The following is a 259,055-nucleotide window of genomic DNA, read 5'->3' on the forward strand; positions in this document are numbered from 1 at the left end:
AATAATTGATCGACTTTGTGCCTCCATATGTGTGTGTGTATGAGGGTAGGGGTCAATATTATGCATAGTAAGTGTAACAATGCCAAACCTTTTATTCTAAGCCACGTTTACATTATAATTATGTTCTCAATCAATTTAAGAATATAGGCTTTTTAAAGTCGGATGTGACCTATTATTCTCAATTCTCAATAATTGGAAAGAAGGGGAAGCAGACATTTCCTACGTACCGAAACTACCCAGTGGCGAAAGGAGTTGTATATCATTGACGATTTACTTGGGTCCAGGGGAAAGCTCTTACATAAAATGCCATCTTGTTCATAGCATATGATGAAATGATGCCAAGAATCAAGATAGATCGGAAAAGTAAAGAGAAACATGTGTAGTTTCCACACGAGGAAGGAATTTTTACCCAAAATTGGTTCTAATAATAAGGTAATAGCGACTGCCGTGCACAAAGGCATTAATAATCACTTATGTCCACAGCAAACAACTTGCAATGGAAATACTCTCAACCCATATATTCACTTCCTTGCCGAGATGCATACGTACTACATTGTATCATCCTCCACAAGAGGAAGAAAAAAAAGGAGAGAGAGGCAACATCGCTATTAATACTACTAGGCAAATTTGATATCCAGGTGGTTAGCTCCTAGCTAATCCTGGAGAATCAAACTGCTGTAGTTACTGCAAATCAAACGTACAAAGTGAAAGGGCACAATTAAACAAACATGAGCAGTATCTTATGAAAAAGACCTACGTACAGAGAGTACAGATTATCCATCTCATTATGTTATCACATTCTGTATGCCATATACTTCTCATTTTGCCACATCATCAACTTGGCAAGGATCCTCTTTTGTGTGGAGCGGAGGAGGTTGCTCATCCTCGCTTTCATCCTTTTCTCACAGGTCACAATCTTGGGCACAAGAGAACCCAAATTCTCACCAAGATCCATAAGATTTTAAGTCATTTACTTCAGTTAAAGAGGTGGTGACAGCAGAAACAAATAGCCATATGAACCACAAAAGAATGGCATAGCTCAACCAACTAAAAGTAATTCTAGCTTCTGCTCATTTAAAGATTCTAAGTAAAGCATGAGAATTGTGTTTCAAGACTAACAAATTGCAATTAAACTAAGTGAACTAGGATCCTTCTATACGAACCTCTACCTGTTGTTGACTACCTATATCACAATCAAACAAACAGATCCAATCCCGTCTATACCATTTGCCTTTTGTAGCCCTTTTTAAATCGAAAAAAAAAACAACAAAAAGGCCACTATCTATCTTCACCTACTTTGACAAACACACCAAACAAAATAACCCGAACACCAAAAATCAATCAGATTGCCACATCCCATCACATAATACAAGTGGTTCTGAATCATAGCATAAAAATCTACCAACATTGTCCAAAAAAATAATGTCCTAGAAATCTTAAAAGAGGATTCTCATGCACTGGCACAAAGGAATAAAGGATAAACACTGATAATACTTCGAGTGATCTGACTGTCAGCTAAGTACTTTGGCTAACAGCTAATTGGCCAATGAGATTTATAAATCTGTCAAACAACGGGCCCTACGCTAGCAGGTTTCGACAGTATTTTACATTGCACTTTGCAAAAAACTAAAAAGATTTCAAGCCGAAGGACCCTACATTAATGAAACTGACCATAACCAACTAAAAACTGTAGTTCAAAGTCACTGAGATCCACTTCTGCACTTGAGCCTCCCAAAGCCCTAACCCTATCAGTATCAGCTAGACATGCACATAAGAGTTTTTTTTTTTTTTTTGAATGTCGGACAGATAACACATTGTAAAATACTAGAGGCAGGTTCATTTAATTGCCAATCATTTTGTCGACCTGATTAACCAAATGTAAAATTCTTTTTAGGGTACTCATGCAAACTCCCACTGGGGGATCTATTCCTATGGTAATTAACGTGGAGATCTCTGTTAAAATTACATATACATTTATTATCATTCCCTCCATATACAAATCTACATAGACTATTCTCCCGTGGGAGTTTGCATGAGTACCTTAAAGGGAATGGGCATACTTTGTCAATCTATCCACCACCACTAGTACTGTGTCCACTCCATGGGACTTAGGAAGTCCTTCCACAAAATCTAAAGAGATGTCCTCCCAAAATTGAGAGGATACTTGCAGTGGCTGTAGGAGCCCAGCTGGTTGGAGAGACGATGACTTTTATTGCTGACAAATGGGACATGCTAGCACATACTACCTCCGTTTCTTTGAGTTCTTTACACTTTACCTTTACACGTTTGCCAATGCAATACTTCAAATACAAAATATCTCTAACTTCATATTTGTAAAAGTTATAAAAATGTATGGGATGATATCTGGGCATAACCGATATCTTGTGAAAACACACGATCAGGTTTTAATAATTATAAAAAGGTGCTGATATGTTGCAAAAAGAAGACATGTCGGCCTGCCGAAATTTAACACGTGGCAACATAAGCTCAACACTTGGCACAAAAGGCTCTGCATGGATGAGAGCCACCTGTCAAGGTAAACTATTATAAATAGTAGGTAAGACCTCATTTATGGGGGTATTAATTACTCTCTTACTCTCTCTTTCTCTACTTTTCTCTGTCTTACTTATCTTCTTCTCTCAAACACTTTCTGACTTTATCATCGGAGTGGTTATCCCCGGATCACCCCGGGGTTAGCTAACTTCTTCTCATTGTGTAGGTTCTCAGCTTGCCGATAGGAGTATCAGAATCTCAAGTCCGAGCTCCTGGAGAAGTTAGGATCAGACAGAAACAACTTGGCGCTAGAAGGAGGGGTCCAGTTGATCACTTCTATCGCCTAAGAACCTCACACAAAATATATATACAACAACAATAATCATGGCCGGAAACAATGGAATACCAGTAGAACAACCCCAGGTGGAGATAGTAGATGAAACCCATACCCTAGAGGGTAATCAGTTCCATATGCCGATAACCCCCCCTGCAGGAGGAGGAGAGGCAGAGGATCCTATGGCGGCATTCACTCCAGACGAGTTGGAAACAGCCGCAAGAGTGATGAGTGCAATGAGTAGGAAGAGGAAGGAGGCCGAGGCAGCACGGGCTGAAAGAGAAGCTGCTCAGGCAGATAGAGGAACATTGCATCGTAACCAGGAAGAACAGTATAATCAGTTTGGGAACTCGTCGAGAAGACCCCCACCTGAGTCGTCAGTAAGGACGCATACAACATCACGGCAGGATGGACAATCCTCGAGTCATGTTGCGAGTACCAGAACTCAGCAGCAAAGAAGCTCGCAAGTAGAGGGTCAAGCAGTACGCACGGTAGTGCAGTTAAGGGCATCCCCATTTGCCCAGCACATCTTAGATCAGCCAATGGAGAAGGTGAAAATGCCGACTTGTAGGTATGATGGAAGGGGGGATCCGGCAAGATTCATAACGTCTTATGAGGGACACATGATGCTGTACACTAACTCGGACGCAATTTGGTGTAAAGTCTTTCCGACAACTCTGAATGGGGCTGCAGCCGATTGGTTTAACAACCTTGAAGTTGGATCAATAGATAACTTTGAAAGACTGACTGAGATGTTTGTAGGTCAGTATGTCAGTAACAGCGTAAGGCAGAGAACCTCTGGAGAATTGATGGCTGTGGAGCAGAAACCGGATGAATCATTGAGGGATTACGTCAGGAGAATTAACAATGAAGCAAACACCATTCCGAAATTGCAACAGGAAATAGCTGTGATGGCTTTGATGAATGGGTTGGTTGATTCGGACTTTAAAAGATATCTTACAAGGAAGAGCCTGCCGACATTGGCAGCGGCGTTCAGTAAAGCTCATGATTACATAAAGAGCGAAGAGCTGATGAAGACGAGTAGCAGGCATGCGGTTGCCGGAAAGGGGCAAAGTCAGTATGAAGGGACCTCATCTGGAGGAAGCAGGCCGAGAGCTCCTGCCCCAGGAAGGGGAGGAGGAAATCGGCAAGATACCAGACCGGCAAGGCTGCCGATGAGATACAGCACTTACACCCCCTTGAATACACCAAGGGCAGCAATCTACTCAGTAAACCAGAACAGAGAAGATTGGTCAAGACCGATTCCCATAAAGGCAAGGCCAAGGGATGTAAAGAAATATTGCATGTTCCATAGGGATGTGGGACATTATACGGAGGAGTGTACACAGTTGAAGGACAACATTGTAGAGTTGATCAGGAAAGGGCACCTAACACAATATCGGTTGAATGCTGGCAGAAACCAGCAACCGACACAAGCAGTTGAGAGGCTACAGATAGAAGCAAGGCCCGAAAGGACACAAGGAAGGATAGTCCGACAAGGGGATGCAGGAATACCGCCGTTATCTACAGGAAGGGTAGATGTGATAACGGGGGGACCGATTCATGGAGGAACGATTAGTGGGGCAAGGAAGCATTTGGCGGAGCACCGTCATTTGGTTTGTGCTTTGGATGTGGATAACCGTCCTCGGCCGGCATTAATACCCCAAGTTATGTTCACAGAAGAGGATGCACGAGGCGTGGTGTTCCCGCACGATGATCCATTAGTTCTGATAACCAAGATCAATGGGGCAGACATCAAAAGAGTGCTGGTGGATGGAGGCAGTTCAGCGAATGTGTTGTTTATGCAGGCATTTAATGAAATGAATATAGGAAGGCAATACCTGAAGCCGGTATCATACCCTATGATTGGGTTTAATGGGTCAACAGTGAGGCCAGAAGGGAGTATTGTGTTGCCATTAAGGATGGGTGATGGGTCACAGGCTAGAGATGTGATGGCAGAGTTCCTGGTGGTGGATGTCAAATCGGCCTACAACGCAATTATCGGCAGACCGATAATTCACGACATGCAAGCTGTTGTATCAACTTACCACTTGGCAATAGCCTATGTGTCAAACCTGGGTGCTGTGGAGAAGGTGTATGGAGGGCAAGTTATGTCAAAAGCTTGTTATGTGACAGCTCTGAAAAATCCGGTTAGTAATGCCACGGTGCCGAGCAACCCAAAAAGAGAAAGTGAGCCAACAGCTCAGGATTTAACCATGAAAAACTTTGATGCGAGACCTGAGGAAACACCAAGGCCTTTACCAGGGGGAGACACCGCCCAAGTTGAGCTGCAACCAGGTGACCCGAGTAGGACAGTGAAGGTTGGGGCTGATATGGATGTGGACACTAGGTGTAACCTGATAAGCTTGCTGCGTGAAAATGCTGACGTCTTTGCGTTCTCGGCCAGTGAAATGCCGGGAATACACCCAGAAGTAATGGAGCATAAGTTGAACGTTGATAGAAAGTTCAGGCCGATAAGGCAGAAAAAACGCAATTTCTCAACTGAGAAGATAGAAGCAATCCAGGCTGAGGTGAATAAGCTCTTAGCGGCAGGGTTCATTGAGCCATGTACATACCCAGAGTGGTTGGCAAATGTGGTAATGGTGAAAAGGCCGACAGGGAAGTGGCGAATGTGCGTGGACTTCACAGATCTGAATAAGGCTTGCCCTAAGGATTGCTATCCACTACCCCGGATAGACAGATTAGTAGACTCAACCTCTGGTCATGCCATGCTTAGTTTTCTGGATGCATTTTCAGGATATCATCAAGTCAACATGCATAAGGCGGACAGGAATAAAACGGCTTTTATAACAGATGGTGGTGTATATTGTTATAAGGCAATGCCGTTTGGGTTGAAAAATGCAGGGGCAACCTACCAGAAGTTGGTAGACAAGATTTTTGAGAAGCAGAAGGGACGGAATGTTGAGGTGTATGTGGATGATACAATAGTAAAGAGTAAGAACAAAGAAGACCATATAGCAGATCTGAGGGAAACATTCGAGACTTTGAGAAGATATCAAATGAAGTTGAATCCGGAAAAGTGCGTTTTTGGGGTGAGATCAGGGAAGTTTCTAGGCTTCATGGTCAGTGAACGGGGAATAGATGCGAATCCAGATAAGGTGAATGCGGTTCTTCAAATGAAACAACCAAAAACCATTCGTGATATACAGAGGTTAACAGGCAGGATGGCAGGGTTAACCAGATTTATCAGCAAATCGGCTGATAAGGCACTTCCGTTTTTTATGGTACTAAGAAAGAATAAGGCATTTGAGTGGGGAAAAGAGCAAAGTGATGCCTTAGAAGTAGTGAGGAATCATCTTACATCTCTTCCCACAATTGTCAGGCCTGAAAAGGGAGAAGTGTTGCAGTTATACATCTCGGCGTCGCCAAAAACAGTGGCAGCCGTTTTGTTAGTGGAAAGGAGGAAACAACAACAGCCGATTTACTTTGTCAGTCATGTTTTGAATGCGGCAGAGCGCAGATATCCAGTGATAGAAAAAATGGCGTTGGCAGTAATAGTAGCAGCCCGGAAGTTAAGGCCTTATTTTGATGCGCATTCGATAGAAGTTCTCACCAATCATCCCTTAGAGAAATCATTGCGCAAAATGGATACATCAGGTAGATTACTGGCATGGGCAGTTGAGTTGTCGGAGTATGAAATAAGTTACAAGCCTAGAACGTCAATTAAGGCTCAAGCATTATCAGATTTTATTGTTGAAACTACATACATAGATGAAGAAGAGGAGTTGGGAACATGGCAGGTATCAGTTGATGGATCAGCCACAGCAACAGGGGCAGGGGCTGGAATTGTGTTAACGGCTCCAGATAGAAAAACGTTTGAATACGCCATGAAATTTAAGTTCAAGGCAACAAATAATGAGGCCGAATATGAAGCTGCGATAGCCGGAATGCAGTTGTCAATAGCAGCAGAAGCAAAACGGCTAGTTTTGACAACTGATTCCCAATTGGTATCAAGTCAATTTAGTGGGGAGTATGAGACTCGGGAGCCGGCAATGGTGAAGTATTTAGAGAAGGTGAAGTAGTTAGCGGCTCAATTGCAGTACTTTGAGATCAAATTGGTTCCGAGATTAAAAAATGCTCAAGCAGATGCACTGGCAAGATTGGCAAGCTCAAGCTTCAATGACTTGGAAAGAACAGTTATGGTTGAGATTTTAAAGCAGAGAAGCATAAATGAGATGTCGGCGGATGTCTGTTGTGTTGAAGTGGGGGATCAATGGTATGATAAAATACTGGCATACATCGTTCATGGTACAGAGCCAACAGATAAAGGGGAGCTGAAAAGGTTGCGGAAGGATAGTGCGTGGTTCGTTATGTACCAGGGCCAATTATACAAAAGGGGGTTTTCACTGCCGTTGCAGAGGTGCATAACGGATTTTGAATCAGCAAGGTTGATAGAAGAATTACACGAGGGAAGCTGTGGTAACCACCTAGGAGCAAGAGCCTTGTCCAGGGAGGCAATGAGAAGGGGATACTACTGGCCGACAATGAATGCGGATGCAGTGGCTTATGTTAAAAAATGTGAGAAGTGTCAAAAGTTTGCCCCAGTTATCAACTTACCCCCAAATGATCTAACTCCGATATTGAACCCAATCCCTTTTGCCCAATGGGGGATGGATATAGTAGGCCTGTTCCCATCGGCCACAGGTGGAAGAAAATATCTGATAGTGGGAATTGATTACTTTACCAAGTGGATAGAGGCAGAACCAGTAACGAAGATAACGGCATCGGAGGTGAAAAAGTTTATATGGAAAAATATCTTCACCAGGTTTGGGTTGCCGATGGCAATGGTTTTTTATCATGGAACCCAATTTGACTGTAAGCCGGTCGAAGATCTCTTAATGATGTATAAGGTGAAGTTTGCTTATGCAGCAGTATGTCATCCACAGTCTAACGGCCAGGCAGAAGCAGCGAATAAACAAATCATAACAGCAATAAAGAAGAAGATCGAAGATGCAAAGGGTTTATGGGCAGATTTGATACCAGAGATATTGTGGGCAAACAGGACAACAATAAGGGAAACCACAGGTGAATCACCTTATAACTTGGTTTTTGGAACAGAAGCAGTCATACCAGCAGAAGTCGGATTGCCGACATTTAGGGTTCAGCATTACTGCGAAGACCAAAATGATCTACTCTTACGACAACAATTAGATTTCCTGCCAAAGCTAAGAGAGAAAGCAGCAGTTAAGTCGGCTGAGTTTAAAGAAAGAATGTCCAGAGCATACAACAGAAGGGTATCTCACCGGCCGCTAAAGGTGGGAGATCTGGTACTACGTAGAACAGCAGCAACTGGTAAGGGCAACGAAGATGGGAAGCTGACTGCAAGTTGGGAGGGTCCTTATCGAATAAGAGATATCGTCATCCAAGGGTCGTTTTACCTAGAAACTCTGGATGGGACACCTCTAAAAAATGTATGGAACTCAGCTGTATTGAAGAAATACTACGTGTAATAAGCAATTTTTATTTGAAGCTGATATCAAGAACGATATCGATGATGAATGAAGAAATATTCAGATAATGCACATTGAAATAGGCATCCTCCATTTAACAGAACATCGTTAAATGGGACGGACAGCTCAAAACCGTTTCCATGAAGTTAACGGCTACACAACCTGATCAGTTGTGTACATTAACTCATGAGGTTGCTGGTTCAAAGTATAATACCGGCCAAATTAATTCGGGTATACGCCGATATGAGGCGTAGCTCAGAATGTGATCGCCGAGAGGGTACCTAACTGGCTAAAACAACAAAGCAGTAGGTGACCGATGTTATAATCTGAACCACCAACAACCGGTTATGACTCAGTATACATAGATCTAGAACGAGCTATGTACACTGAGGGGAGCAGGGAGTGCTATGGTATTTATAGGTATCCATAGTACGTTGGTAATTTTTAATACGTAATGATATCTGTCATACTTTGGCAAATTTTAATGCAAGTTTGGTAAAGATCTTATGTCTTCCAAAGCCGAGGTCTTGGAATCAGATATCTTCAAAAGCTGATGTTTTTTAAGAAGTTTCTAATGGGAAGATGTCGGACTTCAGATAAACCATCAGGTAAACTTTTATCTCATATAGTTATCATAACGTTGTAAGTACGACCAGATTATAAAATGATAAGCAGAGAACAACACAGTTATGATAAAAAGTGTAGAAATTTGTAGATAATTGGCAGACAACGAAAACAAAAAAAAAAAAGAAGTTTACATAGCAGATAAAATTGACAATCGACAGGCATCACCACAAAAAAAGGGGATATGCCGATAAAACAGCATTGTCAAAAAACATGTTCATACATACAAAAGACAATAAAAGAGTTACAACTGGTAAGGCCCAATAATACAAGACCCACAAGAGGATGTCGGTGATGACTGCCCGCCCCTTCAGGATTGTGCATTCTCAGGCACTGGGGAATCCAAAATGCTGGGGTTACTGGGGCCGTCATCAGCAGTTGGCGCCAGGTTATACAAGTCCTCGTCAGAAAATTGCTGCGCCTCAAAGCCGGAAGGGATCTTGTAGGTTTCCTCGCCGAAAGCCTTTTCAACTTTTGCCCAATCGTCCTTTTTCCAACCGGCGGCGTTGGCAATACATCTCTGAGCAGCAGTCCAACCTCCGTCAAAACGATCTTGGAGTTTGGAGCAAAACTCGTCGGAGGCTAGATAACGGCTAACCGCTCTCCGGCGGATACCAGGTTTGTCGGCTTCCATTTTTTGAACCTTTTCTTCAAGGCTCTCAATTTTAACTCTGGCATCCTGAAGATCTTTTTCAATTGAGGGAAGCCGCTCAATGGCCTTATTTTTCTCAGTGATCTGAGTCTTTAAACTCTGCACCTCTAGCTCGAGATTGGCGACCCTCCCCGCCTTGATCTTCAGCTCCGACATCTCTTTGTCATCCTTCTCTTTTATTTTCTTCAAGTCATCCAAAGCTTTTTCAGCATTTTTGATGACTTCCTGCATGGCACTTTCGCTGGCGTAGGCTTGATGATGTTTCTCTTGTTAGTAACGATACATCTCAACCAGCTCTGTGCCAGACATGACGGCCTACAAAAACAGATATATCGTAAAAATAGGGAAACCAAGAACGCAACATAAAAATATAAAAAAAAAATAAAAAAAAAAATAAAAATATATATATATACCTTCATCATGTTATGCATATGAGCAGCAGCAAGGGGGCCGATTGGGCCAGCAGGTCTGTCCATCGGCAGCGTCAGATTGCTCAAGAGCCGATAACCGAGATTCCCACCTTGCATTGGGTCATCGGTTATCATAGATTCATTCCGGCCGACATCCAGAGAAGGTTGCCAACGGTCACCGGAATGGCCAGGAGGGACGGCGAACCCCTTCAAAACTTCATCTGGAAACCTTCTAGAGACACGTTCAATCCATTGATTGGACCGATAAGTCAGGGCTGGGATGCTGGAATCTGACCCAACCGTTGTAGGAGCAATTATGGTGGTTGCCAGAGGTGGACGAGGGGATTCAGCAGAAGTGAGATCTTCGATCTCAACATCCTGAATAATCTTCTTCACAACAGCCTCAAGGCTTTTAGCTTTATTGGCAGTCGGGGTCTTCTCGGACGCCGACTGATCTTTTTTCTTCTCGGGGCGCCCTTCAGGTTGCCTAGGGCTGGAGATCACAATCCCACCTCGCCGATTGGCTAGAGGTGTTAACTTTCTTTTCTTGGCGTTATCATCAGCCATGATCTCAGCTCTTCTTTTAGCACTGACAGCCGGAGCACGGCCGCAAATGGAAGCAAGGGTATCGTAGGGGCTAGAAGCTTTGGGGCAGCGCTTGATAACCCTTTTCCCGTCAGAAGATAGGCCGAGTTGTTTGTTGTCCAACTTGTCAATACCTGGGAACAAGGAATGTAAGTTCAACCAGTTAGCTGTAGATAATCTTAAAAAAAAAACACAAACACAACAAAAAGGAAAGAAAAATAAGGAAGAGAAATTCGATAAGCAGTACCATAATCGTCAGTCCAACACAGACCGACACGAGATAACGGCGCGTTGCCCAGAATGTAACTTACATTCGGCACCCACACCGCAGGAACAATACGGACCTTGCCGTCACCTTCATCAAACTCAGAGACGTCAAAATGATTAACGGCTCTCTCTTCATGTTTCCCAAGATCCCTCTCAGGGATTGAATCAAAACGGGGATGAGGTCGGAAAAAGGTTCTTCTTAGAGGATAATCCTCAGGAACTGACATAAAGAAGAACCTCACTTGCCATCCCTTGCAACTTGTCAGTTTTGGGTGGACGGTGTATTTGCGAGGTTGAGTATACAAAGACCACCACCCGTCCGACTGACCGTCTCTTTTCAAAGTAATCAGACGCCTGAAAGCGTTAAGGGTTAGGGGATAGTTTCGATATAACATGACCCAGATGGTAGCAATAACGGCCCGGATAGTAGGAGGAGTAACCTGAACTAAACAGACGTTCCAGGCTTTTAAGATTTTTGCCACAAAGGGGTGTAGAGGGAAACGGAGGCCGAAGTCTAAATGCTTCATGTAAACGGCCACAGAACCCGCTGGGCAATCTAACACCGAGGCTCCAGATGGGGGAACCGACAGCTCATACCCGTCAGGTAAGTTGAAGAATTTCTTAGCACGGTGGCAGTAATCTTTCTCAATTGCCGTTTTCCTAAAGTCATCGCTTATCTTTGCCTTGGCCACTTTTCCATCTTTGGCAAGGGTAATAGGTTGACGGAATTCAGCTCCGTCGGCCTCGGAATTATAGCCCTCATCCAGACTCTCTTCCTGAATAACTTCAGCCGTCAAGTCGATCTCATTGTTGACACTGTCATCTTGAGTCTCGTCATCTCCTAAAACCGAGTTGACGGCTGAATCGTGCACTGGAGATGACGGACCTTCCATAGGGTTTGCAGGGATATCGTCCGAAGGTTCTTCTTCGGAAGAACTTACAACCTGACCTTGCCCAGGTCTTTTGCTGGATTCATCTGCCTTAGCGGCCTCAGCTGCCTTAGCTGCTTTGGCGGCCTCAGCGGCTTCACGGGCAGCAGCTCGAGGCTGATAACTGGTACTCTTTACCCTTGGCATGGTGTTTATACCTATATTGCCAACGTTAGTGCCGTATTGATTAAAATAGCGTCTCCCAGTAAAGTTGCGTAAGTGATAACGGACATTAACAGGCTCAACGTCAAGAATTTCAGTATCGGCAGGGATATCAGGGTTGGTAGGGTAAAAGGCACTTTCACGATGAGCAATAGTCCTATGTACCATAAAGGCGCGTTTCTCTTCTTCAGAAGATAACGTCTCAAATGGATAATCAATGTTATCAGACAGGGAAGATGAATTACCCTGGTTACTACCGGTTTCTTTGCCTAAGGATTGCCTAATTAAACGACGCCTAGCAGTACTAAGGTTAGGAAAATTCTCTTCAACACTATCTTCCGACATTTAATTTAAAAATGAGAAAATAAAACAAAACATGCAAAATCAAGGGGTTAAGGAACGGCAATACCTTCGACAAAAGTCGCTGATACGGTGGACTTAAAGTGAGAAGTGACGAAGAAGGAAAGTGCGCTGAATACACTGAGAAGCGTACACCGAAATTAGGAAGAATCCGTTAAATGCACTTTTTGTTGGAGAGCAGTTGCGATTGAGAAAAATTTGGAAGAGAATGAAAGTGAGATAAAAAAAAACAATGGAATTTTTGATCTAAAAAGACAAACTGAAGAGTCAGTTGAAATGAAAGGCGGTTCAGAAATCCAACGGCCCTGAATCAACAATCAATTTCAAAAAGCAACGGCAGGATTTGTGACACGTGTGTTAATTTTCCCGCTTCAAAAAAAAAAAAAAAAAAAAAAAAAAAACGGTTACACTTCAATTTTATAACAAGTAGACCTTGTCTGCTATCGGCACACAAGGTCACTTGGGGAGGAAAACGGAGTTTTTCGCTCCCAAGTATTTAACAAGTAGACCTTGTCTGCTATCGGCACACAAGGTCACTTGGGGGGGAAAAACGGAGTTTTTCGCTCCCAAGTATTTAATAACAAGTAGACCTTGTCTGCTATCGGCACACAAGGTCACTTGGGGGGGAAAACGGAGTTTTTCGCTCCCAAGTATTTAACAACAAGTAGACCTTGTCTGCTACCGGCACACAAGGTCACTTGGGGAGGAAAACGGAGTTTTTCGCTCCCAATTATTTAACAACAAGTAGACCTTGTCTGCTATCGGCACACAAGGTCACTTGGGGAGGAAAACGGAGTTTTTCGCTCCCAAGTATTTAACAACAAGTAGACCTTGTCTGCTACCGGCACACAAGGTCACTTGGGGAGGAAAACGAAGTTTTTCGCTCCCAAGTATTTAATAACAAGTAGACCTTGTCTGCTATCGGCATATAAGGTCACTTGGGGGGGAAACCGGAGTTTTTCGATCCCAAGTATTTTATAGCAAGTAGACCTTGTCTGCTATCGGCACACAAGGTCACTTGGGGAGGAAGGCGGAGTTTATACAAATAATGCAATACACGGCGTTATGGCGCAAAAATTGTCCTCTTACATAGGTAATAATAAATAGTACTAAATATAGCAGGCAAATATAAAACTTCTCAGCAAAAGAATATAGGACTTAAATATATATATATATATATATATATATATATATATATATATATATATATATATATATATATATATATATATATATATATATATATATATATATATATATATATACACAAGCTAATTTGTCTGGATACAAGTCAAGCAAGTAAAATGAATTGTGACAGCGCCAAGACCGCAAGATCAGTAATGAAACTTTGATTAGTAAGCAGTACTTGACAGAGTACAAGAAACGTTGCTACAATAAAATTTACAACATAAGGAAAAGTTTGGAGAATGAGATGTGGAACCCAAAGTTTGTTTCGTTAGGATTAGCTTGTTACTCATATAAACTGAGCACGATGATGAATGATCATACGTCCTCACTTGGGAGGCTAATTGTATGGGATGATATCTGGGCATAACCGATATCTTGTGAAAACACACGATCAGGTTTTAATAATTATAAAAAGGTGCTGATATGTTGCAGAAAGAAGACATGTCGGCCTGCCGAAATTTAACACGTGGCAACAGAAGCTCAACACTTGGCACAAAAGGCTCTGCATGGATGAGAGCCACATGTCAAGGTAAACTATTATAAATAGTAGGTAAGACCTCATTTATGGGGGTATTAATTACTCTCTTACTCTCTCTTTCTCTACTTTTCTCTGTCTTACTTATCTTCTTCTCTCAAACACTTTCTGACTTTATCATCGGAGTGGTTATCCCCGGATCACCCCGGGGTTAGCTAACTTCTTCTCATTGTGTAGGTTCTCAGCTTGCCGATAGGAGTATCAGAATCTCAAGTCCGAGCTCCTGGAGAAGTTAGGATCAGACAGAAACAAAAAATTTGATATATCGGAAATACATATTGAGCCGAATCTAACAAGACCCAATATGACCATATTTTATCACACATATAAACTACAAACGATAGTCAAAGTGGAGTTTATGAATAGTGCCAAAAGTCAAAGCGTAAAGAACTTAAAGAAACGGAGGTAGTAGTTTGCAACCTGCCTCCTCATACCTTGCCAATACCACTCCAAAGCCAACCTCTGGTACGTCTTAAAATCACCCGAGTGTCCCCCAAGTGGAGAGTCATGGTACTCTCGTAGGAGGGTGGTTATGATGGGAGCTTTGCAAGGGAGTACTACCCTTCCCTTGTACTTCAGAACCCCCTGATCGACCTCATACCCCTTAGGAGCCAATTTTCCAGCCTCGATATCCTTCGTGAGCTGGTGTGATTGTGGGTCTTGTAGGATATTTTGATGTATCTGATTCCATGGCACCTCACATGCAGACACCAAGGCTCCCATCTCAATCTTCTCAGCAAACTCATGAGATAAAGCATCAGCCACACTATTAGCAGCTCCAGGTCTATAGACAATATCGAACAAAAACCCCATCAACTTACTCACCCACTTTTGGTACTCATTTCCCACTTCCCTCTATTCCATGAGGAAATTCAAGCTTTGTTGGTCGGTTTTAATGGTGAATATACTGCCAAGAAGATAATGACGCCACTTTTGCAATGCTAACACGATTTCCAATAATTCCTTCACATAAATCGATTTCAATGAAGCCCTTGGCCCAAGCACCACTGTAAACAGCCTATTTTCGACGGAAAAATTCCATCGGAAACACCTTGAATTCTGTCGGAAAACACGTTTTCGACGGAATTTCCGTCGGAACCGGTTGTCGAAAAAGGTTTTGTAGGAAAAATGACCTTTTCCGACGGAATTCTTTCGTCGGAAGAGGTTTTCCGGCACCGGAAAAGTCCGTCGGAAAATGCTTCAATGAAATTAAAAAAAAAATACGCCGCACCACCACCGACACGGCGTATCACCACCAACAATCCCTAACTAACCCTAACCCCAACATCAGACCACCACCGCCACTACCCCCCACATCAGACCACCACCACTCCACCAGCCCCTAAGTAACCCTAACCCTAAGCCCAGACCATCAGACCGCCACTCTCCCCACCCTAACCCTAAACCCACCTAAGCCCATAGCCACCACAAACCCAGCGCCACCCACCACCACCACCACCACCACCGAACCCTAAACCAGTCCCACCTAACCCAAACCCTGACCGAACCCTAACCAAAACCCCACCAAACCCATACCCAGATCCACCCACCTAAAACACCCAAACCCTAACCCAAACCCTGACCGAACCCTAACCAATCCCACCTCTCTCACCAAATTAACCCACCCCACCCTAACCCTTAGCCCTGGCGGCCTGACCTAAACCCACCTAAGACCACCGCCACCCACAAAAATAACCAAAAGACCACCGCCACCGACAAACCCTAAGCCTAGATCTACACCACAATTACCGGAACACAAACCACCCACCACCACCGCAGTTTCCTAACACAAACCACCCACCAGTCCATCGCCACCGCAATTCAACCACACATCACCATAAAAGTAAAAAAAAATAAAATCTCAAAAACCAAAAATAAGTAAGAAAAAAAGAACATACCTTGAATTTCACCATCAAAACCCCAAAATTGGCTTGAATTTGGGTTTTTCATGTCAAATTCGACCATGAAAACTCTAGATCTAGAGTTTTCATGGTCGAATTTGACATGAAAAACCTTACTTTGTTCAAAAAATTAAAAGCCCAGTCCAGTTTTCATGCGTGAGGTGTTGCGAACTTTTAATGGTGCGATTTTGTGAGAATGAAAGAAAGGAGAAAGGAGAAAAAACGGGTTGGGGTTGCGGGTTTAGATTTGGGATTACGGAGAAGAGGACGAGAGAACAGAGGAAGGAGAAGAGGAAAGAGAACAGGAGAAGGAGAAGAGGAGAGAGAAAAGAGAAAGAGAATCAGAGAGAGGGAAGGCGAGAAAAAGAGAAGAAGAAGAAAGAGGCGAGTAAAGGAGAGAGAAAGAGAAGAAGTAGAAGAAAGTGGCGGAAAGAGGGTTAAGTTAAAAGAGTTTAGGGTTTGCTTTTATAAAAAAAAAATATATATTCCGACGAAATTAAAATCCGTCGAAAATTTTAATTTCCGACGGAATAAGTACATATTTTCCGATGGATTTATATTCCGTCGGAAATTTCCAACGGATTATAATTCCGTCGGAAATTTCGGTTTTTCCGACGATAATACGTGTCCGTCGGAACGTTTTCGTCGAAAATCGACTGTTTTCTAGTAGTGCACCTTACTAAAGTAGGCTATAGGGTGCCTGTTTTGAAGCAGCACTACACCTTAACCAAACCCTGACGCATCCGTCTCAACTATGAAAGGTTGATGGAAGTTTGGCATTGCGAGAATGGGGCCTCCATCATGGCCTGTTTTAGAGACATAAAAGCCTGAGCAGCCTCCTGATTCCATCTGAAGTTATCTTTTCTCAGCTGTTCAGTTAAGGGGTGAGCGATTATTGCATAGCTCTGAATGAACTTCCTGTAATACCCTGTGAGACTCAAAATTCCCCTCATAATGGCCAACATGAGTTCTAAAAGCTGTTTTATGCACATCATTAGCTTTCATTCGTATTTGATGATAACCTGACTTTAGGTTGAACTTAGTAAACACCACTGACCCATGTAATTCGTCGAGCAGTTCATCTATCACCGGTATGGGGTAGTTGTCTGGAACAGTGGCCTTATTCAAGACTCGATAATCCACGCAGAATTTCCAAGAACCATCCTTCATTTTAACCAAGAGCACTGGGCTAGAGAACGGGTTGCTTGATACTTGTATGATTCTTGCTGCCAGTATATCACGAACCAAGCGTTCAATTTCACTTTTCCGGAGTTGTAGGTATCTATAAGGCCGCACATTCACTGGGTCAACCCCCTCCTTGAGTACAATGGCATGATCATGCCCTCGCGAGGGGGGCAGCCCCATTGGCATGTGAGAAACATGCTCAAATGTCTCCACAAGTTCCTGCAAAAATCCCGATACCTCAATTGTACTCTCTGTTTCTTCTGTCATTCCACCCTCTATTCGAATCAACTCCACCAACACACCCTTTTTCTCCTTCCATATACTTCTCAACATAGCCTTCAAGGAAATATGTGTCCTCCCCAAAGAAGGGTCCCTTTTAAGAGTCACTGATTTTCCTCCAACAATAAACTTCAACGTTTGCGTCTTCTGATTTGTTTTCATTGTCCCCAACTTCTCCAACCATTGAATGCCTAAAAGTATATCAGAGTTACCAAGGGGTAACGAAAGAAAATCCTCCAACACCTCAATCCCCTGCATCTTCAACATAACATCCTTACATTCCCCTTCGCCAAGGATTGATTCCCCCGTACACAAGGAAACCTCAAATGCCTTAGAGAGAGAAATTGGAAGGCACAACCTCTCTATTGCCTCAATTGATATGAAATTGTGTGTCGCGCCTGGATCCACCATCACTACAACCTCCTGACCACACAACTCCCCCAACAACTTCAGTGTTTTTGGACTCGTGATTCCCATCACCGAGTTCAAGGAGATTTCAGGCTGTAGTTGCTAAAAAAAAAAAACCTTCGGAATTCCCTCCAATGGTTGGCTGCTAGGGCTTAGTAAAGCCTCATTGTCATCCTCGCCTTGCGTCAATAAGACACTCAATTCACTGCATTCGCAACGGTGGTTCAACGTCCATTTGTTGTCACAATGAAAACATAAGCCCTTCTATCTCTTTTGTTGCAACTCCTTCATTCAAACGCTAGATCTCGCCGATAGGTTTGGCTACTGGCATTGCACTTTCGCCTTTTGTGATTAGTGAAGAAAATGTCGAACTAATGGTCAATGTGTTTGAAGGGGGGGTAAGAATAATAGGAGCCTGTGTGAGTCCGCTGAGTTTGGGCCACTGACCCCACACGACTCGGACCCTTTATAGAATTAGGCCCATATGCATACTGGTACGCAACCCTCCTATTAGATCCAAACCTCAACTTATCCTCCACCTTGACTGCTAGATCCATTGCAGCACCAATTGTTCTGGGCCCAAGCAAGCGAACCTCGGGTCGTATTTCATCCCTGAGCCCAGTAAGAAATTGCCCCTTTGCTACTTCGTATGGAATGTGTTCTAGAGGCGACAACAACGCGATAAACTTTCTCCGATAGTCGACTACGCTATCACCACCTTGCTCATGAGAAAGCCATTGTTCATGGACATCTCCGGCGGAAATGGGTCGAAACTGATGTAGCAGTATTGCCCTCAATCCCGACCATCGAGTTATCGGCCGCCGCTGATGTTCATATTGATACCACAACAGGGCATAACAGGGCATCTCCATCTAGAGCCACCACCGCTGCCTCCACTTTATTCTCCTCACTCAATCGATAAAAAATTGAAGTAGCGCTTATCTAGCCATCGCGGTTGTTTCCGTCGAAGGTGGGTAGATCAAGCTTCTTCATCCACCAAATGGACCCTCCACCATCAAACCCGCCAGACCCAAGAAAACCACCAAAACGGTTAAGACTAGGCGGCGCTCTCCACTGATCCTCATACCCATTTGGTTGATGGGTCAAAGAACTCGACGCCTTCTGCTCCTCCATGAACTTCAAGGTAAGGGTCGAAAACTCCTCCCTCATCCCGGACTTCAGTTGCTCCATGATCTCCCTTTGAAATGCCAACTTAAAATCCGTCAACTCTTGTTTAAGAGTTTGTTTCAGTTCGAGAATCTCCGTCTCCACCGCATCGACCGTCTATACCGGTGTTGAAGCCATTGTTCTTTTTTTTTTTTTTTTGAGATTCCGTCAACTAACAGGTCCGACTGCTCTGATACCAATTGCTAAGTATCCAACTGATTCTTAGCAAATTTCAATCACCTGTAAGACCTCAACACACACAAGGAAGATAATCACAGCAAATATCAGAATAAAAGAAGTTTCAGGAACCCAGATATGACTATATTGATGATTTTAGGGAAAAGATCAACAATACAGTCTAGCCAATCTTTGGAGAGGAATGGTTCTCTCCCAAGGTGTTTCTTACTCTACTTTTCTGAATGATCTTTACAGTCCTCCTCTCCCCCTTTTTATTCCCTGCAACCTCCTAACAGAATTATTTACTCTTTTCCTAAGATACCCTTCTAAAAAGTGTAACTAACTCAGACAAAATGCCCCTTTTAACCCCTCATTTTCATGCATACGTGTGGATCACTGGTGGCTTGGGCTGATTCTTAGCACTGCTGAATTTATGTTGTACGTAAGCTATTGTAAGAATTAATAAATTATGGGTTTTGTGGTATAAGCTTCTGATTATTTTGAAATCTATGCATATATAATAACCATTCGTGTTCCGATTAGAATTTTAAATGCTGCCATAGGTATCTAATTTCATCTTGATTATGTTCATATTGATCTTATCTTCTAAATGGAAGGAGTCTAAATTTGAGATGCGGGAAAACAAGCTTTTTTAACTCTAATTTATCACACTATCATGCCAGCAAAAGTTGGGGTTTTGACCTGCTTTTTTAACGCTAATTCATAACCATATCGCTCTATTTTTATTCATATAACACCGCCCATCTAAACTATAAGATATTATACCTCCACCACCCTCTCTTTAGAGCTAGTGCAATCTTGGCTAAACAGTGGGTCAACTTGTATCTAACAATCGTAAATTTGCTCTATTGGTTGGGGCTTCATGTCTTGCGGTACTCTGTAATCTATACTACTACCTTGTATTGCTTTTATTCTTTGGTATTATGGTGATAAAATTTACTCTAATTACCTAACACCATATAGGTTTCAAGAAGTGACCAATAATAATTAGCGACATAGTGTAACTTTTCTTGTTTTGATATTCTACTATAAGGTATTCCCCAACCTGCCTCTTACATTTTTCTTGAAACTGAACTTTCTTGGAGGTTTTAAAATGATGTAGCTCATATTTCTTTGTAAATACCTTCACAATAGAATAATACTTGACAATCTTATGTGAAAAATGCACTTGTGATAGCAATTTACTCTTTTGAGAGCAAAATAAGTATCCAATGAAGTTCCTTCAATTTTGAAAGCTTAGAAGTTGCCTCCCTATGCAGTATATAAAGTCTAGGCTTTATTTGCATATTGATGCATCTTTGATGAATTTTTTTGTGGCCTTTCAGTCAAATTAAATTGGGGTGATGCTTTATTGTTCGAGAGCATAAAGCTTGACGCCATTTTGGATCCCTAGCTTGAATTCGCATGGTTAGTAATTTCTTACTCTAACATACGTTAACATTGTGTATTGCTCTCATGGATATTCATTGTTGGGGCTTATATATGACCATTACACATTTTGTACCATCACACATTAACTCAACATTGAGTGTTTTCTAGGGTAAATCCAAGTTTCTCATATTGATTAACATAAATTGTTTCTCATGGGGATATTTCTGTAATTGTGGTCTGGCAGTTGTGTTTGTCTAGTATGACGTGTAAAGGACTTGACAGAGACGGAGTGAATCCATGTTACTTTACTTTTGAACAGTGCTCAAAAGTGATGGTGAAAAGAAAAGTGACATATTTCGATTCAACACAGTACATTATTTCCACCGTTGAAACAATTTTAAGGTAAGATTAAATTTTCCCTCAAAAAAAAAGGTAAGATTAAATTTTTTAATCGTCGAATTTAATGTCAAACGCCACTGCTAATAATCATCAAGTTTCAATTTCACGATCTAGTGTTAATCGCTAATCATCAAATTTCAATTTCACAATCTATTATGTAGTAGCTTCAATGGAGGAAGGAAAGCTCACAAGCGTCAAACACCTATCCATTAGGGGTTAACCATGCCCTTAATTTCAATATTTGCTTTAGGGTTTTTCGTTAAATTCCGACGGCGAAGCTGCCGGAAATGGTGGGGTTAGGTTTTTGTGTGGTGTTGGGGATGATGTTTATTGTGGTATGGACAGAATCGGCCATTGTTGATTGAGCCATTGTTGATGAGTAAGGAAGAACGAAGGAGGACGAGAGAACGGAATTCACTAACCTTCCCGTGCTTTAGATCTGGAAAACAAAACCCAGACCCGCCCCTTATACACAAAGAACGACGATAATGGAGGTCGCCGGCAAAGAGAACTCTAAGGGGGAGAATGAGACAGGGTAAACATTTCCAAATTAAGTTACTGACTTACAGTGAAGTTTTACATTTCACGACGTGACATATATTTACTTCACATAGGATGGAGAATTCACTAAATCACCTTAAGGATTTATTGAGATAGGAGTATATTGTGATATGATATTATGAGAATAATATCATATGAAATCTTATTGTGAAAAGATATATGTGATATATTGTGATAGATTTTAGGAAGTTAAGATATTTAGGAATCTTATTGTGACCCGCCCCTTTTTTTGCAATGCATGGTAGAGATCCAGCTAAAGCCGTTTAGTCTCTGCAGAAGGTAAACCAAATGCAGATCTCAAGCCTTGGGAGCAATGTGTTCTTCACATGGATCCTTGGATTTTAATCAGGTTATTTAAATCTTCTAGTTTATAGAATTGTAGATACTATTGAAGTATGTTACGTCATTTGGTAGCTTAAATGGTGTGATAAACCTGATCTTATACAGGTTGTAAGGCTATGTCGAGAAAATGGTATATATGGTGCTTTTATATACCTACTCAACAAAGGCTTAGATGATTTCAGGACTCAATTAAGTCTGAAGCTCGTCATTCTAAGTGGTCATTTTAGCTATAAATGGGTAATTTTTCTCTTTCTCTTTTGCATTATTCTAATTCAAATTATTTTACTCACCTTTTTTCTTGCAATTTTGTTTAAAGTGAATTATGATTTACTCATTAATTGTAAAGTTGAATATGCTAATCAGCAAGTTTGTGTAAGAACATAGAGAATCATTTCAGTCATCCTGATCCAACTACATGGACTTTCAGTTGTTAAATTTTAGTATTATTTTAGCTACTTGCAATTCTATGATTAAACACCCGATTTTTATCTATTAATTAATTAAATCTCACAATCTTTCTCAATCTTGTGTAATTTGGGCAACAAAATTCTATTATGATATAGTTGCTCTATCTTTTTAATTTTGTATAATTTGGGCAATAAAATTCATGGAAATTTATTTCGAATTTGTAATGTCTGTATTTCATGTGTTTAAATTTTATGAAAATGATTGCCAATTTCATTTCTCAGTTTGCGCCAATTTCATTGGATATTAGATGGAGTAGTTTGTTATGCATGCCTTGCTTTTTTCAATTATGCGTCATTCATATAAGATTTTTGGCGAAGGGCAATTCATTAGAGTTTGTGTGATGTTTAAATGTAGGAAAACTAGATAATGTTTCACTTCATTTTTATTACAATAGCATTACTCACCTACTCATCAAAATGTTATACTCATGAATAATCTTCAACTTCATCCCATTATTCATCCCATTATTTATGCATATAAATATTATTACAACCAACCATAACAATACTCCGTAGGTCCATAGAACAAAAAATTCTCAACACAAACAACTATTACTAATTATGGGCATGGTGATAATATTAATTTTTCGAGAAATTCTACATGGTGGCCTCCCGGATTTAGAAATTCTACGTGGAAGACAAACTTTTTTCCAATTCTATCAAGTGGTACCCTGGTTTTGCAAAATGAAGCATAGTGACCTTTTTTTGTTTTAAGGCTAACCTTTATGATAAAAATGGTTAACCTTTGATTTTTTTTATTAAAAAATTATTTAATAAACAATAAAAAAAACACCCCAACCAACCCGGCTAGCCACCACCAACTCGCCGGAACCCTAACCCCACAACCCAGCCGCCCCGCCCCAGACCTCTCCCTCCCCCTCGTGCCGGCCGGCCGGCCGATCAACCTAACCCCAACCACTCCTTTTCCCTTCCCCGATTCAACCAACCTCCCCTTCCCCTTAACCGGAACGAAACCCCTCCTCTTCCTCCACCGCAAGCCGGCGGCCCGAAACCTAAAACCCCTAACCCAAACGCGAAACCCCATAGCCCAAACCACTTCCAATTCTTTAGGATATGGGTTTCGGGTTTGGGTAGGGGGTTTTAGGAGTTTGTTCGCGGTTCCGGTGAGGGAGGTTGGTAGGAGTTTGTTCGCGGTTCTGGTGAGGGAGGTTGGTGGGAGTTCGTTCGCAATTCTGGTGAGGGAGGTTGGTGGGAGTTCGTTCGCGATTTCGGCGAGGGAGGTTGTGTGGTTGGTCGGGAAAGGGATTGGCTGGGCTGGCTGGTGTGGGCGGTCTGGGAGGCGGCTGTGAGAGATCTGGGCGGCGGCGGCTGGTTGGGGTTAGTGTTCCGGCGTGGTGGTGGTGGCAATGGGGTTTGGCAAGTGGTTTCTTTTTTTTTTTTAATTTACTTAATTTTTAAAATTAATTAGGGTTAACCAAAAACAAAAAAAGTTAGCCATAAACCTAAAAGAGGGTGCTATGGTTAATTTTTCAAAACTTGGGTGCCACTAGAGAGAGTTGGAAAAAAGTTTGTCTTCCATGTAGAAAAATTAAAACCTGGAGGCCACCATGTAGAATTTCCCTAATTTTTCTCAATCTGGATGGTGGTGATGGTGGTGATGGTGGTGACGGGGGTGGATGGTGGTGACGGGGGTGGTAGGTGGTGAAGGTGGGTCAATTGACCCCACTTAATCCGTAAAAAAAAAATCTTATTATTAATATTTGAAAGATGAAGAAATAATAAGTTATTAATTATATAGGTCAATAATGTTAGATATGCCTCTTATATAAATTATATAACTAGTTTCATGTAATTTGTTAATTTATTTAATTTTTATATAATTTGAACCCACTTATATAAATGCTATATTCGTCACTGGTTAAAGTTGTGTAATCTTATTTCTTGTTTATTAACTATCTATATTCATAATTTATAATTTATTATTAAAAGATGCTAACAAATATGAGAAATTAGAGTGAATGGTAACTTAAAAAAACAAATATAGTATTCGAAAACATTCAAAGTACTAGTTAATTGTAGAATTTGTTATATACATCCAGGTGTACCATACACCTGGGGTCATTTGCTCATTTTATCAACAAATAAACAAATAATATTCTTACTCATTTGTTGATTGAATGAGCAAATAACTCGGGTGTACGGTACACCCGATGTACATAATAGGCTCCCGTTAATTGTATTGTAATAATTCGTTGTTTTTTCTTTTTTTTTAGTATTCAATGTGGTGGAGAATCAGACTGTCGTTGAAGTACACGAGTCAGATTATGAGAACTGTGTAGCAAACAATCTAATTGACATCGAGGATTTTGAATACAATTCGGCTCAAGCAATGATAGAGATGACGGAAACGGGTTGACATTATTTTATATCCGACACACCTAATCTGTGTAGGTTGGGGTTAAAGGTAAAGGTTTTTGTAGTTGACAATCCCAACAATTCCACTAGTGAAACTATTACTTACTTAGGTGACATGGGATGTTTTTGGGTTTCACTCATTATTTGCGTTTGTGTAGTTGTGGGGTTTGGGTACTAATTTTATTATGAGTAAGTTTTAATTGTAATAGAGTATTTACTTTATTGTCCCTTGTTGCTTTGTGCATCTAGTTAGTCAACCTGTGTTAGTTTTGCTTAAGTGACGACATGAAATCCGCTCACTCTCATTAGTTGTTGTTCAGAATCTGTAATTAAATACTGATTTGTTCGGTTATTCCCTGGTTACAAATATAAACATATGAAACTTGCTTAATAATCCCTAAATTGCCTTTGTGGTTTGAATTGATTGACAAGATTTCTGATTAATAATGTTTACTATCTAATTAGCACGATTAATACCCTTTTATTGTGTATAGAACTTATATTAATCTTTGAATCCCTTTGTTGTTTCTATATTATTATTCTTGTTTTAGTAAAGCTAGGTTTCTAACTTTCTATGCTTTTGTTATATATTATAGAAATATGACTCTTGTTGCCTAAAATCTAAGCACATCAAAGAAAACAGATTTTCCTCAAACTTGGTTTCTTTGTTTAGTCTAAGATATCTGGTCAAAATTTATATATATTATATACATACATATATAATATATAATTTATATATATTATATATATACATATATAATATATATAATCTTGAAGGAACAATCTTGAAGTACCTAAGTTAACAACAAAAATTTATTGTGCAATCTTTGTTTCATGTTCATATGTTCATGAGAACCACCTTTATGTGTGCTTCTCATCTACCCAAATTTAATATATGCATTAAAGAAATACTTTTATAATAAAACAAATCTTTATGCTTGTTAATAAATGTTACTAAAACACACACTCATATCCTATATAAAGACCATGCAATCAATTGTTCTACTTACACTTCCTACCCTAATTTTCCTCAAACACATACCTTTTTCACTACAACACTCTTTTAAGTTTCTTAATTTCTCACAAAATGTCAAGCTTGAAACTTCTTTTTTACACTTTGTTTAGCTTCTTATGTTTCCATAAACAAAGGCCATGACTACTTAACTTATGTAGTATCATGGCCTACAACATTTTGCCTAGATTTATCTCAATCCATTCATAATCAACGTTGTCCTCAACCCGTGATAACAGATAATTTCACAATTCACAGCATTTGGGACGAATATTATGCGCCCAAATGGTGGACAGTCAAACCAACAACTCCTAGTGTTGTATTTGATATAAACTAGCGAATTTGGAAATACGGCTTAATAATAGTTGGATCAACAATAAAAATCCAAATGATAATCAAGGTTTCTGGAAACATGAATGGGATGATTTTGGTAGCCGTCTACAACCTCAAATAACCCAAAGTGAATATTTCAAGCTTGGTTTATTAGGGTGGAATAAGATCGATATGCTAAATATCCTTACCAGAAATGGTTTCATCCCAGGGAAGTTGTACGATATTAATCAAATGAATGCTACAGTTACTAAAGAGTTAGGTCGTGCTCCAATCATTTCATGTTCAATTCAAGGATGGAAAAAATATTAGGAAATGTTTTATGAATTATAGGAGAAATACTTGTCAATCTCATAATTCACAGATTTATATCCCTATATAAAAAAAATTAAAAATAAAAAAATATTGTTTATACAACATGGAGGGATATAAGCAATTAACATCATAAGTTTTTTTTGAAGAAATTTTTAATATACGAATTTTTTTTCTTTGTGCACCATGTACTTATGTAGAGCATAATGAGTTATATGCTCCCTTACATTAAAAAAGAAAAAAAAAAGTTATATGCACAATAGCTATTTTGGTCATTTGAAGTTCTCTTCAACTTTTATAGTTTCACATACCATATTTCCTTGCTACATGTCTACCTTTCATACAAAGCAACAAAATGACTTACGCCTTGTTCTTTTGGGCTGAATTAAACTGAACTGAACTGAACTAAATTTAATGGACCTAACCTGAATTGAATTGAATTAAATCAAATTGAGATTAATAATTATAATAATGATAACATAAATTATTATTTATTAATATTATAATAAATAAATAATATTTAATATTGATATAATAAATAATAATAATTAATAGTATAAGTATAATAATAAAAAATAATACAATAATATTTATTTAATAAATAATAATAATAAATATTAATAATATTAAAAAAAATAATAATATTATAATAAATAAATAAAAAATAACATACTAAATATATAATAATAATAAATAGTAATTAAAAAATAATTATTAATAATAATATAATAGATAATAATTAATAATTAATGATTAATAATTAAAAATAAATATCAAATAATAAAATTAATAACAAATAATAATATTATTTCTAATATTAATTAATATTAATATATAATAAATAATAATATTAATAAAGTATAATAATATAATAAATAATAATAATATACGGAGTAATAAATAATATTAATTATTAAATAATATTACTAAATAATAATGATTAATAATAAAAAATAATTAATAGACAATATTAATAATTAATACAATCACATACACACACAATTTCTACAATTATAACCCAGGATTTTTGCAATCATACTATATATAGCATTAGATTTCCTAAGGTTATTATTTTCTCCTCCCCTAGGATTTAAGGGAGTTGTTGGATGCAGTTTGCCTAAAGCTATATTGATCCACTTTTCTTCTCCTGCAGTGACAAACAATTTTTCGGTTTCTACTAATGGAGCTCCGCACTCACCGATATTCACCAAATACGGTGGATCAAACCTTTCTTTTCATCACAGCTAATCAGTAGGTCACATAGGAACAGTATCTCATTTTGAAGCTAAAACATCCCAACATCTTCAGCATAGGTCTTCAAGAAAACAAAATTAACTGTCTCCATTCCAGGGATAATTGGCTATGTTACAGTTATACTATGCCACTTTGGGGGTGTCCTCAAGACTTTTTTCTCTTTACTTTGTATCTAACATTGCTACTCATACCCACCCAACAAAATTATCCCCTCTTCTCTCTCCCCTAGCAATGAGATCATTTACCTGATTTACATCAGATTATCAGTCATGTGAATGATTCCTGTGAGTGATGACTCCTATCCCGCAGCGTATACACCGCAAAACAAAGAAATATCTAGTAAAAGCCAAGCATGAAAAAAACAGAGGACTATATTATTATGAACAAGTTGGTCTGATCCAGTGGCATCCAGATAAGAGCCCTTTGAAGTGGTTAAGAAAGATACTTGTATATCATCCCAAAAAGGCACCACAAACAGAAGCTCAGGATGGAACTGAGAATAAAAATCAAAGCGTATGGCCACAGGAAATTAATAGCAAGATCTAATATAGAGCAGAAAACATGTGTCAAAAAGAAACAGGACAGCGGCAGGGTCCTACAGTTTTCTAAAAAGATATGGATCTTCATGAGTTGAGTTGATTTTATAATGTGCCAACCAAAAAGGGTTCCAAGGTCAATATTGCATACAGTACACCCACTTGTAAGTGAGGAGACTATCAGCTTTGGATGAGCTGATCCATATCTTGTTATGTACCTGAAATGTAACAGCAACATCAGAATCAGAAATTTGTTTTAAGTTGATCATCATAAACCCCAGATAGGGTCCAGCTTCTACATAATTAATAGTTTAATACTATTAAAGTACAACTCAAATTCCATTTAGCATGAAATATGTTTAATCTAAAAACAAACCAAAGGGGTGCGTTAACAGGTGTGCTAGAGCCTAAAATACCATGCCCTCGAGTTATCTTAAAGTATATTTATTCTTGGACCCTTGGAAGTTGGAATGTAACACATGACTTCAGCTATACAATAGCCTCAAACCAAAAAACTCAAATCTGGACTTGAGCAAGTTCTACACTAAAAGACTCCCCCTTTTCACTTTATCTTTATCCTTTTACACACCACAAGAACAGCTTTAAACAAAAGAGGATGAACTCACCTCATCCTAAACAGAACTAAAGATAAGTGTCAAAAAAAAAATGAACTACTTTTCAGCAAGATTGGCCTCATTCTTAGGACAAAGAGAACGTCAATTTGCAAAATCAAAACTTTAAACAGCTTCTCATATCCCAGAGCACAGGGACTGGTACCATGTCACACTATAAGTTCTACCAACATTTCACAAGGCTCTCACCTATTCCGTAACAAAGGGTATCGTGAGGAGCCTGTTTAACTAGACCCTTGGCTGACATGCAAGGGGGAAGAAGCAGAGCAAAGATAATTTGTTTGATTTAGCCCTTGATGGTTTTATGTATTTATGTACAGAGAAACAGTCGCAAGCATCAATACAAGTCAAAGTGCCCCTCAATATCAAAGGCTTCACACTTTCACAGCAAAGAGTAAGAAAGGATGTAACATGAGTGCTCACATAGACAAAGATCACTGGACCTTAACCAGCCCATCCACAATAGTGCCGAGGATAACATTGTTAGGATGCCTGCATAAGGCTCTGCGTTTGACACTAGTGATTAGGCCCTATTACAGGTCCAAGAGTTGGAAAATGGCTAAATCTACTCCAACATATACCACTAGCATGGTTAGTGGATTGTAGCCAAGTGCCAGGGGGAAGGGGGGGTAGAGGAAAAATGGGGTGAGGTGGAACGAAAACAAAGTTCTCTTGATTTTAGAGTGGCTCTGTTGCATCCAGAATGTTTGATCTCTCATAATTGAAAATCTGATTCTGGTGACAGGATCCAGTCATCCACTCATCCAGATAGAACTTGCTAGACAAAAAAACAAAAACAAAAACAAACAAACTGACAACAGCTGTGTTCTCATTCCAGAGATGGAGCTTAGGACCATAGGCTGGTGCTCAAGGCAAATAGTTAGAAAGTGGGCGCCATCTATTGAAAATCAACAAGCACTACTTTTTGGCATGTAGCATGGGATAATTACTGTCATTTTTGGGATAAGTCAAAGCCCAAATATTACGGGCAGCAAGCTTACCTGAAAAGATATTCAAATCATAGTATAATCATAGTATAAGAATCAAATAGGATTTCTGATTATAGTAAGAAGAATACAAACACCCTTGAAGGCATTTTACACATCCCTTTATTTTCTGACACTCCTTTAAATCTATTCTGCAAAGGATAGAATGCCACAAGATACAAGACAAGTGCATGTAAATGGTCCCCTACCATTTCCAAATCATTGTTCAATTTGCCAAGAACCAAAGGAAAAAGTTTTTTTTTGAAAAATTAGAGTAATAAAAGTTAAAAACAATCAAGAAACTCCCAGTGGTACTTGTAAATTTACAATGTATGTCTTGAAAAATATGGGGAGGAGGAAGGACTCTTGTGATCCGGGAAAGACTCTAGGTGTTGGCAACAGAAGAAATAGAATTGGCTTGACCTAACCCGAACTAGAGTTACTGAGAGAAACCTGAACCACATTTAACCTTTTTTTTTAGGGACACAACCTGAAACTAAACTTGAGCCTGGTCCATTGACCTGAATTGCCACCCAAAACGGACAATGAATAAAATTACAAAACCAGAAGTCTAACAAAACCTATAAAGTTCTCAACCATCTCACAAGATTAAATACATGACAAGTCTCGACATGTACATGTGTGCTTTCGGGTACAAGAGTTGTTTTAATAGCTTATCAATGTTGTCCCCCCCCCCCCCCCCCCATCTTTTAATTTACCATGGCCCACTGAGGTAAAAACTTACCAAGGTTTATTTGGTAAAATCTTTCATTCTTAAAACAAACATAGGTTAGTGATTCATAAGCAACTGTGTGCTTTATCCTTTCCGATTGGCTAATTTGCACACCTTTAGATATCCTCATATTTAACTTTCCATCATTGTTACTCCATCTTTACACAAATCAAAGACAAGATGTTCCAACACTGAATTATTGTACCTTTCTCCTAATAACCCTTCACCCACAGAGGCCCCAACTACCACTGAATCTGTGGTGGAAAAGCTGTGGTGATGGTGGAAGATTATAGCCTCCAGAAAGTTGAAAATAAAGCTTTTTACCATAATGTTCTTCAAGTGTGGACTCACGTGTAGTAGGCTAAAATAAAGGAGCACACAGAGTCACAGGTATTAGGTGAGAAGTGAGATATACAACATGAAATTATTGTGGTGTTGAGATTGGTGACAAATGGGGGTAAAAAGGGAGGAAAAGATATTAAAGGGACAAGAATGAGTGGAACAGAGAAGGGAAAGACATGAGGAAAACATTGTGGAGAGCAGTGTATGATGCCAAAGGATGAGATGGGAAGGGGGCATTGGTTAAGGTGTGAGAAATAGGTTCTATGTGGAATTGTGGAAGAGGATGTAACTCTTTTACAAACTCCCTCTACTTTAAATGAGTATCTCAGTTAGATTGGGGACAAATATTAAATGCAGCTCTAGGAGAGAGAGGGGGAGAGAGAGAGAGAGAGAAGGCATCATTGGGGCTTGTGCCCATAAGGCATTTTGGGGAATGAAAGAGTGAAAAGAATTAAGTGATGAAGAACAGAAGAAGTATTCAAATATGCTAGGAAAAGGTATTGTTAGTTTTTAAGGGTATATCGTCCAACATGATTAAAAGATGATTGCCTCACTGCTATAACTCTCTCCAACCAACTATAATCATTACATTGAAACGTTTCCTTATTATTACTCGACATTTCGACATAAATAGTATATTTACATGGCAAGGCAACCCGGCTAACCTCCGAAAAAAAGATTACGTAATGGATCTAGTTAAGTAGGGTATGCCTGCTCAACCCCAAGCTTGAATTAGCTTAATCCTTCAAGACACCTATGAAAATTTCCATGATGATTGGAGGGAGAAATTTCTAGTAGTTTGAACTGATGCAAAAGATCTTCATCTTGTAGAAAGCAGGATATAGCTAAGTCACTATACTTTCTAGAAATATGCTTGTGGCTTTTCAATCAAACCCAAGTTCAAGACTCTAAAGTAACTAACTTGTAGCTAGGTTTGAGTAAACATGTCCTCTTCAGAAGATAGAAGTACCAATATTGCATGGCACACCAAATCCAAAAAAGCTAGTGTATTGACTTGCTATAACTCATACAATCCTCAACACACCTACTTTTCATACTCCAGTTGCCAAGTTGGTTATTCGTCCAACACAATACCAGACCACTAATTTGCAAAGAAGTAAGGCAATAAATATTGACATCACCAAGGGATCTGAACTGAACCGGTAAAAGAGAGAAGAATTACGGGCATTATAGGTTTCAACAAGAAACTCCAACAAAATATATATCATATAAATGTCCATATAATAGGGTTATAAATATAAGGATGAATCAAGAATCATATATAAAAATATTCCACATCCAAGGTGAAGTATACATTGAGAAGTAAAACACGATTAAGCATAAAACTGTGAAAATGGAAAAAACAGTATTAATCCGAGCAATGAGAAGTTCAAAGCATACAATAGGTAACTATTTACGGATTAAGGAAAAGTAATGTGTAGAAGTCTGCAGTCTTGCATTAAACTGTGAGACAGATAGCTAAGATATGCTTGAAGCAAACAAACATAAAACAAAGGCATAATGTCTTTAACAACAGTGAGAATGTCCATAAATATATAGCCTTCTTTCCTGTTTTCTGGCAGGAAGTCATCAATCTCAAGTAATCAGCTATAATTGTTTTTCCTTTAACAAATTCTGTTTTGTAATGATTTCAAATTTGATACAATTAATAGCCAAGAGTAATCCAGGAAAAAATAAATAGTAATTTAAACACGTTAAATGCTGGGGAGCAAAATCAAAAGAAGATAATAACCTAAAGACGCAGCACCTCTGTCCTTTCGATGATCGACGCTTCCAAGCAACATCACCCATCCTCTCCATTATTCCCTATAATTCCCAATCACAACAATTCTCAACAACCAAATCCAGCATAAAGACGAAAGTAAATAAGCAATGATAACTAAGTTATCTTATTCTCTGAATTCTTTACTGGTCTAAACAGCATAGTGTAATATTAATGTTGTTTCAATTAACACACAAAGTACATATAAATTGGATGTTAATTTGATAGCATGGCAATTATCACAAAAAAAAAAAAAATTGTCCTAGAAATGGACTCACAAATTAACTACTAGCGATCCTGACAAGAACGGCAAAAGGTACCATGGAAGAGTTCGGATACTCGCAATTCAGTAGATAGGCGTCCAGGCAAAGTTGCAGCACAGCTGAAAGGAAGCAATGACTGCGTGCATCCTAATTCTCCAAAGTTTCTACAAACAAATAAAGTTACAATTCAATTTAGAAACACAAAATTAAACAACATTGATCATTAGATATAATAATTCAACCAGCAAATCAAAGATGTTGCATTTAGCCTCTGAATATCAGATGCATTAATAAAACGACATCCTTATTCAAAGATCACATTTTTAGAAATCCAAATTAATTGCAACAAAGTTCCCAGGAATCATACACATTTACATATGAATCACACACTCAAAATTGAACCTACATTGATTCTAAGATACAATAAATAACAACCAAGACAATAATTTATGTTCACCCTTCAACTATCTGCTACATAGTCAACTAACTAACATTATATTAACCCAACTAATACAAAATCCTTATTCAAAGATCTACATTTCAGGGATTAAATCAAAATTCAATTTCAAAAAATACCCATAAGTCATTTCAGCAAATTAAATAAATTGAACCAAAATAGAGCAACATAATAATCATTAAGTAAAATGTGGATGAAAATAGTGGTGAAAAGGAAGAGAGAGAAAAGGGAATTGAGGGAGACCTGGAAGGAGCGAAGGAGGGGCGGCGAGGGCGGAGGCGAGGGGAGGAGATAGGAGGAGGACGGAGGAGAGATGGTGGTGAACGGAGAGTGGTAGTTCGAGCAGAAGACATGAAAGACCTTGACAATGAACCAAATCTTGCAGCCATTTTTGTTGGTGTGTATGTTGAGTATTGACAAGCAAAAGGGTTTTGCAAGGGTTTTGCAAGGGTTTTGGTGGAGAAAGATGTTTAATTGAGAGAGAACGGAGAATTGGGTATTACACGGAGCACGAAGTAGAGATGTGTTTAATCTCGCGGTTGTAGGATTGGTAGACGATATGGTAGATCCTATGTGGTTAATCCTCGAGGCTCGATCTACATTGGTCATTCTCATATGCGTAATAAGCTAATAAATAGAGGAAACAACACGTAATGATGACACTAACTTGCATCACAAACACATGTATCAATAAGGCACACAGACATAGGGAGGTTGCCCTACCAGTTGGTTGTTGGTGTAGTGGTGATTGGGACTACACTTGGTAGGGAGGACCCGTGTTCGATCCTCCGCAACAGCAATTGGGAGGGGACAGAAACCTAATCACCCAGAACTGATCCCCGAATCCGGATTAGCCCAAAGGGTGAACCGGGTGGAACACCAAAAAAAAAAAAAAACATAGGGAAGTTGCCTCATATGAGACTTATTGTGTCAGGGCATCAGGGAGACTGTAGCACATGACAACTTGCTCACTACTTTGGCTAAGATTGAAAGATTTTGTAATTTCTCTCTTGTCTTGCTCATCCATAACTCTACCACACGTTACATTACATAAGCAATTGCCAATTTGTTACCATTAAGGAGCATGAGTGCATGATGAAAATTTGTCACCATATCTAACAATGACTCGAGACTTGATTATAATCTAAAAAAAAAGGAAAATTTGTTGAAAACAACCTTATAAATTTGATTTTTGCGAGAAACTGCCTTAAAAAAAAGTTGTTAAAGCTTACCTATTAAGGCTTATTTTTGTGAGAAAGTACCACTCGCCGGATTTTAGTTGTTGACTCAATTTTTCCGGCATTAAACTCATGAGAGTAGCATATTTTTTCACATTTTACCTTTTATCGACAAAATAACCCATAAATATCTCCATTTGTGTGTAGGGAATTGCCTTAGTTTGCATACAAAGAATTGCTTCGATTTTCGAGATGCGATTATTGCTCAATTATAGTTCAAGAGATCATTTTTGGTAATTAAAAGCTTAAGTCGAGGTTGACATTGACATTTAACGATCATAAACGCCTCGACTTGCGTGCTACATTTTTCAAGTCACAAAAAAATGCGCAGAAAGTATTCAGATCATTTTGACGTCTCAAAAAAAAAAAAAAAATATCGTGGTAATCATATTTTTCTTCGCAACATTTGTCTCGAGGCCTCGGCGTCGCCGACTCACTACAGCTGAAAACACCTTCGTTTTCAATTTTTATATTTTCGTTCATCCATAATCTTCGAATTACTTACCCATCATCTAAAATCTTGAGATTCTTGATCATTTCTTCTTGTTTATCCATTTTCTGGGTTCAGGCAAGTCAATCCTACTCCTCTCTAATTCTTGTCATATCTTCTGCTATAAATTTTATTGGCATTAAACCCCAAATTTAACGAATTTATTGAAAAATTAACTGTATTATGCTCTTTTTCTTGTTCCGCAGTTGAAATTGCTTTTTCCCCACATTAATTCCAAGGTGGGATAATCTTAATCTCCAGGTAAGGTATTAATTTCAGTTAATTACTTAATTTTAAGGTTTTTCTAATAATTTTGAAGTGTTTTTGCAATATATGAGTGTGATTTTTGTGGGTTTTTTTAATAAGATGTACCCAATTGAGCAATTGTATTTTGAGGGTTTTGGAAGAGAATTCCTGCATTGAACTTTACATTGTATTATTTCTGTTTTGTGGCGAGCTGTGGTCCAAAATACGATTGAATTCTTGAAAACCTATCAAAAGTTCTTAAAACAAAGCTAAATTCCAGCCATGTAACTCGGGTTTGAATCGAACATGGAAATTGATCTGACAAGGCGATTTTTTTATGCTGTAAAATTGATGTGTTGGTATTTAAGCGTTGTAGTTTGGTCTTTTGAGTGACATTGGGGATAAATGGAGGTTTAACATTGCTTGACTTTGGAATTAGATGTTTTGCAAGGTTTAATTCAAGCTATGTAGTGACTAAGGTAACTGGAGCCTGGAGGGGAAGTACCGAAGTATAATACGAATTACATTTTAGTTTCATCACTTTATTGAAGTATAACACACTTAGGTATCTAACATGGTCTTACATTGCGTCCCATGTGATAAATGAGGTTGTACTTGTCTGTGGCAGTAGTGATACCAGAGTCTGGATGAATTAGAATCTGGCATTGCCTATTTGCTTCCATGTAATGAACAAGGATGGTAAACATGTCTTGTTGATTTTGTATGGCATGTCAATGAGATATGGAGAAGCATTTGCTGCTTCCTTTGAGGATAAAATCTTTTCCTGTGTTTAGCGGTTGGTTTTTGTAAAGTTTTTCTCCTTTCTGAAGGCTGAATATTGGTATATTGCTTATGTATATCGAAATATCTTTCATCAGCCACTTAAAATTGAATGTTTAGGTGTCTGAAAGATGGAAAATGAAGTTGAGTCTTGACTCTTAAGTCCTTCATTTTTCCCGCAGCCTTAATCTCTCTTTAAACCATAGTAATTTTGAGGCACTAATTACTGGCATCTAAAAAGATCGTTGTGTTGCTTACTCTTTTTGCAAGATGCTATATATCTTTGCCAATTCCTTTCACCCTTTCTTTTTTACTTGCTTGATAGCATTGACCTATTCTATAATTCTATATTATCCAGGGAATATGTCTGGTCGGCTATTAAGAAAAGTTTTGAAGGAACAAGAGCAAAGTCAGAAACAAGAGGGTGATGTTATTGCAGAAGAGCTGCAGGAGGAACTTGATGATGATGAATCTGACTCTGATGCTCAACCTAAAAATCCATTTGATCTCCTCAATGATGATGATGATGACCATGAGAATGACCAGGTTCTGTTTCTTTGCTGCACGTTGAATAAACGTTTAGATAACAAAGTTCTTTTCATGAGATGAAAGATCCATCTGTCTATCTCATGTAGAAGAATAAGATCACTACTGGAAAAAGGAGAATTACTTCCTTAGTCCCTGTGCTTGGACTTTTTACCAACTGCATATAAGAAGCACTTTTTGTCTCCTCAGCAGTTGGTAGCATGAATTTATGATTTACTGTTCTTCAATCATTTGACTTTTTTCTCTATTACCGCTGCAGGAAGATGAGTCCAGTGCCATAGATGATGCCTTGGATGATAAGATCAATGATTCGGGATCTGTTGTGAGAAGCTATGCCCCTACTGTTCCAGCATCTAATAAGAAATCTAAGAAAAAGAAAAAGAAGAAAAATAAAGAGGTTTCACTCTCAAATGCTGATCGATCTAAAAAGTCTGTGGAGGTTGATATAGAAGCTTTATCTCTTGATATTGATTCTGCTCCTGAAGCTAGTTCCAGTAAGAATGTCAGAGCTCGTGATACTGTTATTAAACAGTTCAAATCCTCCATTCTGAAGGTGGATCCTAAGTTCTTGAATGCTGAATATGAGCTACGAAGAATATTTGGTTCAAAGGTAGTGAGCTCGTTTGAGAACGCTAATCAAGGCAGCACTTCTAGGCAAGTGCGTGGTGGAAGACGTGGATTGTACAGCCACAAAAAGTGTATTCTTGTCTCCCCAAATGATCACTGGCCGCGATGGGATGGGTCTCTTTCAATGGAGCTTTTAGAGACTAAAGACGGGAACAATTACTTTAGGTAAATATCTTTTTTATTTGTCATATTCATAAAATGCTTTACTGCATTATGTTACAATTTAGTTGCTTGTTGAGTCTCCATAATCTCCGTTCCCTTCTTTTGTGCTGTTGCTATCTCCGTTCCCTTCTCCATAATTAATAGCTACACAATATCTTTAACCAAGTAATGTGAATTTAGTCAATTTGCCATTGTAGGATTTGAACATATTGTGTTGGTTTCTGTGCTGCAGCTTGCTGCCTTTGGGTGATAGATTGTTGATAAAGGTGGGCATGGGGAGGGTGTATCTTTTCTCTATAAAGGGAAGATGGATGCTTGATGCACTTAGGGTCTGTAAAACCTTTTGTATCAGAAATAAATTTGTAGATCAATTTTGGTGGCAAACTTGTTTCACCTATTATTAGTTGGAATTTAATACCTATGTCCTCTCATGAGGAGAGGAATACATCTCCTACTCTGAAAAACAACTCATTTTCGTATATTGCCTTGACAATATTAATACTAAACCCTTTTACCAGTGGTTCAGTTACAACTTCCAAGTTATACTGCGAAATATTATGATTTGGCGTTTTTATCGCAGATTCAGCTAAAACTTATGAGCCAGGTTCCAGGAATTTTTTTAAAATTTTGAACAATTAATGAGGTGTTCTGCTTTGACGTTTTAATGTTTATGGCTTTATGCTTCAGAATAAGTAGCAGAAAATTGTAATATGTTGCTATGATTTTGTAGTTCTTTACTCTTATTTCCTTGTATGATGTAGATATGTGCACTCAGCTTCGTACAGCCACATTCAAAGGGCTTTTGAAGCTGCCAAGGCAACCCATGATCTGAATGGTGTGGCAAGCATTTTGATGCACCATCCTTACCATGTGGAGTCACTTATGACATTGGCAGATTACTTTAGATTTACAGGTGAACATCAAATGGCAGCAGATGCTATTGCTAAATGTTTGTATGCTTTGGAGTGTGCATGGCATCCTATGTTCAGTCCCTTGCAGGGAGATTGCCGACTGGAATATACCCATGAAACAAACAAGCCGTTGTTTTCTACACTTTTTGGTCACATGAAGAACTTAGACAGGCGTGGTTGTCATCGATCTGCTTTAGAAGTCTGCAAATTACTACTTTCACTTGATCCTGCAGATCCCATGGGTGCGATGTTCTGTATTGATTACTTCTCCCTGAGGGCAGAAGAATATGCATGGTTAGAACAATTTTCTGATGAGTATCAAAGTGACAACTCTTTATGGAACTTTCCAAACTTTGCTTATTCTCTTGCCATTTGTCGGTTGTTTCTTGAGCATGACTCGACTGCCAAGGATGGTAAGAATTTGCAAGACATAGAGACTTCATCTGGTCTGATGAAGCAGGCTTTGATGCTTCACCCTCCAGTTCTTAGGAGGCTAGTGGATAAGGTTCCCTTAAAAGACCAGGCATGGACAACCATAACGAAAAATCCTTTCTTCAAATCTGAAGATACAGGAATTCCATCTTTGGATCACCTAATCAGGATATATATTGAGAGAAGTTACATCATTTGGAGGCTGCCTGACGTGCAGAAGTTGTTGAAGGATGCTGCTCTAGGTGTGATTGAATCTCTGAAGCATGATTCAAGTGAAGCCAATACATGGGCTTGTGTTAGAAAAGAAGCGTTTCCCTCAGACAAGAATGAGTAAGTCTTATAATAATGAAAGAAATTGGTTTGTGAGCCCGTGACTTAATGACCACCTGGTTCACCTCCCCCTCCCCCTAAATATAATAATCTCTCTTTCTCTCTCTCTCTCTCTCTCTCATGAGTTTTGTTTCTGGTTATTTTTAAAAGTGATTTTCAACATTTCAATGGTATTTATTTTGATCATGATATAAATTGTGCAAATGAGACTGTTGAGGTTTCTGGCCATATTTATCTGAATTTGGAGCATACAGTCCCATGCTGGTGGCATATATAGGGAGTTAGAAAATTAACAAAGAAATTACATCTTATGCTGAAATATTATGCGACATTTGATTTCCGAGTCATCTGTAATTGATTAATCATAGCACTACCATGTTTGAACCATCTTTGTGGTTTAGATACAAATTTTATGTTTTTTTCTTGCAATGATTTTCCCTTATATTCTCTCCTTACTTTTCAGGTATGGACATTTGATGGTTTCAGAATTCTCCGATACTGTAGCCACCATGCCACCTGAAAACCTGCAAAATTTCATGGTGCTTGACCCAAGGATGAGAGAGATGGTAGAAAATCAGGACCAGGGTGCCAATGTGCAGGTTCGTGCCCCACGCGAGTTGGCTGATCGCAGTCCGTTGGTTGTGTTATTTGAATCATTGCTTCCATGGGTAGATTATGGAGCTGATGAAGCTGATAATGACCAACCCCACCATCAAGATAACTAACATCTTTGATTTTCAGAGTTCTCTAGTTTTCAGGTGATTTTGAGACTGGAAAGTTTTCCATTATACTTGTATACATCAGAGAATTTACATGATTTATCTGCAATACTATGTTCTAGCTGGCTGTTTTGCAACCAGCCCCCCAAAAATCACAAGCTCTTGAGATTTTTTTTCCTGCTTTACTGTGAAATTATGTTAATTAACAGTGCTTCTGACAGGCTTGAGTGATTTATTTAGCTGATAGGCAAGTAATCTCTATGGACATTATCTGGACTCCTTTTAGTATATTTAGAGATTTTAACTCCAGTATAGGAGATAATAATCTCCTTTTTCCTGATAATTCATAGATATTCTTATCAATTGCTGTATCAATCTTCCTTTTCTGATGTTCCATAGTTTCATACTTCAATTTGGAGAGAATGAAAGAGGAAAATAATTTTGTGCTTATTGCTTTTAGTAATTCGGAATCAATAGTTCTTTGAGGATAGAGGTAAAAAAAATCATATATATTATATGTATATCTCATGAACATCAGAAATGAGAAGTGGCACTCTGAAGAATCAGCTTTCAGCAAGCAGTAGAAAAATGAAGACCCTGATCAGGGTTGATTCCTTTCTGTATGTATAAAAGAAAGAATTATAGGAGAGATTGTGTGTTCACACATCTCAATTTCCTATCAAATGTGTATACTGTACCAGGTAAGATGTTTGCCATGACTGTAGTACCTCTATAATTTAGTCTCTTCACAGAATTAGACCCATTTGACCAAAGACCAACTTCATGCAGATCTCCATCAGTCCAGCATATATTAACTGTCACGCCGCCCCGAGCCCGCAATCCTTTGACACAACCGTTAGTCCATTTGTCTCTTGGAAGTGTGGGCAACAAGTAAAGATCTTTTACAGTGCTCTGAACAAGCATTTCTGCTATAGCAGCAGAAAATCCGAAATTTGCATCAATTTGAAAAGGCGGGTGTGCCCCGAACAAATTACTATAAAGCCCTCCTTCGTAGCTGCCCTCACGGTCAGGATCCACCAAGTCAAACAAATGCTTGACCATCCGGTAAGCATGCTCACTGCTACGCAGATGTGCCCACAGTGCAGCTTTCCACACCGTAGACCACCCAGGACCCTCTTCTCCTCGTTTATAAAGACTGTAATTTGCAGCTTTGCAAAGATCAGGATTTTCCTCTGGAGTTATCGAATGCCCCGGAAATATACCAAACAAGTGTGATACATGTCTATGATGTGGATCAGGGTTCTCGAAATCTTGAGCCCATTCCATTAGAGAGCCATCCTTAGCGATTCTATAAGGTGGTAGTTTTGCCTGAGCCTGTAAAACATTTCTGACAAGACTATCTCCAGTTCTTCCCAATGCTTCAGCAGCAGAAACAATTATGGAAAAGACTTCTTTAGTTATAGCCACATCCATGGTTGACGAATAGCTCACACTTGCAGTCTTACCATCTGATGCTGTAAATGTATGTTCAGGGGAAGTTGAAGGATTAGTTTCTAAGTAGCCATCTTTTCCTTCTATCCACCAATCCAACAAAAATGAAGCTACACCTTCTAGTAATGGGTATGCCTTGTTTTCTAGAAAGTTCTTATCCATTGTATAGGTATAATGTTCCCATAAGTGGGTCGAAAGCCAAGCCCCACCCATCGGCCACAAGGCCCAGACTGCTTGCCCGCTATCAGGCGATGTTTTTGCCCATATATCAGACACTTGGTGTGCAACCCAACCACTAGCTTTGTAGTTTACACTTGCGGTTTTCTTCCCATTAATTGCAAGGGCAGACAAGTAATCAAACACTGGTTCTTGTAACTCATGAAGGTTGCAAGAAAGTGAAAGCCAGTAGTTCATCTGTAGATTGATATTCAGATGAGGAGCTCCGTTCCAAGGTGGATAGACATCCTTACTCCATATCCCTTGCAGATTTGCAGGCTGAGTTCCTGGTCTCGGACTAGAAATTAACAAATATCGACCATACTGAAATAACAGTTCCACCAAAGAAGGATCTTCATCAGTCTGAAATGATTGCACTCTCTCTGCTGTAGAAATTTTTTCGTCTGCCTTGCTGATTTTTGATAGCTGAAGTGAAACACGGTGAAATAGTTTCTGATAGTCATCCAGATGACGGGCATAAAGAGTGGAGTATGGGATGTTATATACCGAATTCATCCTACTGAGAGCTTCTGAAGTCGGGTTTTTCTTTGAATCTGAAGGTTTAGTGAATGGCCCATTAAATGAAGATGATGCCATTAAAAGTATGACTGCAGAATCTGCCTTTTCTACTCTTATTTTCTGTCCTTCTAGATGATGTATTATACCTCCTACACCACTTATTTGCAAATTAAGAACCAAAGAAAACTGAATTCCCTTTGGATAGCCGGAGCAACTCCCTTCCATAATGATCTGGTTTTTGTCATTAGTGTAAGAATGATGATCCAATTTGCTATCCAAAGAGGCTATGAAGGAGAGAGCACCTTGTTTACTCGACGAGATCTTGGTCACAATCACCTGATCAGGATTTGAAGCGAAGTGTTCCCTTGTGAACTCTACATCACCAACAGAGTATCTCACTGTAACAGTTGCAGTATCCAGGTCTAGCTCCCTATGGTACATGTGTTCAATGTGTGTAGAATTGTGGTCTTCAAAGTCCAGTATGAGATCGCCCAAAAGTTGGTAAGCCTTCACATGTAACAAACTTAACAATAAATTACAACCTCAGCATTATAAGTTATAAACTATGCTTAGTGGAAGATAATCCTTTTGTCTCAAAGCGAGTTAACACTTTTTTTTCTTTACATTTAACAGCAATAGCTCTGGAAGAGGAACTTACATCAGATGAATTTCCTGAGAGCTCCTTGTCTGCTAAAGCAGTAGCTTCCGAATATTTTCCTGCATCGACGAGCTTTCTCACATTTGCTAGCGCCTTTGGAGCATTTGGATCTGTGTAGTTTCCTGGGATGCCGGTCCAAAGTGTGTCATCTGTGCAATGCATCAAGGTTTGTTTAGTCATGTTTAAACTTCTATCACACTATGACAGACCAAATCTATGTTACAATACTTTGACTATCCATTTTAATTGAATATACTTTTTGTTGATGTATGCATGTTTTGAACATCTTACAAGGCCAACATTACTAATGATGACATAAAATATGTTCAAGTATATATGTAAATGTTAAATTTGTGAATATGCTGTTATTTTACCGCTAATTCTTAAAGAATGAAAATGCTATTAAGAGCAAATTATGACATACCATTTAAATTAATAATCTCAGATGAAACACCACCATGTACCATAGCACCAAAACGTCCATTACCAATAGGAAGAGCATCAGTCCAATTTCTAGCTGGCCTTTTGAAGATAATTTTAAGAGGCCTACTTTCTTCATCTCCCATTACCAAACTTGTTGAAGGTTTCCATAATTCTTTCTCCCATGGCTTCCTTGCCACTCCCCAATCACCGTGTTCCTCCATCGCCCCAAAATGACCCAATATCAAAAGAGAAAAAGATAGGAAAAGACATAGAGGAAGAAGAAGAGAGAGTTGGAGAGGATCCATGCTATGATAATCAATAATGCAAAATATTCTAAGGTGGGTCTAATATAATATATTGCCCCTTTGGCATAACATAATTGGGTTTTTTTTTGGTTTGTTTATATTTTGAATTATGGAGTTGATATTCTAGTGATGTGGTCCTTTGCTTCATGAATAATGTTTAGTTTTTGGAGCTTGTGAATGACATAATTTGTCCACCAAAATTTGAGAACTTTTTACTGGAAATTCTTAACTGTTTTTCGGTAATTTAATATTTATGAATTGTTAGGATAACTTTGATGTAAATCATGCTTATATTGGTCTCATGGTCTGTGTAGTAGTTTGCTGATGTTACAATAATGTAGTATGTAAACATGTATAATTATGTGAAACTATTTGCGGCTTTGCACAAACCCTATCTCTTCTTGTTCCCAAAATCTGAGTGTTAAATGACAAATTTTATTCCTTGAGCTAAGAAAAAGGCACAACTCATGTTGTTGGTTGCGTAGTTACATACCCTCTTGCAATGTAATAAAACCAATTTTTGGATGATTGGATGAGAATCATATTTATAAAATGTATACGTAAACTTAAATTTATTCGTATTCTGTTTACTTTTCTAGCCCCTATTTACTTTACACTTCGTATTAACTTTGCACTTCATATTAACTTTACACTTCGTATGTATAAGGATTACGTGTTTAATTTCACCTCACGTAAAGTTTTTGAAAATAAGCTATACATATATCAGCAATCTGCATGGGCCATATTAAGTGTGTGATATAGTAGCTAGTGATGATGCCTCAAGGAAGTGGTTAAGATAATATCTTTCGTGAAAGGGACGCATCTAGCTGCATTGATTTCCTTCCACGTTTTGGAAAATGAACTTGAGAGGATTTTTGGTTTAGTTTGATTGCAATGCAACTTGCATTCCCTTCTTTCTAATGGTCCCATTATCTCTTTGTTAGACATTATAACTATAAAAATGAATACATTCAAGCCATTTTTTTTTTTTAAATTTTGAAAAATATAATAAGCATAGATTATGCTTTGCTACTTATGTGTACGTATCAACAACAGTAACAATTGTTTGGATCACCTAGTAAGAAAGTTATTCTAATTTAACCAATTGTCTTAGATTTGAGTTTTGAGAATGCACCATACGGGTTGGTCATACTGGATAAGGTGAAATATACTAGTAGCCGTAGTAGGGATGCACCACTTGATCCATGTGATTATGTAACATGTAAAAGAAGAGCGAATTACATTAGAGTACCGATAAGATTGTTATTTTGGATGTCAAATTGTTCTGTATCGGAAATGTTACATTTGTTAAAAAAACTTTCATAGTTGTCTCATGTTAATAAACTAGATAGATTTTGGATAATATCTAACTTGCCTCACTTGTCATCCTCTTATAATTTTTGTGAGTTGTCCTCTTAAACGGTTATGTTGTCATACTAATTTGTTAATTTCTTTTGTGAGATTTCTGGTCTTTAAGACTTCTATTTATCCTTGCAGAATGTAAAATGATCATTGTCATTCATGTAATAATGTCAAAGGTGGTCATAATCAATGTATTTGCTTCATAAACTGAGAGTAATTATTTTTAGTTGTTCAACTAACATTATGGGTCTACAACAGTCCTTATAATTACATGTCATTTGGCTTGAATATTATTTAATGCATATCCATCATTTTTAGATTACCTTCAAAATTATATTTAGTTATGAAATTTGTTCAATGATTGATTGCTATATGTGATCAAAGGACCCATCCACTGTTAATTATACCACTAATTTTCTTCACTCACCTGTCACCTCTATTAGAAAAAACAACTCACCCTTGCTCCTTCAACTGCTTCAAGTATAATCTGACCTTAGTTACCACAATTTACGAATGATCTGCTCATCTATCTTAGGGGCAAAGAATGACAAGCTAAAGATATGGCCGAATTTGTAAACAGAGGACCTATAATTGTCTGAAAAACTGCTACTGTAAACGTACACGAATGACAACCATTACATTGGATGTGGAATTCTGCTTCATTCCACCCAAGTTAATATTGTTTGTAAACATGAATCACTTAATTTACGATTCATTGTTAATGCTCCTGATCAATAATTTATCATTGCTTTCAAGATAGAAGTTGATGATACAAAATTTCTACATCAACGTAAGCATCAGTAATGAGGAACTATGTTCCTTGAAAGAATTAACAAGAATAGTAGCAAAATGAATAATTCCCTTGGCCTTAATGCTAGAGCTTCTTCCCTGCATCTATATGTGTTGATTATGATGGAAGAAATCTACTTACTACTTACGAGAAAGTATGCTTAGGCACTTTAATCGCCTGTCAAAACTGTAGACTTTACCGGAAGAAATCTGTGTTGTAACAGTAGTACCTTTATAGTGCAATCTCTTGATAGAAGAGGTGTCATCTGACCAAAGCCCGACTTCATATAACTCTCCTTCGCTCCAACAAATATTGACTGTCAAACCACCTCGAGCCTTCAGTCCTTTGACACAACCAGTTGGCCATTTATCCCTTGGAAGCGCAGGCAACAAGTAGAGATCTTTTAGAGTGCTCTGAACTAGCATTTCTGATACAGCAGCAGAAAAACCAAAATTTGCATCTATCTGAAACGGAGGGTGTGCTGAAAATAAGTTGCTGTAAAGCCCTCCTTCAAAGTCTGCTTCTCGATCAGGGTCTACCAAGTTGAACAAATGCTTGACCATCCGATATGCATGCTCACTGTTACGCAGATTCGCCCACAGTGTAGCTTTCCACACAGTAGACCATCCAGGGCCATCTTCTGTTCGTTTGTAAAGACTATAATTTGCAGCTTTACAAAGATCTGGATTCTCCTCAGGTGTTATTGTATGACCTGGGTATATTCCAAATAAGTGTGATACATGTCTGTGATGCGGGTCAGGGTCCACAAAATCTTGTGCCCATTCCAGAAGTGTACCATCCCGAGCTATTCTGTAAGGTGGCAGTCTTGCCTGAGCCTTTAGAACTTTCTTGATAAGATCATCTCCAGATCTCCCCAGTTCCTCAGCAGCAGAAACAATTATAGCAAAAACTTCTTTAGTTATTGCAACATCCATGGTTGATGAATAGCTCACACTTGCTTGCTTACCATTCGGAGCAGTAAACATATGCTCGGGAGAAGTTGAAGGGTTACTTCGTAGATACCCATCTTTTCCTTCAATCCACCAGTCTAACAAAAAAGATGCTGCTCCTTCAAGTAAAGGGTAAGCTTTGGTTTTAAGGAAGTTTTTGTCCATGGTATAAGTATATTGTTCCCACAAGTGAGTAGAAAGCCAAGCCCCACCCATTGGCCACAATGCCCAAACTGCTTGCCCTCTATCAGGTGATGTCTTTGCCCAAATATCAGTCACTTGGTGCAAAACCCACCCACTAGCTTCGTAGTTTATGCTGGCGGTTTTTTTACCATTGGCTGCAAGGAAAGACATAAAATCAATCAATGGCTCCTGCAACTCATGAAGGTTGCAAGGAAGAGAAGGCCAGTAGTTCATCTGAAGATTAATATTCGTATGAGGAGCACCATCCCATGGTGGCTCAATATCCTTATTCCATATTCCTTGCAGATTTGCAGGCTGAGTTCCTGGCCGAGAGCTAGAAATCAACAAGTATCGACCATACTGAAACAATAGCTCCACCAAAGATGGATCTTCATCAGTCTTAAATGATCTTATCCTCTCTGCAGTAGGAACTGCTTCATTTTCTTTATTAGCAGTCTTGCTACTTTTCGACAGCTGAAGTGAGACACGGTGAAAGAGTTTCTGATAGTCATCTAAATGACGGGTATAGAGAGCAGAGTATGAAAGATTACTAATTGAGTTCATCCTTTTTAGAGCCTCTGAGGTTGGATTTTTCAAGGAATCTGAAGGTTTAGTGAATGGTCCATCAAATGAAGATGATGCCACCAGACGAACTATTGCAAAATCTGCATTTTCAACTCTGAATTTCTGATCCTCTATATTGTGTATAACCCCACTATCACCACCAATTTGTAGATTGAGAACCATACAGAACTGGATTCCCTTTGGAGAGTCGTCAACTTCATATATTTTTGGTGGTATCCTTTTACCACGGCAACTTCCCTCCATAATGATCTGGTTTTTGTCGTCAGTGTAGGAATGATGATGCATTTTGCTATCCAAAGACACTGTAAAGGAGAGGGAGCCCTTTTTACTGGATGAGATCTTGGTCACAATCACTTGATCGGGATTTGATGCAAAATGTTCCCTCGTGAACTTCACATCACCAAGTGAGTAATTCACAGTAACAGTTGCAGTATTCAGATCTAGCTCTCTTTGGTAATTATGAGTAGAATTATGTTCATGGAAGTCCAGTTTGAGATCACCCAAAAGTTGGTAAACCTACATATATAATAAGCATACTGTTTGATTAGAATCTTTGTATTACGATATTGCAACAATCATTTCATGTTAATAAGATGTATCTTAAGCAAACATGCATAAATTAAAGTTTGATAGTTCATGTTCAAATACTAGCCAAATCTAGGGGATGAAGGATGCTTAACATTATTAGTTTTAGAATTAATCCTGCGTAATCAGAGCTGTTTCTGGAGGCAAGCATAGAAAAAATAAGGCTGTCCAAGACTAACAGCGCTAAAGGAGGGTATTCCTTAGGGTAACTCACAATCATTCTTCTAAGATGAGCATTAGCCAAATATTGAACATACATAAGATGAGTATAGCCTTATTTTACACTAAATTGATGTTAACAAGCTTAAGTTCCATTATTCACAAGAAATAGCTAAAGAAAGGAATGGAGGAACATACATCAGATGGTTCTCCGGAAAGCTCCTTGTCTGCCACAGCAGTAGCTTCAGAATAGTTTCCTTTGTCGACGAGCTTTCTCACAGTTGCCAGTGCCTCTGGAGCACTTGAATTTGTATAGTCCCTGGGAATGCCGGTCCAAAGTGTGTCCTCTACAGATCATAAACAAGGTTCTTGTTTGAGCAATTGATTTGTTCAGTTTCAAATTTCAACATCAGAACCAAACTAACGTTGTTACTCAGACTCTTCATTCATACTCAAAAACCTGAAGTCCCACCTCCAAAGATGACATCAAATTCTTACAATTCAAATTAAGCCGATATGTTATCTTAAGTGTAAGACTGTATATTCAACCCCAACTTACCCGACTAAGGCGGGAACCTATTTTAAGTCATTTGTTGCCCTGCCTATTTCACACTAATATCTAAGTCTTAAACATAAAGATCTGGAGGGCCTATATACACCACAAATGACAAAGGAATAGCTATGTGTACCCATTATTAGTACCCAATCCAGCATAGCAATGTTAGTTAAACACTAGGAAATTTGGGATGCATAGCATAGACAAGAATCAAACTTGGAGATGAGTAAATAATTCTAGTTTTCCCCTTAGGAAGCAAGTTTATCTTGAAATCATTTACCTAATACTTTCTTCGTCTCTTGAAGATTGCCTCAATTTCCTTTTTTATTTATTCCTTAAAGTTTGCCCCATTTTTTTTTTTTTTATAGTTAACATGATACCGTGTACTTTATTTTCTACCCCAATTCAAAAGGATAAAACTACCTCCTAACTCAATACAACACTTAAGAAAACATGGGGCGAACATTAAGAAATGGAGATAGGAGATAGAGATATCAAGCATATAATACACATAAACAACCAATTCAATTATTCATCCTTTGAGCAAATCAAGGAATTGGGCCATTGGATAGATAAATCTTGGTCAGGTACATATTCAGAGACAAAATGCAGCTACATTCAGCAATAGTTGCAATTATTTTTTGGCTTGTTTTGTGACATAAAGTATCTACTAGTACAATAATTAATTATATCTATGCCGTATCTATGACACCACCCACTAATGAATTTTTATAATGTAATTAATTTATATTTAATTTTATTACAGAATAACACATTCCTTATTTCCTTCAACATAGAATCACCTGATAGTAGTTCCAAAATGAAGAAGATGAAACTCCAATCTTGTAAAGAAAAATACAGACATTTTTTTAAATCACAATGCTAGATCTTACCACTTAAACACACTAATTAAACCCCCATTGCACAAATTAATACTCCATATACCACATTTCTATTTATGTACGTCCAAAATAATAAGTCACTTTCTAATTTACGGTATTTACCCAATAAGTCAAAATAGTTAAGAATCTATAATCTATATGTTACACTAGTTAAACCAACCCGACTCCAAATCAGATGTGGCGTATTATTTAGAGACAAAAGAAATTACAACATTATCGAACCAAAATGCAAGTACAAGGAAAAAAGAGTGAAGTAAAACATAACATAACATACCATTGAGATTAATAACCTCAGAAATAATCCCACCATGAATCATAGCTCCAAGACGACCATTACCAATAGGAAGAGCATCAGTCCAATTCCTAGCACCATCTTTAAACATAATCTTAAGAGGCCTAATTTCTTCATTTTCCAACAATAATCTTCTAGTTGGTTTCCAAAATTTACTATCTTTAGGCTTTTCATGTTCAAGAAATGTACCAAAAGAACCTAAAAAAAGAAGAGAAAAACAAAGAAAAAGAAGAAGAAAAGAGTGAAAATGAAAAGGGTCCATGTGAAACTTTGTGTAGGTATGAAAAAGTGGGTGGGTCTTGTTGATTTTATGGCATTTTTGGCGTAATTTAATTGGGTTTTGGGAAAAATGAGGGGTATTTATTATTGTTCAGAAACCGACAGTGCATGGGACTATGGCCCTCTGGCTGTTGCTTATTGCTGTATTGGTTGGTGCTTGTGATGAGAGATTGGGGTTAGCTTTTGACTGTACGGGCTGTTTTTACTCTATCTCGTCTCTTAACGATTGTCTCATTTTTACTCTATCTGTCTCTTAACAATTGTTTTATTTTCATTTTTTGATTTATCGTAAGAGATTTATCTCATTTTATTTTTATCTACACATTCAATACAATTCTTAATAAAGCGAAAGAAGAAAATGCATTTGGTTGAAAGAGAGACAAGAAATATATACATTTAAAGATAGAGATTTCTTTGATTAAGGACAGTAAGATAATGCTTGCTTAGTTGTAATTTGGCTAAGTGTCATATCTTATCTTTGTATCATATCTTCCTTACTTGTAAATTGTTGCATATAGATTGATTGCTTTCCATAAATATTATTTTTTACCTAGAAAATTGATCCTTTTTAAGCAAATGATTATCTTCCAATTTGCAAGGATTAGGACACTTTGTAATGTATCCTCCTTGCAATATTAAAATTTAAAAGTGCCTTTGTGAACAATAATTTCTTAAGCTTCAAACATTATCATTATCACATATGGAGTATTATACAAAAGTAAAGTTCTTTATTTTATCTCCTGGATAATAGATAAATCTATTATGTATTCATGTACAATTTTTGAAAACTTTTGAATAATGATTGGACCCATACCTATATATTGTTTCACATCGAAAAAAGACTGAGAGAAAACACTACCTCATACTCAATATATAGACGAGTGCTATTAGGCTCCGTTCACTTCACCTTATTTTTATTGAACTGAAATTATTTTTACTGAATTGAAATTATTTTTGCTGAACTTAAATTATTTTTACTGAAGTGAAATTAATTTTACTGAACTGAAATTATTTTTGCTGAACTGAAATTAATTTTACTGAACTGAACTGAACTTATTTTTACTGAATATTATTTTTTTTTAAGGTGAAGTGAACAAGGTCTTAATATTACCTACAATATCTCTTTGGAGCTTATAAGTAGAACGAACTCAAAATTATCAAATCCATTAGAGTCCTATCAATATACCGTTATTTCATATTCACTAATCATTCATATATTAAGTCAATAAAGTTTTGTAAAATAAAAACTAAGAGTCAAATAATATCGAATAATCCGGTTTTATTGTATTTTGGGTCTAATTTAGTTCTGTTGTTTCCTTAATAGATACTCCCTCCATTCTTAATTGTTTGTCCCATGTCCATTTTTTAGTTTATTAAGTTTTGGTTGAGTAAATTGATGAGAGAGAAAAGTGGTGGGGCATAAAGTGGGTTTTTGTGAGAGTAAAAATAGTGGTCCCTATAGACATTTAAGACATGGAACAATCTTTAAAGAACATTCACATATGAAAAATAGAGCAAATAAATAGAGACAGAAGGAATACCGATAAGAGAGACGAGGCACAAAGGAAGAGGCAAAATGTTTTGCTTTATGTCTGATACTCTGATTTCTTTCCCGACCCTCACTTTTTGGCAAAAGCAATGCATTTCTAATTTAAATTTGACTCTTTCTCCATTACTTAAGACTTACGAGATCTTTTATCAGGGAGTATCTAATTATTTTAAGTTATTACATCAACAAGGAAATCAAACTTGCATAGATAATTGTCATTTGATTAATCATAAACTATGAAGTACGAGTACTTTGTATACAAGTTATTAATTGTTGAAGTGTATATTAACAAATAAAAACGTGAATGTCAAATTAATGTTTGTTTTGAGAGATGAAAATGGTATCAATTTGGACTGAATTATAATTTTTTCCTAGAGTTGATATGAATTACAGTATATTTTTTATAAAAAAAAAAACAAATATTACCAAGCAAATAGTAGTCATTGGTGTAATTGATTGGGTATTCATTTTGTATTTTTAAAGTTTACAAAGTCATATTCCGTCTATATCATTTACCCTTTATAACATAATCCTTTATATACAGATGTAATCAAATTACGATGCTACTTGCAAGCTAGTAGTAGTAGATCAACTGTACTTACAAAGAAAAAATAAGCATCAAAAATATATATAGACCCTACTTACTTTAATTGATTGTAATACTATGTTTCTTATCTGATTGCTATTTACGTTATAATATTATGTTCCTTATCTATTAGGGCTCCTTCATTCAATCAAAACTAAGTAGGTCCTTTGAAGATTATTAGAACTTAAAATGAAGTTACAAGTACTATGAAATTAAAGAAGCTGACCACCGGCACAACAATGTATTAGCTGGACCTCCAATTGATCGATATTACTATGTTAGAAACTTAGAATGTGACGTTGTGTTCTTATGTCAACCATGTTTAATTGTCCAAAGTTTGAGTAGTTTCCGCGAAACCAAAACACTCAAGCTAAGCTACCATTACGCGTTTGTGCATGCTATACATTACTCGCATCAAACATATGTCATGTATGCGTCACATAACCTTACATGGATACGTACTAACAGTTACTAATCCGTAAGAGTATTAGAGGAAATATCCCTGAAATCGATTAGATCATATATATTGCTTGAGCAAGCTGTATGAAACTATGAATACGAGTGAGATTTGATATTATATCAACACGATTGATTAATATTTACTAACATGAGCTGTTTTCTATAATTACATAACCACTAACTACTTAACATTCACTGCCCTACAAAGAATTCTCTATTATAACTTGGCCAAAACGAACTTTGACGTATCTTTACAAGCAGATCTCACGCATGTGAGCTTCTTCAATTGTTTGATTTTGTAGCATGTGGACAACAATTCTCCTCATTCTTTTGTCTTTGCTTAATTCTCGAAGCACCATATTAAATACAATCAATTCATTCAAGATCTACAGTCATATACTAAGGTCATGTTTAGTTCACCTTATTTTTACTGATTTCAAATGAGATCAGAAAAAATAAGTGCCATGGAGTAACATAATAACATTTATTTTAACATAGTGATTTTTTTTTAAGTATAACCTTTATGTTTAAATAATAACATTTAAACATAAGTAACTCTAATATTAATGGTTCACAAAAAATTAATGTAAACCAAGTCCATTTGGACGGGGATGGGTCTCGGTTTGGCGGGTGGTGGGGCGAGGATGGGGATGAAAACCATACCCGCCATGGGTGATGGGGCGGGGGTGGATTTTAGGTTGTACTCGCCCCATCCTAGCCCCGCCCCACTTCATACCCGCCCCGCCCCACTTCGTACCCGCCCCATACCCACATCTATTTAATTTTAAAAATAAAATTATATACTTTTATACTATTTTATAAAAAAATTATGTAAAATAAAAGAGTAAATATAATACTTTGTAATACATTTATATTATAAACAAAAATATGTGTAATATTGACATTTTTAAAAAAAAATAAAATTGTATTCTATATTAATTATGTAGGATTGTGTACTGTATATGTGAAGCGGGGATTAGGCGGGTCTTGGGTGGGAATTAGGTGGAGGTGGATATCCAAGTGGGGGTGGGGCGGGGATGGTTTTGGAATTGTACCCGTCGGGGTGGGGATGGGGATGGAAAAGCCAACATCCGGTTCGACCCGCCCCATTGACATCCCTACATGAAATTACTAAATTAGTACAAAATATCTTAACGATTTTTCACTTAAAATAGACAAGGATTAGATGTTGCAATATCATAGGAAGATTAGGAACAGAGAATTGTCTTTATAAGTACAATTAAAAACTTTTTTAAAAATAATTGTAGTACCAACAAGACTCACTTATATACATAATTATAAATTTAATAATTTCGGACTATATTTCAATATTAATTTGTGCTTGATAAGTTGAAGTATGTAATTCAAAAAAAAAAAAAAAAAATTATAAATTACGATTCTTGAACTTTTTTGTAAGAAAGTTTTACAATTTTTAAACATAATTGCTAGATTTCTTACCAGAGGTAAAATGCAATTACAAAATTTTATAAAGTCGTGCAAGGTGACTAGGTGAGCAACTCTAACACACAAACTTAACATCAAGTAACGAACATCTGATTCAAATAAATGTGATAAAGCAATACACAAACATGGCAGATTGACTGCCCATGTAGATTAGTAGATTAAATTAAATCTATGTAATACCTATTGTGAAGATTTTTTACAAGTGAAGCAAATTAGCGCTATTTACATGAAACTGCAGAACCCCTCCTTAAGATAAAACGCTTCCCTTTGCTAAAAGACTCAGACTACAAATACATTTTTCTGCAAAAATCAGAGGGTCGATGGCAGAAGCAGTTTCGGGTACTTGGATGATCAAAGCAGAACACTAAGATGATCAAGTATGTTGAGCTCTCCTCCTTTTCTATATAATTTCTATATCTATTGCTCCATCATTCTCCACATTCATGGCATACGATTCATCTACAGGAGGCATATTATCTAACTCGTACAAGGGTTGAACTCTACTATTTATATCATCTAGCTCTGCTTGAACTGAAGCTACCTCTGATCTTAGCTCTGACCTTTCTACCTCCCACAAAGCTCTTTCATTTTCTCGCCGAGACTGAACATATGCTATTCTCTTATGCAGCCGAATACACTCATTCCGAAGAAAACTAATTTCTGTTCTACTTCTTTCTATACTAGCTGATAACTCATCAGACCAATGAAAATATTCACATTGCTGCAATAAAGTCAAAAAGAAAGGCTATGATTATGAGTCGAATAAACTTCTTGAAAAGAATTGAACACTTAAGGTTGAGATATAGAGCACATACATGATGAAATACATTCTTGGGGCAGTTATAGAATAATCTATAGGGATTTCTCAAAGTTTTTGACATCCTCAATTTGGCTGGAAGCCCACAGCAACAGTGCAGCTCGGAATTTTCACTAGTCGGACTTGCACCCTCAGAGGTACTGATGTCATGCAAATCTTGGATCCTGCGATGTTTTGTCCATCTGTGAGATCATGAAACAACATTTGGAAACCAGAATCAAAATGAAATGAAGTGCTAACAAGTCAACTAATAATACATCCAAATGATCCCGAAAAATAAGATAACGTCCACTATTTTTTTTAAAAAAATATATGTTTTTATAATTAAGTCGCATTCCCCTTTTCTGGAGAATTTGTCTCAGTAACATGCCAAATCTTGCTGATATGTGATTTAGCAGACACGAGGTATTGTGAAGACGGTCAAATTAGTTTCAATGTGGATAGCACAAGGAAAAGCATTTTTTCCTATCGTTAAATAATGTGTTTGTCAGTAAATGACGTCTACTTTCCAAAGCTTCATAACAAGGTTATTGGGGAACAGCTCTACTAAGTGTTTCATGGGTCTTCTTAGCAAGATTTTGGATTGCTTCTGAGGTTGGAGTTGATTAGTGAGAAATGTAGCTTCTTAGATAAGTATAGCAGCTGGTTGATCTCATCTGGTGGCATTTACACTTGGAAAAATGAGCAAGACAAAACAGGCAGTTTAATTTCTTAATGAGTGCTAGACACATGATGTTTTACGTGGCAATAAAATGTAAGCAGCAAAACTCCAACAGGCGGCTTCATGTTTATTTATTTTTTCTGAACAGGTACATACGGACCCTCTTAGGTGCATCGCACAGGTTATATATGCTATTAATATAAATATGAAATCAAATATATATACACAACTAATTAATTTTATAAATAAGACTTTTTTTTATGCAAATGACTTTATATAATTATATTTCAACTAATTAATATTATAGGTAATAAATTACAGTATTAGATCACCTAAGCTTTGGCAATGCCAAACTTTGAGACATTTCCATCATGTATGTGATTTGAGGATTGTGGTAAAAGTTTGAAGGGGTAATTTTCTGCTGTGGTGTTGTTGTGATCAATAAAATGGAAATACTCCTTCAACTGTGTGTTAATTGCATGTTGCTGGTCTATATGCTTTTATGTTACAATAATTCAATCATTAAAGTCCATCCTAATATATTGCAGACAAGTTGGCGCTTGAAAATGGGGTTTGAAGGATTAATTGGCTTGCCAAAGCTTAGGTGATCTAATACTATTATTTCATTACCTACAATATTAATAAGTTGAAATATAATTATATAAAGTCATTTGCATCAAAAAATACACTCCAATGCGAGCATAAGGCAGCATAATCATTCATGCCAATGCACATGTTTGACTTAGGTGCTTCACATATTTAACTTAGGTGCTGCACGCATTTGGAATTTTTACTTTGGTAGCGTTAGCTTGGAATAACTTTCTTCTTTATTTGCAGGAGATAAAGGCATCTCAAATCAAACCACATACAAGTTCCTCAAAAATAATTTTAATGTGAGTGAAGCTTATAAATGAATTTAGAGCTCCTCTGAATTTAAAAGTTTGATAAGTGAAGCTAAAAGTCAAATTATAACCCTTAATTCAAAGTAATTTATACTAAGTGAGGGTATTTATCTTAAAAGTCTTACGCAGATCCAAATATGTATCAGTGATAAATATTGTCAAAGCAACAAAATACAGGCTGTGATGAAAACCTTGTACCTTATCCAGGCATGCCTCCATAGAAAAGTTGCAACTGCAACTCCAACCACCGCAGTGGCAGAGTACTTGGAAAGCCAACCTCCTTGATGATCCTGTACCAGTGTCAATCAGAAAATTCAGCTTACAACAAAAACTAGAGATGACAGTAAAATCTAGAAGAAGGAAAATTAAGAAAACAGAAAGAGAAAATATGGGAAGGATAGTTGCAGTAAAAATCTTGAATCTTATTCTTTATACTTCCTCTGTTTTTTATTAGTTGACACATTTCATATAGACACATTTGCCAATGCATACTTTCAAATGTAAATATCTTTAATTACATATTAGCAAAAAATATAAAATTTTGATATTTGGAAACTAGATGTTGAAACGAAGCTAACAAGACCCCACATGACTATGTTTTTATCTATCACTAAATCACAAAACAAAGTTAAAGTAAGTTATGTGAATAGTGCACAAAGTCAAAACGTGTCAACTAACAAAAATGGAGGTAGTAATAGATAAGAACAGTATGATACCTCTGCATAGTACAGGAAGTCAGATGCCAAATTGTGAGGAAAGTCAGGAAACATAATACACAGCAAACTTGGTCTTTTCCTTCTTCCCTTCGAAAATGGGGTTTTTTAGGGAGCGAGGAGGGGAGGCATAGAATGGGTTATAGACTAATAGTTGCTGGTTCATTTATCTTACATATACTCTAGACAGCAATTTTGAGCACTATGAAATTTATCCTTGTGTAACAGCAGCAATTATTATTCAGAATGTTACGACTGCTTGAACAACCATCAGACCGCAAATCGCCATGACATTACATGGATAGAGTGCTAGACCCAGCCTAATGACTCAACTCAGCACGTCAATGGCAGAAACTGTCCCTCACCATCTTCATATTTGGTGTCATAAGTTGTCTTGGATTACCTTTGGGAGAAGCACCATGCCATTTTCTTCACCCCTAATTCAACCAGTCACCCACCACTGTACCAATACCAGCTTCCATATCTCTGAATAATCACTATGACTCAAGCAAGGATCTGAATCACGACCAGGAAATGGAGGGCCTAGACTATTAAAAGAAGATGACACTATGAATAAGTTTGATGCAATTACAGAGGTAGAAGCAGCAAAGCAACCATTCATATGTTATTTTCGAGAATAGATTATAAAGGGCATCCAGAAACAACACCAAGGCTTTACCCTTTTTTGTCACTGCCAAAAGTAACTCAAGATCGTCCATATCAAGAGCCAGATCTAAGTCAACATAGCCTAGCATACTAGACTTCAAGACATTCCCACTGTCTCTACAAATGAAATATACCATCTGAAGAGATTGTCAGCTAAGCTTACTACAATCAATTGCTACTCTTGTACTCGGTTCCTTTGCCACCTCTTAACTTCCACCAAGCAAGCAATTGCAAACAAATAAAATCCAGCAATTCAATATAAAAAAAAAAAACCAAACATATACGTCAGGAAATCAGCTATATTCACCTTCCCTTTCAGTTGTTTCTACTTTTCACAAGGAACTCTATATGAAGGCATATTGTCGCAAAGCCAAGCAAGTGTGTTCTTGTGCAGTGGGAGGGCACTTGGAAATGTTGAAATTCTAAATCAAATCAAAAACACCCAATAAAGGAAGAGATTTGAAACTACTGATCTAAATTATAAACCAATGACTTATCCCTCAACAACCATAACTCTATCATGTGCCCCCTCCACAATTCATAACCACGTTTTCCAATAAAATACTCGCTGGATCATCATCACGAAAACATTCTCAGCAAACGGACACAACTTAAGTCAAGGTATATTGCATTGCGACACTCCAATCAAAACCACACAAACACAATCATAGCAAGCAGTGTACAATAAGATTAATTAGGTGAACTAGGATAGATTTGACCGCTTCTATTCACAATTACAAATTTATACAAAAACTAGCTCAATTCAAACACATATTAATTAAGCTCACTACTGGAGCAATACTGCAAACAATTCACGTACATCAAGGTTCTTTCACAAATCAACGACAATGTGGAGAATTTTAGCAACAAATTTCACAAATCATTCCCAAATGTTGCATTAAAATTCTTCGTTACAGTGCAATTGAATTAAAAAAAATTAAAAAAAAAAAAAAGGAAGAAAAAAAACATGCAAATTTATGCAAATTAAATAATTGAATTAGTTATATATGCATGAAAAACTTCAATTTTTAATGTCATATTAAATTAATCCAAGCTTGCAAACAAATAATCAAATAAAAACAAAATATTTAATCGATTTTTATTACATTTTTTGTAATTTTGCTTAACAAATTAAGGGGAAACGAGGAATTTGGAGAGAGAAAATTCTCTGTATCGACTAACCTGGGCATTAAAAATGGCGAGAGAAGACGAAATTTTGGTCCGAAAAGCGGAAATGAAGAGCAACATCGAAGTTGAGCATTCCCAGAAAGCATTGAAAATTGATATTACAACAATGTCGCTTGAATTTGATCGATTTCAGGCCAAAATTGGGGGAAATAGTGCATATTAGGTTGAATTTGATTCCCGTCAAAAAAAAAAAAAAATGGTTGAATTTGATTAAATTTGAGCAAGGAGATAATTAATGTTTTCAAGTACTGAGAAACCCTAGCTTGGTTGATTAATGATAATCTGTCTCTTTGAGTTAAATTGAATTTCGTTTGGAAATTTTGAGGAAGATAAACTGTGTGCTAATACGGTAGAATAATTTGACCAATCTTTATAACTTGACCAATTTCATCGTTTTATATTTCACAAATTTTTAAATGTGGCTGGCCATATCATAATAGTAGGAGTTACTTGATTACTTCTTCATGGTGTGGCCACTAGGCTGTTTATATTTTCAAGTCACAATGAAAATGTTTTAGTTTGATTTATAATCATTGTCTTTGAGGGAACCATATGGTCCATGACTTTGAGTACCATTTATGTTGTGTGAAGAAAAAAACAAAAAAAAAAATATCAAACATTGTTAATGGTTGACATATGGTATGGATAAATAATTACTATTTCTTTTTAAATAATATTACTTGTGTTTCGAATTATTTGCAACAATTTGACATATTTTACTCACACTTTATGTCAAATCGTTGTAAATAATTCGAAACAGGGGTAGTAAAAGAAATTAGATAAATACCTTGAATCATCTTTTCGAATAACATTGAATTACAAGAAATTTAAAACGGATTACAATAAGGTTAAAATGTACACCGAAGTGATGAACTTACACCATAGCCTTAGACTACCCGGCCCTTAACCTCAATTTTAAGTAAACTTTGAAGAATATACCACATTTGAGTCCATCTACTTTGTGTGTTTCATTATGTACTATATCTTATCCATTCAACCAAATGTTAATGTACCTTGGGACAGCAAAAGAACTCGTTCTTCCATTTTGAGATCTGATCCTTGTCAAAATAGATCCAACTTAAATATCTTAAAATGAGACCTTGAATTGAATTGGAAAATATAGTCAAATTAAGAGTTAAATTTATTGAGTAACAATTGCTTTACATAAAGTTATTCCTCAAGTAATAAATATGTAATTATGGAGTATAAGATTAGGTACCCTAATTCTAATTGTCCTCAATACAAGATGAATGTTCTTTAATTGTATATTTGTATCAACTAAAAAGAAAATGAAATTATAGATGAAAATTATTTTTTTTTCCTCTTAACTTTTTAGCCTTTTTATTTAAGTAGGAAGGATATATAGTTTAGTAATAAAAATTGACCGTATATCACAATGCAAAGTTCATTATATAGGAAACCACTTACATAAAATATTTCTTTTCATTTTAACTTTTTAAGCATATTATATTTTCGTTTGACATGGCTTATGACCAAATGTTTAGCCCATATAAACCTAAAGGTTAAATTAAAAAAATTAAAAAATAAAAATTGTCTTAAAAGAATATAAATCATGTAAAAATAACGAGATAAAATAGGCGTGTAGCAATGCTTAGTACCTCTAAACCATACATCAAATTAAGCTATAATTAAATACAATTACAATTATTTATCATACATTCATTCGGTTACTAAGATGACATATAACTATATAATACATGGATTACTTCTACATGGCATTATTAATCATATACTTGTATACAATCTAATTACTACTCGTAGGAATTAGTGGCAAGTCAACCTCATCACTCCATTCTATGCACCTAGTTTCATAATAAGAACTCTCAACATCACTTGGCCAATAAGTCAGCCAAATTTTGCACCCAATTCCCCACTTCAACACACTACCCTCCATTTCTTTGTTCAATCTCCACTTAACCTCTTCTCCATACTCATTTCCAGTGAAAACAAGGCCACCAGATTTCATAAAAGGCCTATTTACTCTTGAATACCTTTTCCCTAAATCGTCCTTAGGCTTGTTATTGATACATGCACCACCATTTAACTTTGTGCTATAAACTTCGATTCCATTTGTGTTGTCATAAAAAATTGCATCAAATATTGCAGCGTTTCCCTCTACATCTTGGTCGCATCTCCAATTCTTCATCTTCATCTTTGTTGAGGTCCTTGACATAGTTTTCACCTTAGGATTCTTCATTTTACCAAAACTACCTTTCACTAATTTCTGTGTCTCAATTTCTCTTTCTGAATTAACGGTTGATTTTCCCAAACTCAAACTTGTTACATAGTCGGACCCAACCTCCGGTCCAACCCAAAATTCAATTCTTGAAGGGAAATACAATTCTTCACGAAATTCCACCTCGTTACCGTCTTCATTTTTATTAAACCCTAGTTTTACCACGTGGACTCGTATGTTATCGACACGTGCGCTAACTTGGATATGGCCTTCAAAGAATCTAACCGCATATTCAAGCTGAATATGAGCCTCTAGCTGCTGATGTGCTAGAGCATACCTTAGTGCCGATTCCTTAGCCCCAACAAAAAGGAATCCTTCTTTCCCATCATTTGAGCACGTACGCTTCATCCCCCATATTGGCAAGTAGCCTTTCAACAACCAAAGACCACAAGCTTCCGAAGCATAAGTAAGCCCAAGGTTTGAAGGCAAAGGTAGTAACGATGTCAATCCCACGCGCATCTCTCTTGTAATCAACCACTTTGCTAGCATATATCCAAAGGCGCGTGAGATGCACATCTCAACATCGGCACCAACAACACCCATGAACCCCTTCAACACTGGCACGCGATTAACACGTGACAATAACTCGAGGTTTGGACCCAATAAAGAATGGAAGTAGAAAGATCCAACTTCGGTAGGAGCATCACACGCACATAGCCAAAATAAGCGCGTGAATAACAATAGATTGAAAAAACACGAAAAAGATTCAGGTGTATACGTCTCAAGGATCCTTGCAATTGGGTAAAGTTTTACCTTAACAAATTGGGATCCATGGTGGGTGTGATCATGAAAAGTTATAGGTGCACGATTTATTGTTTCTTGGACAAGTTGGAGCACAAGAGGTAGAAAAGGCTTATTAGAGGAAAGGGAACAAGGGTCGGACAACCATAGTGTCTTATGAGACGACGACTCGTTAGGATCAAATCCTTGGATACATATAGAAAATGTTATCCATACTTCAGTTTTCAACTCGGATGAACGTTCAGCTTTTAGTTGTATTGATCGAGTTGAGTTTTCTCTAGTGGTGTTACTAGAAGAAGCAAGGTTGTAAAAGAGTTGCGAGTTTGAATTGCTCCATTCGGGAGAACTAGGTAGGTCACATATCCATGACCAAATATCCATATTTGGGATTAATATTGAGGTTTATGGTTGAGAGGTAAGGGGAAGAGTAGTATATGGAAGACTGTAAGCGATGAAGTGTAGTATACATGCATGGATTTATAGAAAGAATGAGTGATGCATGATATGCCAACTTGGAACTAATTTTAGCCACCTAGCAAAATAAGGCTCTAAGGTATCATCACAAGCGGTCCTTATTAAGCTAGGTCTTACTACTTCTGTTTGCTTTCATGCATTTAATGTGACAATACACCAAATATGTAACATATACGAAGTATATATTATATATATAATACATTATGCATACTCCCTGCGTTCCCTAAAGATTATATTGCCCCCATTACTATATATATTAGGGCGATGATTATTACAAGATTGTTCCGTTTTTATTTTAATTAGCATGATTTTTACAATTATTCCTGCTACTTTATCTATTGCCCTAAATTAATTGAGAAACAAATTTAGCTATTCACTCAATATAACTCTTATTAAATCGAAAATTGGAAATGGAGCACTCTTTAAGAGACGAAGGTGTTTGGGAAGTATATTCAAAGGAAAATGATACTACTGGTTATCCTTTCTCGATCTTTTGCATGGCCCGTGAATTTAACATTAATTGCATTGCTACGTAAGCTTCAATGAGTTCAATCTCATCTTCTTATACGGAGTAATAAATTTGTCTATTGAGTGGTGATGGAAAAGAATACAAAGAAGTTGACGTGGATATTTTGGAGCAGCCAATTTTGGACTTTACAAAAAATACTTTCTAGGATAGGAAAGTTTAGGAAGTGGCCAAAATTCAACTTTGTGTTTGCATATTAGACAAATGCTACGTGCTAAAATTGATACCACTAAAACCTAGTTAACTTCATCTTCAAATACACCAATGTAGTGATTCTAGTCACATAAATGTTGATAAATTCTTATATACAAGTATATTAGTATATCCTGTGGGGTTAGAGTAGAGATAATTCCCCTAATTATAAGGCAAAGTGAAAGTATGTAAGAACGATAATGGTGGAGCAAAGGTTTATTTGGACCTTTAATTGTCTTTTATATATGTCCGAAAATAGTAGTATTTCACAATTTAATAGTAGTATTTTTTTATCCTCTTATTACCCAATTACTAATTACATAAATGCCACATATGGCCATACCTACTTTGTAAGGTAAAACACCGCATAAACTTCTAATGATATCGTATATCTCCTCCGTTTCATATTATGTGCAACAGTTTTCAAAAACGAAAGTTACACATTATGTGCAACAAAGATTTCCATTAGTAGTAAATATTTTTGTGTAAAATGACCAATATACCCTTAAATTCAATAACACATATTAAATGAATAAGATTATATGTTATTAACATATTAAACTAAATTAATTCATTTATGATTTAATCCCTAATCTCAATCTTTCTCCTCTCTCCTCCCTCACAACCACATCCACCACCATCATCACCAAGTTTTCTCTCACCTCCTTCTTAGCCTCCACCACCACCACCACCATAACCACAACCACCACTACTTTTCACTCTCTTCTCTCACTGCCACGACCCCAGCCCACCTCCAGGCCGAAATCCCCCACCCAGCCGGCCACCCCAACCCCAAACTCCCACTCCATCGCTACTGCCCTGAAATTCCCAAAAAACTTCCGACCAGCCACACCGACCCCAAACATTGCTTCTCTTTCTTCTCTCTTCTCTAAAAACCACCACCGATAGAGTCACTAAGCTTCCTTTCCCTTGTCAAAGTCGTCGCCGGCTCCTTTACCCCTTGTTATAGCCGCCGATCATCCTCGAAATTGAAACCCTAGAAATTGATTAGGTTTTGTTGTGGCTGCGAGTTAATTGAGGTTGGTTTTCGGTGGTTATGGAGGGGTTTCAGATCTTGGTTGTGGCTGCGAATTGGGTGGGTTGGGGTATCGGATCTTGGCGGTGGTGACTGGGTTACGGGTTGCGGTGTTGGTGTGAGTTGTCTGGGGTGGGTTTTGGGTGGTTATGGTAGGGTTTTGGATCATGGTGGTGGTGAGATGGTGGTTATGGGATGGGGTGGTAGTGGTGATGGTTTCGAGGTACGACGTGGGCGGATGTGGTTGGTGGAGGAGTGGTGTTGGGGATAGGGAGGTGTTGGTGGTGTACTGGTGGTTGACTGGGGTGGATGTTGCTGCTGGTGGGTGGTGTCGGGGAGAGGATGACAGTTGGTAGTGGTGGCTTAATTAATTATCCACTCTTTCTCTCTCCTACCCTTGATCACACACCCTTTACTTTGTTAATCAACCATTAACAAGTTTTGTCTTGGAAAACGTGCAACAAGGTTTTTTGCACATAACTTGAAACGAAGGAAGTAATATGATTAATATCAAATTTAATGTTACGTATCGTAAAAACTTAAAAGAAAAGGGAGAAAAGTACGTAGGCATATATTTTCCAACCCAAAATCAAAAAATGATCCATTTAATAAATACAGGTAGCACGAATATAGAATTACCCGACTCTAAATTGACTTGACCGACCCGTTTGACATATGGAGAAAAAATGATCCATACCAATCATCATAAGAGTCATTAACTTCACAAGGCCACAAGGCCCACGATAAGATGAGATCTAAGAGGAGGCCCACAATCATAGTAACTGCAAGCCCAAAAGTTGATTTTTCAAAGGTACAACTTTAAGAGTCAGTAACAATTAACAATACATCGTCTTCCTCAATTGCATTCCCAGTTCTACTCCCAAATTCTGAAATTCCCAATTTCCGAAGAAGAGAGAGAAAATTAGGGTTCTTATTTTAGCAGCAGCAGAAAAATTGAATGGTGGTAGAGAAAATGCAGAAGGCATTGAGAGCCTATGCTGAGGTACTGAGGTTAATTAGGCGTCTTCCTAAAGATACTTGCTCTTATTATGCTAAGTATGCTCGCGAAAATTTCGTCAATTACAGAGAAGTTGATGCTGCCGATTCCGCCGCCATTGATGAACTTCTTAATCGCACTTATGCCCATTCTATTTGGGTCCTTCACAAGGTCATCTGACTCATCTCTCTCTTCGATGCTTCGATTTTTGTGATTTTTTTAATTACTATTTGTTTTTTTTTTATTATTTTTTTTTTTTTCTGATTTTTTTGGTGGGTGGGATTGCAGTATTCTGTGAATGAAGGTGCGGCGGAGAAGCTGAAGAATGTTTGTTCTGCGCAGTGAAAGATCAGTACGCTTTACCCACTTTTCTTTCTTTAAATTTGTTGGTTTACAAATAAAAAAGTTTGATTGTTTTGCATGTGTTGGTGATGATTTGGAATTTGTTTTGATTTGATCATTGAATTAAGTTCAATTGTGTTGGATTGGAAATGTTGGATTAGTGATTGATATTCACTTTGTCATTTTAATTATTCATGCATGTAAGATGTTCTAGCTAACTGCTGTTATTGTTAAGCTTTTTGCTTGACGTTTGAGAAGTATCCCATGATTCGTGAACTTTATGAGTTGGACTTGCTGTTGCTCTGTTGCTGTGTATGATATATGCGCGATCTGTCTAGTGATAGATCTCTCTTGCAATAGTGTGTTTTTTTTAATGTTGGATCGTGAAGATTTATATTATACCGGATGCAATGGAGTAATTTATGTACACATCTTTGATGCATGAAGCTATGTGCACCTTCCGGCGCATGCATTACACGTGTCGGCGTATGAGGCATACACGATAGTCACGTGTACCTCACACACTGGCGCATGTGGTGCACGCACTGGTGGATGCATGCATCTTTGTGCACCATGTAAGCATTGATTTAATGGCATGTATTACTGCCTTGACAACTTAGGAAAAGGAAAGGCCGCTGTTTGCTAAAGCCTATATGAAATAGAACTTTTGAGCTTTGACTAAGGAGCCTCAAAGTGTCCTAAGTCACTCTATGTGTTTGGGAAAGGCTTAGTGACATTTAAGATGCATTCTGGAAGCATATATATGGTTGTCCTTGTGCCTAAGCCTAAACCTCCTCTTTTCTCACAAAGATGATATATTGTTAATCTGTTACTTTGGTAGTATTTCGAGTAACCTTGATGTTATCAAGGGTAGGGATCCTTCTTGAAGTAAAAGCTTCAAGGGATTGTTTGAATAGCTCATGCCTAGCTCTCTAGACTCTCTACCCCTTAGTTAAATTGATGGTCACATTATATATATGAAAAGGCCGAAGGCGCACATTGTGCATTGAAGTGAGGCACACTTGGTGTAATTTTTTTTAAAATAATCTGCTGGCCTCGCTGAAATCACCTTGCCTAGAAAAAGCACTCCACATCCTTTCTCTCAAATGGTGTTCCATCTATTGCCCCACTTTGATGAGGTTTTGTTGCCTCGTAGCTTATGAAGTAAAACATAATTAAGTTGTTTCTAACTTGCACAAAAATAATAAGATACAAAAATTAGTGTCTTTTAACTCTAACACTCCCTTTACTTAAGGAATTTTGTTTAGCATATATTTCTCTAAGAACTTTTAACAATCCTTTGTTCTAACCTTTAATTAGTGCTCCATTATGTGCCTTTGGTGTATTTAGCTATATCTACCTCTTGCGCATGCATCACATGTGTCAGTGTGTGAGATACAATATATATGTACTTATTTAATATGTGCACCTCACACTGGTGCATGTGGTGCACGCGTTGGTTGGTGCATGTATCTATGTGCGCAATGTAAGCATTGATTTAAATCAATTAGAAAAAGAATTAAACCCATTTGTAGGTGTGGTAGAAGTTATAGTAACTTGTTTGTGATTTGGGGTTTAGAACCTTCTTGGATCTCTATTAGTCTAAAACTTAAAGGAATTGTTTAGTCAGCTCATTCATGGGATTCTAACTCCCTTGGTAAAAATGTTGTGTAAGCTTTGGCTACATATTATTGTAGCTAATTCATAGTTTGGACTGCCTCTGACTTGTCTTGTTGTAGAGTAATAACTTCTACGCATTTATTGTAAATTGAATTCTATGGAAGGTGCATGTCTTAACTATTAGATCATCATCAATAATCAACTTTTTATGATTTATCCTCCCTTTACCTCTTTTAGCAGCTAAACATGTTTTTGAATTATACATTAAAAATGGGTGTATGAATCTAACGTGGAAAGTGTCATTGGGTGAAGGAAGAGAATTCTCTTTGTATCATGTACCATTTGTAAGTAGGGAATAAGATGGGCCACACATAAGTTCACCTCTATTTTTCCTTCCTTTATAAGTGTTGTGCATCATGATGCATATTGGATTTCAATCATGAGACGAGGAATGATATGGTGATAATAATTGTTGAATGTTTTTTGCAATACAATATCCAAATGATCGTATATCTATCATTTTGTTATGATATCTAGAAAAATTCTCAGATGCCACTATTATTAACCTATCACCTCCTAAGTCCTCATGAAGACTTCATTATTAATAGAAAAAAAAAAGAAGAGAAAATTATAATATATACTTCCCTTCTTTATTAGTTGCAGCATTTTGACATTAATGTTCTAATTATAAATGCTCAATAACATATAAGAAAAAACATAATCACGAGGAATTTTATTCTTGTTAGATTCTTCTTGATTTATTTTTTCTAAATATTAACTTTTATAATGACCAATACCAAGGAAGTAATGGTCAAATAAGTATATTGAAGATTTTAAAGTCAAAATGTTGCAATTAATATGGAATGGAGGAATTGTGTTGTATTCTCAATAGGTTTTTATTAAGATGTATCATTTGTTATAAAGCGTTGTCATCATTGTTTGATGATCGACTCATTGATTACAAATCTCTTAATTCTTTGGGTTGGACATGGCTTTTTTTAAGTGTGCTGATGTTAATGACACTAAATAGTATGTGATACAATTGGGCTTTTGATGGTAGGCTCCATCTTAGGTGTATCAAGCTAATTGCATCCATCGGCGCATGCATCACACACGCCGACGTATGAGGTACATAAGTTACTCACATGTACTTCACATGCCGACGTGTGTGGTGCACGCGCTGGTGGATGCATGCATCTCTATGCACCACTAATCATTGATTTGCGACGATACATTGTTATGTATTTTCTAAACAATGGCCTAGCCCAAAGGGGCTAATATATCTTAGTCTCTGCCATATGATTGAGGGAGGCATGGTTACTTTTTTTAAAGATGTGATTCTGTGCAGAATGCTCTTGAAGCAAATCACCATGGCTGTCCATGTTCTTCAATTATAAGCCTCTTCTTTTTCTCAAAAATGCAGTAGAATTTATAATTACCTTGATATGTTTAAGAAGAGAGGGAAGGGGGGGGGGGGGGGGATCCTTCTTATTCAGCGATAAGGGTGTGAATCTCTTATTAAATCTTCAAGGATTAGTTTTGTCAGCTGGTCATGGAAAATGATGACTAGATCTTCGAGAAAGACTGAAAAATCTGTTGGAATTTGTGGTTGGTTCTTGGTTCACTCTTGATCTTTGGTATGAGAATTTAGTTTCCTATTTCCAACTTTATTATTATGGCTAGAGACCTTTGAGGCACATTGTAAAAATAAATAATAAAAACTTTATTTGAAGGGTTGGCTGTACTATTATTGGAGCATCATTAACCAAAACTTTTTAAGAGATCCTCTTTCTTCTTTTTCATGAACCAAAATTATGGGGTAAGAAGAAGAGAGCATTATCAGAGGAGGGGAGAGGAAGGAGAATGACTCCATAAATGAGCCATCCTCTATTTCTCTACCCTGTTGCACAAGTGGGTGCACTTCATGAGCTCTTGGTGTGTTGAAGATTCTATTTCATGTAAGGAGCGATTGTATTCCAATAAGAGTTACTTACTGAGGACTTTATCTTCCTTGAACTAAGCAATATAGCAATTGTATTTGTCTGGGATAAAACCAGCAAAATCACATTCCGTCATCAACCATCACTCCTCAGTTCTCATTAGGTGCTCAAAGGAAGTTTAAGGTTAAGATGAAATGAAATTTAAAAAAGATAGAAGAAAGGAAGCTATAACATGTATACATAGTAAGATTATAGGGTTGAGAATTCATATAGAGGTTTAAGTTAAAAATATGAGAGAAAAAGGAAGAAACTTGTTCTTGGTTGTAGAAATTGAATACTTTTGGTTCTGACTAATTTGAAGAGAAATTGAGAGAAAAAGTATGAGAGAGAAGGATGAACTAAACCATTGTTACATTTCTTAAATATTACTGATATCCTTACTGAAAACGTGTTTTATTTTATTTTATTTTTGAAATAACTTCAAAATTTCATGCACTATTATTGTAATTTCATTTTCCACCTTGAAGATGTTTCCACTTATATGGAGTACTTGACTGTTGTATTATCTCCATTCCAATGCCTTGATGATTTTATGTTTATGTATCTTGTTTAATAGGCTACCAAGGTAACACTACTGCATCACAATAACGGAGGTGAAGACCTTCTAAATGAACTCATGCATCACCTGTGCTCTGCTATTGTTTGCAACTGGAGCTGCCAAGAAATCTGATAAAGGTCTAAAGTTTGACTTTAGAGATTGTGGTACAAAATTGGAGTACTATTAAGCCCCGATTTTGGTAATCAGATTTACGACTATGTATTTGAGGATGGTAAAACTGTATCCTGGTATTGTTGCCATCAGTTGCACATACTTTTTTTGGTGGGGAGCGGGGTGGGGGTGATACGTTTTTATCTATATGAACAATCTTTGAGGGACGTTTTGATGACAAATAAGGCTGATGATATCTTGCAGAAACATAAAAGGGCAAGAGTTTTTGCACCTGTGTGGATTCCAGTTGACTTGCTTTGTTTAGATGATGTTGGAGTATTAAATAAATGAGCAAGTTGTTTATGTTTCTATGCATGTTAGGAAGCCTTTCAAATTTAAGTTCTTTTGCTTCTTCTATACAGGTTTAATCCAGGGAATCATTTTGATGTCAGATTAAAATCAAATTTAAGTCACATTTACAGTATTAAGTGTATATGCAGCTGTGCAAGCGCAAGTAGCCCATGCAATTTCTCGTGTCTTACAAATGAAAAGTGTTTACATCAAACAGCTTCACAATATCAATCATATTAGTATGAGTATTGATAATACTATAGTACTATACTATCAAAAAAGTATTGAAAATGTATCACTTATGAGGATGATTAGAGGCGTTTAGAGAGTACACAGTTTTTTTTTTTTTTTAATTATGAAATTTTCCAGTCTTAAGCCCTGTTCTTTTGAGCTTCTGGACAAGCAGAGCAGAATAGAGCATAACAGCTCAAAAGAAGGGCCTAATTGGTCTGAATGTGTGCCATTATACTTATGGGGTAATTTGCATATCTTAGGACTAAGTAAGACTTGACATAGTGGAAACACTTATCAATTCCAATTAGGGGCCTCTTTGGGGGTGGGGGTGGGGGTGGCGAATATGGGTGTTCGTTTGCTGTTCCTCCCCCCCTCTCCAATGGATCTTGCACGCTAATTTGAGCTAAGTTGACTTGGAAGAGATTCTAGTTCGGTAAAGCCTTTTATTTACCTAGTTCACAATTACGGCATACAAAATTGCGTATCTTTTTATTTGAATTTTTGGATACTGAAAACATACCAACTTAATAAATTTCTCCCATATGTAAGATTAACTATTCATATAATTTAGGCATTGTTTTTCAAGTTTTGTTTTTTTGAAAGATCGAGTTCGGATGATTTTATACTTTTCTGCATCTTTTTAATCGCAACCCTTGAAGTTTACTTTTATGTGCACTTTTTTTTTTAATCGTAGTTTGTGTTTTATATGTTAAGGAAAAAAAAAATCATGTACTCGATATTTACTTTCAATTTGCAATTTTACTAATATAATTATAGATATTACTTGTTTAGAAGTGCATTGACGAGCATAAAACTTGGAGGAAACATAAGTTAAGACAAAATACATACTCCGAAGCAAATTGTTTTTTTAAACACGTTAAACATAATAAGTTAGATAAATAGGTGTCAATCAAGATAAATGAGTCTGGTTCGGTGAGGTCAATTCGGATCTATCTATTTCAAAATTGAGTCATGTTAAATGATTATATGTATATGAATCAAAATTTAAATCAAGTTTTTCTCAAATTATATCGATCAAATCAGTTTTTAACACCTTTAAATTAGAATACGAAGTTAAATCTTGAATATATTTTTTTTTCTCTGAAAATATGGAATCCTTAAAAATGTGAAGCAAATTTCATCTACATTTCTTAAAATCTTTCCACTTCCACATGAAGTTAAAACAAACATGTACTCAACTCACTTACTCGATTCCACCAAAGCGGTAGAAACACAGTAACAGTACCATTATCTCTTTTTTTACTGTTTTGCATTTTCAGGTTTAGAAGCACTAAACCCATGACTTTTCTTGGGCTTAGTTTTTTTGATTGATAGATTGTGTTTTTCTTCACTCTTTGACTCACTTAATCCCCATTACCCAACACTCTCCTTGGAAATTTAATTAATTTACCCCTCCACCATTTCCTCTTCTTCTTCCTTTCTTCCTTCCTTAAAAACAGAGCAAAAGAAAAAAAAGAAAAAAACAGAGCAAAAAAACAGAGCATTACATTAAATAGCAGAACCTTCCGTTTTTTACTCCTAGAAATCTTTCCCACATTCACTTTTTTTTTGGGTTTCTTTTTTTTTTTATAAAAAAATAAAAAGGGTAAATAATATAGTATGATAATGGGTGAAAATGGAGGAAAAGAGGGAGAAATTCATCTTCCAGGTGGGAGTTTTTCAAGGCTACTTTTGTCATTAGAAGATGTTGAAGAAAAGGGCTTTTCTGTTGATTCCCCTGTTTCTCCTACTCTGTTTTCTTCTAATACTCCTAATATGCTCTGTTTTGGTGACTTTATTTCTAAAACTACTCCTAAATTTTCTCTTACTACTGCCAATACTAATAATCTCACTCCCTCCAACTCCAATGTTAGTTTCTTTCTCCCTCTATTACTCTATGAAATTTTATGTTACTCGGATTCATGTACTCGTGTCTGACATGAGTATGTGTCTAAGTATCACACTCGTCTACTTTATGAATTTTTTTTTGTATTAGTGTTGAGTACTTGGCACGGGTAGTTGAGATGAAATGAAGAGTCGGAGTAACATGAGGATGCTAATGTTGATGAATTTAATTTTTAGTTACAGAAAAGAAGAAATGGGCCGGGTAAAGAATCTGGAAATGGGTCTACAAATGGTCAGAATCAGAAAAATGGGGTGAAGAAGAATAAAACAGAAATGGGCCCCATTGTTACATCTACTCCTAGACATGTGAAGGTTAGTAAAAGCTTTCAGCTTTGCTTTGCATGCATGTTCATAAACCATGATCATTATTCTTATTATAGTTCTACTGTTGTTACAATATATTTTGGGCTCTTTATTTTTTTTAAGATGACTCAAATCATTGATAAATATTGCTGGAAATTTATGTTGTTGATGTTTTGTGATGTACAATAAATAGGGAAAAAGAGAGAAACTTGGTGAGAGGATTGCTGTATTGCAGCAGCTTGTATCTCCTTATGGCAAGGTTTGCTAACTATTCTCTCTTTCTACTTAGCTTTGCATTGCCGATTCTACGTGGACGGTATTTTGATAACTAGGTTTATTTAGTAACATATACTTCGTATATATGTGAAAATCGTTCAATTTTGAAGCTTAGTAAACCCACAAATTGGATATATAAATGTGATAACTTTGTACACTATACTTAGTCATGGTAATTGAGTACAATTTTATTGTATTTGGTTTATTGATTTTTATTTCTTGTGATACAGACAGACACATCTTCGGTGTTACATGAAGCAATGGGGTACATAAGGTTTCTACACGATCAAGTGAAGGTGCTTTCTACACCTTACTTGAAGCTTTCGCCTTCGTCGTCTTCTCATCACTCCAAATTTGTAAGTAACCTCTATGATGAATCTACCCCTTCGTTTGGAAAAGTGTAAAAAAAATTGGGGAATAAATTTCATATTGTTTATGAATGTTAAGGGGTAATTCAGTAGAAATTGTTTTATACACCCGGATGCACGGTGCATCCAAGAGTACTTTTTGCTCATTTCGATGATTATTGCTCATTTTATCATCAAATGAACAAACAAATACCTTTGGGTGTACCGTACACCCGGGGGTGTATATAACAATGTCTCGTAATTCAGTGCAATATGATAAAATAAATGGTGATTGAGATAAGACAATAGTACGCGATTGATTATTATTTTACTCCAATTTGGCACCACCCTGAATATCTTTGTTGCTAGAAGTGTTTCCCCTAATTTGGTTGTGTGATTGGCTGATTGGAGTCCTGATAAATTAACTTGTGGTTTCTATATTCTCGGTCTACATGATGTGGTATGATAAAGTAGTTGGTCGGACTATAACTTTGCGAAATACATGTACTGATGTACATTATTGGAGGAACAAGTGATGTTTAGATGATTTACCACTCTTTAATGTTGCATCATTTTTGGAAGATTTTAATTCGAAATAATCTGTATTTAATTAGAAGGCAAGTTGATCAATATATTGACTGATTCAATGTTTATTATGCGGTTTTCAAAATTTTATTTAAGCCTCGTCATATATACTCCATTAGCTTAATCTTTCTAGCAAGTACTGTAGTACTTATCTATTCTAAGCATCTATGTATCGTACTATCGTGTATGTACTTGATCCGAACACGGAAAAAAAGCGGGATGATCTTATTACTTCGTATGTATGGGTAGCCAGAAATGAAAACGAAAGTAAGTACTCTGTATTAAGGTGTGAGTAGGTGATTAATTATAGACATTGGGAGATAGAGTTCATAGAAAAAGTAGTTTTATTAATTCTAAAATAAGTGGGATTATTGTGGAAAAGAAACTGTAAGAATGACGTAAGGAGGAAACAGTGATATGATGTCAATCAAAATTCAAAAGACTAGAGACTTGAAAGCTGAAAAGAGTATTGATATGTGTAAGTTGTAACTTGTAAGTTTACGCAGCTATAGTCCCATCATAATCAGGCCATCTACTGAAGCATGCATGCACTTGCCTCTTACCCTTTCATTTTAATTTTTCTAATACAATGATACTTCGATATACAGTACTCCGTAGTACATACGTAGACACGTAGTAGTTGTTTGGTTGACACACTTCGATCAAGTGTGTTAAGTCGCTCACCTCTATTATTTTTACTTTTGCAAAAGTACTCGTATGCAATACATCATATGTTCAACATACGGAGTAATGTTTTTGGGCAACTTTCATGAGATGAAACTGTAAATTATGAAATTAATTGTCAATGTTTGCAGGAAAAGGGTGGACCGAGTGCAATGGAGATGGATTCAATGGAGGGTCTAAGTAGCAGAGGACTATGCTTGGTTCCATTGGAATGCATCCTCCACGTCGCAAACAACAATGGTGCCGATTTCTGGTCATCTGCTACTATAACTTCACCAGGGCCAGGCCTTGAAATCTAGTAGTCATCTAAGTATAGTCCAAGTAGTAATTACTTTGTTTTTGTGAATTTAAGTAGCTAAATGAAGAAGTAATGTAAAGTTTTTGCTCAAAGGAAGAAGAATTTTGTCTTCTTTTACGTAATGAAGGGGGCAAGTGTTTTGGGTGCCAAGGGATAAGATGGTATAGATTGTTAATGAACTTGGGACTTATAGCTAGTTGAAGGGTACGAATATAAGAAAACATTTTTACATCTGAATATCTAGTACAATATTTTGCATCTCTTTGTAGTGTGGAGTAGTGCAACTCAATTAGTAAAGTCTTCTTTTGATCCTAAAACAAAGGTTCGATACATGCACTTTGTACACATTATTGTACTCTGTATGAGAATTTCTCTAAACTCGCGAAAAAGGATTATATTTCCTCCATTTTTTATAGATGCATTACTTTTTATATATAAAAGTTTTAATTTAGATGCATCATTATCCTATTTAGGGGCTGTTTGGTTGAATTTCTTGGAATGGATTCCATGGTTTTATTTGTTTGGTTGGGCTATTTAAGTATGGAATCTCATGCCCAGATGATTTTAACTCCACCTCATTCCCTTGGAATCTCATACCCATCTCCCCCCAATGATTTATAATCCATACTACCACTCAAGTATGAGAATCCATTCCATAATTAAAACAAACAACTTTAGATTGGTATTGTATATAGAATCCATACCACCCAAGTATGAGAATCCATACCAATTCATTCCAGCTTAATGAACCAAACGACCCCTTACTAGTAGTTAATAAATTTTCTCTATCTTTCTCCTATCATATGGGTCCTTTTTTTTTTTCTTTTCTCTCTATATTTCTCATCTCTAAAAATTGTCTGCGAACCGGTGATTCCTTAAATAATACATTAAAAAAACGGAGAAAGTATTAAAATTAGTATCATAACCATGGTTTTACTAAACTTTTAAAGGAATTGAAAAGATGTTTTAATTCAACTAATTATTATATGTGAAAAATTTGTTTTTAATGAAATCAAATAACTTAATCAAATTTAATTAGTCATATAGCTAATGCAACACAATATATACTAGTATAACAGATACTATCAAAACCCTAGCCGCTCTCTCTCTCTCTCTCCCTTCTCCTCCTCTTCTCCTTTAGGGTTTAATATTTTTTGGCCGTTAGGCCGAATAATCTAAGAAATTAGACTATTTCCACCCATTTTCCTTGTTTTGCTTTAATTTTCACTGTTGATTTCAATAAATCTACACGAATAATAATGTAGATGTATCAGTCTCCCCGTGGTGGAATTGCTGGTCGTTGGTGGAGTTGTTGGTCATCATTGGTGTAGTTGTTCGTTTCTCTTAGAGAATTGAATTAGGTTTATTAAAAAAAAATCTATTTTCTTCTACCCTATTATTAATTTGTTAGTAAAGAATTGTGCGAGATTACAAAGGTTTTCAAGTTTTCAAATACGTTCAAATGAATCAAATGAAATTCATCTTCTTGGCTACAAAGAATCGTTAAACCGTTTCTCAGATCCCCCCTGCTTACCCCCTTCCATGCCAGAGCTATTCCCACCCCTTTTCCCGCCGATCCCACATTCCCACCCCCCTTCCCTAAGTTCTTCTTCCCTTAAAAGACTAATTCACGTGTTTTTTCAAGGGTAAGAGCGTGACATGATGGAGATATTATATACATAAATTCTTTCTTACTTATTTTAATTGACATATGTTTTTAATGTTTGCCAATGTACAAGTTTAACATTTAAAATATTTCATTATTTTTTTTTCACGTACATCAAAAGATTCCAAACGAAAAGAACAAAAAAGATTGGACATGTACTTATATGGAGTAATCAAAATGTTATCATGCAAATTTTCACTTTAAATATAAAATTATTCAACAATCAAATTGAATAAATATATTCTTGTAAATTGTAATTAAATATACTTAAGTTTTTTTTTTTTAACAAAAGAATAATGCGTTAAAACTTAAAAGCTACTAGAACCTATCCTACAATTACATTAATTCGACTTTATGTCACCATACGAGCATATATAAGTAGTTGATTTATTAATTTAAATTATGAATAGTGACTAGGAAAAATTGTTGGGATTCATCCGAACTTTGCTCCGTCCGCCCAAAATAATCCCAACTTTCATTTATTTTTTATTAATCAGAACTTTGTACCCAATTAATTTTTATCACTCCCAAGTGACTTGGAACCAGTTGAAGAGGTAAACCTTGCCGACTTGGGATTATTATCACACGTGTCGCAACATGATTGGTTAAAAATTAAAAATTCTGCAGCCCCTCCCTTAGCCTCGACCACCACCACCACCTCCCCCTCCCCCAGCCCCAGCCGCCCCCTCCCCTAGCCCCACTCTTGGAACCACTAGGGGGTGGTTGGAATTCGACGGAGAAGGGAGGGTGGTGGTCGAAATTCAACAGGGAAGGGAAGGGGGGCGGAATCCGGCGTGGAAGGAAGGGGGCGAAAACAGTGGGGGAAAAGAGGGGGACGGTCGGAATTGGATGGGGATGGGAGGGGGGTGGTCGGAATTCGATGGTGAAGGGAAGGGGAGGGGGCGGAATCCAGTGGGGAAGGGGGCGGAAACGGAGGGGGAAGGGGGCGGAAACGGAGGGGGAAGGGAGGGGGTGGTCGAAGTTGGATGGGGATGGGAGGGGGGTGGTCGGAGTTGGATGGGGATGGGAGGGGGGTGGTCGGTGGCATGGGATGCTGCCTGCCGGAGGTGGCAGGGGCTGCCACCCGCCACCTGCTGGGTAGGGGTTTGGGTTTTTTTTTTTAAAAATTTTTTAATTTTTAATTTTTTTTTTTTGAACCAATCACATGTTGACATGTGTTTGATAACTTATTATATCAAGTTGGATGGATGGTTGGGAGCAATAAGAGCAGATTGGGTATAAAGTTCGGATTAATAAAAAATAAACGAAAATTGAAATTATTTAGGACGGATGGAGCAAATTCGGATTAATCCTAGTAATTTTCACCGGTGACTACTGCAAATGTTTATAACTTTCCCTTTCAAAAAAACAATTTTTCCTTCCTCTCTCATCTTAAACTTCTATTGCAAGTTTGTTGTTTTCCCTTTCATTCTTCTTCAAACCTTCATCTGATTCCCGCGCTTTTTGTAACACGATTTGCGTCGAAAATGAGCTACGATTCAACTCGTTCTGGAAATTCCAATTCGAATTCCAAAAGAAGCTTCAATTCAAATTCTTCCAATAACACTAACAATAAGAAGAAGAAGACTAATCAAAAAATCCTAGGCGTTGCTTGGGGAGCTGATTCTCTCTCCTCTTCTCGATCTTCCTTTCGTAGTGCCCCATTTTCCGATTTTGGCAGGTATCTCTTCTTTTTTTTCCGTTTAATTTCTTGAATTTCACTTCAAATTTCGCTCAAAATCGCTTAATTTGATCTAAGTTAGGTGCTCATATAGTTTAATTTGAGTTTAATTTCACTTTGCACGAGTTTTTGTGGTTGATTGCAATCAATTGGTCAATTTTGACACAATTTGGGAATGTCTTGAATATAAATTGCAGTTGCTTAACTAATTGTGGAGAATTTTGGTACTTGTTTAATTTTTAGGGTAACTGAATTGGAAGCTTAATTTAATGGTGACGAAATTGAGTTTTAATGTGTTGTGCAGTTATATGGCTGTGAAGAATAAGAAACTACATGATCAGTTTGATGCAGAAGCTTCAAATTCTTCTTACAGTGGTTCAGATTCTGTAAAACCCATATTTCAGGGTGTTTCGATTTTTGTTGATGGATTTACTATTCCCTCTAGCCAGGTTTTGTTATAAACTAGCCTCCAAATTCTTCTAGTAGTTGGTTCTTGGATCGATTAACTGTCCTGATCATGATAAACATTGATAATCAAACCTTATAGGAGCTTCGAGCATACATGTTGAAGCACGGTGGACGATTTGAGAATTACTTTTCGAGGCATCGTGTCACTCATATAATTTGCAGTAACCTACCTGATAGTAAAATTAAAAACCTCAGGTTTTTTTTTCTCTTGTCAATTATTCTTTCTTTATATAGTGATAGTAGAGTACCTTCTGGTTTAGGGTTGTATTGGAATGTGGTTTGATTCGTTGTATAATTGGTGTAGATCTTTCAGTGGTGGACTGCCTGTTGTGAAACCCACTTGGGTGTTGGATTGTGTGGCAGCTGGGAAATTGTTGAACTGTGAGTCCTTTATTTGCTCATCCTAACTACTCCGTATTTATTATAGAGTGCATCTTTTTGACTTTTTGCACGACTGGCACTGTCCAAACAAGAAGAAATTTTAGTGACGGAGGGAGGGTGTATTATTCTTTTCTTGCCTAGTTGGCTTTGGTGTTTATGTCAAACCACCTGGATGTTCACTCAACTCTCTAGATTCCCTTAACGAATTAGTAGAATAGGAATTTAAAAAAAAATAAAATTAAAAGACAACAGAATTAGCAGCCTGTATTAGCTAAAGGAACAAGTGACTAAAACATTGGAGAATGTAGCTTACTTAAATAGAGCCTTCTGGCAAGACCCACATTTAGCTATGGCCTATTGATGCAGTTCCAATTTTTGTATAGAGTATAGACTCTATGCACATACTCTGTATTAAGGGAATATGACAAATATGTTGAGAGGATTGGTGCATTAAAGATGTGCTAGCATCAGAGTGATAGGTGTACATTTTTTATTTCAGTTTTTTTTTTCTTAAAAAAAAACCAAGGAAAACATTTTAAAATGGGAAAGAGGGGGTTAATTGCAGAGAGAGCATTTGATATATTAACTTATGTTTTACAGTTGTAAGTTCTTTTGAGATACTGCACACCTTTCTTCAATACATAACCTTTCACTTCTGAATCTAGTAAAGAGAATTTGTAGGAAGAATCTATGGAAAAGGTTAACTGCAGCATATTAGTAAGAAGAGTATTGAACTTTTGTTTTTCCGTTTTCCAAATTTGGCAATTAAGTCTTTGCAGGAATTTAAAGGCAGCTGGATACTGGTGCATCCAGATTTTATGGCTGGAAATAAGAATTTTTACATGCGAAGGAGAAAAATTGAATGGCTTAAAATTTTTGACTCTATTCTTCTTAAGAATCTGGTTCTGGGATAATGTAGGGGATGCCAGGTTCACTTTACCCTTTCTTCCGGTCTAGCTTCCCAAAATCTAAGTAGAAGTTACTTTTCTGTTTTGGTAATGATCTTGTCAAGCAGTAATTATGCTGTATGCCTGTGTATTCCCCTGACTTTGTTCAGTTTTTATTTTTATTTTTTTTTATTATTTTTATTTAATTTTTTTTGTAGGGGTTCCATATCAACTCATTCAGCTGGCCAATGAAGGAAGCAATCAACCAAAGCTGTCTGCTTTCTTCGCTTTGAAACGAAATCCAGTCAATCAAGGTGTTCTGTCTGATTCAGCTTGTATGCTGCAAGCTGAAGCAGATGCTGAAGCTTCAGAAGTGAAGGATGATGTTGTGCTTGATCATGCCTCTTCTGATTTGGGTGAGTTGTCTGAATGTTCTAGGCAAAGTGAAAAGGAGATAGAAGACGATGAATGTAAGAAAACTGGTACAGCTGATTCAGAGCAATTTATTGAAGAAGAAGAATTCTCCCAACCAGAGAAGTCAGTCACCTCTAAAGACAAAGTCGATATTAGTCCCACCAGTCATCATGACTCATATGAAAAGCCTAGTGGGGAATCATCTGGTTCACTGGCTGGGGGACCTTCCTGCCGCCGTCATTCAACCCTTGAGGACCCGAATTTTGTTGAAAACTATTTTAAGGTGTGAAAACTCTACATGTTTACCTGTTCTCTTTCATCTCTTTTCTCTGCTTCTTCGGCCCTTTCGGGTTTAGTGGCTGGATGGTTGTGTATGGCTAAGTTTTGTGTTTCTAAAGATTTGTTGCTGAATCGTGAAATAGAATAATTTCACTGGCGAAAAGCATGTAGTGTTTTTCAAGACCTTGATTATCTATATTACTTTGCTTTATATCATGACTAGGCCAACCTGTAATGCACATGTTCAAATGTGTTAGTTCCTTGGGAGTTGAGTGAGCATTTGTGTCATCGATCATGGAAAAATGGCTCTTCAAAATATTTTTTATATACATACATCTGACCACCTTACCCTGCCTAGTGTGAGAGCCTTTAAGAGTCATTGAAGTGACGTTGTTCATCTTGTGTTCCAGGTTGTCCCCATCCTTATTGCAGGCATGAATGAATATGCGTAGCATAGCTTTAGGTGCATTAGTTATGGGTCGTATATGAATTTATTGTCATTCATTAGTTGAGCTGCTGTATTTTTCTGTATTGCATGAGGTTATTATGCTTTCAAATATTTGTTTTTTTTTTAAAAATTGTTTAGTTGTTTAGTCAAATTGCATTAAAACAATTTTGCTTTCTCTAGGTTGATCCTCAATGTCTTGTTCTCCCACTCTACATCAATGATTTTATAATATATACTTCCTCCGCTCTCTGTTAATTGCAATGTGGAGGGGGTGCATGGTATCTTTAGAGGTGAGAGAAATAAAAAGGGGAACCCATGTGATGATGAGAGAGACATAGAGAATCTTATCAGTCATTGGCCAGATTAAGTAATGTTTCTAATTCAATTGCAACTCTTAGAAAGGAATATGTTGTGATTTAAAAAGAACCACAGAAGTATTTCCCCGCAAGCATGGTTCCCCCCATCTGTCCCTGCTTTCGCCCAAAGTCTCAATCTTGATTGGACGAGCTATTGTTATTTTTTTGTTTTCATGTTGATTATAAACTTTCATGCACAGCTTGTATGTTTTTTCAATTTTTTTATTTTTGTTTGTGGCTGGGCAGAGTTCAAGGTTGCATTTCATTGGAACTTGGAGGAACCGGTACCGTAAGCGATTTGCCTGCCTTTCCAATAAAACTAAGCAAAAAAGCTTTGATGTTAATGCTGCTTCTACTTCTCGGAAAACTATGATCATCCATATGGACATGGTACTTGAGGACTGGAGTCTTCTCTGTTGGAACTTTTTCTCCAATTCGTAGTCTTGTATCAGTCCTTTCAATGCCACACTCTTAAAGTCTTAAGAAAAAAAAATGCGTCTCCCTTACCCAAAGGCCAATTCCCCTTTTTCCCACTATCTATTGACCCTCTTGATAAATATTTCATTGCAGGACTGCTTTTTTGTGGCTGTTGTTATCAGGAACCGTCCAGATTTGATGGACAAGCCTGTAGCAGTGTGCCATTCAGACAGTGCTAGAGGAACTGCTGAAATCTCTTCTGCTAATTATCCTGCTCGAGACTATGGTTGATTTTAAATCCTTATGGCAGTTAGCATTATGATTTAAATGGACAGTTTTTAGAATTTAAACTCAAATGGTTTTGTATTTCTTGTAATAGGAGTGAAAGCTGGAATGTTTGTTAGAGATGCCAAGGCTCGTTGTCCTCATCTAGAAATCATACCTTACAACTTTGAAGCTTATGAAGAGGTATTATAGAGCATCGAGTCTCATATTAGTTGCCACCGTCCCCACCCCCAAAACCGGTAATAGTTTGTATTAGAGAAGTCCTGATTTGCGAGTCTTTAGAGCTTCATGAAACTTTTGCTGTTGTGGCAGGTAGCTGACCAATTCTACAACATCTTGCACAAACACTGCGATAAAGTGCAGGCATGTGCTACAATATTCTATACAATTTAATCTTTGCTGTCACTCTGTCAGTATTCTTTAGCAGATCCATTTTACCTGCAGGCAGTAAGTTGTGATGAAGCATTTCTGGATATCACTGACTCAGACGTGGCAGAGCCGGAGCTTTTAGTTTCCGAAATAAGAAAAGAGATCTTTGAAACAACAGGTTGCACGGCTAGTGCAGGCATTGCTGCAAATATGCTTATGGCTCGTCTTGCCACTAGAACTGCCAAACCAGACGGTCAATGCTACATTTCTCCGGAGAAGGTACTACTTAATGTTTAGTGTAAATGATTCTTGGAAAAGAATTCAATTAGTTGCATGACTGTAAAAAAGCCTTGGGAAAAGATCAATTCTATCTTGCAGTCTTGCCTAAGTCAAGACTGATTCATTGAGCTCAAACTTGGAATTGCTTGATCATGATGATATATTTGCATTTCTGCGTGTTATAGACCAAAGTTGTAATTTCCTTGCTCTAAATTATTTGAGGAACACTTTACAAGGTGTTAATTTAAGTCAATAACCTGTGTTGTAGCCTGGCTGAGCTTTATACAGCTTTGGCTATTAATCACAGCGTAAGGGTTTTGTAAGCTGGATCCGTTTTCGCTTTGCAGTCTTGTGCTCATTTTTTTAATTTTTTTATCAGAACAATTGCTCTTGCAGTGAACTTTCCGTCATCAAATGATTGATTTTTGTTTGATCTGAGCTCAAGGGGTTTGAGTGCTGGCTTAATTTTCTCATTGTTGTCTTGTGCATTCTTATAATTTAACTCTTGTAACCATTGCTCCCTTTTTACAGTTGATTTTCCGTCTCTGAAATGGTGACTACTAAAATTGTTTTGCAGGTTGATGAGTATCTGTTACAACTCCCTATAAAGACACTTCCAGGTATTGGACATGTCTTGGAGCAAAAGCTAAAAAATAAAGGAGTTCAGACCTGTGGCCAATTGCGAATGTTTTCTAAGGTCTAATATTTTGTGCAAAGCATTAGTGTTAAACTTGTCTATGATGTTGTTTAATACTCTGATTGGAATATTGGCACTCTGTATCTTTGTTCCTCTCGGATGCTAAGTGTTATAACTGATAAATGTGAGATTATATGATCTAAGTAAGGGGTTGGCTCTTATGGAACTTCTTAACAAGTTTTGATATACTCAAATTGCAGGAGTCTTTACAGAGGGACTTTGGAACAAAAACTGGTGAAATGTTGTGGAATTACTGCAGAGGTGTTGATAAGCGGCTAGTTGGAGTCATTCAGGTTCGGCAGAATATATGTTACATGTCTGTTGCACCTTTTTGGTATGCCCAAATTTTTTTGCTGATTGCTCTTGTGGTATTGAGGTGCTTACATACTTGCTTGAGATGGATTTATTTGGTCCAGTACATCTTGTAGAATGGCTAGCCATTAGCTAACTTCCAGTTTGGAATCTTTGGTGGTTGATAGTACATTCGGATTTTAAATTTTTTTAAAGAGTACAAAAAGCTGTCTAGAAACATGTTAGGGATTATCTGTTGAAATTTCTGTGGCGCATTGATAGGGTGTGTTTTATTACCCTTACTTGGAGGGATCTGGACATTGAAGTGTACGACTAGATTTAACACGGGCAACTTTTGAATTGATATTTCAACATTGTGAGTCATTTCTAGAAGTCTATGAAAGATTGAATTCAGCTATTAATTATTCTTGTATACATGTTCACTTGTTTGGATGACTCCCTAGTTCCCAGTTTTGAATTAGGTTAATGTAATTTTTAATCTTCTTGTTTTTTTTGATGGAGAGATGCATTGAGCAAAATCTGTGTTGTGAATCTCCAGGTAGTGTTTGATCTTAAACCTTCTTGAATATTGACTCCACTTATTTCTGTCATATAGTGTCCTGTGCTGTTCGACAAACTTATATATGCCTATTCTAACATATAATGTATTTTTAAAAACTTGTTTAATTATCTTTATGCTGTTTAAAATTCTTTTTTAAAAACTTAGTCTATGCCTGTTTTAACAAATGTATTTTTAAGAACCTGGCCTTTTGATGTATAATTGTGATATTGCTTCCATTGAGCAATTGTTTTGACTAATAAACACATTGTGTAGGAAAGCAAGTCGATTGGTGCTGATGTAAACTGGGGTGTGCGCTTCAAGGATATAAAAGATGTCGGTTCTCAGCTTTTTATGCGACTAAATATCCAATTTTCTTTGCCCTTGAATATGTCTGAGATATGTTTTCACATGCTTTACAGAGTGAACACTTCCTTTCTAGTCTGTGCAAGGAGGTTTCTTTGCGTTTGCAGGGATGTGGATTACAAGGGCGTACCTTTACGCTCAAGGTACAACAGTTCCCTTTTCTACATATGTAACAATGTTCTTTTCTATGTATGTATGTATTTATATATATTGTCTATTTTTTGGTGTTGGATTTTTCTTTATTTATATTCTTTTTCCTTTTCACATTCATGCTCTGGAGTCTGGAGTTATTGAAAGTTTTGTTGACTGTAAAATACTTGTTTGTTTGTTATTCATGGTGTTAGATAACTCTGCTAACTCAAACTTCAATCTTTGTTTTTGTCTGCATAATAATTTTCAGATTAAGAAGCGTAGAAAAGATGCTGGGGAGCCAACAAAATACATGGGTCATGGGGCTTGTGAAAATCTTAGTCACTCTACGACAGTATGTGTAGATTAAATTTTGACAATTGTCATTTTGTTCATGATCTTTTTTTTTTGTCATCCCAGAGTTACTATTCTGATTACAGGTTCCTGTTGCAACTGATGATGTTGACATTCTTCAAAGGATAACAATGCAGCTATTTGGATCATTTCACATAGGTCAGCTTGTATCTGGGATCTTTAACTTTTCAGTCCACTAAATAATATTGGCTACTACTCGGGAGTATTTAATAATGAGTTTCGCATATTTAAATTTGTCTACTGTGGCATGGGGGGTACATGATAAATTGTGACTTGTGTGACTTCCAAAGGTTAAAATTTGTAATATAAGCACATTGTAGCTACTAGCAAGAGATAAAGTGTGCAAAATTGTGGTTCTTTCATAAAATTGAGATAGGGCTGCATTATGCTGTAAACAATAGGGTTTGGAAGTCATTTCTATTCCTTTAATTGTTTCTTTTTGGGGTGGCCAGACCTTGGTGCCACTAGCTTTCTGCCATTGTAGTGTTGGGCTATTGTCTTCTTAAGTCTTTATACATGTCTTTTTTGTTGTTTTTTGTTTTTGTGAGAGCTTGGGCATCGCTGATGCCTTTTTCTACGGGAAAGAGATGATTGGGAAAGTCTGGATACAGAGTCTTGAATTGTAGAGCTAAGCAAATGTTTCTATTTAGATTTTCACAGCCTTAGTCATTGATAGATCTATTTGATTTTCTCCAAGTGTTAAACTATCAGTTTTATCTGTCTAGATGTCAAAGATATTCGAGGAATCGGATTACAAGTGACCAAGCTGGAGAGTAATGATACTATGAGACAAGGTTTGTGCTAGTCTGTTTGAGCACCTTGTTGGCTTGTTATTCTATCAACAATTTCCTTTATATTTTTTTATTAATTTCTGATTTCCATCTGCTTGTTTTCTACGTCTTATAGTAGAAAACTAGCAAAGTATGTCTTTGATTTGCATGCCATCGACATGGTCGTGTATTTTCTTGTTTTTCTTCTTCACTTTGATGTTTCTGACAATATCTATTGTCACCTTTTCATATCCGATCTTAAGGGCAAGAAAGAAATTTTCTAAGGTCGTGGCTTGGATCTGGCACAACGAACTCTACAGAACACCGCAACATGCGTGATACAGGTATTGTGGATATATCGTCTTCAAACAGAGATTGTGATTACAGGTCTTCCTATTTAAAGTATTTGCTCTGCATGTTAAGGACACAGGGCTGCTTAGGACATCCTAGTATTTAATTTTCGATATGCCTTCATTTTTGCTACGTTTTAGTCATATCGATGTCATCATAGAATCTTAGTTGGTCTTGGAAGGCATATTTTCTGTCACCATCTTCTCCGGACCTATGTGTGATACATGCCTTTTGCAGTTATACACTACATATATTTTTGGGAGCTTATTTCATTTGCTCAATACTCTATACTGCTGCTCGCTTGTCTTATGTTAATGCTTCCGTGTGAAGATTGATTTTAATTGATGGAGTACTAGTCCTGTTAGGCTATCGCCCTTCTCAAATACTGGTCTAGGTCCCTGGCCTGATTTGTAACTCCTGCCAACATGGGGTGATATGGCACAATGATCTTTGAAAAAGGGTGTGCTTAGGGGCTAGAGACATTGCTAACAGCTATAAGCTCACTCTGTTAGTTTCTGGAAGACTAGGATTAACACTCTGCCTGTGAGAAGTCTAAAAAACCAAGTGAAGATTGAGTCTAATTATGACACAAGTCCTATTAGGCTATAACCAATTTATTCCTCTCAAGGACTGGTCTTGATCCAAGGCCTGACTTGTTATTACCGCAGTATTGGCGACATGGGGGTGATATGGCCCAATGACCTCTGAAAAGGGGTGTGTTTGAGGACTAGAGCTATTGTAACCTAGCTACACACTCATTCAGATAGTTTCTAGAAGACTAGAATCACACTTTGATTTGAATTGCATATATGCTATAAGCAGCTTTTATATATTTGTTTACTGGTCATATATGCTAATGCCGTAGCTGTTATGTATATTTGATTAATTGTCATATATGCTATGTAGTAGCTTCTAAAAGGATGCATAACTTTGCTAGAAAACAAGATTGTTTTGCAGGATGTAAAAAGAACTATGGCTCCCAGCCTCCTGATGCAGCATAAATTAGCTATCTTTATTTTTTCATTATTTCAGGTTTACTTGCTTATAGATGAAATGGATGATTTATCTTTTAAGTGCTAATCACCATTGCTTTTGAAAGTAAATGAAATATTTGACTTTTTATGCTTTTTGTTTAGAAGATTGTGTAACATCTCATTTTGATTTTGTTGCAGGCCAAGCTTATCTTGAGTCTGTTGGACCTTCAGCGACAAGTTCAAATCCTTCGTACCATGAATCTCGCTCAAATCCAGTTGCAGTGCTGCCGTCATTGGGTGATCTTGATCTGGGTGTTATTGAGAGCTTGCCTCCAGAGTTGTTTAAAGAGTTTAATGATATGTATGGAGGGAGGTTGACTGATCTCATATCCAAAATTAAGGACAAAGACCTATATCAGAGTGTGTCTGCTATGTCTGTAAAGAAAGTTGAAGGTAATATTTTGTCTGTGCATGTTAGATTTTGCCTGGCTTACTATTTAACTCCAATGGTCATTTAGGTGAATTCCGCAACAAACAGGAAATTCATGCTTCTGCTGCTGTGCAAATTAAAAACATTAAGGAGGACAAGGTAGTGTTTAATCTTCTTTTCTGCATATAATGCAGCTGCTGATTTTCGTTTGCTGACCGTTTTATTATCACTTATCATAGGAGTTATCTTGTAGTTTTGCTTCCCTCTTTCATAGGTACATAGTATTGTGATTAATTGGGTACATATAATAATATTGCCTCATTTAAGCATGTAAACATGCAGTTGTTGCCTTTGTATGTATGTTTTGTTTTATAATGACTTGTTGTTGTGATCTGTAGGCTGGGTGCTCCGAGAATCAGGAAAAAGAGGTATTGCCTGCTACTGGCAGTTGGCGCAGCAACTGTGTCTGTAGTAATCTCTATTTTTGTGTTGAATACTTGAATCAGAAATGTCGACCTAATGCCTTATTCATTCAAGCCAAGTGGACATGTCTCTACGTGTAGGCATGCATTTGTTCCTTTTGTATGTTTTGTTTTGTAATGACTTATCATTGTGGTCTTTAGGCTGGGTGTTCCAAGAATCAGGAGAAAGAGGCATTGCCTACTATTGGCACAGTAACTGCAGCTATCCCCAATTCTGTGGTGGAATCAGAAGTTGTTGACCTAATGCCTTATTCATTAAGCCAAGTGGACATGTCTATACTACACCAGTTACCTGAGGAACTGAGAGCAGATATAGTTGGGGCACTTCCTGCCCATCGAAGGCCAAATGGTTTACCTGAGTCTTGCAAAGTTTCCGAGGTAGCGCAGGAAATGGGACATGGCAAGGATAATACTGGATCCGTGGAATGTGCTAAAGATAGTAATCTTTGGGTTGGAAGTCCTCCTTGTTGGGTCCATAAGTTCAAAGTCAGCAATTGCTTGATGTTGAACATTCTTGCAGAGATGTTTCTCAGGTCAGGGTCTACTGGGTTGTTGTCCTCTACGTTGCAGTGCTGTCTCTCAGGATTTCAGATATATAGTGATGTCACTGGTGATGTGGCTAATGAAGCTTCGCATAACTTATGTGAGCTTCTGAGGCAGTATGTTCAGCTGAAGCTGGAGGAAGACATTGAGGAAATCTATGTTTGTTTTCGTCTTTTAAAAAGGTATGCATCTAATGTCAGTTTATTAGGTTAGGCACGACAGCTCTGCTTAAATTACAAAGGACATGTTCTCACATAAAAGCACTATTTCTGATATAAATTTATATTTGTCCTTTATATTATCTAGAGCTTATTAGGTGCACTTAGGAACTTTTTCTCTCAGCTCATTTAAGGGCGTAGACAGGGGTCCAACCCTTATGTTCATCCTTATATTCATGTCAAATGACCCGAATGATACTTAGTGGTACTGGTACACTGATATGCACAAAGGTTTAATGTTATTGAATTAGCTGATATCCAGGATCAGACTGTTGCATTGATTAATATGGATTATACGCTAACATGATCTTTTTGAATGCACTCTTTTTGACCAATTTTAGAGGTTTCAGGACCCGATGTTGGAAAATTTTGGGAATTTTGGGGATGCATCCCAAGGTTATATAATGTTTTTTGGAACCATATATAACCACTAGTCGGTCATGAAAGGCCTATGGTGACCTTGAGTTAATTAAGGGAGAAATGTACGTAAACAGCTAACTTGACGGTTTAAAGGCGAAGTGGATGGTTCCAACCACCCAAATGACCTCTTGGGGTGTTGTGGGGTCCATGGGAAGAACCCTGACAAATTTTCTTTCTAGGTCGGAAAAGTCCGAAATTGACCAAAATTGAAGGTTTATGAAATTGGAGGGGGTTCATGGGTTTTAGACTTTCATGTTGAAAAATCTCAGGATTGTAGGGGTTGCATTTCTGTGTCATATAATATTGTTTGGAACCATATACGACCACTAGTCGATGGTACAAAGTCCTGTGGTGGCCTTGAGTTATTGAAGTGGGGGAGGGGCGTAAAATTGGCAGTTTAAAGGTAAAGTGGATGGTTCCAATCACTCAAATGGACTCTAGGGGTGTTTTGGGGTCTATGGGAAGCACCCCGACCTGTTTTCTTTCCGAGTCCCAAAAAGTTGAAAATTGTTCAAAACTAAAGGTAATAATTCACGATTTTGGGCCAATTTTGAGAAAGTTTTCCAAAATTGAAGTAAATGCGTGGGGTGATCCCCGGGGTCATATAAGCTGGTTTGGAACCATGAGAAGCCTATCAATAGGTCTATAAAGTCCCAATAATGAGTTTGGTTCAGTTATGTGGCTATTTTGGAATTATGTTGCATTGGTCACGAAAAGATGCAAGAGATGTTTTCAATAATAACCAACTTGGCATTCCGGAGTTCTATTAATAACCAACTTGGCATTTCGGAGCCCCTCATCTTCATTGATGTTAATTATCCCAAAACCTTCGATTTTGGTCCAAAAGCTGGTCTTTGTATTCTGTATCCTATTTTAAACGTTTTTTTTCTTTCCTTTTTCCCCATCATTCTCTTTAAATAATAATTACATCTTGCCGGTTATTCATTTATCATAACACTTGGTTAATGGATCAGGTTGACATTGAAATCAAAGGCTTTTAAACATGCATATGATGCTGTCTTGCCTTATCTCCAGGTATGATATTGCTTTTGTGATCATGTCTTTTTTTCTCATTGTCTGATTCTACAAAATTGCCTATATCAATTGTTAGAATTATGCACTTTGAAGTTTATGGAAGCCTATATCCTGACTACTATTGAAGCTCTTTCTAACCATCAACCCACAGAGAAATTTACTATATCTGCAGTTAACCTTTTGCTAAAATTTTGGGTTTAGCTGTCTTTTTATTAGATTTTTTTACCCCGTAAGAGATATTTGGCAAAATAGAAACGAACTATCATGATATGCAAGATAATGATGATATGCGTGGTCAATTGCTGACACAATTTTTTGGGATGGTTTAAGGGGGAGGTTATCTTTGGTAATAGTTATTTTGTACAAATTTGTATGAACAGAATGCAGGTGTAGTGGCTTTTTTATAATTTAATGCCTTGGTGGGATTATCATTGGTTTAAAGCCATTTTGGCAGCTTCTGTCCTTTCTCTATTACCAACAGTTCTAGCCTTCTAGGATTTCTTGAAGATAAAAACATATCAATTTTAATTTCACATGTTCGGTTTCTCTGAATAGCTGACATTATCAGTTGTTTGCTTGTTTAGTTGGTTAAGTCTGTTGGGGCCCGGTGGTGCCAAAGACCTTTACTCCAACTTCCAACTGTTTGTTTCAGTATTTCCCTATGTGGTTTGGTGTCTCCCATGAATTGCTGATGTAGCCTTTTATTCTCTATTTTGATTGTAATCATATGTTAACTGTTGCTTGTAAATAATATGTTAGGCTTGTATTAATGAAAGCTACGGAGGACACTTGGATTTGCCTGCGATGGGTTAGATGTCTCTGGCCATTCTTTCCATTCATGGATTAACCTTGTTTCCTTCCAATGATTGGTATGGAATTTGGATGAATATGTTTCTTTTGTTGTTTAATCACTGTCTTTGGAAGGAGTAGTTTTCTGTTATTTATTACTTAAAAGATGTTCGTTTACATTCCATTGTATTTGTGTACGCCTCCTCCCAACAACTGGGAAGAGACTTTCTTTTTTGCACATTATGCTTTGATCTAAGGAAGTGTTTTTATGTTTAAGGAACCACTCGTTGTGAGTCAACATACATTGTTCTTCTCTTCATCCTGTGGGAGGACGTTGATTGAGGATATGCTCATGCCGTAATGCAATGGCAGTGACTGTGCATCTATGTATTTCCGAGTTTGAAGTTATACAACTTCTGTTGAAAATAGTGGATCTCTTAAAAGGTGACATTAGACCACAATTGAACAAATTGGGCTGAACACTAGAACTTGTGCTCGATGCAGAGCATGAGGATATTTATCATCAATGTGATGATGATGCTTGAAACCCAAGCTGTAGCTGCATGTGTAAGTTTCTGACCCCTAGTCTTAATTGCAAGATTATGGTAATGCATCCCAAGCATATTGGCTAGTAATTTTATTCGCAAACACTTATTGTTGGTTTCACAAACACAATTTGGTGTATTGAAATATTATTCTGCAAAAGATATCAAATGAACAATATAAGCTAGGTTTTGTTCATGTATTAACTTTTCCAGTTGCTTTGTACTTTTAATAATTGTTTTCATCTGGAGTTAAGTATTCTTTTGCTTTGCAGTTAAAAAAATGATGCAACATTGTCTATCCCAAAGTTGATGATGATATGGCATAAACTTGGTTCTCCCTGTGTAAGATTGAAATCTACGCAGTTCTTTCCCTGTGATAGACTTTGACAGGTTAGTTTGCTTATTAGTTATATTGCATCATGCCTGGATCAGTCACTTCATGTTCTCATTTCTTGTATAGGTTTTCATTGCAGGTGATAAAAAAAAAAATCAGTTTTTGCCCTGAATGCAACATACTACCTCCGTTTCATATTATTTGCAACGATTTGACATAAAGTGTGTAGAAAATATCTAATCGTTGCAAATAATATGAAGCGGAGGTAGTACAGATTTTCCCTCATATGGGAAAGGATGTGCTTGGTGTGAGCCAAACAATGGTACAACACTACAACTATAAAAGTCCATAAGCAAACAGTTTTGAATTCCCGCAGCACCGCTTGTGGATACATGTACAGCTTGGAAACAGAGTAGATGTTGATATTTCCGAAACCTTCTCACTCGTACTAGTATCTTGAATTCCTCAGGAATCATGTCACAGCCAGGTTAGTCAAAGCTTATTGCTGGAAAGTATGTCTACATATCAGCAATGTAGATGATGAAATTATGAAACAGCTGAGCACCTTCCTTTTATCTCCTTTCTAATAATGTATTACATTGACCATCTATTACCACTTCATTACGTGGGAAATAGGTTTTCAAATGTTGTATGTTATTGATGTTTTGACAATAGTTGAGAATTTTAAGGTGCACAAACACAACAAAATCAATGGTGACTTGTTCAAATTAAGAACATTGACTGCAAACAAAATCTTAATTCAATTCAATTTTTTTGAGCTCGCGCATTCCTTGACTGAACATTGTATTAGCTGCTTGTTTGTGTGAGTGTAGAATATAAGATGTTTAGTCATTGCTTAGGTCACACTTCAGTGTATTGTATGTTTGTATGTGCTCTGCTCCAGGACGGTTGGTATTGATCAACACATTTTGTGTAACATTTCCATAAATTTTGAGCTTAATTTTCAGTCGTATTTTGCTATATGCCATACAAAAGTGGTTGTTCACACGTCATTATATGTTGGCCGTTCACACTACTAGTCTTCTTCCTTTGCTCAGCTTGCTGTCATGTACACATGTTACTTTTTTGGGGGGGAGGTTAACAAAATGCTGAAATAAATGGATGTTAAAAAAGTAATTAAATTGAAATGCAATGATAGATGGTTACTCCCTCCCTACTAAGTTAAATAAAGATTTCTTTTGACTTTAAAGGTTGAAGTTCATTATTTATTATTATAATTGATTTGTTAAAGATTATTGTAAATTGATTACTTGCTATTAATCACTCCATATAAGAATTTCATTGGTTGTAGACTTGTAGCTAGATTTGGAAAAGTGATAGATTTGAAAAGATCTAATCTAGATTTCAAAGTTTAAAAAATAGACAACTCAAAATCCGATCGATTTGAAATAAAGTTGGTAGGATTAAAATTCACCTTATAATTCCACTAAAAGTACTTTCGAGGTAAGATTCTCTAATCTTTTTCCAATAAAAAGGTTACTAGGTTGTTATAATAGACGATTAGACGCATTACTCTAAAATAGAAAATCTACCCTGAGACTCGTACTTATACTTGACCAAATAAATTGTTTAAGTACTTATTCATAACTTTGATATCTTTATCATAGCCTTTATGTAAAATTAAAAAATGACAACAATGAAAAAGTCCAATAAATAAACTTTCAACACATAAACAGCATTAAATAACTACAGTATACGTACTAAGATTGTACCAGTAAGAATGTGAGATTATACTTTATTAATAACTAAATCAGTCCAAAGTTTGAAAACGCCAATCGTTATACTAGTTGCAGCTTAACCAGCGTACCAACTCTCCTACCTTTATTCCGACACTTTGACTTAACTCATTTCATATGCTAAACATTTTGCGACTTCTAACTTTTAATCTGTAACCTTTCCTTCATACACGTTTCAAACCCTCTAAAATTCAAACCTTTGAAAATTTTAACTACCGTTTACTTCTTCGCCAAACTTCATAAACTTTTCCCGCAATATTTTTCTTTATTATTATCAACCCACCAAATTTATTATATACTAAGTCAATTTGTAGTAGATGAACATAAATTTCATTCTCTTTTCCTTACTATAAATATTCATAGCCTCATTTCATTTCTTCATAATTCTCAAAACATATATTTTCACGTACAAACTACAATACATACCATTTAATTTACATATTATTTCTTGAGATATTTTAGCTTCCAAAAAAGAAAAATAAAAATGAGGTGCCAAGTTTATGTATCATTCTTCAATATGATTCTTGTTACAATCTTCTTTTTGCTTATTTCTGAGTGTATGCAAGTGGAAGGCGTGAGACCTCTAAGAGATCAAGAACAACCCGTTGATTCATCGATTTTTCGATATATTATCGCAAGAGCTTACTCCGGTCCAAGTAGGGGTGGTGCTGGTCATTGATCATTTAATGGAGATACATTGAGTTGTTGAAGACTTGAAGATATTAGTGGTTTGTTTATTATTTTATTCTATTTCTAAACAAGATCATATGGAGAGAGCACTTGCTCTTTCTATTTTTATTTTTTTCGCCTTGTCTCGGGGCGTTGGTAGGTCTCGAACCCAAGTCTCTTGCCTCGAAACTGGCTTCATATACTACGTAGATATTGACATATGCCACAACAAGAGTATTTCTTGTACTTGTGTAGATACTTTAATTTATTGTTTTACAAATTAGGTAGGAAACATTGAGAGTGTACAAATGGAAATGGATAAATCCATAATCCATCACATACAAAATACAACATACTACGTTTTCAATATAGCTTTGTTTTTCTTATTACTTTTTTTTTATTGCAATATTGAATTTATTTTATTCAACGATCAAATAAATGGACGATATCGTTTAGAGTACTTATATTGTTTTCTAATTGCGCATTACAACAACTAATTGTGAAATGCAACACAGTCCAAATTCAAATTGGAAATGATTAAATGGATAAAATAGTAATAATATAGATCAATAAATATAGATATAGAAGCTATATTCGTTATTAAAGCAATCTTTGACTAGTGTTGTAAGTCTTGTAGCAAGATAATATTGATGATAATAATATTGCGTGGACTCAATTTGTCAAAGATCAAAATATTTGACAATTCATACTGATTATGCCGTGCCAACTATGCAAGTTCACGAGCAGCTAGATTGTGCTTGGAAATCCAACCATCGATATATTATATTGTCAAATTGTCACAAATAATATGTACTATCTCCGTTACATATTATGTGCAACTTTTGAATTTTTATATCTCACAAATAATACCCAAAAGTTGCATATAATATATAACGGAGGTAGTATCTATGTTGACTCAATATTTGGCATCAAATTCATTCACATCAAATAAATGAAAGGTGTTTGTTCATCAACAAAAAAAAAAAATAAAAAAAAAAATAAAAAAAAAAAAAATGAAAGGTGTTTTAGGAAAGATTTAAGGATCCGTATACAAGGGGTCGTAAGTTTGAATCTCCCTCTTCTATTATACGAAGTATGTAATTTGTAATGTAATTTGTGGGTCATTCCACTCATCGCATCAAAAGAAACAATAAAAATCTTGTGTAACGAATTTGGGCTCTACCAATATGCAACTAAGAACTAACGCTTTCAAGTGCCACCAACTAAAAATGCCCGCTTATTATCTAATATTTGTGTTTATGATTTCATATTAGTCCAAGTTTAATACTTCTTCTATTACATATTAGTTGCAACTTTGCGATATTATTTGTGAGACATAAAAAATTCCAAAGTTGCAACTAATATGTAACGGAGGAAGTATATGAATTTTGTATCAAACGATTTGACAATTTTCATTCGGTGTGATCAAATATTCTTATTTAGTAAAATAAATAAATAAATAAATAATATATATATATATATATATATATACACTTGTGACATAAATTTTAAAAAAAAAACGTTGTTCTCTGCATAAGCTACACAATTTTTTTAAAAATTCATAATAATATCAAGTTACATACTTAGTTGTATGGTCGAAAATATATGGTCAAACAGTATGAAAAGGTACCATACTATTAAAAGAGTGTAGTGTCCATTTCCTGACTTAGAAGTTAGGGAGCTATATACTTGTATATTCTTCTCTTCCTAATAACATGCTCAGTTACCGGCCTTTGATTGAGATTTCCTTTCAAATTGTCATCCCCTCCATATATTTTCAGACTCTTTCCACTCACAAAGTCCCAAGATTTGTGGCTTTCGGTAAATCACCGGATAGAATATAAGAAGTCTCGTGAAATACGTACTCCCTTCGAATTTTATTACTTGCTCCATTTTTTCATGTGCGGAATTTTAGGAGAAATGGTAGCAAGTAATAAAATATGAAGGAAATGAGGTTGGTGAAAGAATAAAGTATGATAATTTGGAGGAGAAATAATATGAAAACATTAAAGTATGATAGTTGGGGGCCCACTAGGAGAGGAAAAATTAGTATAATATTGTAAAAGGTTTTTCAAAAAGAAAATAAAGCAAGTATTAAGATAAGACCGCAAAAGAAAAATAGAGCAAATAATAAAATACTGAGGAAGTAGTATTTAAGTGTTAATTGGCCTGGTAAAATAAAATATTTCCTTCGCCTTTTTAAATGAACTTATATTTGTTCTTTTGAAGGTCTATAGGTCACTTTTCATATTTGTATTGTCCTTAGGCCTTAGCAATACTCTTAGCAACGTTAGTATTTTGTATATATGATAGCTAATGATATAAATTTTGAAATGATAAAGGACTATATTAATAAGACTAGTGTGGCTATCTATTGCCTTGTTCATCCAACTTAATTTAAATAATTTAAGATAAACTCATATAAGTTCGGAAAAAAAATAAAAAAAAAATGAGATGAAATAAGTTCAAATAACTTAAGTCAAAATAAGTTCTACTACAATGAAAATAAATCCAGACACGTTCACAAACAAGTTTGTTGTATTAAAAATAAGCTCGCTAGCTAATCTCACAATAAAACTTAGTTGAAACAAGTTTAAATATATTTAGACAGAATAAGTTGAACATATTATATATATAACATAGTTTTATTATATTAAAAAAGGATAATATTATTCAATAAGAAGGGAAAGGATAATATTATTCAATAGGAATGGTTATCTTCACTTTAGCAAAGAAATGTGACAAAATAAGTGTTCACTCTTTTAAGAAGACAGATGGAGAAGGGCAGATTTAGTTTCATTGACGGCTGATTTTGATGACTAAGCTTGTATAAATTTTATTATATTTGATTGATCTCATTTTTAAGTTAGGTGAGTTGTAGTAGTAATGGCGCACACAAAAATTCACACACAAAAGGGCTTTTGTAGGTGGTTGTAGTAGTAGACGTGTCTACTTCTAACTTAAACTTGTTAATCAAATCTAGGTCTCTCTATTTAATTAAGTGATTATTCAGTATTGAAATTAAAGAGATGAGGAATAAAAAAGTGACGTTGGTTAATTGTACAGTACAAAATTTACGAGGTATTATGATAAATTTAATAACGATAAAATATTTTAAAGTTTAATAAATTCACTTGATATAATCATTATGACAGAGATGCGGGGTAACATTGACAGATGGTAGTGATTTGTGAAAAAATAATTTCATGAAATAAATATTGGGTTAAGGAATATCGAGTTTGTGGCGGTTAGCCGGTTAAAGGGAAAATAGAGTTAAGACTAGTTCTCGCACGACCAAGTCTATCAGGCTCCGCTTATTTTAGTAGAAAATATTTTTCTTCATTTCTCCATTATTAAAATAAAAAAAAAAAAAAAAACGATTGTGTGGCTGCTGGGATTCGAGCCCAGGTCTCCACGGCCACAACGTGGAATTCTTACCACTAAACTACAGCCACATGATTGATTATTAAAACTTTGTTTTATATTATCATCCTTTAGAAATACAATAAAAGTTTCTTTCCATTTTTTCTAATGGATGTCAATTTCCTGTTAAGAAGTGATCCAATAGCCAACAGGCCCAATAAACAGATCCAGTAACCAGACAAGCACACCCATTTTATAAGAAAAAGCCCATTCTATTAGAGATAAAGTTATCTTAAAATTATATAGAGATAGGCCAGTTACTTAGTTTTTAAGGGAGAGAAGTTGCACATATGTGTTACACTGTTACAGTGTTACACGAGATCTCAAGGCCAAATTATCGTTCTTCCGTTTCACTAAGATTGTTTTTATATACTGTACTATTTTTTGTAAGAGATTTTTGGTTAACTAGGGAATATTTTTTGGTTTTTGTTGTTAAATACGAAGTAAAAACTTAGACAAACTAAAGGAGCATATAGCAACAGAAACATCTGTTCATAGCTATATCCCATTTTAATGAATTACTTCCTAGTTCCATAGATACCTTTTTCGTGTTTATGAAGCTTTAACCATGATTGTAGTTTAGATATTAGGAAATATGTTATTCCCTTTAATTTGTTTCTAATTAATAGCAACAATAGAGTTGACATATACTTTATAGTTTAATTTAAGAAATAGTATAAGGTGGGAGACCAAAATGAGGATTTTATAATATAAAGTATAGTTTGTGGAGTTATATTTAGTTGTTAGTAGTGAAAGTGAGGTTAGTGAGAGAGAAGGAAAAAACAGACTTTTATCAAATAAAAAAATGTTACAATTAATCCGAAAACAAAAGACGTAGCAATATGTAATTAATAATATCAATGGTCGACGACGTTAAAAACCTCACAATTAAAATGAAAATCATAAAAAAAACCTTTAAGGAATGGATGATGTATTACATAATTATTCTTTAACTTCATTAAATACAACAATTAAGCCTTTAAATAAATATTTTTTGTATACAAAATTATTACGAGTCTTCCACGTTGAATTTTTGCCCCACCATATAACTAAAATTCATCTTATTGATGGCCAAGTCTTTCTTAATTTCCACCGATAATGGAAAGAAGACTCCAATCCCATTCTCAATTAATGTTTATTAGGACCAATACTCTTACCATTTTGAAAAGTCATTGATGAGTATCTACGTTCATACATGAAGAGAGCTAAACACTTTATAAACTTAAAAGGCTAATTCTATTGTCATATAGTTTTGAAATTCACTTTTATTTTATTTTTTTTTAAAAAAATATATTTTGATGGATGTGACCTACACTAATATTGAATGTGTCAACTAATATGAAGCAGAAAAAGTATTAATTGGATATAAACATTACTCTCATCAGTTTATAGGAAATCATACATGTATTTTTTTTAACTCAAAAAAATCAAACGACGTACAAATTAGTATAGTGTGTCAGTGTTTATTCAAATTAATTGATACGTTGTAATATAAGAAAGTCGTAACTTGGCTACAATATATGAATGGACGAATGGTCCATTTTGTCAAAAGTTGGGAGTGACATACAAGTTAGGGACATACCACACCCTCTATATAAAGCCTTACAAAAACACAACTTCAAGCACCAAAAACCAATAACAAATTACCAATACAAATATATCCTTCATAAATAACTCAAAAAAAACTGAACCAAAATGGCGCTTAAAACGAACCACATTAGCCTTCTTGCTCTACTTCTCACCCTCATCACCCTAGCCGTGTCGCGAGGGATCCTAGCCGTTGATTACACGGTCACAAACAATGCAGCCTCAACATCCGGTGGCATGGTCTTTGCCAACCAAATTGGCGAAGACCATGCGCACCAAACACTGGAAAGTGCCACCAACTTCATATGGCAAACTTTCCAAGAAAACACTGATGCTGACCGCAAGTCAGTTGATCAAGTTAGCCTAATCATAGTGCCTAGTTTGCCACCAAATATCGTGGCCGAAACCAGTAACAACCAAATAAGTTATTCTGCTGAGTACATTACAAATAGTGGCTCGTCTGATGACGTTAAAAATGGATTTGATGGAGTAATTTACCATGAAATGGCTCATGTTTGGCAATGGAATGGTAATGGTCAGGCTAACTCCGGGTTGATTGAAGGTATAGCTGATTTTGTGAGGTTAAAGGCCGGGTTCATCCCGAGTGGATGGGCTCAACCAGGAGATGGTGACAAATGGGACGCCGGCTATAGCGTGACGGCTAGGTTCTTGGACTACTGTGAGAGTTTGATGAATGGATTTATGGCTCAGCTTAACATGAAGATGAAAGATGGTTATAATGATGGTTTTTTTCAGGATTTGTTGGGTAAAAGTGTTGATCAACTTTGGTCTGATTATAAGGCTCAGTATGGACATTAGATTGGTTGTGGTATAATATAATATAAGTGTAACACTTGAATTGCAGCAATTTGATTATTATGTATTGGTATGTACTATCGTTAATGTGACAATTAATTCTGGACTTGCATGAAAAAAATTATATTATTGCAGTTGTTATATCTCTCCTTTGTTGGGAGTAAAATAAAGTAAGTTTTGCTACGTTGATTATTTAACTACTGGACTACTAGTACATGGTGCACTTGTATTAAGTGTATTCAATATAAAGTAGATTTGTGGTTCCATATTTATATAAATTCTACATTTATTCTACTTTATGATAAGTAACGAAATTAATCGACCAATTTTTTAGGTTTTAGACTTTGAAAGGCTTCGAGTTTTTGGATAAAACTCGATCTTCTTAATTAACGCTATATTATATGCTTATTTAGCATGGAAATGTAATTAATCTCCTCAAATAGATATTACTCCCTACTAAAGAACTAAAAGAAGTATTCCATGGAGATGCTGCGGGGCAGGGACATGATAAAATGTGGCTACCAATCAACACTCTTTTCCTTCATTATCTTCCTCAATTACTATACAACTTCAATTTGTTAAGAACAACCAAGTTATTAGATCAGAGTAAACCCGAACACGTTTTAGAATAAAATTACGAGTTGTTATAATGACGAAATTCGAATTAATTTAAATATTATTCCGTATGGTTTAAAGGACATGGAACTTGAGTAGTTAATACCTTGTAGCCTACCTTTATCATACATTACACAATACACATGGTGATCTTAAATTGCCCAACATTTTAATGGCTTTATAAAAATTGCCTAAAAAAATTATCAATTTATCATCCAACAAGAAAGTTTGTGACCTATCCATGCCAAATCGCAAGATTTAAGGTGACGCACATAGAGGCAAGCGTTAGAAAATAATTTAACCCATCATATATGAATTGAACAAGTTGTCCCATATTGAATAAATAGTATAGAGTTAAAATGACTAGCAAATAATAATATATACTACGTATAAGAATATAAGATTGTTGGGTTATTTCATTATTTATAGCCAATTGACTTTAGCTTAGTATTGAAAAATGGGGTGTTAGGGGGCTGTGAGTATGGCAAGATTGGTAACCTAACATCGTGTTCCTCCCTAGCTACAAAAAATTTAGAGTGATTTCCATGAAAAATGCCAAAAGAAATCAAAATTCCACAATTACAAATAGTATAATAGTCAAACCATATGAACTTTGATTATGAACCGAAAGATTACAATTTCTATTATGAACCAAGCCATGAAACTTTGTAAGAAATTTGGTGTACTATAAATCCATCCATCTAGAAACCCTGAGTCACTATTTTTCTTAGAAAGAAATTTGATGTACCCTTCATTGACTAGATTGTTAAAAGTACAGTGATTCATTGACTAGATTTTTAAAAGTACAGTGATTCATTGACTAGATTTTTAAAAGTACAGTGATTCTACTATTCCGTTTACTTTGAATTTAAGCTGCAAATTTAACAACTACTCCGTAACATACGGCCAAATTAAAGATTTTTCCAAATTAAATTATACACTTAAACTTTATATTCACTAATAACCCTGTCATTTTGCATACATCTTGCCAGTAAAAAAATTATGCCTACCTAATTATCGAATGCAGAAAAATTAATTAAATCATATAGCAAGTACCATATATAATGAATCGAGAACGTATACCCTACAATATATCAGATGGTCAAAGAAAAATGTGTAAATAGTGTAAAAGTCAATACGGTGTAATAAATTTACGTATTTTTATGATCTAATAGTAGTCTAGAGTTTGAATTGTATTTTTTAGACTTGTATCATTATTTGACAATTTCAACACAACAAAATTGCTGCCAAATTAATTAGGATTCTAGGTAGGGTAACGCGAAAAAAAAATTATGTGCATGGTCATATCCTCCTATATAAGCGTCAAAACCTTCAATAACTTCAATCATAAAAAAAAAAAAAATACTAATCATCTTTCCATATAATAAAATTAAAGTATCATTTAACCAAAAAAAATGGTGTCTAAAGGGATCAAAACTAGTTCCCTCTTCATGTTGTTAGCTATGATCAGCCTCGCAAAATCGCGAGGGATCATAGCAGTTGATTACACGGTTACAAACAATGCAGCCTCCACCAACGGTGGCACAATCTTCGCCAACCAAGTTGGCGAGGACTATGCGAGACAAACACTCGCGAGTGCCACCGACTTCATTTGGCAAACCTTCCAACAAAACACGGATGCTGACCGTAAGCAAGGTATAGACCAAGTTAGTCTAACTATAGTGCCAAGCTTAAACGTGGTAGCCCAAACTAGCAACAATGAAATCCAATTTTCTGCCCAATATTTAGGGAGTTATTCAGGTGATGTAAAAACCGAATTTACCGGGGTAATTTACCATGAGATGACCCATGTTTGGCAATGGAATGGTAATGGTCAGGCTAACGGGGGGTTAATTGAAGGCATTGCTGATTACGTGAGGTTGAAGGCTGGTTACATCGCGAATGGGTGGGTGCAACCAGGGGGTGGAAACCGATGGGACGAAGGTTATAGCACCACGGCTAGGTTCTTGGACTACTGTGATAGTTTGATGGGTGGATTTGTGGCTCAACTTAACTTGAAGATGAAAGATGGTTATAGTGATAGTTTTTTTGAGGATTTGTTAGGTAAAAGTGTTGATCAACTTTGGTCTGACTATAAGGCCAAGTATGGAAATTAGTTTTACTATGGGATGAACCCACTATGAAACATACTTACGTATACTTCATTTGTTTGAAATTAATTGTCATGCTGATAGTTCAATTTGTACAAATAGCATGATAGTGAAATCTAGACAATTGTAGTATATATTAGTATTATGTTGTTATTGTTGGACTTAATGGGTGATTATTTAACATTATAGTCCCACCAATAAATTCTACAAAAATTTTGTTTTGGCGAATAAGTATAAGGTTTTGTGGTGATTATTTATTTTCCATTATAGTCCCACTAATAAATTCTATTTTCCATGATACATAGTGATTAACTGATTATTGTTGCTAGTGGTAGAAAAAATTTAAAGAGAGTACTTGATTGATAAAGAAAAAATTCAGCGGAAATCAAGTGGAAGCTTAATGATAGAGTTTTATCTCACGGTTGGGGGTTTAATTTTCTATCAGTCGACCTTAATGGTTTCTTTTTTAGTAACACTTTCAATTTGTAAACGTTTATTTTTACTCCTTGACAATTAAATTTCTCAGAAGCTGACAATACTGCAATCTATCTTTAAAGGTCAAGCAATGATAGACATACGATCTTTGGTTTTGATTTGTAATTGTCCTTACTTTTTAGAACCTCCTAAAGAAATCGTATAACTTGAATTGATTTAGGACCTCTTCACTTCACCTTAATATTAGTTCAGTTCAGTTTAGCTTCAATCAGTTCTATTCAGCTCTTAATTTTCTTCTTTTATAAAATATTCATTTCATCTCTATTCAGTTCAGTTCAGCTCCAATCAGTTCAGTTTAGTTCAGTTCAGTTCAGCTCAGCTCAGTGAAAAGGCCCTTAATTGTGTATGAGTCAACACAATGCAACACAAGTCAAAGTCAACAAGATATTAAAATTTAGAATACCAACAATAAAAAAAAGTGAATTAATTTTTAAAAATAAATATTGAGCTATGGTGCTTATTGCATTGCGTGCAATCATGAACTTCAACTAATGTACTCATCTTATAATATATTTTTCCATTTTTTATATTTATCACGAGAATTTAGGAATACAGAGGAGTAGAAAAATTGTGTAAAATGATACACAAATAAGTAAAAATACATAGACAAAATTATATTTTAGAACACAAATTCTTATATGTGACTGATCACTCTATGACAAGTTATTATGGAACTTATTTCATTAGTGTTATATACGTCTGTTTTAGTGGTTACTTCGTCGGCGTTATGAGGGTTACTCGATTAGTGTTACAGTCAATGTTTTAGGAGCCGAGTTACTTTGTTATTTTACAAGCGGCCACACAATGTGGTCATTACAGAAAAGTAATCCCTCTGTTTTTAAGTGCAGTGCCTTATTGGAAGTTTTGACTTTATTCATTAAATCTATCTTCTTGACCAATTTTTGTGAATAATATATAAATATAAAAAATAGTCTTATAAACATTTGTTGGAATCGTCTTAATAAGTAGTTTATTACAATTTAATTGTTACAATTATAGTTATTGATAATTAAAAAAAATAAACGGGCAAAGCTTACATCGACATGTGTGCCATGTCACTATAGGCCATACTTAGAGAAAAAAAAAAGGAGTAAAATAGCAATGATGAATAAAATGGAAAAATCCAAAGAAAAAAAAAAAAAAAAATCACAGCACCCTCAACTAGTACTGCTGCGCTATTCTCCATTCTCTATATATAGATGTTTCTAATCTTTCTATACAACAAAACATAACAACCTTACTAAAAGTAGAGTCACAAAAATATGTCTCCCTTAGTTTTCCTATCATCCTTTCTTCTACTCCTCACCACCCAAGTCACCGCGGTGACTTACTCAGTCACCAACTCCGCCGCCAATACTCCAGGTGGTACCCGATTCAACAATGAAGTCGGGATTGACTACGCTCGCCAAACATGCACTCTCCTCTGCCACGGACTTCATTTGGAAAACCTTCCAGCAAACCAACCTGGCTGACCGTAAGAGTAATATCCAACAGGTTACAACATTAATTTATCACATTTTAAGCTTTTTTTTTTTCCAAAAAAATATTTAGCTAGGTTATCAAGTTTGTACTTAGGGAACGTACAAAACGTTCAAGGCCACACCCGTTACAACTGTCCACTTTATACAACCAAGAAGGTTCCACCTCAAAATTATATGGCAGTAAGGGAAGTAGCCCCTTAGCATTATAAAGTGGACACAACTTTCTTGTTTTTTCAATGTGGACACTCAACTAATGTGGTCTGGGTTTTCTCATGGGCTCAACAATAATACTGTGTTGATAGGTTCAAATTCAATAGTTTTATAACAAAATAAGAAAACTTGTCAAAAATAACAATAAAAACCAAGCAATTATTGAAACCAATAACCTTATAATAAGATAACCAGTCTATTGTTCTATTTTTTTTAATTTTTATTTTTGGTTAAAAGATTATTGTTAGTTCTATTGCTTCACGAAATTATTTATCTAATATACAAATTATAATACATCACAGGTGAGTCTTACAGTGGAAAGTATGCAAGGAGTAGCTTACACAATCAACGACCAAATCCACCTGAGTGCAAACTACGTACAAAGCTACTCAGGCAACGTGAAAACTGAAGTAACGGGTGTTTTGTACCACGAAATGACCCATGTGTGGCAATGGACCGGCAATGGGCAGGCACCGGGGGGGGGGGGGTTGATTGAGGGGATCGCGGATTATGTTAGGCTTAAGGCCGGTTATGCACCGTCTCATTGGGTTAAACCCGGTCAAGGTGATAGATGGGATCAGGGTTATGATGTTACAGCAAGGTTCTTAGACTACTGTAACAGTTTAAGAAATGGGTTTGTAGCTGAGCTTAACAAGAAAATGAGGGGTGGATATAGTGATGCTTATTTCAGTGATTTGTTGGGCAAATCTGTTAATCAGTTGAGGAATGATTACAAAGCCAAGTTCAACAACTAAGTTGTGATGTAAAACATTACATGCATTATATTACTTAATTATATATGTATGTATGAAAGAAGCATAATAATAAGCAAAAATTGTTTAAAGTGACGTTATCAAATAATACTTCATCCATTTTAGTTTGTGTTTTCTATTCTTATGAAAAACAAATGCGCAAAACTGAAGGAAAAAAATTCCGACCTGCCGGAATCGAACCAGCGACCTAAGGATGTCTGAGGTTAACCCACTACAGTCCTCCGCTCTACCAACTGAGCTAAGGTCGGATGTGTGGCTGCTGGGATTCGAGCCCAGGTCTCCACGGCCACAACGTGGAATTCTTACCACTAAACTACAGCCACATTGTTGTTAAACCTCTGTCAGATTAATTAATCATAATTAAATCAACGAATATATTTGCTGCAAAATTTCATTAGAGCCTAATAATTGACAAAAAAATTAAGGAACCTACTAATGTAGTTAATTTTATGCTATTATAGACGCCATTATTCGAATTTATCAAGCTATTGATCTTATATATACCTAAATAGTTACTCTGTACTTGTTTATCTCAAATATTTCAGCAAAATCAAATCGAGTTCCTGCAATTTTAGTGATGATTGGGCTATCATATTACATTGACCAAAGTGGCAAAGTGATAAGTTCTTCACTAAATTCTGCATTGAGTAGTCCTTTAGACAGATATGTAACTTCAATATAACTCAGTTTCCAAAACAATTTACACAATTCATGAAATATATATACTATGTCTACAAAATTTACAATAAAAACAGGCTTGTACTCCGAAATCTCAATATTGTATTGATAAAAGGATTATTCATTTCATACAATAAATATTTACTCTACTAGGTACAATATAATCAACTTATTTGTATACATATCATTATCCCAAGGCTATTAATATTTGGTCCACCAAACCACTTTAACCAACTTGCCGAATTATGAAACATCTGTATCAGAAAGCCTTATGAAGCAACATGTTCAATGATAGAGATTACTTCTTCAATGGACACAAACTTTCTCCTTTCTTTCATGAGCATTTTTGCAAAGTTGAGTGCCTTCCTCTCACAATCAGCTCGTTTGGAAACGTCTGTTATTGACTCCATGTCCTCCACATGTGCCACCCCAACAATTCTCCTGTTTAATGCAAAATAAAAGATGATCACTTCATGTTCATCACGAAATTACACATCAGATGATGTAGATCTTAAAAGAGATCAATATAAAGGAAAACCCTGTAATTAAGGTTCTGTTACATAGGAGCACAACCAGACTATGGGAAGAGCAGAATCAAAGATGCCGATAAGTTACACTCACCTAATCATCTTGGCGGATCCAAATCCAAGAGAATCATGGAACAGCTCTTCCATAAAGTTTGTCTGTACGAGTCTCCAAACATCAGGATTATTATAAATAAGTGGAAGATATGCCTCACCCGGACCATCCTTATTTTCATTCCATAATGCGATAAATTTATTGTGGAATAGATTCCAAGTCTCCCCGAGAGTTTTGAGGATCCATTTCTTGTAAGACTGAAGCACATGAGAGAGAAGGATCAGGTGATCTATACGTTGCAAACTTATGACTCATTAATCAAAAGAAACGATAAACTTTCCTTCCCTCTTGAGTACATCAATAATAAAGATTAGAGAAATAGTACATTGGAGATTCACAATATAATGTACTAAAAGAAGACAGGAAGCAAGGTAAAGCAATGAAGATAACTTTGAGGGGGGAAAAATCTGCAAAAGAAACATGCTGCACTCAATAGTAGTAGTAATCCTACATAATTGAGAGCTAACCTTCCGATCATTTTCTTGATTTGAATGTCCATCTTGCGCAAAGAAGGCCAAAATAAGATTTCCCAGAAAGGCTCCTATGTCAAACCCCATTGGCCCATAGAAGGAAAATTCCGGATCAAGCACCTGAGTCGAATCCTGTGTAACCATGACAGAACCAGTGTGTAAATCTCCATGAATAAGGGCTTGTGTCCTTTCATAGAACCTGTAACACAAGGAAACGTTATCAACTCACATTCTAAAAGAGATTTACATTTACCAATAAAGAACTTTCTTTTGCAAAGAAAACAGAGTTATTGATTTAGACAGCATGATTACTTGGATTTCAACTGAGCTACTTCAAGCTTCAAAATGTTATCCTCACGGACTGCCTCAGCATCATGATCAAGGTGAGGAGATGTCCAATGGTTATACTCTGATACTTTATAGGGATCAGAGAATACAACCTGTCCAGTATGCCGGCACAACTCCACATTTCCACAGAATTCAGCAACTGATCCATAAACCAATTGGTAGAATAAAATCACCAAAAGAATACACAATGGTGGATGAGGTACGCAATATTCAGCCAACACAATGACATGCAAAAGTAAGCAACTCTTAAACTTAAGACCAAAACAAAAGAAATCCTCAATTTTAATTAAATACAGTATATAGTAAGATAGTTGAAATACGGAGTAATAGCAACAAGGAATTGACTTATAACATAAGATTGATACATAACAGTTATGGTTTAACTTTTTTAAGAAAATGACCCTTTAAACTAGAGTTGGACTTGCAACTTCATATTGTTGAACAGTAATTACATGAATATGCTACCTTCACGTTTATGCTCCATTGTGGTAGTATAAAGAAGAGAGGTATAAAACAATGTCTTTGACATATATTCTGCCATGTGTTCTGCAAGCAATGGATATTCAACTCCAGCAATCAAACCCTTCCTCAGAATAATGTGTGGAGGTTCCAAATAGCGCATGCCAATCAAAGACATGTTACGATCAAAATGATAAACCTCCGGGACATGAGCAGTGAAGACAAATAATCACTGAGAGAATAATTAGAGAGCATAACTGCGCTGGTTGCCCTCATTCATTTCATCATACTTCTTATATATACATGACAGTAGAGAGAAAGCACAAAGGACAAAACTAAGAAGAAACCAAAAAGGACAGCACACCATTCAGAGAATAACAACACAAATTCTCATGGAATGGGTGGTGGCAGCACAGCACATACATAAGAAAATAGGACAAGAGTAAGAAAATAGGACAAGGGTAGGTAGTAGCAGCATGTCAGCATATTTCCGTCATCACTCCCCCTCAAGATTGGAGTGGTGAACTGGTAACTCCAATCTTGGACAGAAGATGCTCATGTTGATTAATTGGCAAAATCTTGGTAAGGATGTCGGCCAATTGTTCAGAGCTTGATACATAGACAGGGGAGATCACACCGGATTGCACCTTATCCCTAACAAAATGCTGATCAATTTCAACATGCTTTGTCCTTCCGTGAAGCACCGGGTTAGAGGCAATGGAGATGGCAGCCTTGTTATCACACTTCAACACAGTTGAGCCAAGGTGTTTAAGACCCAAGTCTTTTAACAGAGATGTCAGCCAAGTGACTTCACATGTGGTGAGGGTCATTGCCCTATACTCAGCTTCTGCTGAAGAAAGGGCTACTACTTGTTGCTTCTTCGCTTTCCATGAGATTGGGGAATCTCCCAAGAGTATGCAATAGCCACTAGTGGACTTCCTTGTGACTGGGCAGCCTGCCTAGTCACTATCACAGTAAGCAGTTAACACTGCAGCTGATTTGCTAGCCATGAGAACACCTCTTCCTGGTGAATGCAGCAAATATCTCAGCACCCTCTTAGCAGCCTGCATGTGAGCTGTGGTGGGAGCTTGCATAAACTGAGCAAGAACCTGAACAGTGAAGTTGATATCTGGCCGAGTAATGGTTAAATACAACAACTTTCCTACCAGCTTCTGATAAGGTTCTGCATCCGGGAGAGGATCTCCCAAGGTCGCTGAAAGTTTGACATGAGTATCCATTGGTACTCTCAATGGTCTTGAATTTGACATTCCAAATTCTGATATCATGTCCAAAGTGTATTTTTTTTGAGAAATAAAAATACCAGCTGCTGAATGCTCAACTTCCAGTCCAAGGAAATATCTGAGTTTGCCTAGATCTTTCATTTTGAACTTCATTGAGAGAAAATTTTTCAGTGCGTCAATTTCAGACTGATCATTGCCAACAATTAGCAATCATCAACATAGATGAGAATGGCTACAAATGCATCATTAGTGTGCTTGGTAAAGAGTGAATAATCAGCCTTAGATTGAACATAATCAAAGGACCTCAAAGCTTCTGTCAGTTTAGAAAACCATTGTCGAGGTGCTTGTTTGAGTCCATACAAGGACTTGTTTAGCTTGCACACTTTTGTCTCTGACAACTCCCCCTGTGTTGCACTGACTGGCAAACCCGGTCCAACATACCCCTGAGGAATTTTCATGTACACATTTTCATACAAATCCCCATGAAGAAATGCATTCTTCACGTCCATTTGACAGGTAAACCATCCTTGCATTGCAGTCACCGCAAGTAAAGATCTAACGGTTGTCATCTTTGCAACCGGAGCAAAGGTTTGATCAAACTCAATTCCGGGTCTTTGTCTGCATCCCAAAATAACAAGTCTTGCTTTACATCTGTCAACAGACCCATCTTGATGATATTTGGTCTTGTAAAGCCATTTAGTGCCAATGGCTCTCTTTCCAGGTGGCAAGTCTGTAATCTGCCATGTGTTGTTGGATTCAAGAGCAGAGAGTTCTTCATTCATTGCAGCTATCCAACATGGATGCTTCACTGCCTCCTTGAATGAGGTAGGATCTGTATTTTTGTTTACACCAGCCAAGAAACACCAGAATTCTGAAGAAACAACTGTTTGTGCCAAAGTGGCCACTCGAGAAGGCCTTTTTTCTACCTCATAATCCTTCACCCACACAGGCGGGTGAGATGGCCTGGCAGATTTTCTAATTGCAGGAGGCTCTGGAATTTTCTCGTGAGCACCAACCTGAGTGGTTTCAGGTGGTTCAGTTTGAACTTCATGATCTTCAGAGTTTACACTCAAAGGAGAATATTCTTCATACTGCAATTCAGGAGGAACTTGAGGGGTAGTTGTTGGCACCGGTTGCAAGATGGACTGCAAAGTAGCATTGTTGTATGGGAATATATTCTCATGAAATTTCACATCTCTCGAGATAAATCTTCTCTGAGTTAACAGATTCATGAGAGTATATCCCTTCGTATGGTGAGGATAACCCAAGAATATACAGGGCACACCCCTCGGACTCAATTTATCTGGCTTCACAGTCGGATTATAGGCAAATGCCAAACATCCAAACACTTTCAAGTTCTCATATGTAGGAAGCTTCTTGTAGAGTTTCTCATATGGGGTTGCATTGTTCAAAACCGGAGTTGGCAGCTGTTAATTATGTGAGCAGCTGCCAGAACACAATCTCCCCAAAATGACAGTGGTAAGCCTGCCTGAAACCTGAGAGCCCGAGTTACTTCCAACAAATGTTTATGTTTTCTTTCGGCCCTACCATTTTGCTGCGGTCTTTCCACACAAGAAGTCTGATGAACTATCCCATACGAGGAAAACAATGGATTAGCTTTTGTGTCATCAAGCTCCAATGCGTTATCAGACCGGATGATCTTGACCTTCTTCCCAAACTGAGTTTTGGCATATCTTATAAATGTTTCAAGTATGCTCAGAGCTTGTGATTTCTCCTGTATGAGATATATCCATGTAGTTCTGCTGAAATCATCCACTATATTCAAGAAAAATCTGAATTTACCTTTGGCCGGAACCTTGCAAGGTCCCCAAATATCAGTATGTATCATTTCAAAAGGATGAGACACACTCGTTTTGCTCAAAGTTAAGGCAGCTTGACAAACTTGGCCATAGGACATGTAATACATGTACAGTCATAAGAACCAATGTCACGAGATATACTACCTCCGTTACAGGTTATGTGCAACATTTTCCAAAAAAAGATGCTACACATTATCTGCAACAAATAAAAACTTTCCTCATCTAGTAAATTTTTTTAGTTGAAATTACCAACCTACCCTTATTTAACTTTGGTAAACTCATCAAATCATATGTTATTAACTAATTAATCAAAATTAATTCATCACTTATTAAACTTCTAATTCACATTCTCTCTCCTTACTCCCAATTCACAACCACATCCACCACCAACAGTCCACCGCCACCATTTATCTCTCCTCCCTCTCAACCACCACCACTTTTCTCTCTCTTCTCTTTTCTATCTTCTCTAACAACCACCGCACCACCACCACTTTCCAGATCAGCCGCCGCCTCTCATCGTCTGAGTCGTCGCACTTTCTCCTCCCCCTCGTTATCGCTGTCGCCGCCTTCTCTTCACATGTTAAAGTTGTCACCATAAATTGAAGCCCTAGAAAATCGAATTTGAGATTGAGCTTGAAAACTCATATCCAAAGTAAAAATGGTGGAAGATGGGATGATTCCGGAGAAGGAGCGGAGGTGGTTACGGGGTGAGTGTGGGTTTGGATTTCGGATCTTGGTGGTGGTGATAGGGTGATTATGGCCGATTACGGGTAGATAAGAGGTGGGTTTTTGAATCTTGGTGGTAGTGGGGTGGGTTGGTATGGTGGTTTCGCTGGTTGATATGGTGATTAGGTGGGTTGGTATGGTGGTTTCGCTGGTTGGTATGGTGATTTCGGTGGATTTCGCTAGTTGGTATGGTGATTTCGGTGGTTTGGTGGTTGGTACGGTGGTTTTTTGTGGTGGCTGTTGCTGATGGTTGTCGTGGATGTTGCACGTAGGTGGTGGTGGTGGTAGTGTAGTGGGTGTTGGTCGTAGGTGGTGGTGGTGCAGTGGGTGATAGTGATGGTGGGGGTGGAGCTTCTTAATAAATTAATTATTCCATAATCACATAGGACACATACCCATGCTTTTGCTAATTAGCTTTTTCATTTTTTTTCTTGGGAAGTGTGCAACCTCCTTTGTTGCACTTAACATGTAACAGAGGTAGTACTAGGAATGAGTTTGAGCCTAGCAGTAGGGGCATGCCCAAGTCTATTATGCCATAGAGTGTAGGTGTCCACAGTTGCTATATTACTGGTGTAGCTTTTGTTATCAGAAATCCCAAATGCAGAATGCAAAATCCTCATATCAAGAGACTCTACAGGCATCTCCAGGAGATGATACAACCCATTGTGAAGCTTTCCCACCCCCTTGATTTTCTCTGATGTATTATCCTTAATCACACAAAAGGCAGGATGGAAAACAACATGGCAATCATTATCTTTGCTCTACTTGTTCACTGAGAGGAGATTATATTTAAAACTTGGCACTCCCAACACATTTTTCAATAACAATTCATTGGGGATAGTTATATCTCCTATGTGAGTAATTTTAGACACTTCTCCATTGGGCATTTTGATGCTAGGTATGTTATGAACAACAACAGAATTACGCATCAAATCAACATTGGCAGTCATATGATCCGAGGCTCCGGAATCAATGATCCACATGTTCGTATTAACAGCAGCATTACAACAAGTCACCATTCCACTAAAAGCATGATCTAATTCATCATCAGTTTCTGTAGAAACAGGAGAAGACATACCAGATAGCTTGTTCATAAGCTGCTCAAATTGTTGAGTTGAGAAAGTAACAACACCCGTATCTGACGATCCATCTGTCATCGTCTTTGCCATTGCAGCCACCTTACTATCACCTTTAGTCACCTGTTTTGGCCCTCTTTCCTTTTGAGTTCCTGCTCCTCCTTTTGAGTTTTGCCGTCTAGATTTTGGATGCCATTTTGGGTACCCTTTCACAGTGAAGCACTTGCTAGCTATATGCCCCTTTTCCCCGCACACATAGCAAATAATATCTGAAGACGACCTGCTCATCATAGCAGCCGTTTCTACTTCTTGCTTTACCGGCTTAAGTACATCTCGCTGAGACTCTTCTTGCTGTATGGCAGAGCAGGCTGTTTCCACAATCGGCAGAGGTGTCATAAGAAGAAGCTGACTGCATTGAGGACCATATTCATCATCTAAGCCATTCAAGAACTGAAAAAGATGATTCTCTTCTTGCTGCCTCTCAACAGCTCTCAAATAAGCACTTACATCCGGTGCAGAGGTTGTAATAATGGGCAAGGAGCTCATAGACTCCAACTCTTGCCACAACGCTCTCATCGCGGTGTAGTACTCGTGCACAGACGTTCCGGCTGCTTGAGACCATACAAGTCTCTATTAAGCTTATACTTGTGAGACCCATTCGTCAAAGCAAATTGTTTCTCAAGATGCAACCAAATCATTCTAGCTGTGTTAAGAAACAAGATTGAGCCTTTGATCGAATCAGAGACAGACCCATGAATCCACCCTATCACAGTGGCATTACAAGTGTCCCAAAGCTCTGCCTTCACCAAGTCATCACTAGAACGCAACACCGTTCCATTTACAAACCCCAGTTTGCGTTTCGCGGAGAGCGCTATCTCCATCGACCTTCTCCAAGCCCGATAGTCACTGGATCCAGTGAGTTTGGAAACTGTGACGGAGTGAGTACCATCGGATGGGTGAAGATACAGAGGATTTGTCACATCCATGGTTTTGGTGGAAGATTCCGCCGCCATGATAATACCAAGAATAGATCTTTCAGGTGAAATTAGGTTTAAATCAATTTAGAGTTTAAATTGAGGGAAAAGAAGAACCTACAATTTCAGAAGATATATTCTGCGCACAGCAAGGCATTCAGAGGACTCTTGGCTAATTTTCTCAACCTGGCTCTGATACCATGAAGACAAATAATCACTAAGAGAATAATTAGAGAGCATAAATGCGCTGGTTGCCCTCATTCATTTCATCATACTTCTTATATATACATGACAGTAGAGAGAAAGCACAAAGGACAAAACTAAGAAGAAACCAAAAAGGACAGCACACCATTCAGAGAATAACAACACAAATTCTCATGGAATGGGTGGTGGCAGCACAGCACATACATAAGAAAATAGGACAAGAGTAAGAAAATAGGACAAGGGTAGGTAGTAGCAGCATGTCAGCATATTTCCGTCATCAAGCAGGGCACAATCGACCATGTTCCTTTAATGCCTTAGCCTCAAAATATGCCCGGTCTTTAGTCATTGGCCATGATTCTCCTATGCAACGTATGTATGGAAGAGCCTACAGTCCAATAAATTCATAACCATATTTTTATAATTAATCAAGAGAATTGATATGTGAAATTGTAAACCATATAGTCAATTACAATAAGCACATTCCAATTAGGCAAATGATTTACAAAATCAATTTGAATTAAAAGTGTACACACAATCCTACTCTATTGATATACCCTTTGGCATATCTTGAAAATAAATTTATACTCCGTACTTCATAATTTCTAGCTTCCCAACCATTCATGCTTCTGTCAAGTATACACTATAACTTAATACAAAAAACTGATATTCACAACCGTAAGGCTTAAGTGCTTAACCATAAAAACCTATGGTATACAAGTATAAATAAGCATTAGCTTCACATTAATAAGTAATAACACTAATTAACATGTGATTTTGTCATAATTTCTTATACAGGTTATCCGTATAAGCAAACATTAGCTTAACATTAGAAACACTAATCAACGTGTGATTTTGACATAAATTCTTAAAAGGTTCGTATGTCCGCAAATCAAACAATAATAGGCATGATCAGAATAATCATCAGATACTTAAAACACTGTACCAGTGGCTCAAAGCCTCAAATTGTTGCAAACACAAACAATTTCACTTCACAATTCCCACATAATTACCCAAGTAACATTTCATAAAGATCATTCCAACAATTTAACTCAAATAATTCAAAATTTCCCATCTTTTTTTACCCAAAAATACCCTTTTACAACTAAAATCAAACCTATTTTGGAGTGTAAACCACTAACAACAACAGTAAACGAGAAGAAGATGAGGGGTAACCTGCTTGATGACAAGAGAAGCAGAAGAGGAGACAACAATATAGACAAAATTAAGGTTGCCATCGCCAACCTCTTTGATCTGATAATTGTCGGAGACACCCAGCAAAGAGGAGAGATAAGGGGTTGCTTTTATGTACTCTACCAGTGATTTCTCGTCAAGTGGCCTGAAATCATCAAATGCCGGCATTTTTTCCGGTGCCGGAAATCGGAGAGTGGGTGGAAGCTTAATAGTTAGCGAAAGAGTCTAGGTTGTTGAGTTTAGAAAGGAAGAAAAAATGGCATGATTGAGGTTGGAAAATAAGGAAATTGGATGACTACTTCCCCTAGTAACTGCAATCCAAGAAGTATATTTGAATCAAAAAGTCTAAATAGGAGGTGTTTGGTCCAAATTAATTCATACATGGGATAAATTAAGTATTTATTTCTCTCCGCTTTTAAATTCTTTCTTTGTTTCTCCATGCGCAGAATTTTAAGATAATTTGGAGAAAGTAATAAAATACAGAGGTAGTGACTTAGGTAGAAAAATAAAAAAGTGTAAAAAGCAAAAATAATTAAAGAATGGAGGAGAGAATATAAAATTAATAAAATATGATTTATGTTTTATCTACTAATTGAGAAAAATGAATAAAATATTGTAAAAATTTTCCAAATAAGGAAATGGAGCAAGTATTTAAAAACGGACGAAAATGAAAAGTGAAGCAAGTATTTAAAAACGGATGGAGTAAATGGTTTTAAATGGTAAAGCAATGAAGATAACTTTTTAAATAATTGTAAAAACTTTCTACTTTCGATCATTTCATAATTATTGTATTTCGGCCTTGTTTTTTTTAGCTTTCCAGCAAAGCATAACAAATTTTAGCAAACTATTATTACTAAGCTGAGCATAGCAAATTTCAGCAAAGTAAGGCAGACCACGACAGCTCAAAAGAACCAGACCAGATAGTATTGAAACGGGGTAAACCCGATCCAAGTCAACAACCTATACTCAAATAAGATAAGCGTCAATTCATCCCAAAAGTGTCTCAAACTAAAATAATCAAGAAGAAAATATGGATAATTTGATAGATAGATACATAAATAGATAAAAAATAAAAATAAAATAAAATAAAAAAAGTAGTGTGAGCATGAATGTATGACTCATATTAGTCATATATGAATAATGTTAACATGGCCAAGTTTAGGGATATCTCCATATTTTATTGTTAACATAGCCAATGTTTATGGACTATAGCTGTTGACTTACCAAAGTTTAGGAATTTGGCTATATTTTAATGAATTCTATAAATTGGTCCAATATTAAGATTAATTATGTTTATGTCTATATTATTGTCTCCTCTAGTTGATGACAAGAAGCAGAGGAGACAACAATATACTAGCTCCATTAAATATTAGTTACAAGTTTAAAATATTTTATATCTCATAAATAACTAATATTACCTCAGTTAAATGTTATTTATAACTTTGGGGTATTATTTGTGAGATATAAAATATTTCAAAATTACACGTAACATGTAACCTTTAAGATCAAGTTTAACCCTAAGTCTTAAGACTTGGATGTGACATCATTTTTTGTGGTTCCCATCGAACATGATTTCATTGAATTCTTGTTAAGACTCATTAAGACTTGCACAAATTTATCACTTTAGTCATAAGACTCAAATATATGACATATTATATGTAGAAAAGTGTAAAAATAATAATAATAATAATAATAAAAGTGAAGCTCGATGTCAGGCGATTGGATATGATTTCATTCCCTTCTCCTTTTCTTCACTTGGGGAATTAGAGAAGGAGGCTATTGCGTTACTGAAGCGGATTTAGAGGTTCTCGACGACGCAAGACATTGGGGCTCGTGCTGCAGCTCATATCTTCACTAGGGTAGGATTTGCTATAACTAGAGGAGTGGGGGCCCAGATTGTATCTCGGCTTCCCACTAATTTATTGTAGGTTGTATGACTTTTGTTTTTGAGATATAATAATAATAATAATAATAATAATAATAATAATAATAATAATAATAATAATAAAAGTGAAGTGAGTTTCAATTTCAAGATTCAACTTAAGATTTACTTGAGATTTAAGAAGAAAAATGAAAAAAGTGTTAAACATAAGTCTTAATACTCGAGATGATGATGTTACCCCATGTCTTAAGACTTGGGGTTAAAGTTGCTCTATCAGAGGTAGTATTTAATGAAGGTAGTAGATAAAATTAAGGTTGTCAACGCCGACTTGTTTGATCTGAAAATTGTCAGGGACATCCAATAAAGAAGAAAAATAAGGGGTTGCTTTAATGTACTCTACCAGTGATTTCTCGTCAAGTGGCCGGAACTCATCGAATGTCGCCATATTTCCCGGTGCCGGAGAGAGAATGGAAGCTTAGTTTAGAAACTTCTGAGTTGGTCTGACTTTCTCCTTACTCACAATTCACAAAGCGCATAGTGACAGCAAGTTTCCCATCATCATAAACTCATAATCCATCTGTATTTTGTATCTACAAATTTCTTCCCAATTCCAAACTTCCAATTCACGCCTTTTTCATTCAATTCCACGTCATTAATTATTAATACAACCCCGACCACTTACATTCCGCCACGCCATCGCCGAAGATGCCACCAACACTCCTCACCTTTGAGCTACCATTTCTCTCTCCTCATCTCCGCCGCACACCTCCTCCATCGCCGGCCATCTCACGGCGGCAATCTCTGCGAACACCTCATTATTCCCTCCGGCTACTCTTGCTCCGAACACTCCGTACTTTCTCTCTCTCCTTTGACTCTTCCGCCAATTTTTATAATTTTTTGACTTTTTTTTTTTGTGGTGGTGGAAATTTGATCAGGTTCAAACCAAGGATGGATTTATACTTGGACTTCAGCGCGTGTCGTCTTCTTCTTCCGATCAATTAAGTTTGCCACGTGGTCCTCCTGTTCTTCTTCAACATGGACTCTTTATGGTCTGATTTTTATTCCCTTTTTAATTTCTCATTTTCTTAATTAGGTTTTATTTTTTCGTGTTTAAACATTAATGCCATTGATGTTGCATGGAAACTAAAATTTGAGCTGATTATAGCAGTTTAATTTACTAATTATGGAATTTTCAACTTGTAATGTTGCATTAAACAAGGCATATTTTGCATGATTAGATTTTCCACCTTGTTATCTACTTTGCAATTTCGCAGAATGATAGAAATAATACCTTATTTGTCTCACTTTATAAGGCCACATATACAAATCTACTCGAAATAATCCAATAAGGTTAAGCATCATAACATGATACTATTGATCAAAGCCGAAAACATGATACTATTGATCAAATCCAATGTGGCGAATTCGTAAAAACTTGCTCTAGGTATGAAGAGCGCCCTATTATTCTCAATGTAGAAATGGGGCGTAATAAAGTGAGATGGACGTATTTTTGTTTTTGGTATCACTTTTAGTATAACCCGCTTAAATTTAATGTCGTTGATGTTGATGTGAATGATGTCTTTTCTTTCTTTGGCAAAGATTTTTCCTTTGAGAATCGTTTTCAAAAAAAAAAAAAAAAAAAAAAAAAAAAAAAAAAAAAAAGGGAAAGTTGGTAACTTGGTATCATCCTTTCATATTGTGATGTTTGCTATCTTATCTGTGGAAACAGGGAGGTGATTCGTGGTTTTTGAACTCAAAAGAAGAATCTTTGGGTTTTATTCTTGCTGATCGTGGATTTGATGTGTGGGTTGGTAATGTTCGAGGAACACGGAGGAGTCATGGACATGTATCTCTTTCAGAGAGAAGCAAGGTACATAGGATGTTCATTATTGATTTGGTTATACAACTATATAGGCTTGTAGACTTGTTTGAGGGTAATTTTTTTTTAATTTTTTTTCATGTTGAAGTTTTACAAAGATAGTATGCTTGTGTAGTGCTTTTATTTGGATCTGGTTATGCCGGGATTGTACTGATTGTAGATATTTCTACCATTACAGGCATATTGGGACTGGAGCTGGGAGGAATTGGCTCTGTTTGATCTTGCAGAAATGATTGAGTACGTATATCAGGAGACGAGCTCAAAGATTTTTCTTGTTGGACATTCACAGGTGATGATTCTGCCATTTGTTTAGCTGCTACTCAGCTTTCTTTGAGCTTTTTATGATCCTAAATTGTATGTAATGAATGCAGTGATGCGGCAGTTCAGCTTTTGGATTATGTATGTTATGGCCACCTGGACTGTGACGACTTGTTAGCTTCTATTACTGGTAAGTCTCTTGATTTAAGTTCCTTCTTCTAGGAGTGTGGAAAGCTGGAAAAAGAGCATGTTGGAGCTGCGAACATAGCCTCTTGCTGTCTTGCATTACGCTGAAGCCATGTTAGTCTAAGTTGATAGCTCAGCTGTTCTTTTTTTTTTTTTTACTACATTTTGCAGGAAAGAATTGCTGCCTTAACATCTCAAGAGTGGATTTATACTTTGAATACGAGCCCCATCCCTCATCACTCAAAAATTTAAACCATTTTGGTCAAAGTAAGGGCTGTGAAGCATTTTTCTACTGTGCACGAAGTTTTTTAATTATATATTTTTGGCTGTGAGTAGCACTTGAGCTTTGTTTTATGTTTCTACATCCTATACAAGTCCAGTGTCCAGATACTAGTGTGATGGTTGTCACCCCGAAATTGCAGCTTTGCGGTTCCTTGTTTCTATATTTTCATATCCTAGTTCAGTGTCGTTGCAACGTAGGATTGAGCTTGTTGCCTTCATTCAATCAATCCTGTTATTGAGTAGAGTCAACTGAAAGTGTTATGAAGATTTCAAAATTGACTCTTTACAGAATTGACACTATGCTATTTTTTTAATTTTCTGATTGTAGTGGTCCGTCAGGGTACGTTTGCCCGGTATGACTATGGGATGTTAAAAAATCTGAGACTTTATGGATCTTTAAAACCCCCTAGATGTGATCTTAGCCTTGTTCCAAAGTCATTGCCGTTGTGGATGGCTTATGGAGGCAATGATGCCTTAGCTGATGTCACAGATGTACAACGCGCTCTCAAGGAGTTGCCATGCAAAAAAGAGGTTCTTTATCTTGAAAGTTATGCCCATGTTGATTTTCTCGAGTGTGAATGCAAAGGAAGATAGATATGAACGCATGATAGAGTTTTTCAGCTCTTGGGGGAAATCAAGCAGCTTCTAAGGGGCTGCTGTATTGTGTATATATTGTAAAGCAATTGCAACACTATATCTCTTCTGAGAGCAGAAGATGATAAACAATGTAAGTTTCTCATTACCCTTTCTCCTAGTCTTATGTATGAATGCTCATAAACTAAAAGAAATCAGAGCAACAAGTCTGTAGGTTGCTTGAGTTTTCTACTTGTTTCCTAAATAATAGATTAAGCATTCGGTTTTACTTATTCTGATAATGCTGATTTACTTGCAGGATCATACATAGAACAAATATCCTCTGGCTCTGTTTTATACAAGTATATAGTACTAAGTAGGATTGATCAGATTAGTTCTGTGTGCTTTGGATGATTGCTCTTACCTTCCCCTGTGTTGTGGCCTTTCCCTTGTGAATATTAACTGCATATATAGCAGCATCAGGACAACTAGGAAGCATGAAGCAGGACACTGTAAGCTTAGTTTTGTCCGAATCTAATGCTTATCTTTCTTCACTGTTCATGCGTGACAAAAGATGCTTTTGTTCTTGTGTATGTTAAATATTGTATGCTTTATTATGTATTGTATGTAAGATACGAGTATATATCAACTCATAGAGTCGTGGAGTAATTGCTTACATCTTGGCTAGTGGAATAGAGGTGAAAACTACTTTGTCCTTGAATTAGAATTGCAGTTTTATATTTTCTAAAGCTAGACTAAATCGAATCAATATAAGTACTAACAGCCCCCCATCGATATCTGATTGGAAACACCTGAGTAGCCGAAGAGGACTCTGTGATTAAAAGTCATTATACAAGTATGTGCAATAGATAGATTGATATCTGATTCGAACCCTGATTGGAACCGGACCGAAAACTGGTCATGAAATTTGCGATCATGAAGCCGGATATTTGACCTGCGTTTTGAAACCATATTGGATATCAGATTTTGCTCATCTAACCATATCAATAATATCATTGCCCTTGCTTCAACATGGAAATAGAGATTAGAAGTCCAACAAAACTCTCTAAACAATCATTAACTAAACTCCTTTTGTCCCTTTTTTTTTTTTTTTTTTTGCCTCATTGTAAATAATTGAGTCACTTTAAAACTTTGGCTGTAATATCCTATTGATGACGTTGTCAAAAAAAATATCCTATTGATGCATTAGAGGTAAGCATATTCACATTTACTGAACTGAACTGATTGGAGTTGAACTGAACTGAATTGAGCTGAAATGAATATTTTATGAGATGAGGAAATTAGAAGCTGAACTGAACTGAAATTAAGCTGAAGTGATCAGGCCCGTAATAAAGTCAAATAGGATCTTGTTGGATTCGTTACAATGTTATATGAAGTATATATTATTATTATCAAGTTTTTATAATTTTTACGCATATAAATATGGAGTTATATACTCATTTTAAGAAGCGCCTTTAAGATCATGAAAAGTCAAATGGGGCAAACAAATGAGGACATAAAGAGTATACCTTGGAACCTATTTCATCAAAACCCAAAATTATACAACCAAAATTTAATATATCAAAAATAATAGTATACAATTACATGTAAAACCTCACTAAAGAGTAAAGTAAAATCATAACTCCAAGCAATAAAAGGATAGACGACATAGCATCAGCCACTATGTTGCAAGGAAATAAGACTCGATTAAAGTCGAAAGTAAACTACTACCTCAATCGTTGCAAATAATTTAAAACAAATGTAGTAGTTTCTTAGGTTGATGTCATAGCCTCAGGTTTACAAATTTACAGAGTATATAGCATTGGAAACTTAGAACCTTAGGTCAACCTAGTCCAAGTTAATAAGCTATACTTATACTATCAAAGAACCTTCATCCAAAAGTGTCTCTAATAGAGAAAAAAGTACAAGTATGGATAATTAGTTAGAGAGAAAATAAATAGTATGAATTGATGACTCATATATGACATAATGTCTATCCTTTATTGTATATGACATAATGACTCATATATGACATAATGTATATTGCATTTTATGAATAGTTGTGTACGAAACCCCATCAAACATAGAATATGTACTCTCGAGTGGACAATAGACTAACCGATCCCTAGTTTCACAGCGAAGGAGCCTATAAATGATCAAGTAAAACACTAAAATTTGTCCTAATGGTACAAATTGCACATTATGGATCAAAACCAACTAGCAGCATTTTTAAGACGAGATTCCTTACTCTTTTTCCTAATCCTAAAAGGTCTTGCCCTTCACCTAAACTAAGTTAACTTATCTTATTATAAGAGATTTCAACTTGATAAAACTTTCTCCTTACTTATAAAAAAAAAAAGCGCGTAAGTAAACCACACATGGATAATACGTTTCCCCATTATAAATTCATTAATTATCATATGGACTTTAAATTCAGTATTTGATTGTTTTTGTTTCCAACTCCAAACTTCCAAGTCACGCCTTATTTAATCCCACGTGAACAATACAAGCACAAACCCGACCACTTACATCCCGGCACGCCACCTCTTTTCCCTGCTTTTCTCTCTCTCTCGTCGGCGAAGATGCCACCAACACCACTCACCTTCGCACTGCCATTACTCTCACTCACACTCCTCTCTTTCTCTCTCCTCATCTCCGCCTCCGCCGCCGCCAACTCCGCCGCACACCTCCTCCATCGCCGGCCATCTCACGGCGGAAGTCTCTGCGAACAGCTTATCATTCTCTCCGGCTACCCTTGCTCCGAACACTCCGTACTCTCTCTCTCTCTCCTTTGACTCTTCCGCCAATTTTTATAATATTTTGACTTATTTTTGTGACGGTGGAAATTTGATCAGGTTGAAACCAAGGATGGATTTATACTTGCACTTCAGCGTGTGTCATCGTCTTCTTCGGATCAATTGAAGTTGCGACGAGGTCCTCCTGTGCTTCTTCAACATGGACTTTTTATGGTAATTTTATTTTCCCCCTTTTAATTACTGTTTTAATGTCTCACATTTAGGGGTGAACACCGGTCCAGGTCCGGACCGGACCTGAACCGGATCAGACCTGGACCGGTATATGTGGACCGGCATTAGACCTGTTCCTACCGGTCCAGGTTTGGACCGGTTTGCTATTAATAAATAAAGTAGTAAAAAGAAAAAAAAAAGGAAGCAATTATTCAAATCCACTTTTTTATTTTTCTTTTTTTTTTTTGGTATATCCAACACCTCCACCTATTTTTCCATAAAAATTGCCAGCTCCAAAGGACATTTTCTCTCTCCTCTTCTCCCTTTTTCTCTCTCCTCCTGCCATTTTCGTGCTCATTTTCACTCCCTCATTTTCGTGCAATTTTCTCAATCATCATCATCATCAAGCTTCGAGATCGTTGATTTGTTGATTTAGGTTTGATTTTGATTGTTTTGTTTGATTCTAGATCTTTCGGATGATTTGTTTGAGTTTTTTTGGTTGATTTTTGATTGATTTTGCTGTTTTTTGATTGATCTGAGGTTTTAATTTGAATTTGTTTTGGTGTTTTTGATCATTTGTGGTTTATTTATGCGTGAATTTGATTAATTTGTGTATTGAATTTGATTTGATCAGCTTTGAAATTGATAAGAAATGGCAAATTATAGCGTTAATTTTTGAGAATTTCTAATGCATGATTGAGGGAAGTTTTCGGTCTGGACCGGGAAATTCCGGGTCAAACCCGGACCGGACCAAAAACCGGAATAGACCTTTTTTAAGAACCGGGACCAGACCTGAAGGCCGGTCCGGTCCAGGTCCGGTTCATTTATGTACACCCTTACTCATATTGCTGAATTAGGTTTTTTCTTTTCTTTGTGTTTAATGATTTTTAGAGATTAATTAATGAAATTGAATGCCATTGATATTGTCTGGAAACAAAAATTGAGCTGATTATACTATACTAGTTTGATTTACCAATTAAGGAAGTTTCAACTTGTAATATTGCATTTAAGAAAGGCATATTGCATGCTTAGGTTTTGCACTATGCTATCTACTTTGCAATTTCGCATAATCATGTAAATAATACCTTATCTGTCCCACTCTATAAGGCCACGTGTAAGGAATTCAATCAAAATTCATAAACTCTGATGGGGTTAAGCATCATAACATTGTTATGATACTGCTGATCAAAGCCAAAAATATATCAGAGTAATATAGAAAATTCATAAGAACTGCTCTAGGTATGAAGTGTGCCATATTATTCCTAAAATATGGCTTAATAAAGTAGGATGGAAGGATATGCTAATTTCGGGCGTTTTTGTTTAAGATTTTATTATTGCTATCTCTTTTTAAATAATGTAATCCCGCTGATTTCTAATTCTGTTGAAGTTGATGTTTTTTCTTTCTATGACAAAGAATACTGCCTTGAGAATCGTTTTAAAATGCATATATAAGTGGAAAGTTGGTAACTTGGTAGTTGGTATCATCCTTTCACTTTGTGATGTTTGCTATCTTATATCTGTGTACGCAGGGAGGAGATTCGTGGTTTTTGAACTCAAAAGAAGAATCTTTGGGTTTCATTCTTGCTGATCATGGATATGATGTGTGGGTTGGTAATGTACGAGGAACACGGTGGAGTCATGGACATGTTTCTCTTTCAGAGAGAAGCAAGGTACATAGGATGTTCACTATTGATCTGGTTATGCACTTATGCAATTATATAGGGTTGTAGAACCGTATGAGTAGGTGTTTTTTTTTTTTTTTTTTTTTTTTTTTGTATTTTGCTTTCTTTGCTTGTTAGTGATGTAGTTTTAAAAAGATTGTATGCGTGGTCAGTGCTTTGACTTGGATATTGTTATGCCGGGATTGTATTCATTGTAGTTTTCATCTACCCTTACAGGCATATTGGGACTGGAGCTGGGAGGAATTGGCTCTGTTTGATCTTGCAGAAATGATTGAGTATGTATATCAGGAGACGAACTCAAAGATTTTCCTTGTTGGACATTCACAGGTGATAAGTCTTTGCCATTTGCCTAACTGCCACTCAACTTTCTTTGAGTTTTCTATGATCCAAAACTGTGGCTCCATGCACATATGCATTTGCTACCTGTTTGCTAATCAATGATTCATTATTGAAGCACAGGGGACTATAATGTCTTTGGCTGCTTTCACTCAGCCAGACATAGTGAAAAAGGTGGAAGCTGCTGCTCTTCTTTCTCCAATATCATACTTGGAACATGTTAGTGCACCGTTTGTTCTTCGGATGGTTAATATGTACCTTGACAAGGTATTTATATTGTTTGTAATTTTGCCAAGTATTTGTATGCGGACTTTGCTTGATTAATGTCGGATTGGAGGATATAAAAATTAATTTTATTTTTTTCTTGTATGGGTGGCTGCCTGGACGTACAGATGGTAATTGCAATGGGCTTTCATCAACTTAACTTTCGGAGGTAAAACAATTTCCTTTCCTAAGCCGAGTCTGAGGTTATGTGTAAAATATTCACCGTTAGAAGTTGTATGTAAATGAATGCAGTGATGCTGGAGTTCAGCTTCTGGATTCTGTATGTGATGGCCATCTAGACTGTGAAGACTTGTTGGCTTCTATAACTGGTAAGTCTCTTGGTTTCCTTCTTCTAGGACTATGGAAAGCTGGAAAAAAGCATGTTAGAGCTGCAAACATAGCTTCTTGCATTACGCTGAAGTCATACTAGTCAAAGTTGATTGTGAAATTTTGAAGAGCTTGGATGTTCTTTTACTCCTCCCATAGGCACTGTCTACTATATCTACATACTATAATAATCCTTAATCATACTGAAGAGTTCTTTTCATTGTTCAAGGAGAATTCTCTGGTAATTAAAGCATTAATAAAATTATCTTTTGAGTTGATTTAACTACTTTTTCCTTAGTGTTTGAATATCTCTTTGACAATAATGGACATATTCACCACTGTTCATGGTGCCAGCTCTTCCCTTCTCATGCAAATTATACTAATCAAGCACCGAAAGCATTTTCTTATGGTTATGTTTTGTTATATGACTTATATCACCTTGACTTTCAATTCCTAGTGGCTTAGACTTTTCCTCGAATTTCAGCTCCTTGGTGGATTATCATTTTCCCTCGAATGCTCCAAGTGATTCTTGTGTGTATGACTACTTGTTATCATGATTGAGGTTTATAAATCATTAACTTGGGTAGCTGGGGGATTACTGCATTGAATGTCTACTTTTTCTTGTAATTAGTTACCATTCTGTTTTATCTTTAATTGCTCATGTGCTCTGTCTTTCCTTACCTTTGATTTTTCTTTGGTGCAGTATCTATTCTCTATTCGTTAGGTAAAAGAATTCCTACATTTTGCAGGAAAGAATTGCTGCTTTAACACCTCAAGGGTGGATTTATACCTTGAATACGAGCCCCATCCCTCATCAGCCAAAAACATAAACCATCTTTTTCAAAGTAAGTGTTCTGAAGGCTTTTTCTACTATCTATCGTACAGAAATTTTTAATTGTACTATGTATATTTTTGGCTTCTAGTAGCACTTGCATCTATGGTTTCATATACTTCCTCCCTTAGCTCGGATTTATGTTCTACATCCTGTGCAATTCCAGTGTCCAGATACTAGTGTGGATTGGCTGGGGGGGTGGGGGGGTGGATGTTGTCTTCTTCTGTGAGAATAGCCTTTGTTGGAGTAACACCGAGTTGTTATATTTGGGGTGGCCATCCTTTTTTTTTAATGTGACTTTAATTGTTATGGGCCCTTAGCTTTCAGTTATACATCTATATGCTTCCTCTCTTATCTGTGAAAATTGCAGCTTTGCGGTTCCTTGTTTCTACATTTTCATGTCCTGTTTCAGTTCCGTGGCAAAATAGGATTGAGCCTGTTGTCTTCATCCAATCTATCCTGTTGTTGAGTAGAGTCAACTGAAAGTATCATAAAGATGTCAAATTTGACTCTTTACAGAAATTGACATTATGCTATTTTTAATTTTCTGATTGCAGTGATCCGTCAGGGTACATTTGCCCGGTATGACTATGGGATGTTAAAAAATCTGAGACTTTATGGGTCTGTAAAACCCCCCAGATTTGATCTTAGCCTTGTTCCAGAGTCATTGCCGTTGTGGATGGCTTATGGAGGCAATGATGCCTTAGCTGACGTGACAGATGTACAACACACTCTCAAGGAGTTGCCATGCAAAAAAGAGGTTCTTTATCTTGAAAATTATGGCCATGTTGATTTTCTCTTGAGTGTGAATGCAAAGGAAGATATATATGGACACATGATAGAGTTTTTCAGCTCTTGGGGGAAATCAAGCAGCTTCTAAGGGGCTGCTGTACTGTACTACTGTGTATATATTTATTATATTGTAAAGCTATTGCAACACTATATATCTCTTCTGGGAGCCGAAAATGATATACGAAGTAGAATGTAAGTTCCTCATTTCCCTTTCTCCTAGTCATTAGAATGCTCATAAATTAAAAGAAATTAGAATGCAAGTATGCTTGAATTTTCTACTTGTATCCTTTGTGCTTATAGATTAAGCATTCGGTTTTATTTATTCTGATAATGCTGATTTACATGCAGGACAGCAGGATCATACATAGACAAATATCTTCTGGCAATCTATGATACAAGTATATAATAGGAATTATAGGATTGATCAGGTTAGTTCTGTGTGCTTTGGATGATTGTTATTACCTTCCATTGTGTGGGCCTATCCCCAGTAAATTTTTACTGCATATATAGCAGCATCAGGACAACTAGGAAGCAGGATGCTGTAAGCTTAGTTTTATCCGAATCTGTTGATAATCGTTCCTGCCTGACAAAAAGATGCTCATAATCGTCAATAGGGAGTAATTGCTTGCATGTTTTTTTGACGAGAACATGTTGAGTGTTGATTAATAGAATAGATGTGAAAACCACTTTGCCCCTTCAATTAGCCCCCCATCATTCATAATAATATGCCAACATTCTGAAGTAACACTTCCAAAACCAACCTCTTATCATTTTATTGTACTAGTACTGAGTTTCCCATTTTCTGTATTGTTTACTGCCTACACGAAATAAATTATGATTTTAAATAAAATAATACGCTTAAAAGTCCAATAAAACTGTAAACGATGATTAACTTTTACAAGTGAGAACCTATTTTAAAGCCCAAAACTTCAACCACAATTTAAAAGATTGGAAATAACATACAATCACATGTAAAACCTCACTTAAGAGAAACCTCACTTAAGAGTAAAGTAAAACCAAAAATCCAAGTAATAAAAGGATAGACGACATAGCATCAGCCACTTTGTTGCAAGGAAATAAGACTCGATTACTGTTGAAAGTAAAGCAGTTTCTTAGGTTGATGTTACATAGCACATGAACTCCTCATTAGTTTCAAGGGCTGCCATAACCTCAGGTTTAAGACACATTTCCAAATCTACACTTCCTCCTCCTTCACATCCCGGGTTTGCATTTACCTTTCCATCTTCATTCTTTCCAAACCCGACGCGAGCAGCCAAAGCTCGTCCCAGCCCAAATTGAGGTCCATACATATCAAACCTTGACGACCCTCCAATCGAAACCTTATTCGCTCCTAAAGGATCCACTCCTTTAGAGGGAGCCATGACTTTTGGGGCATCGATAAACCTTTTAAAAAAACCAAGTACCTGTTCTTCTTTATGGGCCGTAATTGATTTATTTAAACTCATTGCAGCCCAGCCCAAATCATGGCCCAATAACTGATCCACCTTGCAAGCTCCATGAACTCCACTAATAAAGTTCCCAACGTAGTCATCCGAAAGGGGTGGGTTAAGCCGAGGGCGAGCATTCACAGCTATGATGCATATGGCTGGCTGATCCAATGGCAAGTTTCGAGCCTTCGTTATGGACCTCCATACAAGCGCGCTTAAGGCTTGAAAAGACGATATAACATTGTGAGTTGTCCCACATTGTTGATTGGCCTCGGCTTTAAGTTTTGCCATTGATGTTGATGAGAAGTGGAAGATTTTCTCACTTAATCGTTCAGATTCATAATTATTATCACCATCTAAATATTGATCAAAATTAAGATACGGAAATTTAATGACCGGAACATCTTTGTTATCGTGCTTATTAACATTCCATGGCTTATAATTAAAGATGGGTGGACGTGAGATTTGTATAACCTCCTTTACACTAGCAAGATCACCATCAAAATTAAATATTTCAGACAACATATTGATAAAATGGATAAAAGTGGTGCCATCTCCTACACAATGGTTCATGCTAAACCCAATGAACACACCATCTAGGAGTTCTGTTACCTGAATTGATAGTAGAGCTCTTGTATGACCATCATAATTATTCCTTTTTTCACCTAGATCAAAAAAAAATGGAACCCCGTCTTTAGAGACATCAGTAGACGAGAGAATATCAGACACGGTGAGGCCGAGGGCGGCAGCACGGATGAGCCTCGCTCCAAGGCCGCCCTCGGTGCAGTCGATGGAGATCGTACAAGCGTTCTCCTCGGGATATTTTTGCGTTGTTAAACGACCCGCTAACGGGTAGAAATGGACTAGGGCATGGGAGAGTGAGTGTTTGAGCTTCTCAAACAAATGAGAGACAACATTTGTTGTAGTATCATTAGTAGTATTAAGGGTAGTAAAAAGAAGGCCCTTTTGAATGGGATCTTTGAAAAGCATGAGCAGATCAAGAGGGGTTAAAAAGTACGGCTGTTTTGTTAATTCGTAAATGGTTTCATCAAACTTCGGTTTAACCAAACATTCTGAAACGAATTTGGTTGGTAGTATATGATTCTGCATTTTGTAAAATTGATAAAAGTACTGATTTTTTATGTAGATTTGATTTTTAGTGCAGTGGGAAAATAAATTGGGTTATCCTTCATTCTTTTATGGTAGTAGAGGTAGCTGTTCGCCTCGTGCACCATGAGAAACATTGTAATAGTTATTGTTAGTACTGTCAAAACGGTTTGACAGTTCGGGTTCGGTTCGGTTTGAAATCGGTTCGGTATTAAATCGGGTCGGTTTGAAATCGGTTTAAGTGTCTCGCGGGTCGGTTTCAGTTCGGTTTAAATAATTATCGGTTCGATTCGGTTTCGGTTTATTCTTGAGCGGTTTTAATTCGGTTCGGGTTGTAAACAGTCCGGGTAGTAAACGGTTCGGTGCAGACAGGTCGCAGTTTGTTGACGATTCGGTGTAAACGGTTTTTATCCCGGTTCAAACAGTTTCGGGTTGGAAACGGTTTCGGGTTAGAAAAAGTTTGGTTCTTTTTCGGTTCAGTTTATAACTAGTTCGGTTCTTTTTCGGTTCAGTTTATAACTAGTTCGGTTCTTTTTCGGTTCAGTTTATAACTAGTTCGGTTCTTTTTCGGTTTAGTTTATAACTGGTTCGGTTCTTCTACGGTTTAACGTTATTCGGATCGGTTCCATTTCGAGTTTACTAAATTACGGTTCGAGTCGATTTTCGGTTTCAAAAAATCGATTGTCTATCGAGTCATTTGGATTCGGGCAATGAAATGGTTTTGGTTTGAAATTTGATAGTATTGCTAACCTTTTGTTGGTTAACAAGTTTTATATTAAGTTGAGACTTCATCATTTCTTAAATAGGCATCATATTATATACAAATTCTCATTGATTTTATAAATACATATCATGTTCTGTTTCATGTTTAGCCATACCGATCTTACTAGTTTATAGCCGATTCGTTTATAAGCGGTCCGGTTCATTAAACGATTCAGTTTGCAAGCGGTTCAGTTAATAAACGGTTTGGTTTATATATAGTTCGGTGCAAACGGGTTGCGGGTTGTTAACGGTTCGGTGTAAACGGTTTTTATCTCGGTTCAAACGGTTTCGGGTTAGAAACAGTTCGGTTCTTTTTGGTTCGGTTTGATTTCAGTTCGGTCTAGAACTGGTTCGGTTCTTATACGGTGTAACGTTATTCGGATCGGTTCGGTTTCGGGTTCATTTACATACAGTTCGGGTCGGTTTTCGATTTCAAAAAAACGATTTTTAATCGGTTCAGTTCTCATTTGGGTCGGTTTTTTTCGGACAGTTAAACGGTTTCGGTTTGAAATTTGACATCACTAGTTATTGTCACTTTTTTCGGGATCTTAGCTTCTTTATTTTACCAAGAGTACTGTTTTTTTCTTTCTTTGATTCACTCTTTTTTTTATAATTTTTTATTCTCTTCTTTTCTCGTTACTTGCTCAAATCAATAATAGACTTAATGGTATGCACCGAATATGAAGATATTATTACATGCATTATTGCATTTTAATATAAGTAAAGTTATGGAGTAGTTGAGGATCAATATCGATATAGTTATTGTCATCGACGAAAGAATAAAATAATGGATGTAGGGATATTTAGAACGGTTTAAATGAATGGCATTGGTAATTTGGTACTCCTTCCGTTTTTTTTAACATACACTTATTATTTTTGTCGCTTTTTTTAAAGGGAAATTGTTCTGTGTAATCCTGAGGTTTTAAAAAATACACCATGTTTTCTAAAAACTTTCAAATGCATCGTGTATTCTTGAGATTTGTAAAAAAATTTAAAAAAAAAAAAAAAGCGCACCAAATTTCAATAGAAATGACTTAAGCTCAATTTTTGTACGCTAGTATCACGATGAGATTAACAATTAAATTGTGGTGAGAATGGAAAGTTTACCGAACTTAGTTTAGATAACTATTGCTTTCATTATCTTGCCATTGATTTTTCAAATTTTGATGTGGATATTTCACGGGCTCTTCCGTGTAAGTAAAAAGATTTCTCTTACTTGTACTCTTTCGTCATAGTACAATTCTCGAATGGCCAATGAAAATTGTTAACACGTCACTTCTTTAACATAGTGGCGAAGATTGAAGAGATGGTGAAAATGAAACACTTTGAACAAATTCCAGAAAATAAATGTATACTAAGGGTCTGTTCTCATTGACTGAACTGAACTGAACTGAAATGAATATTTTATGAGAGAAGGAAATTAGAAGCTGAACTGAACTGAACTGAAAATAATCTGATGAGAACAGGGCCTTAGTCTCTAAAAGTTTTTTCTCTTTGAATTTTTTTCTTAAACAATCTAATTCACTAACTAAATAGGTATAAAAATCTAAATGAACACAATTTTCATATTAGAGTTTTATGTTACAAGCAATCCTTTAGAACCGTAAACCCATTTACTTAGTTACATCCCCTTCCATATGTGCATATACAATCAATTTAATCCAGCATACCTTATCATTCTGTTAAGCCATGTCCCAGTGAAATCTCCTTTTGTTTCTACTAATTAGAGCTTATTTCTTGTCCTTTAATAGTGAGCTAAAATATTCTAATTATTAGCAAGTGCTTCGCATATTCAGTGTGTGATTTGTTCATCTTTGTCAATATTTATTTCTAGACAAAAAGATAAAATTAAAGTGGAATAAGAATCGAACTTTTAATCTTTCAAGTACGTAGCAAAACGATTAAGCTATTCATTACGAAGTATTATTGAGCCTTGGAGGCTGACTGTAGAGTACATATCAGATGCGAGTAAACGAATAAAAAGACTTCAATATTCTGCATCTAGTTGTTTAAAGATATGTACAAAAATCATAACTCCAAGTAATAAAAGGATAGACGACATAGCATCAGCCACTTTGTTGCAAGGAAATAAGACTCGATTACTGTTGAAAGTAAAGCAGTTTCTTAGGTTGATGTTACATAGCACATGAACTCCTCATTAGTTTCAAGGGCTGCCATAACCTCAGGTTTAAGACACATTTCCAAATCTACACTTCCTCCTCCTTCACATCCCGGGTTTGCATTTACCTTTCCATCTTCATTCTTTCCAAACCCGACGCGAGCAGCCAAAGCTCGTCCCAGCCCAAATTGAGGTCCATACATATCAAACCTTGACGACCCTCCAATCGAAACCTTATTCGCTCCTAAAGGATCCACTCCTTTAGAGGGAGCCATGACTTTTGGGGCATCGATAAACCTTTTAAAAAAACCAAGTACCTGTTCTTCTTTATGGGCCGTAATTGATTTATTTAAACTCATTGCAGCCCAGCCCAAATCATGGCCCAATAACTGATCCACCTTGCAAGCTCCATGAACTCCACTAATAAAGTTCCCAACGTAGTCATCCGAAAGGGGTGGGTTAAGCCGAGGGCGAGCATTCACAGCTATGATGCATATGGCTGGCTGATCCAATGGCAAGTTTCGAGCCTTCGTTATGGACCTCCATACAAGCGCGCTTAAGGCTTGAAAAGACGATATAACATTGTGAGTTGTCCCACATTGTTGATTGGCCTCGGCTTTAAGTTTTGCCATTGATGTTGATGAGAAGTGGAAGATTTTCTCACTTAATCGTTCAGATTCATAATTATTATCACCATCTAAATATTGATCAAAATTAAGATACGGAAATTTAATGACCGGAACATCTTTGTTATCGTGCTTATTAACATTCCATGGCTTATAATTAAAGATGGGTGGACGTGAGATTTGTATAACCTCCTTTACACTAGCAAGATCACCATCAAAATTAAATATTTCAGACAACATATTGATAAAATGGATAAAAGTGGTGCCATCTCCTACACAATGGTTCATGCTAAACCCAATGAACACACCATCTAGGAGTTCTGTTACCTGAATTGATAGTAGAGCTCTTGTATGACCATCATAATTATTCCTTTTTTCACCTAGATCAAAAAAAAATGGAACCCCGTCTTTAGAGACATCAGTAGACGAGAGAATATCAGACACGGTGAGGCCGAGGGCGGCAGCACGGATGAGCCTCGCTCCAAGGCCGCCCTCGGTGCAGTCGATGGAGATCGTACAAGCGTTCTCCTCGGGATATTTTTGCGTTGTTAAACGACCCGCTAACGGGTAGAAATGGACTAGGGCATGGGAGAGTGAGTGTTTGAGCTTCTCAAACAAATGAGAGACAACATTTGTTGTAGTATCATTAGTAGTATTAAGGGTAGTAAAAAGAAGGCCCTTTTGAATGGGATCTTTGAAAAGCATGAGCAGATCAAGAGGGGTTAAAAAGTACGGCTGTTTTGTTAATTCGTAAATGGTTTCATCAAACTTCGGTTTAACCAAACATTCTGAAACGAATTTGGTTGGTAGTATATGATTCTGCATTTTGTAAAATTGATAAAAGTACTGATTTTTTATGTAGATTTGATTTTTAGTGCAGTGGGAAAATAAATTGGGTTATCCTTCATTCTTTTATGGTAGTAGAGGTAGCTGTTCGCCTCGTGCACCATGAGAAACATTGTAATAGTTATTGTTAGTACTGTCAAAACGGTTTGACAGTTCGGGTTCGGTTCGGTTTGAAATCGGTTCGGTATTAAATCGGGTCGGTTTGAAATCGGTTTAAGTGTCTCGCGGGTCGGTTTCAGTTCGGTTTAAATAATTATCGGTTCGATTCGGTTTCGGTTTATTCTTGAGCGGTTTTAATTCGGTTCGGGTTGTAAACAGTCCGGGTAGTAAACGGTTCGGTGCAGACAGGTCGCAGTTTGTTGACGATTCGGTGTAAACGGTTTTTATCCCGGTTCAAACAGTTTCGGGTTGGAAACGGTTTCGGGTTAGAAAAAGTTTGGTTCTTTTTCGGTTCAGTTTATAACTAGTTCGGTTCTTTTTCGGTTCAGTTTATAACTAGTTCGGTTCTTTTTCGGTTCAGTTTATAACTAGTTCGGTTCTTTTTCGGTTTAGTTTATAACTGGTTCGGTTCTTCTACGGTTTAACGTTATTCGGATCGGTTCCATTTCGAGTTTACTAAATTACGGTTCGAGTCGATTTTCGGTTTCAAAAAATCGATTGTCTATCGAGTCATTTGGATTCGGGCAATGAAATGGTTTTGGTTTGAAATTTGATAGTATTGCTAACCTTTTGTTGGTTAACAAGTTTTATATTAAGTTGAGACTTCATCATTTCTTAAATAGGCATCATATTATATACAAATTCTCATTGATTTTATAAATACATATCATGTTCTGTTTCATGTTTAGCCATACCGATCTTACTAGTTTATAGCCGATTCGTTTATAAGCGGTCCGGTTCATTAAACGATTCAGTTTGCAAGCGGTTCAGTTAATAAACGGTTTGGTTTATATATAGTTCGGTGCAAACGGGTTGCGGGTTGTTAACGGTTCGGTGTAAACGGTTTTTATCTCGGTTCAAACGGTTTCGGGTTAGAAACAGTTCGGTTCTTTTTGGTTCGGTTTGATTTCAGTTCGGTCTAGAACTGGTTCGGTTCTTATACGGTGTAACGTTATTCGGATCGGTTCGGTTTCGGGTTCATTTACATACAGTTCGGGTCGGTTTTCGATTTCAAAAAAACGATTTTTAATCGGTTCAGTTCTCATTTGGGTCGGTTTTTTTCGGACAGTTAAACGGTTTCGGTTTGAAATTTGACATCACTAGTTATTGTCACTTTTTTCGGGATCTTAGCTTCTTTATTTTACCAAGAGTACTGTTTTTTTCTTTCTTTGATTCACTCTTTTTTTTATAATTTTTTATTCTCTTCTTTTCTCGTTACTTGCTCAAATCAATAATAGACTTAATGGTATGCACCGAATATGAAGATATTATTACATGCATTATTGCATTTTAATATAAGTAAAGTTATGGAGTAGTTGAGGATCAATATCGATATAGTTATTGTCATCGACGAAAGAATAAAATAATGGATGTAGGGATATTTAGAACGGTTTAAATGAATGGCATTGGTAATTTGGTACTCCTTCCGTTTTTTTTAACATACACTTATTATTTTTGTCGCTTTTTTTAAAGGGAAATTGTTCTGTGTAATCCTGAGGTTTTAAAAAATACACCATGTTTTCTAAAAACTTTCAAATGCATCGTGTATTCTTGAGATTTGTAAAAAAATTTAAAAAAAAAAAAAAAGCGCACCAAATTTCAATAGAAATGACTTAAGCTCAATTTTTGTACGCTAGTATCACGATGAGATTAACAATTAAATTGTGGTGAGAATGGAAAGTTTACCGAACTTAGTTTAGATAACTATTGCTTTCATTATCTTGCCATTGATTTTTCAAATTTTGATGTGGATATTTCACGGGCTCTTCCGTGTAAGTAAAAAGATTTCTCTTACTTGTACTCTTTCGTCATAGTACAATTCTCGAATGGCCAATGAAAATTGTTAACACGTCACTTCTTTAACATAGTGGCGAAGATTGAAGAGATGGTGAAAATGAAACACTTTGAACAAATTCCAGAAAATAAATGTATACTAAGGGTCTGTTCTCATTGACTGAACTGAACTGAACTGAAATGAATATTTTATGAGAGAAGGAAATTAGAAGCTGAACTGAACTGAACTGAAAATAATCTGATGAGAACAGGGCCTTAGTCTCTAAAAGTTTTTTCTCTTTGAATTTTTTTCTTAAACAATCTAATTCACTAACTAAATAGGTATAAAAATCTAAATGAACACAATTTTCATATTAGAGTTTTATGTTACAAGCAATCCTTTAGAACCGTAAACCCATTTACTTAGTTACATCCCCTTCCATATGTGCATATACAATCAATTTAATCCAGCATACCTTATCATTCTGTTAAGCCATGTCCCAGTGAAATCTCCTTTTGTTTCTACTAATTAGAGCTTATTTCTTGTCCTTTAATAGTGAGCTAAAATATTCTAATTATTAGCAAGTGCTTCGCATATTCAGTGTGTGATTTGTTCATCTTTGTCAATATTTATTTCTAGACAAAAAGATAAAATTAAAGTGGAATAAGAATCGAACTTTTAATCTTTCAAGTACGTAGCAAAACGATTAAGCTATTCATTACGAAGTATTATTGAGCCTTGGAGGCTGACTGTAGAGTACATATCAGATGCGAGTAAACGAATAAAAAGACTTCAATATTCTGCATCTAGTTGTTTAAAGATATGTACAAAAATCATAACTCCAAGTAATAAAAGGATAGACGACATAGCATCAGCCACTTTGTTGCAAGGAAATAAGACTCGATTACTGTTGAAAGTAAAGCAGTTTCTTAGGTTGATGTTACATAGCACATGAACTCCTCATTAGTTTCAAGGGCTGCCATAACCTCAGGTTTAAGACACATTTCCAAATCTACACTTCCTCCTCCTTCACATCCCGGGTTTGCATTTACCTTTCCATCTTCATTCTTTCCAAACCCGACGCGAGCAGCCAAAGCTCGTCCCAGCCCAAATTGAGGTCCATACATATCAAACCTTGACGACCCTCCAATCGAAACCTTATTCGCTCCTAAAGGATCCACTCCTTTAGAGGGAGCCATGACTTTTGGGGCATCGATAAACCTTTTAAAAAAACCAAGTACCTGTTCTTCTTTATGGGCCGTAATTGATTTATTTAAACTCATTGCAGCCCAGCCCAAATCATGGCCCAATAACTGATCCACCTTGCAAGCTCCATGAACTCCACTAATAAAGTTCCCAACGTAGTCATCCGAAAGGGGTGGGTTAAGCCGAGGGCGAGCATTCACAGCTATGATGCATATGGCTGGCTGATCCAATGGCAAGTTTCGAGCCTTCGTTATGGACCTCCATACAAGCGCGCTTAAGGCTTGAAAAGACGATATAACATTGTGAGTTGTCCCACATTGTTGATTGGCCTCGGCTTTAAGTTTTGCCATTGATGTTGATGAGAAGTGGAAGATTTTCTCACTTAATCGTTCAGATTCATAATTATTATCACCATCTAAATATTGATCAAAATTAAGATACGGAAATTTAATGACCGGAACATCTTTGTTATCGTGCTTATTAACATTCCATGGCTTATAATTAAAGATGGGTGGACGTGAGATTTGTATAACCTCCTTTACACTAGCAAGATCACCATCAAAATTAAATATTTCAGACAACATATTGATAAAATGGATAAAAGTGGTGCCATCTCCTACACAATGGTTCATGCTAAACCCAATGAACACACCATCTAGGAGTTCTGTTACCTGAATTGATAGTAGAGCTCTTGTATGACCATCATAATTATTCCTTTTTTCACCTAGATCAAAAAAAAATGGAACCCCGTCTTTAGAGACATCAGTAGACGAGAGAATATCAGACACGGTGAGGCCGAGGGCGGCAGCACGGATGAGCCTCGCTCCAAGGCCGCCCTCGGTGCAGTCGATGGAGATCGTACAAGCGTTCTCCTCGGGATATTTTTGCGTTGTTAAACGACCCGCTAACGGGTAGAAATGGACTAGGGCATGGGAGAGTGAGTGTTTGAGCTTCTCAAACAAATGAGAGACAACATTTGTTGTAGTATCATTAGTAGTATTAAGGGTAGTAAAAAGAAGGCCCTTTTGAATGGGATCTTTGAAAAGCATGAGTAGATCAAGAGGGGTTAAAAAGTACGGCTGTTTTGTTAATTCGTAAATGGTTTCATCAAACTTCGGTTTAACCAAACATTCTGAAACGAATTTGGTTGGTAGTTTATGATTCTGCATTTTGTAAAATTGATAAAAGTACTGATTTTTTATGTAGATTTGATTCTTAGTAGGAAAGTAAATTGGGTTCTTTCGAATTCATTCTTTTATGGTAGTAGAGTTAGCCTTCGGCCTCGTGCACCACGAGGAACACTGTAGTACTCCGGGTCATTGTCACTTTTTTGGCACAATATGCATAAATTTGGCATACGTAAAATTAGGCCTGTTCACGGATCGGATATCCGATCCGAAATGTGATTTCGGATCGGATATCCGAAGACTCGGATATCAAAAATTGATATCCAAATCCGATTTGAAAAATTCGGATATCCGATATTCGGATATCCAAAATTTTCGGATCGGATGCTTCGGATATCCATTATCCAATATTAAGTAAAATTGTTATGATTACTTTCTAAATTTCACTAATTTTACCGTTTTTTTATCGCTAAGTTGTACAAAATATTTTAACAAAAATAGTAGTCCTTTTGCAATTAATATTATCATCAAATATATTAAGAATATTACAATAAGTTAATAATACAGGGTTAGTTTTATATGAACAATTTAAAAATTTTATATATATTTCACTATTTTAGGCTTTATATTTCGGATATCGGATATCCGAAATTATGAAAATTAATATCCAAATCCGCATCCGATATCCGCTTTTTCGGATCGGATATCCGATCCGAAATGAAAACTCGGATCGGATATCCAAAAATTCGGATCGGTTGCGGATCGGATTATCGGATTTTCGGATTCTCGGATAGTTTTGTACATGCCTACGTAAAATATGTGCATCCACAAAAACCACGATGACACGCTGAGGACATCAAATTACCTAATCCTTAAAAAGTTAAAATGCAAATACTTAAGAGAATTGAGGGTTCAAGACCAAGGCATCTGAACACATGATAACTAGGGTGAGTTAATGCATGAAGGAAATGGTTTCGGGCACTAAGTTGGCTTACAGGGGCCCCTTTGAGTAAAGGGGCTAAATTTAAAGGTTATAATGCACGAAATTTTGCTATGTTCATAGTCAAGAGTTGTAAAAGATTAGAATTTGTTTTATACACCCGTGTAATTTGCTCATTAATTTTTTCTCATTTAATAAATGAGCAAAAATCAATGAGCAAATTACTTGGGTGTACAGAACATGCTCTCGTAAAAGATGGTTTTCTATCACCAACTTGATATCATCGTATATTATTCAGGTAATGCTCAAAGTAAGCATAGGTAAATGCCTTAAATACAAATAGATTATATAAAAAAATTGTTTTTCTTATGTAATGACCTAAAATATCATCGTATATTATTCAGGTAATGTTCAAAGTAAACATAGGTAAATACTTAAGTGACAAACTAGTTCGCAAACAAATCATTAGATTTTTTCGGATCAAGCAGAGGGGCTCGAAAAGGGAAAAAAAAAAGAAAGAAAGAAAGGTTGTCTTCTCCGATTATACAGTCGAAAAAACGCCCGTCAGTCAACCTAAATCACTATGTTGTCGGCCATCGTGATATTGCAAAACACCTATGAGATTCTTCCTTAACAAATACTTAAAATGATATTGTTGTTGAGATTATATAAACAAAAACCTAAATTCAAAATTTTCAATAAATGAAACGCAAAAACACAATTGATTTACGAATTTTTATCCCGATTTCAGGCCGGATTTGAGAATTTATCAGCAATTAAAAATGATTTTGGTAATGGGTGGCTAATCTATGACATGAATGAAGAACATGATGAACAATGATGAATAATTTTAATTTTGTGTTTATTAATTATAATTATAATTTTGAAAATTAATTAATATTATAAAAATAGTTTTTTATAATTATGTATTTCTTAAAAAAAATACATGTGTTAAAAAGAATACATAAAAAAACAATTTTAATACATTATGGACATTAAAAATAATTCAAAATGAAAATAAAGATGCTAAATACGGGCCAATCAGATACATTAGCATATTGTGGTGTTTTTTTAAAGAATGACATTGTAGAATTTTCATAGAAGTCGATATGATTTGTTAAACTTAAAGCGTTGCTTTAACTTACTCTGTTGATGCTTATTTGCTTGAATTGCTGACTATATGTAAGGTCGACACTATATTTCAATTCAACAAACAATGATCGAAGTACATAACCATTGGAAAAGGGATCTGATTTCTTCTTATATTCCATTTGCAAAAATTCTATAGTAAATGACAAGTATCGATATGTACCACTAACGCAATGTACTGCTATGTACCACTAATAATACTTTAAATTAAAAATATTATTTAATATTTGCAATTTTAAAAATTAGCCTAGGCCAGTTTGGCTCAAATTTTTTCCCCAATCAATCCCTTTTTTTCCTGATTTAGCTCCTTTTTATTTAAGTTGCAAAGAACTGTGCTGAAATTTGTGTGATGGAAAACTCATTTTTATTCAATTCACAATTTTTAAAACGGATTACAGTGCCTTGTAGGCTTGCAATATAATGTACTTCATAATCAATGATGATGAGAATTAAAAAATAAAAAATAAAATAAAATAATAAAATAAAATAAAATCATAAACCAATTTCAGTTATTTTTTCTTATTATAATTATCAAAGATTATTTTGTTAAATTCTAATATTGATTTTGTAGAATCAAAAGTAAATGGGTGATTCGTATATGTAAACGCATATTAATTAGGATTTAGATTAATTAGAAGAGAAATTAAAAATAACAAAAACAATGAATTAAATTGAATCATTGAGGTAGACAAGGACATTTTCCTAAATTACATGCTTCAAGCTTCAAACTCGTCAATGGAGGAAAGTAATAGATTATAAGAGAGAACTTGGAAAAGAGGAAACGGGAAAGCCATAGGAAGGAGAGAGAAACTGGGTGAAAATAAAGGGAAAGGATAAAGTTTAGTTAAGAAATTATAATGGAGTACTACACTAATACATAGCAATACATTACATTTACGGTACATAGCAATGTGTGTCATATACTATACACTCTCCCATTCATAAACTACTTTGTACAACAAGTCAACAACATAAATATCATCTAAACTGCACTCCTGGCCTTGTTTTGATCGACAGTGTTGTTCGGTCCATATTGCCCGGCCCATATTTCCCGGCCCGTAATATGCATAAATTTGGCATCAGCAGTCCAAAAATATGCTCATCCACACAAACCACGATGAGGGCCAAGGCATGCCTATTCAAGGCAACAAGACCAAGACTAGAAAACGCAAGGCATATGAACACCCGATAACTAGGGTGAGTCAATGCACGAAGGAAATGGCTTCGGGCACCAAGTTGGCTTTAATCACCAACTTGATATTATCGTATATTAAGATGTTATTATGTTAGCAACCCTTCATTGGGTACCAAACCCAACCCACCCATCCGTTATGCCATTATATGTGTTGATATAATTTCCTTGTTTCCATTCTTATTAATATTAGAATTATTGAAAAAATTTAAAGTTTGATAATTAACCTTAAATTTTCTAATTCATTCAATGTTGGCTCTCTCTATTAACAACACTTTCTCATCTTGATCATATTCAATCCCCGTTGGAGAAATTTTGAATGTGATATTACATATTAGACATCGTTAAATAGTGAAACAACTTTTTCGTCGACATTTGTGAGCAATTTTTTTTTATCAATTCGTCAACAACTTACTTATATTTTAATTTTTTTTAAGTAAAAAAGATAATTTCTCAACTTTCCAATAATTGAGATTATTTGTCAATCAAAATCAAGGGAGATAATGGGCAATAAAATTTGAAAAGTACATAAACATCTTTCCAAAACATCAACACTTTTCAGACAATTGTAACTCCTTTACCCTCATAGACAAACATGAATTGTTCATTTGTTCTTTAAATTGTAATATTCAAAAAGATTCTTCATTGATTACGCCACCCATTAAACAAAGAACTTTCCTTCATTTAATCAATTTGTCACTTTAATTTGCCACTAAAAAGAAATGACCTAAGCTCAGTTTTTGTACACTAGTATAACAATGATGGAGATTAACAATTAAATTGTGGTGAGAATGGAAAGTTTACCGAACTTAGTTTAGATAACTATTGCTTTCATTATCTTGCCATTGATTTTTCAAATTTTGGATATTTCACGGGTTCTTCCGTGTCTTTAAGTAAAAAGATTTCTCTTACTTGTACTCTTTCGTCATAGAACATTTCTCGAATCGCCAATTAAATTTGTTAGCACGTCCCTTTTTTAAATCAGTGGCAAAGAGGAGGGTAAGGGATAGCTTAAATGGTTAGAGTTTTCCTTTAATTTCAGAAGATTTTGGGATTGATTCTTACCTTCGCCCTTTGTGACTCTCTAAAAACCAAATAAAATATAGTGGCAAAGAGATGGTGAAAATGAAACATTTTAAACAAATTACATAAAATGATAGTTCTTATACTAAAGTACTACCTCTATTCATATGATAAGCAAATTTTGAATTTTTAACTCTCATAAATAATAATACTCAAAAGTTGCACATAATATGTAACAAGGATAATATATTTTTTCTTATTTGAACTTTTTTTCTTGAAACAATGTACTTTTTAGATAGGCATAACTTTTAAAACACGAGGAAAAGTTTAATTATACCATGTAAAAGGTTTGAATAGTTTGAGATATCTTCCATTATGTCAAATTAATTGGATCAACCGAAGTAGGTAAGATTAGTGACAAAATTAGAAAACTTAATACTTTAAAACCACAAACCCTTTTAGATAGTTACAGCCCCTTCTATTTTGTGCATTATAAAATCTAATTTAATCCATACTATATCATTTTGTTAAGCCATGTTCTAGTTAGATCTCCTTTTGTTTCCAATTTAAGCTTATTATAGTGAGCTAACTACTAAAAAATTCTACTTATTTCCCCGTGCTTTGCATATTCAGTGTGTGACTTTATTTGTTCATCTTTGTCAAATAGAAGATTAAAGTTCCTATTTACATTAATTTCTTTTTTTTTTTTCTGAGGAAATACATTAATTATTTCTCGACACATATAAATAAGAATTGGACTTTTAATCTTTCAATTAGCGAACGATTAAACTAATCTTTATTATTGAACCTTGGAGCATATCTTAATCTTTATGAATAATGTGGAGTACATATCATGTACTATAGATAAACGAAATAATCTTTGGAAAAAGAGGATAATTCTTTAGGGCATAACATAAAAATACAGACAAATGTAGTCCTTGCCGAATATTTACACAACAATTCTGTATTTATATTGCATTTTTGTCAATACTCAATATATTAGATGAGTATAAATTATACGAAGTATATGGTGCTTCGTAGTTTACATTCTTAAAGAATTACCTGTGATTTAAGGGTTTGTCAAGTTCTAGGAGTAGAGAGGACACGCTTTTGAAGGACAAAATTGTAGATCATTATCTTCCTTTGCTATCATCCTAGAACATAAATAGACACGATCGAGTACACGACATAATAATACCCTGGCTGCCTCTGGGTGCAAGAAAACAAATTTTGCTTCTCCGTATCAATCCATTGAATAGGTCGTGTCATGTCAATTTCATTATAATCACCTTCAGAATTTTCTTACGATGAGACTTTGTATGTAAATACTTTGTATATATGTTATAATGTTAAATGCTTGACACTAACTCAAATATGTTGAATTCAAAAGTTAAGTCACGTTGACTTGGTCAAGTATTTTCTTTTATCTAGTTTATTATGAGAGATTTTTATATACATCTAGCTGTACCGTACACCTAACTAACCCCAAGGTTAGTTTTTGCTCTTCATTTGATGATAGAATGAAAAACAAATATCAAAATGAGAGCAAATAGTCAAGGGTGTACGATATACCGGGAGTATAAAACAATTTCTAGTTTATTATAAGGCATAATTGAAATTACCAAGAAAGGTTCAACAATGAAAATAAATTTGCTAAGCTATTATATTAATGATAATTTAGCTTACCTCGTAATATATAACAAATTAGTATAACTTACCCATGTCATAGTGATAGAACCTTTTTATTTATTTAGCTAGGTGATTGAAACGAGTTGAAAAAAGTCATATGTGTTTGAAAACTCGAAACAAAACTGACTCAACTTATTTAATTAATTAGATTAGATATAACTAATTACTTCATATTAAGTTTGTATCATGTTATTATATTTGGCCAATTTATGTTACCTCTACCATAAGTGATCGAAACATTCACTATGTATATAACCATTCAGGCACTCACCAAATCACCAATAATACAGATTTGTATCTTTTGGTTATTTGATTAGTAACCAAGTGAAGTGCATGTCAATGTCAATGTCAATGTCAAAATTAAAAATATAGATAAAATTAGTATGTTTTGATTACTTGATTAGTAACCAATTCATGTGAAGTGCATGTCAATGTCAAAATTAAATTAGTCGATGGTGCAATTCACAACCATCTTATCCCAAATTCTTGGATAAGTTTAGGTATCGTTTGATGAAGTTTTGATTTGACATGTGGAATAATGGATTAATGGGTGATTAGTAGGCCATCATGGCCAATCATATACCAAAAATGTTTGAAAAGTGTAATTCCTCATTCCCATCTAACTTGTTCCATGTTACTACTGTACACAAAAAATTTATCAAGAGATAAATCATTAAAGGGTATAAGACTTAAAAAAAACTACGTTGAAAAAAAAAATTTACCTAAAATAATAAAAGTGAAGCAAATATAACGTGTGAAACATTCTAATAAGAAAACGGGGTAAATAAAAAGAAACGGATGAATTACGTACAAATTAGGGCTATGATCCTTCTTAAAGTAGCTAACTAGCATGACTTGGTGCCAATTCAAGCTCAATCAAAATCAATTGAAATATCGTTATCATGTCGATTCAAATTCTCAATAATTATATAAATACCTACAAGTATAAGGCAATTAAGAAAATATAAATAACAGGAGCAAGTTGGAGAGTATGCTTCCTTGACTTTAAAAGAGCAATAATTTTAAAATGATTAAGTAGCACTAACATTCTGCTAATTGCCAGCCACAACTCTCAAGCTTAATTTATATTCCTGGTAAACGGTCCAAATCAATTGGGAATTGGTCTTTAATTATATAATTCCTATTGGTGTTTATAATTTAGTTACGACTAATGAATTAAATACATAGAATACACGTATGAAGTTATGAACTAATTATATGGACTTCAATTCATTGTGAGTTGTTAACGTGCCCAAATCAAAAGGACAGCTTATTTACCAATTTGAACACTTCTACTCAAAGACTAAAGAGCATGTTTTTGCTCTTTCCTAGGATGTGTAAGCTCTACTTTTTATTTTTTTTTTGAAAGAATGTGTAAGCTCTACTTATGTTGTTATAATGAACTCCCATAATTTAGCATTTAATTACGCTACAAGAATGTATATTATTAGCAACACTAGGTTGTGCTTATGCTAATGCAAAAGATTTAAAAAGTTTAAAGTTAAAAAACTTATATCAAACATTGTTTCCCTATGAGTACTAAACTAGACTATTACATTACCTAATAAGCAATATTAATATAAATCGGTTCTTTTTTTTTTCACTTAATCATTATTACTCGAGCTTCAAATTTAAATCATGCATCTAACAAATAAGAGATCTCCACCTCCCAAGCACTCTCACCTCATAAGATTCGAACTTTTACCTCTAAATAATCTGATGATAAAATCTTATTAAGCGAGTCAAGTCTTACGTAAGGTCAACTAAATAGAATATGAGAGAGTAATAATGCAACATTATACTTGCGATATTAATTTAGAGAGATTCCGTAAATATTCTACCGCATCTTCCGGAGAATAAAGAAGTGAATGCGACAGCACTGCTTGCTGGGGCTTATGTACTCCTTCCACATCCTCACATGCAATTCCAAGATTTCCAACCCATCCATATCACTTGTGTTTCCGTAGCTCTTACAAAGTTCATTACCAAAACGATAATAAATTAAGTTTTAAGTTTTTAACGGATGTAACACTATTTTAAGTCCGATCTTTTGGATTCAATTGTCACATTACTCGTTTGTAATGTCTTTATTAATATCATATAATTATCAAAATATTTAATTAAATTAAACCAAGAATTACAATAACCACAACTTACATACTACTTAGAATTCAATAATACTTGTACTTTCATAGAAGAACTTCGAAGGTCCTAATAAGAATGTTTGTGCCCGAATTAACTAGCAAAGGGTATTATTCATAATTCATGACCGGTCAACTATTCATACTTTGATTTAAGGTACATGACTGTATCAAAGAAAAATCTAACAAAATCGTTGCCCATGATTGATTAAGGGTTTGTTCACATTAACTGAACTGAACTGAACTTATTAGAGCTGAACTGAAGTGAGCTGAAATGAATATTTTATGAGAGAAGGAAATTAGGAGCTGAATTGAACTAGACTTATTAGAGCTGAATTGAACTGAAAATAATCTGATTAGAACATGACCTAAGTTAAAACTTCTCATGAGTTAATCCAACTCGAATCAGCAAACAAGGTCTTTTAAGAGCGAGGGGGAACAAAGAATAAGAGATCTCATCCCCAAAATAATAAGAGATCTCATCCCCAAAATATCACTCTAGTGGAGATCGATTTTAATTACCTCTCAATCAACAAGGTTGGAAATTATAAGATAGGTGAGATTTTCAGAAATAACTCTCCTATAATGAGCTTAATTTAATGAGAATTGATTTCATGCTTTACGACTGAAAGTCATAAAGGTTTTCAACAACTTTAGCCTCCTTTTTGGAGATAACACGGGTAAAAAAGTCATAATACAATATATGCTATGTGAAAATGTGAATATTTGCTCTAATTACATGAAGACATGTAATGTAAAACTTCTAAAGATAAATCAAATGCCACTCTACTAACGTGCAAAGAAACAACTCGAACAAGCGAGCACGTATATATCATCTAATTCTATTATATATTTTATAATCCAATAATAATTAATTAAAACTTAATTGTAGCGCACAACTCCGTCCTAAATGCAATTAAACAGTGTTAATTAATAATACTACATAATTAAGTATGACTTTTCATGCAATGTGATGTACGAGTGCAAGTAATCAACTACTTGTGTATTTGAAAATATGGAGTTGTTACTGATTAAAGGCGTGATTGCTAATTATTATTTTGTTCGTATATGGTTTACAGTTCAATTGCATACAAGGGTGTCATCATCTGGTGGTTGTGATGCTTGACTATGTCTAGGCTGCTAGAATTTGATCTTCAATATTTAGTCACTATTTTTATTGTATCGATCGTTATCGATTATTGTTATCAAACGATAACGATTGATAGTACGGAGTAGTTTTCTTTCTAGAATCACCGCATATACCATTTTATTTCACCAGACTTTTCGAACTTTCTAGATAAATAAAAGTTTTAAGAGTAATTACTATTTTTGTTTATATATATATATATATATATATATATATATATATATTAAAATAACAACCGCTAATGTCATCATTGCCTACGTATCACTTTTTTATTTAATTTTTTCCCTTCAAAGTGCAAGGATGATGTCATTTTTTTTTTCCTTTTTAAGCTATTCTATTTAACATAACTTTGAAAATATATTCCATTTGAATTTTTAAATTTTAAATTTTGGGTTTTCTACACATATTATGCTATTTAGTTATTTACAAATTGTTAACAATAGTTAATAATATAATTCAATTGAAATTTCTTAATTAAATATGAAAATTATGCACTTTCGGGAATTGTATAGTTATATTTAATTAGAAATTAGTCAAGGAAAAATAAGGAAGTTATTTTCTTTTATTACGTGTTAAAAGTATATAATTCAATTCTTATTTTAAAACCGTAAATCGTACGGGATTAATCTAGTTTATTAATTATATGAGTCCACTGATAAGGTCCGAGAAAAAAAAGACAGAAATAAATGCTCCGGTTGCATGTATTAATATACCGTCCGAGAACAATGACCATGTGTTAGTAGAAGGAACCTCTCATTAGCTTTATAGAGTGGTCGATTATCTATCACACATTTTATCAATAATGTAGAACATTCGTCTTTGTTGTTTGCAAAATGACTATGACTTTAACTAGTATGCATTTGTTATATGTTTCAATTCATAATGTAGCATATTTAAGACACGTGAGTGAGTAGTACAAAAGTTAATTTAGAACAATTAGGATGTAGGGATATAATGTATAGTTTAACACTTTATTCCAAAACCTTGTACTATTAATAATCAAAACAAACAACTTGAAGAAATTAATAGCAATATGAATAAATTAAATAATGATATTAGATAACTTTACACAATAGTAAATATTAAAGATACAACAACCAAAAAAAAAAGGGGAGAAAAAAAACCAGAAATTCCTCCAGTTATTGCTCACGCCTCACATAGTTGATGAAATGATTTAACTTTAAAGTGAAGGAACCTTCCTATATCCAAGCGTTGCCATAGGCACGCACTCTAAGAGCCGGGCTAAAGTATAAAGTAACTCCAATATTGGTCGAAAAAAAAAAATGTGCAAAGGTATAGAAAATTAGAAGAAAAATAAAATAATAAAATGTGTAAATAAGTTGCCCCTACCCATAAAATCAGCCAAATTGGGCTCATTGTAGTAATTGTAGTTTCTTCTATATCCAAGCACATAATATTCAATGCATTTGGAGATTAATTAATGTCCATTTTCTTTAGTAGGCAAACCATTAGCAACCTTCTTAGCATTTGCAAGAACAATTTCACCCCTCTTTCGTACTTGATCGATGAAAAAATCAAAATTCTTATCCGATGATCCACCATCGGCTATTGCTTCATCTGCCAAATCCTTCCACTTGAGAGCGTTTTTCTTCATTTCAATTGCCTTAGGTCCTGAGGTGGCATCTCTCAAACACTTTTCGACTTCATCCTTAGTGATGAGCTTTTTCTCGTGCTCACCCCTAGTAAGTTGTATTCCTGTCTTGAAAACGTCGCAAATGAATTTTGCATCGGTCACTTGGTCGCCCCATGAAGGGAACGCTACCATGGGTACTCCGTAGGAGAGTGACTCCATAGTCGAGTTCCATCCACAATGTGTCACAAAACATGACACGGCTGGGTGTGCTAGGACTTGCTCTTGTGGAGCAAATTGGACCACCTGCAATTTTGTGAGGACAATTTATTAGATTCACTAAATTGTGTATCACGAAATTACTACACCACATGACCACAATTATTAACATCACCCATAATGTCATCTTCATATGTACTGGTCCATAACAATGTAACTGTATGTCAATTCTTGTAAGCTGGTAAAAAATCTAACCTCATAATGAAAATCATACCATAACAAAAGACTTTTTTTTTCTTTGAATAATAAAAAAAACAAACATTACAATTAAAAAAATAATTCCAACAACTCAAATTAATATAGTACTCCATAGTAGGTATCTTGGACTAGAATTTATTGCAGAAACACAGGGTTTTTTTTTTTTTTTTTGAAAGAAAATACTACGTAAGTTTACTTTACTTTTGGCAGAAATAAAAGGGATGTTACAAATTTTTTGTTTTTTAGGTTTGGATAATCCCAAGGCAAAACAATAAGAATTCACAAGTGCAATTTTGAATGATTCTATATTAAACCAACCAAAACCTAGAAATATGGGTTACATTAATTAATACTTCGTAAGTTCTTATCTAATCTAATAAGTTTAAATACACTAGTTGGATCACGTCAATAAAACACGCCCTAACCTATCATTTTAAGTGAAAGAAAAAGGCAAATTGTTTTACTACTCATAATATTTTTCTATATCGTTTATATGGTTATACTGTACGAAGTATTTAATACTCCGTAATGTGGACCAAGGTGACGGCAAATGCACTTATGTAGCACCCGACTTGTCAGCGCTATATTTTCTGCTTTTGTACTAGATTAGTGTGTAAAGGTAATCTCCATGAATGTTTGGAGTATTCCTTCCGTTAAATTTTGTCACGACTTCTTCGCTAATATTTTCGATATAGCGTATAAACTATCTTTAATTATGATGAATTAGTAAAAGAAAAAAAAAACTAACAAGATCATTTTTAAAAATAAATGAAACAACTAATAGAAAACAAGAGAAAGTACTAAAATCGAGCTAGACAATTACGGATTTACAGAGTAGATCGATCACATCGATGTTATTGACCCATTTACATTATGTTTCATTGAACCAACACCAAACAAACGAAACAAGGAGGGATCCCAATATTCTATATTTTGGTCAAGAATTTCTTAGACCAAGTACCATTATAATACTACTTAAATAAGTACCTACCTAACCATATTATTAAAAAAATGATCATTTTAAAATTGAGATTTGTTAAATAAAACAAAGAAATATCTAAATTTAAAAATACCAACTACGTTACGGAGTACTACTATTTGCAAAAAGACATCATTTTATTAAAAAAAAATGATCATTAATTTTTGGAATTGTTTTGTTTTAATCAAGTCACGTTACATGAAAAGTAATTAACTTTGACAAAGAGGAGGAAAGTTCACAAATTCACGTATCTCAATGTTTTGTCGGTGAAAAGAATCCCATGGTACTATTCATCTTTAACTGTTTTTTTAATTAGTTTAGTACTGAATTTTAGAAACAATTAATTGCTAAAAAAAAGTGAAAAAAATCATACCTTGCCATTATCGCCAATTCTATCCAAAAACCCGTCGGGTAGAGTGTGCGGGCTCATCTTGGATTCCTTAGCGGGTGGCTTCATCACCCACAAAAACGTGATCCCGGCCGCTTCGATACCGGCCGCGATCTCGTCTATCTGCTTTTGTGGCGGGAACACGATTGTCCCGAATGATATGTACACTACTGACCCGTCGGGTTTTCCATCGAGCCACTTTAAGCAGTCCTGGTTGGGCCTGAGCGGGTCAGCCCGAACCCGAGCCCCACCAGGAATGGGCTTTTTAAAAAGTGGCCCGATGGTCCTGATCGGGGTCGGAGCTAGAAGTTCGACGGTGTGATCCACCGTCGACCTCTCTAGCTCGTAGAATGTATCCATAAGGATACAAAAAGGTTTAGATAAGTTTTTGTATTGTGCCAATATTGCCCTTTTGAGGAAAGCATAAGGCGTGGTCGGGTGAAGGAAAGTTGGGATCTCGTCCCATTTTAGTAGGGGTAGAGTTGGAACTTCGACATCGATTTCGAGGGCGTCTTCGGTAGGAAAAGGGATCATGTTGTGGTGGAAATAATAGTAAGCTAGGAAACAAGCGCATGATTGAGGCCACAGCATAGCACTAGGCAAACCCAATTCCTCAGCAACATCAGAAACCCAAGGAATAAACGGGTTATTAATCAAGCAAGAAACGGGCCGGCCCTCTTGGGCCAGAGCAGCTAGTCTCTCGGGTACCCAACGGCGGCCCACAACCTCGAGTTGTGGAAGATATTGATCCATATCAAACTTCCTTGGGTCACCATCAGGCCATTCATCATCAAAAAACTCAAATCGGATGAACCCGTCCCCAATAGGGACGGGTTGATCCGATACAGCATCATTAGAACCTCGGATACCTTGGCCGAGGTTCTCAGTAGTGGTAAAAGTAACCAAAAAGCCTTTAGAGGCAATTCGCTTACCTAGCCTAAGGAGTGGATTAATGTGGCCTTGGCCGGGGAACGAGATCATGAACACATGTACAAGCTGATCGAGCTCGTGATTGTGAATAATTTGTGTTTCAGACCCCATTTTTAAAAAGTTTGGGACAACAAAATAAAAATTAAGTGTTTTGGGGTAGTATTGTATGGTTGCAAATTGAAAATCAGCAAGTTTATATATAGGGGCCGCCAGAGACCAAGTTTGGTACTAGCCAAGTAGTGGTGATTATTTCTCAACTTTTTTTTTTTCTTTTTGCGTGTTATTTTTTTCTTTTTGGAGTATTAAAATAATAATTGCAATTTTGTTTCCCATTTTTCCATTGACTTCAAAAGAAAGTGCCTAACCAGGAAACCAGCCAGCCACAGGCTAGAACAACAAAGTGCTTGGAAGATTCTAAGGTGTATAAGTGTATAGTGTAAGGTGTACTACCTGTCTATCTCCGTCGTTTAAAGATTGTCTTATTTGACTTTTCATACAACGTACTCTGTAGTTTATAATCATGTTATAAAATATACAGATATATATGATATATTCCGTATTTTATAAGTAAATTTTAATGTTCTAATAGTAGACATTGAAATAGATTGCGTGATTACATATAAATATAGTAAAAATTCTTGTTTAATATCTAAAGTTTGTTAAAATGTAATAGGATAATCTTTAAGAAGATGGAGGGGTATTGTAGTTGAGTTATTATTGTAGTTTAAGGATTTGAAATAATATTGCTTATCTTATCCCAATTTACTACTACTATATGAACACATCACACATGGCACAAGTTTTAAGAAGTATGAAAAAAATTAAAAACAAATACGACTTCGTTGTGGAAATAAATATTATGTGAAATATTATGAGTAGATAGAAAAATAGCGAATTTGATGAATGAGTATGTGACTTCACTTTAGGAAATACCCTATAATTTAGCAAGGTTGATTGACGAATAACTTAAATTAAGATATCAATTAGTATCCATAGGCGTAGTGTTAACGCACTAAACATCCTCTCTACTTTACACCAACATGGGAGAGTCGGACTATTCACATTTTGAATATTCTAATATTGTAATTTTTTATTTTTTTTTTAACAAATCAATTCATTAATAAAAAGTCATGCGAAATCTACAAATGAAATCTAAATTAACAAATACATAAAATTGAATCAAATTAGGGTTTCCTTCATCAAAGCTACGATTGTTGAAAAGATCTTTCAGTGTGGTACATCTCTCGCGCACATACTTTTCAGAGAGACGGTCTAACGATTTGTTGTAGTTGTAAGGATGATTTTCATCTGATTTGCTTAAACGAGTTTGAAAACTTGACAACCGTTCAATACCGAATAAATCTTTACCAAAGAACTGACAATAGAGCAAAAGATGATTACCTTTTTGATAAATCCTAACACACAAACAAACCCTAAACATAACCGAACAACTAAACTAACTAAAACTAACGACTCCACCATAGGGAGACGGACAAATATCTACACTACTTGTTTAGATTTATTGAAATCTAAATTGTAAAACTAAATAAAGTTTAAAGCCTAAACGGCCAAGATTTAGAGAAACCTTAGAAGAGAGGAGGAGAGGAGAGGCGAAAGATTTTTTCTAACATCGTAATTGGTTTCATGGCCTTCATATAAATCGTTCGATAAAGCAAAAACATCTTAATTTAATTAAGAACAATTATTATCTAAACTAATTAGTCTAGACAAACATTTAAAAAAATCAGATGTGCAATAAAATAAAATATTGTACATCCGCTCAAAGTTACCTTAAAATAAACAAAAGTTAACTTATAGTGAATGAAAGTTACCTAGTATATATAAGTTATCGTGATATAAATAAAAGTTATTTAAGCTTTATGGATAAAAGTTACTCTAAATTCAACAAAAATTACCCTAAACTCAACAAAAGTTACCTCGATGTACAGTAATATTACTGTACATCAGATTAGAGGTGATTAGTGGGCGGGCCGGGTCGGGACAAGGTAAAAGAATATGCCCATTTATCGGGTTGGGCCAAACTTTGGGTCAGAAAATGTGCCCAAACCCGCCCAAATTAGGCGGGCCATGCGAGCTTTTCGGGCTAGGCCATATATAAAAAAATAATTGCATAAAATTGATTTTCTAAGCCCGTCCAAAATTTCAAAAAAAATTCGGGTCGGGCCCGACCCAATTTCGGACTGGAAAAAGTTATCCAATGCCCGCCCTAAATCGAGCCGAGCCAACGGGCATGGCTCAACTTGATCACCTCTACATCATAAGTATATAAAAGTTTTTGATTAATCTATCTGTTACTACAAAATGACATAGTAATTCCTTAACTTAATGTTTTTTTAATTTTTTTTCCCTCCTTTTCGGCGATAATATTAATTCAAGTACAATCATTGAACAAATAATCCACAAATAATTTTTCCTAGTATCAATTATTCACCAAGACACATAAATAATACAATCGTACAACTACAACAGCAATATAGGACTTGATCATGAGTTTCTCAATCCATTCGCCTAGATTTGTGCTTTTCCATTAAAAGGCTATACACATTTATACATTATGGGGCTTGGAAATAATCTTACCAATTTAGATTCATAATTGTTATCTAGCTAATTCGACTAGTTGGCCTACTTGGCCTTAATTCGTCATAAATTTTATAGGTATTATTCAACATTGTAACATCGAATATTGGTTCATTGTCTAAAATAATTCCTCTCATTCGAAAATAAATTAGAATTATATATGTTGCATCAATTCCTCCACGTTAATTTTGAATGATTGTCGTATTATAATTATTTTTTTGGACGACAAATGAATGAGTGTAAATTTGTGATACTTAACAACCACTTGATTTGCATATGACCGTTCGTGGTATGTTTTCATTACAAGCGACAAAATATAAACTATATTAACTTCGACCTTCGCCGGCGACGGCCAATTAAGGGAAGTAACCTACCACCTAACGAGCTCACATTGACTTATAACTCCCAAATCCCAATGGATTGTGAATTTTCATGACTTCGATTATTATTCCTTCGTTTATATATTCGCTACATTTTGACTTTTACATTTTTTTCTAAATGTATGTGACAAATTTTATAGGGTTCGTTAAAGATTTTTTCGAGTTGGCCAATTTTATTTTGGCTAATACATTTTATTATTAAATAAGAAACTATATATATAATGAAAATTAGATACATTTCATGAAACAAATGAAAACAAATAGTAGGAAAAACCCAATGAAATGTAGGGATTATTATCTATTAATAAAATAATAACACTGATGAATTAACGCATTGTTATCTTTAGCGAGCCACGGTTAATATGAAAGAATTTTATGTATTATAAACATCGTGACAATAAAAGCAATAATTATTTAAGAGCAAATACATCCACAACATCGCATACATCATTAGGGTTTACTTAAGCTTTAAAATGACCACATGCATTGCGCATTTGCACGATTAATTAATAAGAGTTGCTCAATCTCATCACCTTTACGACAAGAGGGTGATAACTACTAATGAAAGTAATTACAATAATTAATAAAGATACACTTGTTAGCTATTGATTATACTGAATAATTATTTACCAGAATAATAAAATTCCTTTGTTTTACTTCCTCCATCTCCTTTTTTTTGTCCAAATTATTTATTTACTTATTTTATCTGAAATTATCTTACATTTAAACATTTTCTTGAAATTAAGTCAAAACTAGCCTTTTGACCCGTTCGATGCACGGGTTGTTGCTTAGGTTATTTTTTTTAAAAAGTGTCGGTGTTGTTGTGAAATTTAATAAGGTATATATACATAGATATTGTAGGGAATGAAATGACACATTGGTTTAAGTTATATTTAAGTTTAAGAGATGAAAAGACTATTTTATTAATGTAATGAACACTAATTAGTTTAACTTCAATTTATTATAAATGGGAATTTTAAAAGAAAGGATTAAGAGAGGTAACATGTGGCATATGAGTGATTATGGTGACATGTGGCTTAGTATAGATTGTGGTTTGTGTTTTTAAATACTAAGTATAGATATAGATATATAAATTGAACATAGCTTTTCTCATTTGAACCTATAAGTATGTCTAAATTAATCACGGGGACCACGAAACATCATTACACTCACTAATTACAATTACAAATGCCTACATGGCTACTAATAAAAGTAATTGAGAGACCGGCGTATAAATTAATTGATGGATCCGCAATTTAAGATAGCATATAATTGTAGGTTATATTTTATTACTTGTACAAGATAACATCGTGCACCAAACCAAGGTTGTATGTTGTGTTTGACTACTATGCATTTGCTGTTAAAGACATTATCAAATTATAGTAATCATTTTATTTGATTGACTATGAACAAATATTCGGTTATTCCTCGAAAAGCCAAATATGACTATTTTTCATTATCTAGCTTGTGCAAATTTCAAAAGCTAAATGGATCCAAGGAATTATAACAATGTACTATATGTAACATAATAAATAAAGCTATAATGAATAATTTTTTTTTATCATTTTTTATTAAGACACAATAAATGATATAATCCTAGAACTTTTTCTAAATTTCGCTTTTGGGGTGATTTATGGACAAATCTATTTGAAAAGTATAGCTATTTGTTTTAAGTGGTTTTAATTGAGATAACAAGCTTATAACATTACTCATATATCTATATCTATACTTAGTATATAAAAATTCTAATTAAGAAAGATACATGTCTACATCCTATTACACTTCTCTATCTTCTTCTCTAATCAAAGTGCCACATGTTTCTTACATTATTAATTTTTATTACACTATCTCTCTTTGATTTTTTCATTAAACTTATACTTCATCTTCCCTGCACATTTCATCCCTTCATTTTCATCTCCCCTCTTCAACTCAATCTTTTTCTCTTCTCTCTTTAATTTTCGCCCCCTACCTTCTACTCATCTCTTACAACGCTGTCTTCTACAGCCTACTGCAAGGGGGCCTAACGATTCTTGGTAGTTTTTGAATCGAACAACACTTGATTCAACAGATTGTACTCCTTGATCTGACATTTGATTCAATATTGCACAAAACACCATCAATGGACTCAATCTTTCGACGTCAGGAAATCCCACTACAGGGGTACAAACTCTAGATCCACAAAAGGGAACAAACCCTAAATCCCACAAAAGGGGAAGAAACCCCTAAATCCCACCCGGGAGTGCAAGATTCTAACAACCAAATTACTCCCTTTATCTCTAAATATTTGCTACATCCCATTTTTTACGTTTTTTTCGCGAAATGAGTTTAAACACTTATATCATGAATTATACTCCATATGATTTAAAATAGTTGCTTAGCATGCACTATTCACTTTGTAAGTTTGAATGTTTTTATTTTTATATATATAGATCAAAACATAGTCATGTGGGATCTTGTTTGATTCATTTCAACAAGTACTTTTCAAATACAGTATGTAGTTTTTATAATTTTTTCTTACATATAAATTAAGATATAAACATTTAAAGATGTGACTCGGCAAATATAGCAAGTATTTTGGATTGGAGGGAATATGTAGCAAGTAAATAAAGACTGAGGGAGGGAGTATTAATAAAAATAATTTCAATATACCTAATAATGACATTAATGAGATCGTAGTTCACTCGTTCCGTGTTTCACTCAGAAGAATCAATGTTACAGTACATGGTACTCGAATCTTCTTTGCAGACTTACTTGCAGTATATCAAATCTTTTGTTTTCTTTCACCTCTTTGCTTAATGAATTCTTAATAAATCAAATGTATGTATGTTCTGCAAATCTCTCACCTAGGAGCAGATCTAAGGTCAAAGTTATAGGGTCAATTGACCCCACTTAATTTTTTAAAAAAAATTCGTTAAAATATTTAAAAGATGATTGATTTAATACGAGAGATAATATGAAAATTATGAGTAATTTAATATCTACTCCGTATCAATATACTTATTTATATATGTGTCAATCATATATATAGTTTCATGTAATTTGTTAATTTATAAATAATTTTTATATAATTTGTTTATATTATTTGAACCCAATTATAAAAAATATTAGATTTGCCATTGCTCTCACCTCACCTTTTCTCTTCTCTTGCAATAGAACGGACAATCTATGAGTCTACAACTTCATAAAATTCCTATGAGTAGGTAAATACACTATCACAAAAGTGGAGTAAAAGTAAAAGTTTCAAAATTTCAGACAATGTAAAGTGAACTCTTTTCGGCTTCTAGTTATAGATTAATGACAATAGGGAGTTTACTGTTCAACAAAGCTCTAATTTATAGTTTATATTGATGAAAATTGTTAATATAAATCAATCTCATTTGACTTAACTAAGTTTACAAGCGATGAAGTAATTGATTTTAGGAAATGATCCGAGTGTGATCAATTATTTCAATTTTAAGAAGGAAAAATGAATTTGGATTTAGTAATTAAATGGAAATTTTAACGGAATCTATCAAATGGTAATGGTATCAAAACAAAAACTCAATATAAGGTAGTTGTTCGCAAACTTTAAAGTAAAAAGTAGTTGTTCGCAAAAATAGTAATTTAAAAGGTAGTTCTTTAGATAATTTCATAATAAAAATGATTTCAACATATCATTAATAATGAGATAATACTTTGCTTGTTGCATGTTTCAACTCAGGACAATTCAATGTTACAATGTCCTCGAATCTTGTTTGCAGATTTACTTCTAGCATATGAGTATATCGAATCTTTTGTTTTTTTTCACCTTTTGCTTAATTCACTTTTAATAAAATCAAATGTATGTATATATGTTCCCAAAACTTTCAACTCACCTTACTTTTCCCTTCTTTTTTCTTACAATAGACTTATTGACCAATAGTCTCACCTTTTAAATTTAGAGTTATGTTAAATAAATGTAAATTAAAATAGTACTAGTATTCCATAGTTTATATAGTACAAACTGATTTTGTAGAGTACCGCACTACTGCTATTTGGATAAGAGTTTTTTTCTCCTTCTCTTTCTCCTTTTTTCCTTCATCTTTCTTCTTCTTTCCTTCTTTTTCTTCCTGCACCGTTGCTTCCATCCGCCGTTTATCTTTCCGCTGATGCTGCTACTCTTTTTACATCTCAAAATTCCAGTAAGTTGAAAGTATAACCTAATTTCTAACCTAATTTTATTAACTTGATTTTTAAAGCTAATCAGATATGTTTATTTATTTTTTTATTTTCAAGGCATGGCGAACTTCCCACCTAAATGGCAAGAAATTGAAGGACTTCAATCAGATTTTGAAGTCCTTTAAGAGTTTGATTAGGGTAGTTTCAGATTTAAGCATACAAGCAAGAGGCATCCTATATTATGTTCCGTGACTCATTCCAATGTGCCACAAGAAGGTGACACAAATTTCACCGGCTATTGTAGATAATTTGCGTTCAGAGATACATTTATCATCCGAAGAGGCATTTTTGAAGTCACTTCAGCGCCTACAAATCTCAATCCCCAATCTCTTTCCGCCTATCACAATATGATATTTGGAGATGATATGACAACAGGGCAACTACCAGTAGTATTTATATATGTGTCAATCATATATATAGTTTCATGTAATTTGTTAATTTATGAATAATTTCTATATAATTTGTTTATATTATTTGAACCCACTTATAAAAAATGTTAGATTCGTCATTGCTCTCACCTCACATTTTCTCTTCTCTTGCAATAGAAAGGACTAGCTACGAGTCTATGACTTCATAAAATACCTATGAGTAGGTAGGTACACTATCACAAAAGTGGAGTAAAAGTAAAAGTTTCAAAATTTCATACAATGCAAAGTGAACTCTTTCTGGCTTCTAGTTATAGATTGATGACAATGGGGAGTTTACTATTCAACAAATCTCTAGTTTATAGTTTATATTGATGACAATTGTTAATATAAGTCAATCTCATTTGACTTAGGAAATACTGAGACGACTAATCGTACACAAATCTCCACCTTAGGTAATAATGAGACGACTAATCCTTCGCAAAACTTGTGGATTTTGATAACTCCAATATAAACAAATTATTCTCACCTCTAGAATCTTATAAATGACGGTAGACATGGAAGTTTTATAAGTGCCATACATTAAATTAAATAAATTAATTTGGGTTAAAATCATATGAATGATCCATTTTAATTTATTATTTTTGGCTCACCCAAATAAATAATCCGAATTAATTAAATACAATTCGGGTTATAAAATAAATTAAATGGATCAGGTTAAAAGACTTCTAAGTCATTGAATGGGCCAAGACCAAACCTACTAAGTCCACTCAAGGGGTTCTCATCTCCTATAAATACATCATTCCTCCATCAATCGGGGGAATCGAGAAATCATTATTCCAAGAGCTCATAAACTCAAACAGAATTCTCTCTGAAGTAAGTCAACAAGCACATTAAACACGTGTCAACTTGTTCAGATACACTCAAACACATTTGAACAGGATTAAGCTTCATAAGCCCTCGTTCAGGTGTATTCAAACAAAACTCTTGAATACAGGTTGACATCACCAACGCCACCCTGCATTCAAACTCAAGTCGACGTCATCAAACGTCACCCTACAGATGTCACACACGTGTCATCGTCAAGCTGCGAAACAGAATCAGAGGACTTAGTTTATTTTATTATAAATAGTTACACAGAGATTGTACCCAAAATTCATATATTAATATAAATTCATTTGTTACTTTATTTCCCGTCTTTATTCATTTAGACTCGAAACTTGTGTAAACAAATTTTGGCACGCTCGGTGGGACAATTTTCGCACTTCATCTCCGATCTTCAAGTCTCAAAACTCGTAGATTTAATGGTGGCATACCAAATTTGCTTTCAAAGTCTACAAAAAAATATCGAGACCAAGTTGCATATGATATCAAATCTCCACAATAAGTCTCAAGGGGGCATTTGTTGACACCGAAATTTTGTTAATTATTAGGTGTCGGATATATGTAAATAAGGAGATAATATATATAAAAAAATAAATATATGATATTATCTTCAAGATCTCGTAAAATATTTGATAGCTATCTTGTTTACTACTCTACGACACTCTATATAAAGAGAGTCGTTTCTAGGGTTTAAGGAGGCTCAGATGGAATAAGTCACAAAGACCCCATCTCCTCCCGGTCGTCGTTTCTAGGATTCAAGGAGGCTCAGATGGAACAAGTCACAAAGACCCCATCTCTTCCCAATCGTCGTTTCTAGATTTAAGGAGGCTCAGATGGAATAAGTCACAAAGACTCCATCTCCTCCCTACTACCAAACATTGTAGGTTCATAGTATGAAATAAGCCGACAAGGCCCCGTACTACAAACAAATATTAAAACCCTAGCCCTTTGGAGAGAGGAATCAAGAAATTTATGAGAGTTGTAATCCACAAAATATTAATAAAAATAAGTGTTTCCGTATATTTTCTGCCTGTTTAATTGTATATTGCAGGTTTGAATTTTTATGGTTTAGAATCACATCAATAAAGTGATATTAACAATCTTCTTTCTTCTCTAGTCATTTAAACTTTACATCTCATTATTCTCTTCGCTCAAATGAGAACTGAACTTCAAATTTCATTATTAATTAGAGAGTAGAGATTGTCTTAATTGGTACAATAAATGTTGTGGGTACCTAAATTATTAGATCCAATTTGGTATCCTGCCAGCGAAATATAATCAGTGGAATTAATACTCCTATATTTCATTAATATTTCTCTCTTTTAACTCTTTATACATAAATTTTAGGGCTATATATAGTATTTTTCTTAATTTAATTAAAGAAGATATTAAGTATAGTTCTTTCTAAAAATTTAAACATTTAATAGATGAAAGCACTGAATAAGCTTTGTGTCATTAATTCTAGTAAGCGATAGTGAAAGATCCCTTGGACAACTTTTTAACTCTTTATTTATTTATTTACTTATGTTTGACATGCACAATTTTTAACATTATTGTTGATGTGGAGTTCAAAGAAGGACCTTTCAACTCCAAACTATAAGTTAAATACCTTTTGGAAGGCCAATTTAATTAGTGGTGGAATTTGTGGCCACATATAGCTATAATCACTGCTCGTTACTATTGGTTTAACTCTTATACTAATGATTTACACTTACTACCTTAATCACCTAAAAGAATGGATTAATTGGTTATATACTAGGAGTTCTAATCGACTAATCGTATTATTTTGCTTGCTAAAAAAAAATTAAAATAAATAATAGAGAATTCCCCCACGTAATTCTTTTCTCGCTCATATGCGTTTTAATTTATCTTCAATAATATCAATGGTGTATATACTTTGCCTAGTTGTGTTATCAAATATATTCGAGAAAAAAGTTTGAGAGGAACATTTTTGGATGTTGTTATACATAAGGTAACGAAGAAGCACATTAATGATGATAGATACGAAAGTGTGGAACTATAGCCCAAACAATCACCATTAAGTCTTCTATTTGTAATGAAATGATATTGTGTGGGAATTATAAACGTTGTATCTAGGATATACTATTTGGGTCACAATTCACTCTAATTTCTTCTAACTTTTTTAGAGGTTGAAATCGTACGGAGGGTTAGGATTATCAGTAGTATTACCGTCTACTCCATTGGACTCTCTTTCGGATTAATTATAACACTTGTCTTGTACATACGTAGTATTACACTTTGATTGATTATAGATATTGTTATATGTTCTTTGTCGACCATGCTAACCATTGAATATACTTCATTAACATTACTTTAATATATTATATCACCTCCGTTTTATATTTTTTGCAATTTTAAACTATTTTATATCTCACAAATAATACCCCAAAGTTGCAAAAAATATAAAATGGAGATAAAAATTATTTTTAGTCACCAACCTACAATTTTCTTAAAAGCATGTGACAAGTTGCGTTCAATTCAAAACTTAATGAAGGATTATTAAGATGTTTATAATAAATTGAATTGGAACAATTATTAATTGTAGAAGTTTGAGTGAAGGGAGCCAAAATAAAATTGGGAACGTTGTCATTTTTAAAGTAAGCCATGGATATATTGACGTGCAATTGTGTCAATTGTCTAACGGATAGAATACGTGAGAACAATATTACTTCATTCCTACATACATCTCAGAATAATTGACACATTCAAACTTAATATACATGTTAATGTGATGCACTTATTTGGATTTAAATATATATAATTAAATATAAGTAATAAAAAAAAGTTGATATCATGAAACTTTACATTTGTATTGCTCTAACAACATATTTGATGACAATCAAAATTTGTGTTTGATACCTTACTATAAATTTAAGGTCAAAGTTGGTAGATGAATAGTGAAAAGAAAAAAGAAAAAAAAAAAGTTAAATGAGCCACAGTGTCAATGGTTCTAGAATGAAGAGACTTAGGGATTAATCACATTATATTAGCAAATGAAAAGTAGTGTAACCTACCAACCCCGCTTACACTACTTTTCGTTGTTAATGATTAGTCTTAACATAATGAAACCTCACTTGATCGATCATCAGTTGATTAAGTGTTTATTACATGGTTTGTTTCCTCCCTACTTCTAGATCACTACACATGTGTAAAACCTCTAAAAGAGCATAGAAGAGATCCATGATTGAGAGGATAAATGATCAATAAGATCATAGTGTCGTCCTTAAATAATGACAAACTAAGCTTTCCTATGCAAACAAAATACAGCTTTCTGTACAAAGTAAAAAGAATCTAAAAACACTGTACAACTAACAATATTTTAATTCAATCTTGTAGCACATGAATATGTAGTTTGTACAACAACCAAAAATGCATGATTGTGGCTGCTACTTTAATTTATAACGAATTGAATATGATAGATAATTTGCTAATATAATGTCATAAATAATGTAATAATGAGGTAGGAATAAGTAACATTGGGTGTACACATCAAACACATGATTTATTAGTGTACAGTTGGACTGTGTTCTATGCATCCTCATCTGTTTTCTTTTTCCACCTCACAAAATTACAAATCCTATAGAATACATAATACACAGATCGTGTTTTGTATTAGGAGTAGGTTCACTAATTTAAAGTATGACTTGATTATATAATTGTTTGTGAGATTTTGGGTAGGAGCCTAGGAGAACACTTTCGGGCCAGACGAAGTTACGCAGCAAGATACTTCCTATAGATCTTAAAGGAGGCCTACTTAGTGTTTGAAACCATCTAATTCATGCCTTGGTTCACAACTTATAATCATTGTCTTAAGATTTCTTATTTTGTCTAAAGATATCGTGTTTATTTAAAAGAAAAAGAAAAAAAAATGGATTGCCTCAACTCACAAGTAATTCCGATCCACTAACCTCAAATTAGTACAAGTGTACAACCTTTAGTTTCTTCGCATCATAAAGGACATTTAAGGAGCATTTTCAATGGTAATCTACATTTTTAAGCTACAATATTTTTAGTGTCAAAGTGCATGAGGGGAGTGATAAATATAGTATTAAAATGGAATAATTTGCTAAATATAAAACTATAACACTTAAAAAATGATCGCATTTTATAAGTATAACACTTTATTAAAAAAATAAAATAAAAAAATCGAAGAGAGTAGTGTTATCTCCTTACTCTTCCCCATCCTCAATGTGCACAATTTCTTATGTTGAGCTAGGTTAAATCATATAGAAGGCCTCACCCAAAACTCATATCTATACAGAATTGCTTTTTTATTGCAATAAAGTAAATTATTAGGAAAAAGCAAGGAGTACGATATGATGTTATGGCTAAGCTCCCACCACCAATCGATGTGATCAAGCCATGTTTTCGATATATAATTATTAGGAATTTACATAGTGAGTACTTAATTGAAAAGAGCAATTGACATTAAACGTGCGAACAAACATTTGTACCAATAAATTATATCTTACCAACGACTGTCCAAATGGCTCACATGTAGAATACTCCTATTTATGCTGCACCAAATTCAAACATGGGGCTTGTTTAGTAAATGGGCTTTTTATTGGCTTTTGGCTTTTGGTTTTTTTATTTGGTCAATATCCAAAATTTGTATTTGGTAAATGATTTTTTCAGCCAGTTGAAAAGCCGGCTTTTAAGCCAAAATGAAAAAACTACTTGGAGTAGCTTTTGGCCTTGTTTGGCAATTGGCTGCTGGCTGTTGGCTATCGGCTGGTTTAATTGGCTTGTTTGACTGGTTGTTTGACTTTTTATTAGTCTAAAAAACATGTTTGGTAAAATTGGCTGTTGGATGTTATTAGTAACTTATGTAGCCAAAAGCCAAAAGCTACTCAAAGTAGCTTTTTCATTTTGGCTTAAAAGTCAGCTTTTCAACTGGCTGAAAAAGCCATTTACCAAACACAAATTTTGGATGTTTGACCAAATAAAAAAACCAAAAGCCAAAAACCAATTAAAAAGCCAATGAAAAGCCATTTACCAAACAAGCTCTTTGGCTTTTAGCTACCTAAGTTACTAATAACATCTAACAGCCAATTTTACCAAACATGTTTTTAGACTAATAAAAAGTCAAACAGTCAACAAAAAAGCTTATATAAACAGCCAGTCAAACCGGTTAATCAAACCAGCCAGCAGCCAATTGCCAAACAAGGTCATGGTATGCATTAGCATTTTAACAAAACAATGGGCCCCATACGAAAGTCCTCTAGTAATTTCTATATTCACAACAATACAAAATGAGATTCGCAGGATTTTAGTTGCTAGCATAAAAAGCATATAGCCCAATAGGCCCAAAGATTCACTTATAGCCCAATAGGCCCAAAGGATAACAATATGGTCCATAGTAAGACATTACAAAATACAAACGTCACCTTCATCAAGAACTTTTGACACTTTGTAGAAGAATCCACATTGCATTGCATTTTAATGAGATGACGATAGTTTAACAATGTCATCAACGAACTCTTGAATATTCCGATCCGATGATCCGCCACTGGCCACCGCATCCCTAGCCATGGACTTCCATTCCACTGCCTTGGCCCGAATCTCGACCGCCCTTTGTCCATCCATGATCTCTTCAATGCACTCCCTAATTGTCTCACTTTCAACAAGCCCATCATTATTGGGCCTTAACCTTAGCCCAACACCAAATATGTCAGCCATAAGCTTAGCATTAGTGGGCTGGTCAGTCCACATTGGGTAAGCAATAACAGGAACACCAGCACTAATTGTTTCTAACATAGAATTCCAACCACAATGTGTTACAAAACAAGCAATAGATTTATGTGACAAAACCATAATTTGTGGACACCATGGTACCACTAGCCCTTGCTCCTTAGTTTCATCCAAAAATCCCTTAGGAAGTTCACCGGCACCCTCGGTCATCTGAAATTCAGACGGCTTCACCACCCAAAGAAACGGCCTCTTGCTCTCCCTTAGCGCGGTTGCCATACTCTCCATTTGTGTTTTCGAAAGGACTACCAAGCTCCCAAATGACACGTAAACTACCGAGTTAGGATCCTTTTGGTTAAGCCACTCTATGCATCTATCATCAGCTTTCCACATATCAATCCCAACAAAATCGCGCCCTTCATGATCATCTTGGCCTAAGAGTGTAGAAGGGACTAATGGACCGACTCCCTTAATCACGACGAATTTTGACATAGAATCAATCACTTCTTTCTCTAGCTCATAGAAAGAATTAGCCATAACCCACCTCAACTTATGAATGTTTTCCATAGATTCAAAAAACACATTTGCTAGACTCCCAAAAACATTAAAAGGGAGCACAAAAGAAGGAAGATCAGAAGTTTGTAGCAATGGTAAACCCGGTAAATTCACGCTCTTTTCGGGGTTTTCTTTCGTAGGAAAATCTTCAGGACTACTGTAAAATCCATGGTAGATTGCAAAGAGTGTGCATGGTTGAATCCATAGCATACCACACGGAATTCCTAGTCGTGCCGCCACGTCAACAACCCATGGCACAAAAGGGTTATTTATAACACATGAAAATTTCTTTGGACTAGTAATGTCACAACCTAGAGACGTAACAAGGCTAGTCAAATTTACCGGCCCAAATTCGGCTAGTGTCTTCATGTACGTATCTAGGTTGCTCTTACGGTCATACTCTAGGCTTAGCCCATCGGAGAAGGACACGATATCGATCCCCGATATAGAGGGGATCTGATTGTCGGTGGTGGTGGTGGTGGCAGTCGTCGAATGGTGGTTCTTCGCAATTCGATGGAGGAAAATTTCAGTGACGGCAAGAGTAACATGAAGGCCTTTGTTTTGTAAGTGTTTACCTAGTCTAAGCATAGGGTTAATGTGACCTTGGGATGAAAATGCTACCATTAAAACATGAATTGTTTGGTTTTCTTCTTCCATTATTGGTGTTCAAACAATTGGACAAGAAGCAAAATTAATTTTGAGAGTATGTACATTTGTTTGAGCCAATAAATAAATGTAAGACGACTGAACTTATTATATATAGTATATACAAGTATTATTTGTCTTGAATAGAATAGATAAAGTGGAAAAATATGTGGTTATGCATCCATTTTACTATAAGGTGGACCGTTGCAGCACTATATAACAAAATGTTAATTATTGAAGAAAACAAAACCTTTTTTTTTTTTTTTTAATTTTCTTTTTACACAAACAAAACTCTAAATATAATGGGAGTATATTAAACATAATTTGTTCGATGATGATGAAGTAGGTGTCTTTTAGATGTTTAAATGAAGACAAACCTCTTTTTGTCAATCCCCCACGTTGGGTTTTCATTTAATGTGCTAAAAAATGTTTCATTATACGTATTATACTTGCATATTATTTTTTTCACTTACATTTTTATTAAAAAAAATTTTGGGATGTGAATCACTTGTTGATGACTTGAGATGTCAAAATCACATGTGACCTAACCTGATCTGAAACCAATTTGAAAAATGTCTAATTCAAATTTCATCTAGTTTGGCAATCGACTGTTGGCTTGTTTGCTTGGCTTGTTTGACTAGCTGGAAGTATTAGCTGTATGGGTTGACTTTTTAAATTATTGTTTAAGCTGGTTGTTTATAAAAGTGTGTAGTAAAATTATTAATGATTGTTAGCTATTTATTAGTGATAAAGTGGGCCAACAAGCCAAAAGGCAATAGAAAAAACTACTCTTATTAGCTTTTGGCGGAAAAGCTAGCTTAAAAACCAACAAAAAAGCCAACTACCAAACATATTCTTTGATTGTTTGACCAAACTAAAAAGCCAAAAGCCAAAAACTAAGTAAAAAACCAATTGCCAAACACCCCCAATAATTTAGCATTATTCAAATTTAAAAATAAATTCGACCTTACCAAATTTGATCCGAACATTCAAATTAACACCTTTATCAATAACACAGCAATAATAGTGTACTTTTATGCTTCGTATATATTCATGACTCACTTTTTTATAGTCTTCAATTGAATTGAGACTTTTTACATCTCGTCTGAATTAGAATAATTCTACTAACTATTAGTGATAGCATCATGACAAATGATAGTGACAAAAACTGTAATGCACTAATGCCACATGAAATATGAGTATGTCCTTTTATAAATACAAATACCTAGCTATAAATGGATCATTTAGCTTCATTAGGCCCAATAAGAAAAAAAAAAAGGTGGTCAGGGTCCATTTCTTGCTTTAAAGAAACAAACTACATAAGCCCACTGTTTGGTTAGACTCAGTAGTCAGTACCTGTTTTATGCTGGCCAGTGGGGCAGTCGGCCACTGTACCTATTTGGCTATTCTCAGTTGGGATGTGGGGAACTGATGAGTGATGATGTCCCATAAAATAAATAAATAAATAGTTAAATAATAATAATACTATGTATACGGAGTAATAATAATAATAATAAATATTGTCTTTGTTCTTGAGTACTTCCGACCTTTTGATTTTGACCGTTGACACTATACAAATACTAAGTATTAACTTTAACCATATATTTTACTATTATCAAAATCAATTGATGTTATATATAATATGTTGTTAGATTAGTATTATACTTTCTTTGTTCTTTTTAATAAAATTTGAATTTTTAATTTGCACTATTCACACACACTATTTTGATATTTTTTGTGAATTAATACGTTAGAAAAACAGTCATGTAGAGTCTTGTTATATTTATCTCGATTTATACTTTCAAAATAATACTCTGTAACTCTTTATAAACTTTCATGAGTATAATTAGATATATTATGATATAAAATATGTATTTACAAACATGAAAACTCTAATGTTATAATTGAAAAAGAACATGGAAAATATACAATGATACATAAATAGCAAAGCTCCTTCATTGGGTAGATCCTCTAGTTATAATTCACATTCATAAACATGTACGATACCTACTTGAAATTTTCGGTTTAGTATTGACACATAACTGCTATTTACATGGCTATAAGACAAAAGAGTGGTGAATTTTTTTTTTCTAGCAATACAAACATTGTACCGCTATTACCAATAATGGCTATAAATAGTATTCGCTTTTTTTTTTAATTATTTGTATCACTTTGATCGGCACATTTGTCGAGACGCAACTTTAACCATTAATATCTTTAAATGTTAATTAGTAAAAATTATATTATGAAACTAGATACTCCGTATTATGATGAATCTAACAATATACTCCCTCCGTCCCAAATTACTCGCAACGGTTTGACTTTTTGCACTATTCACACATCTCACTTTGACCATCTTTTTTAGCTATTATATGAAAGTCAATGTAATCATGTAAGATGTTGTTAGGTCTATTTCAATGTATAGTTTCTTAAAATAATCTTTTTATAACTTAGTTAAATATATAATAAAAGATATCAACGGTCAAACATGTGCATCGGCAAGCGTGTCCAGTCAAAATGTTGCAAGTAAACTGGGACAGAGGGAGTATTATATAATAACATTTATTTATATTATAGAGGTGAAAAAAATAAGTCAACCATGGTATGTGAATAGTGCAAAAATTAAAGTGATGCATTTAAAAAAAAAACGAAGAGAGTATGTACAATAGTATATTAAAAATACCACTGTAGGAATTAAAAAAATCACAAAAATTAAGTGAATTTACCAGTTAGCCCGCCTATATGCATCCCAAATAAATAACAGTTATACGCCCATTTGCACTTGAAATTTTCATCATTTTTTTTTCATTTAAGCCAAATTTTACCTTGACTAGGAAATGAGTGTTTTAATGTATTTAGGGTTTGTTCTGATTTACTAAACTAAATTGAATTGAACTGATTGGAGCTGAATTGAACTGAACCAAATAAACTGAATATTTTATAAGAGAAGAAAATTAAGAACTGAACTAAACTGAAATAATTGGAGCTGAACTGAACAAAAATGAAATGAAATTAAGCCGAAGAGAACAGGCCCTTAGTGTTAGGCACGATTCGAGATGACTTGGACTAAATTTAACGGGTTCGAACAAATTCTCAAAAGGTGAGTCCAAAGTTTCCAATTGACATCGTTGGGTGTAAAAGTCTAGTCTTGATTCACAATTCTTCCCAGTCTGACCCTTTCTAGCTTTCTCTAACTAAGTTGTACGTAGTATATGTTGTTGGCATGGTTATAGCTCAATCTAACAAAATGATATGACATTAATCAGCCCGATACTGTAGTCTAACAAAATGATATGATCACCTTTCTAGCTTTCTCTAACTAAGTTGTATATGTTTTTCTTATTGACTTACTTACCATAACTTTCTTCATACTGTAGTTTATAACTTCCTTCTGCTAACTTTTGTTAAATAAAGGCCCATGTCGTCTAATCAAAAACTATACGTAGTATTACTTTTACAAGCGAAACTATTGAAGTTGTCAAGACAGAAAGGGAAATTTCTTTTCGTCTTTTTATAGTTTGTAGTCTTAATTACGGAACGATTTTAAGCTTAAAGTTTTAATTTCAAATAAGGATAAAAATTCAAACATCCATTTTGAATTTTCACTCTAAAAGTTAAATCTAAACTTTAACTAATAATTCGAATTTATATGGTACATTGATACTTACTCTATAATTATACAAAATTGTGCACAAAATACTGAAAATTCAATAAGAAAAACTAGTAGAATATTGAAAATTCAATAACAAAAAACTAGTAGCAGCTAGATTCTAAAAATTAGTGCTAAAGTTTGAAACAAAAGTGGAAAATTGGAAACTAAATAATCCCGGCAATAATGAATATACGTCCCGAGCTGAGTTTAGGAATTTAGACATTTCAAGTTAACAATATGTAGATACGGAGTATGCGATCAAATAATATAAAATTAAAGTAGAACATCTAAAAAGATCATTTTAAGTATTTCATGTCCTTTTAGGGCCTGTTCCGATTTATTAAAAACAATTGAACTAAACTAAACTGATTAGAGTGTTGAGCTGAGCTGAACTGAGCTGAAATGAATTGTTTATGAGAGAAGAAAATTATGAATTAAACTGATTGGAGTTGAACTGAACTGAACTGAATAGTAGCCAGCAAAAATTTTGCTCTTAGACTTCTTATTAATTCCAAAAAGCTTGTAGGAAGACTTGGAACTCACTAATAGCTAATTTTTCCAAACACTCGATCAAATTATGTCAAGTCATTTTCCTAGGCCAATGTTTCACTATATCCCTTCAAAAATGCTTCGTTAATTTTCCACTTAATTTTGGGATTTTCTTTGTTGCCTTCCTACTTTGAAACCAAATTAAATGAATATCAAAATTTAGGCGGCCATAGAAAATACAAGTCCCAAATTAATTAAATTTAATCAACATAATTGTTTGAATTATATTATGTCCCCCTCTTAACGAAGTCCAAAAAATCCAAACACAAATTTCTAAATTCTAAAATACTATATAAAGTATAAACCCCCACAATAAGCATTGTTTCATGCAAATTGCACAAAGCACAAGCACAAGCCTTTTGCCTTCAACGTTACGACACACAACCTCTATTGTCCTTAATTCCTTATATATATAAGTTTCTAATTGCTATATATTATAAGTAACAAAGTCATACATCATTTATGATGCATTGCACTCCTAAACATATTGTATACTGTATGAGTAAAATTATGGCACTCTTATTCCTTCTCTCTCTCATTTTATGCTCTATTCTCTCGGAGGTGGATGCTCGGCGGTTACATTCCAACAACCAAGACGACAAGAGCTTCGCTATTGGGTCGATGATGAGCTCGGGTCCTAGCCGAGGTGGTGCAGGGCATAAGAGGCTCAAACACTTTGAAGTATTCAGTGTAAGCAAGGACTCTGGTCCTAGTCCTGGTGTAGGTCATCATAAGTATGTTAAAGACAATCATAATTAATATTTTTCTCTTTTCATGCAAACTTGTTTAATTTACAATACTAGAGTAAATATATTTTGTAATGTTATTTCTTTCAACTTTGTAATTTTTAAAGAAGTTGATTAGATATATACTACTATATCATATACTTGCAAACTTTGATGGTGTTGATTTATGAACAACTAACAGAATATTTTGTCTATGTCTTTATTTATTTATAGTAATAATTAATCTTGTGTACTGGCTTGAAATTAGTTGTTACATGTTAATGACCTTTGGCTTTGAAGTGATTTTTAAATAATTAATGACTATTCATTCAATTTGCATGGCATACCTACTGATGTGATAATTATTCCCTTAATGTGTGCAACCAATAATTAGGCATAAATCACGATCATCTAAATTTTATGTGTTGACCCTTGTGTAGTTACGTCTTATAATCTTATCTTAAAGCAAAATTGCTAGTGATAATAAGGGTAAGCCTTACGGACCATCTCGTGCACGTAAGTTTTCATCTCATTTATGGAATTCAAATAATGAAGTACAGTGCTTGAATTGGTATGCTACGTATGTACATATCTATGTCGCGTCTTTAGTTGATCGGCTGATTTCATGTATAAGATTGATATATAGTGTTACATTGTACCCGTCACTGATCTTTAAAGATTGTCTTATTTGAAATGTCTTGGTTAAAGAGTCATAACTTTAGCCATGAATATTTATCAATAATATACTGATGAATCATATACTCATGTGTAGGTTAGGGTAGTTCTTCTAGATTTATCTTGATGTATGTGTAATTTCAAAGTATTAACTTGTTAGATTTAGTAAAAATGTTGTTGCTCAAAAATGTGTATTTCGAGTGAAAAATTCACGAACAATCTTTTAGGAATGAGGGGGTTTGTGAGAGTATATTCTATCAACGTCTTTATTCATTGTCGTGCGAATTTTATTATCGAAAGAAATTGCTAAATTTTATTGTAAGTGTTTTATTGTGCATTATTAAGAAAAACAAGTAAAAATTACTAAACAATTTTTTAAAAACAAAATTACTAAACATTTAATAACACCAAATAACATGCATTAATGCATATGATTATATATATGTGTGGAATGTTCAATTTTATGTATAGCCCTAAAATTCGTCATGATTTATGAGCGAACCTTTATTTTCAATCCCTTTTGAGCATTATGGGTTTTATGACTTTAGGGACGTTAGGATAAAAATATAAGGGAATAGAGAAATAGTTGACCAAGAGATGATGTACAGCCTGGCCATCTTTTTTTTTTTTTTTTTTTTTTCCTCCACTCACAATTCCTAGAAAGAATTTGTGGAATTGTGGTCAATGTAAGGGATGGTCAAACCTTAATTTTTCCAAATACTTCGTTCATATTCAGAGTTTTTTTTTTATTTTTATTTATTTTTAAATCAACCCGTATTTAGCTACTTACGTGTTACAACTTTTTCTCAAAAAAAAAAAAAAAAAAAAAAAACCTTACAAGTATGAGTATAAATTATTGTCTTTAAAGCAAGTAAAAATAGAACTTTTTTTTTTTTTTTTTTTTTTGAGGATAAAAAATAGAAGTTATTTAACTGTGCTTTGGAACTTTATTTTTCTTTGAATTATAAAATTGATTTATTAATAAAATATACGTCGTACTTAATTATTAACACACTCCGTTAGAGTTAAAATTTCAATGTTTTAACAACATCTAACGACATACAAATATATTTTAACAATTAGCCTTTTCAAAATCATTGGGCACATGTTGGTTTCCTTGGTAGTAGTAGTTGTGAGGGGCAGAGTGCATGACTATCATTTCAACGAAGCTACGGCATGTTAGTTTGCATCATCGATATTTCTCTTGTTCTCAAAGTTCTACTTAAAACATAAATTTTCTTTTACGACTCTTGCTATGAAAAGAATCATAAGGACAAATAATCGTTCTTCATAGATGCACTTTTACAGATGGACACATATGTACGATTTTTAGTATGTATCAAAATTAAAAACACGTCACAACTGATATATTGAAGAATCGGTCATTAAATAAAAGAACACGTGATAGTTGAAAATGAAATAAAGCAAATATCATAATGTCACGTTCTTTTATGTATACACTTGTGTTCTTTTATTTTATTATAATAGTCGTTAAATTGTTTAATTTTGTGCATTTACACATTTATATTTGGGTAAATTCAAGTTTATCTATGAGATAAATATGTGAATATATCTCCTCTCACAACTTATTCATTTTCTTTTATTATTTAAATGATAAAATGAAAATAATAAAGTGGCACAGAGATCAATGCATAAAGTTGTGAGGAGAGATAAACTGAAATGTTAATCTCCGAGATTAACTGGGGCTCCCTCTTTATATTTAATAACACATGCATATGTATTCTTCTAATTGGTATCAATAAGTTGGAAAAACTATTAAAATCCATAAAGATTTCAATTTTCAAACAAGACCAACAAAGTAAAACAAAATATGTATGAGATCTTGACGCACAATAGTTTAGCTTGCTAGTTTGAGCTTGGCTCACTACCTAGCTTGTTTGCAATGTCAAGCTCAAGTTTTTTAATACATAAAAGGGAAAAAAAAAAATCATTACCATCTTCTACGCATAATATAATTTTGAATAAAAACAAACAAAACTAAATGTAGCTGATTACACAAAGACTAACTGTGTATCTAGAGATGTTAAAAACTAACTCAACTGCCCAGATTCGAAAAAAACAAATTGAGTTTCGAGTATAAAAAAATAATTTAACAAGACTTAAATTTAAAATAGACCTAAGTCAATCCGACGTTACTAAACCCATACACCCAACACTTCTACGCGTAAGTGTAATCTTGAGTAGGGGTGAACATGGTCTGGTTTGGTGCGGTTTGAGTCTAAATCAAACTAAACCGCAAAATACGGTTTGGTCAATTTTCCAAAGGAAAATTTGATTATAATAATCCAACCTTTTGCCGGTCTTGTTTTATTAATCCAACCTTTTGATTATACATGATTAATCCCACCTTTACTCCCCATTCTATTTTATCAGGCCAAGTTGACCGGCTACCTGTTCTTTAGGTAATTTAATTTTTTAACATTAAAAAAAGACTTTAAACAAAAAAAAAAGTTAAGAAAATAAATTAATTCTTTTTTTTTTTCCGTTTCTCTTTCCCCTTCCTTAAATCGGACCTCTCCCCTCCCTCCATTAATCCGGTGGAAATCCTTCCCCTTCAACCTCTATTTTCCGGCCAACATTTTCCCCTCCTTTTTTGACCGCACCTCCACTTCTCCTTCCCCACATTTCCAAAACCCTTTTTCGACGACATTTCCGACACCCCCATCAACAATCACCACCGGAATCCTCAACCACGTAAGGCCGTAACACATCACGACACCTAAAAAACCCACCACGATACTCCAAACACCTCGAAACCCAAAATTCGGCGGGCGGTGGGTGGGTGGGTGGGGGTTTTGCGATGGTTTTGAACTGAATTTTGAGGGAGGATGGGTGGGTTAACTAGGTTTTGAATTAGGTGCGTGGATTTCTGGTTTGGGGTTACGAAGGGGGTCGAGGGAGGTAGGGTCAAATTTTTTGGTTTCTGGTTTTGAAGGGGGCAGGGGGTGTGGGTTCAAGTTATGGTGATGGTGGTTGGTTTCTGGGTTTCAAGGTTGGTGAGTGGGTGGAGAAGGAAAGAGAAAAAGAGAAAGGAGGAAGGAGAAAAGGGAAAGGAAAGAAAAAAAAAAAAAAAAAAAGATGAAGGGTGCTAGCTGCCCGTGAAATATGGAGGAGAAGGAAAGAGAATAAGCAGGAAGGAGGAAGGAGAAAGAAAAAAGATAAAAAAAAAATTAAAAATTTAAAAAAAAATAAAAATTGGACCAATCCTAGCGTGACATGTGGACATGTAACCTGCTGTAGTAGGTGGATGACTGGTTGGGTCTGATAAAATAGAATGGGGGGTAAAGGTGGGATTAATCATGTATAATCAAAAGGTTGGATTAATAAAACAAGACCGGCAAAAGGTTGGATTATTATAATCAAATTTTCCTTTTCCAAACCAAACCAAACCATATTAGTATTGAAACCAAACCAAACCAAACCGTAATAATGCGGTTTGGTGCGGTTTGGTTTGCGGTTTATAATGAGACGACATTTTTTCCTAAAAATTGTCAAATATTAATAAATTTATAACAAAGTTCAAATAATTAGCTCAAAGGGATTAAATTATACTACAAAGTTTTAATAAAAATAATAACCAACTAATCAAGTGCTAACACAATAACACATAATGAAAGTAATACATAACAAATTAACAGTGGAAAAAAAAACATAATACATTTGTCCAAAAAAAAAATTCATACTGCATTATAGTTTTTATAATTGGCAGCAACATGTGACAAGTTGAGTTATATGACCTATTGAGTTTTAAGTACTGATATTTGAGAATGAGTATAGAGTATAGTAGTATACAGACCGTATAGTCTTCTAATGATTTTTCATTTTTTTTTGTTTTATTATCTTTTTTATAATATATAATAACTATTTTAATTTATTTAAAATTATATAAATATTAAAATGCGGTTTACTGGTTTACGGTTTGGTTTGGTTTATAATTTTGAAAAACCAAACCAAACCGCAAAACGTATTTCCCAAAAAATCGAAACCAAACCGTATTTTCCCAAACCGTAAACCAAACCAAACCGCTAAAATGCGGTTTGGTCTGGTTTGGTTACGGTCTAGACCAAACTGTGTACAGCCCTAATCTTGAGGTCACGAGGTCAAGTCACGTTTAAACCTAAGTCGAACTACGGATTACGGAATAGCTAATTAAGCGAATTTTAGTAACAAAGCACCCGAACCCCCTTCACTTGGGAGAACCAGAAAATGACAGGACCTTTATTTTTCCGGCCAGTTCTCCGTTCTCCGGCATCCGCCGCCGCAAAAATCGAAACTTTCTACCAACAACAATGTCATCGTTTCACCTCCGCCGCCGTTAAACAGGAAACCCACCAGTCTACGGCGAAAAACGACGGCGGTGACGGCGAGAGAGGCAAAGGAAAGTGGGTGACTTTGCCGCCGTATAACGCAACCACAAACGTCGATTCACTGGGTAGAAGATTAAGCCGCCGAGATATTGAAGCACAAAATGAGTCCATCAAAACGACGATGTCTGCTTTGAAATGGGTTGTTCGTTGTTGCCCTCATCTTCCTCAATCACTTGTTCAGAAACTCTTTCGTCTTAGACAGGTTTGTTTTTCTCTCTCTTCAGAAATTATGAACTGCTACTGATTGTAATTTTTTGGTGGTTGTTAAAAAATCGATTTTTTTAATTATGTTTGATGTATGTGAATATAAGGTTTTTGTTAATTTCTTGAATTATGAAATTGTTTCATTAAGTATGTTTGGTGTAATGTTACTGACATTTTTACTTACCTCTTAATCTTGATTGTATTGGGGTGTTCTAATGAAATTATGTGATATATATGTATTTAATTATGAGCCGTTAGGACAATGTGACAATTAATTCCAGACGAAGGGATTGTTTGTGATTGGTTTTAGCCTTTTAGGTGTAGGGAAAGATTAAAGATAGCACTAGAGGAAGTTGGGTTTGGGGGGAAAGGGGATCTTTGGGAAGATTAATGCTTTAGAAGACTCATTATTTGAGGCTGTGGCAGGTTAGAAGAGAATGCATAGAAGGAGATGTGGACTGCAGCGGTGATTCCCAAAAACGCCGGTTGAAAAGGGTAATTTGAACGAGATTGCTCATGTAGTCTATATGTTTCTATGATCATTGCTAATGATAGTTGTTAAGTGTCTAATTCTGAGTAGTAAATTTGATTATTGGAAGGTGGGAGCTAAGGACTTGATGAAGAAAGGAGAGCGTGTTTTTCTTCCTATTTCTGTTCAAGGATCATCACCTGTGAAGAAGCAGAAAAAGTATGAGTGCAGTGAAGAAGAAATGAACTTCATCTGCGGCCTTGAGTTGTATAAGGTTCTATAATGTTGAATTTGTAATTTTGACTGTTGTTTTATGAGTTTCACTTGGATAATGGCTTTTGGTATGGTGTAATTTCAGGATTCTGCTATTATTGCTATCAATAAACCCCCGAAACTGCCAGTACAGGTAATGTGGGCAGGTATAACATGAACATTTTTGCATTTGCTGCTGTGATATGTAAGAAACTATGCATCTTGCTTCACTCTTACACTGATCAACATTCTTTAGGGTGGCATTGGGATCAAAAAGAGTTTAGATGAATTGGCTGCTACGTGTCTGAGATATGACTCCAATGAACCTCCCAGGCTGGTGAGTTATATTTCCTTTCCTATTCTAACACGAACTGCCTCTTTGTAAAGTGTTGGGGCAAAGTGTATACATCAAAGCTCCCTTTTTCTATCCCGCACTGGATGGCTGTTAGAAGTGATGCGGTAATGGTATATTGGTATTGCATGGTCGTGGTATCATGTAAATTGCTGTTGGTTAATGTCCAAAGTTTGGCAGAGCACATGGTGTGTTCTATTGTTTGTGGTGTAACCTGCAAAGTCAAGAGGGAACTTAAGAACTATTGTGTTAAGTTTGTGACAAAACGTATGAACTATTTTTCTTTTTTGCATGAGGGATATGCACATGCATACCCACAGGGGCGGACCATAAGAGAGACTAAACGCGGCTTGGCCCCTGATAACTTTGGGATAAAAAAAATTACTTAGTATATAAAGGCCCAATAAAAAGAATACTTATTGCTTTTCTTACCTAGCAGCCTAGGCCCTAATAGAGCTAAATATAGAGTGAAATACTAATTTACAATACGGAGTAGTAAATAACTACCCACTAAAAGTATGTTATATTTCGCCACTAAAAAACAAATTGATAATTTTAGGTGACAAAATGTTATCAAGGTCAATAGATTATTCAATTAAAAGTATTTGGTACATTTTTACCTTTGGTATATCGCTCTTTATTTCTTTACTAATGTCTATTAATTGACAAGTTGTTTTTAACTTTTGATTTGTGAACGAATTATAATGCATTGATAATAAATAAATCAATTCCTAATGTATGTATGCTTAAAGTTAGTTTCTTGTTTTCGTTCATATTATATTTTTGAATTGGCCCCCGAAAGAAAAAGTTTCAAGATCCGCCACTGCATACCCATCTTGTGAACTACGTCTGCCACTGCTGCTGAAAGGGATGTTGTCTAAGAAGTAGTCTCTAGGGAAGGATTGAATAAAATGTAATGTTATATCTGAAAGAAAGTGGACCAATATGTAAGATCTCAAATTATAAGTACTTCATTTGTATTGATTGGAGCTTTGGAAGTAGTATTTGAAGAGTGAAAATGAGTATATTGGGAGTGTCAACACTCATGAGATATTTGTACACGGCATTTTTTGCAGTTTATCTTGAATATGTGAAGTTTATAAGTAGATGTTATGTATCTGTGGTTTAAATCTCAGAACAAGGCTGAACCACTGAATCATCTATTATTTATTTATTTGTCTTGCTTTCTTGTTTAAATAAGTCTGTTACTGAAAAGTTCATGTTTCTTTAAGGTACACAGACTCGATAGAGATAGTAGTGGAATATTAGTGATGGGAAGAACACAAACAAGCACAGCAATCCTTCACTCTGTTTTCCGTGAGAAAACTATTGGTACACTGGAAAATGTAAGTTGCTGTAGTTTACAACTTAAGTTGTGTTCTTTCTTGACAGGCCATTGTTTAAACATTAATCTCAAGTCCCCCCCCCCCCCCCCCCCCCTCTCAAATTGCTGTGAGGAAGCAACTGTTATAGCTGATAAGAGAGATGAAATAATTTTAATTTCAGAACGAGATTGACTGGGGGAAGATGATCCTACAAAAGAGATACTTGGCACTTGTCTTTGGAGTTCCTAAACACTGCAAGGGATTGATCTCAGCACCACTAGCAAAGGTACTTGCTCTTGTCATTAACCTCTTACATCTATTGTTTATCGTTTATACATATTCCTATAATGTTTCATTTAACTTTTAACACATACAATACATGGCTCAAGTTAGCCTTTGATCAGGTTGTACTCAGCCTGTCGTTGTGGTGTCACTTATTCTCCATTACGGTTAAACTCCTCTTTTTCAGCTACATTATTACACTGTGGTCATGCTTTAAAAATGTATGGAAAATTCTTGAGGTTCTCTTGTCGCTGAATTTCCACTGATCTTTTGACATATAGTGTATGTTGAGCTGGCATTTATTAAGCCTATTGGAAAGGTTGTGCCTGTGAGGCAAACACACATCTGTTGGAAAGGTTGTTCTCTTATGGTTGCTCTATGTGATAGACTCATGCTTGCTGGACTATCATAGTTTCACACACACCGTTAACACATAATACAGAGGCAAAAGAGCGAATCGATTGATAATATTGAAAAGCACTAAAGCAGGGGTTTGTACAAGCTAGCAACTTTAGGATGCCAATATTGATAATAAGTGACTTTAGGTCACAACTCTCTCAAGGATTCACTCCCAAACTTCTGCCTCCTCTTCCCCCTCCCCCCCCCCCCCCCCTTCTCTATTTATAATAAAGCTTAAGACTACTAACCTAATAGTACTAGACTAGACTACCAATATTGCCCCTCCTTAGGTTAGTCTATTACACTCTATATGAAGTAGAATTAGCCCCATGAAAAATTTAACCCATATTCTGAAATAAGATTTGTGTTGAAAGAGGAGCCGTTGTTGATCTTAGACCTAGCTACCTGTGGTTGATTGCTTGTCACATACCTAACAATAATAAACCTAACTAGACCACTACTATGTAGACGGGCAAGCAAGGGTCGGATCCCAAGAGACTATGGTTCAACTAATTAAAATAGACTAAAGTAACTACTAAGCAAGTAACCAAATCAAATAAATGAGAATTAATAACTAAATATCAAAGAAGGACGATTAAACTAAATAATATGATAAATCAAATACTAAAGACGTCCAAGATCAAGCATTACCACAAATACAACCAATGCAATAATAATTCTACCCCCAATATATAAATCAATTAACAAGAGGAAAAGTAATCCTTAGATAATACCAAAGGTCTCTTTCGAGTTATCAATTGCTTCTCTAATCACAATCATACCATTCTCATGGAATCATGTAAATTAGAGACATTAAGCACATTACTCTAACTTCGTAATAATTCATTTTACTATTCTCATGAAGAACTTCAAACCCTTAATTAATCTATTCAATTATGTTAAAACCCAACTCTCGTTGCGATTAAAACAAAGGAATAATAACAATACTAATTATCTCTAATCTAGTATTGGCATAAGCACAATCAATTAAGCATGTCAATTGGGATTATTATTGGAGAATTTAAAGATTTAATTCATGCATTAATCATTTTCGGGCTCCGTAAGATCCCGGATTAAGAGACTACTCACACATATTAACGAAAGCAAAAACAATATTCAATGAAGAAAACATGATTAATAAACAAAAAAAAGTGAAAGAGGAAGAAAAGATGAATACTAATTACTTGAATGAAGAAAAGTACCAATTGTTCATGAACAAAGATCAAAACTTGAAAGTGCAAATTAATCTAAGATTTAGAGAAAATATTAGGGTTCTAATGAAGTTTTTAAAGCCGGAAATAATAACTAACTCCCTTAATCGGGGTTTACAAAGGGTATTTATATCCCTTAACATAAGAAATCCCAAAAAAAAGGTGAAAATATGCTCTGCGAAATTATGCTCGGGCAGCCAGGGCAACGCCGCCCGGTCGGGCGCGAGAAGCAGATTCGACTTGCCCTTCTTCAAGTGGCCCTTCTTGTGTTAGTTGGCAGCCAGGGCAATGCCACCCGGCTCGGGTGATGGGAAGTCGAACTCTCTATCTCATCCACAATGCTCTTCTCTTCTCCTTCCTTCGCCCTGGTTGCCAGGGCGGACACGGGATACTACTCCTTCATCGTAATGTATTCTTGTGACCATCCAAATTAGTCTCGTTCATCTTGAAATACATCAAAAACAACGAAACTACCCATAAAAGCATAATATGATCACAACCAAACCAAATCAAGCTATGAACAACTAATCTAGAATCAAAAACTACCTAAATGGACTCTAAAAACACGCACAATATACGACTTATCAGTGGTCTCACAATCATGTGTAAGCCACTTCTCCATATCACTCTGCTTTGATGGCTCCCACACAACAATCTTGCTTTGGCCCTCCAACTCTCTCTCTCTTTTTTTTTTGTTATGTAAAGTGGTGTAATGATATTAAAAAGGGTTTAAAATAGGTATATAAACATACTAGAACGGCAGTGCCACACTCCTTGTTGTAGCTTGTGTTCTTTTACATTGACGGATTCATATTTGTTAATATAGATATATTTTCTTAGTTGTTTTTTTTGTAATCCTGATACAATGGAGTTCACCTGCTTATCAAATATTTCGAAATTGGACATTTGGACCTGCATACATTCTACTTTTGTAATTGTACATATCATTGCCTTGTGTAAGCACTGTTTTTGAACTGGTATTAGATTATCATTCTGTTTTATCATTGCACATAAGCTGAGATCCAACCCTCTTTGCTGTCCCCTCCCCCCCCCCCCCCCCCCCTCTCTTCTCCTAACCATCATATCTTCACATCATCTGACTACTTTTGGTGTTATCTATATGTGGTGGTTGTGTTTGAATAACTATTAGCGCTAGTTTAATGATTGAGACTCATCAATTCACTTGTACTTCATATTATTTTAGGTGTTGGTAGATGATGGAAAGTCAGAACGAATTACTATTGCAGACCGTGCTTCCTCATCCCAGCATGCTATTACAGAGTATAGAGTCATCGAGACTTCTGCTTATGGTAAATTATTTTTTGATACATTTTTTAGCATAAAAGGTTTTCGTTCTAAATGGATTTTGTTCTTGCGTGCTGATCAAAGAGGAGACTTCTGGAATATGGTTCGCTGACCTTTTAATTTTCCTGATAATTTCCCAGGGTATACATGGTTAGAGTTATGCCCAGCCACTGGCAGGAAACACCAGGTAAATTCTGATAGACATCTTTACTCCTGACTATGGTCTTTGCTCCGTGTCAGGATTAATTTAACATTACACCCATCTATAAAATTGCCAAATGCAGCTTCGAGTACATTGTGCGGAAGTTTTAGGTACACCTATTGTTGGAGATTACAAATACGGTTGGCAAGCTCATCGGAGATGGGAACCTTTAGCACCAAGTCCCAACGAGAAATTTGTTGAAGCAAAACCAGATCCCCTTGGCCTCGATTTAGAATTCGGCAGCATCACTGAAAAGCAACCCCATTTACATCTGCACTGTAAACAGATGGTTTTGCCGAACATTTCTCTCGCTCTTGATCATGTCTCCCCTGATTCGGATTATGACTTCTCTAAGTTGGAGAGCGTAAACTTGGTAGCCTCCTTGCCATTGCACATGCAGAAGAGTTGGGACCTTCTGAATTACCTTGCTCAGCAAAGTTCCTGATCATTATTCATTAGTAAATGGTACTCTCAACTTCTCTAATTCTTTCATCCATTTTGAGCAACCTAGTAAATGTCATGTTTTCGGCTTATATTATTTAGTTTTGCTTCTGATAGAGATTGCAATATAGCCTCTAATGTGTTGATTTCCTTCTTGGTGTTACACAGTCATGATTCTTTTCTAGAGTAGGTTTAGCAAAAGAAGTGAGATTGGAGCAACTTCTATGTGATACATCTCAACCTTGTCTTTTTACATTGAAACATCTCAACCTTATGTAAAATGAAACAATATTTACTTTTCAAACTCTATAGATATTATATACTCCCTTAGTTCAGATTGTATTGATTCAGATAGAAAAAATTGGTCAATATACGGAGAAACAATTTATTCTAGACGGACGAAGTAATACATATAGCTGATAAATGTTTTACTCCGTAGTAGTTTTCTTTACGACTCTACAATTATGAGCCAAGGGTGATATCAGAAACGATATTATATCCACAACTATGTCAAAATTACATGAAAAGCAATATTGATGTCATATGAGATGAGAACAGAAAAGCAAGAAAAAAGTTGCAGGGGTTGAACTTGAAGTGCAAACATTGTAATATGGGGTACCGTCTTACCAACCACAACAGTGTAAAATAGCGCAAAATTGAGAGATTCAGATTGAGTGTCAAACAACTGAAGAAAAGTGCTCGAATTATGGGCAGCAAAATATCATTTTCACACCTACCCAACTTTCAAAGTTAAGTATGGTGGGGTTTGGATCTCGAATTCTTTCCTACTACTTTTCCTTCTTGTTTATCTTCGTTTTATCTTGTCTAGTCAATTTTGATATACCTAAAAATTTGTGGCTCTCACACCTTTTTGCAAGTTCTTGTATGAGATTCATTATGTCTCTATCACTAAGCCATTTTTTATTTTATTTTATTTTATTTTTTAATTTTTTTATGGTCTATCACTAAGGGCATGTTCTGATTTAGTGAAAATAACTAAAATGAACTAATTGGAGCTGAACTGAACTAAACTGAACTGTGCTAAAATGAATAATTTTATGAGAGAAGAAAATTAAGAATTGAACTGAAATTAAACGAAATTGAACAAGCCCTAAGCCATTGCATGCCTAATTCTTGGTGGAAACCCCAAAATATTTTATTATTTTTTTTTATAAAAAAAAAAGACTTTGGCAATAAACTATGATGTAAATATATGTGATTCATTATAAATATTAGATGAGATTCATTATGTCACTAGATAATTTGGTGGAGAAACAAAATATATGAATAATAAGACTTTGAGAAGAAACTATGGTGTAAATATAGTTGATTCATCAGTATAAATATTAGATGAGATTCATTATGTCACTTGATAATTTAGTGGAGATCCAAAATACATGTATAATAAGACTTAAAAAAAATTACTTGTTTGGCAATTGGCTGCTGGCCGTCGGCTGTTGCCTGGTTTGATTGGCTGTTTGTATTGGCTTTTTTGTTGGCTGTTTGATTTTTTATTAGTCTAAAAACATGTTTGGTAAAATTGGTTGTTGGATGTTATTAGTAAATTAGGTAGCCAAAGCTACTCCAAGTAGCGTTTTTATTTTGGTTTAAAAGCCAGCTTTTCAGCTGGCTAAAAAAGCCATTTACCCCAAACACAAATTTTGGATGTTTGACTAAATGAAAAAGCCAAAAGCCAATGAAAAGTCATTTACCAAACAAGCCCATGTCTCTATCACTAAGTGTTAGATGCTTCAAAATTGACTTTTTCATGTTTCGGTGAAATTAATCATGAAGAACCATTCATGATTAGACCATTCTACTAGAGGTACGTAGCTATTGAAGTAATTAACTAGAAAATCTCCCATGCATGTAAATAAACATGAAATTCTCCTAATTTACCATTCTACTAGAGGTACGTAGCTATTGAAGTAATTAACTAGAAAATCTCCCATGCATGTAAATAAACATGAAATTCTCCTAATTTGTTTGCTACAGATAGAGGTAATGAAAATATGTGCTTGCCCAATTAGGTAAATAAACAAGATTAAGAAATACTCTAAACTAATCTTCAGTTTGAATCGACTCCCTCCTATAGTCCTACTAATAACATACTCCGCATTATATTACCGAGATTTACACTAACCTCTAGTGACAATTGTGTTACCTCGTACTATTATCTAAAGTAGTCAGATACTAGTACGAGTATTATTATTATTTTTCTTTTTTTTAAATTCAAGAATGTCAAGTTAATATTAATGAGCGTGTTGGAGTCAGAATTTCTATAGACGATTATACTACCTGCGTTACATATTATTTGCAACGATTTGATATAAAGTAGAGAGGAAAAATGTCTAATCGTTGCAAATAATATGTAACGGAGGTAGTATAATTTATCCGGAGTGACTTTTTACACTCAATCATGGCTAGGTTTCTTGACAATGACGAATAAGTGACGCAGCAACCTCAATGGGATTACCTACCACAAAACCACCTTCTTTAACGTACAACCTTTTAAATTTGCCACGAGTGCGCTTTGGCCTATTTAAACAATTATTGCTGATTTTGCCCTCGTTTCTTGCTATTTTGCTACCTTCACCAACCTTTTAAAAACAAAATCGTATTTTTAAACATATTTTTATTCTTTTGTTGCGCCTGTCTATATATAATAATTCCATAACTTATCTTCCTTTTTCTACAGTATATATTCCCACTTCTAAGCTCCTTTCTACTCCCACCAATAATATATCAACAACTATAAATTATAACTCATAATTTTCTTCAAATTTCACTCTAAATATTTGAAGGAAAAACAAAAAAAAAAGGGTAACATAAGATGGGTAAACAAGAATCAGAAAGGGTGATCAAAGGATACGCTGCTAGAGACTCCTCGGGTATTCTCTCGCCGTATTCCTTCCCTCTAAGGTACTCGATCTCACTCTCGAGCAATTGTTTTGTAATCTATATGATCTCGGCTTATGATAAGTTCACACGTCAAAAGGGTCATTTAAATTTAAATTGGATATTGCTTTGTTTGTTGAATAGAACTGAACTGATTTCATTGATTAGACTCGATTTTATTGATCAAAATTGAATTTTTTGTGGATTTGATAGTCTTTTTCAAAATACATGATTGATTTTTCGTGCTTAAACATCAAATGTATTAACCGAAGAACTAGTTTACGTATCTTATTGAGTAATGGTTTTGCGGGCCATAAATAACTTAAATGATTTTGCATGTACTATAATGGTGAATCTAGAATACTAAGCTTGAAGGCACACTTAGTGAATAATTATGTAGACATAGATATTTATATTATCAATATAACATAATTTTAAATCAATAAAAGAAACTTAAAAGTATTATTGGTTGGGCCCGTGCCACCCAAGCACCCATATAGTGCCAGAATTTATATCCCTTAATTTTCATATTTTCATTAAATTAATACAGTACAAGTAATATACTTGGTATATATTTTTCAAATATGTATGGACGAATTATATTTTGGCAAAGCAATATGATAAAAATGGTTAATCTGTAATACAGGAAAACAGGTGAAGAAGACGTATACATAAAAGTAGTATCCTGTGGAATATGTCACACTGATCTTCATCAGGCCAAGAATGACCTTGGCATGTCTCGTTATCCCATGGTTCCTGGGTTTGTATTCGATCTCTTAATTTAAATCTGTTTTTTCGTCGTATGTTTTGATGATTGTACTTTGTACTACTAGTCCCTCTATTATGAATTCATTGTCGCATTGCTTCAACCCTCAGAAAGTTGCTTCACGTATAAGGATTGTGCGACATGACATAATATGAATATCATGTTATATTTTAAAACAAAAGAGTATAGATTTATATTAATATACAGAGCATAAACACCCATCATGGTTATTAACTTAATTATAATTTTTAGGATCTTGCCTGAGAGATAATTACATAATTTAAAAGTTGGTCATCTTTAATCAAAAGCGTTTTGTTTTACCAAACTTGAAATGACATGCTCCGCACCTAATATAGGAATTTGAGGTACATGTTACTCTAAAAAAATTCTATCTTGGACCCATTCATCACCCGTAACTTTGAAAACATATGGTGTATTGTGTACATAAAGTCTTACAAACCTTAAAAGTTTATCTGAATTTTGTAGATTGATATAATTAGAAAAGTGACTTGTTAGCACTCCCACTTTTGACTCCTAATTAGTTCGGATGTATTAATTGGTTACAAAACTGATTCAAATTAAATTACACTATCAACGTGTCATTAATATAATTTTCTCATCATAAAGAAGTACCTTTTTTTTTTGTTACGTTTCAATGATTTTAGTATTACTTATAATTTAGTTAACTGTTTTACACCATGCAGACATGAGGTGGTGGGAGAAGTGGTGGAGGTAGGGTCAAACGTGACCAAGTTCAAAGTAGGTGATTGCGTGGGAATCGGGGTGATCGTCGGATGTTGTAGGAACTGCCACCCTTGCAAGTCGGAAGAAGAGCAATATTGCAACAAGAAGATTTGGTCTTATAATGATGTCTACACCGATGGCAACCCCACTCAAGGTGGCTTCGCCACTAACATGGTTGTAGATCAAAAGTACGTAATACTAATTTAAACTTGAAACTCCATTGTCTATTGGACTTTTATTGGACTGTCCCAACTTTTACTTGAAACATCACGTGACAACTAATTTTGGACAAGTATCGCAATAATAACACAGTAAATTTAACATAGAAATGTGTTATATTTCTTGGCAGATTTGTGGTGAAAATACCAGAAGGGATGGAACCAGTGCAAGCAGCCCCACTATTATGTGCAGGAGTAACAATATTCAGCCCACTAAAACATTTTGGGCTAAACAAGAGTGGGCTAAGAGGGGGGATATTGGGCCTTGGAGGTGTGGGCCACATGGGAGTAAAAATAGCCAAAGCAATGGGCCATAATGTGACGGTGATAAGCTCATCTGATAAGAAGAGAAAGGAAGCATTGGATGATTTGGGTGCTGATAATTATGTGGTTAGCTCAAATGCTGAGAAAATGCAAGAATTGACCGACTCACTTGACTATATTATTGACACTATTCCTGTGTTTCACCCACTCGAGCCTTACCTTCCTCTCTTGAAGTTGAATGGCAAGTTGATTTTGAATGGTGTTATTAATACTCCTCTTTCTTTTCTCACCCCGATGGTCATGCTTGGTAAGTCTGAAACCCTTTTCTTGTATAACGTTTTATTTTATAAAACTTTCAATTATTTAGTCTTGAGGTCCATGGTGTAGATATATATGAATTAATGTTGAGGGTCCTTATATAAATAATACTTGGTACCTTTGAAACCAACATTTCTTCTTTACCATTATTATTAATTCAATTAAAATTTAGTTGTACCTCATATTCGTCTAGGACAATTACAAACATCATTTCCCCACACTTTTATTAGGTTTATTCAATATTTTAGCCGTTGACTTATTATAAGATCTAAGTATAATAAGGTGTCATGTCAAGTCATTCTATTTCAATTGGCATACATTAAGCAAGGCTATTTCAACAATTACGGCTAACTTAAAATAAGTTACATGTCATATCACATTGAAACTAATATAATCTCATAATCCAAATAGATAAAAAGTATTGTTCAAAGTTAGACCTATGTCAAGATAACAACTATTGGGTGAAATGTTCATGACTAAAGGCCTGTTCTTTTCAGCTTAATTTCAGTTCAGTTCAGTTCAGTTCCTAATTTCCTTCTCTCATAAACAATTCAGTTCAGCTAAGTTCAGTTCAGCTCAATAAATCAGAAGGCCCTATAACTTTTAATATAATGTGAGAAATGACTAATGTGATTTTAATTGACAAATGTGAATTTTGTACACTATGTTTCATTTTAAGAAACGTGTATAGTATGGTGACAAATGAGTAATGTGATTTTTGTACACTATGTTTCAGGGAGGAAGTCCATTACAGGAAGCTTTATAGGAAGCATGAAAGAAACAGAGGAAATGCTACAATTTTGCAATGAAAAAGGTGTGACTTCTCAAATTGAGATTGTTAAGATGGATTACATTAATCAAGCTATGGAAAGGCTCGAGAAGAACGATGTTCGATACCGGTTCGTTGTTGATGTTGCCGGAAGCAAGCTTGATGGTTAATGAATTTACTTTTGCTCCATGAATTGACTTATTCTGTTCGATCTTGAGAGAATACTCCTCTGAAATATTGTGTAGTTTTTCTTTTGTATGGAAAAATGCAAGAAGAAATAATATTGAGCTGTATTCTGCCTGTAATTGATGAGCGACACTTTTTACTTGTTTTATTTTCTTTTTCTTCTTCTTTTGTATTCTATTTTGTGAAGTAATACAATGCTAAAATGTGGTGTTCGTTAACTGATTTTATTTATTTATTTTTTTTTAAAATGGGATTTAAGTTAAATTTGTTACCACAGAGTAGTAACTAGGGATGGTATCGGGTCGGATTTGGACCGGATCCAGATCCGTTTTTGTATCAAGGATCCAGATCCGACCCTGATTCGTCGGGTTTGGAAAATGGAGAGCCGGATCCAGATCCGACAGGTCCAACGGACCCGGATCCGGATTTGGGTCCAAAACGGGTCCAATATATTTTGCCTAATTTTTTGTAATAAATGTAATGTTTGGGTCAAAAAATGCATTTTAAACGTCCGTCGAGGGTTATTAATTTAAGTTCAACCTAAATTAAAGTTATACAACTAATCGAAAACCACAAAGTAACCAACTTATACACTTATGATGTTTCAAATGAGAAAGTGAAAAAATAACGATGATGTATCTGAAATGAGCATCCAAATTTCATCTCTTGAAATGACTAATTTTTATCACTACTAACATCATCAACATTTTTAATAAAGAAACAAATAATTTCAGTTTTTTTTTTATTAGGAAAATTAAAAAACAGGTAAACGGATCTGGGTTCGGGTCTAGGGGCCAGACCCGGATCCAGATCCGATTTTTTCAACAAGACCCGAGTCTGACAGGTTCAAAGTTTGAAGACCCAGATCCGTGAAAAATGGATCTGGATCCATATATCCGGATCGGGTCTAGATCCACTACCATCCCTAGTAGTAACTAGTAATGTAGTATGCAAGTTCAGGAAGAAATTCTCTATATAAATAATTACTCTTGTCATAGTGGTCATAATAATTTAATTATATAATTAGGCAATCGCTTAAATTAAAGACGAAATACCTGTTTGTCAATCAAAGGTCAATTTTCATTTAGTAAAGAGCATTTTGGTAATAGCAACACAATGATTAGACAACATTGCCAAAATCACCAAAACTATACATTTGCTTCTCAACCGATCAAACCGCCACCATAAACATTAAACACCAAGCCACATCCATAATGCAGCGACCACATCCACCACTAAAGCGAGGCCCCTGTTGTTGGCAACCCATTAGCGATACAAGGGCTTTAAGTGGGGTCCCTTGACTCCACTTGAATTTAAAAAAAACAAATCTTATCGAATTAATTTTTTTTTAATCAAATGACCCCATTAAAATTTATTAAATATATTTTCTGAATTTGCCATTATGGCAACCACCAACAAGAAGGGTTCAATAGTGAGCACTATACCAAGTCCCTTTTTAATAAGGGGCAATTTTTGAATTTTTTGGTAGAATTGAAGCTCCAAGGGCAGCGTTAACGGAGGATGATAGCACCCCTCTACTTTAGGGTTAACATTTCCCTTAATTTTACCCTTTTAACATTGAGATTTCATTTAATTTGGCGGTTAAGCCGCCGTGATATTGTCGATATGAGAAGATGGTGTCGGTGGAAATGTTACACAAGGTGTTGGTGGAAGGAGGCGATGCAAATGGTGTCGCCAATGGTGTAATTGGTGGTGTCAGTGGAAGGAGGGTGGAGTTCGGAGAAGATGGGTGGTGTCGGTGGAGAAAGGTTGAAACTTCAATGGAATATTATTGTCTAACTTGATGACTAAGCCATGACTAAGCAATAGATTGACAAGTTTTGTTAATCTCGTAGATCAACTGGGATTCCCTCAAAATTAAAGCATTTATTACCATTCATCTACTAGCTAGCATACGGAAACACTCTTTACTTTGTCAAAAGACGTGAGCAATTGGGTATTCATTTGTCTTTGTGTCATATATTTCCTTTGCTTTTATTAAGTGCCCTAATTTGACCAATGATAGCAAAATAATGTATGTAAACAATGTAAGAATCAATCTAGAACTCTTAAATTAAAACCAAGTGAGTAACGCTCTTTACTTTAATTTGCATATTCCGTATCTTATTCGATCCAAAATTGAATTTTGAATTTTTGGTGTAGATTTTGAAATTTAGTTATCTACAGTACATTTTATATCCAATTCGATTGCTAAATATTGGTTCGAATACCCGACCCATGCACAACCGGGTTTGTTAGCCCAAAGCTGTGAAGCACTTTCCTCCTATATTCCCCTCTTTCACTCTTTCTCTTCTTGCTTGAAACTTCAACTCTCCGGCACCGACCTTTGTCCGGAAACATAATCAGCGGTGTTGGATTTGGATTTCTACTTCACCATCTGTAAGTTCCCTTATCTCTCTCTCTCATTAAATGTGTGAAATTTCATAACTTTAGCCTACCCAAAAATCATTTATAGCTTTATTGTCAGATTAAGAGTTCAATTGTAATTTTTCATAAATTTGAATGTTTAAGATGGGTTTTGGATTTCTTTTAATTGGGTGATTTTGAAATTTTACTGCTTGCAGTTTCTACTTGATTATGAATGGATTGGACTGCTGTTCATAGATTGTGGGATAAATGGGCACCTGATAACGTAGGTTCAGGTTAGAAACTTCGATTTTCTGGGTTTGAATTGGGTTTTTATTAAAATTCTTATTAATATTCATGAACATTTTGTTGATTCTGCTTTTCAATTTGTAGGGCAACCTTTAAAGGCTGCATTACTTGTCAACTATGATCCTACAGGACCCTCACGCCTTTTATCAACCATGTATGACATTTTTTATTTTGCAATGATTTTTGCATTTGTTTTGAATCTTATAGTTGAAAGCATTTACTTTTCACTTCATCTCAATTAGAAGTAGTTGAATCCCCAACATGATACTTTAACACTTAATTTTGGCCAAAATCATGGAGTATTTTCACAAAGTGGCCAAGTTGAGCACTTGGACATATACCCATGTGGGACATGACTGATACGAGTACCCAAGTATAAGTAGCGTAGCATGGAGGCAAAATTATAGTTAGTTAATTTGCCCATTGATCTCTTAATTGTCTCGATATAAATGATCACTATGTAACTATGTTGTTTCTTGTATCATTGGGATGATTTGAAAAGGAAACAATTTTGTTTTGCCTAACTTGATCATATAAATGATTCTTTGTTCTAAGGGCTATGTTATTTGGCTTGGACTGTTTTTTTAATCTCAAGCGTCCCTGTGGATATTCCATATTCAATACTCCTCGGATAGGGTGGGAAGACTTGATAGTTGATACTTCAATTTAAACCGGAAAAAAAATCAACAGTCAATAATAGGGTTGTATAGGGCCTAATTCTGTGTAACATGGTTGAGGATAAACTGGTAGAGGGATAAAATATGTGTTGATCAGAGATTATGGCTTTGACAGTTTTACACTGGCACATAACAGCCAGCCATCCGCTTTTTGCCTCATCCAACATTGTTAAGCAGTGCAAATTCTGAATTGTATGGTGCTGTTTATCTAGTAGCTCAATAAAGAAGATTAATGTACACTTAAGATTTTTTTTTTTTTTTTTTTTTTCCAATTTACTTCTGATTGCTGTACTTTGAAAGGCATCTAGCTTGCTGATGGTTGATTTGGCATTTGCAGCGCAGAGCAAGAAGGATACAGAGCAGATCCTATTGAACTAAGTCAGTTTGTAAACTTTGTAAAACGCAACAACTTGCAGACTGAGACCTTTCTCCTTGGACCAAATGAATGTGAGTTGTGCTCAACTAATGACTACGAATCTATTTCTATTGTTCGGAAGGGTTTTTATTAATCTGACTTGAAAGTTTCTTGCTCTTTCTCTCTCTCTCTCTCTCATTTAACCTCTGATGTCCTATATGATCAATAAAGGTATACATCCGATACTACCTTAGACAATAGCCTAGGGAAGCCTACGTAGTATGCTTCAGCTGTTTTATATGAACATTTGCAGAATTGCAGCTTTAATTTTGTAGCAATGATGAAAAGTTCTACTTCCTCAAAAACAATAATATGTATTGAGTAATCTTCTCCTTAAATCAATGAAAATATGTCGCATATTATAGGTTGTGAAAATGAGGTTCAGTACCCAGTTGTCACTATTCTTAAATTAATAAGGATTAAGTTAAGACTTTCAAAATCAGGTCGTGGAAGTGCAATCCTTTGTTAAATTTTACTGGCTTCCAGTACACTACTGTTTTGGCCTTTCCTTCTTAACCCCTGACACTTTTTATTGTAGACTTGGTAACTTCAATTCATGAGAACTGGTTTCATGCAAGGTGCATGAACACAGCAAAGCCCTCAGGTGAAGGTGTCGTGGTGATGCAGACAGCAGCATTTCTCTTGGTAGCCCTGTAAGTATAAATATTCCATTTATCTTTTCATACCTATTGCATACTATGGAGACAATGTGTTCCTAGAATACTTTCAATTAGATCATAATCATACTTCGAATGCAAATTGCACATTCAAGTGAGTTTGTACATAGCAGTTCTTTTGTTCCTCACAATTAACAACACTTTGTTCCTAGAATACTGCCAAGTAGATCATCATACATAGAATGCAAATCACACTTTCAAGTGAGTTTGTGCATAGCATTTCTTTTGTTCCTCACATTTAATGACAGTTTGTTCCTAGTATACTGTCAAGTAGATGATCATATTTTGAATGCAAACTGCACTTTCAAGTGTGTTTGTGCATTGCAATTCTTATGTTCCTCATATGTAACTTCAATTTTCATCATGTTACACAGATATGAAGGTTCAATAGGATCTGCATCGTGTGCTGTGACTACTGCTGATCAGTTTGCAATTCAGCTAAGTCGAAAGAGCTTTTGACTTCAAATTGTTAGGGTGAGCGCAGACATGCCAGCATCTTTTAAGAGGGTTTATTAGTGAGAAAAACATTTTCCAAGAAAGGTGATTTCCCATTTTCTTGTGTTTGGTTTGGGAAGAATGGGAAACAGGTTTCCCAATTGTGAAAACTACAAGTAGTTCTCCACAGGGTGTAAAGCATTTTTTTCTTCGTAAGGGAAGCCATTCTTTTTGTCTTACCTTCCTCTTTCCCTTTTCCCCGTTCCATTTCCATTTTTCATTTTGTCCCTGACTCTTCTTGCAAGGAACCAAATACATGAAATTAATTTACAATTGTGGTTTCTTTTATATATATATATATATATATATATATATATATATATATATATATATATATATATATATATATATATATATATATATATATATATATATATACTCTTAAAAAAGAAAAGAGCGCCTTTATCTTAGTTGCTAGATGAAATATAACGGCATTGCAGAGGTCATCTTGTAAACAAAATGTATCACTAGTAATCTGAGAACAGCACGGCAGTTTAAGAGGTAAGGCCTGGATTAGTCCTGGACAGAGAGATTCAGAGGATGTGGCTGTGCAACAAGCATGAAAATTTGGGATACGACTAAATTTGGCTAGTCCTTCCTGCCTTGGGGTCACTAGTCACTACATTTTCTCGTCAGGACAAAGCAGTTCTTCAGTTTAAGTGATTTTAGGGAAGTGAGCTGGCACATTGTGTCTGGCAGTGAGTTCAACATAGAGCAGCTGGATATCACAAGCAACTGCAAATATGTGAAGCAAGGGAGCCATTCCGGGAGAACTGTTAAGCCATAGCATCATAATAAGGATAAGGACTTAAGAGCAGTCATTTACTGGAATCCCATTGAAACTCATTCCAGGCTAGCAAATAGACAGACAGTACAGGAAGAAAGGAACTGAAGAAATTTCAATCGCATCTCTTTCCTTCTTGCCCTCATGCACTTCCAAGTCCGAATTGTTAGCCTGCATAGTTGAGAGTTTATGCAGGTTGGTCTGCTCCACCCCCCCCCCCCCCCCCCCCCCCTCTGGACAGACTTTTCAAGTTATCACATGCCATCTATAAACTCTGCAGGTTATGGAGATGCTTCAATCCTCCTGGACTCTCGACTCTCCCACTTCTTTGCAATGTTAAAGTTGGAGTTTTGGTAGGTTAGCGAGATAATCTGTTCCACCTCCAAACAGACTCTTCCGGTGGTTGCAACCAGAAAGTCCTCAGATCCTTACACAGTTAGATCTTAGGAATTTTTCATGGAAACTTGCATTAGTTCAATGTCACAATTCGGAAAATTCAGGTGTCTTTGAGGGAAGCGTAGCAGCTCTAAAACTCCTAACAAACAAAAAATTGTTCTCTTGCTTTTATTCTGAGAACATGGCTTCATTAGCCTGAAATTTTACGTAAAAAAATTATATTATGTGTAAGGTTCCTTTGCTCAAAAAAAAAAAAAAAAAAAAAAATGCAAGGTTCTTGGATTGGGACTTTAAATTAGCACCGTGGCAATGAACTCACATACTCGTGTATTAGAGCAACACCCTTATCCTACATTTTGACCAGTAAAAGAACAAACTTGTGTATTCGTATTTAACAAACAAGCAACCTGTATTTTGGTTCAAATGTACAAAAACACTACCATACACCCATACACAGAAGAAACAAAGACATTTTCTATTTGCATGTACTGCTTGTAAAGCTCTAATTGCCTTCACATTTCCAAGTTTACATTAGTAAAAGTGCGGAATGCTTTCAACAAAGGAACTACTGGAGCGGACAGGTTAAAAGAATACGCGGAACCATTACATTTAGCATTTTGTTGACAGGATCCACCAATTCCCTTCCTCGGCATCCTATTTCCCATTGCCCCAAAAAATTAAAGGTAAAAAATCTGTAGAAATAGGAAGGGGGGGAGGGGGGAATAGGCCGTATAGGGTAAAAAAATTCAAAAGCTCCCACAAATGACCATCAGGAAAATCTTCATACTTCAAAGGACATTCATAGCACCTCCTGTTTGCCTACTGTCATCTACCGTTTCCAGGTCACTGTATGTGCTTACATCACAAGCTTCAACCTCAGAATCATAGTCGCATACTGAAGTACATGTTCATTATATATCTCGAGGGATTAAAGCCACTAAGAATAACTGCATAACAAAATAGAATAAGAATCAGACAAAATCATGACAGTAATTAATAAAGCTAATTTTAAGACTAATAAAGGAACAATATCTCATACTTACAAATTGGAGAAAGGATTAGAACAATGCCGATAGGATAGAGGAAAAAGGTTGTCCTCTCCAGGAAGGGTAACACTGCATTACGACAAAGGATTAGTCAAAAAGAAACAAAATCTTGAAAAAGCTCTATATCTACTCTAAAATGACAATATTTGCCATTAGCTTGTGGAATTATTCGCATATGGATAAATATAGTAATTCTGAGCCATGATGGATTTGAAGCAACAGTTTTAAACCCGTCTTGAATTTCCAGACCAAAAATGTAAGTCTTACCATCATAACCTAGAAAGTTGAGATAATGGTAGTATGACACAGCAGCCATGAAGAGCAAATTTGACAACAGAACAGGTATGAATCCATGTGCAAGAAGCAGCGGTGACAAAAAGTAATGTATCACTGCAATCAAAAAAATTCCATATAAATTCAGTAGTAAGCCTGTATAAATGTCTCTAGTTACTGAAAACAAAGTTTATGCAAATACCTGAAAGAACAGAAACTTACCATATAGTAAAACAAACATCGGGAAGAAAGAATTGCAGTGCACATCAAATGCATACAGCCTAGCATACCAAATCACAGAATCAAGTCAAACGCAATCACAAGCTTTTAGAATGCAATATCAAAAGTAAACAGAGAGAAACCCCTCATGATACCCAGCGTATACAAGAACGAAGGCCATTCTGATTGATATAATAATTTGCTCAAGTAGACATCCAGAAGCCAAACTCACCATTCTACCCGCTGTTCAACCACATAACTATTCGGAGCCTCTTCTCTTAGGTAATTATTTGTAAGAAACCTGTATGTTCAAGGCAAAATCAGCATCAATATATTCACAAACACAAAGTGATTAAAAGACCCAGCATATCACAAACACAAAGTGACATAATGAATCATCAAAAAATATGTCTTTCACATTATTAAACCACTCTCCTCGTATGTTCTCCTTGATCAAGTATCAGTATTTGTCCCAGGGTCATAGCATAGTGTAAAGATCCCACTCATCCCAGACAGAATTTACAACAGATCAAGTTTACCTATTCAACAAGGACCTTAGCAATTAGCAGGCCATATACTAAACGAAATTGCATCTTTGTATTACTTAAGATTTCAAAATTACTGGCTCATTGGCTATAAAACATGTAACCATTGGATCACAAAATTACCATAGACCCATCAATAACAATAGTATTCAGCATCTAGTTCAAAAATGTCTTTCTGGTTTTAGGAACTTTATACAGAACTTCAGTCAAAACATGTACACTATATAACCACACACCCCCCCACAAAAAAAAAAAAAAAAAAAAAAAACAGATGTCATTTAGAGAACAGACCTACTAAAGAGAGTCCACCACTTAAAACCCACAGACATCATACATAAATTTGGCCAAGGATCATATGCTCATCCAAGAAAGAATAAGGAATCAGAGTCTAGGTAATATAAAGGGCAGGTGCATACCCTAATTACCAAGCTAAAATACAGGAAATCAACCAATACACAGGATTCCATTTATTTTTCCCACCACTGAGACACAGCCAAGCACTCAATGATTCATTCATCATAAAAAAAAAATACTATCTAATGCACACAGGTTAATCATAATAGCTTAGCAGACAAGAGCTCGGAATCATTTAGTTGAGCAAGCGACAACATCCTATTCAATAATTCAAGTGAGAAGCAACAGCATACTAGCATGAAGAAAAGCAGCAAATTTCCATAAGGATATAGAGCATGAAGGGACTTCGTTTTTTTGGAATGAAGGGGGATTGGGGTAAGGGAGTGGATTTACCAACAACAGGTTGCCAACACTGCTCCAGTTATGATGAAATGAAAAAGCAAAACTGAAAGAACTACGTAAACAGCATGTCCTGTGCTATGATCATACCTGCATTCCATACCAATAAAAGGCAATGTCAGAAAATTTGCACTGGACAATACCAGCAATAGCAAAGACCTTAAGGAAAGGTCATATACTTTTGTTTCCATAATGATCATATCTTGAAGGTCAAGAGTTGACAGAACCATAATTTTGGTTTTGTTAGACAGAAAACAATGGGGTTGGGGTACAGGTGATTGGGGCAAAATACAATATAGGTTCAAAAAAACAAAGCAAGAGACAGTGCGCATGCTTTAATTGGGACATTGATATGTCTTTTCAAAATTTACAAGCAATGGTTCCATAACTCCTTCAACAATTATCTGAAACAGTATTATTGTGTGATTCAGTTAGATAAGTGAAAATACATGCTTCCTAGCTCCAACAAAATGATAGTGCATTATTGACAGTCACCGAGTCACGGATGTAATAAGCTGTATAAAGGCAGGGTATACTTTCCCAGAGCTTGGCCGGAAAAAAGATCAAATTATCAGAAAATCAGCTGATGCATCTAAGCATCTAAACAATTCTAAAAACTTCAATGTCAGATTTGTGTCCTCGAAAATTAATTCAGTGAAGCAGATTAGCAATACTCTCCACCCTCTCTATATGACTATTTTAATGCAGATTATATTTGCTCTTCTTGCATAAATTTTATTCAGGCACAAGAAGCCAATTCTGGTAGAGCTCCTTATCTGTGTTTCAAAATATTTCATGTTTCACAACAACCATGAAAATCACTAAATTGTCTCCTGAAGGTGAAAGTCTCTTTTTAAAAGAAAAGACAAAGTTGCAGATAAAAGGTAACTAAACCTTCATACCAAAGAGAGGTGTATGTTTTCTGCATAACCTCTACTTAGTACAGCAGTCATTACTTATTAGACAGAAAGGGAAAAATCATATAATCAAACACATAAATTCTGTTTGGTAAAAGTGAAGCCAATGCAATATACTATTTCTTCAGAAGTTCTTAAAAGACCAAAGATATAAGATCGATTTTTAAAGTACACCTTGTAAATAGTAACTACTGTAAGCATTTGGGGGAAAAGAAATGGGAGAAATTTTTCTAGATTACCCTGATGATTGTCAGAAAAAGACCCAAACTATTAGACCAAGGAAATTATAAACTAGCATATGTTTGGCAGAAAAGATAATCATCTATCAACCATCAAAAGAATGCTCGGCTTTCAAAGCTTGGAAAATAATATTTTCTTGATATTTTCATGAACGAAGTACTACTGTTAGGAGAGTAAATACTCCGAGCAAGTATTCTTTGGAAGCACACAAGACCAAGTAACTCACATCAATATTTTCTAAAATTCTTAATTAAGAAGAGCACATTAAGATAGTGCATATATTATGCTCTTGAAAGCTTAAATTCACTTGCCAACTTATTAATGTTTTAAATCGCATAATCACCCATAATTTTCATAAGAAGGCTACAATCGTGTGGCATAAAACAATTAAATGGCAAGAGAAAAATAGAAGTTAAGAGTTTTTGAGACTTACGCAGCACAATAGGCCAAAGTCGAAACTACTAAGAGAAGGCTGCAAATAACAACAAAAGCAGGATCATCACGAGCCCATTGGTTTTTGGTTTCTGAAAAAACAAGAAATGCAGACAATCAGGAAAAAAAACCTTCGGAGCAATCAACCTTACATTCCAGAAGTTTAATTGCCACTCAGATACAAAACAGAATTTAAATTTCAAGAAGATATTGACTAAAAAAGTGACAAGATCATCCTCAACTCACAAGATTGTGTTACACACAGAACAGGATGACAGCAGATTAAGCTGGGACTGGCAAATGTAAAGGGTAAATGAGTAGTTTTTGCAGCAAGCACAGTAAATTTCGGTTGATCAAAAAGTTTCTTTCCGTACTTAACAGGACATAGGACATATTAGCCCAAGATAATAAAGATTCAAATTCTTCTACTAAGCTATGAAGTTGCAAATGATATGAGACCGAACAACAAATGTCCCATCCAATACAAGACATGCTATGTGTCGCTCAGGCAATATTCATGGGGGACCAATCATCCAAAAAGGGCATGTGTAAATATATAGCCCCTATCATCAATTTGAAAGCTATACAATTACAAACTAGACCAAGGAAAACATTCACATGACAATCTTGCAATATCAGAACTCAAAATCAGTAGAACCACACTAAACTCAACACAGCTAATTTTGTTGCATTCTTGAATATTTGAGAACATGGCAAAGGGGAAGAATAAAAACTTACGTTTGTGGTACTTTGTGTGTTGATAGCTGCATAATTGAACCATATGATATGCCAAAGAAAAAACACACGGTTAGACAATTGTCACAATACATATGTGATCTGTCAGACCCTAATAACAGTACATTATTATGCTGATTTTCTTAGTTCAAAATAAGAGAGAGAGTATGAACGCAAACTTGGTTGATCATATAGTTAATAATATTTTGATGAGGGTGCAAGATGATGGTAGGTATAACTGACTAAGTGTTGGTAATCAAGCCATTATTCTGCACCCCCAAAAAATAAAGAGTAGAAAAGTGGATTATAAAATATTCTTAGTTTAATAACACATGTTATCCCTTCAAAAGATGACTAACATAATACGTCAATAGATACGGTATAAAGGTGCCCTTACTCGCCACACGGCTAACATCCTACAACCACAATTTCTATACACTCCCTAAATTTACAAAAGACACGCACAAGCCACTAATAACAGGTGAACCAAAGGGCATCAATATAAACGCCTTCTTATACATTCGTAATAAGAAGTGAAAATGTTAATACTAGATAAAAATAAAATAATAAAATAAAATAAAATAAATTAAAAATAAAAAAAATAAATTAAAAATAAAAAAATAATAATAATAATAATAAAATAAAAAAAGAAGCTAGGCCTGTTCCTCTGCTCACACAATTTCAGAAAAATCCAACATCATCAATGCAAAAGATGATTCCACCAATAGTAAAAGTAGAGTTCAGGCAAATGGTAACAATTACTTACACCACTTTTGGTGAGGTACACAGATAAAGCATTTGCCAGAAGGTGTATTCAACATCCATTTGTTGCCACTGTAAGCAATCAGCAAAGTAAAGAAAACATGCGATGAGATTATACTTTCTGAACTCCCTTCCCCTGCGTATAGAAGAGAAATATGTGCAAGCAAGATTCCAGCAGAGTAAAATCCACAGAACTTTATGGAAAGTAAAATTCAACAAAGATACGATTTGCCAAAGTGGGAATTTGAACCATACTTATTGACAGGAAAGCACCATCAAGCAATAATAAAGCACTGCGGTGATTTATTGCATCAATTAAAGATACTGGACAACTATGTTAGTGAACCCTTCTATTCGTATATATAAAAATAAAATAAAAAAAACTGTCGAGCGACATGTTCAACAATCTTTCCTCCTTGGAGGACGAGGAACACAGCTTCCCTCCTACCAAAAGATCAACCAACAAACAACACAGCACCCTAGGATCTCGAACTCACCTCAATAAATCAGATTTGATTCTTCAAGAATGAGGAAAGCAGGAATCATATGAATTCCAATGAATTTTGCTAATAGTCAAATCTAAATCTAGCTCGAACTAAAAAAAACCAGTCTCGCCCCTCACCCGGTCCCCCCCTCATCAGCAAAAGTATTGGTCAGAGATATAAACCGGCGCATCTGCAAGAGCCAGTCAAAGCATGCTGTTAAGGAATGAGGAATCTCATAATTTGCACATCCTAGGCAAAAGCTACAAAAAGATTATTCATTGCAGTGGTCTGATTCAACTTTTGCCCCAAGAACACATTCAATTCTTTCACTTTGCTCAGCTATGATTGCTTGCATAGTTGCATCTATTTCTACGAAAAACTTCTTAGATGATTGCACTGATTTCCACCGGCAAATAATGTTCCACACTTCATCTAAGGTTCAAGAGCAATGCTTGAAGCAAATCTCTCTTAATTATTAGTCTTTCAAACCATTAAGTAAAACAAAAGTCAAAATGGACCATCAAAATCACCAGCGTAAGCCACATTCACCTCAAGCACCCCCTTACTCCTGTCTCCTCTGATCCCTAGAATTTGCATTTACATCCCTTCAAAAAAAAATCATGATCCTGATTGAGCTTGTGACATGGTAGCACCTCGATATGTTAATATTCAATCATCAACCTAACAAATAAGTTAGTAAACAGTTGAATTATGTAAGAGCTCTCCATCCAAATTTACTTGCATCATGATCTCAAAAAAAAAAAACCACCCCTGGCAAGCTCTGCAATGGGACATCGATGTTGTACCAAACTCATGTAAAATTAACACCCTTCTATCTTTCGGTTTCATGACATTAATATCACCCCAGGTAATTCTCATATCTATCACAGGGTTCTCGGCTGCGGTTACTATACTGCATCTCAATAGCATACTTAAGACAATGGTCATAAAAGGTTACTGTTGATGCATCCTTTTTTTTTCTTTTTCTTTTTTTTTTAACAGGGCGTACAGCCAAATTGGCTTTGTGGCTTTGTATTGACCAATACATAAAAGGGTCCTTGTAACTCAGGTAAAATTAGTTCCACAAGTTGACAAAATTGTCTGATACAGCAATTGTTGCAGATCCGTGAACTTAAAACCATGGGTTATATAAAGATGACCAAGCATCAGTCTTTATCCTCACAGTAGCCTCCTTTCCAATCCAAATAAAACCACCATGAATTTTGGAAAGGCCACAACCCAAAGTTCATCAATGTGCACCTATATGGCTGATCGTTTCATCCTGTTTACCGTATACAAAACTTAAAGGCATTCAAATAAAAATCTTTTGAGTATTAGTCCTTGCCAAGATGAAAAGTACTCCAGATTCCAATCCTCTCCACACACTCAAAACACAATGTATACTATCAACTTGTCAATCATCCACATAGCTCAACTCCTGTCCCGTTTCCAAAGCCTCACTAGACCTCTCACAGCGACTAAGTTACGACCCAGAACCAGCAAGCAAGAGTAGTAATAATCCTATCAGATCCTTGCAACTTAAAGACGATGCAGTATAATGCAATTGGTTTACACATCTCATATCAAAGTGAATTCAATAATTTGGATCATCACACAACGAGGCGCAGTGACGCCATTTCAAAAGTGCAAGTAAGAAAACAATGCCATATTGTATTTTCATAGCAAATACAGCCATAAACATCAATAATATACTATCAAGTGGGCCGCATTGCCTGATACACTTCCTACTAAAATTGGCAGTTTATCCCAATTACATCAGATCCAAAGAGAAGAATTCAAACATAGCCTTCTAATTACATAAATAAAAAGCTAAATTACCCAGATAATCAGCATATTCAATGTAGATTACTGAAAATTAGATCAACAGCAAAATAAATTAAAAAAATTAAAACAACCCACAAATGATCAAATTGCATATTCGAAATTAACTGTGAAACGAAGAGAAACCCAGATCCAAAAGAAGAATCAACAAGCTTAATTACAAAGCAATTGAACAATTACAGCAAAAAAAAAAAGGGGATTAATAGAAAAAATTACCTTGATAATTCGACGGAGATAATGAGGGAAAACGGGATTAGGTTGCCGAGAAGTGGAAGGCAAACGCCCTTTTGACGTCGTCGGCAACATCTTCGAACTTTCGATCTGAGGATCTCTTCTGCAGCGTGTTCACTTTCTCTCTCTAAGAAGTACGAAAAAGAGTGTGGGAGATGGGGATTAGTTGAAGTGGGTTAGTCGCAAAGAAGATGAAAGAAGAAGAAAAGCTTCATCAAGCGTCTTCTTCCATGGATGACTTTCTCTCTCCTCTCTTGTTCCTGTACTCCATTGATAGGTAGATGATGATACTCTTGTTTTGTTTTTTGGGTTTGCGAAAACTATACAGCCAAACTCCAGATTCCAGAAGATTTGATTACCACCAAATTTTGTCTAATTCTTTGTTTAAGTGTTTCATTAGTTTTTAGTCCCGAGCAACACCCTAAGGCGATATATTTTGAAATGTTTAGTTATTAACGTATGTACTCCGTAACATTACATTATAAAAATAACATCAACTATTGAATATTTGAATGGTTTAGTCTTTGGTAGATAAAACTTTAATTATTTACGTATGTACTCCGTAACATTACATTATAAAAATAATATCAACTATTGAATATTTGAATGGTTTAGTCTTTGGTAGATAAAACTTTAATGTACAAACTTGAGATTATGAAATTAAATCTTGTTTTCATTTGTTTAAAACAATAGTTACACTAATTGGCATGTGATTTTGTCATGCATTCCTAAATACCCAATTAGAAAATATACTAAGGCCCTGTACTCATCAGATTATTTTCAGTCAGTTTAGTTCAACTCTAATAAGTTCACTTCAGCTCTAATAAGTTTAGTTCAATTCAATTCGGTTCAGCTCATTTCACTCAATGAGAACGGGCCCTAAATGTTTTTTATGGCATTACCATTAGAAAAATTTAAACTAATCTAATAAAATCTTTTACGACTATATCTTTCCTATTGATTAATAGAATTTAAGGTTAAAGTTTTTAATAGCTCATGCATGAATGTTCTCTTAAGATTATTTATAATTTGGTCGAGAGTGTTTAGTCAAAATAAATAAATAATTGGTCAAGAGTGAGGGATAGTTCAAGTGGTTAAAGCTTTCCTCTCAATTCTAGGAGGTTATGAGATCGATTCTCACCCTCGCCCTTGTAACTCTCTAAACACCAAGAAAAAAAATAAAAAAGGATTTGGTCATTGTGCTTGTCGGTAAAACACGGGAGCAAAAAGAACAAAAGGTACATATAAATGTTTGTACCCAAAATGGGTCAACAAGTCTAAAGTTTCCAAATTTACAGTCAAAATTATTTGGTTATGAAAAGCAAATAAATTATGGAGTAAGTAATAAATGTAAATATAAACTTGTAACATTATTTATGCATGTATCTCACTATCAACTCACATGTTAGTCGTGACATTAAATTAAATGGTTTTATTTACTTGATCCATTTATGGATTTCTCTAGACAAAACAAAGATCCGAAATACTTTGATAAATATCCTTACTCATTTACGAACGTGTTCATAATCTAGCTTTGATTTACAACCTTTCAACATTTGAAATTGCAATGCACGAAACTAAATTATCAATTGTAATTTCAAAACTAAATTATCAATTGTTGATATTCAAAATTTGAAAATAAATAAGTTAGATTCAATTGACATGTTCTACAAGCATAATAAACAAAACCTTCCAACTTCCTCCTTTAATGAAATTGGAGTATTTTCTCAAAGCTTCTCAAGTTGATTAGAGCAAGAATAGAAGGGTCAACACTTTATAAGCAGAAACGGTTGGACTAACAATAAAAAGCCCATTGAACCTAAAAATCAGTTACAAGAATTACAGTTACAGCCCATGAAATTAAGACAAAGAATTTGTTTGTCCAGCTAATATTAACATCCCATCACACCTAATCAAATTGACCATGATACCCCTCCTTCCCCACCGGCCAACCCATCCTTCAAAAAGATCAAAACTGTCCCAGTGATTGTACCAGCGGAAACCGTACAACCTCCGTACCCATGTGACATTTTTGCGCATTTAAATTTTAATTAATTTTTAAATTACTCGGTGTTTATACAAACATATCATACAATGTCATGATGATCGAACTAAATTTAACTCCCATCCGTCTATTTAAAAACTATACGGATTATAATTTGAACTTATAATGCGACAGATTGACAATTAAATTTTATATATGGCCTACTCCCTTACTATGAAAGTATGGAATAATGTTTGATTTCAATCAATCGGACTAATCCACTACATACATGAAAATGATGCAAATAATGTGTACGATTTGAACTAACAACACGACTAGTCATAACTAACTAGATTTTATCATTTATCTAGGCCAAGAACATAATTTAAATTAATCATATTTTTAGGGAAAAAAAAAATCCTAATTAAAATTCAAAAACCAATTTCTACCAAAACTGTGCTGCTTCATATCCATTTTAAAAACCTAAATCCACTGAATTTTCTACTACTCATTTCTGTACATACATTTTGTGATTTGAAACTACCGAAATTTTAAAAGATTTAAAATAAATGAATTATCTTTTTTTTTCTTTTCTTTTTTTGGGAGATAATTTCTTCCTTCATCATATCATCAATTCACTCATGTCCTTGAATTCAATGGAAATGGCCATTGTAAAACCGCTCAACGACGGCGTTTCGAGCAATATCTCCATCAAAATACACCCCACTCTTCTCAGCCTCCGCCATATAATTCCTCACTTCTTTCCTTATCATCTCCTGCATCACATTCATCAACTCAGGTCCAAACGACATCGTTTCCTTCACCGACTCGTTCTTCTGATTCACCTCCCGAGTCGTCGCCTCAATCCGACTCGTCGGTTGTTGCTGCTGCTGATGTTGCTCTTCCACCCCAGGAAGCGAAAGAGTCAACACAGTCAACGGATCATTCTCAATCTTCTCCTTCTCCTCCGCAACCGCCGACCTAAAACCAACGCCGGAATCGCTGACGTCAGATTCCGACGGACTCAACGGGGGAGAAGAGTGAGAAATCTCCGGCCGTTTTTCCGGCCGATAAAACTCATCTCCGGCGACGATCGACGAAAACTTCCGCTTCAAGGTGCTATTCCAGTGATTCTTTATGGCGTTGTCGGTCCGACCATTAAGCAGCCTCGAAATAGTGGCCCACTTATTCCCGAACTTAGCGTGCGCACGGACGATTATATCGTCCTCCTCCGCGGAAAACGCCCGGTGCTCAACCTCCGGCGAGAGCTGATTACACCACCGGAGACGACACGATTTTCCGGACCTTCCAGAAATCGACTTGCTAATAACAGACCAATTCCTAGCGCCGTGCTTCTCAACAAGCTTTCGTAGGAGTTGGTCCTCTTCGGGACTCCAAGGGCCTTTGATACGATCCGCCGCCATTGAAGAGGAGGTTTGAAGGTGGCTATCCATGATAGTGTAACCCTAATTTTTGAGAGGGAGGAGAGAGAAAATGGAGGAGGAAAAGAGGGAGGGAGGAAGGAGAAGAGGTGGAGGCCTCTAAGATTTGGTGGTCTCTGGAGAGAGAGTGGGGGGGAGAGAGAATGAGGAGAATATAAAGGAAGGGAAAAAGGGAGAAAGGTAAAAAATGTGAAGGAGGAGGATGAGGAGGTTACGGGTATTATCCGGTAAGCGGTTAATTGGGATACAGCTGGAGTGGGGGCCACGCGTCCCCACGTAACTGCTTGGAAATTTACTGGATTTAACTAACTAAAATATCGCCTCCAATAACTTTCTAATTTTTTTAGTTACAAATTTATTTAATTATATTGCCATTCATGATTTGTCTTTTTTCTAATAAATTAAGTTGAACCAATCTTGTCATGTAAAAAGAGATAAATTATATTATTTTGATTTTCTAAATAACTAATGTGATATATTTCAAAAAAAAAAAAATTAAGAATGTGATAAAATCTTAAATCACTATTTTTATGTTACATGTAAATTACGATATATGTTAAATAATTCTTTGAATTCAAGCAAAAAGTAATAAAACTACGTACAATGTATGTAAAGATTACGTATGTTGTAATTACTGCTGAAAACGGTTACGATGACTTAGAAAGTTTCAATCCGTCTGACTATTCAAAGAATCTAAACATAATTTAAATGACAATATTTTGGTCTAATTTAAAAAGGTTGATGGTTTTGTAATGTACATTTACGTTATATGAGCGTTGTTCTGAAATACACGTAAATTTGATATATAGATAAATACTTTTGGAAACAAACAATGATATATGTGTATATGATGTGGCTTTGGATATAAAAATAATCAAATCTTCGTTCTTTTACTTTTTATTATTATTATTATTTTTTTTTTAGTCAAGACTAGTAGGTCATTTATCAAAGAATATCCATTCCATTGTTTTTTTTTAAAAAAAATTGACCTAATTAACGTTGCATTAATTTTAATCAATAGTTTTTAAAAAAAAAATAAATAAATGCATCCCTACTTAAATTTGATGATTTAATTAGATGACACTAGGTATAGCTAAAAGTAATTCACGAGAATATTAACTCTAACCCATTGCTAAACCACGAATTAGTTAATATTACAAACTATCCATTTAAAATCATCACCTAAAAGATAATTTATTTTGTGCAGGAAACAATTTTACGGACCGTGAAAGACAAAATTATAACAAGGTTTTTTTTTTTTTTTTTTTTTTTTTTTTTTTACGAGATAACAAGATGTTATTTGAGAAGCAGTGAAATAATTATTTACTCGTACAAATGCATTTTTTTTAATTTTTTTTTTACACTATCTATGTATTTAGTTGATCATGATATAAATGGTTTAATTCAATCCGATATATTTGTAAATTAGGTTAGGTCCCGTGCTATGCACGATATGTTTGAATAACTAATTTTTAAATTAAGATTATATTAAATATTCAACTTTCATATTTTCTGAAAAAATAAATAAATAAATAAAAAATCAACTTTCATATGTTATGTTCATATCAATTGAATGATGAAGAACAACAAAAAAAAAATGGTAAGAAAAATCACACTAAGAATAATCAAATGTATCGTTCTTGGCAAATATTATTGAAGTGTCCATAGTTAATTATAGATTATTAATTGATTAAAATATTAATCATAAATTGTTTAAGGAAATTATAAAAGTATGTTGTGAAATAAGGGGAAAGATAAGAGATTGAAAGGGAATTAATCTGTCTATCTTTATTTGATGGGGTATATATACATGCAATAGTTGGATAAGAATAAACACTATATTTAGAATATTCCGAAATGATATAAGGGGTATAATGGGCATACACACAATATTTCATAACAAAGTATCATTTGTTAATTTGATATTCACATTTCATTGTTAAAATTTGTAGCTTCTATTACATATTTTAAAAAATAAGCATATTCAAGAAATATATATATATATATATATATATGTAATATATGATCTTGTTGTAATAAACGTAGTACATAATACGACTTTTTTTAAAAAAAAAAAAAAAAAACTCCATATGTCACAAATTATGTTGGTCTCATGTACAAAGAGAGGGCAACTACGTTGCTCATCATCTTGCCAGGCTTTTTCCATTTGGTACTGAGCAAGTGTGGGATAATCATTGTCCACATGAAGTCTCTCCCTATGTAACTATAGATACTTTATCCTTATTTTAATTTAAGAGTACCGTTTTCTTCCAAAAAAAAAAAAATGTTTTTTTTTAAATGTTTTTTTGCTTAAGTTTATACATACAATAATTGTTAATATTTTTTTTGGAAGGATGCATCAAATCTTTAATTATACTCCATAAATAATCATTATTATATATGTGTAAAGATTTGTTTCTTAAATATACTTATGATTGTTGGTGTGTCTTTTAATATATAGTTATTGATATATAATACCATTATATTGTTTCTAATAAATTAATGTTTTGTCCAAGTATATACATTCAAGATCTAAAATTCTTGTTACTACAAAAATAATCTAAAATTATTAACGATTTATCTTATTTACCAGAATTAATGTTACAAATTTTGGAACCGTACAAAATAAAAATTTGATTGAATAGTAGCCGTAGTAGTTATGGAAGTTAGGGAGATGTGCGAGAAAAAAAGGAGCAGATAAGATTATACTCCAACACAAGGGGGGTTGGGGTTTTGACTGAGAGACAGGCTGTAAGGCACTGGAGGGAGTGAAGTGTCATTTGAAAAAACGGAAGTTGAGAATCTTATGCTGAGGTGGACAAAACGACAAAAGTAGAGGGGTTTGCGTGGGACCAGGAAACGGAAACGATTTAGCTGAGTTGTAAGTCCAGCCTGTTTAACCTGCGTAAAGTTGGACAACACTCTAACGGCCTATTGCTTCACTGACACCAGTCGGTCACCGTCCTTTCCTTTTTCGGTTTCCCCCTCTTTTCCAATTTTTCCCTACCAATCACCGATTTTATCTATCAATCTTCTTATTAATTTTTGTTTTAGGCTAATTTATTGCTAATAAATACACTACCTCACACATAGATAATTGGGTTTGGGTTTCGATTTGAATTTGGATTGATGAGTGGTGTAATGGTGTATGACTAAGGACGTGTTCGGCGCTAGCTTTTAAGTAGGTTTTAGTGGTTTGACCACTACTTAACCAAAAATGTGAGTGTTTGACAAAGTAGTGGTTAGAGTAGCTTTTACTGATGAAGGAAGCTTTTATGAAAAGTTAGAAAAATTAGCTTTTGAAATTAGAGGTAGCTTTTCAGGTAGCTGTTGAAAATTTAATCTATAGTTTTAAAAATAAAATATTGATTTTTATATGTAACAGCTAGTCAACTGCTACTTTACTGAACACGCATATCTAAATTATTTATCTTCACAGCTAACAGCTACCTACACAGCTAACAGTTACCTCCACAGCTACAGCTACATTCACAGCTATACTTTGCCGAACACGCCTTAATTGGTGATTAGTTGTTGTACCATAGTTTTTGGGACAGACAATTTTAGTCGAGTCGTTGCGCAGGCTGTAAAGAATTATATAAGAGATTGATTTGAAAAAATTAAATGAGATTTGTTAGAAGGGACAAAATACGGTATTTGTGATTTTTATATGTTTAATAAAATGAAATTTATACGTATCTTTTAATAAAGTTATTATGTTTAATGAAATATTATTGGCTCATGGGTCGTTTGGCATTGCTGTGGTTTTCTATTTTTTTGGTTTTTTGTTATGTAAAAGTATATGATATATGACTATATGTCACATAATGAATCAAAAGTTATTTAAACTTATTAAAATCATAATAATTTTGAAAACTGACAACCAAAAATTAGAAACACCTTTTCTTGTTTCCTGTTTTTGGTTTTTACTTTAAAAAAAAAAAACAGAAAATTATAAACAAAAAATGATGCCAAACAAGCCCTCAAATAACTGATTTATCCCAAATGCTATAGAATCTCAATAGAAGGTAACTTTGATTAATCAATCACAATTGTCCCCAAACTCATTTAAGATTGACTTGAAGGAAGGTGTGGACAATACTTTTGCTCGTAATGAACTTGGAAAATACTCAAACAACAAATTAAAATCATTACCTTTCAAATCGAGGTAAGCATATAGGAGATTAGTTGGAGATTGTATCGATAGTTTCAAATGTTGACAATTTTAGTTGAGTCGTTACATAGGTTCATAGGTTGTGAAAAACATATAAGAGACTGATTCAAAAAAATTAAATTTAAATAGAGATTTGTTTGAAAGGATGAAATTAAATACACTATTTATGAATTTTATATGTCCAAGACAAAATTCGTACCTACGTAATTTCTTAAAGTTAATCGTACTATGTTTTGGTCGATGAACATGTTATGATTTATTATTGACTCAAATAATTGATTCATCCCAAATGCTCTGGAATCTCAAAAGAAGGTGCTCGTAATAAATTTGATTAATCTCATAATTGTCCCAAACACATTTAATCTTGACTTGAAGAAAGGCGTGGATAGTACTTTTGCTCGTAATTAAGTAGGGAAATAATCAAACAAATACTTGCTTTGTCGTCAAAAAGTTAAAATCATTACCAACTTTCAAATCGAGGCAAGCATACTTCTCGTGTAGAATTAATTCAGTAAGTTCTCGAACTCTAGGATAGAAATCAAAGGATACACATTACACTACATATTTACATACGTTACAAATCAAAGGTCTCCTTCTCCATATGAATAATGCATGACCACAATCGATCCATCCACACACCCAAAACCATGCAAATAATGTGGACTGTGGAGTGCCATATAATGTTGCACGTCTCGTGGAACTAATGAATAAAATGAGCATACATCTACACAATTTGCCATATTTTTACTTAGTTGCATTGCAACGTACGAGTGCCATATAATGTTGCACACTTGCACATCTCGTGCATTGTAGCAAGAAATGTAGTATGAGTATATAAATTTCACAAAAATCAATTTTCTTACGAGTTAAAATTAAAATAGTGTTATAACTTATAATTGGAGATAATAGATTTAAGTTTGTGACATATCATAATATCGATAAAGTATATGATAGGTAAACTCTTGCAATTTGCCACTAGGCCATGATATTAGTTTTCAAGGCAAACACATATACGTAGTATATACAATATAGTTCCAAACCTAAACTATTAATAATAGAAGCCATTTGACTTTCGGATCATGATAATCTGTCATTATCTTTATTAATAATAATAATAAAAAAACCATAAAATTAGCAAAAGTGGGATAAAATAAAATAAACAACTTCAACAAATCAGCAATGTTAACAGGTTACAATGCTCAAAACAAGTACTAAAAGCTAAAGTAATAATTAATTATAAAATTAGATTAGATTAGTACTACAACTTTGCAGGATTGGTTAGAATTAAGGTCATTTAAACATTGTTAAATTATACACAAATAGCCAAGAAAAGAGAGTCCTTAACTTTAAGGGACTTTCCTTGATCCTTCCTTTTCAATAGTTTACTTACTTTTACATCTGAACAACAAATATGGAATACAATAATTTATAATACTATAAAATTATTTATTATTTGTTATTGTTAAACGGTTAGAGAGCATTTTCTCAAAGAAGATAAGCATCTCTCGATTGCTACATTGTCTTTGTCTAGCACCTGCACTAGCATTCGAATGTATTTTAATTTTTCAGCGCCCAACAAACTTACAAGATATACTTTTGTTTCTTTTATTAATAATTAATAGTTATATTAACAAAAATAATAATCACTATCGATTTTTACACTATTTTCACACGACTGTTACACTATACTGGTTAATATTATACTCCCTCCATCCCCTTTTGATAGTCTCTTATGGACATTTTTCACGGAAAATAATAAACACAAATAAGAATAATAAAAGTATATTGAAAAAGTAAATTGATATTGGGTATGCAAAAAAGTAGAGAGAGAAAGTAATAAAAGTACATAGGAAAACAAAATTTACATGAGAAAATTAAATTTGCACAAATATTGCTGCAAATTAGAGGAAATTTTGGTAAAAAATTAGTATTAATAATTGTTGAAAAAAGCAAATGGGGTGAACATTTTGAGATTAAAATTTGTCCATAAAAGATTATTTGAAAAGTGAGGGAGTATAATTATTTAGGTACGAAGAGAGTATTATATTATTAATAATATAATTCAACTTACACCAAAGTAGCGGGAGCAGCCGTGCTATGGTCTATAAAATATTATTATAGAGAATATGTAACTCAAGGTAGATCCAATTTCAAGTACAACTTTATAGTCGTGGGAATTTTTTTTTTATATTTATGATTGAGACACAAAGATTTGCTCTTGCAATTTTATTTATTGTGCGATTTGACAGCCATTACATTATTTTTTGTTAATTGAAAAGGTAAGCATTATAAGTAGGTTAATTTAAGGTAAAGTTTTCTATTACTTGCTTGCTTAATTTTAATTGTATTCGTTATGGAGTGGGATAAACTACCAGATACTTATAACTTGGTTACTCGAGTCCTTGCTGTTTCTTCACGGCATGCATGCGTATAGACCGCTTCGACAGAGATTTTTGTTGTCGATGTTGTTGGGGCGCGTTTTAGTCTTACTTACTTCTGGTCCCATAGAAATCTTATTGAGACAGATAAAGTATTATAAATTTAGCAGTTTATTAATTGACTCACAACTTGTTACAAATTTTATGGACTTTATATGGATAATAATAGCTTAGTTGACGATTAATGTTGAAAGAGGAATAACTAATCAACTCTAAGGATAGATATTGAATTTCGACTATATTATTGCTCTTTTTGACGTTACGGTGATGGATAGAAATTTTGGTACGTGTGGTCGAGAGGGCAGCGAGGGTTGGTATGACTATCGCAAAACCACTAATTGTTATCAGGTTACGAGATGATATGTATGTATATTAACGAATGGTAGGTTGTAGTCATGTCTAAAGGTCTAATGATTATGATACAAAACCAAATTATTGATACCGTAAGTATACGTGCTCATATCAAATAGAATAAAATTAAATCTAATTCCATTACGTGTCATCCCTATCCATGCATTCTCATCAAATTATTAATTATATACACGGATATTATAAGTTATAAAAGTCAGCTCATAAGTCATAACATATAAAAGGTCGTCCAAGATAGTTTGTTCGTTTAGTAAAGAAGAATAACTTTATAACTCTACCTCTTAATTTTTTTTTTTTAATACTTATACGTTACTCATTCGGTTATTTAATATCTGTTGCTTTCGCATTTTCCAAAGAAATTAGTTTAAGGTATTATGTATAGTTAAATACCTACCAGCATGTAATCTCTCTTCCAAGATAGCTATAAGAATAATCGAGTTGCCAAATTATTTTGGTATTTGGACGTGATAACAAATATTTTTGGTAGAACAGTAAATAACGGACATGTTGGAGTACACCAAACAAAAATTAAACCACAAAAACAAATTTTGTATTTGGCTAAATAGTGAAATTTTTTATATTCACCCGGATACAAGATGTAAGAAGGATATTTTTTTTATTAATTTAATGATTAATTGAGCAATAATAATCATCCTTTAATTTAATTATCAAATTAAGAAAAAAAATGCACAGTGCACATAAGTGTATATAACAACCTTTGGCCAAATAGCAATGATATCGATGAATTTAAATACTTGACAATATATACAAAGTAATTTAAATACAGAAGATAGAACATATTACGGAGTAATAAAGAAGTTATTTGCTGATAAAGGACAAAATATATCGTGTATATAACAACCCTAGCAAGTAACAACAATATGCATTGGCATAGTAAAACCAACCGTTAAAATAGAAGATTATAAAACATATTACGGAGTAATAAAGAATTTATATTTGAAGGACAAATTAAACAATAACCTTCAGAATCCTAAGTTTATTGATGAGGATTTGTAGTCTTGTAAATACCTAATTAATTAAGTAAAGTACTCCGTATAACAAAAAAAATTAGCATCATTAATTTGTTAAAAATTTGACCAATTAATTAGCTTTTATTCGATGGCTTCAAAAACTTTAATATGAAAGTTACGTTGTTTGAGATGAAAATGTATACCTAACTTAGCTAGTACTGCGTAATAACTAACAGAATACAAGAAAAAAAAGGAACTAAACAACCATATATAAAGTATGTCATCATCAAAGTAGCTAGAACGATATTTTCAAAAGGTGGTTTTAATTTGTTGATGGTTTAGAATTTTTATGATACATGAAATGAATATATAGTTGATAAATGGTCAAAATGATACCGCCAACTAATACCTAACGAGTTAGTTAAACCCGTATTTGCATTATGAATGGGAGGCACCAATCGTTGAAATTCATGCGTACGCAAAATTAAAGAGATACTCCTATTATTTAATGCGTATGTATATTGGTCTTTTGGAGGTTATGAAAGTGAAAAACGGTTCTAAACCGAATACCAAATTAAAGTTTCTTTTTCCGAAAATGAAAATGAAAGTTTTATCTACTTTGTTGCTTCCGTTGAATCTTGGATAATTGTTAAAATTCTATCTAAGGGTTGTTCGATAATTTCATAATTCTTATTAAAATTAAATAAATAAATATGATAATTCAAAATTCGAAGATCGAATTGGATATATTTTGCCTCATTATAATTTTTTCTAATTTATCTTTGAGATCTAATGCACTTAAAAAAAAAAAAAATGCGTTGAAAAGAACAAAAAAATCCAAAATATATTAATTTCTGTTAATGGAGCGATCAACTCTATTATATCTATCCTCACATTGATGTCTCAATCTATCTAATAAGCCGATAGGTAATAGGTTTGTTTAAGAGCACTTAGCCATTTACTAAAATAAAGTTTGATGTTCATAGGCTTAGAAACTGTTTGATAATTAATAACTGTTTGAGAATTTGAAACAATTATGATGAAAATCCTCTTGCAGTTACTTTGAAAGCTAATGAACTAGTGTGTGTTATCTTTTCATGTGAATTTATCTGAACTTAACTTAATAGACTGATTAGACCTAATTACTCCTAATATATATATATAATATATAATATATATATATAATTTGTACTGAATAAACTTAATTAACCCTAAAAAAAAAACCGAATAGAACACACCCTTGAACCACTCTAAGTTTATTTTATTATTATTTTTTTTTACATCAACACTCTAAGTTTATACTTCGTATTTAACATAAAGTCATGTGGAGACACAATTGGCATTTGGGAAGTAAGTATAACTCTTTATTTTTTCCCAAGTGGTCGTAGTAATTGACCTAATTGTCTTTGGCACCTGAACAACCATCTTCTATCACGTGCCATGGACCAACATTGCACTTGCTTTTGTTTCTATACTATTACCCTATATATATATATACTTCGTATTTATTTTATCATAAAGTATATGCTTTACCAGCTAGGAATAATGTTCATCCATATTTCGTATTGTAGGATTAATTACTAGATCATATATTCATCATGTTGTGAGATATTAGGTGTACTTGTTTGCTCGAGTGGGAACAACACCACCATCTTCCTTCTGATCTTGCCAGAGTTTATTTCAATTTCATCAGGAACTTTTATTCCTTAGATCCAAAGGAGATCCAGGACAACTTTAACTAGATTTTATTACTAATCAATTAAGTCAAAATTCTTAACTTAATTAATTTAATTACTACTCTATGTTGATTGTATGGCATATTCATTATTCTCTGGTAAAAGTGCTTTATTAGGTTTTGGTAAATAGTACTATGGAGTACATATTTGTTCTAACCAGCTAATTCACGTTTAATCTATAGAAAAAATTGATGAGTTTTAGTTGAAATGTAAACCTAATTAAAGTTAAATGGAATATTACATATATAAGTTAAATGGAGTACATATTATGGTATAATCGTTGTTAAAAAAAAAAAAAACACTACTTCATTATTGTATAATTGAAATTTCCAAACTAAAAATCACTTACATTATACTCCGTGATTAATATACAAAGCCAAGGATAAGAGGATTTTTTTTTTTTTTTTTTTTTTTTTTTTTTTTTTTTTTTAATGAAATATCAAAACCAAGGATCAGAGGATCCAACTCGTTCCATTGCGTCATTATAAACAATAGTCGTGAATAATTCTATCAACCGTTTTAGTGTGAACATAGAGTATAGACACAAATCTAAAATATTCTCCTAGTAACTTACTAAGCATAGAAATCATAAAATTGAGGAACACAAAGCTAGTTTATCAACAATTGAGGAATTTATCACAATAAATATTAATAATCAAGCTAAGATTTGCCTAAGAAGAATAAAAAAAACAACAAGATTAAGACCTAAATATTACCCACCTACCAATATAATTAACAAACTTGATTAATTAATACTCCATAATTATATAGTATATGAAAGCTAAATAAACCTAAACTTGCTTTCCTAGGCAAAGCACATGCTTTTCTTGCAAAAGTTGTTTTCTCCAAAAAGGGAAAATAAAATCCTAGACAAACATAAAAATTTAAAAAATCCGACCCTTTTTTTTCCTTACAATTTTGCATTATTGTCACCTTTGTCAGCCCGAATCCAATGACTTTATTTAATTATATTTATTCTATGATATGATATAATATTATAATATAAGGTTGAGGGTAACATGTGTTACACATTTTATATTGTTAGTTGCAGAAAGTTTACCCAATCAGAAGGAATTGCTTAAAACATCAGTGTGAATGTATGACATCATCATGGGAATATTAGTAGGTTAATTAATTTAATTAATTTAGATTATGATATACTTATATAGTGTACGAGATAGGTTATGATTCAACGAACATGTAGAACACATATCAAGAGAGATCCTGTTGTTCTGCACATAGTTACATACATATATACTTTAGTGCGATTTGCACTGAGATTTGAGTTAGGGGGAATGTAGTTCTTTTTAATTAATTATGTGATTATATATGATCCTGGTTTTTGGATTTATTAGGATCGTAATTTCAATTAATTAACTTTGTCATGATGAATTTAGAGATCTTTTCTTGTGATATACTCTTTCGGTTGATTTGTTTTAAACTTTCAACATGTTCATGTGTTTATATTATGCAGTCTACTATTAATATTTTGTATTGGATTTAGTTTGTTTTTTTTTGTTTTTTTTGTGAAGATTGGATTTAGTTTGTGATATTACAAGTTAAACTCAATATAAAATGAGAGCTATAGTTGAATGGGGTAAGGTATACTTGTATGTTACTAAGGTTCGATAAAGTTGAATTGAAACCCAATAATTTTAAGTTCAATAGTCCGATTAATTAATAAATTTAAACATCGATAAGCAACTATATAATATAACTATTTAAAGATTAGGTTGAACCGCTTTAATTAGTAGCTTTATCTTGTGAGTTGGGTTCAAATATGTGACTAATAGGAAAGTTCATCTAAGAAGGGAGATTCTTTATACAGGGTATGTTCAACAATAGTAGTTGTTGCAATAGATGTTAGATATTCCTATGTGTGTTAGGGATCATATTAATTATTACTATATGCGGTTGATGTTAGCTTTCAAAGTAGTTTTCAAATAATTTATATGTTTTGAGTTAACACATTCAATTAGAAAAAAGAACAAATAAAAAGAGTTATATACTACTTATCTTCAAATCTACCTTTATCTCAAAGCTAGATCTTATAGCTTTTCCTTAACACTAGTTCAACTACCAAAAGCTAACTTACAATGATGAATCGCAGAATATCACCTTTTATCCTTCAAGTCAAAACTCTAAAAACTACTTAAAAAAGATGTTTATGAAATAACCATTGAATTGTACAAACTATAGAGCATATATGAAAACTAAATGATAATTAAATTTAAAACCTAAAGATTTTTTGCAAAACCATGTTGCTATAATGCATCATTTTTTCATATGATGTATATTGAGATTCTGTAACAAGTCTTTGAGATAATCAATGATCTAAAGTTATAATCGAGTCAAAATATTAAAGACACGTTCTAATATTATTTAGACTAATTGATTATTCTCCGAAAACATGAAAAGATGCACGCATGAATTGAACAAGTGTTATTTGTAAGTTTTCATACTTCAAAATGGAACAAGACAGAAATAAACATTTCATCATCAGGCTAATTAGCAAGTAATTATATGATTGTATGCATACATCAATCTCACGAGAATCGGAAATGATTAAATTAAACTTCTTTACAGCTGAAAAAGTAATCAAAATTGCTAAAATATAACAATTAATTACGTTCCCCAAACTAAGAAATAGATTTAAAATTGATATTAGTCAACTAAGGCAGCTAGGAATCATCATCGTGTAGGTTAATTGTCGAGTATAAAAACTTAAACAATTTGATTTATCTTGGATGTAAGCTGAGATTGATGATAATGATTTCGTGGCCGGAAAAAAAAAAAAGAAAAAAAAAAATCTAGGTTATGTTAATAACTCAGATCAAAGGCCATAGAATAAGGTCGTTAATATTGTGCAGGACTGAAGGACCAAGGGTAGACGAAATAAATTGGTATGATTATTGACTACTAAACCTAAACCGTAAGTCCATAGCCTATAAATTTGATATAGAGAGTGAGAGATAGATCAAATGATTAGAGCTCTCCTCCTAATTCCAGGTGATTGATTCTCATCATCCTCCCTTGTGGCTCACTAAGCACCAAAAAAAAATTGATGTAAGGGTGTACAATTATCTGTCTATTAGCGGATTCACACCTTGAATGACTCGAAATGCAGGGCAGTCTCGACGTTGGCAGTAACTTTCCTAGGAGCTTAAGCACATTTACATGGAAATTCATTCATATTCACCCTCCTCTTATATAGCTGCATATATAAATGGAGCGCTTTTAAAATTTCAACCTCTTTTTAATTTTTTATCACTGATGAGGCAGAGATAATAGCTCCTTCACAATAATATCAATACTGTGAATCTTAAGTTCTGTAAAATTACGTCACATTTTAAAATACACAAGAATAGACTATTTGAATTGGGCAATACCCCTTAAAATCTGTTATGATCATTTGCCGGTCTTTAAATTTGAGCAAAAATCCTAGGCCCAAAATTATGTTGGGCCAATGGGCCATATAATTCTTCCTTCTCTTATTCAATGTGAGATTACTTACACGTGTCTAATACGCACATGACAAGGATCTTAACAAGTATTTCCTCTATTCTCAATTGTTTGCCCCAAACCATAAATCTACTTTATTAAGGCTTTGGGCAAAAAACGGTGCACATAGGTTGATACAAATATCAATGAGGAGAGAGATAGAGAGAGTGCAAGTAGGAAAACATGCTAAAAGTAGTATGGGGCAATTTTTTAGGAACACCTTAAAAAAGAAAGTGGAGCAAGTAATTAGGGATAGAGGGAGTATTAGCATTTGTTGTTTACACCAAAAGGCAAAAAAAGAATTGAAAGGGTCTTCAACACTTGATCAACATCAACAATTTAGGATCATAGGACAAAAGGCAAAATATACTTCTTTTCTACCTTAATTAGTTGGGTTTTTAACAGTCAAATTATCTTTTGGTTGGTTAGTTTTGCTAAAAGGTAATTGAATTTGAAGGCCAATAATAGGTGAATGTTATGATGACAGCTTGCTTGAATAAATTATAACACACTGTTTTATGAAAATGGTTTATCGTTAGAAGTTGAGGATAAGGAATTTCCTTGTGCTTTAATCATTGAAGCTTTTTTCTTGTTTCCTCCCTATCTCTCCTCTCATTATCCATCTTCAACTAACAACTAACACCTTTGTTCATTTTAGAATTAGAGCACACCAGAAAGTACAATATAAATTCTATTTGGCAATGAATATCCAATAGAAGCCTCTTAACCAATGACTTGACAAATACCCAGTTATGAACGACCTAACAAACCTGACTCTGATACCATGTTAAATTTCGAAACAATTTGAAATGGGCCTAGGCAACCCGAACAAGGAGGAGGAGAGTTTAGTCCACAAACTAGGCTTAGGAGCTTCCATACTTAAACTAATTGACAATAGTAGAAGTTACTCCTATACCTTATAAAGTAGAACCATCTATCTTCTTTCTCCAACGTGAGATACTCACAAGTGGAATACAATGGGTTTCGACATGATCTTCTAGGTTGCATGCATGAACATAATTTTTATGTATTCCGTTCGTTTTCTGTAAAAGCTATACTTGTTATTTTTGTCCGTTTTTTAAAAGCTACACTTCCTTTTTTGAAAACAATTACAAGTTAATAATATGTAGTATATTTCTACCAGCTAATGGTCTACAATCACCCTTACTTTATCATTTCTCACTTCTCCTTTGGTCTCAACTCTTTCTCACATCACTTTACTTTTCAATAAAATAAGTTTTTTTTTTTTTTTTTTTTTTTTTTTTTTAATTGCCTTTTCTATCTCATTAACTAATATCTTATTTTTATTAAACTTCCTAAATCTCCGTGCATCTAACTCTAGCTTGTTATTGGACACCAGCTTAGGCTGCCACGTCAGCCTTTAGTTTGTTAGAGTTAGTTACAGGCTGCAACAACTTGCCTGATTCCGTTATAGCTAACTCCCAGATATTTCTGTATTTACTTCTAGATTTCTCTAGAATGTTCAGATTTATTGCTGTAGTATATATATATATATATCCTCAGATAATGTAAGAATTATTCATTCACTCAATACAAACAAATCTGATTACTTTTTCTCCAAGTTTTCTCTGAAAGTTGTTCTTACATATTTTTCCAGATTTTTGTTCTTCCAGATTTTGTGATTATTCAAAATCTATCATGATATCAGAGCAGAAGATCTAACATGTGATTCTTTCTGTTTGATTTCCGCATTGATTCCAAGCTTGTTCTTCCTGATTTTTGCACCAATTGTTGATTGATTTCTTTTCTGCAAATTCTTTGTTTTGATCTTCAGATTTTTTTTGTTTTTCTTGAAATTCTCAGTTCATCTGTTGAATTTCTTGATTTTGTTCTTGTTTTCTGCATCATCTGGTTGTATTTTTTGATCATCTGAAGATATGGCAACAAGCAATCTTCCTCCAAATCAAGATCTTGCAAGTATCTATTACATTCATCCTTCAGATGCCAATGCTGTTCAACTTGTTTCTTACAAGTTTAATGGTGAAGGTTTTACTAGCTGGAAGAGGTCTATGCTGTTAACACTTTCAGCAAAGAATAAGCTAGGTTTCGTCAATGGAGCTATCTCTAAACCTACAGCTCGAACTGTTGAAGGTAAGGCTTGGGAGAGATGTAATGATTTGGTGTGTTCCTTAATTTTGTTTAATCTGGATGAAACTATTGCAAAGAGTGTGATGTTTCTGAAATCAGCCGAAGAAATTTGGATTGATCTTGAGGAGAGATTTGGTTATGCTTCCATGGCACAGGTTTACTCACTTCAGCAGAAATTAGTTGATCTTAGCCAAGGTGACAAATCTATTTCAGAATTTTTTACTGATATGAAATCAGTTTGGGATGCAATTAAGGAAGCTTATCCTCTACCTTATTGCACTTGCAATAATTGCAAATGCAACCTCACTAAGAAGATTTTCCAACGCCAGCAAGAGAAAATGGTACTATAGTTCATGATGAAGCTTAATGATCAGTATGCAACTATCAGAGGGAACATATTGATGATGCAGACTTTGCCAAAGGTTACTGAGGCATTTCGATTATTTTCTCAAGAAGAACGACACAAAGAAATCTCACAAGCTAATGAGCACTCTGAATCATTGGCTTTTGCTACAGAGAAGAGGAAGTTTAACTCTGATTTTGGACGCAACAAGTCTTACAGACCTCAAAACCAAGGATATCAAAAGGTGTTTAACACCAATTCTTACTCAGGAAATGCTGGTGCAAGTGGTTCTAATACTGGAGCTCATTACAGGAAATCTGGTTCTAAGTCCGGTGTTAATTACTTCTGTACTCATTGCCAAATTCCAGGGCATAGTATAGATGGGTGCTTTGAGCTTAAAGGTTATCCTCCTGGTTTTAAAGGTTTCAAGGGTAATCGTGTTGCTGCTGTCTCAGAATATTCAGGCAATGATGGTAACAATACAACTGCACCTGTTTCAATTGAACAATATCAGCAGTTCATGAAGTCCTTGGCCAAGCAGAATCAAAACTCTTAGAATCCTGAAACTGAGCAGCAGAATAGCCTGGCCATGATGGCAGGAACATTTGTTTACTATCTTATTCTAATCATAAATGGTTGCTTGATATTGGTGCTTCAGATCATTTCTGTTATGATTTGGCTCAATTTTCTGAATTTCATTCAGTAGAAGGTGATGGTAATTACATCACTATACCAGATGGAAGTAAAATTGCTGTTAAACACATAGGGTCAGTAATGTTAAATGATTCAATAACCCTACATAATGTGTTGCATATTCCTGAGTTCTAATATAATCTGATTTCTGTCCATAAGTTGTGTAAGGATCTGGGATGTGAACTGCATTTTACTTATGATAAATACTTTGTTTATTCTTAGAAAGGAACATTGATTCCTCTTGGTAATGTGAAGTCTGGGTTATATAATGTGGGAGAGCACTTACAGTCAAGCTCAAGAGAGTTACAGGCTCATGTTTGCAATTAAGCTTGCTTGTCTGCTATTGATGATACAAAACTTTGGCATTTGAGGCTAGGACACCTACCTTTTAGTCAAATAAAACACATTGTTCCAAGTTGTAATGTGTCTGCTTGTATACAAAACACAATTTGTCAGGTCGGTCCTGTTGCAAAAAATCTTTGAGTTGCTACACATTGATGTATGGGGTCCACACTCTATCAAGACATCTACCGGCTGTAATCAATTTTTAACAATAGTTGATGATTATAGCAGATTTACTTGGATTCATATGTCATGTTTGCAATTAAGCTTGCTTGTCTGCTATTGATGATACAAAACTTTGGCATTTGAGGCTAGGACACCTATCTTTTAGTCAAATAAAACACATTGTTCCAAGTTGTAATGTGTCTGCTTGTATACAAAACACAATTTGTCAGGTCGGTCCTGTTGCAAAAAATCTTTGAGTTGCTACACATTGATGTATGGGGTCCACACTCTGTCAAGACACCTACTAGCTGTAATCAATTTTTAACAATAGTTGATGATTATAGCAGATTTACTTGGATTCATATGTTAAAGAATAAAAGTGATTCAGTTTCAGTAATGAAATATTTTTTGAGGATATTGAGCAATCAGTTTGGTGTTATTGTGAAATGTGTAAGATCTGACAATGCTAGGGAACTTTGTGAAGGTGATATGAGAAAGATGTTCCTTGAGTTTGGCATATCGAGTCAAACAAGTTGTAGTGATACTCCACAACAAAATGGAGTGGTTGAAAGAAAACACAAACACCTCTTAGAGACAGCTAGAAGTCTATACATTCAGTTTAGAGTTCATGATAGATATTGGGGTGAAAGTGTGCTATGTGCAGCATACTTAATAAATAGAATGCCACTAAAAGTTCTGAATCTGGAAACACCCTATTCTAGACTGTATAAGAAACATGCTGACCTTTCTCATTTGAGAACATTTGGTTGTTTGAGTTATGTCTCTACCTCTAAAGTTGGGAGAACCAAACTTGACAGTAGAGCTAAACCTTGTGTCTTTCTAGGGTATTCAAGTTCTCAGAAAGGCTATAAGGTTCTTAACTTGGATACTTACAAAATGTTTGTATCTAGGGACATTCATTTTCATGAAAAACATTTTCCATTTCATCTCTATAATAAAAAATTATCTCCTACTTCAAATTTCTCAAATGTCATCCATCTTCCTGTTTCTTCCTCTTTTCCTATTTTCCTTGATACTTTTGATCTTTCTTATTTTCCTTCCCATGATTCATCTCCATCTAATTCTCTTCAGTCTGTTTCTATTCCCACTAATTCCTCATACTCTTCTCAAACTTTTTCAAGTCCTTCTCATCCTTCACAATCTCCTTCTTCATCTTCTACTCACAGCAATGTTCAATCTAACATTCCTCCAATTATACCTATTCCTTTTTCCAGCCCTGATTCGCTAGTTGATCTGAGTACCTCAACTACATATCAACTTAGAAAATCTTCTAGACCACATAAACCTCCATCTAAGCTTGATAAATATCTATGCTATCATGTTGATTTTACTCATGTGCGTACAAACTGTGAGAAACATTGGTGCAATTTTGTTTCCTACCAAGCCTTCCCAAGTCCTTTCAAGGCTTTCCTGTCTAATTCATGTGATATCAAGGAACCTTTGAATTATAATGAAGCTTCTCAGGACCCACTTTGGATAGAAGCTATGAACAAAGAAATCCTGGCTCTTGAGCAGAATAACACTTGGGAGTTGGTGGATTTATCAGTTGGGAAGAAATCTATAGGTAATAAGTGGGTTTACAAAGTGAAATTGAAGGCTGATGGTACACTGGAAAGGTGTAAGGCAAGATTGGTGGCTAAAGGAATTAATCAGAAATATGGAATTAATTATGAAGAGACTTTCAGCCCCGTGGTCAAGATGAGCCCTATCAGATGTTTAATTGCAGTTGCTGTAATTATTATTTCATCTTGATGTGAATAATGCCTTTTTACATGGAAACTTGAGGGAAGAAGTATACATGAGAGTGCCTAAGGGTATGCCTAATCCAGAGAAGAAAGTATGCAGACTAATAAGGTCTATATATGGTTTAAAACAGGCTTCTAGACAGTGGCATGAGAAGTTGATGAGTTCCTTAAAGTCTCAGGGATTCAAACAATGCAAGCATGACTATAGTCTGTTCATTCACAAGTAAGATCAACATGTAAATGTAACAGCTGTATATGTTGATGATTTGATTCTCACAGAGATTAATGTTGAGAAACTGGAAGCTTTAAAAAGATTTTTGCACATGGAGTTCAGCATAAAGGATTTAGGCACACTTAGCTATTTTCTTAGGATTGAGGTAGGATATACTGAAGCTGGAATTATTCTCAGTCAGAAGAAATTTACAAGAGAAGTCTTGAGTGACTGTGGTTTTGATATTAGGAAAAAGGCAATTACACCCTTGCCTTTGAATGAGAAACTCTCGGCTTTAGAAGGAGCTCCCTATTCTAATGCTGAGAAATATAGATTATTGGTAGGAAAATTAAATTCTTTGACTCATACTAGGCCTGATCTCTCATATTTAGTCTGAGTTTTGAGTTAGTTTTACAGCATCCCAGAACAAGTCATGTTGATGCTTTGGTGCATATTCTGAGATACTTGGCTCATACAGAAGGTCAAGGAATATTATTAAAGGCTTCAGATCAGCTATGTTTACAGGCTTTCTCTGATTCAGATTAGGCAGCCTGTCCTGATTCAAGGAGATCAGTATCTGGTTATATTCTGCTATTGGGTGCTCACCCATATCTTGGAAGTCTAAGAAATAGGGGACTGCATCCAAATCCTTAGCAGAATCTGAGTACAGAGAAATGGCAACAACTTCCTCAGAGGTGCAATAGATTGTGTGGTTACTTGAAGATCTGAGAGTGGTCAATCTGAAGCCTGTTACTCTGCATTGTGACAGTCAGTCAGCTCTTCACATAGCTCGCAATCCTGTGTTTCATGAACGTACAAAACACATTGAGATTGACTGTCACTTTACTCGGGATAAAGTTATTGAAGGATTATTACAGGTTACACACAGCATCAGTTGGCAGATGTGTTTACAAAGACTTTACCATCAGCTCAGTTTTGAAATTTGTTGTCTAAACTAGGATTGATTGATACTCATTCAGATCCTAGTTTGAGGGGGGATATTGGACACCAGAGCTGAGGCTGCCACGTCAGCCTTAAGTTTGTTAGAGTTAGTTACTGGCTACAACAACTTGCCTGATTCTTTTATAGCTAACTCCTACATATTTCTATATTTACTTCTAGATTTCTCTAAAATGTTCATATTTATTGCCGTACTATATATATATATATATATATATCCTCAGATGATGTAAGAATTATTCATTCACTCAATACAAATAAATCTGATTAATTTTTCTCCAAGTTTTCTCTGAAAGTTGTTCTTACATATTTTTACAGATTTTTGTTCTTCCTGATTTTGTGATTATTCAAAATTTGTCACTTGTTTCCCCCTCAAATATTATTGACTATTGAGACATTTAATTATCAAGTATCCATATAATCCAGCATTTTTTTTTACCAGAGAACAAGACTTAAACATTTGACTTTTAATTTGTATTTTTACGAATATTGAATGATTCCACAGGACAATATCAATTTCCACTGTAATGCTTTTAGAAAAAGTATAAATAATACCAAGAAAAATTAGAATGTCAATGTTTATTGACTAATGTGAATATGATAGTGTCGTTGTCCAATGACAAAACTTAAACTCCTCGTGGTTCGCTATTGTGACGTATACGTGCTCCCGAAGTGATACGAATTTTAATCGCAAGTACTCTAAGTGATACACGCATTACGATTTTGTTTTTATTATGTGATCAAATTGATCGATCACAATATGGTCAAACAAAGTTAATATCATGTCATATCATATCACTAGTATAGTGGTATATAATGTCGGTCTTGGGACGTATACATGCACCCGAAGTGATACGAATTTTAATCGCAAGTACTCTAAGTAATACACGCATTACGATTTTGTTTTTATTATGTGATCAAATTGATCGATCACAATATGGTCAAACAAAGTTAATATCATAGCATATCATATCACTAGTATAGTAGTATATAATGTCGGTCTTGCAGCCAGGCCACGAGATAGTATGATATTCCAGTATTTTGCCAAGTATGGTACCTCGCAGGCGAAAAATAGATATTACTGTGATACATATGATACTAAGTAAGTGAATTTTGGATAATACTTTTTTTTTTAAAAAAAATGTTATATATAGTTTAATTATGAATATAATTATAATATTTCATGTGTACAAAATTAATCATAACTTTTAAAATCTAAAACAATTTAAGTTTAATAAAAATGATTTCAAGTCAATAATAACGTAGTTATCTATTCACAAACAAAACTTACACAATTATTTAGTTAAATAAGCGATATGACATCGTACGTATGTCTAAATATCCTACATTATCAAAAAGGATTGTAAGACTGTATTTAATATTCAAGCAAAAAAAGTCTATGCTAAAATTTTATCAACAATCTGGGCACTGTCCGAGCATAAAACTAGTATATATATAAAGGGGAGTTTTTTCCCGAGTTTTTAGAGTGCCACGTAAGATTTTAATTTTTAAAAATTTATTAGAGCACCACGTAGGATTAATAATTTTAAAACGCTACAATCGGATTATGCCGCGTAAGATGAGTTTTTTTAAGCACTACGTAGGATTATAATAATAAAAAAGCGTCATGTAGGATTAATAATTTTAAAACGCTACAATAGAATTATGCCACGTAAGATTAATTTTAGAGCATCACATAAAAAATGTTATATTTTAGCCAATGAAAAAAAATAAAAAAAGAATTGCAATTTATTTTAGATCAAATTTTTTATATTAATTATAAAAATAAAATCAGCGCGTTTTTTGTGTGGTTGACCATATCGTAAGGCCGGTTGGGACACACTCAAACACAAACCGAGTAACCCTTGATCGATAATCCCGATCTCACGGTGTGACCAGTCACATATGAAATTTTGTGAAATAAATATTTTTTTTATATTCTGAATTTTCTCTAAATATGAGAAACAAAGTTAAGATTTATTTTTTAATAAAAAAATCAAGTAGTAAGCAAGTGAATATCATAAAGTTTATTAGATAAATATATATTTATTAAGATATTTTATTTGAAAAAAATATACACAAACCGTGCATCGCACGGATTTCATCTAATAAGTTACTAAACAAGTCCACTAAGTACAATACCAATTTGACGGGGTACATCAAACATAGAAAACTAAACACTAGTAGAAAAATGCAAATGCCCACCAGTTCAAAACCCCCCTATGCCATCGATTTTGAACCGGTGGGCATTTGAGGGATGCCAAAAAAAAAAAAAATGCCATCGGTTCAAAACTGGTGGCAATTCTTCAATTTGGCACCAGTTAATCGGTGGCAATTCTTTAATTTGGCACCGGTTAACTGGTGGCAATTCTGCAATAATTTTTTTTTTTTTTATTTTTTTCACTTAAAAATCAGGAGACAATTACATATGATCAAAATATACATAAATCACATATATATTCATCAATAAATTGTTAATTTACAATTTTGAAAAAAAAAAATTCACTCTTTGAATTGTTCTGGAATCTGCAAAATGAAAACAAAATTGTATATTAACAAAAAAATTAAATCTGCAAAATTAAAACAAAAAAAAAAGTTGATTATGCAAAATAAACCAGCCCACCACCCACCTAACACCAGCCCACCACCCACCAAAACGACCGAACCACCCCACCACCAACCTAAAACCACCGCCTCCACAAATCACAACCCAAAAATTAACAAAAATAGAAAAAATGAAAAAAAAAATTAAAAAAAGACACATACCTTCATTCGACCACACAAAACCTTGAAATTGGGTTTACGAGGCCAAATTCGACCATGAAAACTCTAGATATGAAAACTTATATCTAGAGTTTTCATGGTCGAATTTGACCTGAAAACCTTTGGTTTCATCACGAGGAGAGAGAAAGTGCGAAAATTAACTTCGTGGTGTTATTGTTGATGTCGGTCTTGGTGGCGGTGGCGGTGGTGGTGGTGGACTTTGAGGGGAAAGAAGGAGAACGACGAACTCGGCTGAACGAAGGAGATCGACGAGCGCAGCTGAACAAAGGAGAGAGAAAGAGATCGCGAGAGAGATAAGGAGAACGAAGGAGCTAGAGAGAAGGAGGAGATCGAGACGCGAGAGCAGGAGGAGAGAGAAGGAGGGGAGGTGAGAGAAGAGAGAGAAGACTAGGGTTAGGGTTTATAAAGGGATGGGTGTAGGAGTTTATAGGTACTACGCAACGGAAATAAACATGAATCATATTCATACAGTACCTAATCCAAGGATCTAATGCGTAACACATAAAGAACAAATAATTGTACCTTTGAAGCGTGATTCCACGTGCGATCGAGCAAGAAAAAGGGAGATAAAGAACCCCAAGCGTGATTCCTCTACTTGGTCCACGGGCACAAGTTAAACCTCCACTACTGCTAGTTAGTCGTGATTGAACGCTTCAATCAACCTTCAACGGAGAAGAGAGACACGAGCTAACCACAAACCACCACGACGAACACCACGAGCCACAATGAGGGGCGCCGCACGTACGGACGTGAAGGGGAGAGAAGAGGGCCGTGAGTGAGGAGAGTGTTTAGGGTTTTTGGGATTGGTTGCCTAGATGTCAAAATTCACTGTGTGTGAATTATGACTGCTTACAGCAAACCCTAAGCATGGATCTTATTTATAGATCTCATCTCTAAATAAGAGCCCATGTCAAAAGCCCAAAACCCTTATCCTAAACACACTACTCTAGCCCAACACTCTACATGGTATGTCATAATCTCATGAGGCCCATTAATGGGCCTCTTACTTGTTTAACCCAATACCCTTGTTGTGTGACCTCATAGGATCCATTCTATAAGGCTTTGGGCTATTTAACTAACCCAAAGATCAATTATCATATCTAGCACCAGATATTGACGACCCTATAGAATAAACTTATTATCTCCATAATAGTGATCCTTGATATATCTAGTAATTGCACTTATCGAAGACATAATTCCTTCAATCTCCCACTTGTCTGAGACAAGTGCGCAATATTCAAATTCCTTAAGTCAATGTGTGTCAATTTGATAATATGATTGCATCTTATGTCGTGATCATATTAATCTACAAATCTTTTCTTGAAATCTGAGTTAGAATTGCAAAACAAATGGTTACAAAGTAATCCATTTGAGCACGGCCATGCATTTTCTGAATTCTCCCTCTTCAAGGGGCCAAGACACATTCCTAATTAAATAGGTAGACTCAATCCAATCTTATGGCAACCAAAGCTCCCACTCAATTCATGAAGTAACCGGGAAACATCCTTTATAATCTCCAGTTACGGCCAGACGTTTGAATGTACCACAGTTAAAACAATCATTGAATGAAATCAGTGTTCCACTCATGTCAAAGGAATCCACTAATATATCCGGAAGCTCTATACTTGAACTTCAAAGTAGGTCTATAGTTCGATCATGCATCATTCATGCATATCCATGTGATTGACCGAGCATCACTACGCTCCTATAGCCCATGAAACTGCGCTATCCAATCAATCTTAACATGCTAGTCCATTATTGGAAATCATTTATGTCCAGTTTAATGATTCCGAACTAGAAACTTAAATAATATATGAATTTAGTTCACCTGTGGGGTTTCATTCAAAAGGTCATCAACCTAGTGAGCCCATCAATTCATAATTATTTTGGACATTTTATTTAATCTTGAAACCACGATTAAATAAGATTGAAACTTTGTTTCAATTGATAAACATAATTCTGCAAGCTAATGTATTTACTTTTGTAATATGCCTTCTCAAAACATACACAACTAAAATTACATAACTTGCTTCAATCCAAAAATCTTATTAGTATGACTCTCATACCTTGGTCATGGAAGGGGTTTAGAAAGTAAAGTTCATGAGACATTCTCATAAACATGAATTTTGCAATTTCTAAATCTTATAATCATTTTCATCTCCATACACTAAGAATTTTCCTTCGCCCTTTCGCAAGGAACTTTGGAATTTCTAATTTGTATTCCAACGTTACATTGGATTTCGATTGAAATCTATCATCACTTGTTCTTTAAAACACGCGAATCAAATAGACGAGTATAGTCCATGGCATGTGCATGATGCATCCTTTGCGAATTGCATAAGGATCATCACTCAAAGTCTTAATTTCATCAACCTTTCTCAAGGTATTGAATCATTAAGCAACGTGCCATGTCACATGGGATTGAAACTCTTTTCAATATAATGTTGAACCTTATAAGAATCTTATCAATATAAGCTTCTTAACCTAAACTCAAACATCCTTTGAGACCTATCTATATAGATCTTGAATCCCAAATGTACTCATCTTCTTCTTCAAGATTTTCATACAAAATGCATTACCCACCACTTGACTCTTCAAGCAATGAATAATTGCTCTTTATACTAGACCAAGAAGACTTCATAGCTCCCACTAAACATCTTGTACATACAATACCTTTTCTTCATTTTACGAGAACATCAAACGATTTGATTAACTCACAAAATTAGGAACATAACTCCATGATGCTAACTTCAATCCATTATGGATCTTTTATGCATCCCTAGGATTATTGGATCTCCAAACTTTTGACTGTATCATATACAAATCTTATGAAAGTGTTTTGAAATCCATCTACCAAATCTTATAAGGTAGAAATCACTAAATATCTTTAATAGATCTTTGCAACATGTAAAGGTTTCATCGTAATCATAGTCATACTATGAATTAGTTGAATCCTTTAACAAGTCTTTGCTTTAGTTAGAAAACATTTTTCTTTCTTGTCTGCTTTGCTTACAATGGGTTTCACCCAATTTAGGCAAATTATTCAAGTGTCATACACTTGCTTACAGACTTAGAATCTATTTCAGATTTCATGGTTTTAAAACCACTTGGAGTCATAACTTGTCAAATCATCTTTATTACTTGCATAATCATCATGTTCCAAAATAAATATTTTAGAACTCTTAGTCAATATGAAATCATATTTCTTTGACTAAGTTTTACATATGCTAGTCATCCTTGTGGGTTTTACGCAACAATTGAAACTCATACAACAATTTTGTTTAGTTTTCGATGAGAAACGACAATAGAGGATGTGCACTTGGAATGTACTACCTTCGACACATGGTTATTAATCCCATTACACATAATGAGACCACGCGTTGTCATTTGTAACATGAGGTGAATCATGCTCATATTGTTGCTTTCATTCGATAACTTCTCGAATTTCTTCAAGATTTTCGAAATCACTTTTCTTGAACTCTTTCAAGGCTCTCGAACTTTTCGAGATTCTTATACTCCCACTTGCCTTTTGAGGAGGCATATTTAGCATAGGGTGAACCAACCAAGGTTTTGAACCATGTTTGTTTGTTGCTTTTCTCGAACTCTTTTGAGATTTACACTACTCCCACTTGACCTTTTGGAACAATTTCCATAAGGGCACCTACTTGAGCAACAAACATTTTGTGCTAAGTATGGTTTGTGTAGTAGTACCCCTTGCTGTATATAGGAATCGAGTGTGCATTAAACATTTTAATACAACTTTTATTCCTTACTTTGTAGAAAGACTATATGAGAACTTTTCTTATCCATATCACATATGAAGCCTTTGCTACATTCTGATTTGACCTATGTAATTTTTGTTTAGTTTTGTAGCTTATCTTAAAAGTATATCCCTTGAACAATGGTTGGAAGATAGGGTATTTTCATCCGTTATCAAAATATATCTCATATAGATTGATAGCTCCCTTCATAAACACTTCACAAGGTTTGCTTTCGGAGTTTGTTGTAAAACAATTTCACAACTCTGGATGTTTATCAATGTCTTGGCTTAAATTCTCATTATTATGATCATATCGCAATATTTCGAATGTGTTGCCAAGTACATGTGTCTTGACTTAAATTTTCACAATTACAATCATATTGTAGTGTAATCATTATCTTGTCAAGTTGATACTGAACTTCATATTGAACATTTTGAACTTTTCAAAATTTTCACTTCCATGCTTCAACTAAGCATAAATAGTGATCGTATCACAAATGAAGTTTCATTGTCTGTCTCTAGCCTTTGAACCTTTGGTTTTTTTTTATACATCGATATGTATTCGATCTTGAGTTCGCATCATCATTTCTCTAAATGGTGACTTTGTCAAAGTTTCAAATTAGAATGATAATTACATATATAAATGGATTCATAATTCAATGATATTGAAAGTCCATCCCTTTGGATCTTCCGCATGCAATTTTCATTTTTATTCGAATTAATTGACATTTTAGAGACAATTTATATATATAGAAATGGTTTAATTATTTCTATCATATAGAATTATAAACCTATTTAGCAATTCAAAACACATTATGACTCAAAGAAGCATAGAATAACATTTATTCCACGTTTTTGAATCTTCGATGCTTAGTCATTACTAACATTGAATGGTGTTTTGATAATGGCAAGAATGAATAACATTTATTTAATTCTAGCCAATTATTAGTGGTGAAATACTGTATCTACTTGTAAAGTTGCAACTTTTGCTTCCAAACTTGTAGGATCTACTTGTGAAGTCGCAACATTTGCTTCTAAACTTGTAGATTTATTTCTCCTTTAGCAATAACTTCTTCCTTTAGTTCAATCACATTGTGCAATGAGTGATCTAAACAAGACATCATATGTCCAAGAAGTAGCAATATGCTAAATCAATTTCTATAATATAATTCTTAAATTGGAACATTTCCATTCTTTTACCTTCCAACTGTTATGAGGTAGTTTCTAATCAATTGGAATTGATCCATTTAATTTGAAACATTTGTTGTTCATAACAACTTTTAGCATGTAAGTAGTTCTAGGTTTGAGAAGTAGCAACTTGTTTGCATTTCTTGGCCTATAACTTCTTAATGCAATCCTCATATATTCCTAAACCTTTCCCGTTTGAGCCACCTAGAACATTTCTCTTAGGTTCAAAATGATACCTTGCTCAACTACTTTAAGCACTTTTCATGATTTTGCTAAGTCTATTCTATCATTATTTATATTTGAGTTTAATCAAGTATTTAAACTCTATATAAAGTAGATGAAGAATACTGTCATTTGATCAACTTTTGATCATTGAGATTTCCAATCACTTTCTTATATTCAATCATATTGAAGATAAGAGATTTTATTGGACTTTTATACTTGTCTTTTGGAGGGTTTGTACCTCTCATCTCATTATATCCCTTGAAATACTTTTCAAAATGAAGATGTGCTGGCATTTTATTCAAACATTTTGAATAAAATCAACCTTAGACATGTAACATGGATTTCTAAAACTTGCCTTTTAGAACAATCTTAGCAAAATTGGAATATAGGTTTATGGATTATCTTTTAAACCTTTTGAGAACGTTTTTCAACTTTATTTTCAATCGAGGAGATTATATATAATAATAAAATTAGAACGACATGTTACTTATAAGTAAACGCAAAATTCGATTATGTTTATTAAAATTTAAAGTACCATAAGAGAATTAAATTGGTAACTTTAAAACACTCTATTCAATTTAAGTGATCCCAACTTGAATTAAGTGATTCCAAGATCCTTTATTCGTGCAATAATTAACCAGAGTGAGGCCCTGCAATCAACCATTACATTTTCAAGGTGAGTAAACTCTTTACTGATTACAACTCTTGTAATTCTTGGTTGAATAATTAACCATCACATGTTTAATTATTACTCTTAGCTTCAAGGTTCTAAACGCTTTAGGTAACCTTGTTGAATATAACCAATTAAAAGTGTAGATATGCGGTCCTACCCCCACTTCCCCAAGATATATTATGATGCTCTGCTGAGGGCCGACCCATCATAAACGATCAAGGTTTTCGTCGGGTTTTTAATTGGAAAAGCTGCATCAATATTACTTGGATCTAGATTTATTATGTTGTGATTAAATAGTGAACTCTAGCGCATCATCACAAAACATCAATAAAATCTAACATGCATAAAATACTGAATGCATAAATAAGACATAGCATGGCCCCTAATCCTAAGAAAACTAATAAAGTAAATGCTCCCACTTGAATCATCATGGATCGCATCCACCTTACTCCTTTGGGCCTTCACTTCATGGGCTTCTTGGATTAACTGCAACCTGTAATTCTACTCTATTCTATCTACTACTAAATAAAATAAAATAAAATTACAAAATACTTTATCGGTTCGTAGACCGTACTAAGATTACAAAAATACATCACGATGCGCAGATCGTATTTAGCAATCTACTGGGCCATACTAGTCATTATATAGCAATAAAACAACATCATATATTATAAAATTGCCACATAATAAATCACTCATCATGCTTCCCTAAACTACAACATCGAATGTTCACAATTAAGGAAACATGGCACCTAAATATCTCATATTTTAATTAATGTAATTAGATAATATCATATATTATTCATGATCATCAATAAAATATCATATATTCTAAATTAGTCATGAGATAGAATCAAATCTTATTTTAATCTTAAAAGATAAATCATATTTATCCTCAAAGATTATCCTAACAAAGTTAGGAAATTCTATCCTAATTACTAGCCAATCACAATATTTTAAATCAATTATATCCAAAAATAATTATGGGATAATCACATTATTTAAATCAATTATTATCCTTTTGGAATATGCTCAGAATATCCTAATAAATCTTATCCAAAATTAACCACTTTAATTATGGATAATTACCAATTTAACAACTTAAATATGGATAATATCAAATATAACAACTTTTGAATATTTGATTTTTTCCTAAAATAAAAGATCTTATCCAAATAAAACCAATTTTATCTTTTAAAATAAAAGATCATATTTTCAAAATATTTTAACTTATCCAAAATAAAACTGATTTTATCCCAAAATAATTCATAATTATCTTGAAATAAATTTTCAAAAACTAATTTTTCTTTTTTTTTTGAAAAACGTGCGCCAGCCACCGTGGTGTGGCTAGCCGAAGCCAGCCACGATGGCCGTACACCTTGCGGTGTACGCTGCACAGCAGCGACGCAAGGGCAGCAGCAGCACACGCAACACTTGCGCGGCACTGCTGTTGCTGCTCCTGCTGTCCGAGCACCCTGCCCAGCCCCGCCCTCCCTCCTGGACCACCTGGTGCGGCAGTCGCCGTGGCAGCGCCACCCAGCCGCGGCTGCCGTACCTTAAATCCTTCCTCTTTTTTTTTGTTTCAATTTTAATCAACAACTTTTGTTAAATAAAATTCATGTGGTCCATGATAAATTAAAACATAACTTTTATGCTAATTCATGCAATTTAAAATTAAATTCACAATCTAATTTTAAAATCTAGGGTTCTTCATGAAAATAATCCCCAATTTAATTTAACTTTTAAATCAAATCATTGATCATGCAAAATTCACAATTTATACATAAAATCAACTAGATTAAATTCATGAATCATTAAACAAACGAAATCGAACAAAATCAAGCACAAAATCAGATTTTAGGGCTAATTAGGTTCGAAATTTTCGAAAAAATTAGGGTTAGGGTTCGAAAAAATTCGAATAAACTAGGGCAAAATTCGGATCTCTTCATGGCTATTTTGAGCATTATTAAATCACATTTAATCAATTCCAAGAGTTAAATCACATTTAATATAATAATTGACCCATAATTAAATATTCTCCCTCCTAATTGAATTAAAATTGTGGATTATCAAAGAATTATTGGCAATATGCGTAAATGCAATAGGCTAACTGATACCACTGTAGGAGTTTATAGGTACTACGCAGCGGAAATAAACATGAATCATATTCATACAGTACCTAATCCAAGGATCTAATGCGTAACACATAAAGAACAAATAATTGTACCTTTGAAGCGTGATTCCACGTGCGATCGAGCAAGAACAAGGGAGATAAAGAACCCCAAGCGTGATTCCTCTACTTGGTCCACGGGCACAAGTTAAACCTCCACTAATGCTAGTTAGTCGTGATTGAACGCTTCAATCAACCTTCAACGGAGAAGAGAGACACGAGCTAACCACAAACCACCACGACGAACACCACGAGCCACCATGAGGGGCGCCGCACGTACGGACGTGAAGGGGAGAGAAGAGGGCCGTGAGTGAGGAGAGTGTTTAGGGTTTTTGGGATTGGTTGCCTAGATGTCAAAATTCACTGTGTGTGAATTATGACTGCTTACAGCAAACCCTAAGCATGGATCTTATTTATAGATCTCATCTCTAAATAAGAGCCCATGTCAAAAGCCCAAAACCCTTATCCTAAACACACTACTCTAGCCCAACACTCTACATGGTATGTCATAATCTCATGAGGCCCATTAATGGGCCTCTTACTTGTTTAACCCAATACCCTTGTTGTGTGACCTCATAGGATCCATTCTATAAGGCTTTGGGCTATTTAACTAACCCAAAGACCAATTATCATATCTAGCACCAGATATTGACGACCCTATAGAATGAACTTATTATCTCCATAATAGTGATCCTTGATATATCTAGTAATTGCACTTATCGAAGACATAATTCCTTCAATGGGGGGGCATAAATGGTTTTTTTTTTTTTTTTTTTATTTGGCACCAGTTCAAACCAGTGGGATTATTATTTTTCCCACCGGTCCGGTTTGAATCGGTGCCAATTTTGTTTCCTCAAAATCCCGCCCATTTTTCCCCACCGGATTTTAAAAACCAGTGGGCATTGCTCGGTGCCTTATTGTAATTTTCTACTAGTGAAATTAGCATTATTTACATAATAATCTCCTAAATTTTGAGAGAAATAAAAAAGAATTACAATGCCAAAAATAGGAATGTTAACAAGTCATATATTATTAAGCACTACATGCTCATCTGTTTGACACCGAGGACATTGGTAAGCCCTGCTTTCATGGCCTTCAACAATTGTACCTTGAGCAACACATAGCCCATGGACATTGCACCTAATAAATATCGCCGACGGCGTTTTCTCTCGAGTGCCAAATCTTACAAATTGCTAATAATATTTGAGTGCCAATAATTGCTGCAACCAAATAACAAATTGCTAGCAACAATTGTATGTAGTCAAATCTTACAATATCCTTATTGGTAAGTTTTTCTAGTGCATCGATGATAAGTTGGATCATTGAACTAATGAGACCAAAGTAAAGAGAAAATCTACCAAATAATCTCCCTTCATTTCCTCGATAGTAAAACCAACAACAATAACCTCTCTTTTGCCATACTACTCCGAGTCTCCAACTCTTTTCACTTCATGAAACGTCTCGAAAATCGCTATCATTAAGCATATGGAGGAAGTAATGATGCTTAATTTAAGATAAATATGCGTCCCATTTTCCCTTCATTTTACTCTTGGGAAAATGTAGCTTGACATAACTCAACAACCACATTTAGCAAAGTAAACACCCACTTAAAAAAATCTTTGTTCCCTATAGTTTTTGATCTTATAGTTTTTAGTACATGCACAAAACTATTACGACCTAGGAAGACATGAAAGTCACCTTGATTGTCGCGACTTTGTTGTTGATCTTCTACTTCAAATCCATTTTTGAGCAGTGTTGAAGCCTCAAGTTGTTCTTGGAGTTCTCCTTTAAGAAGAGGCGGGCATTCGACGCTCAATGATGATACGCCGGGGTCTGATTCCGACCACGGGTGTTGCTTAAGGAAGTCTCGCATGACTTGCAAACCCTCACTATTTTGTTGTTCATTAATGGTCATCATCATTGTAATCAAATTAAGTGTTTATAAGATTATAAGATGTTAAGATAAAAAAGACTAGAAGTTATGAACTTATACTGTTATATAGCAGCAGCTACCATCAAATAAAAGGTAAAAAGGATCGAGTTGATTTTTGGTAAGAGTTTATTATGTACCTACTTTCTTTTTCTTAGTAGTTTCTTAGTTTCTTGTTTATTCCTCAAAAGTCAATGTAATGTCAACTAATGAAACCGTCTTGTTGGATTTAATTAGTGTATACTTTTGTGATCATGAAATTGTCGTATGTAATGGGAAGTGTACATCATCAAAGTAACACTAAAGTTATTTGTCAACGTGTGAATTGAACTAGCTAGCTAGGAAATGAAAAAACGGAAACAAATGATGTTATTGCTCACAAGCTGGAAACAAGTGGTGATAGGAAGGATAAAATTGGCATTATTGACAAAGTTGGAAGAAAACAAGTTTGGAGTAATGTGGGAGAAAAGTTGAAGAAACTAACGTGAAATGACAAGGAAAAGAAAAGGGGGCAAAATTGTGATGAAGGTGAGTGGGATTCGATAACATTCCTTGTTACTCGTGTAAAATTTTTGTATCGATATACATAGTAGATTATAAGCTTACAATTAGTTTTAATTTATCACTGCAAATTTTACTCAAAAAAAAAAAAAAAAAAAAAATATTAGTACAAACCAATTTTAGACACATACTTACATTGAAGAGAACACAATCTTAATTAGATATATAATAGGGTTACATTAGCGTATTCATGGTAAAACTATACTTGTATTATAGGCTGTCTAGATTTTTTTCACAACATTAAAAGGAAATATTTTCGATAAATTAAAGTTTTATCTATTACTTCATATCAAATATTTTGGATACTATATTAACCAAACAATATGAAATACTCCATATTAGACAAATCCAAAGGGTTAAAAATAAAATAAAAATTAAAACAATATTATATGGAGTAAAATATGAAGTAAGTTTAGTAAAGAGTATCAATCCTTAATCCTCCTCAAGTAAAACCATTTAGGCGTGATTGGTTCGCGGAATATAGGTATGAGGTACGAGTTTAGAATGACTAAAACCTATACTATATGTTTGGTTGTCAAGAGTATGAATTTTAAACCCATACCTCAAACCTAGGAGGTATGGGGTTTATAAACCTTGTGAGGAGAGGGGGGGGGGGGAGGGAGGTGAGTTTGGCTCATTCCATTCCCTTAGATATCAAAAGGAATGAATAGTGAGAGATTCCATTTCAGAATTGAGCCAAACACTTGGTATTAAGTATCAAGTTCCAACCCGATATCACCTTAACTCCATTCCTGATTCCAAACACATATCACTCTACGAACCAACTTGAATAATAATTTATTTTCACTAGTAGACTACACACAAATATGCATCAACAAATGGGTACTGATTTTAGCAACCTATGCCTAAAACACGAGTCCATACCCAAAAAATTAAAAATTAGCACCGATGCCTTAATCCTAACAATTCCTCGTAAGTTAAGGGCACTGCTTAACCGGTGCCTTAATCCCCCCCCCCCAAAAAAAAAACCTAACACCCTCTCTCTATCTTTTTCCAAGGTAAATAGCTTTATAGCTGTTCATAAGCGATTGCTCTTAGCTTCTATGATACGCGTATTTAAAGGTGTCACTTCGGATGATTGGATCGGGTTTGATGAGGTCGGGTTGGACCGAGTTAATTTTTAAAGTTGAATAATAGTAAATTAATGTGTCCACGCAAGTTGAAATCTAAATTGGATATTTCTCGGATTGGGTGTGGTACACCTCGACTTATCTTCAAAGGATTATTGTCCCACAATAAAGAGTGACAAATAATTGCTCATTTGTATGGTAAGGAACAGTTGCGAACCCTTTGTAAATAAAATTATAATAGCCGGCTTGCCGCATTTTGAAAATTTTATCGTGATATGTTCAAGCTAGTAAGATGATGATAATAAAAAATTAAAATAAAAATAAATAAAAAAAATAAAAAAAAAAAATTGCTAAACAGATTCATTAACTACTTATCTATATTTAGAGCCTATTCTCTTCAGCTTAAGTTAAGTTAAGTTCAGTTCAGTTCACACTACCACATTTTCGATCAAATGCAACGGTTAGAAAAGATCTAATGCAACGGCAATTTCATTTCCGTCGCATTAGATAAGTCTATTACAACGGCTTATACTAATATAAGGCTAATGCAACGGATAGTGCAACGGCTCTAACGTGCCGTCGCATTAGATAGGCTAATGCAACGGCAATAACATCTACTACAACGGTAGAAAAGCTATACTAGTAAGCGCTTAAAATTTTAGGGTTTGCCGCTCATTATTTTCCTAAAATTTGAAAGCCCGCCCCAATCTAATCTAAGAAAAAAAACACTAACAAAACCCATCCCTGCTCATTACACAGAGAGAAATATTGAGAAATTGCTAGAGCTTTTTATCATTCCCAATTGCTTCACATAGTTACTTAATCTTCTTCTTTTTCATAATTATTTCCAATCATTCTCCAATCTCCACTTAATAGCTTCACAAATTAACCCTAAGTTGTTCAATTTTTTCCAATTAATTTATAACAGCCACAACACGGCGACGATAAGGCGATGGAGAACAGCCGCCTTCAATCTTGATTCGCCCTGAATTATATGTTGATGGTAAGAAATCCTCTATCGCTGCACTTAATTCTATGTTGCCGCCATTTACATTGCCGTCTCGCTAGCCTACAATTTGTAAGTCGAGAAATTGTCCAATCTAAAAAATATGTGTGTGTCTTCTCAAATTTGTATTTTATCTCTACTCGTTGTTTGTTGTTGTTGTGCTCTTTGTTGTTGTTATTTTACTGTTTGTGGAAGTTGGAGTTCTAGTTTTCAGTTCAACTTTCTGGGTATTTGTCTGTTTGGCATGAATAATTAAAGTTGGCCTAACTGGAAATTGTTAATTTGTGGCTGATGATGATGATTTTGAGATTTTTTTTGCTAATATTGATTGTATTTACTCAGAGATTTGACAATTTAGGGATTTTGGGAAATTGCTTAAAAAAAAAAAAGTAAAAAAGAAGAATAGAATGGGTTCATCCTATTCTATGGAGAAAATTTTCATTGGGTTTTTATTGCACAAAATTTTTTGTTATTAGAGGTTAATTAGTGTTTAGAAAAGATAATCAACTTGGGATTTTTCCCCAAATATTGGAATTGCTAAATCTTAGTTTTTTTTTTTATTTTTTTTATTTTACCGTTTGACTAATTTAGTGCTTGTCATTTGATAATGGAGTTTGTGCTTGGTTTGAGAGTTGTAATTGGCTAAATAGCAATGAGTTTCTTTTGGAAATTATTGCTTACTTTCTGTATGTCAAATTCTCTGCCTGCACGGCTCTTTCCCCTTCTTTCCACCTATATTCTTTTTGTTAGTGTTGTTTTGAGGCTCTTTATCTTGTTTTCTTATTATGTTTTGTTTTTATTAGTTAGTTTAATCACTATACTTATAGATACAATAGTTTTTATTATTTCTGAATGGATGTCCAGTCAAGTGTTCATGCAGAGTTAATATAGATGTTGTACTTGTAATTAGAGTACCTGAAAGTTGGCTAATCATCAACAAAATACAGAAAATACGGCTAATTTGTTGACAATGTCAAATCGTCAAGATTTGAGTGAATGCTTAATTAGCCGCATTCCCTTAATTAGTTAATCGTAAGTAAAAATAACTTTCGTCCACATGTGTAACTTAATTTTCTAATCCACTCAAAACAGCTTCTAATCCAGTACCGATGGCATTATGCTAGGTGGAGAGAGTTTTGGTGGCTTGAATAGTTGTATCTGTTTGAAGCTATAAAAACTGTTTCTTCTTTATCTGGCTACTCTATTTATTAAGTCACTTGTGTTGTATGTTAGATGCATATATAGTTATTGTTTTATGGACATAATATACTTAGTGACGTACACCGTATGTTATTTTTTCCAAGCTAACATAGGGGTTCGTTGTGAGTAATGAGAGTCAATGATAAAGCTTACTTTTCATCATGGCTAAACCATGGAATAGCTAATATTCAAGTTAGACCGCTATGTATGACTCCAGCTTTCCCATGTCCCTCTTTAAACTAAGTATCTTTGTCCTTTCAACATTATTAGCATCAGTAAATTGCACTACCTATTATACACTTCCCTTTTTAGGCCAATTCCTAGTAGTCTACCTATTGTTTCATTTCCTATTGCTCAAATTTTTTATAATCCCATATTTATTTGTTTGTATGTTTTGTTTTCAGGGGATCTAGATACATTGAATATGTGTAAACAATGCCAAAGGTGGATAATAAAGCTGAAGATGTTTCCCAAATTGTTGTCGAATTTGTTTTACTTGAGAAATTGGAGAAGCATGAGAAAAAAATGATAATGCGGTTCAAAGAATTGCTGAAATATTTTTTGAGGGACAAAGTGATTTAGTTTTAACTTTTGTTTTTTTCTTAATTTAACTAGTGAAAGTTTAACTTTGTAATATTTCTTATAGATAGCAATGTATAAACTTTCAATTTTTATTAATAAAATTCTGATTTTATTATTTTTATTATTATTATTATTATTTTTATTATTATTATTATTATTATTATTATTATTATTATTATTGGCATTAGGTATATGCACCGTGGCAATAGGTATAGGGAACCGTGGCATTAGCTGCAGGAAAACCATGGCATTAGGTATTATAACTAATGCCACGCAATAATGTTGCCGTTGCATCAGGTATTGATCTAACGCAACGGTTCATTAATGCCGTGGCATTAGGTGTCATATACAGTTGCATTAGACCTATTGCAACGCCAGCAGATGCCACGGTACATGACCGTTGCATTAGGTCTAATGCCACGGATTTTGACACCTAATGCAACGGATTTGGGGGTTGCAATAGGTCAAAAATGTAGTAGTGTCAATTCAGCTCCAATCAGTTCAGTTAAATTTAGTCCATTTCAGTTCCTAATTTCTTTCTCTCATAAAATTTTCAGTTCATCTCTCAGTTCATTTCAGTTTAGCTCCAATCATTTTATTTTAGTTCAGTTTAGTTCAGTTCCGTAAATCAGAACAGACTCTTAGTATTTAAAAACTCTAACCAAGAAAGACACATGTCCCCATCCTATTACACTTCTCTATCTTCTTTTCTAACTAAAGTCTCACATGTCTTCTTACATTATTAATTTTTATTACACTCTCTCTCTTTAAATCTTTCATTAAATTTATATTTCATCTTCCCTGCACACTTTATCCCTTCATCTTCATCTCTCCTCTTCAATTCAATCTTTTCCTCTTATCTCTTTAAATTTCGCCCCCCTCCCCCCTTCACCTTCTATTTAAGCCTCTTTTTCAATTAAAGTTCCAAAATTTTCTTTAATCATGTTTCCAATTACGCATTATACGTAATGACTTATTGATATTTCCTCACTTATCGATCTCTCAATGCAATTTTCTATGAATAACCTATGCATTGCATGGGCCACAAGGCTAGTTTATTTATGATGAGATACACCAAAGACAATAATCTTCCGAGTACAATTTTAGAGTAAAAAACTTTTTAAACTCCATTCCTCCGTGTTTTAATAAGTGTTACAGTTTGACATTTTTTCACTATTAACATAATGATTTTGACTTAGTTAATTTACTAATATATAAAAAATAAATATTATTATATAATAATACATTGTTGGATTCGTTATAATTTATATTTTCATAATAACAATTTTTCTATAATTTTACTAACATATAATTAGATAAATTAATGGTCAAAGTCGTGTCTCGGCATGCGTATTTGGTCAAATTATAACACTTATTAAAACAAGGAGGGAGTACTAACATTACACCTTGCTTGAATTTGTCACATAATGTTATGATACAACACAATATATTAAAAATCAACATTTGTGGACATTAAAATACCCTGCTTTCATGACCTTTAACAATTGTACCTTCAACAACACTAGCCCATGGACATTGCATCTAATCGATATCGCCGACGGGGCTTTCTCTTGAGTACCAATAATTGCTGCAACCAAATAACAAATGGCTAGCAACAATGGTATGTAGTCAAATTTTACAATATCCTTATTGGTTAGTTTCTCTATTACATTGATGCTAAGTTGTATCATTGAACTAATGAGACCAAAGTAAAGAGAAAATCTACCAAATAATCTCCCTTCATTTCCTGGATAGTAAAACCAGCAATAACCTCTCTTTTGCCATAGTATCCCAGCTGTCTTTCCTTCATGAAACGCCTCGAAAATTGCCATCATTAAGCATATAGAGGAAGTAATGATGCTTAATTTAAAGTAAATATTTGGACCCATTTTTCCTTGATTCTTCTCTTGGGAAAATGTAGCTTGACATAATTCAACAAATACATTAAGCACAACAAACACCCACTTAAGAAAATCTGTGTTTCCTAGAGTTTTTGATCTTATGGTTTTGGGTATTTGCACAAAACTATTAGTGCTACTGGTAGTACTTAGGGAGACATGAAAGTTACCTTGATTTTCCTGTGCATCCACGTAGGAACTAGTTTCCTCCCTTATGCTAAAAATAGGATTATATTCCAGTACACTAAGCCTAAATTTGTGATGGTTACTAGCAATAGTATCCAACTGCTCTTTAATATCCTTAACCTGACGAGACATTCTATTAGCAAAAAGAAAAAGCGGCGTAACTTTTTAAGGAATTTATCATTCTTGTTGTCATCAAGCAGCTTGAGCTCAGCAAGGGTGAAGAAATCATCGAACAGATCATCAGCATCATAAACAGCAGCCTTGAGGTCTTTGATATAGCTAGCTTCGTGTTTCGTGGGAGATTTCCTGCTTGGAGTCTGTAGGGTTTTAGGTACTCTAAGCGGAATTTCATGAATCTCATTCAGAGTCAACATCAAAGAGCACATTCTTGATGGCGGAAACAGTTTTGGTGAGGTCTTGGAGTTGAGATTTATAACCCCACATGTCACAAGTCTCTTTGATGGTTCCGTGTTCGGCCATTGGGAATTTCAATGAGAATGAGGAGCAGGGAAGATTTTAACTGACATTTTTTTTTTTTTTTTTTTTTTTTTTTGACAAAGAAGATTTTAACAAACTTGATTATGGAGTAATTGAGTAGCGTTGAATTAGTAATACTATTCAGTATACACCGTCACCTATTACACTTATAATGAGCTCTACTTCTTACTGTGTAAACTGATTTGTGAGTAGAAGTCACCAGCTCAGCACCTTCCAGTTAGTTTCCATGAAATTCACTGGTAATGAACAACAAAAAGTCAAAAAGTAAAGATATGCTCGTATAAATAGATGAGCAAATACAAGTGGATCGAATTGATCAACAGAAAATGTCGACTAGGGTTGTCTTTCCCTGCATTTAGTAACTTGTCATTGTAAATGCAACAAACTGACTTGTCTCTCTAGCCACATACACCCGAGTCACCCGACCGCGTACTACAGTAATTTTAATCAACGTTACTTAACTGGAGTTACCGGCCGTTATAGTTCTTAGTATTGACGTTAGTCACGTATATCGATTTTTATTTCAGGGTATTTTAAACTGAGTCAACGTCCCTGTAAAAATAAATAAAAAAAAAAAGTCGAAAAATTAGATCAATGGTGGATAATATTTTATAACATTTTACCTCTTATTAGGTAGTTTCTTACAATATTTTTTTTATTAGGTAGTTTATCATAAAATCTCACAATCTGGGTTTTGTTAGGTAATTTCTGACAAAAAAAACCTATTATTATTAGTGTTAGATTAAACTTAGGTTCATCCTTAAAATCAATTGGTTATCATGAACCTAATATCATTATTGAAGTATGATATGTTGAAAAGACTAATCTAGAAAAATCTAGGAGAAATATAAACATCTCTAAATGTATCTAGAAATAAGTTAAGAAAAATCTATGATAAAATATCCTAGAAATATCTAGAAAGCTAGCAAAAATAATAGCCTAGATCTTTCTTGAAGGAATTACGAAAAGTGTAGAAACGTAGTGACGGTGGAAGCACCGACATAGAGGTAGTATATATATGTGTGTTGCATGCTCTCATTTGTAATGAAGCCATATAATACAAAAAGCATCTTCCACAAAAAAGTCATTAACTCTCCTCTTTATTTTTCATACTAACATCTTCAATATTTATTAACTAAAACCAATAACCCACTACCACTTCCACTAAACAATTCTAACAATTGGTATCTAGAGCCACTTAATCCAAAGCCTCCATTTTACATTCATCATCCAAATTAAAATATAACAACTCCACATAAATTCAAATGGCCTCCCCTATTCCAAATCCAAACACAAACTTAAACACAAACACAAACAATTTTAATCCCCAAGTTAATTGGGTACCTACATTTAAGGGGGAGAAATTTGATCAATGGAGTATGCAAATGAAATCAATCTTCATCACCCAAGACATTTGGGAAATTATTGAAGTTGGTTATGAGAAACCCAAAGATGCCAATGAAGAGGCTTCTTGGGATGCCTCCAAGAAAGGCCAATACAAACAAAACATAAGAAGGGATCATTATGCCCTTTCCATAATTTATCGTGGGGTAGATGAAACAATACTACCTACGATCATGGCCGCTACAACGGCAAAGGAGGCGTGGAGTATCTTGGAGACAAAATACAGAGGCTCAGAAAAGGTAATACTCTTTAAACTCCAATCTTTGTGGGGTTAATTTGATAGTCTACAAATGGCCAATAATGAATCAATTCAATCTTATGTTGATCGAGTCTCAAATATTGTTAACCAAATTCGATCTAACAGAGACACAATTGAAGATGTTAAAATAATCCGGAAAATACTACGCACTCTCACCAAAAAATTTGATCACATAGTGGCTGCTATAGAAGAGTCTAATAAAGATTTAAAATTGCTCAGCATAACTGAGCTAATGGGCTCTCTACTGGCTCATGAAGAAAGAATGCGTAGATTTGATGAGCAACCAGTAGAACAAGCCTTTCAGGCTAAATTAAAATTTTCTAATGGTGAAAATAAAAATGGCCATGAAAATAATTTTCAACCAAAAAAGAAAATTTTTAATCGAGGTCGGGGAAGAGGAAATTATAAAAATCAAGGGAGCCGAGATAATAACTCTTTTTGCATATTATGCAAGAAAAATGGCCATAACACAAGAGATTGTCGGTACAAATGCAAAAGATGTACACGACACTCTCATTTTGAAAAAGATTGTTATTTCCGGCAAAAAGAAGAGGCCAACTTCACTGAAAATAATGATCAACTATTTTATACCTGTCTAAATGCTCAAGAAGAGCAAAACGACATATGGTATATAGATAGTGGTTGTTCCAACCACATGACCGGAAATAAAAATTTCTTTGTAACTCTTGATGAAAATATAAAATCACAAGTTACTCTTGGTGATGGGAGTAATCAAGAAGTTTCCGGAAAGGGAACAATTGTTGTTAAAACAAAAAATGGCTCCTCTAAATACATCCCCGACGTCTTTTATGTTCCTGGGCTGGCACAAAATTTACTAAGTGTGGGCCAATTAGTCCAAAAGGGCTATATGGTGAAATTTGATAATAATCAATGCCACATATATGACAAGAAAAAGGGGCAATTAATCACCACCACTAAAATGGCTCCAAATAAAATATTTCCACTTAAGATGCAATTGGAGTCAAACATTGCCCTAAGCACAACAGTGGATGAGTCCACCTTGTGGCATTTGAGATTCGGGCATTTAAATTTTGACAGTTTAAAACTGTTAAAAAACAGAGAAATGGTGATTGGGCTACCGCCAATCACTAATGAAAAGAAATTTTGTGAGGGTTGTATCTATGGCAAAATACATAGATCACCATTCCCAACTTCATCTTGGAGGGCTAGAGCTCCATTAGAGCTTGTCCATGCTGATATATGGGGTCCTACCAAGAATCCGTCTCTTGGCGGAAAAAGGTACTTTCTGTTGATTGTTGATGATTTTTCACGCATGATGTGGGTATATTTCTTGGAGAAAAAATCAGAAGCATTATCCCACTTCATGCAATTTAAAGCCCTCACAGAAAAACAAAGTGGGCATTCAATAAAGGTTCTAAGAACCGATCGTGGGGGAGAATTCACAAGTAATGAATTCAACAAATTCTGTAAAGAGCACGGCATAAAAAACGAGCTTACAGTCAGACGCACACCACAGCAAAATGGTGTTGCAGAAAGGAGGAACAGGACAATTGCTGAAATGGCTCGGAGTATGATGCAAGGAAAAAATCTGCCTAAACATTTTTGGGCAGAAGCTGTCCGCACAGCTCTTTACATCCTGAACAGGTCTCCCACGAAAGCAATAAGAAGCATGACGCCGTATGAAGCTTGGCACAAACGAAAGCCAAGAGTTGAGCACCTCAAAGTTTTCGGGTGCATTGCATATGCCCACATCCCGAAGGAGAATCGGGATAAGTTAGATGGAAAAGGAGAAAAATGTATCTTCATTGGATACAGTGACGAGTCAAAAGGATATCGTCTCTATCAGCCCGAATCCAAGGAGTTGATCATCTCCAGAGATGTTATATTCAACGAAGGAGGACAATGGCAGTGGAACGAGAGCAATTTAGATGTTCACGATCTAGAAGTTCCAGCAGCAGTCATTCCACTTTCAAGTCCAGATCAAGACGAAGGACCAAGCAGCCCAAGATCAACACCAAGCAGCCCAAGATCACCACAGAGCAGCCCAAGGTCACCATCAAGCTCAGGTTCAACACCAGAATCAAGTCCAACACAAGAAGTTCGACGATCACAACGACCAAGGCGTCGTCCAGCTTACTTGGATAAATATCAGTGTAATCATGCTATCATGGCCCTCATTGCCAGCGAACCACAAGGCTTCCAAGAGGCGGCGTAAGAAGAAAAATGGATTGACGCCATGAATGAAGAAATCAAGATGATTGAGAAGAATCGCACATGGGAGCTTGTTGACAAGCCACTAGACAAAGAAATAATAGGCCTCAAATGGGTCTACAAAATCAAGTACAATGAAGATGGCTCCATTCAAAAATACAAGGCTCGCCTAGTTGCAAAAGGCTATTCACAACAACCCGGAGTTGATTTCAACGAGACATATGCACCAGTTGTTCGAATGGAGACGATCAGGTCAGTCCTTGCACTCGCAGCTCAACTTAAATTACAAGTTTTTCAATTAGATGTCAAGTCTGCTTTCCTTAATGGCGAGCTAAAAGAAGAAGTATATGTTGAGCAACCGCAAGGATATGTAATCGAAGGCAAGGAAAAAAAGGTGTATCGCCTTCGAAAGGCCCTCTATGGGCTCAAGCAAGCTCCTCGTGCATGGAATAACAATATTGATGGCTATCTTATTCAAAATGGGTTTACAAAAAGCCCAAGTGAGCCATCACTCTACATCAAGACCCAAGGGTCACATGATTTTCCCATCTTGTGCCTTTATGTAGATGATCTTATTTACATGGGCACTAACTCAAAAATGATCGAAGATTTCAAGAAGGCTATGATGTCGGAATATGAGATGACCGACCTTGGAGCTATGAAATACTTCCTTGGCATGCAAGTCAAGCAAAGTCCAGGAAGAATTTTTCTCTCACAAGAGAAATATGTTGAAGACATGCTCAAAAATTTCAACATGAGCGATTGCAAGCCAATGGCGACACCAATGGCTACGAATGAGAAACTCTCCAAGTATGACGGAAAGGAGAAAGTAGATACATCGCTCTATCGTAGCATGGTCGGATCACTCATCTATCTCACAAACACAAGGCCCGACATAGTACATGCAGTCAGCATTGTCTCTAGGTTCATGAGTGAACCCAGAAAGACACATCTTGCAGCAGTAAAGAGGATTCTCAGATACATCAAAGGGACGAAGAGCCATGGAATAATGTACGAGACCGAGAACGACTACAAGCTCACAGGCTACACAGACAGCGACTGGGCTGGAAGCATCGATGATCGAAAAAGTACGAGTGGATACGTGTTCCAGATAGGATCAAAGTCCATCTCCTGGTCATCAAAGAAACAGGCAACGGTGGCACTATCATCATCAGAAGCAGAATACATATCGGCTACAAGTGCAGCATGTGAAGCGGTCTGGCTAAGGAGAATTCTTCAAGATCTACGGCAAGACACTGAAAAACCAACAACCATCTACTGTGACAATATGTCAGCTATTGCCATGACAAGGAATCCAGTATTTCACAGTCGCACATCGAGATACGACATCACTTTATTCGAGAACTAGTTGAGAAACAGGAGATCGAGGTACAATTATGCAAGACGGGAGAGCAGCTTGCAGATATATTTACTAAGGCACTACCAACAGATAAATTCCTCCGTTTTCGAAGACAACTCGGTGTTCAAGATTTTTCAGATTAAGGGGGAGTGTTGAAAAGACTAATCTAGAAAAATCTAGGAGAAATATAAACATCTCTAAATGTATCTAGAAATAAGTTAAGAAAAATCTATGATAAAATATCCTAGAAATATCTAGAAAGCTAGCAAAAATAATAGCCTAGATCTTTCTTGAAGGAATTAAGAAAAGTGTAGAAACGTAGTGACGGTGGAAGCACCGACATAGAGGTAGTATATATATGTGTGTTGCATGCTCTCATTTGTAATGAAGCCATATAATACAAAAAGCCTCTTCCACAAAAAAGTCATTAACTCTCCTCTTTATTTTTCATACTAACATCTTCAATATTTATTAACTAAAACCAATAACCCACTACCACTTCCACTAAACAATTCTAACATGATAAGTATTATTGGACCAACTTAAACTCGTTTTATAATAATTAAAATATTATTGATTAAAATTGTATATTGACATATGACATAAGTGTCCGTTAAAGTAGATTAGGTCTCTCCACACACGTACAAAACTTACAAAATATGAAGTACGTCTTTATTTTTACACCTGTTGTAGTCCGTGGCTAATATACTTTGGCCACTGTCTCATAAGTCATAACTCTTATTGTCATGATTATACAAAGTAACTCTCTAGTACTTGCAGAGTAAGTATTAGAAGTCACTCATGCCATTAGTGATCAATTGTCTTGATGTGTCAAATAAAGTCCTAATTTCCTTAAAACTTCACACCAATGACTAAATCACATGAAATTAAGTTCACACTAGTAGCTCAGATGATCAAAAGGCAAATTCTTGGACGTTCACTATTTCGACTTTCGAGTAAATTGTTGTTATGCTATTTAGTCTTCTATATTACGCGTATCATCATAGGAGTAATGTCCCACACTGATGGATGACAACTGACAAATGATGGTTCATTCGAGCTGCAACGTTGACAATTTCGTACTTCCTCCGTTTTTATTTTACCTACTTCTTTTATCACGCTTGTCAATAAAAAATTTAACGATCTATAACTTTATTTTTATATAAGTAAAAATTATATATTATGATAGTATCTGTTGAGACAAATTTAAAAAAATCGTACATGGATATGTTTTTTCTTAAATATTATTCACAAAAGACGAGGTATTGAATAATGTAAAAGTCAAAGTGGATCAAGTAAAAAAGAACGGAGAAAGTAGTAAAGTACCCTTGGTAAAATTAAATACTCGTAAAAAAAATCACTCATTTTAAAATTTTAACATATTTTATCATTAGAACTAATTAAGACTAATCACTATATGATCAAACAAGTGAGATTACTAATAAACAAGTCCATAGAGTAAAATATAAACTTTTTTTTTTTTTTTTTTACAAAGGATAAAAAAAATATAAACTTTGATGATACAAGAAACATGGAAAAATAATTTAGCATTAGGAAATTTTGCAATTTTCACTAAATAGTCTTCTAAATTCGAGAAAGAAAATAAAATTGCAATGCCAAACAGTCAATCACTGGAATATAAACAATTCAAATTCTATTAAGCACCACATACTCATCCGTGTGACACAGAGGACATTGGTATACCCTGTTTTCAATGCCTTCAACATTTGTAGCTTCAACAACACTTAATCCATGGACATTACACCTAATTGATATCGCCGAAGGCGTTTTCTCTGGAGTACCAATGATTGCTGCGACCAAATAACAAATTGCTAGCAACAATTCTACGTAGTCAAATTTTACAATGTCTTTTTTGGTAAGTTTTTCTAGTAGGTTTATGACAAGTTGGATCATTGAGCTAATGAGACCGAAGTAAAGAGAAAATCTGCCAAATAATCTCCCCTCACTTCCTGGATAGTAAAACCAACAACAATAACCTCTTTTTTGCCATACTACTCCAACTCTTTTTACTTCATAAAACGTCTCGAAAATCGCCATCATTAAGCATATAGAGGAAGTAATGATGCTTAATTTAAGGTAAATTTTGTGACTCATTTTTCTTTCATTTTCCTCTTGGGAAAATATAGCTTGACATAGCTCAACAACCACATTTAGCAAAGTAAACACCCACTTAAGAAAGTTTTTGCTTCCTAGAGTTTTTGACCTTATAGTTTTGAGTGTATGCATAACACTATTAGTACCTAGGAAGACATCAAAGTTACCTTGATCGCAATTTTGTTGTTGATCTTCTACTTCAAATCCATCTTTGACCAATGTTGAAGTCTCGTGTTCTTGTACTTGGAATTTTCCTTGAAGAAGAGGCGAGGAGAGGTACTCCCGAGGCGGGCGTTCGAATTTCATTGATGATACACCGGGGTCTGATACCGACCACGGGTGTTGCTTAAGGAAGTCTCGCAAGACTTGCAAACCCTCATTATTTTGGTCTTCATTTGCGGATTCATCAATGGTCATCATCATTGTAATCAAAGTGTTTATAAAATTATAAGTTGTTAAGATAAAAAAAAGAAAGACTAGAAGTTGCAAACTAATAGTCTTATAATGTTATATAGCCGTAGCTTAGCAGCTACCATCAGATAAATGGATAAATCAGAGTTGATTTTTGCCAGGGTTTTTTTGGGCAGGTTTTGGCAAGAGTTTATGGACCTACTTTCTTTTTCTTAGTAGTTTCTTAAATGGAAATAAATGGTGTAATTGATCACAAAAAGGAAACAGCCCGGTGAAAGGAATCATAATAAAATAATATTGGCATTATTGATAAGGTTGGAAAAAGAAAAGTTTGGATTTTAAATAAATCAAAGATTGTTGAAGATGATGTGGGAGAAAAGTTGAAGAAACTAACGTCAAAAGACGAGGAAACGGGGGATATATCAAATGAAAATGAAACACAAGGAAGAGACAAGTGGGATTCGACAATGGTTGGTTGGTTCGTACACCCGGGTGTACCATGCCGATTAAAGCGGAAAGAACATAGCTTATAAATGTAAAGAACATCATTAAATTATAAAAGAACACATTATTGAAATATAAAGAACATAATAGATTGTTATTAATTGATTTTTACCACGCATTTAATGTCAAATCATTTCAAAATATTGAGTATTCCAAAATTTCTCTATCTAAGATTATTTTCTACCAAAATAATTAAAGATTTCATTTTCAAATTTCAAAAAATTCAAAATTTAAAAATATTTTCAATATAATTTATTTCAATTTTTTTTTTAAAAAAAATATTTACAAAAATTAATCATATTTTTTTCACCGTTACCAAAAAAAACATAAGGGATAAAACAAGAGAGCATAATGATAAAAAAAATTTAAAAAAAAAAAAACATAATACCCAAAATAATATGGAGTATAAGGTTTAAAGCAAACACATATTAATATAGAAGAACATATTATCTAAGTTAAAAGAACATAATTTGTATTATTGAAACCCAACAAAGAACATTTTTAATCTACATCTACATATATTAAAGTACATTGTTTATAATGTAAAGAACATATAATTTATATACAAAGAACATATTGATCAGATTTAAAGAACATATTCCATTCCAATAAAAAAAAAAATATGTATCCAAGAATTGATAAAAGAACATTTATCATCATACGAAGAATATCAACTTCAACCTTAGAAAATAACACGAAAACAGGAAAAAAAAAATTAAAAAATATCTTTTCTTTCAACAATAAATTAATCAATTACATCATTAAGAGATTATAATGGAACGATAAAATCAACACTATTATAACATTGAATCACTTTGAAATTCAAAATTTACCATGATTTCTCTCTATATAAATTCAATTTCTCTCTCTTAACAAAAAATGAAATTCTATTCACCAAAAGTATTCAATTAATATATAAAATGTAAATAATAAATCAATTTCATGAATCAAGGATATAAATAACAAATCAATCCCTTAAACTAAGGAGGGAATACTCGTTTTGATTTTTTTGGCTCATATACTTTAATTTGTATGCAATGTTCTTTCCGCCTTATTTAATAACCTTTACATTATGATCGGATGTACCATGCTCCCCGGGTGTATGGTGAAATTTTCAGGGATTCGATAACATTTCTTGTTACTAGTGTAAAATAATTTTTTGTATCAATATACATAGTACTTAGTATGTTATAATCTTACAATCAGCTTTATTAGTACCAATTAATTTTAGTCATGTAAATGAGGTTGAGGTGATGGAATATTGACATTATTTTCACCTCGTATCTCTGAGGTTTAGGAATTAAATCTCATGAGACTCATTTGAAAGAATTTCCTCATCTCTTTCATCAAATGAGCCCCCTCTCATCTCTTTCATCAAATAAGCCCCTTCTTGAAAAGAACACAATCTTAATGAGATACTACTTCGTATATAATAGAGTTACATTAGCGTATCTGTGTAAAAACATTGTCTAGACTTTTTTACAACATTGAAAAGAAATATTCCCAATAAATTAAAGTCTTTTTATTTTTTATTTTTGTTTGTTGTTTTTAAGTCTTATCTATTACTTCATGTCAAATGTTTTGGAGACTATACATCACTATATTAAATTAGACAAATTCAAAGGTTAAATTCATTTTCCTCTGTTTTTAACCATGGATTCTTATATAAGTTTAAAATCTAAAAAAACATGTACGCCCTATTTGACTTTGCATGGTCTCCAAAACGCGTCTTATAAACAAAATCACAGTTGCTAAACACAACCTTCACCTACTTTACACCCCCCCCCCAAAAAAAACCCAATTATGCCCTTACCTTCTCATATTCTAATTCTTTCGTCTCTTCCCTCTCTTTCACCCTAAAACCCCAAAACCATTCAGTTAAATCATACACCCATTCATATAATGCCAATTGAATTTCATAAATTCTTTTGAAGCTAATTATCAGAAATCGTGACTCCGTCATCTTCGCTACTAATTTTTCATTGTTGTGGTAAAGGTAACTTCACAATCTCCCTCATTTTTTCAATTATTTTTAGGGTTTATTTTCTGGGTTTTTTGCGCTCGAGTTTGACAATTTTGGGGCTTTAAGTGTCAATTGCATATGGAGCGTTAGTTTTTGTAATAAAATTCTATTATTAGATCTCCTCTTGAATGAACAATTGTAAAAGGTGTTTTAAATTTGTGTGTTTTGAATCAGTTTTTCTAGATTTTTTGAAAATTTGCTTGTTAGTTGATTATTAAAGGTTGCAATTTTCATATAAGATATTGAACCATATACAAATTTGATGACAAATCAATCTAATTTTCAATACATTGAATGAATCAAATTGGGATGAACAAAGAAGAGTACCGAGTAGTATTTTGGATATTTGCTTTGTTCAATATGTACGAAACAGAATGAAGTAATTTGTTCAATATGTAC

The 259,055-nt window shown here is 34.9% G+C and overlaps 21 protein-coding genes, 1 long non-coding RNA gene, 3 other non-coding genes and 4 pseudogenes across 36 annotated transcripts; 13 read left to right on the forward strand and 16 right to left on the reverse strand.

The window, feature by feature from the left end:
- Positions 1-28,001: 28,001 nt before the first annotated feature.
- LOC145588211 (uncharacterized) lies at positions 28,002-33,892 on the reverse strand. 4 transcript variants are annotated; one of them, XR_014101560.1, is made up of 4 exons: positions 33,548-33,892; positions 32,905-33,011; positions 32,570-32,628; positions 28,002-28,326 (listed from the first exon to the last, which is right to left on the reverse strand). It is a non-coding gene; the product is annotated as an uncharacterized LOC145588211 (long non-coding RNA). The 4 variants fall into 4 exon arrangements; XR_014101559.1 differs by having other exon boundaries at positions 32,555-32,628; XR_014101562.1 differs by having other exon boundaries at positions 32,863-33,011.
- A 1,005-nt stretch (positions 33,893-34,897) lies between these two features.
- LOC145589910 (uncharacterized) lies at positions 34,898-40,077 on the forward strand. Of its 2 annotated transcripts, none has more exons than XM_081646616.1 (6): positions 34,898-35,110; positions 35,239-35,298; positions 36,417-36,604; positions 36,864-37,396; positions 38,155-39,066; positions 39,530-40,077. In XM_081646616.1, the coding sequence occupies exons 3-6, from the start codon at positions 36,422-36,424 to the stop codon at positions 39,789-39,791; spliced, it is 1,890 nt and encodes a 629-aa protein (XP_081502742.1). In that variant the 5' UTR covers positions 34,898-35,110; positions 35,239-35,298; positions 36,417-36,421; the 3' UTR covers positions 39,792-40,077. The 2 variants fall into 2 exon arrangements, with proteins under 2 accessions (XP_081502742.1, XP_081502741.1); XM_081646615.1 differs by having other exon boundaries at positions 35,239-35,293.
- Positions 40,078-40,210: 133 nt separating this feature from the next.
- LOC145589909 (alpha-L-fucosidase 2-like) lies at positions 40,211-43,792 on the reverse strand. Its single transcript, XM_081646613.1, has 3 exons — positions 43,055-43,792; positions 42,631-42,779; positions 40,211-42,479 (listed from the first exon to the last, which is right to left on the reverse strand). Exons 1-3 carry the CDS (start codon positions 43,356-43,358, stop codon positions 40,425-40,427), a joined length of 2,508 nt encoding a protein of 835 aa, XP_081502739.1. The 5' UTR covers positions 43,359-43,792; the 3' UTR covers positions 40,211-40,424.
- A 1,643-nt stretch (positions 43,793-45,435) lies between these two features.
- Positions 45,436-50,067, reverse strand: LOC145588212 (alpha-L-fucosidase 2-like). Its single transcript, XM_081644859.1, has 3 exons — positions 49,705-50,067; positions 48,171-48,319; positions 45,436-47,744 (listed from the first exon to the last, which is right to left on the reverse strand). Exons 1-3 carry the CDS (start codon positions 49,982-49,984, stop codon positions 45,651-45,653), a joined length of 2,523 nt encoding a protein of 840 aa, XP_081500985.1. The 5' UTR covers positions 49,985-50,067; the 3' UTR covers positions 45,436-45,650.
- A 4,100-nt stretch (positions 50,068-54,167) lies between these two features.
- Positions 54,168-59,433, reverse strand: LOC145588215 (uncharacterized). Of its 4 annotated transcripts, XM_081644861.1 has the most exons (5): positions 59,001-59,430; positions 57,156-58,240; positions 56,638-56,729; positions 54,875-55,058; positions 54,168-54,780 (listed from the first exon to the last, which is right to left on the reverse strand). In XM_081644861.1, exons 2-5 carry the CDS (start codon positions 57,207-57,209, stop codon positions 54,460-54,462), a joined length of 651 nt encoding a protein of 216 aa, XP_081500987.1. In that variant the 5' UTR covers positions 57,210-58,240; positions 59,001-59,430; the 3' UTR covers positions 54,168-54,459. The 4 variants fall into 4 exon arrangements, with proteins under 4 accessions (XP_081500987.1, XP_081500989.1, XP_081500988.1 ...); XM_081644863.1 differs by having other exon boundaries at positions 54,875-55,040; positions 57,156-59,433; XM_081644862.1 differs by lacking the exon at positions 57,156-58,240 and having other exon boundaries at positions 54,875-55,040; positions 59,001-59,431.
- Positions 59,434-60,588: 1,155 nt separating this feature from the next.
- Positions 60,589-62,431, reverse strand: LOC145588216 (uncharacterized). The gene has a single exon (XM_081644865.1). It carries the CDS (start codon positions 62,383-62,385, stop codon positions 60,772-60,774), a length of 1,614 nt encoding a protein of 537 aa, XP_081500991.1. The 5' UTR covers positions 62,386-62,431; the 3' UTR covers positions 60,589-60,771.
- A 2,632-nt stretch (positions 62,432-65,063) lies between these two features.
- LOC145589911 (LYR motif-containing protein At3g19508-like) lies at positions 65,064-70,212 on the forward strand. Its single transcript, XM_081646617.1, has 3 exons — positions 65,064-65,400; positions 65,518-65,581; positions 69,748-70,212. Exons 1-2 carry the CDS (start codon positions 65,191-65,193, stop codon positions 65,572-65,574), a joined length of 267 nt encoding a protein of 88 aa, XP_081502743.1. The 5' UTR covers positions 65,064-65,190; the 3' UTR covers positions 65,575-65,581; positions 69,748-70,212.
- A 1,822-nt stretch (positions 70,213-72,034) lies between these two features.
- Positions 72,035-75,002, forward strand: LOC145588217 (transcription factor bHLH113-like). Its single transcript, XM_081644866.1, has 5 exons — positions 72,035-72,294; positions 72,514-72,642; positions 72,827-72,892; positions 73,140-73,265; positions 74,657-75,002. Exons 1-5 carry the CDS (start codon positions 72,046-72,048, stop codon positions 74,822-74,824), a joined length of 738 nt encoding a protein of 245 aa, XP_081500992.1. The 5' UTR covers positions 72,035-72,045; the 3' UTR covers positions 74,825-75,002.
- A 2,899-nt stretch (positions 75,003-77,901) lies between these two features.
- Positions 77,902-92,414, forward strand: LOC145589912 (translesion synthesis protein REV1-like). The gene is made up of 27 exons (XM_081646618.1): positions 77,902-78,170; positions 78,475-78,619; positions 78,718-78,833; positions 78,943-79,019; positions 80,125-80,603; positions 81,650-81,793; positions 81,974-82,106; positions 82,200-82,288; positions 82,418-82,472; positions 82,554-82,753; positions 83,331-83,450; positions 83,651-83,743; positions 84,577-84,636; positions 84,723-84,809; positions 85,067-85,150; positions 85,236-85,308; positions 85,896-85,964; positions 86,204-86,284; positions 87,464-87,718; positions 87,784-87,854; positions 88,094-88,123; positions 88,319-88,902; positions 90,333-90,393; positions 91,153-91,262; positions 91,460-91,787; positions 92,000-92,117; positions 92,188-92,414. Exons 1-24 carry the CDS (start codon positions 77,977-77,979, stop codon positions 91,204-91,206), a joined length of 3,354 nt encoding a protein of 1,117 aa, XP_081502744.1. The 5' UTR covers positions 77,902-77,976; the 3' UTR covers positions 91,207-91,262; positions 91,460-91,787; positions 92,000-92,117; positions 92,188-92,414.
- Positions 92,415-97,870: 5,456 nt separating this feature from the next.
- On the reverse strand, positions 97,871-97,942 carry TRNAH-GUG (transfer RNA histidin (anticodon GUG)). The gene has a single exon. It is a non-coding gene; the product is annotated as a tRNA-His (tRNA).
- Positions 97,943-99,542: 1,600 nt separating this feature from the next.
- Positions 99,543-100,435, forward strand: LOC145588218 (uncharacterized). Its single transcript, XM_081644867.1, has one exon. It carries the CDS (start codon positions 99,606-99,608, stop codon positions 100,314-100,316), a length of 711 nt encoding a protein of 236 aa, XP_081500993.1. The 5' UTR covers positions 99,543-99,605; the 3' UTR covers positions 100,317-100,435.
- Positions 100,436-102,213: 1,778 nt separating this feature from the next.
- LOC145588219 (uncharacterized) lies at positions 102,214-103,339 on the forward strand. Its single transcript, XM_081644868.1, has one exon. The coding sequence runs from the start codon at positions 102,344-102,346 to the stop codon at positions 103,043-103,045; it is 702 nt and encodes a 233-aa protein (XP_081500994.1). The 5' UTR covers positions 102,214-102,343; the 3' UTR covers positions 103,046-103,339.
- A 1,457-nt stretch (positions 103,340-104,796) lies between these two features.
- LOC145588220 (uncharacterized) lies at positions 104,797-105,980 on the forward strand (annotated as a pseudogene).
- Positions 105,981-106,157: 177 nt separating this feature from the next.
- On the reverse strand, positions 106,158-106,246 carry TRNAY-GUA (transfer RNA tyrosine (anticodon GUA)). Its single transcript is given in 2 exon segments — positions 106,158-106,193; positions 106,210-106,246. It is a non-coding gene; the product is annotated as a tRNA-Tyr (tRNA).
- Positions 106,247-106,249: 3 nt separating this feature from the next.
- TRNAH-GUG (transfer RNA histidin (anticodon GUG)) lies at positions 106,250-106,321 on the reverse strand. Its single transcript has one exon. It is a non-coding gene; the product is annotated as a tRNA-His (tRNA).
- Positions 106,322-106,760: 439 nt separating this feature from the next.
- On the reverse strand, positions 106,761-116,174 carry LOC145589913 (methylthioribose kinase-like). Its single transcript, XM_081646619.1, has 7 exons — positions 115,807-116,174; positions 114,919-115,018; positions 108,599-108,808; positions 108,098-108,272; positions 107,783-107,984; positions 107,298-107,512; positions 106,761-107,117 (listed from the first exon to the last, which is right to left on the reverse strand). Exons 1-7 carry the CDS (start codon positions 115,990-115,992, stop codon positions 106,946-106,948), a joined length of 1,260 nt encoding a protein of 419 aa, XP_081502745.1. The 5' UTR covers positions 115,993-116,174; the 3' UTR covers positions 106,761-106,945.
- Positions 116,175-119,411: 3,237 nt separating this feature from the next.
- On the forward strand, positions 119,412-121,605 carry LOC145589145 (triacylglycerol lipase 1-like; annotated as a pseudogene). Its single transcript, XR_014101633.1, has 4 exons — positions 119,412-119,576; positions 119,764-120,033; positions 120,201-120,296; positions 120,640-121,605. The product of XR_014101633.1 is annotated as a triacylglycerol lipase 1-like (transcript).
- A 1,728-nt stretch (positions 121,606-123,333) lies between these two features.
- LOC145588221 (triacylglycerol lipase 1-like) lies at positions 123,334-128,825 on the forward strand. Of its 3 annotated transcripts, none has more exons than XM_081644871.1 (10): positions 123,334-123,655; positions 123,740-123,853; positions 125,380-125,520; positions 125,749-125,859; positions 125,992-126,135; positions 126,261-126,301; positions 126,385-126,461; positions 127,209-127,304; positions 127,849-128,275; positions 128,437-128,825. In XM_081644871.1, the coding sequence occupies exons 1-9, from the start codon at positions 123,467-123,469 to the stop codon at positions 128,169-128,171; spliced, it is 1,236 nt and encodes a 411-aa protein (XP_081500997.1). In that variant the 5' UTR covers positions 123,334-123,466; the 3' UTR covers positions 128,172-128,275; positions 128,437-128,825. The 3 variants fall into 3 exon arrangements, with proteins under 3 accessions (XP_081500997.1, XP_081500996.1, XP_081500995.1); XM_081644870.1 differs by having other exon boundaries at positions 128,440-128,825; XM_081644869.1 differs by having other exon boundaries at positions 128,432-128,824.
- A 288-nt stretch (positions 128,826-129,113) lies between these two features.
- Positions 129,114-130,666, reverse strand: LOC145588223 (uncharacterized). The gene has a single exon (XM_081644872.1). It carries the CDS (start codon positions 130,639-130,641, stop codon positions 129,196-129,198), a length of 1,446 nt encoding a protein of 481 aa, XP_081500998.1. The 5' UTR covers positions 130,642-130,666; the 3' UTR covers positions 129,114-129,195.
- A 2,582-nt stretch (positions 130,667-133,248) lies between these two features.
- Positions 133,249-134,995, reverse strand: LOC145588224 (uncharacterized). The gene has a single exon (XM_081644873.1). It carries the CDS (start codon positions 134,968-134,970, stop codon positions 133,525-133,527), a length of 1,446 nt encoding a protein of 481 aa, XP_081500999.1. The 5' UTR covers positions 134,971-134,995; the 3' UTR covers positions 133,249-133,524.
- A 2,582-nt stretch (positions 134,996-137,577) lies between these two features.
- On the reverse strand, positions 137,578-139,337 carry LOC145588225 (uncharacterized). The gene has a single exon (XM_081644875.1). It carries the CDS (start codon positions 139,297-139,299, stop codon positions 137,854-137,856), a length of 1,446 nt encoding a protein of 481 aa, XP_081501001.1. The 5' UTR covers positions 139,300-139,337; the 3' UTR covers positions 137,578-137,853.
- A 10,214-nt stretch (positions 139,338-149,551) lies between these two features.
- LOC145589914 (gallate 1-beta-glucosyltransferase 84A23-like) lies at positions 149,552-153,091 on the reverse strand. The gene is made up of 2 exons (XM_081646620.1): positions 151,959-153,091; positions 149,552-150,435 (listed from the first exon to the last, which is right to left on the reverse strand). Exons 1-2 carry the CDS (start codon positions 153,012-153,014, stop codon positions 149,977-149,979), a joined length of 1,515 nt encoding a protein of 504 aa, XP_081502746.1. The 5' UTR covers positions 153,015-153,091; the 3' UTR covers positions 149,552-149,976.
- Positions 153,092-166,558: 13,467 nt separating this feature from the next.
- LOC145588226 (UDP-glycosyltransferase 84B1 pseudogene) lies at positions 166,559-168,300 on the reverse strand (annotated as a pseudogene).
- Positions 168,301-177,948: 9,648 nt separating this feature from the next.
- Positions 177,949-185,072, forward strand: LOC145588227 (RNA pseudouridine synthase 4, mitochondrial-like). Of its 2 annotated transcripts, XM_081644877.1 has the most exons (11): positions 177,949-178,428; positions 178,857-178,925; positions 179,030-179,173; positions 179,258-179,305; positions 179,408-179,488; positions 180,736-180,849; positions 181,010-181,114; positions 183,925-184,030; positions 184,166-184,212; positions 184,310-184,692; positions 184,837-185,072. In XM_081644877.1, the coding sequence occupies exons 1-10, from the start codon at positions 178,066-178,068 to the stop codon at positions 184,670-184,672; spliced, it is 1,440 nt and encodes a 479-aa protein (XP_081501003.1). In that variant the 5' UTR covers positions 177,949-178,065; the 3' UTR covers positions 184,673-184,692; positions 184,837-185,072. The 2 variants fall into 2 exon arrangements, with proteins under 2 accessions (XP_081501003.1, XP_081501002.1); XM_081644876.1 differs by having other exon boundaries at positions 177,950-178,428; positions 184,310-185,072.
- Positions 185,073-187,287: 2,215 nt separating this feature from the next.
- On the forward strand, positions 187,288-191,049 carry LOC145589915 (putative cinnamyl alcohol dehydrogenase 1). The gene is made up of 5 exons (XM_081646621.1): positions 187,288-187,590; positions 188,213-188,326; positions 189,037-189,264; positions 189,426-189,865; positions 190,613-191,049. Exons 1-5 carry the CDS (start codon positions 187,502-187,504, stop codon positions 190,813-190,815), a joined length of 1,074 nt encoding a protein of 357 aa, XP_081502747.1. The 5' UTR covers positions 187,288-187,501; the 3' UTR covers positions 190,816-191,049.
- A 1,940-nt stretch (positions 191,050-192,989) lies between these two features.
- LOC145588228 (uncharacterized) lies at positions 192,990-195,950 on the forward strand. Its single transcript, XM_081644878.1, has 6 exons — positions 192,990-193,231; positions 193,417-193,494; positions 193,592-193,661; positions 194,522-194,631; positions 195,138-195,252; positions 195,651-195,950. The coding sequence occupies exons 2-6, from the start codon at positions 193,434-193,436 to the stop codon at positions 195,733-195,735; spliced, it is 441 nt and encodes a 146-aa protein (XP_081501004.1). The 5' UTR covers positions 192,990-193,231; positions 193,417-193,433; the 3' UTR covers positions 195,736-195,950.
- A 1,451-nt stretch (positions 195,951-197,401) lies between these two features.
- Positions 197,402-205,815, reverse strand: LOC145588229 (uncharacterized). Its single transcript, XM_081644879.1, has 10 exons — positions 205,417-205,815; positions 202,878-202,945; positions 202,115-202,140; positions 201,378-201,468; positions 199,782-199,877; positions 198,722-198,790; positions 198,493-198,551; positions 198,265-198,387; positions 197,995-198,066; positions 197,402-197,898 (listed from the first exon to the last, which is right to left on the reverse strand). The coding sequence occupies exons 1-10, from the start codon at positions 205,504-205,506 to the stop codon at positions 197,834-197,836; spliced, it is 759 nt and encodes a 252-aa protein (XP_081501005.1). The 5' UTR covers positions 205,507-205,815; the 3' UTR covers positions 197,402-197,833.
- Positions 205,816-207,882: 2,067 nt separating this feature from the next.
- On the reverse strand, positions 207,883-208,984 carry LOC145588230 (transcription factor MYB44 pseudogene; annotated as a pseudogene).
- A 14,960-nt stretch (positions 208,985-223,944) lies between these two features.
- On the forward strand, positions 223,945-224,505 carry LOC145589147 (uncharacterized). Its single transcript, XM_081645701.1, has one exon. The coding sequence runs from the start codon at positions 223,945-223,947 to the stop codon at positions 224,503-224,505; it is 561 nt and encodes a 186-aa protein (XP_081501827.1).
- The last annotated feature ends 34,550 nt before the right edge of the window (positions 224,506-259,055 follow it).

The sequence above is a fragment of the Chenopodium album genome, chromosome 17 (assembly GCF_948465745.1).
Source record: "Chenopodium album chromosome 17, dcCheAlbu1.1, whole genome shotgun sequence".
Taxonomy (NCBI): domain Eukaryota; kingdom Viridiplantae; phylum Streptophyta; class Magnoliopsida; order Caryophyllales; family Amaranthaceae; genus Chenopodium; species Chenopodium album.

What these genes read in the sequence shown, in the direction of transcription:
- LOC145589915 (XM_081646621.1), top strand. Translation starts at nt 187,502, where the DNA reads ATGGGTAAACAAGAATCAGAAAGGGTGATCAAAGGATACGCTGCTAGA. An exon ending in AACATGGTTGTAGATCAAAA is followed by an intron (nt 189,265 to 189,425) that starts GTACGTAATACT and finishes ATTTCTTGGCAG; the next exon opens with ATTTGTGGTGAAAATACCAG. An exon ending in CACCCCGATGGTCATGCTTG is followed by an intron (nt 189,866 to 190,612) that starts GTAAGTCTGAAA and finishes ACTATGTTTCAG; the next exon opens with GGAGGAAGTCCATTACAGGA.
- LOC145588219 (XM_081644868.1), top strand. Translation starts at nt 102,344, where the DNA reads ATGGTGTCTAAAGGGATCAAAACTAGTTCCCTCTTCATGTTGTTAGCT.
- LOC145588227 (XM_081644877.1), top strand. Translation starts at nt 178,066, where the DNA reads ATGACAGGACCTTTATTTTTCCGGCCAGTTCTCCGTTCTCCGGCATCC. An exon ending in CTATTGGTACACTGGAAAAT is followed by an intron (nt 180,850 to 181,009) that starts GTAAGTTGCTGT and finishes TTTTAATTTCAG; the next exon opens with AACGAGATTGACTGGGGGAA. An exon ending in CATCGAGACTTCTGCTTATG is followed by an intron (nt 184,031 to 184,165) that starts GTAAATTATTTT and finishes ATAATTTCCCAG; the next exon opens with GGTATACATGGTTAGAGTTA.
- LOC145589910 (XM_081646616.1), top strand. Translation starts at nt 36,422, where the DNA reads ATGTCTGGTCGGCTATTAAGAAAAGTTTTGAAGGAACAAGAGCAAAGT. An exon ending in GACGGGAACAATTACTTTAG is followed by an intron (nt 37,397 to 38,154) that starts GTAAATATCTTT and finishes TGTATGATGTAG; the next exon opens with ATATGTGCACTCAGCTTCGT. An exon ending in TTTCCCTCAGACAAGAATGA is followed by an intron (nt 39,067 to 39,529) that starts GTAAGTCTTATA and finishes CTTACTTTTCAG; the next exon opens with GTATGGACATTTGATGGTTT.
- LOC145588229 (XM_081644879.1), bottom strand. Translation starts at nt 205,506, where the DNA reads ATGTTGCCGACGACGTCAAAAGGGCGTTTGCCTTCCACTTCTCGGCAA. An exon ending in ATCTCCGTCGAATTATCAAG is followed by an intron (nt 202,946 to 205,416) that starts GTAATTTTTTCT and finishes GATTGCTTACAG; the next exon opens with TGGCAACAAATGGATGTTGA. An exon ending in GATGTTTGTTTTACTATATG is followed by an intron (nt 198,388 to 198,492) that starts GTAAGTTTCTGT and finishes TTTTGATTGCAG; the next exon opens with TGATACATTACTTTTTGTCA.
- LOC145588218 (XM_081644867.1), top strand. Translation starts at nt 99,606, where the DNA reads ATGGCGCTTAAAACGAACCACATTAGCCTTCTTGCTCTACTTCTCACC.
- LOC145588216 (XM_081644865.1), bottom strand. Translation starts at nt 62,385, where the DNA reads ATGGATATTTGGTCATGGATATGTGACCTACCTAGTTCTCCCGAATGG.
- LOC145588217 (XM_081644866.1), top strand. Translation starts at nt 72,046, where the DNA reads ATGATAATGGGTGAAAATGGAGGAAAAGAGGGAGAAATTCATCTTCCA. An exon ending in TCACTCCCTCCAACTCCAAT is followed by an intron (nt 72,295 to 72,513) that starts GTTAGTTTCTTT and finishes TTTTAGTTACAG; the next exon opens with AAAAGAAGAAATGGGCCGGG. An exon ending in TTGTATCTCCTTATGGCAAG is followed by an intron (nt 72,893 to 73,139) that starts GTTTGCTAACTA and finishes CTTGTGATACAG; the next exon opens with ACAGACACATCTTCGGTGTT.
- LOC145588225 (XM_081644875.1), bottom strand. Translation starts at nt 139,299, where the DNA reads ATGCAGAATCATAAACTACCAACCAAATTCGTTTCAGAATGTTTGGTT.
- LOC145589914 (XM_081646620.1), bottom strand. Translation starts at nt 153,014, where the DNA reads ATGGGGTCTGAAACACAAATTATTCACAATCACGAGCTCGATCAGCTT. An exon ending in GAATTGGCGATAATGGCAAG is followed by an intron (nt 150,436 to 151,958) that starts GTATGATTTTTT and finishes ACAAAATTGCAG; the next exon opens with GTGGTCCAATTTGCTCCACA.
- LOC145588223 (XM_081644872.1), bottom strand. Translation starts at nt 130,641, where the DNA reads ATGCAGAATCATATACTACCAACCAAATTCGTTTCAGAATGTTTGGTT.
- LOC145588228 (XM_081644878.1), top strand. Translation starts at nt 193,434, where the DNA reads ATGGATTGGACTGCTGTTCATAGATTGTGGGATAAATGGGCACCTGAT. An exon ending in ACCTGATAACGTAGGTTCAG is followed by an intron (nt 193,495 to 193,591) that starts GTTAGAAACTTC and finishes TTCAATTTGTAG; the next exon opens with GGCAACCTTTAAAGGCTGCA. An exon ending in TCACGCCTTTTATCAACCAT is followed by an intron (nt 193,662 to 194,521) that starts GTATGACATTTT and finishes TGGCATTTGCAG; the next exon opens with CGCAGAGCAAGAAGGATACA.
- LOC145589911 (XM_081646617.1), top strand. Translation starts at nt 65,191, where the DNA reads ATGGTGGTAGAGAAAATGCAGAAGGCATTGAGAGCCTATGCTGAGGTA. An exon ending in CTATTTGGGTCCTTCACAAG is followed by an intron (nt 65,401 to 65,517) that starts GTCATCTGACTC and finishes GTGGGATTGCAG; the next exon opens with TATTCTGTGAATGAAGGTGC.
- LOC145588221 (XM_081644871.1), top strand. Translation starts at nt 123,467, where the DNA reads ATGCCACCAACACCACTCACCTTCGCACTGCCATTACTCTCACTCACA. An exon ending in TTCAACATGGACTTTTTATG is followed by an intron (nt 123,854 to 125,379) that starts GTAATTTTATTT and finishes CTGTGTACGCAG; the next exon opens with GGAGGAGATTCGTGGTTTTT. An exon ending in CTCTTTCAGAGAGAAGCAAG is followed by an intron (nt 125,521 to 125,748) that starts GTACATAGGATG and finishes CTACCCTTACAG; the next exon opens with GCATATTGGGACTGGAGCTG.
- LOC145588212 (XM_081644859.1), bottom strand. Translation starts at nt 49,984, where the DNA reads ATGGACCCTTTTCATTTTCACTCTTTTCTTCTTCTTTTTCTTTGTTTT. An exon ending in TGAGGTTATTAATCTCAATG is followed by an intron (nt 48,320 to 49,704) that starts GTATGTTATGTT and finishes TATGATCTGTAG; the next exon opens with AGGACACACTTTGGACCGGC. An exon ending in TTTCCGGAGAACCATCTGAT is followed by an intron (nt 47,745 to 48,170) that starts GTATGTTCCTCC and finishes TTATATATGTAG; the next exon opens with GTTTACCAACTTTTGGGTGA.
- LOC145588215 (XM_081644860.1), bottom strand. Translation starts at nt 59,066, where the DNA reads ATGTTGCTCTTCATTTCCGCTTTTCGGACCAAAATTTCGTCTTCTCTC. An exon ending in TCGCCATTTTTAATGCCCAG is followed by an intron (nt 56,730 to 59,000) that starts GTTAGTCGATAC and finishes ACACTGGTACAG; the next exon opens with GATCATCAAGGAGGTTGGCT. An exon ending in TGGAGGCATGCCTGGATAAG is followed by an intron (nt 55,059 to 56,637) that starts GTACAAGGTTTT and finishes ATGATCTCACAG; the next exon opens with ATGGACAAAACATCGCAGGA.
- LOC145589909 (XM_081646613.1), bottom strand. Translation starts at nt 43,358, where the DNA reads ATGGATCCTCTCCAACTCTCTCTTCTTCTTCCTCTATGTCTTTTCCTA. An exon ending in TGAGATTATTAATTTAAATG is followed by an intron (nt 42,780 to 43,054) that starts GTATGTCATAAT and finishes TGCATTGCACAG; the next exon opens with ATGACACACTTTGGACCGGC. An exon ending in TCTCAGGAAATTCATCTGAT is followed by an intron (nt 42,480 to 42,630) that starts GTAAGTTCCTCT and finishes TTACATGTGAAG; the next exon opens with GCTTACCAACTTTTGGGCGA.
- LOC145589147 (XM_081645701.1), top strand. Translation starts at nt 223,945, where the DNA reads ATGGCAACAAGCAATCTTCCTCCAAATCAAGATCTTGCAAGTATCTAT.
- LOC145589913 (XM_081646619.1), bottom strand. Translation starts at nt 115,992, where the DNA reads ATGCCGGCATTTGATGATTTCAGGCCACTTGACGAGAAATCACTGGTA. An exon ending in GGAACATGGTCGATTGTGCC is followed by an intron (nt 108,809 to 114,918) that starts CTGCTTGATGAC and finishes TATTTGTCTTCA; the next exon opens with CTGCTCATGTCCCGGAGGTT. An exon ending in ATCAAGAAAATGATCGGAAG is followed by an intron (nt 107,513 to 107,782) that starts GTTAGCTCTCAA and finishes CATGTGCTTCAG; the next exon opens with TCTTACAAGAAATGGATCCT.
- LOC145589912 (XM_081646618.1), top strand. Translation starts at nt 77,977, where the DNA reads ATGAGCTACGATTCAACTCGTTCTGGAAATTCCAATTCGAATTCCAAA. An exon ending in AATTGCGAATGTTTTCTAAG is followed by an intron (nt 83,451 to 83,650) that starts GTCTAATATTTT and finishes CTCAAATTGCAG; the next exon opens with GAGTCTTTACAGAGGGACTT. An exon ending in GTCTGTAAAGAAAGTTGAAG is followed by an intron (nt 87,719 to 87,783) that starts GTAATATTTTGT and finishes ATGGTCATTTAG; the next exon opens with GTGAATTCCGCAACAAACAG.
- LOC145588224 (XM_081644873.1), bottom strand. Translation starts at nt 134,970, where the DNA reads ATGCAGAATCATATACTACCAACCAAATTCGTTTCAGAATGTTTGGTT.